The sequence below is a fragment of the Sus scrofa genome, chromosome 1, assembly GCF_000003025.6.
Source record: "Sus scrofa isolate TJ Tabasco breed Duroc chromosome 1, Sscrofa11.1, whole genome shotgun sequence".
NCBI classification, from domain to species: domain Eukaryota; kingdom Metazoa; phylum Chordata; class Mammalia; order Artiodactyla; family Suidae; genus Sus; species Sus scrofa.
This window is the reverse complement of record NC_010443.5, coordinates 32,119,411-32,395,979: the sequence shown is the minus strand read 5'-3', so window position 1 is coordinate 32,395,979 and position 276,569 is coordinate 32,119,411. Positions and strand designations below refer to the sequence as shown.

At 40.3% G+C, this 276,569-nt stretch overlaps 1 protein-coding gene and 1 long non-coding RNA gene across 8 annotated transcripts; one reads left to right on the top strand and one right to left on the bottom strand.

Moving 5' to 3' along the window:
• AKAP7 (A-kinase anchoring protein 7) lies at positions 33,827-174,919 on the top strand. Of its 7 annotated transcripts, none has more exons than XR_002342906.1 (10): positions 33,827-34,234; positions 41,352-41,483; positions 55,289-55,428; positions 71,091-71,227; positions 78,906-79,066; positions 94,312-94,424; positions 118,605-118,752; positions 140,943-141,092; positions 141,393-141,860; positions 172,910-174,919. XR_002342906.1 is itself a non-coding variant. In XM_021088003.1 (8 exons), the coding sequence occupies exons 1-8, from the start codon at positions 33,979-33,981 to the stop codon at positions 173,104-173,106; spliced, it is 1,284 nt and encodes a 427-aa protein (XP_020943662.1). In that variant the 5' UTR covers positions 33,830-33,978; the 3' UTR covers positions 173,107-174,919. The 7 variants fall into 7 exon arrangements, 2 of the variants coding, with proteins under 2 accessions (XP_020943662.1, XP_020943652.1); XR_002342907.1 differs by adding an exon at positions 157,277-157,420 and having other exon boundaries at positions 140,943-141,860; XR_002342909.1 differs by lacking the exon at positions 172,910-174,919 and adding an exon at positions 144,225-144,293.
• LOC106508847 lies at positions 135,839-141,572 on the bottom strand. Its single transcript, XR_001305924.2, has 2 exons — positions 140,346-141,572; positions 135,839-137,489 (listed from the first exon to the last, which is right to left on the bottom strand). It is a non-coding gene; the product is annotated as an uncharacterized LOC106508847 (long non-coding RNA).

Sequence of the window (276,569 nt, the reverse complement as noted above, 5' to 3'; positions counted from 1 at the left end):
TGTAGGTTGAAGACACAGCTTGGATCTGGTGTTGCTGTGGTGTGTCATAGGCTAGTACCTGCAGCTCTGATTCAATCCCTAGTCTGTGAACTTCCATATGCCTCAGGTGTGGCCCTAAAAAAAAAAGCAAAAAAAATTTAAAAATAGAATAAATACATGTCGAGGAGTTCCCTCATGGCTCAGAGGGTTAAGTATCCTGTGTTGTCACTGTTGTGGCACTGGTTACAGCTGTGGCCCAGGTTTGATCTCTGGTGTGGGAAGTTCAGCATGCCATGAGTGTAGCCAAAACAAAAAGCAAGAAAACAAACAAAAACACCCCAAAATACGTTGAACCAACAAACGAATGATTGGGCTATGTGGCTGCAATGTGGCTTAACCACACAGCTATGCTTATACCTTTAGGACACAGCTCCTTGGATGATATTGCTTCCAAGTGAAAAATTCCAACGTTCACCTCTGATCAACAGCAAAACACCTCCCCAAAATATAGCCCCAGATACTGGGATGAAGTTTCTTCAAGGTCCAAAAGAGGCAAAGAAGGAAAAGGAAGCTTCTAAAAATCCCTAGTCAAGTCAGAATAGAGGAGGAAACAGGGTGCCAACCTTGCCCTTTATAGGCACGAACAGTGGAGCCACGAGGTAGGCAATCAGGGGAAAAAAGGCCCCTGATTGTGATCAAACACACATTTTGAGATCAGGAAATTCTTTTTTAAATAAAGGGAGAATGTCATTCACGAAAGTCTCTTAACTCTGAGGTAAATTCCATTGATGTTAGAGACAGACATGGAAGGGAATTTCATCACAGGAAGGCAGCAGGACTCCAAGATTTTCTGAAAAGGTCTTTATAAACCTGCATTTTTTGGACTATTTCTTTTTGTGTTTTGTTTGTTTGTTTGTTTGTTGTTGTTGTTGTTGTTGTTTTTGTTGCTATTTCTTGGGCCGCTTCCGCGGCATATGGAGGTTCCCAGGCTAGGGGTTGAATCGGAGCTGTAGCCACCGGCCTACGCCAGAGCCACAGCAACACGGGATCCAAGCCGCGTCTGCAACCTACACCACAGCCCACGGCAACGCCAGATCGTTAACCCACTGAGCAAGGGCAGGGACTGAACCTGCAACCTCATGGTTCCTAGTTGGATTCGTTAACCACTGAGCCACGACGGGAACTCCTGTTTTTCTTTTTCTTTCTTTCTTTCTTTCTTTCTTTCTTTCTTTCTTTCTTTCTTCCTTCCTTCCTTCCTTCCTTCCTTCCTTCCTTCCTTCCTTCCTTCCTTTCTTTCTTTCTTTCTTTCCTTCTCTTTCTGCCTTCCAGCCTGCCTTTATTTCTTTTTTATGGCCACACCCTCAGCATATGTATGTTCCCAGGCCAGAGACTAGATCGGAGCAGCCGCTCTGACTTATGCAGCAGCTGCAGCAACACCAAATCCTTTAACCCACTGCACTGGCCCAGGGATCAAATCAGCACCTCCACAGTGACCTGAGACATTACAGTCAGATTTTTAACTCACTGAACCACAGTGGGAACTCCCAAATACAAACTTTGAACATCGTAAAACATCTCACATGCAGGAGGACTTTGGTAAACAGCTTGGAGAAGCAATTTCCAAGTCCTAAATATTTACACACATTCTCCACAACGTCATAATGCTGATCTGTGACTGAAGAGTTGTTTTACAAAGAGAATGTTAAAATCATGAGTTAAGGAGTTTCCATCATGGTTCAGCGGAAACAAATCCAACTAGGAACCATGAGTGAGGTCACAGGGTTTGATCCCTGGCCTTGCTCAGTGGGTTAAGGATCTGGCATTGCCATGAGCTGTGGTGTAGTTTGCAGACGAAGCTCAGACCTGGCATTGCTGTGGCTCTGGCATAGGACAGCAGTTACAGCTCTGATTAGACCCCTAGCCTGGGAACCTCCATATGCCCAGGTGTGGCCTTAAAAAGACAAAATACAAAAAAAAAAAAAAAAGAGTAAATTTTTTTCTCATTATATTCATTACAATTTCTGGGAATACGTTACCAGGCAAAATGATTTCATATATTAAAGAGGCAAAGAGAAGTAAGAGAGAAAGAGAAATGGAGGTGTAAGAAAGAGATTAATCAGGTTAATAGCAAGCAAAGAAAAAGAAGCATTGGATTTCCCGTAGTGGCTCAGTGGTAATGAACCGGACTAGTTTCCATGAGGATGCGAGTTCGATCCTTGGCCTCGATCCCTGACCTTACTCAGTGGGTTAAGGATCTGGTGTTGCTGTGAGCTGTGGTGTAGGTCACAGACGTGGCTTAGATCCTGTGTTGCTGTGGCTCTGGTGTGGGCCAACAGCTACAGCTCTGATTCAACCCCTAGCCTGGGAACTTCGATATGCCATACATGCAGCCCTAAAAAAAGAAAGAAAGAAAAAGAGGCATTATCTGAATTTAAAAGAAGTAAACTTCTGCATAAGTTGACACAGAAGAAAAAGGCAGCCGATGACAGACAGTTAATCCACAGGAAGGACATTTGCAGGCGCTTCTTAATGCTGCTAAAAGGACTAATTATGTGATTTTCTTTGGTCTGAACAAATACTTTTTGATACTGCTCTTTATGGCAGACTACATAGCATGAGTCAAAAATTCCAAAAGCGCGATAATCTTCACCCTTTATGCACCTGTTCCAACATTATGCTAATCATTGCTTGATAACATTTAATGCTGAGAATTACACACTTCCTACGGTTGTATCTAAAAATATATAGCTATGATACCAGATTAAGCTGAGGAGACTGTCATTACTTTTCAAACATTAATTTTGACTTCAAATTTTTCAGAAAAATTAATTCTAAACAGAGAATGCATGATTTTTCCTTTAAGAGGTTTGAACATACATACTGATAGTTTAAAAAATTTAAATAATGCTCTGCAAAGATGTCACTTTCTGGTGACTTCAGATTGTTGATACATTCTAAATACCCCTGTTAAATCAGATTTCTCTTTCACCGTTGCCAATTCATCATTTTACTGTTTGTCACGACTACAGACAAGCTTCCATTTTCATTCAGAACTATCACACTTGTAAAAAGGAGGTTTCATTTTGTTTAGTTTTATTGTGGTAAAATATACAGAATATAAAATTAACCATAAAAACTATTTTAAGTGTCCAATTCAGTGACATTAATTTGTTTAAACCACCAGTCCAGGGTATTTCGTTATGACAGCCCAAACCTACTAAGACACTATGGGTGCCCTACTCACCCTTAAAAACAGAATCTGAGTAAAATAGAAAAGGAGAGAAACCAATAAAATATATTATCTTAGAGTTACTGCTGTGCACAGTGGGTTAAGGAGCTGGTGTTGCCAAAGCTACAGCATAGTCTGCAGCTGCAGCTCAGGTTTAATACCTGGCCTGGGAACTTCTCTATGCTGCAGGTGTGGTCACCAGTGGGCAGGCATCAGTCCCTCCCATCAGGAAGCCTACAGTAAGCCCCAATACCAACTTCGGCCACAAGGGGAGCAGACATCAGAAGTAAGAGAGGCTACAACTCTATTATCTATAAAAGGTCACCATGCTAAAAACCTATAAAAATGAAAAGTCAGAGAACTAAAACTCAGGTGAGAGGGAGAAAGAAAACGCCCCAGAAAAACAGCTAATTGATTAGGAGATTCTCTCCTCCAGGAAAAAGACTTTAGACTGTTGATGCTGAAGAGGATGCAAGACATTGGAAATAAACTGGAGGCAAAGATGGATAATTTATAGGAAACACTGAGCAAAGAGATACAAGATATAAAACTTAAACAAAAAGTGATGCAAAATACAATAACTGAAATAAAAAATTCATTAGAAGGAGACAACAGCAGAACAGAGGAGGCAGAAGAACAAATAAGCAAGGTGGAGGACAGATTAGTGGAAATTATGGGTGCAGAACAGAAAAGAGAAACAAGATTGAAAACAAATGAAGAGATTCTGAGAGAACTCTGGGACGTTAAATGCACCAACATCCGTATTATAGGGGTGCCAGAAGGAGAAGAGAGAGAGAAAGGAACAGAAAAAATATTCGAAGAGATAATAGCAGAAAACTTCCCTAACATGGGAAAGGAACCATTCACTCGAATCCAGGAAGCTCAAAGAGTACCTATGCTGCAGGTGTGGTTGAAAAAGAGAAAGAAAAAAAAAAAAAGATGTTATCTTGCCAGGACCTTCCAAGAAGCCCCAGAACTGTCCATTAAGGGAAGGAAGAGGGGTGCATGGGACCTACTGGGTCCTGTTCCACACCAGCCAAGAGCTGTCCCCTGAAGCATTATTCCCTCACTCTTCCAGGCTGTACTTCCTTGTGCAGGTCGGTCTCTGCAAGACATCTCACCCTATGCTATCATGGAACTTCAAGGTAAAAATGGTAGTTAAAGCAACTGAGGCAAGGTGCTACCTGCAGGTAGTGATCACAGGAAGCTGCTTGCTTCAGCAATGGAGTAAAATATGGGCCACAACATGCGAGGCAGGGAACAAGAGATGTTCAGTGCAGGAAATTTTTGGATGCTCTATCTGAGCTTGTGAATCCCAGTGCCTACTCCAAAGTCCAGTCACAGCCTTTACCTGAAGAGCCTCCCTCCATTCCAAAGCTTGGATGGCTAGGGTTTGATTTTAGTAAGAGAGCTGATAGGTTTTCTTGCCACTATTATACTATCTGCAAGTGACGCATAGTTTTGGAAATACAGGTGTGATGGTTAAGTTTGTGTGTCACCTTGCCTGGGCTATGGGATGCCAAGATGTATAGTTCAAGATTGTTTCTGGGTGTGTCTGTGAGGGTGCTTCTGGGTGAGAATAGCATTTGAATTGGTAGACTGAGCAAAGCAGATTCCCCTCCTGAAAGGGTACCACTTCCAAAGCGGTAGTGGTGGTGACAGGGAGCTCCCACACCATCCGGGTGTCCTAAATTCAACTCAGTCCTGACACTGTCTACCCAGAAATAGCATCAGATCCCATAGGTTAGGGGTTCAGTCCTGCAAGCCACCCCCCCAACTTTGGATGCTGTCCCAAGCCCAGATTGTCACCTGTGCTTCTGACCGATTGACAATAGATTCCAGGTTCCCACAATGTCCTCCTCAGGTTTGATTTTTTTGCTAGAGCAGCTCACAGAACTCAGATAAACATTTTACTCACTAGATTACCAACTTGTTACAAGGGATATTAAAAGATAAGAATCAATAGCCAGATGAAGAGATACATAAGGCAAGGCAAATGAGGGAAGTGAACTCTCCAGGCACACTGCTCTCTCTATTTGTCAGGTAATAATATAAACACATTTATATATTTTTTGTTTTTGCCATTTTCTTGGGCCACTGCTGCGGCATATGGAGGTTCCCAGGCTAGGGGTCCATTCGGAGCTGTAGCCAACAGCCTACACCAGGGCCACAGCAACTCGGAATCCGAGCCACGTCTGCAGCCTACACCACAGCTCAGGGTAATGCTGGATCCCTAACCCACTGGGCAAGGCCAGAGATCAAACCGCAACCTCATGGTTCCTAGTCGGATTTGTTAACCACTGAGCCACGATGGGAACTCCAGACATATTTTTAATGTCATTTATTCCATCAATTTTTATTTATTTATTTATTTTTTTGTCTTTCAAGGGCCGCATTCACGGCACATGGAGGTTCCCAGGCTAGGGATTGAATCGGAGCTGTACCCGCCGGCCTACGCCAGAGCCACAGCAATGCCAGATCCAAGCCATATCTGTGACCTACACCACAGCTCACAGCAACGCCAAATCCTTAACCCACTGAGCAAGGCCAGGCATTGAACCCGCAATGTCATGGTTCCTAGTCAGATTCATTTCCACTGCACCACAAGGGGAACTCCATCCTCCATCAATTTTTTTTAATGGCTGCACCTATGGCATATGGAAGTTCCCAGGCCAGAGATGAAATCAGAGTTGTTGCAGCTGCCAGCCTATGCCACAGCCACAGAAAAGTGGGATCCAAGCCACGCCTGCCACCTACACTGCAGCTCATGGCAATGCCAGATCGTTAACCCATTGAACCAGGCCAGGGATCGAACCTGTGTCCTCATGGATACTAGTCGGGTTCCTAGCCCACTGAACAACAAAGGGAACTCCCTTTTTGTCTTTGTCTTTTTCCTTTTTTAAAAACCCTTCTCCTAGTCATCTTATTCTCAGTTTGGGCGCAGTCAGCGCTTGGTATATTTCATGATGAAGGGAATTAATAAATTTTCGTAGTAACAATAATGGACTTGGAGTCAAAAAAAATCCAAGTTCTGGCTTACGTTGGTGCCTATAATATAGTGGATGCTTGGTGAATATTTGTTGTCTTTGGTCTTTTTGTGTGTGTGTGTGTGTGTGTGTGTGTGTGTCTTTTTGCTATTTCTTGGGCTGCTCCTGAGGCATACGGAGGTTCCCAGGCTAGGGGTCAAATCGGAGCTGTAGCCACCGGCCTACCCAGAGCCACAGCAACGCGGGATCCGAGCCGCGTCTGCAACCTACACCACAGCTCACGGCAACGCCGGATCGTTAACCCACTGAGCAAGGCCAGGGATCGAACCCGCAACCTCATGGTTCCTAGTCGGATTCGTTAACCACTGTGCCACGACGGGAACTCCCTGGTCTTTTTCGCTGAGAAGCTGGTGATTCACTGACTCTCTGAGCCTCAATTCCTTATGCATGAAATGTAAGAAGAAAATATTTTATAGGATGACATGGATATTGAAATGAGAGTTCAAAAGTATAAGAAAAACTTCTACAAATAGCACTACAAATTAACAGGTCCCAGGGTCAACATTTGCCATTGTCTTTTCCCCATCCACATCTAGATTTTGGAGTGAGAGTGTTAACTCCAGCTGGTAAACACAGACCTCTGCGTTTATACCGTAGGCCAGCCTGTCTTCATTCACGTCAATGTGGCATTTCAGCAGTGGCCCCCAGTAAAGTCTAGATATAAGTCCTGGCCTGGGTTGAAATTTGTATTGGAAACTTTTTGGAACAAAGAACTCCCCCCCCCAATTTTTTAAATGTGCTTTATTAGAATAACAAATTGGGAGTTCCCATTGTGGTGCAGCAGAAACGAATGTTACTAGTAAACATGAGGATGAGGGTTCGATCCCTGGCTTCCAACAGAGGATGGGGACTCCAGCATTGCTGTGAGCTGTGGTGTAGGTCACAGACATGGCTCAGACCCAGCGTTGCTGTGGCTGTGGCTGTGGCTGTGGCCAGCTGCCACAGCTCTGTTTCTACCCCTAGCCTGGGAACTTCCATATGCCAAGGGTGTGGCCCTAAAAAGCAAAAACAGAACAAAACAAAAAAGGAAGTAATAATGGTTTATAAATCAAATATTGCAAATAACCTTATCTGATCATGTAAAGAATAAACATGAATTTTTGCATACAGGATTTTAAATTTTGTTTTATTGTGGTTTTTTTTATCAGAGGTTGAGAGCAGCACATCTTCAGCTATTTCATACTAGAATCTGAAAACTGAGGGGGAAAGTCCACTTAAAATAGCTATTGATGATTTCAAATCTCAGAAAAAATACCTGGTTTTAACTATTACAAGTACATTTTAGTATTTAGTTTTAGAGTAAACATAAAACTTTGTTTTATTGCTGTTTGTCTTTATTTTGGGGGCAATATTTTGGCTGGTCAGTAAGGCCTCTGTCCCAATTTCTCAATTTGCTGTAGTCCAGTGAAAGCAGCTGTAAATGTGTGTAAACGAATGAGAATCAGCCAGGGTCCTATTGAACTTTGGCCAATAGGAAAAAAAAATGGCCCGTCTTCATGCTCTAGTTTTCTCTGACTCCTTTTCTATACTAACAAGTAAAGACCAACAGAAACAGCTTACCTTTTTGTTTTTGTTTTTGTTTTCTTTTAGGGATTGTAACCACAGCACATGGAAATTCCCAGGCAGGCTAGGGGTCAAATTGAAGCTGCCTCTGCAACCTACATCATAGCTCATGGCAACGCCAGATCCTTAGCCCACTGAGCAAGGCCAGGGATCAAACCCTCGTCCTCAAGGATACTACTTGTGTTCATTAACGGCTGAGCCACAATGGGAACTCTCAGAAGCAGATTACTTTTACCCAAGAGTACACAAGAATCCTCCTGTCCCAGGGCTATATCAAATCTCCAGCTGTCATAATCTAGTCTACAGGAAATTTGATAGTCTAGCCATCCCACAGGCCTTCACACTGGTCCACTACATCAATGACGTAATGATGATTGGAACAAGTGAGACGAATTACTCCCTTAGGGTAATGAGTCATATCTTATTTGTTGGTACTTAGCACCATTTCCATTCTCTTTGATTCTCTCCCTTTCTTTCATTGCAGGCATTAGATAAATAAGAACTCCATTTTCCGTATGGTTCCTTGCCAGAAGGTTTCCAAATATAGTTTAGATTCTGCCCATGAGATGTATGTGTGCATGACTTAGAAGGCAGGAGAGAGAGACAAGCCAAGCTTTTTTCTCCAGCAGTGGTGGTGGACATGTGAGCTTGAGATGGGACTTTTGGCAGCAATTTCCACATTTCCTGTCCAGCCTGTCACCCCAAGGCTGCAGGATAATCTTGATTATTGATTTCAGTCTCTTGCAGCTTCCTGACTTCTGCATGAAAGCAGGAAGTTTCAGATTCGGTTTTAGTGACTCTGAAAATTGGTGGTAGCTCCCCTCACTTTCACTCTTTAAACCCTTTCAAAAGTGTATAAATACCCACTTCTTTGATTTACATGCCTTTAGCTTTAAATATTTAGGAGTTCCTGTTGTGGCTCAGTGGATTAAGAACTGGACTAGTATCCACGAGGTTCCAGGTTTGATCCCTGGCTTCGCTCAGTGGTTTAAGGATCCAGTGTTCCTGCAGGGTAGATCACAGATGGTGTCTGGATCCCGCATTGCTGTGGCTGTGGTTGCTGTGGCTGTGGCTGTGGCTGGCAGCTCCTGCTCCGATTTGACCCCTAGCCTGGGAACTTCCATATGCTGCAGGTATGGCCCTGAAAACAAAAAAAAATTTGATTGCTTTCTATTTTTCTTCACTGAACCTTGACTGCATATGGAAACAGAATCTAATTCATTTTTGCATTTTCTATAATTCTCAACAAATATTTGTTGGTAGAATATTGACTAGATCTTTTGTGTACACATGTATACACAAAATATATCATATTCCGATCATTTTATTTGTCCCGAAGCCCTTTCTGGCATTGCTATATTTCTTATAATGGTGCAGCAAATCATTACTGTTTGCAACTAAATCTCAAGCAAACAAGTCTTCCCAAGGGATTAGTACAGAGTATTATCACTCACTGCCATCTGGCTGTCTAATATAAAGAAATAAACAAGGTCTTAGTTGAGATAAACAGTCCTTACTGATGTAACGTCATGTACAACTTGATCCTATGTTCTGAGGCAACTTCGGCACCATCTTTCAGTAAGTGACCTCAAGAGCATAGGTAATGTAAGATAATTAGAATATGTTGTGCTTTGAATATTATCCTTTAAATTAAAACTTATTGAGAGTTAATTCACATACCATTCAATTCATCCATTTAAAAAATACAATTTGATGGTTTTTTAGTACATTTATAGAGCTGTGCCACCATCTCCAGAATCAAATTTTGCAATATTTTCAGCATTCCCAAAAGAAGCTCTGTAACCATTAGCAGTCACCATCCCCTCCCCCTCCTCCCAGCTATAGGCAATCACAAACCAAATGTGCTTTCTGTTTCTATGGATATGCCTGTTTTGGACATTCCCAATTTCTCCACATCCTCACAAATATTTGCTATTGTTTGTATTCTGATTATAGCCATCCTAGTGAGTAAGTATCTCATTGTGGTTTTGATATGCATTTCCTTAACGAGTAATGGTGGTTGATGTTTTAATTAATGATGAGGATCTTTTCATGTGCTTTTTGGCTATTTGTGCATCTACTTTGGTGAAAGGTCCCTTGAATAATTTATCTCTTATGCATTTTTTGTTTTTCTTATTTTTGAGTTATGAGAATTTAAAAATATATATATTCTGGATACAATTACCCCAGATACAAGTACTCCCAAATATTTGCAAATATTTTGTCCCATTGTATGGGTTGTATTTTCACTTTCTTCATAGTGTCCTCTGAAGCATGAAACTTAAAAATTATTTTTTGCCCTTTTTTTTTTTTCCATTTCTTGGGCTGCTCCTGCGGCATATGGAGGTTCCCAGGCTAGGGGTCGAATTGCAGCTGTAGCTGCCAGCCTACGCCAGAGCCACAGCAACTCGGGATCCGAGCTGTGTCTGCAACCTACACCACAGCTCATGGCAACGCCAGATCCTTAACCCACTGAGCAAGGGCAGGAACCGAACCCACAACCTCATTGTTCCTAGTCAGATTCATTAACCACTGAGCCACGATGGGAACTCTGAAACTTTTAAATTTTGATGTGGTCCAATTTACCTCCTTTTTTTTCTTTTGTTTTTTTGCTCTTGGTGTCATATTTAAGAAATCATTGTCTAATCCAAGACACGAAGATTGATCCTTACCTTTTTTTCTGAGTTTTAGACTTAGCATCATTTTAAATTAAATTTAATTATGTTTCTATAGTTTAATTTTTAATAATAGCCAGGCTTAGTTGCCAGCTTTCAAAATTTCTGAAGTTCGACAATTGGCTATTGCAATTTGGTGTGAGCCTGTTTCAGCAGACCTTTGGCACTAAGAATGCACTGTACTGAGTGGTCCTAGAAAAAAGACAAGTTAGGAATTCCTGTCGTAGCTTAGTGGTTAACGAATCCAACTAGGAGCCATGAGGTTGCAGGTTCGATCCCTGGCCTTGCTCAGTGGGTTAAAGATCCAGCATTGCCATAAGCTGTGGTGTAGGTCGCAGACAGGGCTCAGATCCTGCGTTGCTGGGGCTCTGGTGTAGGCCAGCAGCAACAGCCCCAATTAGCCCCCTAGCCTGGGAAACTCCATGTGTCATGGCTCTAAAAAAAAAAAAAAAAAAAAAAAAAAAAGACAAGTTAAAACTCTGAGAAGAAAATTGACAGAATACTGTAAACCAACTATAATGAAAAAATAAAAATCATTAAAAAATTAAAAAGGGACAACTATATGCCAACAAATTTGACAATCTGGAAGAAATGGACAATTTTCTAGAATCTTACAGCCTGTCAAAACTGAGTCAAGAAGAAACAGACCAAATGAACAGACCGATCACTAGAAATGAAATTGAAGAGTTCATAAAAACGCTCCCTACAAATAAAAGTCCAGGACCAGATGGCTTCACAGGAGAATTTTATCAAACATATAAAGAGGAACTGGTGCCCATCCTCCTTAAACTCTTTCAAAAGGTTGAAGAAGAAGGAATACTCCCAAAGACATTCTACGATGCCACCATCACCCTCATTCCAAAACCAGACAGAGATAACATCAAAAAAGAAAACTATCAGCCACGATCTTTGATGAATATAGACGCAAAAATTCTCAACAAAATCTTAGCCAACCGAATCCAAAAACATATCAAAAAAAATCATACACCATGACCAGGTAGGGTTCATCCCAGGTTCACAAGGATGGTTCAACATACGCAAGTCAATCAACGTCATACACCACATTAACAAAAGAAAAGTCAAAAACCACATGATCATCTCCCCCTAGCCTGGGAAACTCCCTGAAAAAGCATTTGACAAAGTTCAACATCCATTCATGATCAAGACTCTCACCAAAGTGGGTATGGGGGAACATTCCTGAACATAATCAAAGCCATTTATGAGAAACCCACAGCAAATATAATACTCAATGGGGAAAAACTGAAAGCCTTCTCACTCAAATCTGGAACAAGACAGGGATGCCCACTCTCACCACTGCTCTGCAACATAGTTTTGGAAGTCCTAGTCACAGCAATTAGACAAACCAAAGAAATAAAAGGCATCCAGATAGGAAGAGAAGAGATAAAACTGTCACTGTATGCAGATGACATGATACTATACCTAGAAAACCCTAAGGACTCAACCCCAAAACTCCTTGAACTGATTAATAAATTCAGCAAAGCAGCAGGATATAAGATTAACATTCAGAAGTCAGTTGCATTTCTGTACACCAGCAATGAAATATTAGAAAAGGAATACAAAAATACGATACCTTTTAAAATTGTACCTCACAAAATCAAATACCTCGGAATACACATGACCAAGGAGGCAAAGGACCTATATGCTGAGAACTATAAAACTTTAATCAAAGACATCAAAGACGATGTAAAGAAATGGAAAGATATTCCATGTTCGTGGATTGGGAAAATCAATATTGTAAAAATGGCCATACTACCCAAAGCAATCTATAGATTCAATGCAATCCCTATCAAATTGCCCATGACATTTTTCACAGAACTAGAACAAACAATCCAAACATTTCTATGGAACCACAAAAGACCCAGAATCGCCAAAGCAATCCTGAGAAACAAAAACCAAGCAGGAGGCATCACTCTCCCAGACTTCAAAAAATATTCCAAAGCCACAGTCATCAAAACAGCATGGTATTGGTATCAAAACAGATAGACAGACCAATGGAACAGAATAGAGAACCCGGAAATAAACCCTGACACCTATGGTCAATTAATCTTTGACAAGGGAGGCAAGAACATAAAATGGGAAAAAGAAAGTCTATTCAGCAAGAATTGCTGAGAAACCTGGACAGCTGCACGCAAAGCAATGAAATTAGAACACACCCTCACACCATGCACACAAAAAAAATTCAAAATGGCTGAAAGACTTAAATACAAGACAGGACACCATCAAACTCCTAGAAGAAAACATAGGCAAAACACTCTCTGACATCAACATCATGAATATTTTCTCAGGTCAGTCTCCCAAAGCAATAGAAATTAGAGCAAAAATAAACCCATGGGACCTCATCAAACTGAAAAACTTTTGCACAGCAAAGGAAACCAAAAAGAAAACAAAAAGACAACTTACAGAATGGGAGAAAATAGTGTCAAATGATGCAACCGACAAGGCTTAATCTCTAGAATATATAAACAACTTATACGACTCAATAGCAAAAAAGCCAATCAATCAATGGAGAAATGGGCAAAAGACCTGAATAGACTGTTCTCCAAGGAAGATATACAGATGGCCAGCAAACACATGAAAAAATACTCAACATCGCTGAGTATAAGAGAAATGCAAATCAAAACTACCATGAGATACCACCTCACACCAGTCAGAATGGCCATCATTAATAAGTCCACAAATAACAAGTGCTGGAGGGGCTGTGGAGAAAAGGGAACCCTCCTGCACTGCTGGTGGGAATGTAAACTGGTACAGCCACTATGGAGAACAGTTTGGAGATACCTTAGAAATCTATACATAGAACTTCCATATGACCCTGCAATCCCACTCTTGGGCATCTATCCGGACAAAGCTCTACTTAAAAGAGACACATGCACCCGCTGTTCATTGCAGCACTCTTCACAATAGCCAGGACATGGAAACAATCCAAATGTCCATTGACAGATGATTGGATTCGGAAGAAGTGGTATATATACACAATGGAATACTACTCAGCCATAAAAAAGGATGACATCATGCCATTTGCAGCAACATGGATGGAACTAGAGAATCTCATCCTGAGTGAAATGAGCCAGAAAGACAAAGACAAATACCATATGATATCACTTATAACTGGAATCTAATATCTAGCACAAATGAACATCTCCTCAGAAGAGAAAATCATGGACTTGGAGAAGAGACTTGTGGTTGCCTGATGGGAGGGGGAGGGAGTGGGAGGGATCAGGAGCTTGGGCTTATCAGACACAACTTAGAATAGATTTACAAGGAGATCCTACTGAGTAGCATTGAGAACTATGTCTAGATACTCATATTGCAACAGAACAAAGGGTGGGGGAAAAATGTATACATGTAAGGATAACTTGATCCCCTTGCTGTACAGTGGGGGAAAAAAAATAAATTAATAAAAAGCTTAAAAAAAAAGTGGTGGAGTATCTAAGGACAAACCACACTAATCTCATTTATAACAAGTTTATTTTATTCACATAAGTACCTTTCAAGCAAAGGTTTTATGTAAGAAAATATTAATAAAATATTAAACAGAAAAAAAATTAAAAAGGGAACAAATCCTTAAAATAAAAAAATAAATGAGAAAAAAAACAATATATCCTTAAAATAAAAAAATAAATGCGAAAAAAAACAATAACAAAAAACTCTAAGATGCTTCTTGTCACTCACCCATGAAGGCAGGGGAGCCCAGGGGAATTTAACCCTGCTCAGAAAACTGGTCTTCCTAAAGGCAATTGGAAAAATAATCTAAGGTTAATCCCATGAGAAGTCTTAGGTGTGGTTCCAGAATCTGCAGCTAAGATACACCAGTAAGAACACTCTCTGACATAAACAACAGCAACATCTTCTCAGATCCACCTCTTAGAGTAATGATGGTAAAAACAAAAATAAGCAAATGGGACCTAATCAAACTTAAAAGTTTCTGCACAGCAAAGGAAACCCTGAACAAAACGAAAAGACAACCCACAGAATGGGAGAAAATCTTTGCAAATGAATCAACTGACAAGGGATTAATCTCCAAAGTTTACAAACACCTTCTGCAGCTCCATACCAAAAAAACAAACAACACCATCAAAAAATGGGTAGAAGATCTAAACAGACAGTTCTCCAAAGAAGACATACAGATGGCCAAAAAACACATGAAAAGATGTTCAACATCACTCATTATTAGAAAAATGCAAATCAAAACCACTCTGAGGTACCACCTTAGACCAGCCAGAATGGCCATCATCCAAAAGTCTACAAACAAGAAGTGCTGGAGAGGGTGTGGAGAAAAAGGAACTCTAGTACACTGTTGGTGGGATTGTAAATTGGTGCAACCATGGTGGAAAACCATATGGAGATCCCTCAGAAAACTAAAAATAGAACTCCCATTTTGACCCAGCAATCCCACTCCTGGGTATCTAGCCAGAGAAAACCATGACTCTGGATAGACACATGTACTCCTATGTTCATTGCAGCTCTAGTTTCAATAGCCAAGACATGGAAAAAACCTAAATGTCCATTGACAGAGGAGTGGCTAAGGAAGATGTGGTACATATACACAACGGAATATTACTCAGCCATTAAAAGGAACGAAATACCAGCATTTTTAGCAACATGGATGGACCTAGAAATTATCATGCTAAGTGAAGTCAGCCATACAATGAGACACCAACATCAAATGCTTTCACTGACATGTGGAATCTGAAAAAAGGACAGACTGAACTTCTTTGCAGAACAGATACTGACTCACAGACTTCAAAAAACTTATGGTCTCCAAAGGAGACAGTTTGGGGGTGGGGGGGAGATGCACTGGGGTTGTGGGTTGGAAATCCTATAAAATTGGATTGTGATGATCATTGTACAACTATAAATGTAATAAACTCATTGAGCAATTAAAAAAAAAAGATACACCAGTAAGAATGGGATTCCTTTGGATTAACTAGGAAGACAAGTTGGGGTGGTGATTGTAGCAGCATTAGATCGATCTACATTTTATAAAATTCCTCAAGCAATTTAGGCACAGGGAAACAGGTTCTAACATCAGAGAAAGAGCACTAACTGGTAGGAAATAGATATGGTAATGAGCCCAAGCCAGGAGATAGGGCTCAGAGCCAGTTTTCACACTCTGTCCCAGTCTTCGCAGAGTATGAAAGCAAAGTCAAATGATACTAACTACCCTGGATTACACTCATTGACTGGCAAGGATGTTAGAACTTGGAGGAGATACCAATAACACCGGATTTCAGCATTACTCAGAACAAAGGACTGAAGGACATCTATTTCTGATAGAATATCATTTGAGATACTCTGAATGACTCCCCCTCACAACACCATCTCCTTGATCTCCTGCTGCCAAAAACAACTAGAAATACTGGATAAATTACCTAGAAATATTTTTTTCAATGTTTCATGGAGCTGGCAAGAGAGTAGGGAATCCATAGAGACAACAACAAAGAAAGAAAAAGGAAAAGTAAAAACTCCTAAAAGGTAAGGGATCTATAAAGCTGATTTTCAACTTAAGAGTCAACTGGAGGGATCTTAAGTTTACATTTTGAAAATTACATGGTGTGCAGAGGATAGCAGATAAAGCCAAGGGTGATCACTGCATAGATCTGAGAGTCTGATAAGCAATGCTATTATGGTAAGAGTGAGCAAGAAATAAATCCACCTTAAAGAAGAAGACATTGCAAATATACTTCTCTCAACTTTTGCCCTGGGAGAATGGGAAAAAAAAATTTGCTGGGACTTTATAACCTTAAATGAGCCCTGATGTGGGTTTGAAGCCAAATTCAAGCTATCTATGTGTATGCTTGCCAGATTTTAGCACATAAAAGTAGAGGATGCCCAGTTAAATTTGAGTTTCATATAAAGGAACAATTTTTAATATATGTTCCAAAAAAACAAAAGTAAAAAGTATTTGTTGGAGTTCCAGCTCTGGTGCAATGGGATCAGTGGCATCTTGGGAGAGCTGGGATGCAGCTTCAATCCCTAGCCCGGCACAGTGGGTTGAGGATCCAGCATTACCACAGCTCTGGCATAGATCACAATTGCAGCTCAGATCTGATCTCTGGCCTGGGAAATCCATATGCCTTGGGGCAGCCAAAAAAGAAAAAAAAATGTTGTTTATCAGAAATCTAAGTTTGAGTTTCTTGTTTTTAATTGGCAACCTTACCTATGTGGTACAAAACATCAAGTAGCAAATTTAAATTGTCCCTGGTTTATAGTGCCCCCTGGTGACATGGAAACAAACCAATATTCTTTTTTGAGGAATAGAAATTCAAATGAGGCTTCAAAGAATTTCCTCAGATAAAAAATCCAACACAAACTCACAATAAAAAAAAAAAAATCACACAATATAGGAGTTCCCTGGTGGTCTAGTGGTTAGGACATAGCACTTTCATTGCTGTAGCCTGGGTTAGATATCTGGTCTGGGAACTGAAATTCCCACATCAAGCCATTCATGTCATGGCAACATAATAATAATAAAATTTTTAAAATCACAAATAAATAAGAAAAAAGGGAAATATAAGTATGAATCAGGAAAAAAAAGCCAGAAAGTATAGTCAAATCCACAAAGACTTCAGGAATTAGAATGAGCAGATACAAATTATAAAATAACATGGTCATTATGTTTAAACAATTAAAAGAAGAGACTTGAAAACATGGGCAACAAACTAGAAAAAAATACAAGCAGATTTCATAAAGAACCAAATGGAGCCCATGAATGAATGAAAATACAATACTTGAAATTCAAAATTCAATGGCTGGGTAAACAACCTATTAGACAAAGCTGAAGGAAGGATTAGTGAACTGGAGAAAATATTTGAGGACCCTATCTAAAATGGAGCTCAAAGAGATTAAGAGATGGAAAATAATGTAGAGAGGTTAACACGAAATGAGGACAAAGTCAGGATTTCTAACATAAGTCAGAGTTTTAGAAGAAGGAAAGAGATTATGGCAAATAGGCAATAGTACAAAAAAACAGTGGTTGAATAGTTTCCTGAATTATTAAGAGATACCAAATCTCAGATTCAGGAAGCCTTTTGTTTCCTAGAAGATAAAGAAAATAAATTCATGCCTAAATACAGAAAAGTAAAACTATAGTTCTCCAAAGAGTTTTTTTTTTTTTTTTTGGTCAGAGAGAAGAGAGATGATTAGGCAACAGTAGTAACATATAATCAAGGTAATGAAAGGTAAAGAGAGGTAATGAAAGAAAAAATCTTCTAAGGTCCTTTTGTTATTTGGGAAATGGGTAAAAATATGATCTTTAGGTTTTCATAAGTATTCCTGTTAACTATTTAGGATAACCTCTTAAAAATCGATAGAGGAATATCACTTCCATGTTAATGGATGGGGGAGATGCAATTAGAGGTTGCTGGGGGATCTCAACCAATTCAAAATACACCAAATGAATTGGAGGTGCTCAGCAAATCACTGGAGGAGCCCAATCACTGTGGAGAGGACACCATAGACCAGGACTGAGGGGTATGCCGCTCTCAGTCCTTCCAAACACTGAAATGAAGCTGCTGGTAAACTGCTTGCTTCTGTCAAGATTAGCTCAGGGTCTTGGGGTCAATTACTTTGTGATTCAACTATGGGAACTGTGGAAGTTGAATCTCTAGTGGAAAACAAGGTGAAGACTGGAAAAAAAAGTGTAGCCACACAAAGGTTTTGGTGAGGAAATCGTTGGATCATCAATTCAAAAATATTATTTTGGAGTTCCCGTCGTGGCACAGTGGTTAACAAATCCGACTAGGAACCATGAGGTTTTGGGTTCGGTCCCTACCCTTGCTTAGTGGGTTAACGATCTGGCGTTGCCGTGAGCTGTGGTGTAGGTTGCAGATGTGGTTTGGATCCTGCATTACTGTGCCACCTGCGGCATATGGAGTTTCCCAGGCTACGGGCTAAATTGGAGCTGCAGCCACTGGCCCATGCCAAAGCCACAGCAATGTTAGATCCTAGCCGTGTCTGTGACCTATGCCACAGCTCACCTCAATGGGGATCCTTAACTCATTGAGTGAGGCCAGGGATAGAACTTGTGTCTTCATGGATACATGGGCACTAGTTGGGTTCGTCAACCACTGAGCCATGACAGGAACTCCATCCCTGAAAAATAATTATAGTACCTATTTAAAGTGAAAAATAATCCATTTAAACATAAACTGCTTTAATACTTTTCTTTTGCTTTTTTTTTTGTTGTTGCTTTTTCTTTAGGGCTGAACCCACGGCACATGGAGGTTCCCAGACTAGAGGTCGAATCAGAGATATAGCTGCTGGTCTACACCAGAGCAATAAAACTCTGGATCCCTGACCCACTGAGCAAAGCCTGGGATTGAACACTCATCCTCGTAAGATACTAGTTGGATTTGTTTCCGTTGCCATCAAGGGAACTCCTAATACTTTCTATCACATGAAAGGACAAGGAAACCAACAAATAATATACAGCTTTGATTACCCAGAAAATGGAATTTTACATAGCTCTTAACACTTTCTTTTTAGTATTCAGGAAATCTTACTAGAGAGGAACAACAATAAATCATTCTTGTAGAATGTTCAAATGAAAAGTGTAATGATGTTTACATGATGTATATGATATAAAAAATAGCCAAGAAAACGTAGTTTCAAGCTAAGAAGTTTTATAAGGTAAACTATCTAATGAGAAACTAATCCCCAGCACTAATCAAATTCAAGAAGCATAATTAGAGCTTAACATAATTAGACTTAACAGTCTAATCTCCCAGTTTGGCATATGCCCAAAATGTGGTCGGGATCACTAACTAGTTTAGGGTATAAAAATAGATGATTGTAAAACCAACAATTTAAGAACATCATTCTCTCTGAGTAAGGATACAAAACGGCATATTCATTATAATACTTAAATGTTCCCTTTCATTTGACTGAAGACACAGAATCATGTTCTTGATGAGTATGTTCTTATTCTTACCCAGAAAGAAAGAAATGTAGTTAGTATATAATAATTCAGACAGCTGAATAAATGTATTTTTTAAACAATTTAGAGTGTTATCGGAGTTCCCGTTGTGGCTCAGTGGTTAATGAATCTGACTAGGAACCATGAGGTTGCGGGTTCGGTCCCTGCCCTTGCTCAGTGGGTTAACGATCCGGCGTTGCCGTGAGCTGTGGTGTAGGTTGCAGATGCAGCTCGGATCCCGCGTTGCTGTGGCTCTGGTGTAGGCTGGCGGCTACAGCTCCGATTAGACCCCTAGCCTGGGAACCTCCATATGCCGAGGGAGCAGCCCTAGAAAAGGCAAAAAGACAAACAAACAAAAACAAAAAAACAAAACAAAAAAAAAAACCAACCAAACAAAAAAAATTTAGAGTGTCATCACAAAGTTGGTGAAAGTGTTCCAATCATGGTCCCCCAAATCCACCCACTCTCCCTGCGTGACCTCACCTAAAACCAGTTTCAGTAACCACTTGTACATCTATAACACTTCCAAATTACCAAGGAAGGTTCTTCTTTCAGTGTCATCTTCTCCTTCCAGCAAATGGTTTCACCTATTTTCATTAGGAAAACTGATATTTTAAGAAAGTTGCTCTCCAACCACAACCCCATCCAAATACTTACTAAGATCCATCTATCCTAACTTGCTTCCTACTTCTCTCTCCTTTCTAGGATCAATGGCTTCATCTTGTTCTGACTTTATACTCCCAATATTCCTCAGTCTTTCCTCCTTTATTGTATCACTCTCTTTTCAGGGCATTTAAATGGAACTCAGCCCAATGTCACTCTTGCCCCTCAAGATCCAGTGAAACTGGTTCAAATTTTGATGGCATGCGAAAGTCCAAATTCTTTTTTTTTTTTTTTTTTTTTTTTGTCTTTTTGGGGCTATACCTGTGGTACATGGAGGTTCCCTGGCTAGGGGTCGAATCGGAGCTGCAGCTGCTGGCCAACACCATAGCCACAGCCGTGCCAGATTGAGCCTCATCTGTGACATACACCACGGCTCACAGCAACACCAGATCCTTAACCAACTGACCAAGACCAGGGATCAAATATGTGTCCTCATGGATACTAGTCATATGTGTTTCCACTGAGCCACAACAGGACTCCAAAAGTACAAATTCTTGGAATTCCCACCGTGGCGCAGCAGAAACGAATCTGACTAGGAACCACGAGGTTACAGGTTCAATCCCACAGTGGGTTAAGGATCTGGCATTGCCATGAGCTGTGGGTAGGCCAGCAGCTACAGCTCGGATTAGACCCCTTGTCTGGGAACTTCCATATGCTGCAGGTGCAGCCCTAAAAAGACTAAAAAGACAAAAAAAAAACAAAAAAAAAAAACCCAGAAGTACAAATTCATAGGTGCTGACAACCATAGAATCCTTCCAGCCTCTGAGCACAGGAATCTTTGTACTCTCTCCGTTCCTCGGCCTTCTCATTGGTTTCCACAGCAAACTCACTCACAGGTAAGATCAGTGAATTTAATTATTGACTTTACTAAAGAGAGATTAAGGGCAAAGCAAGTCCTGTCACCCAGCTCACACGCTCCATCTTGCTCACTCCATTCCCTCCTCTGTTCATCCTCTCACTTCTCATCTTCATTCTGAATTTTGCTCTGGGAGCACCGGATTCACTCCACTTCTACGTCCTAGTGTCGGTCAACTAATTTTCTCTACATTATTGATTGCTAAATTTTGCCAGCTATTACCTTGCAATCTCTTGAATCTATCACTTTTGATTTTATTTCTAGGACATCACCTTAGTCTGGGTTTCTGACCTTCACTCATGGATTTTGTCACTACAGTTAACAAACTAGACACGGTGTTTGACTCTGCCCTCTTCAATAAATCCTGCACCGACCTCAAAGATGGATGTGTCTTTCTAAAGCCACCATTTACCCAGTTAGTTCCAAGGGCAGTTTTTGCTGTTGTTGTTGTTGTTGTTGTTGTTGTTTGCTGTATCCACGGCATATGGAAGTTCCTGGGCCAGGAACTGAATCCAAGCCACAGCTGCCGCATATGCCACCACAGCTGTAGCACCAACGGATCCTTCAACCCACTGCTTGTGAGACAGAATACTAACTCAGGTAGTCAGTGTAGGAGCAGGGGCTTCGATGCATTCTTTGGTATGGCCATTGATTAACATTTGTGGCTTAAGGGCTCCAGGGAGTAACATCCCCACAGGCCTTGTTTACTGTAGGAGTGTACCTGTGCCCAGATGGACATTAATCTCTAACCCCCAGTGACTCAATTTACTGGAAGAAAAGGGCCAAAAAAAAAAAAAAAAAAAACCCCATGAGACTTACATTTCCACCCTTAAGACTCCTATTGGACAAAGACTGATACAGGTAATTGGGCATGACCAATGAGAGAAAACCACATCTTTCTAAACCCCATGTTGGTACCCCCCATCTTTAAGCGATAAAAACCCCTATAAGACAATAGAGAGGAGTTCTTGTTGTGGCTCAGCAGAAATGAATCCGATTTGGAACCATGAGGTTGTGGGTTCAATTCCTGGCCTCTCTCAGTGGACTAAGGATCCTGCATTGCCATAAGCTGTGGTGTAGGTTGCAGATGTGGCTCAGATCTGGTGTTGCTGTGGCTCTGGCATAGGCCAGCAGCTACTGCTCTGATTCCAGCCCTATTCTGGAACCTCCATGTGCCACGGGTGCGGCCCTCAAAAGACAAAAAAAAAAAAAAAAAAAAAAAAAGATAATAGAGACAGGGGGCTCTTCTCCCTACTCCCAGCTGTCCTGGGAACTATTTGCTTTCCTGTAATAAAGACTTTGCTTGCTTGCTGTCTGTGTGTTCGAGAAGTTCATTCTTCAGCTGCGTGAACAACAACCTGGATTCCGGTAACATCTTTCTGGCATCACTGGAGCCAGGGATTGAACCTGCACCTCCACAGTGACCTGAGACTCTGCAGTTAGATTTTTTCACCACAGCTGAACTCCTAACAAATCCCAATTCTTATGTAATAAAATCCCAATTGCTTAGTCTGGCATTTATAATCTGGTCCTAAACTAATTTTCTGGCTTTATCTCCTGGTCCTCTGCCACTTGAACCAGTCAGACAGGTAGATCCACTCTTTTGCATCTGCTTGCACTTTCTTGCCTCTCAAGCCTTAAATGTGTTATTGCCCCCACCTCAAGCTTTCTTAATCCACTCATTTTCAGATCTGGTCTCAAATATTACCTCTTCTTCCGAGTCTTTCCCAGTCCTTTCAGCCTATAAAAATCTTTGGATTATCTCATTTCTCTCCACCTGCATGAGGGTGACAAACATCTCTTTTTGCCAGGGACTGAGATGTTTCCCAGGACATGGGACTCTTCAATGCTAAAATTCAACAGTCCTGTGCAAATTGGGACCGCTGTAATATATGTGGTGAGGGTTCTGGGGCACGAAAGGAAGGCAGTGCTTTTTGTGGATACTGACTATGGAAATTTAGATGGCAGAGCTGGCCACGAAAAACTCTGGGACGGTTAAAGGAAGGCGGTAAAGACACTTTTTGGACCTAAAGATGGGTCAAGGGAGGCTGCGAACTTCAAATAAATACATAGACAATGGAATCCCACTTCTGCAGTTCCCTTCACTTTTTTTTCTCTCTCTCCTTCTTCAGGAATTAATACAAACAAAAGGGAATAAAAAGATACATTCTGAGGAGTTCCCGTTGTGGTGCAGTGGTTAACGAATCTGACTAGGAACCATGAGGTTGCAGGTTTGATCCCTGGCCTTGCTCAGTGGGTTAAGGATTCAGTGTTGCCGTGAGCTGTGGTGTAGGTTGCAGATGTGGCTCAGATCCCACGTTGCTGTGGCTCTGGCATAGACCGGCAGCTGCAGCCCCAATTCGACCCCTAGCCTGGGAACCTCCATATTCTGTGGGAGCGGCCCTAGAAAAGGCAAAGAAAGACCAAAAAAAAAAAAAAGATAGATACATTCTGAGTAAAAGAGTTTTAATCATGAGCTTAGTGGGTGAGGAAAGTACAAATCTTAGAACTGAGGGGAAAATCTAGATAGGGAAAAACCTTTTCCTTTTATTGTTACCTTGGAAACAGGATCAGAGCTAGTCACTAGTAGCAGAATTACATGAAACCCAGAAGTTAAGGTCAGATTTTCTGAAGGTTTTCTGATGCCAAGTTGCAATCCAAGGTGAGTTATAAAGGCTTGGTAAAACAGCAGCAGATTAACCAGTCAGAGCTTTGTGTTAGAGATTTGTAATGTGTATTTGTTGCATTGCTTGGGAATATTCAGATGTGTTACAGAAGAGAACCGTTGTAATGGATGGAATGAACAAACTAAGATGTATTACACACAGATCAGTAGCTAGTGAGTGAAGCATGTACGTGTTAAATGCAGATGCTTTGGAAGGAATGGAAGGCCCAAGAGCTATCTAATAATCCTGAGGCCGGAGATGTAAACAAGGCACTCATGGCGGGAATACTTGTCCCTGTATCTTTCCAATAAAGCAGGTATGTCAGTGGCTTAGGGACACTTCTATAGATTGCTCCCACCTCAATTCGGGTTCTCCAAACCACACCATGAGCAGAGAAAGCTGATGAAGCAGCCTAAAGAGACAGGCTGCAGGAAAATTGCGGGCTCCAGGATTCTGGTGGTGTAGCCCATTCACCGCAATTGCATGCAGCCCTAAGTATGTTAATGTACCTTTTTTCTTTACCCTTGTTTTCTCACTGTGTGGTTGTGGGTTTTTTTGTTTTTTGTTTTTTTTTTTTGTTTTTTTGTCTTTTTTGCCTTTTCTAGGGCGGCTCCCTCAGCACATGGAGGTTCCCAGACTAGGAAGATTTTATTTTTAATTTAATTTTAATTTAATTTTATTTTAATCGGAGCTATAGAGGCTGGCCTACGCCAGAGCCACAACAATGTGGGATCCGAGCTGCATTTGTGACCTACACCACAGCTCACAGCAATGCTGGATCCTTAACCCACTGAGCAAGGCCAGGGACTGAACCCGAGACCTCATGGTTCCTAGTCGGATTCTTTAACCACTACACCAGTGCGCCACGATAGGAACTCCTCACTGTGTTTTTTTAATCGATGGGTTAAATTCTGTGACATGAGCTTTCTTTCTTTTTTTTCTTTCTTTTTTTTTTTGGCTGTGTCTGTAGCCTGCGGAAATTCTAGGGCCAAGATCGAACCCAAGCCGTAGCAGTGACAGTGCTGGATCCTTAACTGCTAGGCCACCAGAGAACTGCAACACAAGCATTTTAATTTGGCCTGGGAACTGGGAATATTTCTGTTCATGACCTCTGCAATGGCTTGCTTGGTAGTGAACCTGAAAACATGGTCTCAAGATAACTTCCTACATGATACGATTTCAGAAAAACATTCTGCCACAGAGGTGTCCTTGCTCCAGCTGGCATTCTGTTTTTAAACAAGTATTCACTTTCATAAGTAAGTCCTACTTCTGGACAAATTTGAAGCTTAAAACAGTATAAAATCATTTGTTCTGGTCAATGGGTTTATGGCGTGTTTTTGCTTGCTCAGATTATTTTCAACATGTCCCAGTAACGTAACGGGATATGCTTGTTTTCTTTCTGGTTTTTTTTTTTGGTTGGAAATAGGCAGAATGCCAATAATTAGTATTTGAAACTGCTAGTTACATACTGTATTCCTGTGTTTCATTTATTTTTATTTTATTTTATTTTTTGTCCTTTTAGGGCTGCACCCTCAGCATATGGAGGTTCCCAGGCTAGGGGTTGAATAGGAGCTGTAGCTGCCGTCCTTTGCCACAGCCACAGCAACTCGGGATCCAAGCTGTGTCTTCAACCTCCATCACAGCTCCTGTCAGCGCCAGATCCCCGACCGATTGAGTGAGGCCAGGGATCAAACCCACATCCTCATGAATACTAGTTGGACTCATTTTTGCTGTGCCACAGTAGGAACTCCACGAAGGTTTTATTTTTAATTTTTTTTTTTCTTTTAGGGCTGCACCCGCAGCATATGGAGATTCCCAGGCTAGGGATCAAATTGGAGCCACAGCCACCAGCCTACACCACAGCCACAGCAAGGCCAGAGCCGAGCCACATTTGCGACCTACACCACAGATTACGGCAACGCCGGATCCTTAATCCACTGAGTGAGGCCAGCAATCGAACCTGCCTCCCATATGATACTAGTCAGATTCATTTCCACTTTAAAAAAAATTTTATTAAAGTATAGTTGATTTACAATATTCTGTCAATTTCTGCTGTACAGCAGAGTGACCCAGTTATACATAAACATACATTCTTTTTCTCACATTATCTTCTATCATGTTTTATCACAAGTGATTTGATGTAGTTCCCTGTGCTGTTCAGTAGGATCTCATGACTTATTCATTGTAAATGCAATAAATAGTTTGCATCTACTAACCCCAAATTCCCAGCTCATCCCACTCCTTCTCCCTACCCCTTGGCGACCACAAGTCTGGCCATATGACAAAGGTTTTAAAATTATTAATAAATAGACAGATTTTATGAAGTAGTTTGCTGAAACTTGGCCTCTGTCCACCAGTGCCAAATAGAAATGCAGAGACAGAGTTTTGGGCAAAGGGAAAAAAAAAAACTTTGTTTCTTTGCCAGGTAAACAGCAGGCTAATGCCCTAAAGACTGTCCTCCTTTGGGAGAGAACTGAAAGTGGTTTTATAATTTGGGAGTAGAAAATAGGGCCACAGACAAGGATCAGGGCAGATACAAGCTTCTTGAAAGTTGGTGTTTAGTGGCCCCAGGGCTGGTTTGGTGGTCCTCCTTTCATTTTCACATGTTGGGGGTTTTAATTCTGCAGAAGAACTTAGATATTGTTCTGTATATTCCTTGAAGAGGAACCAGGACCCTGTCCCTAGGCTGCAGGATAGTTTCTTGACTATTCCCCCTTTGCCTCTGCACCCCCTCCCTTTCCTGATTAGCAACTGTTTGAACCAGCCTTTGGAACTCAGGGAAGGTCACGGAGGCTGATACTTACTCCCTAAAAACAAGAAATGGGGGACATAGAAAAGACTTGTGCTCTAGAGCCCCACAGGGCTTGCTCGGTTAGTAGAAAAAGTAAATAATCTAGAAGAAAAATAAGCAAAAGATTTTTACAAAAGATACGCAAATGGCTATTAAACATGAAAAAATATTGACTCATTAATAAAAAAGTCATTAATAATTAAAGAAATTCAGGTCAGAATAGCAAGCATTCATACCTTACCAGTGAAAAATGAGGAAAGGACTTAAAATGATCGAATCTCATAAACTGCTTAAAAACATGTAAATTGGTAGATAATTTGGCAATATATTTCAAAAGTCTTAAAATGATTCATAATCTTTTACCTATCAAACCTCTTTCTGAAAATAAAATTAAAAAATAATAGTAAAATAAAAAAAAAAAAGAAAGAAAAAAACCCTCTTTCTGGGAGTTCTTGTCATGGTACCGTGGTTAACGAATTCAACTAGGAACCATGGGAATTCGTTAACCACTGAGCCACGAGGGAACTCCTAGAAAAAAGTATTTATCATAGTGTGAAGTTTGGCACTTGCCGTCAGCCTCTACATGGAGTAAAACACGAGCCACTGCAGCTCCCCACCTGCAGCAGCCCCTGAGCAAAACTCTGAGTGGAGACCAGGATCGAGGCACCCTGTCCTCTGGGAAAACTGATAGAGAAGGTCTTTAGACCGTTAAATATTTTTTTTTTTTGTCTTTTTTGTTGTTGTTGTTGTTGTTGTTGCTGTTGTTGTTGTTGCTATTTCTTGGGCCGCTCCCGCGGCATATGGAGGTTCCCAGGCTAAGGGTTGAATCGGAGCTGTAGCCACCGGCCTACGCCAGAGCCACAGCAACGCGGGATCCGAGCCGCATCTGCAACCTACACCACAGCTCACGGCAACGCCGGATCGTTAACCCACTGAGCAAGGGCAGGGACCGAACCCGCAACCTCATGGTTCCTAGTGGATTCGTTAACCACTGTGCCACGACGGGAACTCCTAGACTGTTAAATATTTTTAGGAGATCTTAGGAGCCCAGGTCTTGTATCTCCTCATAGCTAGAAAAACTTTAAAATCTGACAATGCTGACTGATGTCTGTGACTAGTAGTAACCATCACAAAACCAGCAGCAAACTTCTGTGAAAATGGTGCATGGCTGGAGTTCCCATCATGGCTCAGCGGAAATGAATCTGACTAGTGTCCATGAGGATGCAGGCTTGATCCCCGGCCTTGCTCAGTGGGTTAAGGATCCGGCATTGCTGTGAGCTGTGGTGTAGTTTGCAGACTCGGCTCAGCTCTGGCCTTGCTGTGGCTGTAGTGTAGGCCGGTGGCTATAGCTTCAATTTGACCCCTAGCCTGGGAACCTCAATATGCCATGGGTGCGGCCCTAAAAAAAAAAAAAAAATGAAGAAAGGTTCATGGCTGCGTGCACATCCACCTTCACTTTTATGACTTATATCTTGGTATTTCTCCTTTCCTCTTTGGGGCAGTATTTCAGAGCTATCTGCAGTTAGTGGACAAAACATGTCATCTGTGAGAACAGCCATTCCCAAAGCTTGGCCAGTGAGCCCTAAGGGAACTCAGGAAAGAAACAAAGACTGGCCCACAGTTGAAGGAGTGATTCCAGCAAGCCCAGACCTTTACATCTTCCCAAAGAAATTGGTTTTCTGTAAATCTTCTGTAACTCTGATTATCTGCATACTTTTTGTTTCTACTACCTTCCCTTTGTTGCAAAAACGCTTATATCCTAGCTCCCCCCTCACTTCCTTGGAGCGGTTTTTCAGGGCTACCTGAGATGCTGTCTTCTGGGCTTAAGTCCAAATAAAACTTAATTCTCAACTTTCCGGTTGCATTTTTTTAGTTCACAATAGAGTTATTTTTAATAATGAAAAAACTGAGATGTATTTAAATGAGACTGAACAAATTCCCGTCGTGGCTCAGGGGTTAACAAATCCAACTAGGAACCATGGGGTTACGGGTTCAATCCCTGGCCTCGCTCAGTAGGGTAAGGATCTGGCATTACCATGAGCTGTGGTATAGGTTGCAGATGGAACAAAAAGACAATACAAAATAAATAAATAAATAAATAAATAAGACTGAACAGTGAAAGTATGTGATCAATCAAATACATTATGATACATATATGTAAAGATTTAGGAGTTCCCATCATAGCTCAGTCGAAACGAATCTGACTAGTATCCTTGAGGATGCAGGTTCAATCCCTGGCCTCGCTCAGTAGGTGAAAGATCCTGAGTTGCCGTGAGCTGTGGTGTAGGCTGGCAGCTGAAGCTCTGATTCAGCCCCTAGCCTGGGAACCTCCATATGCTACAGGTGTGTCCATACAAAAAAAGACAGAAGAAAAAGAAAAAAGTAGGCTACAAAGCCATATGCAACATGATTTTTTTTTCTTTTCTGCAAATGTGGCATGTGCAAATTCCTGGGCCGGGGTTGAACTTCGGCCACAGCAGTAGCAACTCTGGGTCCTTAACCCACTGAGCCATGAGGGAACTCCAACACGATTCTATTTTTATAATAATATATGACAATGGTGTATATGTATGTATATGTATATCTAGAGAGATAGACTTCTGGTTGATGCCTTACAATTTTAATGTTATTCCATGAATTTTTCTGAATTTAAAAATTGTATAAAACATTACAGTTTACTTACAGATATTAGAAATTAAAAATTTGAAGTCAGAAATATTTAAAATAATTTAGAATGTTCTTCCTGATGGTTATTATTATCAGACTGTGTCTGGCTACTGAGATAAATCTACTACAAAATTGAGGCAGAATAATAACTCAGGTAGTCAGTGCAGGAGCAGGGGCTTCGATGCCTTCTTTGGTATGGACATTGATTAACATTTGTGGCTTAAGGGCTCCAGGGAGTAACATCCCCACAGGCCTTGTTTACTGTAGGGAGTGTACCTGTGCCCAGATGGACACTAATCCCTAATCCCCGGTGACTCAGTTTATAGGAAGAAAAGAACAAAGAAACTATGAGACTTACAGGACATTTCCACCCCTAAGACCCTACTGGACAGGGACTGATATAGGTACTTGAACAAGGCCAATGGGAGAAGACCACATCTTTCTGGACCCCATGTTAGTAACCCCATCTTTAAGGGATAAAAACACCTATAAGACAATGGGGGGGGGGGCTCTTCTCCCCGCTCCCAGCAGCCCTGGGAGCTATTTGCTTTCCTGTAACAAAGACTTTGCTTGATTACTGCCTGTGTGTTCAAGTTCCTTCTTTGGCTGCGTGAACAAGAACCCAGATTCTGGTAACATCTTTCTGACATCAAAATAGCTGAACTGATTCCTTTTTTAAAGAAATGAAATAATCATGGCCTCCTTTTGCCCCTTTATTATTATTTTAATGTAATAAATAGTGATTTTTCTTAAACAAGTATTACACTCAAATATTAATTGAAAAGCATATGCAGGAATTCCCTTCATGGCTCAGTGGTTAATGAACCCGACTAGTACCCATGAAGATGCAGGTTCGATCCCTGGCCTTGCTCAGTAGGGTTAAGGATTCGGCATTGCCATGAGCTGTTCTTGCCAGAAAAATAATACCGGAATCTGGGTTCTCGTTCACGGTGGTCAAAGAATGAACTCCTAGAACACACAGGCAGCAAGCAAGCAAAATTTTTATTAAAGGAAAGCAGATAGCTCCCAGGATTCCTGGGAGGCGGGGAGAAGAGCCTCCCCCCTTTCTCTGTTGTCCTATAGGGATTTTTATCCCTTAAAGTTGGGGGGGTACCAATGTGGGGTCCAGAAAGATGTGGTCTTCTCCCATTGGCCTTGTTCAAGTACCTATATCAGTCCCTGTCCAGTAGGGTCTTAGGGGTGGAAATGTCCTATAAGTCTCATAGTTTCTTTGTCCTTTTCTTCCTATAAACTGAGTCACCAGGGATTAGGGATTAGTGTCCATCTGGGCACAGGTACACTCCTACAGTAAACAAGGCCTGTGGGGATGTTACTCCCTGGAGCCCTTAAGCCACAAATGTTAATCAATGTCCATACCAAAGAAGGCATCGAAGCCCCTGCTCCTACACTGACTACCTGAGTTAATATTCTGCTGCACTCTGGTGTAGGTTGCAGATGTGCCTTGGATCTCTCGGATCTGGAAACTTTCTAATCCAGTTATCTTGCTGTGCACCTTGTTATCTGGGGAGGAATAGGGCTGTATGTATGCATTGTTTGAAGATAAATGGAGGCATATCACAGATTTTTAAGAGTTTTTTTGAGCAAAAACCAATTAGAATCTGGCAACATCAAATCTAGCAGATAGAAAGGAGTGCCGAGGGGCTCAAAATGAAATGAAAGACTATTATAGGCAGAAGGGAGCAGGAACAAGGAATTTATACCAGGAAAAAATTGGGTTGGTTATTGCTTTTGGGGGTGACAGGGGTCTATCAGGCAGATTACTTAACTAGTGCTGATCAGGTAATTCCAGATTGACTGCTTTAAGTTTCCATTTCTGGAAGAATAGGAACTAACATCAAACTAAGTCTCTGGTGATGTGGCATAAGCCACTCCATTTTAGGCCTGTTGTTCTGTTTTTAAGAAAAGGAACATGCTACCTCAATGAATTCTATAACTCTCAGATATCCAAGTAATCTTCCTGACATCAATCACTGTGTCCCATCTACTAAGCAGTGTAACGTATGGGGGACATATTGGTCTATTCATTTATAAATGAATTGTCACCTGAGAACTGAGCAGATCCACCATGACCAAGTGAACCACCAGTCAGCTGATGTCTGGTGAGGAAAGAGGACTTCTTGGAAAGAAGACTGGACCAGTGGAGTTCAGTGAGGCAAGGCCTGGGCATGGGTCACAGCCTGAATGCTTCATTAGTGATGTCATAGTGTGGAACCTGAAATATATTTTGGAAGGATTTTACTAGGGGTTGGAGTTCTGGCTTGAGCAAATAGGTTCATTTAACTATCAAGATTTAGATGTTGGACGTCCCTTCATGGCTCAGCAGTTAATGAACCCAACTAGGATCCATGAGGATGTGGGTTTGATCTCTGGCTTCAGTGTGTTGAGGATCTGGTGTTACCATGGGCTGGAGTGTGGGTTGGAACTGGGCTTGGATTCCATGTTGCTGTGGTTGTGGTGTTGGCCTTCAGCTATAGCTCCAATTTGACCCCTAGCCTGGGAATCTCCATGTGTTGCAGGTTCGGCCCTAAAATAAAAAAAAAAATAAAAAAAAATAAAAAAATTTAGATGTTGGAGTTCCCTGGTGGCTCAGGGGGTTAAGGATCCAGCACTGTCACTGCTGTGGCTCTGGTTACTGCTCTGGCGAGGGTTCGATTCCTGGCCTGGAAACTTCCACATGCCATGGGATTGGCCCAAAAGAAAAAAGATTCAGATGTTATTAGCCTCAAGCTGGTGAAGCTTTAGGGAAATAAGATTATCCATGATATTGATTTCCTTTTCTTTTTTTTCTTTTTTTGAAATTTATCTGGGTGTGTTACTTTTTTTTTTTTTAGCAAATATGATTACAGATTTGATAGTTATAAAACTTTTATTCATTCATTCATTCATTCATTCATTCAATAAGTAGTCCCTGAACAACCACTGTGCACTTGGAAAAACAAAACAGCCTCTGCCTTCCTAGGAAATAGTGTGGTAAATAAGGGTTGTTAGGTAAGGTCTGTTATGCAGAGATTTATTCTCCTCTTCTGAACCAAGGGAGGGAAAAGCCTTTACAAGTGGAAATTCACGTCACCTTCACAAAATAAAATTTATGCCCTGCTTTTAGGCAGAAAGGAGGCAGGCAAAAATTCCTCGAGTGTCTGTTGTTTCTCAATTACTGCTAGTTCAAAATAATCTTTAATGCTAAAGTGGCATATTTTGATCCCCTTCAATGTTGACCGTGGATTTCCTTTTTGCAGCTTTTAGTTGACTAGTTATTGCAATGACTCCTGTTTCTTTCTCTGCTGTTAGGTGACCAGCTCCTTAAGAAAAAGACCCATCTTACTCACCTGCAAAACCCCAGGATGTAGTAGGCATTAGGGGAACCTGTTGTCCTTCTCCAATTAGCCAGCCCATAATTGCAATGAACCTGTCAACCAAACACTCAACTTGGTAGAATTATTTTACAACCAGATTAACGAGCTTTATGACTAGTTGTATAGGGTCTTTCTGCCAACTATTGGGGTTGTGCGCAAGTCCTTGCTTCCATGTTCAGTATAGGATGCATTCAAGATAAGGCAAGTGCTATCATTCCCAAGATAGTCTCTATTAATTTGTTGAAAGATGAATCTACTTTTCCTTGCTGATTGGCTTCTTTGCACTTAGAAAACTCCAGAAGAATTTGCTTTTAAGGGCCGCACCTGCAGCATATAGAAATTCCCAAGCCAGGGGTCTAATCAGAGCTGCAGCTGCAGGCCTACGCCACAGTCACAGCAGCCTGGGATCTGAGCTGCATCTGTGACCTACACCACAACTCACTGCAACACCAGATTCTTAACCCACTGAGCGAGGCCATGGGTAGAACCTGAATCCTCATGGATACTAGTGGGGTTCTTAACCTGCTGAGCCACAAGGGGAACTCTTCCAGTAGAATTCTGATCCAAGATCAAAAGGTTTTGTTTTTCTTTTTAAGGCAGCACCTGCAGTATATGGAACCTTCTGGGCCAGGGGGGTTGAAATGGAGTTGCAGCTGCAGGCATACTCTAGAGCAACACTGGATCCCAGCTGCATCTGAGATCTATGCCACAGCTTGCCTCCAACACCTGATCCTTAACCCATTGAGTGAGGCCAGGGATTGAACCCCCATTCCCACGGAAATTATGTCGTCTTCTTAACCTGCTAAGCCACAATGGAAATTCCCAAAGTTTCTTTTTTTTTTTTTTTAAGTAAAATTTTCCCCCTAGTTGTCAGTCCTTTAATATGCAACCACAAATAGCTGCTTTCCATTTAATTTCTAGGCATGAAACCAGGGTTAAAAATTTGAGACACTGCTACAACTTGGCTTTTTTTTTCCTTTTGGCCGCACCCCAGGCACATGGAGGTTTCTGCACCAGGGATCAAACCAGCGATCCAGATGTGACCTGCAACAAGGTCAGATCCTTAACCCCCTACGCCACAAGGGAACTTTGGCTTTTTTTTTTTTCCTTTAGTGCAAAGTAAAGATCTAATTATACAAACTGACAAGGTCTCATTCCTGCACATCTCGCTCTTTCCAAGTATTTTATAAGCAGAACGCTGTGTTTTGAAAGCTCTTTGCAAAACCAAACACATGGATTCTCAGGAGAACCCAGACCAGGGAGTTCCTTCTTTAAGGGCCCAATCTCACCCCCTCCGCACGGGAAGGAAAGGCCGGGCACTGGGAAGAACTGAGCGCAGCGGAAGACCTTAGAGGTCCCCGGCGGGGGCGGGGCAAGGAGGGGGCGGAGCGTCGCCGGGCAGAGAGGAGCCCTCTTCTCTCCCTCGCGCAGTAGTTGCGGCTTCCCCCGCCTCCCTCGCTCGCGGGAATCCGGGTACCGCGGCCACATCGGGTCGGCCCCTTCCACTCCCTCCGGGCGCGCGGCCTGGGCATGCAGCTCCTGCGGGGATTGAAGATCTGGGGGCTCGGCGCCTCCGCAGGCCTGGTCGCCGCGGCCCGAGCCCCCGCCGCCTGCCGCGGCCACCGCCCCCCGCTCCGCCCCAGCGCGCCGCCGCCCGGCCCCCAGCCCCGCCCCGCCTCCCGCCTCCGCCCCGCGCCCAGTCCCTGGCCGCAGCGCCCGGCCGCTGTCGCCGGCTGCAGAGGCCTGCCGCCCGCTAGCGCCGCCACCATGGAGCACCCCGGAGCCGGTGAGCCCGGGCGGCCGAGCGGGCCGGGTGGGGCGACTGGAGCCTGGAGGCGTGGGCCCCGCTCGGCCTCGGGGAGGGCTTGGTCTCTCCCCCAGACCTTGCAGCGCGACCCTGAGCCTGCCCTGCTCCGGGGCTCCTCTCCCGGCTCAGCGCGGGACTCAGTGTAGCCTCGAGAAAGCCGTGCACTGGGGGTGTGATCAGTGCCTGCAAGCAAGGCTTTCAGTTAGTGCACGCACTGCTGCTGCCACAGAGGCCGGGGGTGTTTCACCTTTGAAACACCCTAAGTTTCGCACCCTAAATTTCGCTTTCGTTTTCCTTTCTGAGTTTGTGACCTTTCGGAAAGTTCATGCCAACGCACACCCACCGACAGTGTTTGTGTGGCCAGCAAAACCTAGAAAAACTCCACTTTTATACTTTATCAAAATTAAAGACCTGAACCACCACTTTTAGGATTTCCTGCTAGGATTTTATTCTAAGACCCCTTTAAACTGGCGCCAAATCTGCGGTAGGGCCGGGAATTAATTTCTAGTTTAAGTCAGCATTTCCTGTGAACTGAACTTTGTGGGTAGAGCGAGGGTTAGAGGCCGAACTTTTGGTGAAAGGGACCAACAAACCGGTTAGAGAAAAGGTGCTCTTCCGTGAGATTTTTGTAGTATAAACGCTTAAAAAGGTATAAAAGGCGTGAAAATGTTATACAATAGTTTACAAGAGTTAAGAGAATGGAAAAGCGAAGACCTTGTAGGTGGATGCTGAGAGCGGGAGTTTTGAGATGGATGCGGTTACCGAAGTGAACGCATAGGGGGTTGTCAAAGAGAAAGGTTTCACATCCCGGTGTCTTGAGTGCTTTTAGTGTATGGCCAACGTTCGAATCCTGATGATGTGCCTTTAAGATGTTTGTTTGTCTTCTTACATTTCATTTCGGATATTATTGGCTTATTTTGTGTATTTATAGTGATTTGGATTGTACTTTTGTTCTCTTTCTCGTTCATTTTTTAAACGATGTGGAAACCAAAACATGGAGGTCAGGTGACTTGTTGATTATCACCCAGCTCAATATTTCTCCAGATGTAAGATGTTTCTATTTTTAGTAGCTAGGCCAAGACCAGCATGAATGATGGGATTAACCCTTTCCACTGGCTCTTGGGAAGTCTCCCTGCTGTATACCTAGTCGAGTGAATTGAAGAGAATCTTGCCTAATAAAGTTGTACTTTGTTATCCAAATAGGAAGCTTGCATTTTGTGTGACAAAGGATGAAGTATCCTTGTTTTCCCCTATTGGTCTGTGACAAAATCATTTTCTAAAATGCATGTATATTCAAATATTAGTGTATATATACTTCATGTATGGTTTTGTAATATATTTTAGATGTATGCATTAATTGTTTTTTAATGTTTTTTTAATGTACCGATGTGGCCGCGGTACCCGGATTCCCGCGGTACCCGGAAAGTAATATTAAGGAGTTCTCATTGTGGCTCAGTGGAAATGAATCTGAGTAGCATCCATGAGGTTGAAGGTTTGATCCCAGGCCTCGCTCAGTGGGTTAAGGATCCAGCACTGCCGTGAGCTGTGGTGTAGGTCACAGACACGGCTCGGATCCTGCGTTGCTGTGGTTGTGGTGTAGGCCAGCTCGGATTCCACCCCAGTCTGGGAACCTCTGTGTGCCATGGGTTCGGCCCTAAAAAGATTAAAAAAAAAAAAAAGTAATATTAATTCTATGTAAGATGTTTGGATAGCAGAAACAGGAAAAATACAAATATATTGAGTACAACTATGGCAGCATTTAGAAATAATTTATATCCTTTAGCCTTATCCTATGTAATTGCCAACATAGCACAAGTATATATAGTTTTATATGTGCTTTTTAAAAGGTTAGTGTAGGTATCCCCTGCTTTTCATAAGTTCTCATTATGCCACTTCGCTTTTACATTTATTTTATTTGTTTATTTTTATATTATTTTTTGTCTTTTTAGGGCCGAACCCACGGCATATGGAGATTCCCAGGCTAGGGGGTCTTATCAGAGCTATAGTTGCCGGCCTACACCACAGCTCATGACAACGTCAGATCCTTAGCCCACTGAGCGAGGCCAGGGATCAAATCTGCGTCCTCATGGATGTTAGTCGGGTTCTCTAACTGCTGAGCCACGACAGGAACTTCTCCTGGTACCTCTTTTGTAAGAAGAACATCATTGCCAGATCAGTTTACAGAACCGTAAACACTGTTAACTTTCCATCAGGCTTTTTGCTGGAAAGGGCAGGTTTTCGTGGTTGAGTAACTGGTTTCAAATTATAGCCCCAAGACCTACTAGCTTAGTAACCTGGGGTAGGTTACTTCATCGGCTAGTTTGTAAAATGAGTATGATAAGAATACCTCCCTGGAGTTCCTGTCGTGGCGCAGTGGTTAACGAATCTGACTCGGAACCATGAGGTTGCAGGTTCGATCCCTGCCCTTGCTGAGTGGGTTAAGGATCCTGTGCTGTGGTATAGATTGCAGACGTGGCTCGGATCCCGCGTTGCTATGGCTCTGGCGTAGGCCAGGGGCTACAGCTCCAATTCAACCCCTAGCCTGGGAACCTCCATATGCCATGGGAGGGGCCCTAGAAAAGGCAAAAAAAAAAAAAAAAAAAAAAAAAAAATACCTCCCTGATACCATGGTTAAATGGATTACTCTTGGTAAAGTGCTTCCGCTGTGCCTGGCAAATGTATACATGCTCAAATGTTAGCTGTTGTTACTGCTAGTGGTAGTTGACCAGTTTAACTTCATCTTTATAGTATGAATGCACTTAGCAGCATTACTTTTTTTTTGGATTTGTACAAAAGATAGAATTTTGTTTTAATTGGAGTTAAACCAAATTTTAAGTACTCAGAATGATAAATTTACAGTTTAAATATTTATTTAGAGGTCGGTTATTTTAAGGCAGTTTTCCAAAAGCAAAATATATATACTTCTGTAAAAGAAAGTGCAATTGTGATGGATGTGTTTAATTCACATCTGCCAGCCTTTGCTCAAACACTAGAGCTCTGGGAACTGGAGGGAGGCTTCCAGATTTAAACCCTGTTGAGAAACATTATTCTATAGAATGACCAGCAGTTCTTTTCAAGAGATAACTTGGAAGTGGTATTCTCTTTTTTTCTGAATTAATAATTCATATCTGCAAAAAATTTTTCAATTGTTCTGTAACTTCATACAACAAAGTTTGTATTTCAAGTTCTAGACTATTGATTTTGACATAATATTGCACTCAAGAGTTTTTAATATGCTTCGTTTAACAAGATGGAGAATGGTGTTGAGCAAGTTATGTTATGATTCCATTTTGGCTATTCTGTCAAATAGGATATCAGTTAGCCCGTGAACATGAATCCGTGATGTGCTAAGAATGCCATTAAACACCAGGAATTATTTTTGGGGGCCCTGAGATAGCTGTGTGGCAGTGGAGCTTGAGTGATTTATTAACCACTCCCAGATGGGGCTCACTTTGTTAAGTACGGTGTACGGAGCACCTCCTGAAAGCCGAACACTGAGCTATGCATCACAGAATCAACGGAGAGCAAGACACAGCAGTTAGGGAACTTAGAGTAGCACAATCCTGTAGATGGATAGGGATATAATTATGAAAAAGTCCCCCTTTCACTTTCAAAAGAGTGGTTTGGGCAGTAGCCTCTGTGGTCACTTTAGCTTAGAGTCTAATGGAGAAGACATGCCAGTGGACACCTGTAACACGATGTATGTGTGCTGTGGCTGAAGGAAGCCCGAGGTACCTGGAGGGAGATTGGATTCCCTGACTCAGCCCTGAACGTGTCATCAGGAAAGTTTTCCCTGCCAGGAGATGATTACTCTGAGTTTTTACTTTGAGGTTGATTGTTCTCAGTTGTTCATATAACTTTTTTTTTTTTTTTTTTTTTTTTTGTCTTTTTGCCATTTCTAGGGCCGCTCCCGTGGCATATGGAGGTTCCCAGGCTAGGGGTCGAATTGGAGCTGTAGCTGCTGGCCTACACCACAACCACAGCAACGCAGGATCCGAGCCGTGTCTGCGACCTACACCACAGCTCATGGCAATGCTGGATCCTTAACCCACTGAGCAAGGCCAGGGATTGAACCCACAACCTCATCGTTCCTAGTTGGATTTGTTAACCACTGAGCCACGACGGGAACTCCATGTTCAGATAACTTTTTAGTCTGGAATAGAATCAAGGTGTGGAATAAGGGAAAGGGGAGCAGTGGTTTTCAAACTTCCATTGCACAGAAGAGTCACCCCGTGAGGCTTTAAAATATAATTAGAGGCTGGCCTCATCCCTAAAGATTCTGGTTTAGTTGGCATGCAGTGAGACCAGGATGTTGATAATTTTATTTATTTATTATTATTATTTTTTGTCTTTGTAGGGCTATACCCGCAGCATGTGGAAGTTCCCAGGCTAGGGGTCAAATCGAAGCTGCATCTGCGACCTACACTACAGCTCATGGCAATGCTAGATCCTTAACCCACTGAGCAAGGCCAGGGATTGACTGCGCCCTCATGGATACTAGTCGGGTTCATTATCACTGCGCCACGACTGGAACTCCAGGATGTTGATAATTTTAAACAGCTCTCCAGGTAATTCTAAGGTACAGCCTAGCTTTAGAGCTTTTCCACTAGGACAACCTTGTCATTTAAAAGATGAGGGATGAGGTAGCTACCAGGGCCTAGAGAGTTCACACAACGTGACCAGGATCACACAGCTGGCGAGTGGTAGGCTCAGTACTAGAATATCTGTGGCCTGATTTCTAGTCCCAAATCCCTTCTTCTGTAGTAGCCACCTTGCCTTGCATCATTACCCAAATGCCACCATTGTCCCTATGGAGTTGGCCTTATGGTATAGCCAGAGTGATCCAAATAGTGCTTGCTGTCTGTTGTTGAATAATTGAGCTCAAGATAAACTAAACATTGAATCATTTCAAGAACATTTTTCATTTTAAAAAATGACTACATTTAATTCCTCCTGTTATCTAATTCTTCCTTTTGACTTGAAAATGTGTTGTTAGAGAAACGCCTTCTCTCCCCATTCCACATATTGCTGAGAATCCAGTATATTCCCAAATAGCACGTGGACTTTCGAGCTGGTATTGAGGTGTCACTGTTAGATGGGCCAATTTCATATCACTAATTTCTCCCCTTCAGCTTTATTTATTGAGGTACAGTTGACAAATAAAATTGTATATATTTAAAGTGTACAGGAGTTTCCTGGTGGTCTAGCAGATTAAGGATCTGACATTGTCACTGCCGCAGCTTGGGTTGCTGCTGTGGCTTGGATAAGATTCCTGGCCCGGGAACTTCCTCATGCCACAGGTGTGGCCAAAAAAAAAAAAAAAACAGAATGTACTCTTTAATTTTTTTTTTTTTTTTAGTTTTGGTATTGAACACAACTAGTTGATATACAAAAAACAAGATTTTATTGTCATTTTTTGCTTTTATCTAAAAAATAGGCATGTGTGTGCATGTATGTAGGGTATGTGTAAGTAAGAGTAGAAATTCCTCCAGTTGTAATAAAAATTTAGTTTTTTTTGGTATATGTTAACTATCATGATATTTATTATGTTACATATTATAAGCCATATTCTTGTTTTATTTTTTCATAGTTGCACCCACGGCATGTGGAACTTCCTGGGCCAGGGATTAAATCCAAGGCTCCATGACAATGCTGGATCCTTTAATCCACTGCATCAGGCCAGGGATGAACCCGTACCTCTGCAGCAACCTGAGGGCTGCAGTCAGAGTTTTAACCCATTGTGCCACAGTGGGAACTCCTAAGCCTTAGTCTTAATGGACTGTGTTTATTGAGGTCCGATGTATAAAAATAGAGAATTACAACGGAATGAAATAAATGACTACTTTAATATCTTTAGTGGTAAATTAATCTTTAGTAAATATATAGACTAGAAATTATATATGTTTTCCAGGATTTTGTTTAGTTCTAATTCAAACATCTGTGTCTGTCAGTGAAAGCATGGAGAATAATGATACAGGAGAGACCACCTACTGATAAATGTAGCAGTTGACTGTCTGTTTAAACAGATAACTGTCTTTCCCTTAATTTCCTCCCAAGGCATGTAGTTGTTCCATCCATAATAAGAAAACAAAGCATGGGCCAAATGTGAAATGTGGCTTTAATATTCTACATGTGCATGGGAGAGCTGTCAAGGAAACTAAGACCTTTTTGATTTTTTTAACCATTGAATTTCTGGAAAAGTATATTTAGGGTTTGTTTTTTTTTTTTTACCTTTTTGGTCACACCCACCGCTTGTGGAAGTTCTCGGGCCAGGGATTGGACCCTCACCCAGCAGCGACCCGATTGCTAGGCCACCAGGGAACTTCTAAAAATGTAGTTTTATTTATTTATTTATTTTATCTTTTTAGGGCCACACCTGCGTCATATGGAGGATCCCAGGCTAGGGGTTGAATTGGAGCTATAGCTGCCACAGCAGTGCCAGATCTGAGCTGCGTCTGCCACCTACATCACAGCTCATGGCAACACCGAATCCTTAACCCACTGAACAAGGCCAGGGATTGAACCTGTGTCCTCATGGATGCTAGTCAGATTCATTTCTGCTGAGCCACGATGGGAATTCCAAAAATGCAGTTTTAGAATTAAGAAAATATAGCTATAAAATATCTTAAGACCTATTGATTAACCCAATCTTTATTTAGTCATGAGTTGAGTGCCATGCTTCAAAAAATTATTAGGAATTCCTGTATGGCTTAGCAGGTTAAGACCTGACTAATATCCACAAGGATGCGGGTTTGATCACTAGCATTGTTCAGTGAGTTAGGGATCTGGCATTGCTGTGGCTGTGGTTGTAGGCTGCAGATGCATCTCCGATTTGACCCCTAGCCTGGGAACTTCCATATGTGTGGGTGCAGCTCTAAAAAGACAAAAGAAAGAAAATTATTAAGGCTGTTTAACATAAAAGTGCATTTATAAAAATTAGAATATGGTATAAATATTATATCAGTGGCTGTGCAATATATTTGAATACCAGTTTTACAATTTCTTAACACATGTTAATTTATATTGAGTTCAGTTAGTTTTAGTTTAGGCTATGAGTTAAAAAAAAATAACATACTTCTTTTTTGTGATGTTAAAGGAGGAATAAATTCCAATGAGTGTGAAAATGTGTCAAGAAAAGAGGAAATGTCAGAAGAATTTGAAGCTGACGCTATGGAGTCTCTGGCGGATTTGCCATTTGCTACTGTAGATATTAAAGATGATTATGAAAGTAAGTACTTTATTAAATATGTATTTAGAAGCAATGAGTAAAAAACTGATTTTTTTCTTAATTACTTCATCTTAAGTACTTGTCATGTTTTTGAGTTTGGATTTTTTTTTTTTTTTTTGCTTTTTAGGGCCACACCTGTGGCATATGGAGGTTCCCAGGGTAGGGGTCTAATTGGAGCTACAGCTGCCAGCCTACGCCACAGCCACAGCAGTGCCAAATCCAAGCCACGTCTGCGACCTACACCATAACTCACGGCAACGCCTGGATCATTAACCCCCTGAGCAAGGCCAGGGATCGAACCTGCAACCTCATGGTTCCTAGTCAGATTTATTTCCTATGCGCTGTGACGGGAACTCCGAGTTTAGATTATTATTAATTATTTGTTGATATTCTGTTGTCAAAACTATCGCAGGTAATACTAAGACGTGTCACGCAAGCCTTGAAACTTCTGCATGCCAAAAAAAAAAAGATGTGCAAAATTTGAGGCTAGATCATTCCATAGTTTATAAGCTACTTCAGAAAATAATGGGTTATAATATTCCAGGTTTAAACCACCTTAGTTATTCTGGAGCCACTGCTAATTTTAGCTGTACTTATTCATCTAACAGATGTTTACTGGCCTTTTATATGAGCCAGGCTCCTTACTAGGCATTGGGAGGGTTACCAGTGAACAAGACAGATGTAATCCTTGCCCTTAGGGTGCTTAAGAGGCTAATGTTGAAAAGCGTTAACCTTTTGATCAATTACGCATTTACTAGATCAGTTCAGTCCTTGAGAGCTGCATCCACAAACTTGAGAGAGTTAGTACTTCCTGGATTGAAATACTGCTAGAACTACATTAATATCTAAATCTGAAGTTCATGTTGTGGAAACAATACATGATTTGGGAAGTTCTCTCCTCTGAAAATGTGACAGATTTGCCCCTTTTCCAGGTTATTTGTAAATAGGAAAATAAAGGAAAAGCATCAGTGTCTTCCACAAATATTTATTGACTCTGCCACTCACTGTTTGCAGCCTTACATAGAACCTTGCTGTGATTTGATAACAGTTTTACCTTGATCAGAATTCTGTAACTGGTAGGTCCATATGAAATTACCTAGTTCAGTCTCTCCATTTTTTTTGTTTTTTTTTCCTTTTTATGCTGCACCAGCAGCATATGGAAATTCCCGGGCTGGGGGTTGAATTGGAGATATAGCCTCAGGCCTGTGCCACAGCCACAGCCACACCAGATCAGAGCTGCATCTGTAACAGGCAGTACTGGATCCTTAAACCACTGAGCGAAGCCAGGGTTTGAACCCACATCCTCACAGAGACAATGCAGGGTTCTTAACCTGCTGAGCCACAATGGCATCTCCTGTCTCTTCATTTTTAAGAAGAGCAAATGAGACTCAGAGAACTTAAACTGACTAACTTTGTACAATTGAGAAGAACTAGTTATAGAATTTGTGATTTCTGATTTGTTAGTCATTTCTTTGAAGAACATTTGTTGGATGCCTGACAAATGCCAGGTATTGGTGCCAGATACTGGGACTTTTGAATTGTGACAATATTGCAGCACATGACTGTCAAGAAACTGTTAAGTTTCTCTGGGGAGCCAATTCACTAACAGCCATAATCCTGTTAAGATAAGTCTTGTCTAGGGAGTTCCCTGATGGCTCAGTGGATTAAAGATCCAGTGTTGTCACTGCTGTGGCTCAGATTCCTCCTGGAGCATGGGTTCGATCCCTGGTCCCCAAACTTCCTCATGCTGCAGGGGTGAGCGAAAAAAATGAGCGCTATCCAGGAAGCTGTGGGAACCCATGGGTGAGAATGTGTGGGCCAAGGCACTGACCTGGCTATTGGGTAGAGGCTCTCCTGGAAGCCTTTCCAGAGGTTTAGCAAGAGTGGGGGCCTGGCTAATAACTATGAACTATCCAGGGTTCATTCCGACATACTAACTGTCCTTGACCTTAATTGAATGGCTCTGTGGTAGACAATAACCTTGACATTGTCAAGTATGTCAACCTGGTGGTTGCCCTTAGTTCTCTCAGTTTCCTTTGGTGGGTGGAAATTGTGAGTTAACTGCCAAGAAATTCTTGCCGATAGAAACCCTGGCAAAGCGATGAGGAAAGCAGTGCTGACAGGGAAGAACATCGTGGGCAGGGGAGTCCTTGCCAGCAGGACAACTCCTTAAATGTTTGGTTCAGAGTGTCTCTGTTGTCAGCTGTGTTACTGTCAGTTGGTGCAGTGTCATGATTAGGTGTCATGTGGTCTGGCTGGCCTGAATGGGCCTTTACATTTTTTTGTTGTTGTCGGTTTTGTTTGTAAGAAGAGACTGTGTTGCTAGTTTTATGTTGGATTATATATTAAAATATTATGTTAGAATTAAATGTAAAATATATTAGAATGATATGTATTGGAATAACATTGGAGTTCATCTTGTGGCTTAGCGGATTAAGGACCTGACATTTTCTCTGAGGATGCAGTTTTAATCCCTGGCCTCACTCACTGGGTTAAGGACCTGGCCCTGCTACAAGCTGGGGCATATGTCGCAATTGCGACTCAGATCTGGTGTTGCTGTGGTGCAGGCCAGCAGCTGCAGCTCTGCTTTGTCCCCCAAGCCCCCGGGAACTTCCATATGCTGCAGGTGTAGCCATTTTAAAAAAAAAAACAAAAAACCAACCAACCAAACAAAAAAATCAACCCCCCCACATATACATAAATAAGTAAATAAATATATATGAAATAAAATATCCAAATGTATATAAAAAGAAAATCTTTTAGAGTGCTGAGGAAGCAGTACAAACTGAGCCCCACCTCTGGCTCTGCAGGTTGGGTGTTTTCTGGGAGAGAATCTAGCATTGGTGTGTTGTTGACCTGAACCTGGATGGTTCTGTTCTCTTTCCAAAGGTTAGAAAACCCAGTAAACCATCCAGAAGATGTTTGAGGTTACTGTGAACCCTGTCTCTGAAAGTTAGGTGGGAGCCTGCAATGAAGAGTCACATTACTGCTGATAGAAATAGCTTACTGTCCTTCCCACTAAAAATGGGAAGTGCAAAAATTTGTGAAGGGCTTTAGTTTAATTGACTCTGTTCTCTTAAGAGAATTGCAGACCTTAACTATGAAGTCATACTTCAATCAAGTTTCAAAATAAAATAGTGTATTAGGGTTTTTTTTTTTGAAGTCACATATCTAAGTGTGGCATTCAGTTCTCCTTGTATTGAAATTATTATAATCCTTATTTTCACCTCACACAGAATTCTAATTCTAACCTTTTAATTATTGGAAATTTTAAAGATATGAGAACTTATTTTTTTTACTTATTCAGTAGCTAATACTATTAAGTTGTATATTAAAAATACTTCAAATTTTAAGTATTTTAAAAAATTGAGACTTAGCTGAAAACAATTTTTTAACAGAAAAATGTGTATCAAATATTGAATCTCAGTACTTGGTATAGTAAGTGATTATTTTGAGTCAATTTAAAAAAAGTAAATTGTGTTCTTTATCTTCTCTGTAATTAATTGGGGAAACCTGTAATGCATTGTCCAAATTGTATTTTATTTTATTTATTTATTTTTTTTGTCTTTTTGCCATTTCTTGGGTCGCTCCTGCGGCATATGGAGGTTCCCAGGCTAGGGGTTGAATCGGAGCTGTAGCCACCGGCCTACGCCACAGCCACAGCAACTAGAGATCCGAGCCACGTCTGCGACCTACACCACAGCTCACGGCAACGCCGGATCCCTAACCCACTGAGCAAGGCCAGGGATTGAACCCGCAACCTCAAGGTTCCTAGTCAGATTCATTAACTACTGCACCACGACGGGAACTCCCCAAATTTTATTGTAAAAGGACTTAAGGCAAATATTTGTCCCCAATAATCAAAAATAATTGGTGCCGAGCAAAGGATATAAAAGATAAACTCAGTAAAAAAAAATATGGTAATTAGTTAAAATTCATAGGTATCAAAGAATGCAAATATGATTGTGCAAATGCAGATGATTAAAATGTGATTATAACTTATTAGATTAGCAATATCTTTTAAAAATAATACTCAATGATTTTATTGTCATATCTATGTCGCTTCTGACAATGTACTGTTATAGTCTTTCAGAATAGAGTTTGTTGGGATCTTCAGCAATGCTCATGCAGGGGGTAAAGCCACTCATGGAGTTTCTAATATAAGGATATGGTTTTACTTGTGGAAAGACATTTTATTCATAAATATGTGTGTCACAGTGTTTTTAGATAGTAAAAAATCCTAGGGGCAAACCTCAGTGCCCATTTGGGAGTGGTTGAATAAGCTATACTAATGCCTTTAGATTACATAGTATGCAATTATATATTATGAAAATAATATTTCTGAAAACTGTTATAGGGAACGTTTCCTGTACAAAATGCAAAGTGATGAAGTAGGGGGAAAATATATGTGCTGTTTGTTTACAATTGTGTTAATATTTTATGTGATTTGTCACCAAAATTCATATGGTTGTGTTAAAATAGGTTTCTGAGCAGTTTATTTTTTCTCTCTAATCTTCAGGTTTTAAAAATTCTCCTGACTCTTTTCATGTAAAAAATACGATTTAAAATTTTCTTGCTTTCTGTGCCCCTGGCATGAGGAAGTTCCGCGGCCAGGGATTAAACCTGCACCATAGCGGTGACAACACTGCGGGTACTTCAACAGCTGAACTGCCAGGGAATTCCATGCTTTAGGAATTTAATTGTGGTTATAAACTTGCTTTTAAAGATGTAAACTTCACTGATTCAGTAAACAAAGAGCTGGATAAACCTATTTTTCTTTGATGCCTTCCGCTAAGCTATCACTAATAGCCTTAAACTCAGGTGGTTAAGAGTGAGGGCCGTGGAGTCAGGCTGTCAAGATACAAAGGTTACTCCTACACTTTCTTTTTTCTTTCTTTCTTTTTTTTTTTTTTGCTTTTGCCTAAGCCATAGCCATAGCAATGTGGGTTCCGAGCCTCGTCTGCGATGTACATCGAAGCTAACGGCAACGCCAGATCCTTAATCCACTGAGCAAGGCCAGGGATCGAACCCGAAACCTCATGGTTCCTAGTCAGATTCATTTCGGCTGCACTGTGACGGGAATTCCGCTCCTACGCTCCTACACTTTCTTGTTGTGTACTTTTTTTTTGTCTTTTTGCCTTTTTTCTAGGGCTGCACGCACGGCATATGGAGATTCCCAGACTAGGGGTCTAATCAGAGCTGTAGCCACCAGCCTACGCCAGAGCCACAGCAACGCGGGATCCGAGCCGCATCTGCAACCTACACCACAGCTCACTGCAACACCGGATCCTTAACCCACTGAGCCAGGGCAGGGATTGAACCCGAAACCTCATGGTTCCTAGTCGGATTCGTTAACCACTGCACCATGACGGGAACTCCTTGTTGTGTACTTTGAGCAGGTGTGTAGACTTACTTACTATCATTATATCTAAAGTTGGTATAATAATGGTAACTTGTTCATAAGATTGTTGTTATTCAACTTGTCAATAATGTAAAGTCTTGACAACAGTGTGTGGCACAGAGCTAGCCTCTGTCAATTTTTATTAATTTAATCTTACCAAAATTTTGCCTAAATATAGTTGTTGAATTAAATATTTAAAAAAATTAGCCCCTTGAAAGCTGTATTTTGTACTGTCATTGAGTCCTAGAGTATCACTAAATGCTTTGTATTTCTTTGTTTAATCTTCACAGAAAATGAGAAGGGTAAAATTATTTTTTAAGAAAGTTTACTATTTGCAAAAAAAAAAAAGTAAGGGAGGTCCCGTTGTGGTGCAGCGGAAACGATTCCGACTAGGAATCATGAGGTTGTGGGTTCAATCCCTGGCCTCGCTCAGTGGGTTAAGGATCTGGTGTGGCTATGGCTGTGGTGTAGGCCCGCAGCTGTAGCTCCGATTAGACTTCTAGCCTGGGAACTTCCACATGCCTTGGGTGCGGCCCTAAAAAGACAAAAGACAAAAAAAAAAAAAGTTTACTATTTGCCAAAGATGTTTAGAGACTAATTCTATGAAATTATAGAAGGTAATTTTTTTTAACCATTTACCATTTTTAATTTAATTTAATTAAAATTTTAAAATTATATTTGATTTACGTTTTTCTGTCAGTTTCTGCGGTACAGCAGAGTGACCCAGTCACACATTGATACACACTCTCTTTTTCATATTATCCTTCATCATGTTCACTTCATCACAAGTGATTGGACATAGTTCCCTGTGTTCTACAGCAGGAGCTCATTGTCTCTCCATTCTCTATGTAACGGTTTGCACCCATTTACCCCGAGGAACTCCCAGTCCATCCCATTCCTTCCCCCTCCCTTTCCCTCCCCTTGGCAACCACAAGTCTGCTGTCCATGACTGTGAGTCTGTTTCTGTTTCTTAAGGTTCATCTGTGCCGTATTTTAGATTCCACATAGAAGTGATATCATATGGTATCTTTCTAACGTCACTTAGTATGAGGATCTCTAGTTCCATCCATGTTGCTGCAAATGGCATTATTTTGTCCTTTTGTATAGCTAAGTAGTATTCCATAGTGTATATGTACCACATCTTCTTAATCCATTCATCTGTCGACAGACAGACAGTTTGTTTCCATGTCTTGGCTATTGTGAATAGTGCTGCATTGAACATAGGGGCACGTGTTTGGTTTTTTTTGTTGTTGTCTTTTAGCCTTTTCTAGGGCTGCTCCTGCGGCATATGGAGGTTCCCAGGCTAGGGGTCAAATTGGAGCTGTAGCCCCCGGCCTACGCCAGAGACACAGCAATGTGGGATCCAAGCCTGGTCTGCAACCTACACCACAGCTCACGGCAACAACGCTGGATCCTTAACCCACTGAGCAAGGCCAGGGACCGAACCCGCAACCTCATCGTTCCTAGTTGGATTCGTCAACCACTGCGCCACGACGGGAACTCCTGCATGTATCTTTTTGAATGAAAATTTTGTTTGGCTGTTTGTCCAGGAGTGGGACTGCTGGATCATGTAATTGTATAGTTTTCTGAGGTACCTTCATACTGTTCTCTATAGTAGTTGTACCAGTTTCCATTCCCACCAGCAGTGCAGGAGTATTCCCTTTTCTCCACACCTTCTCCAGCATTTGTTATTTATAGTCTTATTAATGATGGCCATTCTGACCCGTGTGAGGTGGTACCTCATTGTAGTTTTGATTTGCATTCCTCTAATAATGAGTGATGTTGAGCATTTTTTCCAAGAAGGTAATATTTTAAGTTGTATGCTTAAGTTTTTTAAGAATGGTTACTTCAGACATGTTGACGGCTCAAGTAACAAGAAAGAAGGAAAAGAGTAAAAACAAAATCAAGCTTATTCTCAGCCTTTTGGCTAACAGCAGGTGTGAAAACAATTAAGCAACAGTAACAAATGGACTACTTCATTGTATTAACCTCTCGTGTAATTCATTCCCTTGTAGTTTGTTGAGGGAATGAATAAAACTTGAGGAAAATTAGATAATTTACATAAAATGAAATATGTGGTGCTTTAGGTTAAAAAAAACCCCAAAACCAACACATAGATGCGAGAGTTACAGCCTTTGTCAATAAGACCAGATTCATTAGGGCACATTAAAATGGTTACTGAAATCATTATGAAAATAAACAAGTGTAATAAATTAAATTTATGGGACAGGTTTACAAGCTCTACTACAACTGATTTTTTTTTCTTGAACAATAAAATTGCTCTAAATAATCCAGTGAAAGATCCAGAGCACATGGCCAATGCTTTCTATATTTTGCTTCTGTGGTCATTGATCTTTAATGTTTTTATTGTAAACTTGGTATTATTTGCATACTTTGCTCATAGTATTTTCATATGAGTGAAGTAAAAAGTGGAATAGCAAATTGTATTTTTTTTTTTTTTTTTTATCTTTTTGTCTTTTCTAGGGCCGCACCTGCAGCATATGGAGGTTCCCAGGCTAGGGATCTAACCAGAGCTGTAGCCACCGGCCTATGCCATAGCCACAGCAACTTGGGATCCGAGCTGCATCTGTGATCTACACCACAGTTCATGGCAACGCCAAATTTAACCCACTGAGCGAGGCCAGGGATCGAACCCGCAACCTCATGGTTCCTAGTCAGATTTGTTAACCATTGAGCCATGACAGGAACTCCAGCAAATCATATTTTGGATCTTAGATTATGGTTTAAAAGTTAGAAATAAAATGACGTTCAGTAGGGAAAAAAAGGGATTTTATTCTCTGGCCATACAAATAAACCTATAAATGAAAGGCAAAGAAGATATGCAAACAAGAGAAAAGAGATACTGGGTTCAGTGTCTAACAAGTTGATCATAAGTCAGCAGGACTCACTGAAATTAAAAAAAAAAATTCTTACAAGGGTAAATTAAACTGTACCATAACAATAAATACAGGATTCCTTTCTCCTTTTTTTGCCCAACTCTCATCAGATAATTTTTTTTTCTTTTGTCTTTTTGTCATTTTAGGGCCGCACCCTTGTCATGTGGAGGTTCCCAGGCTAGGGGTCTAATCGCAGCTATAGCTGCCCGCCTACGCCACAGCCACTGCAACACCAGATCTGAACCACGTCTGCTACCTCCACCACAGCTCTTGGCAACGCCGGATCCTTAACCCACTGAGCGAGGCCAGGGATCGACCTGTGTCCACATGGATACTAGTCAGATTTGTTAACCATTGAGCCCCGACAGGAACACCTCATCAGATAATTTTAAACTTTACCCTGAGTGGGATAAAAGAAAAATTTAGATTATGCAATTCAGAGGAAAATTAAATACTTATTGATAAAATAAGAGAAAGCTAAGGGAATTTAGAAAAACCCTGTTCTTTATTTTCACCAAGAGTTTATATTCTGAATTGGGGCTTAATGCTATGTTTCATGATATTAGAATTGTTAGAGCTATTATATATTATAACCATTATCTTCAGAGATTATGATTTTCCTTCTCTGATGTCTGCAAAATGGACTTAGGAACATTTGAAATGGCAAAAATCAGTGGCAACAGACAGGAGGAGACTTTAGTTTTAAGCAGGTAAGGTACAACTTAAAATACTGAAAACTTCAGTGGTTTTGTAAATACTGTGTTATTAAGTCTGTTCTTAGCATTGTTCATACTGAGTAAAATACCACAAAACTGATGCTATGTGTTATGTTCCCATTAGGAAATAACGTTTTTACATAGTCACCCCATGTACATACAAATGTAAAAACTGAAATTTCATGACGCAATACTACATATACTATAAGGAATGTATTATTTACCATTTCATTCTTTTCCTTGCCTTTCCTTTTCTTTCCATTCCAATCTCTTCCATTCCAGTTATTAAACAGTCCTTGTTTTATTATCTTTTAAGGTGATTTCATAACCCACTAGTGGGTTGATATATGCAGTTTGAAAAAAGAAAAACCATAGGTTCATGATTCTCTTTCTCCTATGTTAATTTTGACATGAACTAAAGGTTATAAAATCAGCTAGCTTATTAGTTTGGACACCATTCTTTATTTAATTTCATCATGAAATGTCCTAATTAGTACAGGTAATAACAGTTAGTACCTTCATGCCAGGTCACAGAAAACCAGAACCAGAAGGGACCCCTAGATCAGAGACCTCTAGCTCTGGGATGGGATTGTTCTAATGGGATTGTTCCTCCCATGTCCCTGGGGTTTTAGAAACATTCATTATAGAAACTATTAACTATTCAAAAGTACAATAGTATGAGTCTGATGTATTCAGTTCCTCTTCCTCACTGGATTATTTGGAAGTAAATCCTAGAGACGTCATTTTATCTGCAAATAATATATATCTTTAAAAGATAAGGAATCTTGTTAAGCATCCAATAGTAGACATATTCTAGATATCCTTACTACCTGAGAAAAATAGCTAAATAAATTACCTAATCAATAAAATTACGTAATTCCTAATGTCATCAAATATCCTGTCAGTATTCATATTTCTCTGATTATATTGTCATCCATAAAGAAAAAATAGAACCCAGACTTTTTTGATTTAGGACCCAGAGTCTCTGCATTGAATTTGATTGATACATATTTTCAGTCTCTTTTCCTCTCTAGATCTCTTCCTTTGGTTCTCGTGTGTGTGTGTGTGTGTGTGTGTGTGTGTGTGTGTGTGTGTGTGTGTGTGTTTATGTTGAAGAAATCAAGCTGTGTACAAGTTTCCTGTTATGGTCATTTGTTGCTTAAATTGTCCCATCTTTGGCCCATGGGCAGACTTACAAATTGGCTCTATAGATCTTCTGACATGATCCCAGGAGTCTTTGAATTTCTAGCCTATTCTTGTGCATTTTATCCTCCACACCTAGAGTTAGCTCTTTCTCTTGGATTGCCCAGATTCTTAAGTTCTCAGCTAAAGAAATGAGGCAGCTTGATGGGCAGATGCTTTTGGAAGACTAGTCTTTGGGTCAGTGCCTTTTCAGTATCTCATGCTGCCTGTGCAGGACTGAAACAGACATTGCTGGTTGCCTTCCCGGCAGCCGTCCCCTCCCCCTTTTCCTTTTGTAGGTTACTTCTCCACAAAGGCAACAAAGGTTGATAACTGTCAGATACTACCCCAGATTGTCGTGCTGCAGAGGGTTAGTTCTATGTCATGATTTGGACAATGAGATGAAAGGGGAAAGATACTGGGATCTTATTTAGAACTGGTGTTTAATTTTACTTATAAAAAATTGTTATTTTGGGAGCTCCCTGTTGGTCTAGTGGTTAGGATTCAGCGCTTTTACTGCTGTGGCCTGGGTTCAATCCCTGGTCTAAGAGCTAAGATCCCACATCAGGCTGCTGTACACCACAGCCAAAAAAAAAAAAAAAAAAAAAAAATTGCTTTTGAAATTTTTGATAATATATTTAATTTTAATTTTTTACTTTTTAAAAAATTATTTTTACCTCACATGCCCCAGCCCACGCCTGGCCTGGTTGCATTCCTCTGTGTTTTATTAAAAAAAAAAAGTGTTTGAGACTGTTTTTCATTTTTTTATACTCAAGTGGTTTAAATGACAAAAAACAATAAACAGCTTATGAATCATCTCCATTTCTTTTTAGAGTCCCCTGAAAGATCTTAGTAGATACAGGTTTATTTCTATAATTTTGTTTGGCTCTGGGTAACATCTGGCATAATTGCTAATAATAGTGCTTACTTTGCACCAGGAAGTAGTCTAAGAGGTCTCATATATTAACTCAGTCTTTCAATGTTCTATGAGATAGCTATTATTATCCTCAGATCATAGAGGAAGGAAACTTAGGTGAAGAGAATTTATGTGACTTATCTAAGATCACACAGCTAGTGTGTGGAAGAGCCAGGATTTCAGCTCTGAAACTCTGGTTCAGAGTATATGTAAATTGGTTTCCATTTCCAGAATGCCAATTTACTAACAGCAGATGAAGGTGGGCTAGAAATGTATTTAAAATATATGTACTGAATTAGCATGTTCTGTGGCTTCTCTTTAAAATTAATACATTTAATTCATGTTACTACAATCAAAGCTAAGATTGTTTCTTAGCTATCTGAAATTACAAGCAGCTCGACATATTGCCTTGACTTTCTGTATTGAAAACGTTGCATGGGAAATAAAACCCAAGGGCATCATATGAGGCAATTTAGATAGTACTGGTAATACAGATGAAAATGCTAGGAACTTTTTATAAAGTTCTGAACAGGCTCACATGTGTAAAAGCTAGTTGTTTATATTTCAAATAGGTGTTTTCTGTGAAGACGTATCATTTTAACCATAGTAACCATTACGCATGTTGTTGAGACGTAATGGAGAAATGGTTGTACAAATAGGCCAGGTAATTTTGCCTTAACCCATAATGATGCAATCAGATTTATTACCCTGATCGCCTTGCTCTTAATTTACCTCTGTCTCTCCTAGGGCTCACAGACATGTTAGTCCTAGAAAGAAAGCCTGTCTAGTCCCACAAACCCTTAGTTTTAAAATTTTACTTTTCTTTTTTCATTAATGGCCACACCTGCAGCATATGGAAGTGCACAGGTCACGGAATGAATCTGAGCCGCACCTTTGACCACTCCACAGCTGCAGCAGTGCTGGATCCTTAAACCCACTGTGCCAGGCTGAGGATCAAATTTGCATCTCTGCAGTGACCCAAGCCACTGCAGTCGGATTCTTAACGCACTGCCCTACAGTGGGAACTCCTAAATTTTAGACATTTTCTATTTCTTAGAAGTTAGTATTAAAGTATCTGTAACAGTCATTTAAAAATTGTTTATTATTAATATTTCAAAGAGCAACAGAATAAGGACAGTTCCTTCTGCTCTTTGGTTTTTGTGTGTGGTAGTAACTTGTCTAGAACTGTCCCAGGGCAGCAGTTTAATCCAGTAAGAAGGACACTAGAAGGAGAGAGTTCAAAAAGACTGTGACACTGAGCTGCTTTTAAGTTTTTCTGCTCTTCTGTTTCATCATAGGTAAAATAAGGAATTTAGTTAATTAGATGCACACAGGTCTTGTGCTTTTGGTTGAGCTCAGGCTTTTCTCAGAGTCCTTCTCAGGTTTTGTGGGCAGATAGTCATTATGATCTGTTAGAGCTGATCCCAAAGATGAACCTCATGGACTGAATGTAAGGTGAGGTGCTTCCTCCCTCCCTCTTTCCAAAATCATACCTCCAAAAATGTAATTATTTTTGAATTTTTTACAAAGTCTTGATGAGAGATGCTGTGCTGAACAGTCAACTACTGTTCAAGAAAACACAGCCTGAAAATCAGTTGATGGGAGTTGTGCATGCACGTGGAAGCCCCTGATAGAATCTGTAAAAGAGACCCATGGCATTTCACACTGATTGGGAAATTATTTCTGGGGCTATAGCTTCATAATTAGAATCACTAGGTGTTGGAAATGTCTTTTTGAAGATGACTTTAAAAAGTAGGATGCTAAGTGTTTCTCACATTACCTGTAGTCAAGGACCAGTTTTTTTTCTTTAATTTCTTATTTGTTGGTGACTGATACTTTTGTAAAATACACTAAAACCTGAATTACTAAAAAAAAGATGTTAAAGAAAAAGGTCTCCAAAATAGAAACCAAAAATTGTCAGAGAGGGGTTCCTGTTGTGGCTCAGTGGTTAACGAACCCAACTAGAACCCAAGAGGACGAGGATTTGATCCCTGGCCTTGCTCAGTGGATTAAGGATCCAGTGTTGCCATGAGTTGTGGTGTTGGTCACGGATGTGGCTCGGATCTTATGTGGCTGTGGTATTGGCCATCAGCTACAGCTCGATTTGACCCATAGCCTGGGAACCTTCACATGCCTCGGATGTGGCCCGAAAATGACAAAAAAGACAAAAAAAATTGTCAGACAGAATTCCTTTGTCTAATTGGTCTGAAATGTTTGTACTGTGACACTGGCCACAAATTGAATTTTGAGTGGTACTGTTGCAAGTGGGTTTGTTGTAAAAGTTATAAATATTTGTGTATAGAATGGATGAAAAGTGATCTTTCCTAGGATCAAGAAAATTGTGGCAGAGGAAAGAGAATAGCTTTTAGTTATGCTTTAGATCAGGGGTTAGGGCACCATGACCTTGGGCCAAATCTGGCTGACTATCTGCTTTGTAAATAAAATTTTATTGGAAAACACTTGTTCCCATTCATCTGTGTTTTGCCTACAGCAGACTTGGGTAGTTTTGACCAAGATCATATGATCTGCAAAGCCTAAAATATTTATTATGAGATCCTTTACAGAAGAGTTTGCCAATTCCTACTTTAGATTTGAAAGTGACAATTATGGATGGTTGTTACTTGTTTTTTTCTAATTATATTATCTTTGCTTTAATGCATTAGACGTATTATTGTTTGACTTTTTTTCTCTAGTCATTGATGTACCGCAAAGAAATTTGGAGAGAAATAAAGAAAATGAATGGAACAATAAAGAACAAATAAAGAAGAAGAAAAAAAGGGAAAAAGATTATCAACCCAACTATTTTCTGTCCATTCCCATCACTAACAAAGAGGTGCTATTTTTTTTTTCTGTTTTCATTGGTGTGTTTTCTTTTTTTTTTATTACTCAAATGAAGTTACCACATCTGTAGTTGTATAAGGATCTAGCAATCCAATTTCACAGGGTTTCCATTCCATAACCCAAGCACATCCCCCCACACCCCAAACTGTCTCCTTTGGAGACCATAAGTTTTTCAATGTCTGTGAGTCAGCATCTGTTCTGCAAAGAAGTTCAGTCTGTCCTTTTTTCAGATTCCACATGTCAGTGAAAGCATTTGATGTTGGTGTCTCATTGTATGGCTGACTTCACTTGGTATGATAATTTCTAGGTCCATCCATGTTGCTAAAAATGCTGGTATTTCATTCCTTTTAATGGCTGAGTAATATTCCATTGTGTATATGTACCACATCTTCTTGATCCACTCCTCTGTCGATGGACATTTAGGTTGTTTCCATGTCTTGGCTATTGTAAATAGTGCTGCAATAAACATCGGAGTACATGTGTCTTTGCCAGTCATGGTTTTCTCTGGCTAGATGCCCAGGAGTGGGATTGCTACATCAAATGGGAGTTCTATTTTTAGTTTTCTGAGGAATCTCCATACTGTTTTCCACAGTGGTTGCACCCATTTACAATCCCACCAACAGTGTACTAGGGTTCCTTTTTCTCCACACCCTTTCCAGCACTTATTGTTTGTAGACTTTTTTTTTTTTTTTTTTTTTTGTCTTTTGTCGTTTGTCATTTGTTGTTTGTTGTTGTTGTTGTTGTTGCTATTTCTTGGGCCGCTCCTGAGGCATATGGAGGTTCCCAGGCCAAGGGTTGAATTGGAGCTGTAGCACCGGCCTACGCCAGAGCCACAGCAACGCGGGATCCGAGCCGCGTCTGCAACCTACACCACAGCTCATGGCAACGCAGGATCGTTAACCCACTGAGCAAGGGCAGGGACCGAACCCGCAACCTCATGGTTCCTAGTCGGATTCGTTAACCACTGCGCCACGACGGGAACTCCTGTTTGTAGACTTTTGAATGATGGCCATTCTGGCTGGTGTAAGGTGGTACCTCAGTGGTTTTGATTTGCATTTCTCTAATAATGAGTGATGTTGAATATCTTTTCGTGTGTTTATCGGCCATCTGTGTATCTTCTTTGGAGAACTGTCTGTTTAGATCTTCTGCCCATTTTTTGATGAGGTTGTTTTTTTGATATGGAGCTGCAGAAGGTGTTTGTAAACTTTGGAGATTAATCCCTTGTCAGTCAATTCATTTGTGAAGATTTTCTCTCGTTCTGTGTGTTGTCTTTTTGTTTTGTTTGGGGTGTCCTTAGCTGTGCAGAAACTTTGAAGTTTGATTAGGTCCCATTTGTTTACTTTTGCTTTTATTGTCATGACTCTAAGAGGCAGATCTGAGAAGATGTTGCTTTCATTTATGTCAGAGAGTGTTGGGCCTATGTTTTCCTCTAAGAGTTTTATAGTATCTGGTCTTATATCTAGGTCTTTAATCCATTTTGAGTTTATTTTTGTGTATGGTGTTAGGGAGTGTTCTAATTTCATTCTTTTCCATGTGGCTGTCCAGTTTTCCCAGCACCACTTATTGAACAAGTTGTCCTTTCTCCATTGTATATTCTTGCCTCCTTTGTCATAGATTAGTTTGCTGTAGGTGTGTGGGTTGAATTCTGGGCTTTCTATCCTGTTCCACAGATCTATATTTCTGTCTTTATGCCAGTACCATATGGTTTTCAGGATTGTTGATTTGTAGTATAGTCTGAAGTCTGGGAGCCTGATTCCTCCAGCTCCTCTTTTCTTTTTCAGGATGTCTTTGGCTATTCTGGGTCTTTTGTGCTTCCAAACAAACTTTACAATATTTTGTTCGAGTTCTGTGAAAAATGTCCTTGGTAATTTGATAGGGATTGCATTGAATCTGTAGATTGCCTTGGGTAGTATAGTCATTTTGATAATATTAACTCATCCAATCCACGAGCATGGTTCATCTTTCCATCTATTTGTGTCATCTTTGATTTCCTTCATCAGTGTCTTATAGTTTTCCAAGTACAGGTCTTTTTTCTCTTTAGGTAGGTTTACTCCTAGGTATTTTATTCTTTTGGATGCGATGGTAAACAGGATTGCTTCCCTAATTTCTTTTTCTGCTCTTTCATTGTTAGTGTATAGAAATGCAGTCGATTTCTGTGTATTAATTTTGTATCCTGCGACTTTGCCAGATTCGTGGATGAGCTCTAACAGTTTTCTGGTAGAGTCTTTGGGATTCTCTAGGTATAGTATCATGTCATCTGCAAATAGTGATAGTTTTACTTCTTCCTTTCCAATTTGGATTCCTTTTATGTCTTTTACTTCTCTGATTGCTATGGCTAGGACTTCCAAAACTATGTTGAAGAGTAGTGGCGAGAGTGGACATCCTTGTCTTGTTCCTGATCTCAGCGGGAATTTTTTCATCTTTTCACCATTGAGAATGATGTTCGCTCTGGGTTTGTCATATATGGCCTTTATTATGTTGAGGTAGGTTCCTGCTATGCCCACTTTCTGAAGGGTTTTTTAATCAGAAATGGGTGTTGGATTTTGTCAAAGGCTTTTTCTGTGTCTATTGAGAGGATCATATGGTTTTTATTCTTCAGTTTGTTAATGTGGTGTATCACACTGATGGATTTGCGGATATTGAAGAACCCTTGTATCCCTGGGATAAATTCCATTTGATCATGATGTACAATTCTTTTAATGTATTGTTGAATTTGGTTTGCTAGGATTTTGTTGAGGATTTTTGCATCGATGTTCATCAGTGAAATTGGCCTGTAGTTTTCTTTTTTTGTGGTGTCTTTGTCTGGTTTTGGTATCAGGATGATGGTGGCCTCATAGAATGAATTTGGGAGTATCCCTTCCTCTGCAATTTTTTGGAATAGTTTCAGAAGGAGAGGTGTTAGCTCTTCTCTAAATGTTTGATGGAATTCGCCTGTGAAGCCATCTAGTCCTGGACTTTTGTTTGTTGGAAGTTTTTAAATCACAGTTTCAATTTCCGTTCTTGTGATTGGTCCATTCATCTTTTCTATTTCATCTTGTTTTAGTCTTGGAAAATGGTACTTTTCTAAGAATTTGTCCATTTCTTCTAGGTTTTCTGTTTTATTGGCGTATAGTTGCAAATAGTAGTCTCTTATGAGCCTTTGGATTTCTGTGATGTCTGTTGTTACTTCTCCTTTTTCATTTCTAATTTTATTGATTTGAGTCCCTCTCTTTTTTTCTTGATAAGTCTGGCTAAGGGTTTATCAATTTTGTTGATCTTTTCAAAGAATCAGCTTTTTGTTTCTTTGATCTTCTCTATGGTTTTCTTTGTTTCTATTTCATTGATTTCTGCACTGATCTTTATGATTTCTTTCCTTCTACTAACTTTAGGTCTTGTCTGTTCTTCTCCCTTGAGCTGCTTGTTTATTTGAGCTTTTTCTTGTTTCCTGAGGTGGGCTTGTATTGCTGTAAACTTTCCTCTTAGAATGGCTTTTGTTGCATCACATAGGTTTTGGAGTGTTGTATCTTTGTTGTCATTTGCTTCTAGGTGTTTTTTTATTTCCTTTTTGATTTCTTCGGTGATCCATTGGTTGTTTAGTAGCATATTGTTTAGTCTCCACGTGTTTGTGTTTTTTGCAGTTTTTTTCTTACTGTTGATTTCCAGCCAAATAGTGTTGTGGTTGGAAAAGATGCTTGATATGATTTCAGTTTTCTTAAAGTTAACCAAGGTTGGATTTGTAGCCCAGGATGTGATCAGTCTTAGAGAATGTTCCATGTGCACTTGAGAAGAATGTGTATTCTGTTGCTTTTGGATGGAATGTCCTATAAATCTGGTTTAATGCGTCATTCAGGGCCTGTGTTTCCTATTGATTTTCTCTCTGGATGATCTGTCCACTGCTGTAAGTGGGGTGTTAAAAGTCCCCCACTATGATTGTGTTATTATTGATTTGTCCTTTTAAGGTTGTTAACAGTTGCCTTATATATTGTGGTGAACCTATGTTGGGTGTGTAGATATTTAAAATTGTTATATCTTCTTCTTGGATTGATCCATTGATCATTATGTAGTGACCTTCCTTGTCCCTTAAAATATTCTTCATTTTAAAGTCTGTTTTGTCTGATATGAGTATTTCTACTCCATGTTTCTTTTGATTCCTGTTTGCATGAAGTATTTTCTTCCATCCTCTCTCTTTCAATTTGTATGTGTCCCTAGAAGTGAAGTGAGTCTCTTGAAGGGAGCATATATATGGATCTTGTTTTTGTATCCATTCAGCCAGTCTGTGTCTTTTGGTTGGGGCGTTTAGTCCATTGAGGTAATTATTGATATGTATGTTCTTATTGCCATTTTATCCATTGCTTTGGATTTGTTTTTGTTGCTCTTTTTTCTTTCCTTCTTCTCTTGTTCTCTCATCTTCTGGTTTGATGACTATCTTTAGTGTTGTATTTGAGTTGATTTTTCTTTTCTGTTTGTGTATTAATTTTAGATTTTTGGTTTGCCGTTATTCTAAAGTTTTGATATAAGAGTGTATATATGAGATTGTTTTAAGTTGTTGTTCTCCTAATTGCAAGATCATCTCCAGTGTCCCGCATTTGTACCCACCTCTTCTCATGATTTCTGATTTTGGTGGTATAATTGTGCATGGATGATTTCGTATCTTTACTGTATATATACCTTTACTGGGAGCCTTGCCATTTGTGGAATTTTTGTTTCCTGTTGCTGTCTTTTCTTTTCTGCCTAGAGAAGTTCCTTTAGTATTTGTTGTAAGGCTGGTTTAGTGTTGCTGAATTCTCTCAGCTTTTGCTTATCTGTGAAGGTTTTGATTTCGCCTTCAAATCTGAATGAGAGCCTTGCTGGGTAGAGTATTCTTGGAGGTTTTTTTCCTTTCATCACGTTAAGTATATCATGCCACTCCTTCTGGCCTGCAGAGTTTCTGCTGAAAAATCTGCTGACAGCCTTATTGGGGTTTCCTTGTATGTTATTTGTTTATTTTCCCTAGCTGCTTTCAAGATTTTCTCTTTGTCTTTAGTTTTGGTCAGTTTGATTAATATGTGTCTCGGGTGTTCCTCCTTGGGTTTTTATATGGTACTCATTGTACTTCCTGGATTTGAGTGAGTGGTTCCTTTCCCATGTTAGGGAAGTTTTCTGCTATTATCTCTTAGAGTATTTTTTCTGTCCCTTTCTCTATCTCTTCTCCTTCTGGCACCCCTATAATATGGATATTGGTGCATTTAACGTTGTCCCAGAGTTCTCTGAGACTCTCTTCATTTGTTTTCAATCTTTTTTCTCTTTTCTGTTCTGCATCCATAATTTCCACTAATCTGTCCTCCACCTTGCTTATTTGTTCTTCTGCCTCCTGTATTCTGCTGTTAGCTGCTTCTAGTGAATTTTTTATTTCCGTTATTGTATTTTGCATCTCTTTTTCTGTAAGTTTTACATCTTGTATCTCTTTGGTCAGTGTTTTCTGTAAGTGATCCATTTTTGCCTCCAGTTTGTTTCCAATGTCTTGCATCATCTTCAGCATCAACAATCTAAAGTCTTTTTTAGAGTTCCTGTCGTGGCGCAGTGGTTAACGAATCCGACTAGGAACCATGAGGTTGCGGGTTCAGTCCCTGCCCTTGCTCAGTGGGTTAAGGATCCGGCGTTGCCGTGAGCTGTGGTGTAGGTTGCAGACACAGCTCGGATTCCGCGTTGCTGTGGCTTTGGCGTAGGCCGGCGGCTACAGCTCTGATTAGACCCCTAGCCTGGGAACCTCCATATGCTGCGGGAGTGGCCCAAGAAATAGCAAAAAAAAAAAAAAAAAAAAGACAAAAAAATAAATAAATAAATAAATAAATAAAGTCTTTTTCCTGGAGGTGAGAATATCCTGATCACTTAACTGTTTTTCTGGGGTTTTTTCCTTTCTCCCTCATCTGAGTTATAGTTCTTTGTCTTTTCATTTTTATAGGTTTTTGGTGTGGTGACCTTTTTACAGATAATAGAGTTGTAGCCTCTCTTACTTCTGGTGTCTGCCCCCCTTGTGGCTGAAGTCAGTATGGGGGCTTGCTGTAGGCTTCCTGATGGGAGGGGCTGATGCCTGCCCCTGGTAGGTGGAGCTGATTCTAATCCCTCTGGTGGGTGGGGCTTAGTCTCTGGATGGGATTAGAGGCAGCTGTGTGCCTGGGGGGTCTTTAGGTAGCCTGTTTACTGAGGGGTCAGCCTGTGATCCCACCTGGATTGTTGTTTGCTCTGGGGCTTCTCAGCCTGACTGATGGGTGGGGCCAGATTTTCCCAAAATGGCCACCTCCAGAGAAAGGCAGTTGCTGAATATTCCTGAGAGCTTTGCTTTCAATGTCCTTCCCTCACAACAAGCCACATTCACCCCTGTTTTACCATGATGTCCTCCAAGAACTGCAGTCAGGTTTGACCCAGATTCCTATGGAGACTTTGCTTTGCCCTGGGACCCAGTGCACGGGAAAGTCTGTGTACACTTTTTAAGAATGGGGTCTCCGTTTCCCCCAGTCTGTGGAGCTCCTGTGCACAAGCCCCTCTGGCCTTCAATGCCAGATGCTCCAGGGGCTCTTTCTCCCAGTGCCAGATCCCCACACGTGAGAGTTTGATGTGGGGCTCAGAACTCTCACTCCTGTAGGTGAGCTTGTGAACCAGTTAGTTTCCAGTCTGTGGGGCTTCCCATTGGGGAGGTATGTGGTTGTTTATATCACAAAATCGCCCTCCTACCTCTTTATGTGGCTTCTTCTTTGTCTTCTGGAGTATGGTATCTTTTTTAAGGTTTCTGGTCCATTTGGTTGAAGATTGCTCAGGCTTTAGTTGTGACTTTTGTTGTTTTTAGGAGAGAGGTTGAGCTCCAATCCTTCTATTCTGCCATCTTAATCCCATCTCCCAGCCTCGATAGGTGCTATTTTTTTAAAAAAACTATTTTTACTAAATTTTATTCTACATTATATTTAAGGTACACTAAATGCTTGTAAGCTCATTTGCTCTCAGGTTTTAAGAGTCCTTGGTGATGGAAGTGGTTGAGGGGAGGTGGATTGGGAGTTTGGGATTAGCAGATGCAAATTATTATGTATAGAATGATAAACAGGGTCCTACTGTAGAGCACAGGGAATTATATTCAGTTTCCTGTGATAAACCTAATGGAAAAGAATGTGCAAAAGGATATATATGTGTCTGAATCACTGTGCCATACAGTAGAATTTTTTTCTTTTTTATGGCTGCACCTGTGGCGTATGGAAGTTTCCAGGCCAGGGGTCAAATTGGAGCTACAGCTGGGGCCTTTGCCATAGCCACAGCAACACTGGATCTGAGCCCCATCTTCGACCTATGCTGGAGCTTCCTGCAACACCAGATCCTTAACCCACTGAGTGAGGCCCAGGATTGAACCTGCATCCTCATGGAAATTATGTTGGATTCTTAAGCTTCTGAGCCATAGTGGGAACTCCACGTATAGCAGAAGTTAACACAACATTGTGAAGCAACTATACTTGAATAATTTTTTTTTTTTTGGTCTTTTTAGGGCCACACCCTTGGCATATGAAGGTTCCCAGGCTAGGGGTCTAATCAGAGCTGTAGCCGCTGGCCTACGCCACAGCCATAGCAATGCCAGATCCAAGCTGTGTCTGTGACCTACACCACAGCTCACAGCAACATTGGATCCTTAACCCACTGAGCACGGCCAGGGATTGAACCTGCAACCTCATGGTTCCTATTCGGATTCGTTAACTGCTGAGCCATGATTGGAACTCCCTTGAATAAAATTTTTAAAAAGAGAGCCTTTGTGGCATTTTAGTTGGGCCACATAAGGAATATTGAATATATGTAAAGAATAATTTTGAAAAATATATTTAAACAGTAATTTTGCAAAAGTCTCTTGAACAAGTGTTGCCCAGTAGCACGTCAGGGTCCTTTCTAAGTGTTCATCATAGTGGAGGAATCTTTCAGAAGCAGAGAGCAAGTAGAAAAAAGAATATTCTGAAATCTTTGTGGGGAACGTAAATTGAGATTTCTTGCTGCCTAATCCTGTTTATGGTAATGATTATTGCCATGTAGTTTCTTTAAAATTATTCATTGTACCAACTTAATATTGTATGATAAACTTGGCAGAAATCTATTAAATCTGAAAAATTAATGTGGCCTCAATAATAGGCAATGGGACCAGCCAATTGGCCCCTACACAGAAACCCTTATAAGAGACTAAGTAAAAAAGTGCAGCAGCTAAGACTGCTAGAGCAGTGAGGTGGGAATGGAGATGCCTTAGGAAAGAACACTTGGCAGACTGACTGTTTTTGTATTGTGGCCTAACTTAAGAGCTATATCTGAATTGCTGTTTGTGGGCTCTGATATCTTAACTAGGCACATTTTTCAGGTGGCCTCTCCCTTTATTTAACTAGACTGTTACTACAAAAGGCTAATGACTTTTTATAATCAAAGAAAATGAAATTGAAATAAAAAAAATAAATACCAAAGGAAAAAATAAATTCTATTGGGACATTCTAGGAAATAGTCTGTGAGATATAGTTCAGTTGGGGAGAAAAGATACTTAAAAAAGGAAGTTATCTGGAGTTCCCGTTGTGACTCAGTGGTTAGCAAATCTGACTAGGAACCATGAGGTTGAGGGTTCGATCCCTGGCCTTGCTCAGTGGGTTAAGGATCAGGCGTTGTCGTAGCTGTGGTGTAAGTTGCAGACACGGCTCGGATCCTTCATTGCTGTGACTGTGGCATAGGCCATCGGCTACAGCTCTGATTAGACCCCTAGCCTGGGAACCTCCATATGCTGTGGGAGAGGCCCAAGAAAAGGCAAAAAGACAACAAAAAAAAAAAGTTATCTTACCCAGCAGTCTAGGGTTTTAGAATTTGATACAATAAAGAAGCCAACTTTGACTTTACTCGTACGTAGTGGTGAGTTAATGGCAAAAGAGCCCTTAAAAGCGTTTGGCTGATGCAGAATTTAATGTAATTAACAATTATGTATTATGTTAAAATGCTTGCAAGTGTTTTGGACAGGTTTTCCGAGAGTTAGGATCACGTGTATGCATGGGGATCAGAAGAGAGCAGGAAGTCCAGGTGGCCCTGCTTAACCCAGCAGAGGCTTGGTCCTGAGGGAACTGCATGTGAAACAGGCCAAGGGCACATGATTTAGGATCAGAAGAGTTGCCTATTTCCTTATTGTGATTTCTTGCTTAGGGATTGTTCCACTCCGCAGTCTGTGAGTGTAGCAGTTTGGTGAGCCCTTCTCTAAGTTGCTTTGCTCAGGCCCTGCATTTTCTCTTGTTCCCTTCACACCTCTGTTTTGGCTCCCTGGGTCCAAGCCACAGCTCTGCATCACCTCCAAGCCTGCTGCAGCCCCATTATGGCTCCTCATCTCCCTTGGTAAAGACAGGTAGGCTGATGTGGTGGGCTAGGGGTAGCGGGGAAGGGCACCCAGGGGAAAGAGGGCAGAGAGATTCTTTTCTTCTGCCACTTCGTTCAGAATTCCAGCCACAATGATGAGAGGAGGGGGTAAGAGCGAGCAGTCTGTAACCCTGACGTTTTCACCCTGCAAGCCACTGTAGCTCTTGTTTCTGCTCCTCAAAAAAAGTGAGGGGAGTACATGCAGGCCTTGGAGTCTGACAGACCTTGTTGGGTACCACCCGGATCACAAACTCCACTGTGGATGTAGGTCAGGTTATACCCTATTTCAGAATCAGCGTCTTCGGTGTAAAACGGAAATGATAATGAGTGCTTTCTAAGCCCAAATTTGGACACATCACCTAGGTGCTTATTATACACTTCAGAATTTTCCCATTGATATTAGGATGAAGACAGAGGCTTTACCATATTCTCTAAGGTTCCACATGGCCTGGCCTTTTCCAGCTCAGCCCTTGCTCCTTGGGCATGAGCCCCTGGCCTGGCTTGAACTTGCCAGGTTGCCCCTGTCCCAGGGAAAGCCTTCTCTGGCTGGGAGTTTTCTTTCCTCCCCTTTTGGTTTTGTTCATGCCCAAATCTCAGCTCAAACCTCTCTACCTGTCACCACCCTGATTAGGTCATCCCCCCCCCAAAAAAAAACCCCTGGCACCAAACTTTCATGGCTTCCCTTTTGTCATTTGTCATCCTTGAAATTAGATACTTGTTTGCCTTCCTTACAAAGTTTTTCAGCTCATTCCCAGTACCTAGAACAGAGCTTGGCAAGAGTAGACACGCACGCACACAAAATACTGTCTCTTGAGGGCGGAAGATGTGTTTCTGGCATACCAAGTTCCAACGGAGCATTTATAAATAATACTTCCAACGGAGCATTTATAAATAATACGGTGTTACACGTGCTGGTTTTATAATATAGGTTCAACAGCAGTTTGTTTTCTGGGGGGGAGGGTGACTTGTAATAGTGGGGAACACAAGTGGGGAATACATAATTTAATGTTTCGCTCTCAAGGGCCTTGCCTTATTTGTGGGTCCCAGGAAGCTTACAGGCCAGTGCCGGGAGGAGGAGTAGGGATAGGATGAGACTAGGAGATACTTTTTCTGTCTTTTGTTTGAGCACTTCTTTTGTGTGTTTGTTTGAAAATATCTAATGTGAGTTTTCTTTTTAAACTACTTATGGGCTTTTGTGGAAAGGCCTGGGAAAAGGAGCAGTATTTATAACATTGTTTCAATGGGAAACTTATTCCAAGTTCCAATTAAGTGACCTGCAAACAAGCTTTTGGAAGCTAGCACATGGACAATGAGCTGCTCTACTTTTGGCCTCTGCTTGTTGGCATCCAGTTTTAAAGAAAAAAGGATTTCAGGCTTAACATGGGTCTTTGATTTTTGAAACACATTCTTAGACATTTGGAATGCTTTATTTTTGGAAAATCATGATTTTCATATTTTTAAGAAATAGAATTGGAAAATGAGTTAGAATGTCTGCATAAAAATATCCTAATTGTGTGTATATGAAAGTATGTGTTTTTTCACTACCTGCAATTACACATTTAAAAATAAAAATAAGAGTTCCCATCGTGGCTCAGTGGTTAGCGAACCCAACTAGCATCCATGAAGACGCGGGTTCGATCCCTGGCCTTGCTCAGTGGGTTAAGGATCTGGCTTTGTTGTGAGCTCTGGTGAAGGTCAGACTTGGCTGGGATCCCAAGTTGCTGTGGCTGTAGCATAGGCTGGCAGCTATAGGCCTGCTTGGTCCCCTAACCTGGGAATCTCCATATGTTCCAGGTGTGGCCCTAAAAAGACAAAAAGACCAAAAAAAAAAAAAAAAAAAAAAGAGAAATTTAATGGTGTTATAATAAATCTTCAATGTTTCTTAACTGGCTAGAATTGCTAAATTATTAGTTCTAGGTAGATTTACCCATTTGTTGGCTTTGTACACATTCTTACGAGAGGTAATAATATGTAATTAAGTCAACATTGAAAAATGCAAGGGAACCATCAGGAGCTGATTGAAATTAGGAGTATATTAAGTTTTTTGTAAGAGAATTGTTTTATACCAATGGAAAAATATGATACCCTTTTGGGGGCATTTGTTACATTTAATTCTGTATTTCATCATTTTGTAATGTGAAAATTATTGGTCTTATGAACATATGAAACGTGATTTGTGCGTTCTGCTCCTTTCTGGGAAATGTAATTGTGTAAGTGCTTGGTATCATCGTGTACGCCCAGAACTTGGTAGGTACAGAAAATTCTCCTAATTGAGGATGATGTTTTTGCTTTTACGCTAGTTATTGAGGTATCCATTTTTTAAGTTCTTGCAAATGAATAGATGCAGCTTTGAAGACAAGTTAGGTAGCAAATTGATGTGAAAATTCTGTTCATCTTAGTGAGGCAGCACATTCAGGAATAACCTATGTTAACAGCACAGAAAAAAAGTCCAAAAATAATGTCAAAAGATGAAGTCAAGGACATTCTCCTTCAGTGTGCTACATTATAACTCCTCTCCCCCCTACACTAACTTGAAGGCGTTTTCTTTGAGCTCATGTATGCTTTAAATCAACCAGAAAGCTTAAAAGATAGAAAAATGAATTTTCTTGCTACATTATTTTTAGGCATGTGGAATATGGCTTAGTGGTGAGGTTTAGCAGATGGGTGTCTGTTTTTATTCTCCAAGTACAAAGAAATTACTCAGTGAATGGAATATTTAAGATTTAAATAAGCTTTTATTTTTTAAAGTTTCTTGCAATGCCCCATTTAAGCATGATTCTAATATTAGGTTTAAAAATGTGCATTGTGCAGTATTGCCAGTGGCTGGGAATTATGATGACAGATAAGCTTTAATGGCTTTGTCGAATTTTAAACAGTGGCTGTAAAAATTAGTTTCCTTTGGCCTTTAATGACATTGGTACTTTTTAAAATGGCATACAGAGAAGACTCTGAAGTGGTTTCCATTTTTCCTTTTATCTTTTAAGAAGGTAATTAGGGATAAAGAGCATTAAAATTTTTTAAAGATGGTATCAAGAATATATAAATTAATCTGGAGCATCAAAGCCTAGTTAGAAATACATCACTTGATTAGATTATCTTTAGAATTTTCATAGGCTGAGGTTAATTTTGCATAAGTACTGTGTGACTTCAGAGAAACAGTCACAAAAGTGATTTTAAAAAATTTTTCTATTATAGTTGATTTACAGTGTTCTGTCAGTTTCTGCTATACAGCTGAGTGACCCAGTCGTGTGTATATGTGTATGTGTGTTTGTGTGTGTGTGTGTGTGTGTGTGTGTGTGTGTATATATATATATATATATATATATTCTTTTTGTCACATTTCAAAGTGTTTTGCAGTTTTTAATTTGCAATTTTACAAGCTACTGGATAATTCAAAGATGTGAATGGTCTAAAACAATTTTGTGCTAAATAGTAGGACATTATACTAAAATGCTGAATATACAAATGGATGGAAAATTTTGAGCATTGTTCTGAATTTATATATAATTAGTATTTGAGCTTAGAAGACCAAGTTTTTATGAAAATGCAGACACTCTACCAAGTTCAAGTGACAGACCCCTAGTTGTGACAGTTATGATGTCTCCAGGCATTGACAAATGTCCCTTGGGGGTAGAGAACCATTAATTTCAATAATATTGGCAGCATTGCACACTTCATCCTAGGCAAATGGTGTTGAACATGCAAAGTGCCTTCCTGTAGCTTGTCTGCGTGATCTTTAATGCATCACTGTAAGTTAGGCAGTGCTTTGCAATTGAAGAAATCAAGACTCATTGTGACTAGGTGACCTCTCTGAGGTTTCACCTGGGGCAGATCTGGGGTTAAAATCTAGGACTTCTGATGCAAGTCCAGCACCCTTAATTTGATTACTCTGTATTAAAATTTCTCATCCTAAAGAACCCTTTCATCGTCGGTTACACCAGAGCTACCATTTGTAGCAGCTAACATTTGAAAATGTAATTATGTTGTTTTGAGGTCTGACATTCTTGAGCATGCATGAGTTACTCAGCACTGGGCTAGACCCTTTCTACATGAACCTGGAGTTTTGTGAGCTGCTTCGTTAGTCCTGAAAGCCAATCTCAGCACTCTATTGCACCTGGAAAATTATCTGAAAATTTTGTATGCAGAACCTTTGCAGAGTGCATAGACTTGCTCTTCAGCCATTTGTGAGAGGACGCATATGTTCTATTATGCAGGGCCAGTAAGACTTCCTAAACATCTCCTTTAAATGTCTTTTTTTTTTTTTTTGTCTTTTCTAGGGCCGCACCCGAGGCATATGGAGGTTCCCAGGCTAGGGATCTAATTGGAGCTGTAGCTGCTGGCCTGCTGGCCTGCTGGCCTTTAAATGTCTTTTTTTTCCTTGGTGCTTCATTTCTTGAGTCAGTGCCCCCATGTCTGTCCCTCTCTTTGTCTCCTCTTAAAAATAACATTCCTTGTTCCTCTTCTTCTGTGACTCTCTGGCTGCTTCTCCTTCTCATTCTTCTTGGAGCTCCTCCTCCAGCTGCTTTTCTCAGGTCTTACCATTTTGTCCTTTTTTCAAGTTTCTTTGCTGGTTAGGGTATATGATCTTGAAAAGACCTTTTAATCGTCTGTGTTTCAATTTATTTTAATGGAGATAATACCAATGCCTACCTCATAGGTAGTGGGAGGCTTCAGTGAACTAATATATATGTAAAATGCTCTCCAAGATAGATGCCTAGGACCCAGTGACCACACAAGTCAGGCTTGTTACTGTTGTTATTTAAATGTTGTGTTTCTTGTCACTACTAAGCTCTGTGGTGAGAAGAAATAGGAGTTTACAGTGTAGTTTTATGGATATAGGGGTAGAGGAAACTGGTGCTGTAAGATCTTTGTGTACTTCTATGTTAGGAGCCTTTTACTTAGCAGACTATCAATATTCTTTTTAAAAAACCTTTTTTTAAGTTAAAAAATTTAAAGTATAGTTGATTTACAATGTTTTGTCAATGACACTTATCAATATTCTTTTGTTGGGTTTTGTGCAAATGACATCTTACCTTGGAAAATCTAATGTCAGGTGTTACTGCGTAACTTCCTACCAGGAAAACACTGTTTCATGTGTTACTGTCCTCTAGCTGCAAGGACTAGAGAAACACTGGGGTTATTTTGGGGGATGTGGATTTATTGTAAAGATATGTGGGAAGTCAGATCCCCAAACAGCATCTCATGATTTGTCCAGTCACATTCTGCAGATAATGGGGACATTGTTTGGGATGAAACAGCTTCTCCAGTATCAGAAGAGCCTGCTGTGCTCATGATTCAGTTGTTTCTTGTTTTGTTTTTTTAATTGTAATTTATTTTGTGATTCAGTTGTTTCTTGTTTTGTTTTTTTAATTGTAATTTATTTTGTGATTCAGTTGTTTCTTATCGCGGCTGTCTTTTTAGGGACTCTGCTTCTATTGCCAGCCCCCCGTCTTTCGGTTTTCTAATTCTACAACCCCCAGATTTCCAGATGAGCTCTTTTCTCTGGGTATTGCTTGGTGTGTCCAATTATGTTCCAATACAACCACATTTAGAAGTTGACTGGTATTGTCTCCAAATGGAAATGGAAGAGGAAGAAGCCATCATTCCTCTTCTTGTTTCTGAATAGGTTGAGAGGGGAAGGCTGAAGAGGGGCAGGGATTTCTCTTGGATGCAGACTGTACAGTTTTTCTAACATATGCCTTTAGACTTCTCTGCAACCCTTTCTCCATAGTTATGGCCCTCCTCACATGTCTGGGGAAATGACAGTAGTCATTTCTGTTGAAATTATTGCTGTCCTAAAAAATCTTAAAGGCCATGAAGAATGGGTTCTCAGACACATTCACTTGGGCACAAATAAATATTACTGCCAACAGAAATGGAATGTTGTCTGCTGGTTTGACCTTTCTGCGGCAAGAATAAAACTTTTATTTTTAGGAAAGATCATAATTATAGTGAGTCATTCTGTATATTCCAAGTATAAGTTTCTGGAAAGATACATGGCCATTGAGAGTTTTTCCACTCAACCAGTGACCCAGTCTGTAAAATAAGGGTATTGGGCTTGATGATCTTACGATGAACAAGCATCATATGATTTTTTTAAACTTATACATCCTATTAAGCTTTCCAAGTCATCGCTCCAGGATATGTGAGAATAACTGGACAGTTAAGCATTGTTTGGTTGAGGAATCTTGACACTGTTCTCATTTCAGTTCTTGCTTATTTTTCTTCTTGATTTAAATGTTGCCACAAGGAAATTTTGCTTACCTAATCTCTATTTTGTTTGTGTGTGATTAGATTGTAAAAGGAATTAAAATCCTGCAAAATGAAATAATACAACAAGATCAGCGACTGGCCAAAGCAATGAGCCGTGACGGTTCCTTTCATATTACCCTGCTAGTGATGAAGTTATTAAATGAAGATGAAGTGAACATGTGAGTAATATGTCTTTCTGAAGTATTATTTTCCATGTTATTGCTCTAAGTAAACATAGCAGAACTCAGAGGCATTGAAATTCTAAGGAAGTATTCTTTATTATAATTTATTCCAATTGATAAATCTATTTATATAGAATTCACTATGTAAATAGTCTTCCTAATCTTTTTTTTCCTTTTTTTTTTTTTTTGCTTTTTTGAGGCAGCATCTGCGGCATAAGGAGGTTCCCAGGCTAGGGATCTAATTGGAGCTACAGCTGCTGGCCTGTTCCACAGCCACAACAACGCCAGATCCGAGCTATGTCTGAGACTTATACCGCAGCTCACAGCAACACTGGATCCTTAACCCACTGAGCAAGGCCAGGGATCAAACCCACGTCATAGTTCCAAGTCGGATTCATTTCTGCTGCACCACAAAGGGAACTCTGTCTGTTTTTTTCTTTTCATGGTGCACATGTGGCATAAAGTTCCCCAGCTAGGGATTGAATTGGAACTGCAGCTGCTGGCCTATGCCACAGCCACAGCAATGCCAGATCTGAGCCGAGGCTGTGACCTAACGCTGCAACTTGCAGCAATGCCGGATCATTAACCCACTGAGTGATGCCAGGGATTAAGCCTTCATCCTCATGGATACTAGTCAGATTCTTAACCTGCTGAGCCACAATGGGAACTCCTAATCTATACTTTTAAACTCTGTTGTTATTATCAAAGGCATTGGTTATACAGTTATTTTGTCCATGTTAACTGTGTAAGTACTCTGGAGTCTGACTTTAGGTTAGGATTCCAGGTAAAGATTTGGGCACCATGGCCTGACGGCTTTTTTTTTTTTTTTTTTTTTTTTTGTCTTCAGGGCTGCACCCTTGGCATATGGAGGTTCCCAGGCTAGGGGTCTAATCAGAGCTGCGGCTGGCAGCCTATGCCACAGCTATAGCAACTCGGGGTCTGAGCCACATCTATGACCTACACCACAGCTCATGGCAACACCGGATCCTTAACCCACTGAGTGAGGCCAGGGGTTGAACCTGCGACCTCTTGGATGCTAGTCGGATTTGTTTCTACTGAGCCCCGACAGGAACTCCCCAAGCACCTTTTACTAGCTGCCTGATTTTGGGAGCTATTACTTTTTAATGCTTTTTAAGTAAATGGAGGAAATAATAGTAAAAATACATATAAGAACTCTTTGTATAGGGCCTGGAACAGAGCAGGCCCTTGATATTATTAGCTATTAGAGGTGTCATTTACTAGGTTAATGGACAGTTTCACTTTTACTTCCCTCATTCTTAGGGTACCTGTACACTCAGCACCCCCAAACCCAGAGTTGTGTCGGTAAAGCTGAGTACCGGTGATGGGTTGATGCTTTCCAAGGTGGCGTGGAAAAACCCTGGTCCTCCCCCAGTTCTCTGGGTTTCTCTCTGGGGGCCCCTTGCCCTATTACCTCCTGTATTGCCCTCTGGGTTCAACTCAAGCTTAAGCTCCTTGGAAAGCCAAAGCCCGAATGGATTGCAGCTTACTTCTGTCTTCTGCCCTGATGTCTAGTCTCCTGAGGGCATGAAGACCAAGGCTTGGGTTGGGAAGGGGGTTGGGATCAGCTGGTCCCAACCTGATCCACGCAGAAGCAGGTCTTGAGCACCCTGTGATGGCAGAGGGCTGGAAGAGCTTTCTTGACTTATGTTCACTGTTCACTTTGCCAATAAGAAGAAAAAAAGACAAAAAGAAAAAAGACTCTGATGCTCTTTTTATTTTTATTTATTTTTTGCTTTTTAGGCCCACACCTTCGGCATATGGAAGTTCCCAGTCTAGGGAACTTCTGGCCTACACCACAGCTCACAGCAACACTGGATTCTTAACCCCCTGAGCGAGGCCGATTGAACCCGCATCCTCATGGATACTAGTTGGGTTCATTACTGCTGAGCCATAATGGGAACTTCCAAAATACTCTGATGCTCTTAAAAGGAGCCAGAGAAGATGTGACATAAGAAGAGGAAAGCCTGAGAGGAGAGTGATGTCCTCTATAGTAGAATGGTGTACTAGTCAGGGTTCCCCAGAGAAGCAGAACCGATAGGATGGATATGCATTTGGATATCTAGATTTAGATATACTTACAGCTACAGCTAGAGCTATGTATAGAGAGATTTCATTTAGGGAATTAGCTCACGTGATTGTGGGCCGTCTGGCAGGCTGGAGACCCAGGGGAGAGTTGATACTGTGGTCTCATGTCCAAAGGCAGCTCGGAGGCCGAATTCCTTCTTCCACGGGGGACCTCAGTCTTTTCTCTTAAAGGCTGCAACTGATTGGATGAGGCCCATCCGCATTACTCATAGTCTACTGATTTAAATGTTTCTCACATCTAAAAAATTCCTTCAGGGAGTTGCCTTGTGGCACAACAGGTTAAGGATCTGGCATCACTGCTGTGGCTCAGTGATGGTTGGCTCAGGTTGCTGCTATGGCTTGGGTTCGATCCCTGGCCTGTGAACTTCCTCATGTCACAGGCACAACACAGCCAAATAAAGTAAGGTAAAATTCCTTCCCAGCAATATCTAGACTGGTGTTTGCCCAAAAACTGGGCACCATGGCCTCAGCTGACACATAAAACTAACCAGAACAAAGGACACGAGCAAGAGAAAATTCTGAGCTGGTGTAAGGGGTAGCGAGTAGGAGACCCTGAACCAGCAATAACTTCCCAAGAACTTGGTGTGGACAGTGGAGGCACAGCCAGCTTTGAGGGCGATTGTTGTCCAGGGTGGGAAGGAGTGAAGAGCCCCTCTGGTGCTGGACGGAGGTGGCAAATCAGAGGGAGGGGCACAAAGCCAGACACATCCCCCAGGGGTTGAATGTTCTCTCCAGGCCCAGCCCCAGCAGCGTTGAGCAGAGAACTAGGAGTGCGACAGAATCCCAGAAACAACCTAAAAGAAGAATCCTGTAGAACCTGAGCCAGAAGGAAACAGTACCATTGATACAAAAGGCACAGCATGGGCAATAAATCAGCTTTCAGCTCATCCACATTGATTTCCAAGAAAAGAGAGAAAGAGGCAGGTAGCCGGGAAAACTCAAGCTCCGCAGAGGCCCTCCCATCCAGTAATGCTGGGAGGGTGCGCCACCACTTAGGTGGGAGAGTAGAGCCCAGGAGACTTCTAATAGGCGGACATGGCCTATCAGGGCATGTGGATGGATCCAGAAATTGCCTTGCGGCCCAGTGGGTAGACTTGGAAGTTGAGGGAGAATCAGTGGATCAGAAGGAGCAGGCTGAGGGATAATGACACTGCTGAGTGGCCCTGTTTCGTGATCAGCGGCTCGGGCAGGGGTCTTTGCTTCAGCAGTGCATGCGAGTACAATGCCCAGTACAAGCGGGCTTTCAGACACCAGCATGGGGCACCCAGGGATGTGACCAGACTGGTCCCCCCGAAAGGGAATCTCTGAGGACCCAGACAATAGACAGACCTTCTTCAGTCCCCTTGCCAGAGTATGCTGGATTCGCTGGGAAGGAGGAGGGGAGACAGAAGGGAAAAACAGTCTTGAATGGCTTGCATTAATGGAATAATTGTACCCCAAAGAGACCTTTGTAAACCAGAGAAGACTGAGGTACCATTGATTGACAAATTAAGGTTTGATCTCTGTCATCAGAAATGGGTTTGGCCACAGCATGTATATTTCAGTTTCTGCTGCTCAGCCTCCATTCTCCAAACAGATACTTCATTTTATTTTCTTAACCCGTGTTGTGAGTCAGGCAGCACAGAAATGCCCTCTTTCTTGTTCATGTGAGGAAACCAGGAGTCCTAGGAATTAAGTGATGCTGGTCAGTGGAGAAGCCAGAACTAGTCTGTCCTCTTTATTATTCCATGGAGTGTGATTGTGAGAGACAGGGAGGCAGGGGGAGGGGGTGGGACGGCGACAGGAAGGAGAAAAGATGAAAAGTGCATGAAAGAGACAGGAGAGGTTAGCCTGCTGGAAGTACGAAAGGCCTCTTGTCTCTGTGGCCTCTGTGGATAAGCCCACAACTGACTAGAAATACTGTTGAGTGGTGTGCCAGGGTGGGTATGTCCTCCATGTATTGTAATGTTTATGTTTCTCAGTGGAGATGGGCCTGCCTTCTCTAGGAGACTTTTAGAAATATTTGGGGGGGTATTTTTGGTTGTCACAATTATTGAGAAGTGCCATGGGCATTTTATGGGCAGGAGTCCAGGTTACTAAGCCACCTGGGCCAGTCCTGAACTAGGAAGCATTGTCTTGCCCTAAATGATGGCATTGCTTGTTGAAGAGTTACTGTACAGATCACAGTCATTCAGCCATAGGTTTCACAGTGTCTCTTTGCAAATTTCAGTTTCGTGTAAAAAACTGTGTAGCAATCCATCTTGTGTTTGAAGAATTAAAGTGACATTCTTATGCTGTTTTATGATGCTGGGACTCATAACTCTACTGGAAAATGATGACCAGACATTTGATATTCAGCAGTTGTTCCTAAGTTATAATGAAAAATCTAAAAAAAATAAAATAAAAGTTTGCTATACAGACAAGGTAGGTAATCTTTTGCAATTCAACCAATGTTAATTATCAACCATGTATAAGATACTGAGTTGAGTGCTTTGGGAAAAATGAAGATGAATCCTGATTGGATCTTGTGCTCACAGATTGTAGTTGACTAGATTATATGAACCCAAACAACTCTAAGAGAAACATGTAAAAAGGGTATGTTTAATTAGGTATAAAATATTAAGGGAATTTGAAAGGAGGGAAGATTTGTTTCTGGTTTGAGAACCAGGAAAGTGTTTGTGGCAGAAATGTTGGCTTTTAAGTGGCGATGAGTTTCAAGGTGTGCCTTCCCTTTGGGTAGCTGTGTAGGGAGAGTGAAACTGATTGGCTTTTCTTGGAAGACATTGTTTGTATGAAGAATTTGCCAAGTCCCTAATCTTTTAATTTTGTTTTTCATCTTACGCTGTATAATATGCGAGACATTCATATTGTCCGTTTCTTGTTCTAGATTATTACTTTTCAAAGTCTAGTATCATATTTTAGGTGTTTAATGGAATATTGATCAATGGCTTGGATATGGAGTGTTCAGGAACATTTGTTTTTAAATAATGAATTTCTTCAGGTAGATATCATCCTTTGTGTCCTCACAGTGTAGAAGAAAGGCATAGAAATATATTAGCCCATATCCTGATTTGAAAAGATAGCTGTCCTGTCTTAGTTTTAAATACAACCCTTGCATCTGAACTCCAGTTTCAGAATTCTGTTTCCTATATGCCTATATTCTATTCATTTTACTCTAAAGAAGTCTTCCCAGAAGTTATTCTTGAAAAGATGTTCTATTTAAAAGACTCTGGAAGCTAGTGAACTTACCAGTAGGCACTGATTGCTTCTCACTCTGTGAGCAATGACGTCTCTTTAGGACAAATTTATTGATTTATGCCACTAAAGGCCTGAAAATTTGGACTGAGTTTAGATCATCTACATTTCTGTAAAGGGAAATAGGATATAGAATCCAATATCTCTGAAAAACTCTAGCCTTTGCCTAGCCTGCTTTTGTATATGGTTACATTTAAAATGAGTATCCTGAATTCCCTGATTTAGCATAGATGAGCCCGTAGATGAGCCAGAAGTGCTTGTTCTGTCTTCACACACTCTAACTCAGTAAACACTAAAGAACCATGTTGCAGTAGAAGTGTGTCTGTACACTGTACCTTTTTGGATGAACATAAATAAGTTAAGAAAGATTGAATTTCAGATGTGGATTTGGAAATACAGTTATGAATGTTGACAGTTCTAGGAGTTCCCGTCGTGGCTCAGCAGAAACGAATCTGACTAGCATCCATGAGGACGCAGGTTCGATCCCTGGCCTTGCTCAGTGGGTTATGGATCCATTGTAGCAGTGAGCTGTGGTGTAGGTCACAGATGCCGCTTGGATCCCGTGTTGCTGTGGCTGTGGTGTAGGCCAGCATCTACAGCTCCAATTCAGCCCTTAGCCTGGGAACCTACATATGCCGTGGGTGCAGCCCTAAAAAGGCAAAAAAAAAAAAAAAAAAAGTTGACATTTCTAAAGCTATTTTGAAGTATTATACATTGTTTTGACAAAGAAATGAGATGGTGTGGAAACTATGGATGAAAGTGTTAAAAACTTTATATGAAAACTAATTTAGAAATGTGAAAGATATATAGAAATGCCTAAATTTCTTGTGCACACATGACATAATTACTGCTGGTGAATGAATTGCTGATCAAGATAATTTAAATTATAGTGGTTCACCAAAGTGGTGTTTTAAAGCCCTATCCATAATATGTGTCCTTATTTCTTTTTTGAGGAATTGCTGCCCTCTAGTGAGTTTAGTTTTTATCCTATAGTAAAGTACTTAGACCAAAATCCTCTTCAATTTGAAAGTAACCGATCTTAATTTTCAAAAAATTCCAAACCTGATAATGTCTAATTCATGAATATAGTAACAATTTTTTTTTTGGTCTTTTTGTCATTTCTAGGGCCACTTCCTTGGCATATGGAAGTTCCCAGGCTAGGGGTCTAATCAGACCTGTAGCCGCCAGCCTACACCACAGCCACAGCAACGTGGGATCCGAGCTGCATCTGCAACCTACACCACAGCTCATGGCAACGCCGGATCCTTAACCCACTGAGCAAGGCCAGGGATCGAACCCACAACCTCATGGTTCCTAGTCGGATTTGTTAACCACTGCGTCACAATGGGAACTCCAACATTTATTTTTATAAAGAAAAAATAATTCTTTTGAAACACAGAATAGCCCTTTAATCACGTAGGCTAAACAGATATGACAAACTTCTGTAGCTGTAGTTGGCAAATGTGAACTTGTACTTTGGTTGAACCCAAGTACAGTAAATTGTCTTATTATGGAGACTATTATATTTCAAAGAGATAATGTATTTTAAGTTTCAGTAGACTGCCTTACAAACAGTAAATACTGTATAAGCATTAGTACTTCTAACAAGAATCTAGAACTTTCACATAATCTAATGTACACTGTAGGTATTAGGGTTTTTTGGAATATATTGTCAGTAATCTTTTTTGGAGTTGTCCATGCCATTTTTCCTTGGTTAAAAACTTTGGTGAACTAGGAGTTCCTTCTGTGATGCATCAGGTGAAGGACCAGCATTGCCACAGCTGTGGCGTCGGTCACAGCTGTAGCTTGAATTCAGTCCCTGGCTGGGGAACTTCCATATGCTGCCAAAAAAAAAAAAAAAGCAAAAAAACAAAAAAAAAAACGAACCTTTGGTGAACCATAAAATAGCATCTTCTTTTATGTCTTTAATATAAAATAAATTAATGATGGCCTTTCTGACTAGTGTGAGGTGGTATATAATGTGAGAAGAAAGAATGTATACGTGTATATGTAACTGGGTCACCTTGCTGTACAGTAGAAAATTGACAGAACACTGTAAACCAGCTGTAATGGAAAGAAATAAAAATCACGTAAAATGATAAAAATAAAATAAAATTAGGTAAAGATTAATTCACTTCTAAGGATTTTGCTTAAAAATTAATATTAGTTTTATTTCGATCATGCAGATTAGATTTTGAAGGTATTTGCACTTTAAAATAATTAATACAAGTATCAAAATTAATTATCTTTCTAAAACTCATGATTTTGTTTCTCATTTGGCTTTGTGTATTTTGTCACTTGGTATCTTGCTGAAAAATATATTCTCTCTTACCAGTGGTATTGACGCCCTTTTGGAACTAAAACCATTCATAGAAGAAATCCTGCAAGGAAAACCTTTGACTTTGCCCTTTGAAGGGGTTGACACTTTTGGAAATCAGGTTGGATTTGTCAAGCTGGCCAAAGGAGATCACATAAACCCACTTTTGGAGATTGCAGGTAAGGCAAATAGTGATATACTTAAATGAAACCTCATCTGTTGAAGAAGCACTTTTTTTCTCCCAATTATTGTGATAGATATTTGACATCTTTTAATTTGGGGGAACCAGTGTAACCTCATTTTGTAACTGAGCTGCTTCAGCATCTGCTTATGTAGGTAAGTAGCCAAGTAAAAGACCAGAAAAGTTATCTTGATTCTTAGCCCCTAGGAATACGTTGATTCTGGAAAATGATGGACTGGTCTCAAGTATTTGTGAGGACTGACCATGTCGTAAGTCTGAAGGATCCCAGTGTTTATCATGATATTTGACCTGTAGTTGGCATTTAATAAGTGTTGAAGGAATTAGTAAGAATTACCAGTTCACAGGTTTGTGGGGATTGTCAGCCCCATTCCAGAGAGTCAGTAGATGAATCAGCAGTGTTTTCCTCTGTGCTTCCTTGGTGCTTCCTGTTTAGGTACTGTTCTCAGAGCAGAAAGTCCACTGGTGGTAATAAAAGGTCTCATGTCCATTGGAGAGCACATTGTTTTGTGCAGTACGATGAAAATGTTAGGGACATAGAAGCAGAAGATCATAAAACCTGGATAAGTGACTTTTGAGTAGATCCAGAGATCATAGTTTGGGTGTTTGTCTACATAGTGTAAGCAATTTTTATTTTCCTTTCCTTTCATATCATGTCAGATCATTTCATGTCATCGCATTTCAGGTTCGGTAATCTTTGATTCATAACATACTCTCATCATTGCTCCATGCTGGGTTTTTTGTTTTTGTGTTTGTTTTTGGCCATGCCTGTGGCATGTGGAAGTTCCCAGGCCAGGAATTGGTTAGAACCCGTGACACAGTGGCAACGCAGGCCATTGCAGTGACAACCCTGAATCCTTAACCTGCTGTGCCACAGAAGAACCCCTTTGCTGGGTTTATTTTTATCTATGTATCTGTTTTAAAATAATATTTTATTTTTATTTTTATTTTTTTGTCTTTTTGCTATTTCTTTGGGCTGCTCCCGCGGCATATGGAGGTTCCCAGGCTAGGGGTCGAATCGGAGCTGCAGCCCCCGGCCTACGCCAGAGCCACAGCAACGCAGGATCCGAGCCGAGTCTGCAACCTACACCACAGCTCAAGGCAACGCCGATCCTTAACCCACTGAGCAAGGCCAGGGACCAAACCCGCAACCTCATGGTTCCTAGTTGGATTCGTTAACCACTGAGCCATGACGGGAACTCCTAAAATAATATTTTAATCATGATTCCCTGGTGGCACAGCAGGTAGAGGATCTGGTGTTATCACTGTAGTGGCTCCAATTGCTTCATTCGTGGTGCAGGTTCAATCGCTGGCCCAGGAACTTCCATATGCTGCAGGTACAGTAAAAAAAAAAAAAAAAAAATAGTAATGTAATCATCTGGGAATCCATTACCCCAAACAAAAGCTATGACTTTAGTAGTAATCTAACATATCATCCTTTTCGTTAATCCATCCTTTGGCCCGCCTTCATTCAAGCTAACCATCATCCCAAAGTCGCTATGTGTTATTCTTGTAGTCTCCCTGGCTATATGTATTTTTAATTGCTTTTAATCTTATTAAAAGGTATGAGATTGTATTGATCTTTTTTTTGTTTGTTTTGTTTTTGTGTTTTTAGGGCTGCTCCTGTGGCATATGAAAGTTCCCAGACTAGGGGTTGAATTGGAGCTATAGCCAGAGCCACAGCAACGCCAAATCTGAGCTGTCTCTGCAACCTATGCCACAGCTCACGGCAACGCCGGATCCTTAACCCACTGAGTGAAGCCAGGGATTGAACCCGCAACCTCATGGTTCCTAGTCAGATTAGTTTCCACTGAGCCGTGACGGGAACTCCTGTATGTGATCTTTTGAGACGTACTTTTTAAAAATTATATATTGTCTTTATGCAGTTGCCCAGTCAAAAGCACACCTCTTTTTGGGATGAGGGAGGCATGAGGATCAGATTTCATTTCATTGTTGGTTAAGTTTTTCTTTTGTGGAGCAAAGTATGTGCATACAACAAGCAAGCAACCAATCAAACAATATTTATGAGTCTAGTAGAACTTAAAATCATTAATTGGCCAAGGAGAAAGCAACTCTAACAATTTTGATGGCAGAGCATTTGGGGCAACCCATGCCTATGGTTAACAGACTTCATCTGTTCTTCCTGACTGCTCTGGAGAAAATGCTAGATTCAGGTCTTTCCTTTTGTAATATAAAGATCCCTGAGCTCAGGAAACATTTCTAATTAGTCATTCATTCATTGTTCTTTTAAATAATTCAATGGGTGCTTGCAACATTGAGAATTCCATCCATTCTTAGCAAATATTCTCACAAAGGCAGTTTCCAGTATTGATGAAAGATTCATTGTGTGCTCAGGAATGTGGAATCTCGCCAACTTTAGGATGACTCTGAGCTCAAGGGTGTTGGTTTGTCATTTTAGAAAAGGCCACTGCCCCTGTAATTCCTTTCTAGATGCCAGAGGCTGTTGCTTAAAAATACATATACTTTTCTAAGCATTAAAACAAAACATTACAAAAAAAATGGAAAAAGAGGGAGAACACTTCTCTGTCCCTCTCATATAATCACTTGCTTTTAGGCTTTTATGTGTATATTGTGCTTTTGCCTTGGATTATAGTTTTTTATGCTGTTTTTAAGAAAGCTAAATATTTGAATAATATGTACATAGAAAAATTTCATTGTTATTTAGTCAATGCTCAATTTATATAGCATTTGGATAGTCCAGGTGTTCAATACATGGAATTTTTGTTAGTATTTTACTTCATTAGATTTACTTTTTATTTTTTGTTTTTGTCTTTTTTTGTCTTTTCAGGGCCACACTGGTGGCATATGGAGGTTCCCAGGCTAGGGGTCTAATCAGAGCTACAGCTGCCGGCCTACGCCACAGCCACAATAACGTGGGATCTGAGCTGCGTCTGCAACCTACACCACAGGTCACGGCAAGGCCAGATCCTTAACCTATTGAATGAGGCCAGGGATCGAACCTGCAACCTCTTGGTTCCTAGTCAGGTTTGTTTCCACTGTGCCACAATGGGAACTCCCCCCACCCCCCCTTTTTTTTTTTTTTTTTTTGTAGATTTATTTTTAAAAGAATACCTCAGGATTAACATTGCTGTAGTCTAACAGTATCAGTAAAATAATATCACATCTGTTTTTGTGAGATATTTTATAAGCTATTCAAATAATCCTACTTTCAGAAGAATATATTCTATTGAGTAGGGTAAGACGTTTCTTAGATTATAAATTATGTATACGTATGTGCTTATACAGGAATATTCAAACTTTGTATGTTCAAAATTATGGAGACAGAGCTAGTTTGACTTAATGGAAGGCAGAAGAATTATTAAAGAACATTAATTTTTAAAGTGTTGATAAAGAAGTTAAGTACATGTTATGAAGCAAAATGAACTTGAAAAAGTGTCGATAATTATAGTTCATGAGCAATCTGATTTATCTAACTTTCATAGAGTTTTTCAGTTTTCAAGTTAAAGGAAACATCCTTAAAATGTTGCATAGTTATTATGAACAAAGGACTGAGTTTTAGATACTAATAATTGAACTCATTACTGAAAATTTTATAGGGTAAAAATTTTATAGAAGAAAAGTTACATATTTTGAACTAATAGAGGCTGAACTGATGAGCTAGTAACTGTGATTTTTGGAAGATGCTGGTGGGCTGAAGAGACCAGGCCCATCTCTGCACACCCTGTACGTGTAGGTGCATGGTGGTAGCCACTTGAGGGAGCTGCTGAGGTGGACACCATCCAGGCTCTGTTTCTCAGCTTCCCACCTTGACTTCCAGTGATCTTATTTTTCCAGAATAAAACTGTACCTTCTCCTTTCCTAGCATTGCACAATAGCTCATAGAGCTAAGAAGGTATTGAAAATTATGCATTTATATGTAATTTCTCCACATTTTACAGTGATAAAATTGCACCGAAAGCTTTTTGCATAGAAATGAATGTGATTTCATTCATTTTTTTAGTAAAATGTAATTTTGTTAAGAAGTATATTAGATTGAGAGATTGCTAAAAAATTTAGCCTGCTGGAATTATAATAGTCCTTGCAAATCTTTTTTTTTTTTAAATGAGAAAAGTGCCCTTGGTTTGCATGATAAAAGAGTCCAAGTACATCTATCTCATAAAAGGAAAAATGAAAGGTTTTTAGGATGTTCATTTGAATATTACTCTTTCTCTTTTTTTGACTGTCATATCCTCCAGAAGATGGAGAGTATATGCTCTGTGTTTTCAGCTCCTTGTGAGAAGTCTGTTCTGTTGCTGGTGTCTTTGGGTCTTTCCAAACTGCTCTGCTCTTGGACTTCTAACCACGACAGGCTGCTGGGCATCCCAGCATCCTACTGACCCTTCTGCATACAAGCCTGGGCTAAGCTGTCTTCAGAAACATCAGAACACCTTAGCCACACATCATTTAGAACTAAGCAAAGATGCAGCGTTTTCTTGTGTGCAGTGGATCCTATGTTGTCACTGCGGCGGCTTGGATCGCTGCTGTGGTGTGGGTTTGATCCCTGGACGGGGAACTTCTGCATGCTGTGGATGTGGTGGCTAAAAAAGCAAACGAAACAAAACAAAAACCCCCCAAAACTAAGGAAAGCGAGCTTGTCTCTCCAGCTGGAATGTCGGAATCACAGCCCTGCTCCGTGGAGGACCTTCAGAGCCTGTCGCAGGCCCTGCCTCCGTTCAGGCCGCCAGGCACTGATAGATCCTTGTACTTCCTCTCCTTTCTCACCTCTCTTTAACCCTTTTCATTGTCCCCAAGGGGAGGAAAATTATTTTTCCTTCTGCCATTCTAGGTTCTTCCCCAGGGACCCTGTAAACATAGGCTGATTAATAAGGGAGAAACAAAGATTTTATTATTATATCCAGTACACATCACTTGGGAGAAGCCTCAGTGAAGAGTGACTAAGCGGGTGGCTAGAACGTGGGCTGGTATAAGCATCTTGACAGGAAAGTAGTGGGTTTGTGGAAAAGGGACCACATAAAGGAAAAAGGTTTTAGGCTTTCGAGAATGGCAGGTGGTGGGAAGGTAGATACGTCAAGGTCCACCTTGGCCGTAAAACTTCCCTGGGAGAAGGAATTTTTAGGGCAGTACTCACTTTTTTTTTTTCATTTTTGGCCTTCCTGTGGCATATGGAGCTCCCAGGCCAGGGATCAGATCTGAGCCGCGGTTGTAACCCAAGCCGCAGCTGTCGCAATGCTGGCTCCTTAACCTCCTGTGCCAGGTCAGGGATCGAACCCTCGTCCAGGGCTCCCAAGATGCTGCTGATCCCATTGCGCTGCAGTGGGCGCTCTGGGAAGTCCTCATTTTTTACAAGTGTCTACTTTTAGTCAGACAAGGGAAGCTCTGGGAGTTTCTCTCTGCATCTGTTGATTTTCTTTGCCTCTAGCTCCAAGTAGCCCTTATGCCCAAGTGTATTTTGGGGTGGCATATCTGATTCCCTGTAGCCCTTCTTTTATTTTACTTGGTTTTTAATCAAACACTTAAATAGATTCACTTTATGCCAGGTATTTTTCTAATCATCTTACAAATGCGAACGCATTTAATCTTAACTGTGAGATAAAGATGATTATCTTTTTCTTTTTTTTTTCTTTTTTCAGGGCCACACCTGCAGCATATGGACCTTCCTGGGCCAGGGGTCAAATTGGAGCTGCAGTTATAGGCCTACGCCACAGCCACGGCAATACAGGATCTGAGCCACAGCTGTGACCTACCCCAAAGCTTGTGGCAATGCCAGATCCTTAACCCATGGAGCGAAGCCAAGGTTTGAACCCCCATCCTGACAGAGACAACCTCACAGGTTCTTAACCTGCTCAGCCACAATGGGAACTCCCTTACTCGTCAGTATTCTATTGCATCATAATTTATTTAGTTATTCCCCTGTTGTTAGACTTTTTAAAAGAATTGAGATATAATTGATACATACCTTTATATTTGTTTCTGGTGTTCAGCATAATGGTTTGCTATTTTTATATATTCCAAAATGACCACCACAGTATGTCTGTTAACACCCATCAGCATGCATAGTTAAACAATTTTTTTTTATGACGAGAATATTTAATATTTATTCTTTTAGCATCCTTTAAATATGCAAGACAGTATTGTTAACTATAAGTGCCATGCTGTACATTACGTCCTCAGGACTTATATTTTTATTTTTTACTATTTATTTATTTTGTCTTTTTGGGGCTGCACCCACGGCATGAGGAGGTCCCCAGGCTAGGGGTCGAATCGGAGCTGTAGCTGCTGGCCTATGCCAGAGCCACAGCAATGCCAGATCTGAGCCGCATCTGTGCCCTACACCACAGCTCACCGTAATGCTGGATCCTTAACCCACTGAGCGAGGCCAGGGATCGAACTTGCCTCCTCATGGATACTAGTCAGATTCTTTTCCGCTGAGCCACGATGGGAACTCCAAGGACTTATTTTTTTAATAAGTGGTAATTTGCCCCTTTTGACCCCCCTTCAATCATCTTGCCAACCCCACCAGATTCTGTGTTCTTACTCACTAGGCTAATCTATTATAGTGTAAACTGACAAGAGGGCTTCTAACCAGCTTTTGGGAGCACCCACTTACCTTCCTGCCTGAGCCCAAGACTGCCTCCAGTCTGAGATCACACCCTTGTTCCACCAAATGCCTAGCACCACGGGACCCAGAGATGTCACCCGTGTCATTCTCTTAGTTCTTTCTTTTTTTTCTTTTTTCTTTTGACCGCGCCTGTGGCATGGAAAAGTTCCCGTGCCAGGGACCAAATCTGCACCACAACAGTGAGCAGAGGCACAGCCATGACAACATCAGATCATTAACCCGCTGAGCCAGAGGGAACTCCCCTCTTAGTTGTCTCTTACTTTGTCCCTGTTCTGCCTTTTCTTACTGGTGGTTCATGGTGTTAGGTCTTGTTACCCTCTACCTCTCCTTTTTTGCTGTTGTGTGACTGTTTCCTCTTGCTCATGGAGGGCTTTGTTCCCTCTCTTGCTGCAGCACCATGAGCACAACCATCCAAACATCGTGGTTCAAGGCGAGCTGTGGAGTTGGTCGAGCTGACTGTACTCCCATCCTGACACCTGCCCGCCAAGTGCAGCCTGCAACCAGCCGAGTGACTTTAAGCAGTTTACTTAATTCCTTATTTAATTTCCTTACTTGTAAAAATGAGCATTATAGTAACTCTTTCCAAGTAAAGTGAGATAGCGTGCATAAAGTGCTTTAGCATAGAATTTGACGCACACGTACCTGCCTTTTTTTTTTTCTTTTTTAAGGCCACATCTGCAGCTTGTGGAAGTTCCCAGGCTAGGGTTCAAATTGGAGCTGCAGCTGCAGCTGCAGGCCTACACCACAGCTGCAGCAACTTTGGAACCGAGCTGTATCTTCGACCTACACTGCACCATGTAGCAATGCTGGATCCCTAACCTGAGCGAGGCCAGGGATCGTGTCCACATCCTCACAGACACTATGTCAGGTTCCTAACCAGCTGAGCCACAATAGGAACTCCCCCTTGGCTTCTTTGATGGTAGCCTTCTATACTCAGTTCCAGCAGTTTTAAGCCTGGTGAGATCTTTGATGCTTCATCTGCCAGAACTGCTCTGAGACCTTAAATCAGGTATAGCTTTCTGTCACCACAACTTCTCACCCTTCCTGCTATTTCAGTTTCTTTTCATTACTGTTCTTTCTCTGGAAGCCTATGGAAGCCTCTGATCTCCTCTTTGTGGCCAAAATGGCTGAAGCCTTCTTAAACTAGTTAAGGTTGCGTGGTGGAGCCCTCTCTTGGTGGCCCTTAATGGTGTCCTGTCTTCTTGCTCTTCTTTTTGACGTGGCTGGCAAACACCAGGGGTAGATCGGTTTAATCCTTTGCTTTTTTTGCCCCAACATCTTGGAAGAATAAAACCCAGACTCCATGCTATGGCCCCGATGGTATCCTCGTATTCTGGTCTCTTGCTGAGAACTGCTGTCTTACTATGGTTCTCTATTCTCATTCACTGTGCTCCAGTTACACTGCTTCCTTTCAGAGACAGGAAGGGAATTAAATAAGTGTAAAAAATAAATAAAATTGTATTTTTTCTGGTTACAAAAGTATTGTCTCTCTATTATTAATTTTGGTGGTCTTTTATGTAGCAAAATCTCCTTGTGTTTAGAAGATATATTAAGAAATTGCCCTTCAGGAATTCCTGTTGTGGCGCAGTGCAAACGAATCCGACCAAGAACCATGAGGTTGCAGGTTCAATCCCTGGCCTCACACAGTGGGTTAAGAATCTGGCATTGCCATGAGCTGTGGTGTAGGACACAGATGTGGCTTGGATCTGGTGTTGCTATGGCTGTGGCGATGGTGTAGCTGGCAGCTGCAGCTCTTTCCACCCCTAGACTGGGAACTTACGTATGCCGCAGATACGGCCCTAAAAAGAAAAAAAGAAGAAGAAATTGTCCTTCAGACAATTTGCTTTAGCTATGAGGTGAATTATATTATTTAGGGAGCATTCTTAGCTGATTTTTGAAGAATATCTGATGTATTTGTAATATGCTTTTCTATTTAGTGCTTGAAGGAATGTCTCTGGTCCTAGGAGGAATTGAACAGCCTCTTAAAATATTCATCAGCTTTCCTTCCAGATCGTGAGTTAACAGAGATGAAAAATGACATGTGGTTTTCACACTAGCAAAATCTTTTCTGATCTCAAGAATGATATTTCTATAACCATTACCCAGTATTCTGGCTAAGCAATAGATTATGCAATTAGGAACATAAAATCAATACTGGAAATTCTTTCCCAAGTGAAGGTGGCATTTTTTCCTTTTATTTCTGTATACCCAGAGAGTATAGTGTGCTAGGAAAACACATTAATAAAAATTAAATGTGCTTTGTGACAAATATTATTTAAAAGAGTATGGTGGAGAGATATCCAGCATCATAGAGTTTAGGCCCAGTGAATGATGAGAACTGTTGAGTCAAAATTTGATGTAACTGAAGCCAGTAAATTAGAAAGTGTTACTTGTTTAGAATTAATTGGTAACATTAATTGCTATATCACATAAAATAATATGTAAAATGATGAATGATAAATACCTACTCTTTTGATTTCTGTTAACAAAGCTGCTTTTATCTCTTGTATTTTTTTTTTTTTTTGATAATTCTGAACATTAAGTCTTTCTCTTATTGGGCTGAAATCTGTCCCATAAAAGCAGGGATATGTTTTCTGTCTTCAGCACATGATGTGCCTTGCAATTATAGGGACTGCTCAGTGAATAACTGAACCTATGAGTTTTACCTTTTGCACCTCCATGCAATTTCTATTTTGGGGGTTGGTGTGAATATATTGCTAAGTTGCTATCTGAAGCTCTTTTCTGTGATAATTCTTCAAATAATTGAAGACTTAGAAAATATGCCTTCCTGTCTTTAGTCAAATCTTAGGAATTTAATAAGGTAGTCCATCATGGTATGGGTTAAACTGTCAGATGGTGCCAATATTTGACTGTTTTTGAGCAATAAAAAGGACGGTTTTATATGATTCAGCTTAATATTTTGATGCAGTTGAGAATATGCCAAAATAGAGAGGGTCAAAGCTGGATTACAGCAGGGTAGTTGAGAAAAGAAAGCTGTTTGTAACTTTTGTTAACTAAAAGTTGACGAGGTAGTTATAACAGTACAGGCAGGCTTCCTTTATTGCGATTCACTTTATTGTGCTTCATAAGTACTATGGGTTTTTTTTTTTTTTTTCCCTTCTGTACAAATTGAAGGTTTGTGGCAACACTGTGTTGGGGCAAGTCTATCAGTGACATTTTTCCAACAGCATTTGCTTACTTAGCGTCTTGGTGTCACATTTTGGTAATTCTTACAGTATTTCAAACTTTTTCATTATTGTATTTGTCATGGTGATCTATGGACATTGATCTTTGGCGTTACTCTTGTAATCATTTCAGGGTGCCATGCACTACGCCCATGTATGATAGCTACCTTAATACAGGTCTGTGTTCTTACCCGACTGCTTCACTGACTGGCTCATTCCCCATCTCTCGCCCTTTCCTGGGTCCTCCCTATTGCTTGAGAAATGATAATGTTGCAATTAGGCCAGTTAATAACCCTACAATGGCCCCTAAATGTTTCATTGAAAGAAAGTGTCAGTTTGGCTTGTTGTCTTATTTTAAGAAATTGCTGAGGCCGTCCCAACCTTCAGCAGCCGCCACCTGATCAGTCAATAGCCATCAACATTGAGACAAGACCCTCCACCAGCAAAAAAATTTCTAGTCCAACTGAAGGCTCAGATGATGGTTAGCATTTTTTAAAAAAAACAAGTACATTGTTTTTTAGATGTAATGCTATTGCACACTCTATAGACCATTGTATAGTGTATATATAACTTTTATATGCACACACATTTGTATGACTCACTTTATTGGGATATTTGCTTTATTCCCATGGCCTGGAATGAACCCTTGATGTCTCTGAGGTCTGCTTGTAATTCTTATGAGTACAGTCTTTAAAACACGCGCATGCTACACTGTTGTCCTTTTGTCTGAGATGTAAATTCTTCCCCACTACCTCTCATGTCAGATATATTCTTTCAGAGAGTTTTCTTTTTGGTTCTGTGTGATCTTGCTTTGGCCCAGACATTAAGTCAGAAGCTAGCAACCTAAACAAAGAAGGACTGTGCAGCATTCTTTCTGGGGGTAGGTTGTATCATCAGTGTCTAAGGCAGGTGGCAGGGGTCTCGCCCTTTGGGTATGTGCATGTATTTGGTAATGCCAGGTAGAAGAGGTGGTGCCATTGCTGGGCCTGTTCTCCACATCTTTTTGGCTTCCAGCCTGGAACCCTAGTCCTCCCAGTGTTGTGTTTTTTTTGTCTTTTTTTGTCTTTTCTAGGGCCATGCTTGTGACATATGGAGGTTCCCAGGCTATGGGTTGAATCGGAGCTGTAGCTACCAGCCTACGCCAGAGCCACAGCAACACCAGATCCAAGCCTGTGACCTACACCACAGCTCACGGCAACGCCGGACTCTTAACCCACTGAGCGAGGCCAGGGATTGAACCCACAACCTCATGGTTCCTAGTCGGATTCATTAACCACTGAGCCACCATGGGAACTCCCCTCCCAGTGTTATTGTGTAAGTTCCTTTCCTGCACAACTCAGCCAAAGTTGTCATCTGTTACTTACAACTAAGAGTTAGTGCTTCCTTGGTATGTTAATGGTCTATTGCTTAACCTTTTTTATATCATAGAAGAGAGAGGAAAAACCCTATGGTGGCAGTGACTTGCAGTGAAGGGTTTTTAGGACGTGCTCCAAATTTACAAAGTGGGATCAAAATATCACATGTAGTGCATACTGGCATTTGGTAGATATTACAGAAGTAGAATAACAAAGTAAGATTTTGAAAATGTGGTACAATTGTATTTTGAGATACTGAGTTTTTATCTGCGTGTTTCTTGTATCCCTTCTTTTATGCCTGGTCCCCTTCCAAGCAGTAGCACCCTTATGCTCAGAAAAGAGAGAATATGGCAGAAAAAAATAGAGAAAGTGCTTTGGGGTTTCAACGACTAAGCATAATGATAAGCTTTCCTGCCCTGCTGCTAGAAAAGATCCCCCGCTTTGGGTGAAGACGAGAGTTAGGGGTCAAGGCAGAGTGTGAGTTCTTGCCCCTCCTTCATCCCATGAATGAGGCAGCAGAAATTCACAGAGACTCTAGGAGCAGATATCATTGCTTAATAAATATCATGGGTATCCTTTTAGGTCAATGTATGTTGCTCTAACCCACGCTTTTGTTTATGATAGTTCCTAGTATGGCCCTGTGGTAGTTTAGCAAACATTTCTTTATTGGTGAAGGTTATTTCCAGTTTGTGATAATTCAAACAACGCCAAGTATCTTCTACATAGAATCTGGTGTATTGGTACTTTTGTTTATTTTCCTAATATTGGAATTTTTTGTTTGTCTGTTTGTTTGTTTTTGTCTTTTTGCCATTTCTAGGGCTGCTCCCGCGCCATATGGAGGTTCCCAGGCTAGGGGTCTAATCGGAGCTATAGCCACAGGCCTACACCAGAGCCACAGCAGCTCGGGATCTGCAACCTATACCACAGCTCACAGCAATGCGGGATCCTTAACCTGCTGAGCAAGGCCAGGGATTGAACCCACAACCTCATGGTTCCTAGTCGGATTCATTAACCACTGAGCCACAACGGGAACTCCCCTAATATTGGAATTTCTTGTTCAGAACCCTTGTGCAGCTTCAGTTTTAATAGTTACTGTCCAGATTATTTTCTGTTGTGGTTGTGGTAGTGGTAGCTCTCATTCCCTAACAGCTGTTAGTGCCAAGTATTTTCTCAATCTTTTTCAAGGATTCTACTTACACCTATATTAGACAACCTAAGTTGCCTCGCAGCTCATTGATGATCTATTCTTTTTTTGTGTGTGTGGTATAACTAAATAATTCACTTGTTTTTTGGTACTTCTTAACATGAATTTATATTACGGGCACTTGCCTAACTTTTTTTTTTCTAAAGCTCCCAACCTACTTGGAATAGATGAAAATAAAACAGTCAGGGAAGAAGAGGCATCAGTCAGACAATTGTTCTGGGCCCAACCCAATCCGCATTTATTCTGTAAATATCCTAAGAACTCGTAATTACCAAATAGAGTGGGAAATTTAAGCTCATCATCAAAATCAAGTATCCTTAGAGATGCTCTCACCCTTTCTGACTTTTTTTTTAATTTTCCAGATAGTTTTATTGAGATATAATTGACTTACAGCACTGCATAAGTTTGGGGTATACACCTAGAGATTATACTACATGCATCATGAAATGATTACCATGATAAGCTTAGTGAACATCTATGTCTCATGTAGATAAAAATTAAAGAAGTAGAAAAATGTATTTTTTTCCTCATGATGAGAACTCTTAGGATTTACTTTTTAAACTTTCATATGTAACATATAGCAGTGTTAATTGTATTTATGATGTTGTACATTATATCCTTAATGCTTATTTATCTTATCATTGGAAGTGTGTACTTTTTGACTGCCTTCTACCAGCTCTGCCTCCCCTCCCCTCCACCTCTGGGTAACCATAAATCTGATCTCTTTTCTAGGAGTTTGTTTCTTTTTGAAATATAATTGACCTGTTTTATTTTGCCTTTACTCAGCTCCTATTCTTTGTCAGTATTTTAAATTATTTATGAACAACATTTTGTTAAAATAAAAGTTTGCGTGGAGAATTGAGGCTTTAGTTGCCTTGCCCTTTTTTCTTACTTCCTTTTCCTCTCTTTTATTTTGGGTGTTTTTTGTTGCTATGTCTTCAAATTTAGTAATTTTTTTGTTCTGCAGTGTTTAACCTGTTCTTAATTCCATCCAGTGTATTTTTTTCAGACCTTTCAGTTTTCATCTCTGTAAGTTAACTGGGTCTTTTTTTTTTTTTTTTTTTTTTTTTTATAGCTTGCATGTCTCAACTCAACTTTCTGAACATGAAGAATACTGTTATAATACCTACTTTGAAGACTTTGTCTGCTAATTCTAACATCTGTGTTAGTTCTGGGTCACATTTGATTAAGTGATATATCTCCTCATTGTGGGTCATATTTTCCTGTGTGTTTACATGCCTGGTCTTTTATGTATGTATTTATTTATTTGTTTAGTCTTTTCAGGGCCACACCGGTGGTACGTGGAGGTTCCCAGGCTACAGCGGCTGGCCTACACCAGAGCCACAGCAACGCCAGATCTGAGCCATGTCTGTGACCTACACCACAGCTCATGGCAATACCGGCTCCTTAACCCACTGAGCGAGGCCAAGGATCGAACCCGCAACCTCATGGTTCCTAGTCAGATTCGATTCCACTGCGCCACCATGGGAACTCCCTGGTCATTTTTGATTAGATGTCGGGCATCATAAAATTTAATTTATTGGGTGCTGGGTAGTTTTGTCTTTGTATAATCATTCTTGTGCTTTGTTTGGGGGATACAATTAAGTTACTTGGAAGAAGGTTTTCCCTTTTGGGTCTTGCTTCTGTGATTTGTTAGGTGGGACTAGAGCAGTACCAGGCCAGGGCTAAGTTTTCCTCTGCACTGAGGCAAGGCCCTTAGATTATCCTGCACAGTGTCCCATGCATCTTGATGTTTTCCAGTCTGGATGATGGGAGCACACAGAATTCCTGAGCCAGAGTGAATGCTGAGCCTGTTTCCTTTCAAATGGTTTTCCAGGTTCAGGTAGTTTGCTCACACTAAGTGTGAGCCAGTGCTCAGCCGAATCCTCTAGGGGCATCCTTTGCAGATCTTTGGAGTTGTTGGACTGTGCAGCATTCATGTCTCTGGCACCCTGTCCCATGAGCTCTAGATGCCTTGGTCTTTCTACTCTTGGCTCTTTTTTTCCTGAACCAAGTGTGATGGCTGGGCTCCATCTGGGTTTCTCTTCCTTGAACAGGGTCCTGGACCCCCAAGGATGTAAACTGGCAGTCAAAGGGCACACTTTGTGTCTCATCTTTGAGGGATTTCTGACCTTCGTTGCCTGGTGGACAATGTCTCACAAAGCATTGTTTCATATACTTTGTCCTTTTTTTGGTTATTTCAGATTCCTATTATTTCATCTTGGTTAGTTAGTCAAAGTTTTAGATATGAAGCATTGTAGATAAGCTAGATCTTTTTTATAAATATAGACACTGCTGGGCTATTGTGTGAAATCAGTGCTATATCAGCCAGATGGTTATTTTATTTATTAAATATTTCCTTTTCAAATTGTTGCTTTTGTGTACTTTATCCAAAGTTTGACATCACTGCATGTTCATCTGTCATAATGTGTTTGTTATCATACACATTGTGTTTCTTCTCCCACTCTTTCAAAAAGTAATATCTCAGGAGTTCCCATCGTAGCTCAGTGGTTAACGAATCTGACTAGGAACCACAAGGTTGTCGGTTCGATACCTGGCCTTGCTCAGTGGGTTAAGGATCCGGCGTTGCCGTGAGCTGTGGTGTAGGTTGCAGATGAAGCTCAGATCTGGCATTGCTGTGGCTCTGACGTAGGCCAGTGGCTATAGCTCCAATTCGACCCTAGCCTGGGAAACTCCATATGCCACGGTGTGGCCCTAGAAATGGCAAAAAGACAAAAAAATAAAAAAAATAATAATACCTCAAACTGGTTTATAATCTTATTATAAAGTGATTTGTTATTTTTTGACTTGCCTTTTTTAAATAATTAAAGACAGCCTGTGTTACAGTAGCATTTTTGTGCTGCTTTTTATTTTCTTCAGATACTGCAAAAAGGACATTTCAAGAAAAAGGCGTCTTGGCAGGAGAAAGCAAAACTTTCAAGCCTCATTTGACCTTCATGAAATTGTCCAGAACACCATGGCTCCGGAAGAAGGTGAGTGGACATTTTTTATTGTAGCCTTGTTTCACCAGCCACACCAGCCTTAAGCATGGTTGGGGCGTGAGTGACCTTTGTAATGGTTTTCAACACCCTACCTGGATTGGTTTTCGACACCAATCCCATTGTTCCTGGGATTCTAAGTCAGTTTGGTTTCAATTCCCGAGGATGTTGAGGATGTTGAGTTGGCTCGTGAGCCTCCATGGAGACCATTACAGCTGTCCCCTCCTTTGCCCCCAGGCTTTTAGCCACACACTCCGACCATCACTTATGGCTGCTTATTCTGTTGCCACATCTGCTTCATCCCCTGAGAAGCATTTTGATTTGTTGCATTTTTTGCTCATGGTTGTTTGCAGCCTGGTGCCCTTAAAGCTTCCTCCACTGGCCTGCATAGACGCATTGCAAGGGTTCTTCAAGACAGAACAAGCGCTATACACCTCTTTCAAGGTGTGCAAGGAACCACCTTGCTTTTTCAGCAGTTGTCTCCATTGAGGGTGTGGAGCAAGCGTTCCAGGGACTGGGCAAGAGGGTGACTAAAGCGACCGTTCCCTGCCGCCCCCCAGCAGCATTTAAAAGAACTTCTTCCTGAGGAGGGTCAACAGTGACACAAGCCAGGGGACCTGTCTTTTGACTTCCCCTATCTCAGCGTGACTTTCTGCCTTCCTAGGCTACTGCCTCCTCCCCCAGAGGTTGGAGGGATTTTTGACCTTGTCTGGCATCAGGAGCAGTTCTCTTTGGAAACCTAAGGGCCCCCTTCATTGTTTTTCCCATTTCAGCCTAGGGAGGTTCTCATGCATATTAAGACATCTGCTGACCTGCCCTGAGGTTCCAGAGATTTGGAGATGGGCATGCAGATTAGTATTCGCTCCAGCTCTCCATGACCCTTTGCTGCAGTTAAGACTGATTTGCAGCTCTGTAAATGAAGGTCATATTTAGTAGTAAGTAGATCTTTTTTCTAAATTCAACACAATTTGTATTTAATGTCTTTGTGATCAGAAAGTATTTTTAGTCCTTTATAACATGCATTTGGGTAATTGAACACCCTGTTATGGTTATGAGTTTTTGACAGACTATTATAAAAATCCACTCCCCTGCCAATATCTTCCATGGATTTTTTAATAATTATGCTCAGATTAAATAATAATTATATTAGGTACCTTTCCAGAATATTTAGGTAGAAATAATTTGGGTCAATCATAGATTTTGGAATCAGGAATAACAATTGACGAAACTTTTAGACTGACAGTATTTTTTCACTCGTTATCTTTCCTTGCTTTGCTTTCAAATGGAGTGTCCTCTTCCCTGTGGTTTCAGACTTAATCACAGAATGACAAAACAGTGGTGAAGGTAATACCCTCATTTCAGAATATTTTTGTCTCAATAATATTCACTTTTGAAATGAGAGCATCCAAGGACATTTATCAAAGGGATGTTTAAATTATCTCTAGAATCTGTGTTTCAGCATTCCAGACTGCATGCATTTAAATAACATCTTAGCAGCTGATTTCACAGAATCTATTCCTTTACTTTGCAGAAAAGGGATCTGAGACAGAGGCTAAGTGACTGAAATGAGATCATACTGCCCTGAGTTGCAGAGCCCCGTCCAGAATCCAACCTCAGTCTCCTCTTCTTCCCTCCCAGTCACCAGGTCCTGTCCCTCCAGTTTCATTTCTACGTGTGGGGAGCTCCTTGGTCCAAATCATATTAATTCAGCAACTGTTTATCAAGTGTCTACTGTGTGTCAGACACTGGGTGACAGGCAAAGAGTGACAATTAGAATAGAAATAGTCCCTGCTTAAATCTTGTGTAAAATCTAAAACAGATTGCATTTTGTTTAGATTAGAATGTTTAATCTTTAGAAAGTAAACTATGATCGTATTGTCTTTTGGAAAGCCGAATAAGAATTTTTCCTTTTAATTTGTGGAATCGCTTTGTTCCTATTTACAACTAAGATGGTCAGTGTTTCTGAATGCTTAAGAAAATATATCTTAAACTTTGGGATTTCTGAGTCACCTGGTATGCTTTTTGAAGCTGAAGATTTGCACCTTCTAGGTTCAGATCTGGAGTTGGACCTGAGACCTTGGCTTTCGAGTTTATTCCATGCCGCAGGGATTCTGGTCGAGATGGTGTACAGAGTAGTGTACTTGGAGACTTACAGGCTGAAATAAATATCCAGTATTTTCTTTATGCAGCAAATCATTGGTCCCACTGTAAAAGTTAAAACCTGTCTGAAAAGGTGACATCCGTATCAGTGGATTTTTATTATGCTTTGTGATTTAGAAGGCAGAGTATTTTAAAATGTATGACTCTTCAGTTTCTTAACTTTTTTACATTTTCAACTATCTGTTTTCTTATCTCGGCACTAATTTTCTTCTGGGTTTTCATTCTGGGTCCATCTGTTTGCAAGGGAAAGGTCATTGATAAAGTCAGTAAGGGAATGTATTACTAATATTCAGTTTACTTTAAAGATTGCCGGGGCCAGCTCAGCAGGATGGGGCTGAAGAACGGGTGATGTGGAACTTAAGGAAAAATAGTTAACATATCATTTCTTTTTTTTTTTTTGTCTTTTTGCTATTTCTTTGGGCCGCTCCCGCGGCATATGGAGGTTCCCAGGCTAGGGGTTGAATCGGAGCTGTAGCCACCGGCCTACGCCAGAGCCACAGCAACGCAGGATCCAAGCCACGTCTGCAACCTACACCACAGCTCACGGCAATGCTGGATCGTTAACCCACTGAGCAAGGGCAGGGACCGAACCCGCAACCTCATGGTTCCTAGTCGGATTCGTTAACCACTGCGCCACGACGGGAACTCCAAAATAGTTAACATAAAACAAGACACAGAGACATTTATCTTAAGTAAAGGTGGGAGCTGGGGGGGGGGGGGGCTCAAGGTCTCAGGGACCAAGAGCGCCCTGCCTCAAGAAACCACACCGCTTTTATTGTGAGATCAAGTGAGGAGTGGCTATGGGTGGATAAGTTCTTTTACTATTTAAAAAGCCACTTAGGTGGTAAAGGGTTAAGCTCTTATTCTGACCTCTAGGCACATAACAGTTCTTAAGCTTAAGTCACTTATGCCTTTAGGTCTTTGTTCTTAAGCTTAAGTCATTTACCAGCACTGTGACTGTTTCTCCAAGAAGGAAGATGGGATAAAATAAGATAAGAAGATGGGATAAAGTAAAGAAGGACAAGATGGAGTTTTCAAGGAAACATGTCTTGCAACAAAAGATAATAAAATAGAGGGGAATACAAAGAGAGGTATAAAATAACTTTTTTAATTCAAATATTAGGAAGTTGGTCTCATTTCAAGTCCTTTTCATTTTAAAAGTTGATATTTCAATTATATAAGTGTTAGATAAATAAATGCTCACCGTAAACAATCCAAATACACACAAGCCTACAGAATGAAAGGTACAATATTTTCCTTATCATCCATTTCCCATCCCCTTCATCCCACTGTAATTCCTCTCTCTTAGGTACCACTGTTACTATATCCTCCTGACCTTTTCCTGTACACTGCAGACATATCGATCCATATGCATATTTATTATTTCTTTAAAACAGAAATAAATATGTATATAATTTAAATATATAAAACAATTATTTTTTTATATATAAAAAAATATATATATTTTTGTTTATATATATTAAACAATTATTTAAATATATTATTGAAGATATAACTTAAATACTCTCCTCTTGATGAATAATTATATTATCTGTTTCTTTGCTCCCATAAACAATGTTACAGTGAACATTCTTTTTTTTTTTTTTTTTTTTTTGTCTTTTTTGCCTTTTTTAGGGCCATACCTGTGGCATATGGAGGTTCCCAGGCTAGGGATTGAATTGGAGCTGTAGCTGCCAGCCTATACCACAGCCACAGCCATGTGGGATCCGAGCCACATCTTCGACCTACACCACAGCTCACGGCAACGTGGGATCCTTAACCCACTGAGCAAGGCCAGGGATCGAACCTGCAACCTCATGGTTCCTAGTCAGATTCGTTAACCACTGCGCCACGACGGGAATTCCAAAGCAAACATTCTTGTTCATGTTTCTTTGGGTAGATATGCTAGTATTTCAAAGACTGAATTTCTTGAACTGGAATTTCAAGATCAAAGGGCGTTGTACATTTTAACTTTTCAAAAACACTGCAAATTGCCTTTTAAAACAATGATGCCAATTTATACTCCCAACTACATTGTATGAAGAATATTTTTAGCAAAAATTTAAGGTGGAAGGATCATCAAAGATTATGAATGGTGGCTTACAAATTGGATGGGCCTTTGAGCAGTGAATTGAACAGTGCCCATCAAAAAATGTTAAAATTTCGTATTCTTTTTAGAAATCCATACTGCTGAGATTATCCTAAAATTTTTTTATTGAGATATAATTGACATATAACATTGCATAAGTTTAAGGTGTACAATGTAATAATTTAGTATATGTATTATTGCAAAATGATTACCACAATAAGATGAATTAACACTTCCATCATCTCACATAGTTACCTTTTTTGGCGGGGGATTGAGAACTTTTATGATCTTATGTTCTTAGCAACTTTCAAATAACCAATAGAGTATTATTAACTATAGTTACCATGCTGTATGTTACATCCTTGGGACTATTTTATTTTATAACTAAGAAATGACTTAAAAGAAGAAATTCTTTATGTGTAAAAGATGTTTAGTGAAGTTTTGTCTATAATAGGGAAAAATCAGAAATAATATCTGTAACAATAGGGGCATGTTTAAGTCACTTATGGTAAACCCTATCATTGATTTAAGAAGCTATTAAAATATTTATAAGAGCTATGTGACAGAATAAAATAAATTTTATTTAAAGATAAATGAATAGAATTAAAGTTGTATAGGAGTTCCATTGTGGTGCAGTGGTTAACAAATCCGACTAGGAACCATGAGGTTGCGGGTTCCATCCCTGGCTTTGCTCAGTGGGTTAAGGATCCGGCGTTGCCATGAGCTGTGGTGTAGTTTACAGACACGGCTTGGATCCTGTGTTGCTGTGGCTCTGGTGTAGACCAGTGACTACAGCTCCGATTCGACCCCTAGCCTGGAAACCTCCATATGCCGTGGGAGCAGCCTTAGAAAAGGCAAAAAGGCAAAAAGACAAAAAAAAAAAAAAAAAGAATTAAAGTTGTATACAAATAATTTACGTGATTTTGCCTTTAACATTCATTATGTACTTCAGTGTATTACGGAGGTAAAAACTGGGTTTGCGCAGTTGCTTGTTTAGCCCATGATTTTTCTGGTAGATGTAGTCAACAGAACTCACCTTAATACCACCTTAACATAGTAAGTCCCTCTTGACATATACAGGATTTCCATCTTGATTGGTTGGGGGTTTGCTGGGGTTCTGAGGATAAGCAGAGCTGTGGTGGACTGAGCATAGTGGTGAGGGGCAACTTAGATGTCCCATAACAATTCAGGGGTGAGAAGAAGCGATGCTATGTGGAAAACTTAGAGGTTTCGTTAGCTTGAGAGTATCCCTGGACCTTCTGGTGTGGATGGGTCGTGCCCAGTGAGAGTATCTAGAAAAGAGCTAATGAGATCTCCCACTGAGATGCTGTGTTTTGAAGATTGGTGCCAAGTTGGCCTACCTGTTACTTTTCAATTAGACCTGCCAGGAGTTCATCTGGAAATCATTTTGCGTAACCAGTAGATACTGGTGTGCTCCTAAGATACTGGTTCTCCTTTTGTCCAGATGGACAAGGTAATTGTTGCTAAAAAGTGGTGTTCCGGGTAGAGGAATGTTCTGGATCATTATAAGTTAAATCTGAGTTAGTAACACAGATGACGCATTCATTATTATCTAAAGGAAGCGTTTGCCAATTATTCTATAGTAAGTAGTACCTCAATTGATTTTTCTTTTCACTGTATAATGTGTCATTTTTAAATGACCTAAAAATCTTTAAAAAAAAAAAAAAAAAAGAGAGAGAGAGAGAGATTCAGGGCGTTCTTCCCTAGTGGCTCAGCAGGTTAAAGATCTGGCATTGTCACTGTTGTGGCTTGAGTTGGTTCTGTAGCTTGGGTCACTGCTGTGGCATGCTTTTGATCCCTGGCCTGGGAATTTCTACATTCTGTGGGTGTGCCCCCCCCAAAAAAAGATTCAGGGTTAGAGACATAATTGGTCTGCTCATGAAGACAGAGCACTTCATTGACATAAAAGATGTGGACAGGTGTCTGGCGCAGATGTCCGGCTGAGAGTTCACATAGGGATGATGGTAAAGAGCCTGTGTGATAATTTCCCCGCAGTGTTCAGTGCTGGTTGCAGAGGTCCCTGCTTTCTGAACTACCGTCCTCATGTAGGCACCTGTTTGCAAGTAATACCGTTTAGTAGAAGTAACCAAAATTCCTGTGGGAGAACTGAAAGTTCTATAGACTGTATTCAGAACTTTGAAAATGTAGAAACTCTCTTTCCAATTTCCTGACATGGAACTTCCTCTGCTACAATGTGGTATTTTGGTTCCCAGACTAGAGAACTAAATTCTCTGAGACTCTGAAAAGCAAAAGACTTTTTTTTTTTTTTGACAATTATATATTTTTCTAACACCATAAGACGTTCAGTCAGTGTGTTAATTTTGTGTATTCTTAGTTTCATGGACTTATAATGGGGTGTATTGCATAAGAGAATACTGAAAGTAGTTTTGTGTATTTTAAGGCTATTTTGATTATCACTGTGATTTCAAAGTTTTAGCTTCTTTAATCAAATGAAGCCTCAGAAAATCTTATTTAATTACTTTGTCTCTGAAATAATAACTAAATATCAAGTCATCTTTATAGTTTCTTTAGAGTATATTTGTTCCACATAGTTAGACAACTAGTTTAGGTTTATGCTTTTTATAATGCATTCTTTTGGATTTATTTTTCCCATTGAGTGACTGTATTTCTGTGGTTTTTGAACATTGCAGAAATTGGTTGGTTAGAAGTGTGTGCTAACACTTGGTGGCAGAAGAAGACCAATTTCAAATCAAACATGCAGGTCCAGATTCTTTAAGAAATAAATTCAGTATTTCCATGGATAGACCAGTTGTTTTTAAGCATAAATTATTTTGTAAACTTCTTAGATATCTTTCCTGAGTTATGACTTTCAAATTTCAAAGCTGTAAGTTATTAATGTGTACTTCCTTATAGCAGCTTTTCAGAGAGTCAGACAATGAGAGATTTTTAGAATGAAAGAAATGATCTTCTTTGAAATTATTAGTTATTGTCATTGAGGCTGGTTTGTTTTGAGTGCAGAATTTGATATGCACAAAGCAAGGGCAGAGGGGTGGTTGTCAGACTGTGTGATGATGAGGTTGGGGGAAGTAGGGAAGAAGATATAAGGCAGACATCAGTGGGAGTGGCAGTAAATAGTAGAAGAGAAGAGTGTGTGGGGAGTTCCTTTTGTGGCTCAGTGGGTTAAGAACCTGACTAGTATCCATGAGGATGTGGGTTTGATCCCCCCGGCCTTGCTCAGTGAGTTGAGGATCTGGCATTGCTTCAGGCTGCGGTGTAGGTCGCAGATGTGGCTCAGATCTGGTGTTGCTGGCTTAGGCCAGCAGCTGCAGCCTTGATTCAACCCCTAGCCTGGGAACCTCCGTATGCTATAGGTGTGGCCCTAAAAAAAAAAAAAGAAGACCACGAGGACAAGAGTGTGGATGGAAATGCTTTTCTGATGGTACCATTAAGAAGAAAACCCAATCCCTGTATTATTTGGTGATTGGATCAGGATTGTAATTTACAGTTTCTATGTTAGGTTGGCTGAATCCCAACCTTCTTGACATCCTGCCCAGCCAGGATTCTCTGCTGTCATCTTTCCACACCTACAACCATTATTTATTCTTATACCCATCAGGTAGCACATTTTCTTAGGATCTTGTTAACTGGCCTGGTGTAATTTGGCTGCCACTCAACCTTCCTGGGTCTGCATGATAATGGGCCTTTACAAACCATTTGAAACTCAAGGATACTGGTCTATTACTTTTCAAAGGAGCCTCTGTAATATATTTGGCTGAGTGTGAATTTTCTTGTTTTAGCTCTGTTGTTTAACTGGACAAATCTCCTAACCTCCCTTGACCTCTGTGCTCATGATGCAAGAGGAGCTTAGTCCTAATGACTCTTGACCCCCTCACTCTTCGGAAATGTTGTGTGAAGTAAGCATTTTAACCAAATAGGCTAATTTGCCTTCACATGGAGAATTTTTTTCGACTATAGACTGGCTTTCTTGTATGCATGGAAGGAGAAAATGACACACAGGGAAAGACCTTTAAGAACTGTTAGGAAGATGGTGGCAATCTTTCCACCTTTCCTCCTGGAAAACCTACGGAGCAATAAAGACGATGGGGACAATATCACAGACTACATTTTGAGTGAAACTGGGAGATAGAAAAATCTATAGATGCCAAATTATGTGCAAGTGTGGCCTGAAGCAACAGGGACCAGCAGAACTTGCGTGAGACGCTGCTTGAGGGTGCAGAATACTGTACAGGTCTATTGGCGTGAGAGCTCAGAAGCCATCAGCAAGTCTTCACTCCCAGAGGGTGAGGGCTCCACTGTAAGAAGGGACAGACGATGCCAAAGGGGGCCCAGAGGGCATGAGTCTCAGTATGTACCATCTTCAGAAAGGGAGGGGAGTGCCTTCAGGGCGAGTAGTGGAGATGTTGAGCAGGGACCCTTATTGTAAAGAGTTGTCCATCACTGCACCCGAGAGGGCCTGCCAGGCCACATGCCACTGTCATTCTTTCCCCGCACTTTAGGTGCCCTTGATATTAGGGAGCCTTTATTTATTATTCCTGACAATACTGGTCTTGGTACAAGATAAAGCAGATTGATTGTTTCAGTAACCTATTCCTGAAAATACATCTTTTCATATTATTAGGTACACTTAGATCTAAGGCTCTAGTATGGAATTCTTCGTGGATTTTTCTTAGTTAAAAATCAGTAAATAAAGGAGTTCTTTTGCAGCACAGCAGGTTCAGGATCAGGCATTGTCACTGTAGCGGCTTGGGTTGCCACTATGGCTGGGGTTTGATCCCTCGTCTGGGATCTTTTATATGCAGTGGGTGTGGCCAAAAAAAATCAATAAAGAAAACACAACAACACATCTCTTTGTTCGAGGTTTTTTTAGCATTAAAAATTCAGTGAAATCTGCTGTGAGATGGGATTGCAATTTCTTCTGAGATTCTAGGTGCCATTATTCAACTGTATCATCTATAGTGTGTCAAAGAGCACTGTATATATAGCTACTGATTTCACTTCTGTTTCAAATGCATTTTTCAGCTTCATGCTGTTGTGTTGTCTGTTTCCATATATTGAAAAAACTAAATAAGTAAGCTTATGATTATTTAAAAATTAGAAATGAGATCTACAAAGGTAGACTGACTAAATGTTCATTTGTAACCTTTGCATACTTTATACATCTTTGAATATTGAAATGTATAGGACATAATAAGAAGAAAGGTGTATTATTTGAAGGAAGAATTCTGGGAGTTGATTAATATCAAAATACCCAAATGGCTTCTGGTTAACCCTTTTTCTATTAGAGAGTTTGAAAAATTTGAAAACCCTAGAAGAAATGACACAGCCTCATGTTAAGTCTGTGCAAAGTGGAATGGAGATTAAAAAAATTATTATTATTAGTGTATTTTTAAAGTATAGTTGATTTACAATGTTGTGCTGGAGTGGAGATTTGAAGTTCAGTATTTTCATTGACATTTTCTAAAAATCTTCTCTCAGAACCTCTCTTAGGGTTTTATGAGAGATAAGGATTCTGTGATGGGTTAAATAAAGTTAATTTGAGTATTTATTTTAGAACTTCTTAGGATCTCTGACATAGGAATGTTTATTGTGAATCTTGAGCACTTACAGTGGCAAAGGTTTAGTTTTTGCCCCTCAACACGTGTCATCTGTGGCTCTGCTCCACCTTGTCTGTGTTTGGAACCTTGGCTGAGTGGCTTCTGGCTAGGACTTTGCTGGTCCTTTGGCAGAAGGCAAAGAAAGATGGTGATTCACAAGCTGAATGCTTCTGCTAAGAAGTGATGCACATCGTTCCTGTTTATGTCTTACTGGCCAAAGCAGGTCATATGGTCTCTTCTGAGTTCCGCAGAACAGGATGTATATAAACCTATTTGCAGAAAAGGACACCACAAGGAAAGCAATGAATGTTTTGAACAGTTTTATGTTCTACCCCAGCATCGTTTCCCAGGTATCAGCGTGTCCTTTTTTCATCCACTGCGTTTGGCAGCACCTGGTTTAGGAAATGCTGATTTTGATAGTTCAGGCTTAAATATATGTATAACACACACACACATAAATTATATGTATACACACACAGTTTTTTTGCCCACACCCACAGCATGCAGAAGTTCCCAGGCCAGGGATCGAACCTCTACCTCAGCAACAACCCAAACCCCTGCAGTGGCAATGCCGGATCTTTAACACGTTACCCTACAAGAAAATTCCTAAAGTGGTATTTTGCTTCAGGCATATGGATTCAGTGGACGTTTTACTTATTTTCTAGCATTTGTATCCACAGACGAATTTCTGATCTAAGTGTAATTTAAGAAACAGAGTTTTAGAGCTGGCATTAAAAGATGCAATGATGAAATTTTCAAGGTAATGAGAATCAAATGAGTTTGCCTTAACCCTAGTAAGATATAAATGTTGTGTCTATCTTAACAATTACCATTAGTGATGGGAAAATTTTTTTCTCAGAAAGTAATCTTTTGACATTTTGAGACCTCTACTAATTTTATTTTTCTAGTCAAGGACAGGACGGAGCATAATGATCTTGTATGAAATTGGCAAACCCCACAGTGGGTTGATTATGGTTAAAAGCAAAATAGAACATATAAGCAAGGAAATGTAAACTTTATTGCAAAATGGTGTTGATATAATAGTAGCTTGTTTAATAGATGACTGCTAATTTCTGACAAATGTGAATAGTCATATAAAAGCAAAGCAGGGAGTTCCCATCCTGGTGCAGTGGAAACAATTACGACTAGGAACATTGAGATTGCGGGTTCGATCCCTGGCCTCAGTTAATGGGTTAAGGATCTGATGTTGCCGTGAGCTGTGGTGTAGGCTGGTGGCTGTAGCTCCGATTCAACCCCTAGCCTGGAAACTTCCATATGCTGTGGATGGGGCCCTAAAAAGCAAAAAAATGCAAAAAAAAAAATTATAGCACATGAAAAGGTGTTCAACATTACTCATTATTAGAGAAATGCAAATCAAAACCACTCTGAGGTACCACCTTACACCAGCCAGAATGGCCATCATCCAAAAGTCTACAAACAAGTGCTGGAGAGGGTGTGGAGAAAAGGGAACCCTATCACATTGTTGGTAGGATTGTAAATTGGTGCAACCATGGTGGAAAACAGTATGGAGATTCCTCAGAAAACTAAAAATAGAACTCCCATTTGACCCAGCAATCCCACTCCTGGGTATCTAGCCAGAGAAAACCATGACTCTGGATAGACACATGTACTCCTATGTTCATTGCAGCACTAGTTTCAATAGCCAAGACATGGAAACAACCTAAATGTCCATCAACAGAGGAGTGGATCAAGAAGATGTGGTACATATACACAATGGAATATTACTCAGCCATTAAAATGAACGAAATACCAGCATTTTTAGCAACATGGATGGACCTAGAAATTATCATGCTAAGTGAAGTCAGCCATACAATGAGACACCAGCATCAAATGCTTTCACTGACATGCGGAACCTGAAAAAAGGACAGACTGAACTTCTTTGCAGAACAGATACTGACTCACAGACATTGAAAAACTTATGGTCTCCAAAGGAGACAGTTTGGGGGGTGGGGGGGATGCACTGGGGTTGTGGGTTGGAAATCCTATAAAATTGGATTGTGATGATCATTGTACAACTACAAACGTAATAAATTCATTGAGCAATTAAAAACAAGCAAAAAACAAACAAACAAAACAAAAACAAAAACAAAAACAAACAAAGCAGCTAACATTATTTGAGTGGCAGTAAGGCTTTCTCTACCACTGTGAAGAATGGCGAAATTCACTGGCCAATCCACCTCCTGTTAATTATAATAAGCTACAAAATTAAAGAAAGTAATGCTATATTTTTCTTGAGAGCCCCATTTAGATTTGAAAAGAAGCTAAATTTGCACTCTAAACTATAGTTTGCATTGGAATTATACTTTCATTCTTAAGTATGAGCTGGTTTATTTTGACCATTTATTAGTATCTTATTCTCTCAAGCAGAGGTACTTAAAAAGAGAAAACTAAATTGCTCAGTTTTTCTAATTGGTTACTCTTGTAAATTAAAAAAAGAAGTTTTATTGGTCTTGTTGCCAGGGCAAAACTGCATATTGTAGTTAAAAACCTAATTGAAAAAAAAAACCTAATAAATAGAGCTCATATCGCCTAAGGGATTAGCCACCGTTGGCTGCAGGAACTCCAGCTTGTTTTCTCCAGTAAGTGGTCAACTTTTTAAATTGTTGGTAAAATTTATGACACCATTTTGAAGACTCACCTTTTTTTTTTTTTTTTGGCTTTTGAGGGCTGCACCCATGGCATATGGAGGTTCCCAGGCTAGGGGTCGAATTGAAGCTGTAGCTGCTGGCCTACACCACAGCCATAGCAACTCAGGATCTGAGCCGTGTCTGTAACCTACACCACAGCTCATGGCAATGCCGGATCCTTAGCCCACTGAGTGAGGCCAGGGATCAAACCCACATCCTCATGTATACTAGTCAGATTTGCTTTTGCTGAGCCAGGACGGGACTTCCTGCAGACCCATTTTTAAGGTGTTCTAAGTACATCTGTATCTTTACCTGCACTCAAGCTTGTGGCAAGAGTATAAACATACTTTTCTTCCTTCCCTGGCTATTGCCTTCCCCATAGCTGAATTCGATTATAATAACTTGTTAACTTGATTTAGATCAGATCATTTTTTTTTGGAGTGATTTTATATTTCTCTTCAGCGCTACTGTGGATCTTAATCAGCCATCACCTGGGAGAATGTTCTGGGACTCTCTCTAGTGGCCCTGCACCCTTAGCAACATCCCCTCCTTATTCATCTTCATCCTGTTTTTCATGACTGCGTCCCCGTGGATTGCATGTTGCTCCTTACTCTTCCAGGCCTGATAATCAGAGAACCTTGTGCTCTGGAACTTCAGTGCAAATATTTCTAGAACTTAGGTCAAAGGAATGAAGGGGTGGGAGTGGGGTAGTCACCTGGGAATTAGCTGAATGAATAGGAAAATCATGTCAACACACTTCTCAGCAGATTGTAACTTTCTGTCACACGGATCCCTGCTGGCATGTGCCTGAATTATAGGAAGTGGGGATGCGGCAGACACGCAGGGGTGGGGTCAGCTTTGGCTGGTCTTGCTTTCCTGACTGATGAACATACTGAGTGGAGCAATAGAGCAAATGGGATATGCCAGTGTGCATCATTTTGGCATACTGTCACCCTAAGATTCCATGCTTCTTATTAGCGTCTCTTATTTTTTATTTTTAATTTTTTTTTTTGCCTACTGCTTATTTTCTTAGTCTAGAAGTGCTTCTGAAATTTTGAAAACATTCTTAATTTTTAAAATCTCCGAAAGAGATGGCTGTGTGAAAATTACTGGCTGGCCTGATAATCTTTTTTTTAACTCTACTTTTTTTTTTTTTTTGGGGGTCTTTTTGCCATTTCAATGTATGTTGCTCTAACCCACACTTTTGTTTATGATAGTTCCTAGTATGGCCCTGTGGTAGTTTAGCAAACATTTCTTTATTGGTGAAGGTTATTTCCAGTTTGTGATAATTCAAACAACACCAAGTATCTTCTACATAGAATCTGGTGTATTGGTACTTTTGTTTATTTTCCTAATATTGGAAATTTTTTTTTTTTTTTTTTTTTTTTTTTTTTTTTTTGTCTTTTTGCCATTTCTAGGGCCTCTCCCGTGGCATATGGAGGTTCCTAGGCTAGGGGTTGAATTGGAGCTGTAGCCACCGGCCTATGCCAGAGCCACAGCAACGCTGGATCCGAGCTGTGTCTGCGACCTACACCACAGCTCAGGGCAATGCCGGATCCCTAACCCACTGAGCAAAACCAGGGATGGAACCCACAACCTCATGGTTCCTAGTCGGATTCGACGGGAACTCCTCTACTTTTCTTTCAAAGCAATATATAACTGAATATTTATTATGCTGACTGTGAGTTCATTAGAAAAACTATGTAATCCTTCTAATTCTGATTTTAAGAGTATACCAAGGGGAGATTTCACAATTAAATGTGAGATTAAGTTTGAAATGCGTTCAAAAGAAAGATTCCAAATGCATATATAAAATTATTTTACATAGCAATGGGTATCACACTGAAAAAGAAAATCTATGAATATATTTCTTGCTGTGCCTGGAGAGAAATATTCGTTTTGAAATTGCTTTAAGGGCCACACATGATGCCCAGGACTTATGTGTAATGACTATTCCATATCCAATTATTGTAGGTTTTTTTGCACCCCCCATCTCCTTTTATCTAATATGAGATCTAGGGAACATTTCCAGCCAAATGAAGGGAAAGGGCTTGTATCAGTGAGCTTTCTCCCTTGTTCCATTTCCTACCCTATAGCACACTCAGTGTAAATCTTGATAGTGTTATTGCTCTCTCATTCCTTAGCTTAGTTTTTGTCACACTCACCCTTTGGGACACCTTCCTGTTAGGAAGGGGCTTTGTCCTCAGTGGTGTGTGGGGAACATACCCAGGCAGTTGAAAGAGGTTGGGTTGGGTGAAGTGAGGTATCCTCTGAGAAGGAAGAGGGGAGGAGGGAAGAATGTTAATGGGAGGGGTGTCCAGAAAATTGATTAATTCCTAAAAAGTGGGAAAAGGAGCAAATCCTAGATGCATAGGAGCAGGATGAGCTACAAAAATGCTCTAGGAGAGTTCCTGTCATGGCTCAGCAGAAACGACTTTGACTAGCATCCATGAGGACACAGGTTCGATCCCTGGCCTTGCTCGGTGGGTTAAGGATCCAGTGTTGCTGTGAGCTATGGTGTAGGCAGATGTGGCTCGGCTCTGACTTTGCTGTTGCTGTGGCTCCAATTCGACCTCTAGCCTAGGAACCTAGGTCTTTCTTGCTTAACATCAAATATTACAATTAGTGGTATCTAATGAATTTAAAATATGCTGCCAGAAGTTCCTGTTGTGGCTTAGCAGTTGACGAACCCAACTAACATCCATGAGGATGTGGGTTTGTTCCCCGGCCTTGCTCACTGGGCTAAGGATCTGGCATTGCTGGGAGCTGTGGTCTAGGTCAGACACGGCTCGGATCTGATGTTACTGTTGCTGTGGCTCTGGCATTGGCTGTTGGCTACAGCTCCGATTTGACTCCTAGCCTGGGAACTTCCATATGCCGCCATTGTGGCCCTAAAATAAAATAAAATAAAGTAAAACCAAATATGCTGCCAATTGTACAGTTCCTTCTACAGTGTCTAGGTGTTCAACTCTCATTTAGGTTGGATCTAAGGCTGCAGTTAGATCTGAAATTCTGTCTGTGGGTAATCCAATCAATTTATATGGATGGTTCCATACTTTTGACTTCCAGGCTATAAAACCTAAGTCCATCCAACCACAATATAATAAGTATGTTGCAGTATATAGGCCAGTGTTACAGGACAAGTTAAAATTGTTAGGATTCTTGTATGAACTTATTTCTGAATTCACTTCTGTAGAGCAGTTTCGCTGTCCTCTTTCCTTGTTCAGATCCTAAGAAATTTTTACACTAATGGCTTGCCGGCCTCATTTACTTAACGTTTAGAGAATTATTGATTAGAAGGGAAAGCTATGGCAGTGAAGGAGGAAAACATTATGAATTACGTTGTGAGTATGTAGCTCATATTTGGTGAGAAATTTGGTGAGGTAGGGATACTTTATGTGCTATCTTTAGTGTATAGAAATAAATGGTTAAGTTGGTGAATTCAGGAAGACACGTCATTATTTGCTCCAAGGAGTGAAACTTAGGAAAACAGATGTGATAGGGAGGAATAGGCTGTAGCTTGTTTATAACTGAGTGACCACAGGCTTCAGAGGGCCAAGAACACAGTTGGCATTTGGTCAAGGGGAGTTGAGGGTCCAGCTGAGATGGAGCTGTCTCGGAGGCAGTCTCAGATGCCCAATTATGAGACTCTTTGCTTCTTTAGAATGAGAAAATCCACATGCAAATATCATAAAGCGTTATATGGCCAAAGAGCATATGATGTCTCAGGCTATATTGAGAAACTTGAGGAGGAGCTGAGGTTTGTTAAGTAGATAGAGAATGAGTTTATATAGGAAGAGGCTGTGCTGTAAATAAAGGTATTGTAACGACCCTGTGATTGTTGTATTGAGCCTGCAACCTTGAGAACTTCCTGGGTGCTACTGACTTGTTCTCTCTCCCGATAACATGTCATTAGCTGGTTATAAATGAACTAAATGTTCATGGCCCAAATCCTGTGTTTCTTCCTCTGTTCTGTTTGATGCCGGCACCTCATGGGAAGGAACTCCAGGCCCAGGAAGTAATACATCATATTCTCACGGTGCTTTTTATGAAGTGGCTTGTGCTCCCAGGAGTTGTCTGTCACCTTCCTTCTGTGACCACTTTCCTTGCCACTTGATCCTCCCAAGGAGCATCCAGCTCTTCGCAGAGTGTTAAGATCAGGAGAAGGAGGTGTCAACAACAGTAAAACTTAGCTCCAGCAGCTCTGTTTCTACTTGTTGAAAGGTGCAATATTGTAAATGTTAGATACAATGCTAGGGTCAAGAGTTTCTACTTTTTCTTTCCATAAAGCCTCGAGATCAAACAAAACAGCAATGCTAAAAGCAAGTATATATAAATAGAGGGATTAAGAGGGTGACCTACCTGAAAAGCCTCATGGCGAGACACATAGATGTTCCAGCAGAAGGTAAAATGAAGAATCAAGAAATACTATATACTCAAATGAACAGCTGGTTTAAGAAGTTCAGATAATCTCTGCCAGGATTTTCGTTGATTATTCGCGTATTAGCAGTATAAGAAGAGTTCTTTTTAAAGACTGGATTAATTGGATAATTTTTACTATGTGTAAGTAGCATCTATGAATTCTTTCTCATCTCCCTTTATGAAATTCATTTACTATGGACATATAGTCATCACTTATTAATATTAATACAGCATGTTAAGGAGTTCCCGTTGTGGCACAGCAGAAACGAATCTGACTGGGAACCATGAGGTTGCGGGTTCAATCCCTGGCCTTGCTTAGTGGGTTAAGGATCTGGTGTTGCCGTGAGCTGTGGTGTAGGTCGCAGACGTGGCTTGGATCTGGCGTGGCTGTGGCTGTGGCTGTGGCTGTGGCTGGTGGCTACAGCTCCGATTTGACCCCTAGCCTGGGAACCTCCATATGCCACGGGTGCAACCCTAAAAGGACAAAACACACACACACACACACACACACACACACACACACACACACACAAGGCGTGTTAAAAGCAGGTATTTTAGATGCTAGAGGTCCTGAAAGTAATTTTTACATTCGTTTTATAAATATGATAGAATATATAATTATATCTTAAGAATGATTAATATCCTTAGAATTTTAATATTTTAAATCGTGAAAGAGCTTGAATATTATCATTCTGCTCTTTTCAGTTTGTCTGTGTTCTCCACTTTTCCTGAATCTGATTCTAAGCCCTACCTCTTAACTTGCTTTGTGTCCTTCGGTAAGTGACCTAATTTCTCTGTGATTTGGTTTCCTTATCTGGGGATAATAATGGTACTACTCTCATAAGGTTATTGCAATTATTAGATAAGTTTAATAAGTTCACAGAGCAGTGCCTGTACATGGTAAATACGATGTACATTATTTTCTATTATTGTTGCTAAACTGATGGCAGACAGCATCATTTTTTCAGATTGGGATAGAACGATGAGCCAAGTACCACTGCCTTTTCTATTTTCCATCACTCATTACTTTTTCATCTCTAAAGTCATTGACAGGCACTAGGCAGGTGTCAGGGCCTCAGCCAGGTAGGAAATGGGCATTGCTAGATGAGGGGCGGTGGCAGGGAGGCGCTCAGGCAGAGCCCAAACTCACAGGCTGGCTGAGAGGGGCAGGAAGAGAAGATGGGAGCGCTGCAAAGGAGTTCTTCCAGGGGTGCTGGGCACTAGTTCTGAAATCACTAGACTCTTTTAGAGCGGATTTGCTGTGCAGTAAAGACTTCTCCCTTTCCCCTCACCCGCCCTGGTCATGAACAGGCTTGGGAGGCACTGAGCCTGAAGGGGACAGGCCTGTTTTCCCTGCTGAGAGGGCTGGGGGAGGAAAGCAGCTGACAGGGAGGTCATTACGAGGTCTGCATCAGGGAGAAACGGAAATGAGACTGTACAAATAAGGATGGAAAAAGTTCTTTTGCCAAGGGATGGAGTCATTAAGAATTCCAAAGTAAGGTTTGCTTTAGGGGAGTCTTTTGAAGTTATATAATCAGTTTATAACTTCAGATCACCAATATGTAACTTTTCACTTGGAGCAGTGATCAGTCAAAATAATTTTGAGAATGTATATCTATGTGTGTGACTGGGTCACTTAGCTGTACAGTAGAAAATTGACAGAACACCGTAAACCAGCTATAACAGAAAAAATAAAAAGCATTATAGAAAAATAAAAATAATTTTGGTTTTTAAACACTATCGTATCACTAAAGATATGTAACTTTTTTCCGTTTATGAAAATGAGCATAAACGATTACCATTCATCTTTAATCAGCTGATGCCCAGACTAACAGGCCAGTTTGGTTTGGCTCTTTTTTTTTTTTTTTTTTTTTTTTGCCTTGCACAAGTCATGTGGAAGTTCCTGGGCCAGATATTGAACATGCACCAAAGCAGTGACAGTGCTGGATCCTTAACTGTCAAGCCACCAGGGAACTCCTGGTTTGGCTCTTAATTTAATTCCAAATTCTGGAATTTTGGTTTATGCCATTATCACAGGAAACATGCATTTCTTTCATAGCTGCTGCAAGACAGGAATAAATGGTTGGAAAACAACAGAGCTCCAGGAATATCAAGTTTAACATCAGAAGGACACAATTATTTTCGTGTTTGATATGCAGCCTGTTTATTTTTTTCATCATGGAAGTTGTGATTATTGTAATAAGATAACAAATAACAATATGAAATTACCTTCTCTTACAAAAACTGGCATCTTATTAACAAAACTGGCATTTCATTGTTTTTCTGATCACAATAACTTTGTCGTGGAAAATGAAGGTGAATAATAAGTATTTTATCTTTCAGAACCTTAAAGATGTTCACATTCCAATTGTTACTGAATGTGAATTTTCATATTGTGTGGCTCTGTTTATTTCCTATATTGAAAATACAGTTGGATGCATCGTAATGTGAGACTGAGCCCTCTTTGGTGTGTATTAAATTATACACATCATTTAACTAAATGCAAATGATATGGTGAGTACTTCCTGAGTAAATAAATTTCCATGACTTATCAGATGCAGCCATCAGATGATTCTAAAAATACCCAGCATGCTCTCAATGGCATTTTTGCTGTTTGGATGCCAAGTTACAATCAAGAATGAAGTTCCTCAGGGTTTCATGGTCCATTGTATTAGAAATTATCAAGTGGCTTAGCACATCACTGATAATTTTCCCTAAACTATACCTGAAACTAGACCAAAGGGAAATAAAACTTCAGTCATTTTTGATGATGAGTTAAGACAGTCTTGACAGATTTTTCTCTTTGGTGTTTCTTGCCATTCATTTATTGTTTCAAAATGTGACATTCTGTGTTTAACTTCCTATTTTCTCCTTCAGTGTTACAATGCATAATTTTATGTCAGTTATATTGGGTACAATTTTCAGTGTGAAGCCTTAAAAAATATACCCTGTCTCTGTTAGGTCCAAGGCAAAAATAATTTTCAAGCATAGTACTAGACAATCAGCAGGCATATTCAGAATTCCAGGTTGCAACATCCTTAGCATGGTTTTGTTGAAGATACCCTCTGTATTGTTTGAAAAAAAAAAGTCCCAACTCTCTTAGCCTTTATAGGTCAAATATAAAGGCTTTCCTTTTATATATAGTTTCCTTTCCTGGCTTTAACTATTTTGTTATTTTTCTTTGAGTTCTCTTAACATGTTATACCTTCATCTTTCTTTAAATGACGGGGTACCTTGTCTGGGCTGTGAAGAAGGGAGGCAAAGAATAATTTGTGGTCTAAAACCTGAAAAGCAGCCTTTTTAGTTTTAAACTATAACCTTGCAGGGTGATGTCTCTGGGACTAGTTTGGCAACCTAAGGAATCCATGTAGAAAATAGGAGGCTACTTAGCCTTACCCTAAAGATACCCGACTTTGATGTACTTGTTTATTTTCTTTGAATGATAGTCCTTTCTTTTATTATAAAGGAAAGACACCATTTACTGAAGCTGGATGGGGAGACTATTCACATTGATTTTACTAGGAGAGACATTTATTGCCATGAGACAAAAGAGCCTAAAAAAAAAAAAATCCCACAAAATATATTGTTACACAAGACATGTCGTAGTGAACAAAGATTATGCTAATATTATATATCAGGCAAAGTAGATTCTTACCTATCTCTAGATCCTTTATTGTTGAAGATGTTTTCTGATCAGAGTATATAATTTCAGTGCCTTCTAAGGCCTTATGCTTTGTTGAACCATAGTTCTCTATAAATCATGAGTTAAAGAATCGGTTCCGTTTCACTCTCTAGTAAAAAATAACTCCTTAAGATTCATGTTGGAAGTCATCTGTGGAGAATTCTTGCAACATAGTCGGTGCTTACTTTTTGCTAAAATTAAATTAATTAGCCTAACAGATTAGAGTAGCTCTCATGTTTCCCTTATTTCTTATTTAGAAAAGTAATGACATCTTACAAAATGGGAAAGCAGATTATATTGGTTAGTCAGTGCTGGCAGTGGTATCTTGAAAACTGAAGTTCCTTATTTTTCTGCTAAGTTATCACTAGACTTCTGCTTGGTGGAAGGGAATGACACCCTCACCCCCCAACAAACATACACAAAGGAAAGAATGTTGGAAAGAGAAATAATAACAGTTTCCATTTACTTGGAACATTTTTTTTTCTCCTAAAATCTTACCTTTAAAATATACATTATAACAATTACTGTTTTAAGCACTTTTTATAAATTCACTCCTTTAATGCCTGTAACACTTAGAGGTAGATCCTGTGGTTGACCTCATTTTATAGATAAAGAAACTGAAGCCACGTGGCTGAAAAGTGACCAAGCCAGGACTTGAGCTCACACACCCTGACTGCCTCTCAGCTTTAGGCTCCACTGTCTCTCTCAAGGCATGCTATTCACCGAGTCCAAAGAAAGCCATTCGGTTTCATTCTTGTTGAACTCTGAATGAGCAGCAGTTGATATTGTCAGTTATCTTCTTGAAACTTTATCATCCTTTGCATCTGTGACATTTTTTTTTTTTTTTTTTGTCTTTTTGCCATTTCTTGGGCCGTTCCTGCGGCATATGGAGGTTCCCAGGCTAGGGGTCGAATCGGAGCTGTAGCCACTGGCCTACGCCAGAGCCACAGCAACATAGGATCCAAGCCACGTCTGCAACCTACACTACAGCTCACGGCAACGCCGGATCGTTAACCCACTGAGCAAGAGCAGGGATTGAACCTGCAACCTCATGGTTCCTAGTCAGATTCGTTAACCACTGCACCACGATGGGAACTCCTGTGACAATTTTTTATTGGGCACTGTGCCATGTCAAGCACTGTTCTGGGCCCTGGGGTTATTTCAGCCAATAAAAATCAGACAACAATCCTTGTGTGGAGCTCACATTCTAATGGAGAAAGATAGATAATGACAGACAATGGAAACAAGCGTAAATTGCATAGTATGTTAGAAGATAGCAAGTGCTATGGAAATATATATCCATAAGTACATATACAGAGAGAAGGGTAGAGAGGATTTGGGAGCATTTCCTGGGGCCAAAGCACAGATTAAATGGTGTGGTTAAGCGCAGCCCTATCAAGAAAGTAATGTTTAAGCAAGGAATTAAAGGAGGTGAGGGTATGTGGGGAAGAGCATTCAAGGAGGAGGGAACAGGCAGCACAAGGGCTGTGGGGTGGGCTCCACCTGGCATGTTCATGGAAGAGCGAGGAGATCAGGGAGGCTGCAGAGGGACGAAGGTGAGAGCGGTGGACCCGAGGCCCGAGAACTATGGAGAGGGCAGCATAGGACTTTGCAGGATGCTCTGGGCAGGTTGGCTCTTCCTTCGAGAGACATGGGACCCTTTGGGGAAATTTGATCAGGGTGGTGACCTGATCCGAGTGTAGGTGTTTATAGGATCCATTTGGCTTAAGAAGGGGTCAGAAGGCTATCGGGATAATCCAGGTGAAAGAAACAGAGGTGGCTCAGACAGAGGCAGCAGGGGATGGTGAGAATCGAGTATGTTTTGAAGGTAGAGCCAACATGATTTGATTGGAAGTGGGTTGAGGGAAAGAGGAGAATCAAGGATGACCCCAAGGCTTTCAGCCTGATCACCTCAAACACAGTTCCTGTTACCTGAGGTGGGAAAGTCTGTAAGAGGAGCAGATAGGAAAGATCAGCTCAGTTTGGACGTAGAACAAAAACATATCAACAAAAACATGTTAAATATTAACATTAAAAGTTAAGACCAACCTAAATGTCCAACAAGAAAGAACTGAATGGATAAACTATATCTCCATACAGTGGTGTACTAAGAAGACATAAAAATATTTTGCACATCTATATATTATTTATTGGAGTTCCCATTGTGGAGCAGCGGAAAGGAATCTGACTAGGAACCATGAGGTTGCGGGTTCAATCCCTGGCCTTGCTTACTCGGTTAAGAATCTGGCGTTGCTGTGAGCTGTGGTGTAGGTTGCAGACGCAGCTCATCCTGCATTGCTGTGGCTGTGGCGTAGACCAGCAGCTGTAGCTCTGATTTGACCCCTAGCCTGGGAACCTGCATGTGCCATAGGCGTGGTCCTCAAAAGCAAAAAAAAAAAAAAAGAAAAAAGAAAGAAAGAAAAGGAGAATGCTATATATTATTTATTGATATGACATATTAACTGAAAAAAGCTGGTTATCAAATAGTATTCATGGTACAACTCATGTCTTGCATGGGAAAAATAAGATACATAACAAAATTATGTAGTAGTAGTTTGAGGTAATTTAATTTTTTTGTTTTTATATCTATTTAAAAATTTTTATAATAATTTTCATGAATAAAAAGGGAAACTATTTTATTTATACTTTGGTAAGCTTTATATAAGTGTAATGTGAAGATAACATCTATGCAAGAAAAAGACTTGAAGGGTTAATATATTTTATGTAAATAACAGGGTCATGAATGACTTTTGTTTCTTTTTTTTCTAGATTCTGGATAATTTCTTAAGTTTTAGCAAATGATAGCTAGTTCCAGGGCAATGTAAAAATATGTATAAATTAAAAGAAAAATGTCACACATGGTCAATCAGCCAAAAGACTTGCCCTGTGGGGTACTGTATCTTCCTTCATTTTATGGATTGTGCTTTGAGATTATGAGACAGGTATAGGACCTTTGTATAATAAGGGGAGAGGAAGATATTCTTTTCCATATTTTGGGAAACTCCAGAGGTACCAAGAACATCCCACTGTAATTTTTCAACAACCAGCCCTTTTTCTGCTGTGAAAACACACTGAGAAGCAGGAGGGGCAGGTTGGGAAAGACCTGGAAGCTCCATTGACCCCTCTACACCACTTCAAATAAGCTTACATAAGGAGTTTAAAAATGGCATCCATTTTATTAGAACATTTTACACACTATAAAATATTAATTAAGATCCATCTAACTTTGAAAATATTCACCCTTTTCTCCGTTGTCATTGGTGATGATTACTCTTGCCTTGATATCTCAAATTTCAACGTGATGTACTTTACTCTTTCTGAAGTTTAAAGCATATGAAGGTTTGAATGCTTCCAAGTTCAAACCCAACACTCCTTAATAGTTTTTTTAATACAACTCATTCTAGGCAGAGAGACTTTAAAGACACATTTACAACATTTTGTGGTATCATTTTCAGATGCTGGTAGGCAGCACCGTATATCAAAATGTAATATCATGTTCTGAAAAAGTGATAGAGATATGAACTGGTTTCCTAGGTAAAATGATTGATTGACGTGATTTTGTTTTGTCATTTCAAGGGAGTGAAAAAAATAGACCCCAAAGTCTATGAAAAATTCATCAGTCACAGATTTGGAGAAGAAGTGGTACATTGCATAGATCTGTGCTCCATGCTGAAGAAAAAACAAAGTAATGGTTATTATCACTGTGAGTCATCAATTGTGATTGGTGAGTGCCATTTACAAATTATTTATTATCTTTAGTTTTGATTTCTTTAACACCCTTTTGTTTTGGCATCTATTTTTTTGTCGTTTTTCTCCATGACATATTCTGTTAAATATTATGTTAAGACAATAATACATTAAAATTTTTGTGGAACATAGGTGGAAAAATCCAGTGAGGAATTAAAAACTTCCTGGGAAATAAAAAAAAAAAAATATTGAGATCCTGCTGTGTAGCACTGGGAACTACGTCTAGTCACTTATGACGGAGCATGATAACATGCGAAAATAGAATGTGTACATGTCTGTGTAACTGAGTCACCATGCTGTACAGCAGAAAAAAAATTGTATTGGGGAAATAACAATAAAAAAAATAAATGTCAAAAAATTAAAAATAAATAATTTTTTGTGGAACATATTAAATATTCATATCTGTTAACCAGTATTTATTTATTAACTTTTTTCTTTTTAAAATTTTATGATTTTAATTTTTTCTATTATAGTTGATTTACAGTGTTCTGTCAATTTCTACTGTACTGACCCTTACTTTTTCTCCCATTATCCTCCATCATGCTCCATCACAAGTGACTAGATATAGTTCCCAGTGCTATACAGCAGGATCTCATTGCTTATCCACTCCAAATGCAATAGTCTTCATCTGCTAATACCTACAGTTTTTGTACTTTTGTGCTTTCAGTATAATCATGTGAAGTCCTGAAATGTTGATTCAAAATTCATTTCAATTTAATTTTACTTCGTGAATATGAAGAAAGGATTTTTTCTCAAAATGAATGTTTACATGGCCACAGCATTCTATACCAGGCATCTTCATGTTTGCTGCTTTTAATGAGGAATAGAGGCGTTCCTGTTGCAGCACAGCAGAAACGAATCTGACTAGGAACCATGAGGTTGCGGGTTTGATCCCTGGCCGTGCTCAGTGAGTTAAGGATCCGGCGTTGCCATGAGCTGTGTTGTAGGTCACAGACGCGGCTGGGATCCCGAGTTGCTGTGGTATAGGCTGGAAGCTACAGCTCCTATTTGACCCCTAGCTTGGGAACTTCCATATGCTGTGGGTGCAGCCCCAAAAAGATAAAAAACAAAAGACAAAGAACAAAAAAGGAATGGAGTGTGCCAGGCCAGAAAGATTCACTCTAAGAAGGGAAAGCATAGGGGGCCTGCACAGGCTGAAAACTTGTCCTTCAATTTCTTCCCTAAGAAAAACATGTTTTGAGGAGAAACAAAGATTCATACATAAATGCTCTATCATCTTGTCAGGGAGATGGCATCTGATGAGACAGATTCATACAGTAATTATGTTTCCAAGGGCAAAGTGTGCTCACCAAATGAAGAACGTTTAAAGCCAGAACAGGGTATTTCTCATCGTTTGCAATGTGAATGAATTTCAAAGGAGCCTGATCTGCTGTGATTCAAATTTACTATTTCAAACCGGGCAATCTTCTTATAAAATTGTGAACTTCAAGACAACCTGATTTTTACACTTTTGAAGTAACATGAAAGTATCCAAAGAAGATAAATACGTCTATCTAAATATTTCAAGGTCTGCAACCAAGGTCACTTCTCTCCACATCAGCTGGAAGAAAACCTATGGAAATATACATCCTGAAAAATCTTAATACTGAAGTTTGTTTTAAAGCGTTTTTAAAATGTTCAAGAAACACAGTTTTATGTCTCAATTCCCAGATCTTCAGAGAAGTCATCATCATTTTACCTTCCAAAGACCTTAACTATCTCAAACAGAAGATAATCTGACATTTGAATTTTATGTTCTGAAACATTTCAAGTGTATTTTAAGGAAGATTTTCTTGTTTTCAGGATCTCTCTGAGAGCGCAGTCTTCCATCAGAGTTTTGATGAGAACCAAACATTTCATTTTAGGTTCATTGTAAAAGGCAAATTTAAATCCTTCTAGTGTAATATAGATTTTTGGCTAGCTTTCCGTATCTTCTCTGTAATTACTTTAAGCCAACCTTGAAGGAGAACTTAGTGCCTCATTGCCTCTCCCACTCCCATTTAAGAAAAAAAGAGCAGAACATAGATTTTATTGAAGGTATTGGGCTGCATTATACAGCTCACAGCATGTATCACCTATATTGCCATTAGACAGCTCTGTTCAGCTACCCCAAATTACTGTGTTCCACCCACTGAATTTTCTTTTATTGCTGTTTTTCAGCTTAGTTTCTAAAATTCCTCTTATTCTAGGCAATTTCTCCAGATTTTTTTCTCAAGCTTCTTTATCTCTTACCCTTTTCTAATGCAGAGCAATTTAGCTTCTTTCAAACTTCACAAACCTTGTACCCCCATATTGATCATTTAACATTATTTGAAAAATGGTTTTGGCCTATTACACGTAGTCTATGTTCTTCGGTCACATTTTGCGATGCCAGTCTGAACTTTAAAGTGATACCTGCATCTAAAATGATAATTATGTAGTAATTAACCAATTTTAATGCACACTAGAGTTGTATTTGCTTTGGATAATTACTGATTATCTTGATCTCACCGGAGTTTTGCAACAGAGAATATTTAGCAGGATTCAGGACTCTTTGTGAGTTTTGTTTCCTGTTCAGACTTAATTGGCTTACACTGGTTTGACTTCTTTTTGATTGAATTCTACCTCAGATTTAATGTCCATTCCCTTGAACCATGAACCAATATTGTGTTGTATGCATTAATAAGAAGGACAGATTTTAGATCTTAAGATAGCTTGTATTCAGAATTCTTGAGTAGAAGTTGGGCTTCAGGGACTCTGAGAACCTTCTGAAATTGTTTAGAAAGCTTTGTATGTAGGTACATGTGTGAATTTTTTCTGGGGAGAGAATTTATTAGATTTGTGTATTTCATATCTCTTCATTTGTTAATGGTGCATTCTTGGAGAGTTCTGGATTCCAAATCACTGATTTTCTTTTCAGCTGTCTCAGTTACACCATTTAAGACATTTAAAAAAATTAGCAGGAGTTCCCGTCGTGGCATAGTGGGAATGAATCTGACTAGGACCCATGAGGTTGCGGGTTCAATCCCTGGCCTCACTCAGTGGGTTAAGGATCTGGCATTGCTGTGAGCTGTGGTGTAGCTTGCAGACGTGGCTTGGAACCTGCGTTGCTGTGGCTGTGTGTAGGCTGGCAACAACAGCTCCGATTAGACCCCTAGCATGGAAACCTCCATATGCTGTGGGTAGGGCCCTAAAAAGGACAAAAAAAAAAAAAAATTATCAGTGCTTCATTTCCAAGATTTCCAGTTGATTCTTTTTCATATTTTCCTGTTCTGATCTTTGCTCCATGGATACCATAAACTTCACTTCTATCTTTGAGGATTTTAATATAATTAATTTTAAAAATTCTTTTCATATTTTGAAAATCTGGTTCCTTGAGTATGAAGCCTTCTATTTGTTGAATCTTTTGTGGCACTCGATTTCCTTTGGTGCTTTTGAAGTTTTTTTTGCATGTTTCACCCTTATAACCACGTTTGCAGATGTTTCAGCCCTAGTCTCACAGAGTACAGGGCTTTGTATTATATTGGCTTCAGTTATTTTCCAGGGTCTATTTTGCATTTAGTTTTGGCCACAAGGTAGTTTTCATATTAAAGTTATTAAATTTTATAAAATTATATATTAAAAATTCTGTGATTTCTTTAATTCTTATGACTAGCGTTGTCTCCAAACCAAAGATTTGATACATTTTCATTTGTATTTGTTATATATTATTAAGTATATATTTCCTTTATGTTTTCATTTATATTTTCTTCTTTTTTTTTTTTAATTTTTTTTTTCTGATCTTTTTTGCCTTTTCTAGGGCCGCTCCTGTGGCATATGGAGGTTCCTAGGTTAGGGGTCAAATCGGAGCTGTAGCCACCGGCCTATGCCAGAGCCACAGCAACACGGAATCCGAGCTGCATCTGCAACCTATACCACAGCTCACAGCAACGCCGGATCCTTAACCCACCGAGCAAGGCTAGGGATTGAACCCTCAACCTCATGGTTCCTAGTCGGATTCGTTAACCACTGCGCCACGACGGGAACTCCCTTTTTTGGTATTTTTGCATTTGAGCTTTTCATCTACCTGGTATGATCATTAATTAAGTACTCAGACACAGAGGATTAATATAGAAATTCAGTTACTAAAAGTGGCTATGAAATAGAAATTTAGTTTTAGGAAATTTTTTTAATACCCTACCAACCTTACCATGTGTTCCAAAGATGACAGATTAGCAGCCCTTCCTGCTGTACTTGACTAGCACAAGATTTTTTAATTTGTTTTTATAGTTTATTTATTTAATTAATTTATTTTTACTGCTGCATCTGCTGCATATGGATGTTCCCAGGCTAGGGGTCAATTTGGAGCTGCAGCCTTGGGCCTACGGTACAGCCACAGTAAGGTGGGATCCAAGCTGCATCTGTGACCTGTGCATCAGCGTGCAGCGAGGCCAGAGATTGGACCCGCATCCTCATGGATACTAGTCAGGTTCTTAACTGGCTGAGCCACAACTTGAGCTCCTATAATTTTAATTACTTGCCAATTTGGGGGTGATTTTATGTAAAAAAAAAAAAAAGTTTGAATTTCTGCTGCTTTTGAATGTTCAAAAAAATGTGGCCACACTTGTTTCATGTTCTTGCGTGAGGTGATTTCCTGGGTGGGGTAGTGCGCACACGACCTTGAGGTAGCTGCCTTTCATCACTGCTTTACTCTTATTCTTCTTTTACATTTGTTTAACTCTTTCACATGGCCTTCTTGAGTCCCGAAGGTATCTGAGTTTGGATCCCCTGCCAGTGTTGCCGTTCCTTGGGCGTGCTTTATGTTTCCATGCCGATCATTTTTCTCTCCAGCTTCTGCCATTGTGCACCCTCATGTGGAGTCTTAGTGGCGTCTGGTAGGGTATGGAGGCAACAGTTGTATGTTCAGATACCAGAAAAAGGTACTACATTTTAGTTATCTCATAATCAAACATTTGGTTGGTACTATGCTTACTTAATATTGGGCTATGACTTCTTAAAAACCTAACTGTATTAACCAGCTAAAATTAAAAAACAAAAAACAACAACAACAACCCCCAAACCATTTTTTCCTGGTGAATCCAGGCATGAAATATAGCTCAGATATCCTACGAGAGTGAAAGCTGTTCTCTGTGAGCCACTATCTAAAATTGAGTGAATTAATTTTTCTCTGAGTAATAAAAAAATTTTTTTTTTCTCAGCTCTGTTCCATTTATATTTCCTTAGGGAAGGTAATTGACTAAATGACACCCTTCGTAAGATTGATGAGCAATTTAGTATTCGCAAAGACTAGTTTACTTTCAGCTGTCAGACATCTCTTATAGGAGGCAGTAGGGAGTTTGGAAAGGTCTAGAAGGTATTTTTTGTTTTGGCAGGCCAGTGTACTTCTTTATAACTTCTGCAAGCAGAGGTAGAAATATGATTTTCTGGGAACCCCAGCTGTCTTTTGGTTTAATAATAATTGTTCATCATTAATTTAATGAATGGTATTGAGCCTGTACCATGTGTGTGTACTCTTTGGGTATCACGAGATCCAGAGAAGTATAAGACCCAGTCCTTAAGAGTGATACAGCATCACCGGGGAGCTAGAACTACTGCTGAGAAATGGTGACGGAGGAGTAGGTGTATAGGGCTTTGTCCATAACAGTAGTGAGCTTTGATAGGATGCGTGCAAGAAGCTTATAACTTTAGCTTCGAGGAGAGTATGGGGGTGGGAAGTGGCAGAGTTGGATAAATAGGATGAGATGGATAGTAGAAAAAGGACACTGTCCAGAAACAATAGGTACAGTTAAAGGCGGGGAGGCGGGGGCGGGGAGCAATAGTTTGGGAGGCAGGGTAGAAATAATATTAGTAATAATATTAAGTGATTGGAATAATAGAGTGTTAGTGATAGGAGGCCCCTTGATTGAGTCTGTAGTCTAGTTCGCTGAGGAAGCTGCAGGCGGAGGTTTGTGTGTTGGTGAGGGAGGTGGGAAAGGAGATGGGCACAGTTGAATATACTGAGTTAGTGAATATGTTTTAAAGGAGACTGAGGAGATAGATGTGAAATAAAGAGAGGATGAAGTTTCATACTCAACGTAATGACGTAGGATTGGATCATAAAAATAATACTTTTAATTACTTCCAGACTGCAGAACAGAGGCAATGAGAGGGTTAGGGTTGAGTCAACCATCAGCTGAAACAGAAGCAAACAGGTGTGTGCAGATACGGTGATAGAAGAGGAGAAGCGTTGTAGTCAGTACGATGGAGTCATCAGAGCTGTAGTCAGTGGTCTGTGTTCAGTGCCAAACAGGTCAGGTCAGCAGGGCACCGGGCACAGACTTTATGGGTTGAAACACTGTGGTGGTGAATTCTGAGTGAGTTGAGTCAATGAATGTATTCTATCCAGATGTCCCCGCTCATTGAGAATCACCTTTGAGAAACCTGCACTGCTCAGACCAGTCCTTTGTCTTAAAAGACTTTTCACGGTCCATCCAGTGTTTCCCAGTGGTCTTGCGTGGGCAGTGGTTGGAGGTTGTGTTTAAGAAGGCACTCAGCTTTAACATAGTTGTCCTCTTCTTCAGTGTTCCTTTACCCTTGGGGGCTAGGACAGAAGTCCAAAAGCTCTGGATCTTGCCCAGTTGGGTATGTAAGCATGGGGATCTTCTCTATGGAAGATAATGTGGTCAATGTGTTGACCCTTTGGTTGACGGGGCAGGGAGGGGTGAAGGGAAAAGGAAGTCAGCAGCTTTTCTTCTTTGGGTGAAAGGTGTAGCTAGGACAGAAATCTTTGAGCTTTCTAGAATCCTTAAATTTGAGTCTCTCTCTAACCAGAGATGAGTGATATGTTTCTACAGTGTTTAATTTGAAAATAGTTGTATTGCTTAAATGCCATATGCCCACTTGAAGGTCTCCGTAGTAGATAAGGATGTTGGCAATAGATAGTGCTTAAATGTATTTTTGTCTCATGTGAATCATTACTTTTTATCAGTAAAAGTGTGCTTCATTGTGCTTATCTTATGAAAGGTTTAATAGTCTAATAATTTAGAAGTTCCCACTGTGGCTCAGTGGGTTAAGATCCCAGCACAGTCTCCGTGAGGATGTGGGTTTGGTCCCTGGCCTTGCTTAGTGGGTTAAGGATCCAGTGTTGCCACAAGCTGCGGTGTAGGACACAGATGAAGCTCAGATCTGGTGTTGCCATGGCTGTGGCTCTAGCTCTGATTTGACCCCATATGCTGCATTTGCAATGGTAAAAAGAAAAACAAAGTCTAGTGAATTTATATGGCTACAGTTTGTTGGATTTTAAACTCTTTTAAAATGGCTATAATTCACTAGTTCTCAAAGTTTGGCCCATGAATCCCTGTCAGTCCCTGAGATATTTTTAGGGTCTGTGAAGGCAAAAACTATTTCTGTAATAATACTAAGATATTATTTGCTTTTTTATTTTGGCTTGGCATTTACACCGATGATGCAGAAGCAATGGTGAGTAACACTGGGGGTGGCCAGTGTGAATCAGGGCAGTTGCAATTTTATTTTATTATTATTATTTTTAAATGATTTTAATTTTTTTCCATCATAGCTGGTTTACAGTGTTGTCAATTTTCTACTGTACAGCAAGGTGACCCAGTCACACATACATATATACATTCTTTTTCTCACATTATCATGCTCCATCATAAGTGACTAGATGTAGTTGGTAGTTGCAATTTTAAAAAAAAGCTGATTTCACATAAGAATCTTCTTGCTGAGTAGTAAAAATTATTAATTGTATTTAATCTCAACCTTTGAGAATGTCTTTTTATTTTTTATTTTTTTAAAATTTTATTTTATTTATTTTTCCCACTGTACAGCTTGGGGACCAAGTTACACTTACATGTATACATTTTTTTCCCTCCCTTTGTTCTTTGTGATATTAAGTATCTAGACATAGTTCTCAATGCTACACAGCAGGATCTCATTGTAAATCCATTCCAAGAGCAATAGTTTGCATCTAATAACCCAAGCTCCCGATCCCTCCCACTCCCTCCCCCTCCCATCAGGCAGCCACAAATCTATTCTCCAAGTCCATGATTTTCTTTTCTGTGGAAATGTTCATTTGTGCTGTATATTAGATTCCAGTTATAAGTGATATCATATGGTATTTGTCTTTGTCTTCCTGACTTATTTCACTCAGTATGAGAGTGAGAATGTCTTTTTAATATTTAAGTGAAAAAAAAAAAAGGAAACTTCCTATAGTACCATAGTACCCATGCACACCAAAGTTGGAGGTTGACTTGAGGAAAAGCACTGTGTAAATATTTAAGCTGTGAGCTAAAGTAGCCACTTCCCTTCATGGAATACCATTTTACTTGAAAAATGACCCACGGAGGAGTTCCTGTCGTGGCTCAGTGGTTAACGAATCTGACCAGGAACCACGAGGTTGTGGGCTTGATCCCTGGTCTTGCTCAGTGGGTTGAGGATCTGGCATTGCTGTGAGATGTGGCTCGGACTGCTGTGTTACAGTGGCTCTGGCGTAGGCCAGCAGCAACAGCTCCCATTAGACCCCTAGCCTGGGACGGAACCTCCATATGCCATGGGTGTGGCCTTAGAAAAGACAAAAAAAGACAAAAAAAAAAAAAATGACCCACAGACATTTTCCATTTTTATACTTGGGTATTTGGCAGACATTTTCTTGAAATAATAAACCCATCACCTCAAGGACAAATGATGTGACTTACTGCTAAATGATAAAATTCAAGCTTTCAGGCAATAATAAGAATTTTAGAAAACTGTTGACAAATTCCTAAACTTAAAGACTTTTCCCCACTTTTTTTAATAGAAAATTTTATACAAAAAGTAGAGACCACAGAGTAGAATAAGGAACTTCATTTTCCAAGTTTATCTATCACACTGTCTTGTCTTTATTGAGGTGAAACTTACAAAACCTGCGCCTGTTTAAAGTGTATAACTTGATGAGTTTTTAACATATGTATGCACCTGTGAAACCATTATTACCTTCAAGATACTGAAAATTTCCTTTACCTCCGAAAGATTACTTGTTACCTTTTGCAATCCTTAAAGACTTTCCTAATGATAGGATGTGATATTCATGAATTATTTGATTATATATAATGAAATATGTCAAAGTATGGAGAATCTGCATAACTTGGTGAATCAGTATTTTTAAAATGACCAATGGATGTGGGTACAAAGACATGCGTGAATAAAAGAGCCATTAAAATTTCAAGATGGACCAAAAAAAATTTTTTTTTTTTTTTTTTTTTTGTGGGACACATTTTTTTTTTTTTTTAATTTTCCCACCGTACAGCAAGGGGGTCAGGTTATCCTTACATGTATACATTACAATTACATTTTTCCCCCAGCCTTTCTTCTGTTGGGCCAAAAAATTTGACTGTAAAGAGTATGAAAAGTTCATCGATGTGTTTTAAGATTCTACCTTCCAACCAAACGAAGAAACTGCAACTTGTCGAGTTTTGGTGTAATATCAAAGAAGAACATCCACAGTTATCTGAAAAGGCAGTTATTCTCTTCCCTTTTCCAGCTATACTTCTGAGTGAGGCTGGATTTTTCTTATACTTCAAATAAAATAACATATTGCAACAGATTAAATACAGAATCAGATAGGAGGGTAAAGCTGTCTGATTAAGACAGATATTGAAGAAAATTAGAAGAATGTAAAATAATGCCATTCACCTCACTATAAAATTTTTAAATTAAAAAATATTTATTTTCACAAAACATTATTTATAGTACATGTAACAGGTTTATTATTGATATTTTGAAATAATGAGTAAATTTTTTAAAATTGTTTTAATTTCTGATATAGTAAATACTGACCATATAAACAAAAGCTCTTGGTAGAGAAAGATTGCAGGTAAATTTTATGAGTGGAAAGGGGTCACAAGGCCAGAACATTTAAGAACTCCTCCTTTAGTTAATGGGTCGAAGAAAAGCATGAGAAAATTGAATCCTCAGACAACTCTCCAAACTTAATCTGGAGTAATATTTCCAATCTTTACTTTGAACAAAATGATTTTGATGGCTACTCAGTTATCTCTTTATAAAATATAAACTGGTTTGATTCCTTTCTCCTTAATATTTTTTGTTCATCCTTTTTAAAAACATTCTGTGGTAAAAATGTAACAAGTGCAGAAATACCCAAGACTGACAGTAGCATATCTATATGAAATGACGTATTAAAAAATCATTACTAGGTGACATTTCTAATCTGTGAAATAGGAATGTCTCTTTTGCAGTGGGCAGCACCCAAAAAATGTATCTCGTTTTCTTTTGCACAGGCCGACAGGGAGATGTTAAAGAAAATTTCATCTTTACTTAGTCCGATTAGGATGAATCTATTTCAAGCACGTTAGAAGAGGGCAAAGTGAAAAGACAGTTTTTCATCTAAGGGAACTGTACATTTTTTTTTTTCACTTGAAAAGTTTAGTAGTTGGAAACTTTCTTTGTTCAAAATTATTGAGTAATTTAATACGAGCTGAGTGCAAGGTGCTTAATTATTTAATTTATGACACAGAAATTGAGTGACCATGTAATTGATCATCCAAATGGTACACTTGCTCAGTGTACTGTGCTGAATTAAAGGAAGAAAACCAAGAGTCTCCCGGTTTATCTGGGATTTATGTCATCCTACCTAGAAAGCATAATGTTCTTCACAAGTGGAACCTCTGACATGGTAAAATATTATATTTCAAATGCTAATCTTGTTCCTTTTCATAATTGAATGGTCTTCTCCTTACATGTTTCCTTGATGAAACCTGTCTTCTAAAAAGAAAGTATTTGGAATTTCATTGTGATGCCCCTAATAAAAAGAAAAGCAACTGATAGTTGGAACTCTCAGCTTATTTCTTTAAATCTGCTTGAATTAGAGGGAATTTTAGGAGAGGTAACTGAGCAAATTAATCTTAGTGATGGCTCACCATATCTTAACTGGTATATCAGTTATTAATATGATGCTAACACAAAGTGGCAGCTGTGGCTCAGGCTGTTTTGAAAATCCAACCATCTGTTGGCCTGGTTTCAAACCTTATGATTTATTTTAGATGCCTTGGGGACCTTCCATATTAATGGGGCAGTGCCATGCAGTAAATGTAACTATCTGACAAATGAAGCAGCACTGCTAGAATGATGCAGTGATAATTTATGTTATGACTTATGTATAGAGCCTTTGACTTGAAGGATATTTTTGAAAACATGAAAGTAAATAATGAATTCCAAATTAGAAGAAATGAAATTCCAAATAAGAAAGTGAATTAAATTATGGGAGGCAGGGTCTGCAGTCAAAAGAAGTCATTAAGATATAGGAAATTAATGTTAGGAAAGCCTTCTAGCCGCCAAAAGTTATGGCTAACTAGCCCATCACATTGCCTTGTTGCCTCTAAACACATTTTTTCACCAAACTGATTAATGCCTATTAATGTTTTAAAAGTACCTAGCACAGTGCCTGACAGATAAAGTTATAAAAATGTTGGTTTTTAAGATTAATAACAGTACTAGTTAGGAGTTCTCACCATGGTGCAATGGGTTAAGAATCTGACTGAAGTTGCTTGGGTTGCTGTGGAGGTCCGGGTTTGGTGCCCAGCCCAGCACAGTGGGTTAAAGGATCCAGTGTTACCACAGGCATAGGTTGCAGCAATAGCTCAGATTCAGTCTCTGGCCTGGAAACCTCCATATACTGTGGGTGAGGCCATGAAAAAAAAGTAGTACTAGTTATACTAGAATACTTGTTGCAACAGCATTCTTACTTTCTTAACATCAGAACTCCCATTCAGATGATTATAAATTCGCATTGTTTCTAATGCTTTCCTTAAATTAGGTGTGGGATTAACATTAGTGCATTTCAAAAATAAATGCATATTTATGCACACATATATGAATATATCTTTCGGATGCCTTTTTATGTATTTTGCAGCATTTCACATTATGTATATCTATATATAATTTATGTATATAAATACAATGGTGAACACAAAAGATTGATTTTGTTTTTTGGGCTATGGGAAAAACACAATAAAGCCAGCAAATCTATTCTATTTAATGTAGTGGCACAAAGTGTGAAGGGATTTATAAATTGTCTTGGTTTTTTTTTGGGGGGGGGTGCATCTGTGGCTTGTGAAAGTTCCCCGGGCCAGAGATCAAACCAGTGCCACAGCACAGCAGTGACCTGAGCCACTGCAGTGACAATGCTGGATCTTTAACCTACTGCACCACGGGGGAACTCCATTTACTAATCTTTGAAGATGGAAGAGAGAGTTCCATATATGAGGTTCTCTAACCTGGAGGTCTAAGCGACCTCATGAAGTTTCTTCCATCATTATAATTCATCAGTTCTCTATTTTGTGTTAAATTGTTTAAACTTTGTCAGAGTTAGACTTTGATTATTCTTGCATCTGATTAATTGAAAGAGAAGTACTGAATTTCTCAATGCCCAGCTCTGTCTGAAAATTCAGTTCCTCTGTATTCTTCTTTTGTTCTCTATCTGCTTTTACAGTAGGAATTGGAAGGGGGAGTGTGATTGTGGTGAGTAAACTGTAGGTTGTCTACCTCCGGCCCAGTGAACTTGGGACTCATCCATCCTGCCTGAGCTATCAGTTCATTCCTGGCTCCCTCGGGGTGTTAGAAGAGCTGCTAGCTGTGTACATAAGGACGCCTTCTCTTTAACATCTCTTCAGGAGTTCCTGTCATGGCTCAGTCATTAATGAATCTGACTAGGAACCATGAGGTTGCGGGTTCGATCCCTGGCCATGCTCAGTGGGTTAAGGATCCGGCGTTGCCGTGGTCTATGGTGTAGGTCACAGACTCGGCTCAGATCCCGCGTTGCTGTGGCTCTGGCGTAGGCTGGCAGCTATAGCTGCGATTAGACTCCTAGCCTGGGAACCTCCATATGTCACAGAAGCGGCCCTAGAAAAGGCAAAAAGACAAAAAAAAAAAAAAAAAAAAAAAAGAAAAAAGAAAAGAAAAGAAAAGAAAAATCTCTTCAGTCTCTTTTTAGTTGTTGTTATTTATTTGTGCAATTTATTGTACAGCTATTTATTGAACCTACCAAGTGCCAGGCATTATGCTGTATATTGAAGATCAAACATGGAGCAACACCAATCATGCTCTCAGAGAGTTTACTTTCTAGTGGGAAGTCATGTAAACAAAGCATTACAACTTAAGGCAATAGTGAGTGTAATGAAGCTAATGGGAATCAAGTGAGGGTACGTCTAAGTCAGTCTGGGGTTGTCAGGAAAGGCTGCCCTGAAGAGGAAAGATTTGGGCTGAAAAATAAGAAGGCTGGAAGGGAGACAAGTGAAAGGGAGGTGTTTTCCAGGCTGAGACGTGATCGGAGGAGTGTAAGGAGTTCACTCGGCGCACACATTACTTATCGTTAAGATCTTATCTTAATTCAGAGTTTATTTTCTAGGAGCTGGGAGCCATAAAATACGTGGAGCTTGAAATGATCAGATTTGTGCTTTAGAAAGGCCACACTACAAGTCCTGTAAAAGCATGGTGGTTAATAGGGAACAAGAAACAATCAATAAGACAAAAAAGGGAGGCTCCAGTGCTAGTCCACAGGTCCTGATAGTTCCTGCACTTCACGTTTGGGTGGAGGTGAAGATGGAGGGGCGTGTAGGCAGATCTAGGTAGGTAGGAGGCATTCAGGTTCAGGGTGGATTATGAAAGACAGGGGAGAAGGTTAAGATGGCTCCCAGATGGGGGTTTAGATACTAGGCAGATGGTAGTGCCCTCCACCAGTGGCAAAGACAAGCAAGAAAACAGATTTTGGTGACAAGAACATGAGGTCAGTTTTGGACATATTAAAGCACCTGTGTCCCGGTCAAGTACATGTCTAGGTGGGAGGTCTGAGAAGTGGATGTGGGGCTCAGTGGGATTAGGTTGGTAGTTAAAGCTGTGGAGGTGGACGAAGTAGCTGAGGGGTACCTGGGAATCCTGGGACTTCAGACTAGTTTTGCAGCAAGTTACCTGACAAAACTATTGTAGAGGAAGGAGGAAGACCCTAAACAAAGGGGCTAGGATGGAGATAAAAGGTTGTGGTTATGCAAATTATTTAAGCAAATATGATGTCTGTTGATTTCTTGTTGGTCTGTGCAGTCTGGCCAGCAGTGGCCCCCTTTACTATTCAAGTTTGCTCCTTTAACAGGAAAACTTGTTCTGGTTAAAACAACAACAACAAAAAAGGAGTTTCGCTAGAGGTGCAGATCTGATCTGCAGAGACTCCAGAGAGCTGGGATGCAGGTTTGATCCCCATCTGGGCACAGTGGATTAAGAATCTGGTGTCGTAAGTTGCAGCTGTGGCTGGATCTGATCCCTGGCCTGGCAACTCCATATGCCATGGGGTGGCCGAAAGAGAAGAGAGAGAGAGAGAGAGAGAAGTTCCCTGGTGGTCTATTGGTTAAGGATCAGGTGTTGTCACTGCTGTGGCATGGGTTTGATCCCTGGCCGGGAACTTCTGCATGCCATGGGTGCAGCCAAAAAAAAAAAAAGATACCAAGGATTAAACCAACACAGAGCATACTTATTTCCCTTTCTCTTTTTGCATTAATCCATAAAAATTCTTGGATTTTTATTTTATCTGACTTTACTATTTTTATATGAAACACCCAAAGCACTAAGTGCAGCCAACAGAGAGGACAACATTTTGTCAGTTCATGAATTGTGGCTCTATTTAATCATCTATTGACTAGGGTATTCAGAGGAATATTTTGTCTTGATTCTGGCTCTAAATAAAGGAAATTACATTTGATCATCACATTTCATATTTCATACCAGGGAATCATAGCTGCCAAATATATTATCATTGCGAACAGCTCTGATCAAAGCAAAAACTTTGACATAAGAAGTTAGTCTTAGCTTAATACAGTTTAGAAGAAAAGCAGTTCATAGTTTTGCTCCAACTATGCATTTTTAGCAGGAATTTAGTTTATTTTTATAAGTGTGGTATATATTAATCTAGATATGATAGGTTTTTAAAAAAAATTAGCATGCCACCCTTTTTCCATGATTTGTTTTTTAGGGCTTTTTTCTTTTTTTGCTATACAAAATTATTTATAGACTCTTTCAATCACTTTATTAACTTTGATGAAACGGTAAATACTGTGTTTTTATTAAAAGTTAAATAGAAAATTCTAGTGGACTCTAGTGGTTTGGCTGTTCTGAGTCCATTCTTTTCCAGCCCTGATTCCCTGTTGGCAGAGCCCTCCCTTCCCTGGGAGGTGGTGGGTTTCAGGGCATAGGGCTTCACTTTAGCCCTACCAGTGGTTGGTTCCATTCTTCTTGCCAGTGATTGGTTTAGACCATGGCATGTGACCCAGTTCTGTGAAGTGAGGAGAAGTCCGCCTAGTCCCTCAGAGAACAGTTTTCTTGATGATGCATAATTCATTGGTGTACATCATTTTTTTAGCTGGAAATTGCTGAGTGTACATGTTATTCCTGGACTTAGCAGCCATCTTAACCACAGGGACACTAGGTGCCTTCAAGCCCACGTGCTGAGGATGGGAGACGGGAAGGTAAATCTTGATGATCTTCTTAAGTCAGTGAGTTAACCAACCCTAGAGCAACTCTACCCAGAGTGATGAGAGGTAATGACATTTAAGATTTTCTTTAACCATTTTGAGCCAGGAGTCTTCTGTTACTTGCAGCTGAATGCATCCTAACAGATACACATTTTAGATGTGAATTATGAAATGTATTAACAGAAAATAGAACCAGTGTTTTGGTTTTATGGATATTTAAACCCAGTTTCGATAGTTATCAAAACTTGTTAGATGAATCCATAAACAAAATGAATACTGACATGGTGTATCAGATGAATGTCAGCCTCGGTCATGGTGGATCATGACAGATCCTGAGACCTGCCAAAATCAATCTTAATTTAACTGCATTTCATCTAGGACAAGAGAAATTTTTTTTCATTATCTTGGGGCTTCTGTTTCAGTCTTCTGTATCCCTTTATGTGTTATTAGAGGACAAAAAAACTTTAACAATGATTTAAAGTCTTCACATACTTTAAGTAGCAGGACATGTGACTGTTGTCTTGTCTTAAACAGTGAATCACTTTCAGAGTTAAATATAGATTGACCATATTCTATGTAAAGAATTAGCACTTGTGTAAAACCCTCAATAAGTTGGGAACCGTAGAACCAAATTTTGTGTTGTTTACATTGCGACAAATAAAATCTCATTGCGTCCTATTGGCTTTTTAAAAATACAGTTTTTCTTTCTGTGAAGGATGTCGCTTTTTCTCTCAAAGGTTCAGGGCATTAAAGGATTAAAGGCACTTGAAGAAGAAATGTCAGGTAATACAAATACTGGCCGGCAGATTCAGTGTGCTCTTTCTTTGCTTTTCCTTTTTTTTTTTTTTTTTTTAATAGGTTTTAGCATGCAAACATTTAACTTGTCTATAAGTAACTTATGTCAGTTTTTGTGATTTCATTGTAAATGCCCGCAAGGAAGGACAGACACTGTAAACAGCGGGCCTGAGCAGTATCTATCTAGAATAGATGACTGTTCCTGGCCTTTGTCCTCCTGGTCCTGCATTGCCTTCATAAAACTGGGATTTATCACAATGTGAAGCTGAGCTTCTTCCTGTTCCCTCCCACGCATGCCTACAAATGGGGGCCTCCCAGCCTCCTTTGGCCCAGACTTTCTCTCTCACCTCCTCTGACAACACCCCTCGACTCAAGAGTTCACTTCACCCCCAGAGCTGATGTGATTATCATATTAGCACATACTCAGTGTTTACCAAAGTGCCTGGAATCAAATTGGGTTGATAAAATGGAATGATACACATGCAAGGTGTCCATATATACATTGTAACTTTACAGCCCTTCTCCCAGTCCTCTACCTTGAGAACAGGACTGGCTACTGATGTGTGTTCTCTGAGCAGGGAAATAGATTCGCCACATTAAATTATGTCTCACCATTAAGGAAAAGACGTCAACATATATTGTTTAAGGTTGGGCCACATACATAGAAAATAACTGTCTGAATAATAAGCATGGAGGAGGCCTTTGGAAATTGGCACTAAGCAGGCATGCATCAGGAGAGATTTAGGAAGGACTATTATGGATTGGTAGGTAAGGAAGGACTTCTTTTGTAGCTCTGGTTGTCTGCTTGTTTACTCTCTTTTCCTAAATGCACATATGCTGTATATGGTATGTTTTTCTCCTGATATTTCATATATAGGAATAAACACCTTCTCTTTCCAATGACATACTGAAACTGTGTAACATACGGCAGTTTCAAATACAAATACCTATAACTTTCAGTTTCTGAGAAAAACAGCTTAAAGCACTGTAGAGAGAAGTTGAAAAGTCGTTGTTGGAAATATGACTGGGAGTTCTTGCTGTGGCACAACAGGATTGGTGGCCTCTCTGTAGCACCAGGACATAGGTTCGATCCCTGGCCTGGCACAGTGGGTTAAAGGATCTGATGTTGCTGCAGCTGCGGCGTAGGTTGCAACTGCTGCTTGGGTCTGATCCCTGGCCCTGGAACTCCATGTGCCTCGGGGTGGCCAAAAAAGAAAAAAAGAAAAGAAAAGAAAACATGACTCAAGTAGGAATAATATTAAAAAATAATTCTTGGCTCCCAAATTTCAGTTAGATCAAGATTCTTTTACCTGGTAATTAAAAAAGACTTTACTGGTGAGATTTACAGATAATCCTGAAGTTTTTTAGTTATAATTTTTTCAGTTTCTTTCCCTTGCAGACAGATACTCATAAGAACAGCTTTCAAATATCAATATTTAATAATGAAGTTTCAGAACCTTGTCCTTTGGTTACAAAATGGCTATAAAAGATGTAGCATGACTAAACAGTGGAAGAGCATCTGTGTAATTGATATGTGCTTATTGTTATATGCTTATCGTAGGTTCATTATTGAGAATAGAAATTTGGATTTATAAGAACATAGAGAAACAGAATACAATATTAAGTCCATCCACCCTTCTTCAAGCCCACACTAATAGTTTGCTTTTTAGTACCCAGATGTCCACATGAAAAATTGGGATATATTCTAAAACATTCCAATTTTTTTTGTAAATTGTCTTTCCATAAATTGTCAAGTACTTCTTGAACTTACGTGCCTTTTCACGGAAACTGTGACATTTCTTGGTGTAACATTTTCCGTAAGGGTTCCACCACTTTATTAGGAAATCTTCCTGAAGTGTGTCTTTTGTGCTTAAAGACATGGTTCCAGAATTTGGAGGGATAAAGCATTTTTTCCCCCGGTTTTTACACTCATGATTTAATGCCCTCTTTCTCTCCACTCTTTTGAATGAAGGGACATTTATTTTATTTTTCTTTTCTTCCTCATCTATTTTGATGAGTTGTCAAACTTAGATCCTTTCTTAATGAATTGGAGGTCTCAGAAGAATTGATCATCTGTACAGTTTAATAGAGTCAGAATTGTACAGTGAGATTTTATTCTTTATCTTGAGTCAGATTTTTACAGCAAGGTTGCTCAGAAATCCAGATGTACATGTTTTCAGTTATAGATAGAGAAAAAAGCCAAACAATGACGCAGAGAAGAGAGTCTTCTGTCATAGTTAAGAATTATACTTTCCCATTGGAGACAACAATCAGGGCTGATATTTCAAAGTACATGGAGATGACGCAGCTGCTACGGCCTTATACTTGTTAGTTTTATTTCTTCCATTTGAACCATTATAATAAAAATTCAAACAGCTATCGCAGAGAGATATAGGCAACTGTTCTAACCACGATTTGTTCATAGCCAGGCCTGTGAAAAAGGAAAATATGAAAATTGAAATTTATGAACATCATATCATATCAGTTATTTCTTCTCATCGAGGTTACTTCGTATTCTAGTTTTTTAGCTAGGTAGTGCTCTTTATATTACTGAAAGGAACTTGTTAACCCCCTCATAGAACCCCATGAATATTTTGGATGATTCCTTATGAATGGTGTGAGTTGTTCTTTTTCCTGAAAGAAGAGTGCTTCGCAGGCCATTCTGGTGCCTCTGTGCTCTTTTGTTTTTGTTTTTGTTTTTTGCTGTTTAGGGCTGCATCAGTGGCATATGGAAGTTCCCAGGCTAGGGGTTGAATCAGAGCTGCAGCTGCTGGCCCGCACCACAGCCACAGCAACTCAGGATCCAAGTCACATCTGCGACCTACATCACAGCTCATGGTGACACCAGATCCTTAACCCACTGAGCAAGGCCAGGGATTGAACCCTCATCCTCATGGATACTAGTCGGGTTCTTAACCTTCTGATCCACAATGGGAACTCCACCCTAGCACTATTAATAAAAGGGTCTGATGACAAAATATGAGAAACCAAGGCATTTAAAATGTATTACCATAGAGCTTGGTTAAATAACTATTTTTCTGCACATTATTCTGATATTGTCATAAGCAGTTTCATGAAGTATCTACCTAATACCACACACAAATTGTGTTTAATAATATAGAACTCTGCAATGAGATGCTTGGGGTTTTTGCAAACAGACAAATTGAGTTCACATCTTGTTATTGTCACACACTCTCTGAGAGATTTTGGCCAAGTTACTTTTCTGAACTTAAGTTTTTTCACCTGTGCAGTGGGCATAATAATAGTACCCACCTCACAGAGCTGTGGTAGGCGTTAAAGAAATGAGTAAATGTAAAGCACTTAGCAAGTGCCTTGTATATAATAGGCGTCCATTAAATGTTAGTATCTGTTAGGAATTTTAACCCACTACGTGATTGTTTTTGTGAGATGGGGAAGGGTGAAGAGGAGCTTACACCTTAAACTATTCAAGTTAATTACATACTCTTGTATTCCCAAATGGGTAAAAGATGGCTACTTTCTAGCTCCTTCTGAACTGTGGCTGTTCAGGGCAAAAAACATCTATTCAGTAGAATTCCACATATATATATATGTATATATAGTTTTGTTTTCTAAATGAAAAAATCTAGACACATGAATTTCTTAGTTTTTTGAGTTGAAAAATTATGTATATAAAAACTCTTATGAAATCTATGGAAGTGAAATTACATTTGATTGTATGTCGAAGGAATCATCTTTATTGAAAAAAACCACAACTATGCAGTATGAAGGCCATTCTTGGAAATCCTGGGCTAGGAGTAGCCATAAACCTACAGTGTGAAATTACAGCCTTTCAAAACTGAGTAAAACCTTAGTGACCTTGAACTCAGACTCCATCCCCTCTTTGAGGTTAAATGATGTGCAAATTATTTGCACAATTAAAAGCCAACTTAAAAATTCCTTTCTTGAATTTCTCAGTTGTTTTCTAATCTTTTATTATGGTTAATTCAATTTTAATGCTTATGAAAAAAAAAAAAGTCTCTGACATTTATAGCCTCCTCCCTTGGACTGCAGGATCTCCTGAGATACACACTGTTACTTAGCTAATGACACATTTTATGTCTTTTATTTTATTTTATTTTATTTTATTTTTATTTTTATTTTCTTGCTTTTTAGGGTCGCAGCAGTGGCATATGGAGGTTCCCAGGCTAGGAGTCCAATTGGAGCTACAGCTGCTGGCCTACACCACAACCACAGCAACGCCAGATCCGAGCTGCACCTGTGACCCACACCATAGCTCAGGGCAACGCCAATCTTTAACCCACTGAGGGAGGCCAGGGATTGAACTGGAAACCTCATGGTTCCTAGTCGGATTTGTTATCGCTGCACCACGATGGGAACGCCTGTATTTTATTCCTTTTTTAAAAAAATTTATTCCATTTATAGTTGTCCAATGATCATCACAATCCAGTTTTCTAGGATTTCCATCCCACAACCGCAGCGCATCCCCCTCCTGTATTTTATTCTTTTCTTTTTTTTTTTTTTTTTTTGTCTTTTGTCTTTTGTTGTTGTTGTTGTTGCTATTTCTTGGGCCGCTCCCGCGGCATATGGAGGTTCCCAGGCTAGGGGTTGAATCGGAGCTGTAGCCACCAGCCTACGCCAGAGCCACAGCAACGTGGGATCCGAGCCGCGTCTGCAACCTACACCACAGCTCACGGCAACGCTGGATCGTTAACCCACTGAGCAAGGGCAGGGAGCGAACCCACAACCTCATGGTTCCTAGTCGGATTCGTTAACCACTGCGCCACGACGGGAACTCCCTGTATTTTATTCTTAATTGTATGTTTTCATTAGTAGCGCTAACTGGGACTGTGTAATAAAGTGAAGTTGGTAGGGTTCATCACACAGAATGTTATCTCTTGACTGCTGCATTGGAGCAGGGGGCGGGGTGGGGTTTTTGCTTGGAGGTAACAAGTATAAGCAATAAGTCAAGATGGGGGCTAGCAGGGCCCAAAATTGGAAGAGGAGGAGGTGAGATTGCTAGTTGGTGCTGGAAAGACTGAGGCATGTATAGATACAGTACTCAGTCTTATCTCCTTTCCCTCCTCCCAAACACTACCTACTCTGCAACTACAGATTTAAACTTTATAATGAATTTACCTGATTTACAGATGAAGATATCAAAACTCTGACAAAGAAGCCAAAATTTCAGAACTGGTAATTCCTGGTAGTACCCTGACAGATCTGGGATTGAAACCACTGGCTTTTTATTTCGAAAGATTGTATCACTGCACAGTGTCAGGACTGGGGAAGGCCAGGAGTTACTCACTTTCCTCAGTGAAGAGTTTCAGGAGTTCTCTTGTGGTACAGTGGGTTAAGGGGCCAGCGATGTCACTGCTGCAGCTCTAGTTGCTGCTGTGTCTTGGGTTCCCTGGGAACTTCCACAGGCCATGGGTGCAGGGACCCCCCCCCCCCGCCAAAAAAAGGTGTTCACTGCAAATATTTCTTCAACAGAAAAAGTAATACTTAGGATTTAAAAAATTAACAATATTTATTCTTCAGACAGCACACTCCTTTTTGTTCAGAGGAGTAGGAAGTAGACACCCTGCATCCAAAATCCTGCTAAGTTTCATTCTCATCCAATGCCCTCTCCTTCCAACGCCTGGCAAATGGGTGTGAGTGCCCAGCTGGGAAGTCAATGAGTAAAGTAAGAATTTAGATGGTGTTTAGATGGTATTCCTGGCACTGTGAGCAGTCTTTTCTTCCCATAGTGTCATAAAACAAGGCTCTTCCCCACACAGGATAACAGCTCTGGAACAATTATATGAAATCTGATCTCATGTCCTGATGTTCAAAACATATCATATCTTGAAATCACTTGTTTTACTGTCCCTGAATTCGCTAAACCACTTGTGGTTTCTTTCAGAAAGAGGCCATCATCGCCGATCTTCTCAGTGGTGCTTCTAGATTTGGGGCATTTTCTGGGCTGCTGATAATACTTGATGCTCTGATTTGAAAATTCATAGTATTGATTTAATGCATGAAGAGAGCAGCAAAGCAGTGTTTCAGAAAGCAGGTATTTAACTTTAAAAGATGTGCTGTAAAGTGCAGACAATTGATGTTCTCTTTTAACCTTCCCCAACCCCCACCCTGGTCATTTCTACAGTTCTGGCAGTTTTTTAAGTAGTTCCTGGTACTTCATTCAAGTTGTGTTTTCCGTGTTGTGCAAAGTCAGGTTCCCAATTCCCAAAACAAAGAAACAAAAATCTCCTGGGGATAAAAGAAAGCTCTTCCTCTTTAAATAGCAGACAGAAAATATGAGGCATTTTTTTTTCCCCTTTGGATTTCCCTGTGTAATTACCGTATTTGTCTGCAGGAGAAAGGACTCCTTGTGGTTTCTTCTCGATTACCTTTCTTAAAGACACATCCACGTATCCGCATCGCGCACGTGGCTTTCCTCCCGGGGTCAGAGCTCCCAGTTTTGTGAGAATTCGGCGAGCATATGGCCACTTGTTTCCCCGAAAGCCAGTCCCGGAGCGGTAGGAGCGGTGGCGTTGGGCTGGAGTCCGGGGAGGTGGAGCCTTTTTGCTCGCTGCAGCCGGTCCCCCCCTCCTCCGCCTCTGTCTCTGCCGTCGGTCGCCGCGCATCCTGTGCATCGGCTCTTCGTGCTCCGCGTGCAGCTCCGGCTCCGCGGCGGGGAAGAGGCAGGGTGTGCTCGCAGACCGTGGGGTAAACTGCAGTCGCTCTTTGGGGAGCCCCGGGAGAACACCTGGAAGGAGGGAGAACACCGGTACCATGGGCCAGCTCTGCTGCTTTCCTTTCTCAAGAGAGGAGGAAAAAATCAGTAAGTGTGGTTTGTACTGTGCCGAATCCTAAGTCCTTGGCTATTTTGTGTGGCTGTCTTCTGGGGGTAGTTTTGGTTTTTTTCTTGCGGGAAAGACTGTGGAATAAGGAGCTGTGATTTTTCCTGTGCATTTCTTAAAAGGGCTGGTAGGTGTGTAGTTAATAATTAACTGTCAAAGTACAATAACTCAATGAATGAGGTTTTGTTCGAGATAGAAAATACGGAAAAGTCGTTTTTCATTTCCTCCTGTTGGTAGTCTTACAGCTCATTTTTATCACGCTCTCTAGAGTCAGAATTTAGTTTTGAGTTTCTTTGTATCACTGAATACAATTTGGTATATTACACAAGCCAGACTATTTTTCTTCTCTGAAATTGGGATGTTTTCAGAGTCCTGCTCAATGATTACATATAGAGAAGTCAAGCTGGCTCAAAAATGACATATAGTATACATTTGCAGGTATTTTCTTGTGTCCTCTGCTTTGTTCTCTGTGGAGGGGATTCCGGTGTGACTGTAAAACCCCTCCAAACAAGTGATGCCACTTTGATTTCTGCAAAAACCACACTGAATATTTTCAAACTAGTGTCAGGCAGGTTGCATACCTGCTTATAGCCCAGAAAACAGAACTTAAAGTGATAACACTGACATTGAAATTTCTTCCTCACTGGCTTATGTGCATTCACTTACATTTCAACTTTGTTAAAAACAGTGCTGGCATTTTATGTAGTAGGCTGAACAGAATTTGCCTTACGCTAGTTGCCTCCAGATACTGAATTTTTACTTCTTTTTCGATAAAATGTTTGCAGACATACGTACCAAAATTTGCAGCCACATTTCTGTCACGTCAGTGCTTTATTTAAATAAATTTAAATAGGTCAACAGAATCTCATGCTATCTGGTTCAGATACTCAGAGATCCACATCTGGCTTGTATTTCCTGCTGCTTGTTCCTCAGGAAACTAGCCAGGGACAGATTTAAAAATAATTAATACATATCCTATACCTAGTCCCTTGGGAAACAAGCCGGTTTTGACAAGAAATCTTCTGGGAGTGCTTTGGAATAAATATTGGGAGACTTTGGAGCATTTGCTTATTAAGAAGAGCCCATAGCTGTGCTCTAAATTTTACTTGTGAAAATGGTACATGACAGTCCCGATCTTCAATCCTGAGATGACTTTACAACCGAATTGTTTTCTGACAATGAGCATTGTTATTCATCTGGCAGCATGAAACTTTTCAGATATTTGTCGTAATGATTCATTTGTAGTTCTTGAGGATTGGGGTGGATGGGTTGATCCTTAAGGTAGATGGAGCTTTCTATCGGAACATCCTCCGTCTGGGCAGATCTAGGGGATGTGAATTCTCTCCTCATCTTTCTCCACTTCCTGTTCCACTGCTCCAGGTTTTCTTGGAGTACCTGCTTTCCTTCTGTTCCACTTCTCTTCTTCTCCTGTCTGTAAGCAGCCTTTTCTCTTCAAACCCTATCTGTCAGCAGACATCTCAGCTCCACCTGAAGAAGTCAAGTTTCACCTCAGCGAGGAAAACACTCTTTTCCGTCTTTCTTATTTGGAATCACCAGAGAGCAAAGTCTTCTGTTTTACGTACAGTGCTTGTCAGTCTTGATCGACAGGAAGCATTTTGGAGGGTTTCTTTTCTCAAGCTGCAACATTTTAAAAAGCAATGAAGATAAGACCCTGCCTGAAATGACGTTCTAGTCCGGCAAAGCACCTGTGTCCGCTTTCCTCTCGCTGCCCTCTGGTGTTCCCCATCCTCGCCCCATTATTCTTTCTTCTGTCTTTGATTTTTGCCATTGCTTCACTGTGTTTCCCCTCCTGATCTGCTCCACATCCCATCAGCTGTTTTCTGGTGCCGTGTTTACTTTCTCTGCTACAGGATCGTCTAAAGAGAAGGTTCTCTGCCAAGCCCTGCTGTGTTGCTGGTAGTACTTGTCTGCCAGTGCTTACAAAGGGGACTTGAGGGAAAAAGGCAGAGAAGTCATTAGTAAGCATGCCTCAAGGCACATGCAAATTAGCACTCACTGTAAATATCCAGTTCATCAGTTGTGTTGACAGCATGTAAAAGAATCCACGATTGGGAGAATCTGATCTTATTCCTGGGTTGGACAGTAACCTCCTTGGTCTTCCTCATCTTTGTGACCCCACCTAGGAGCCTGGTTAGTCTGCTCTGAGCCACATGCTTAGAGAGGACCTACCAGGAGCAGAGCAAGAAAATGCTTGTGCCTCTACCCTTCTGCTTCTGCTATAAAGGACCATGACCCTAGACTGTACCTTTAGAGCAGATCAAATGCAGAGTTAATGGAGTTTTTGGTGAAAGTTTAAATTTGTGGATGTCGTTTTCAAAACACAGGCGAGTTGGAAAGCCCATCCTCTGTAGCCCTGCAGAAATACAGAAAGGATGTACCCTGCTGGCCAAGTGGTAAGAATCAAGACATCCTTTCCCCTCCTGGTGCTGTTTCATCCTGCCTTTTGCCCTCGGTGGTGGTGGTAGATGGAAAGTGTTCTCATTTCATTGATTTATCAGTGCTACTATTCGAATCTATTAATAGCAAACAAAATGAGTTTTTTTCAGTCAACTTGTTGTGCAAGAGCCTGTGTTTGTGTGGAAAGTTAACTCTGCATAACCAGAAAGCTTGATAATGGGATGGATAGTCAAATACCATAGAACTCAACATGGTTTATTTTTCATTGAATGCAGCACAAAGCAGCCGGACCCTTTTTGTTTAAATCCCAGCAGTTAAACATTTTCTCAAACTGTATGCTTTTGGGCCACACTCAGTAGGTTATATGGACAATAAATGCGTATTTCTTGGAAGATTAAGTGCTTCCTTTTGCTCCACAGGAACATACTTACATTACACATCCCTGTGGATACTGTAGGATAACCAAATGTAGGTGGTGTCCAGTGTAGTTTTTGCTGACTTCTTCCATAGCACTCTTGGTCTTTGAATTACCTAATTCTCACAGTGAGCTTCCTGAAAAGACTATCCATGAACACAAGTGCTGTTGCCCAGGTTTACTGGCCCTTGCAGTTTTATCAGTTTCACCAAATAAACCTGAAAAGAAAACATAATAACCAAAGAGACACCCCGACATCCCTAGGACTAATTTAGAAAGCATTTTACTTTCTCCCTTTTTCTTTTTTCTTTTCTTTTTTTTTTTTACTTGCTCGTTTCTTATTGCAGATTTTCCCATTTTGGAGTACATTTATTTTATGTAGATGAAATAGGGGAATGTCTAGAGATGAGCCATACTTCCTCCTGTGGTAGTTTCCTGCCACTGGAGGTCTTCAAGCATACGATGAGAGCCATTTGCAGGGATGTGTTGGGGCCGAATGGAACAGCTCTTGGATGGATACAGTGACAATTCAGTTACTCTCTAGCCTTGATTTTCCCTGACCCTGAAAATAAAAGTATTAGTATTCTATTTTAACAAGACACATATTTTAATTTTGTAAGTATGTGTTTAAACAATACACATTTTACTTCTATATATGAAATGTGTTTCAGAATAGTCTTTTTGTGTGGGATGAGTTACATAGACCATTAATTTTATAAATATGAGTCATATCTCAAGATAGTTTATTTCTGATGATTTGGAATTTGATGATATAACATCAATGTATGAATGGAGGTAAACTGTGTTAATTTCATGTCTGGTGAATGCTTAGATTTTTGAACCTTAATTCCTGTGGTGCTTATTATTCAGTTATACCCAGGGAAGTCTGTGTTCAGTGGTTCCAGTTCTCCTAAAATCCTACAGCCTTAGTCTATGCTCTTCTCATTTGCCCTTAGATACACAGATCTCAAGGTTAACTTTCATATGTGTGCTCAGTCTCATCTCATAGATTTCAAGCACCCCACCTACAGGACGCAAGTCATATTCCTGTCTTCATAGCATCAGGTCCTAACAGGTCCTCACTGAGACATGACAACAGGGGCCCCGGGAAATGTACTCCCATCAGTGACAGCAACATTCATTTCCTTCCTTGTCTGCAGAAATGTGTTTCTCCAGGGGATACAGCATGACTCAGGTCTGTTGCTATGTGGCCTACCCCTTGGCATTTAGTTTTTACTGTAGAAAGGGTACAGGACCGGGAGAAAGGAGACCTGGATGGTGAACCCAGCTCTGCTACCAGCATCTCGTCTGATTCTGGGCAAGTTGCTAACATCGCTGAGCCTCATTTCTTCATATTTAAGAAGTGGGGGGGTTGAACTACCATGATCTTAAAAATTTCTTCACTTGTTTCCCCATGGGTCCCTTAGAGCTAAGAGTCTAGGAAATAAATATTATAGATATGAGGTGGTTCTTTCTTCTTCCTAGTCTCCCCCAACCCTTCATCCTTGTTCTCTTCCTTTTAGTTTATTGAATGCTTACGGTGTACCATGTACTATGCCAAGATCATTGGAAAACTGCTTATGAAATGACACTCGTATAAAATAAATGCTTCCCATCTGTCTGCTTTAAGAGAGGAAGTGGCTGAAAGCTGATAGCTTGAGGGACTTCTCAGTTGTCGTCCTCCAAGGCTGTTAGTCCTCCAAGAGCTGGAACGAGGCTGGGACCCCAGGCAGCTCATTTCTGGAGCAGCAAAGCCAGTGGTGCCCTGTGTAACCTGAGACTACATTTTGGATAAGATTTCTGTGAGTAATAACATGGTGGCAGCAGTAATGTGCAACAGAAAATATTTAACCATGGTCACGAAGATTAGATTTTTTTCTTTGTGAAATCATGTACACCGAAGATGTTTATGTTTCTGAAATTAAGGATAGGAACAGTAGAGCAAGTGCTAATAGTGGCTATTCCTGTCTTACCTCCCTGATTCCCTTTGTTACTCCATAGGCTATAGAGTGACTGAATTTCCTTCTGTTGCTGATTTTGTGATCAAATGCTGAGTAATTTTCACTAGGAGCACAAAGGTTGTAGTTTCCCAGCCCCTAGTGCTCTCGGGCTGCTGAGAGCTCTACCCAGATGCCCTGTCAAGCAATGTGATGTGACCTGTCCCTATGTGTTCTTTCTTGGGGGCCATGTAAAAGAAGGAGTGGGGAGTCTCGTGTATATAAAGGTTTCGGCTAATAAAAGAAAGCTTCCTGTGTTCTCCTTTCCTGGATATTCACATTTAACAAGACTGAATTATCCCAAGTGATCTTGGGAAGTATTTGTTGTAAGATAACGAAGTAAGCTGAGGTATTGGCTTAGCCCCAAATAGTCTTTAAGGGAGTAATTCCAGGCAACTAGTAAACTCAGGGTATCTGATAAATCACTTCTTACAGATAGTTGCCTTCTGTTTAACTAAATTCGCCCTGCCTAATATACAGGTCTTTGAGCTTTCATCCACCAGCTTCTAATGTCCATGGTAAAGAAATTCAGGGAGTTCCCATCGTGGTTTAGTGGTTCACAAACCCGACTAGTATCCAAGAGGATTCGGGTTCGATCCCTGGCCTCGCTCAATGGGTTAAGGATCCGATGTTGCTGTGAGTGGTAGTGTAAGTCACAGACACGACTTGGATCTGGTGTTGCTGTGGCTGTGGTGTAGGCCAGAAGCTCCGATTTGACTCCTAGCCTGGGAACCTCCATATGCTTCAGGTGCAGTCCTAAAAAGACCAAAAAAAAAAAAAAAAAAAAAAAAAAAGGGAGTTCCCGTCATGGCTCAGTGGTTAAGGACTCCGCCTTGGAAGCATGAGGTTGCGGGTTCGATCCCTTGCCTCGCTCAGCAGCTTAAGGACCCGGCATTGCCGCGAGCTGTGTTGTAGGTCCCAGACTCGGCTGGGATCTGGCAGAGCTGGGGCTCTGGCGTAGGTCGGTGGCTACAGCTCCCATTCGACCCCGAGCCTGGGACCCTCCTTATGCCCTGGGTGTGGCCACAGGGAATGGCAAAAAAAAAAAAAAAAAAAAACCCAAAAAACCAAAAAAAAAAAAAAAAAAAGGAGTTCCCATCGTGGCGCAGTGGTTAACGAATCCGACTAGGAACCATGAGGTTGCGGGTTCGATCCCTGCCCTTGCTCAATGGGTTAACGATCCGGCGTTGCCGTGAGCTGTGGTGTAGGTTGCAGACGCGGCTCGGATCCCGCATTGCTGTGGCTCTGGTGTAGGCTGGTGGCTACAGCTCCGATTCAACCCCTAGCCTGGGAACCTCCATATGCCGCGGGAGCGGCCCAAGAAATAGCAACAACAACAACAACAAAAAGACAAAAGACAAAAAAAAAAAAAAAAAAAAATTTTCAAAAAAGGCCCAAACTCTCAGTGCTGAAAGCAGGGGACTTTGGAGGCAGGTGGACTCAGCTTGCATCCTTGGCTGTACCACTTAGTATTCTAAGTAACTTCTCTAAGCCTCCGTACCCTCATCTTAAATATCTATTTATTGTGAGAATGAAATAAGCTATGGCTATAAAATGCCTGACACTGTGGTTGGAATAATTCTCTTGACCCAGTAAATAGGATTTCTCTGTAACAAATGAGAGTGTACTGTACAAATGTTACATCTAAGAAATCAGCTTGGCAGACTATGGTTTTATTTTCATCATGTCCAGGAGGGGAAAAGAGGGACTTGGGATTTCCGACTTTGGATCGTGGAGTGGACGTCCAGCATTTTTCTGTGTAGCTTCCGTCCCTCTGGGGGCCTCCCTCTCCCTCTCCTTGGGTTTCTGTCCATCACGAGGTCTTGCTTTCCTGCCCTGAGAGGGATACATGGTCCAAGTGGAGTTAACCAGTCTTTCTATAAAGATTTGATAAGAGGGTCTGTCTTCCTTTTGGGTTGTGAATGGAAAGCTGTAAGCTTCAGATTGATGGCTGGCAGGGAGTGAAGGGGAGTCTTCCTGAGAAGGAACATGGCGCAGAAGGAGGGGGCCAGAGAAGGAAAGAGGAGATGATCCTGAAGATATTGTTGGAGCCTCTGAGCTCAGCCGAAGTAGGACCCTCTCTGTTATATTGAAGCAATAAATCGTCCTTGTTTAACTTGCTTGGGTTAAGTTTTTGTCGCCTTCAACCAAAAGGCTTCCGTTATATTCTAGAGGACACTCCGTGTATGTAAGAGCAGCCCCATTCTGGAACAAATCTTTTAAACCTAGTGAAGAGGTAAAAAGTCTTTGATTTCTTCGGACCTTTCATGTTCCACCTTAGTGGCCATAAAATTTAGCCTTAAGTGAGAGCTGTTATGAAGACTAATTCAGTTCACTTCAACTAGGAAACATCGTGGAGCACATCACATTTGGAAAGTTCGGAGCCAAGGGTTAGGAAGATACAGTGAAGATACATGATCTGTATTGTTGAAGGGTTTCTTTCTTTTTTCCATGTTTAAAGTGTTATTGAAGTATAGTTGTTGTGATAATTTCTGCTGTACAACAAAGTGATACAGTTATACGTATACACACATTCATTCGTTTTCAGATTCTTTTCCCATACACATTTTTGAAGGAGGTATATTGGATCCCAACACTTTTCATGCCCTGAAAGGAAAAAGCCAATAGGAAGGATCTTGATGTTCTCAGTCCAACAAGCAAACCCCACCCCTTCCATACCAGGGAAGTTACAGAGCTAAGTCAGCCAAATAGTGAAAGTGAGTTAATTCCCTATTACAGAAGCTCCTGTCACACAGCGGTTACAGCTTGACATGGGCAAACAGTTTCTACAACAAACAGTTTAGCAGATAAAATTTCCTTTAAACAAGCATTTATAATGTCAGAGGTACAAATTAATAGATCTTGGAACTATTAAAACCAGCCTTTGCATTGTATAGTAATGTTCTTTGCCCTTAGCAAATAGTCAGAGGCAAAAACTGAATTATATGATGAAAATATAAAGAATAATTGTAGTTTTAATTTAAAGTTATGCTAGCTAGGACATAAATAATGTTAATTTTACTAAAGGTTGAGGCAGAGGCTTATAATTTTGTTTCTACACACTGCCCCCTAGACTTACAAATTTAGTCAAGAACATTTGTAAACCTCAGATATGTATACAGAAAAATTATCTTTATAGGAAGAAAGTGACATGAAAACAGGATGTTTAGCGTACATAGAGAGAAGATTTCATATTCTCCAGAGAGAGAAGTCACCCAGTTGGTAAGAATCCCATGGTAAAGACTGATTCACTTTTTTTACGTGTCTCAGCGGCCCCTCCCCACCCTTTGTGGTTAGATCGTTGGTGTTGGCATTTGCCATGTGAATTACATCAGGTTTCAATTTGATGTCTTACATCTGACTGTTAGAGCAAAAATAAAATTCACACTTTCTAAGCATTTAAAATATTCAGCTAAAGTTAGCTGCGAAGCTCAGCTTTTCCCGAGTTTTGATTGATGCTTATGATAGCTAATAAACTGGCAAGCAGATGATGTGTTAATCTAAAACTTTCTATCTAGATCTGTAGCAGTCAGACCTTATTTAGAATTCTGACAATGGGGAGTGTGTCTTGAGGAGGAAGGCCAGGGTGGCGAGGAGCCTGGAAACCACAGCATAAGAGGAAGACTGAAGGACTCCAGGTGCTTAGCTTGGATGGTAAATTGTCTTCAGCCATTTGGAGGATTCTTTAATGTGGAAGGGAAAGAAGTTATTCTGTATGGCTTCAGGGGGCTAACATTGGGACAGTGAGTGTTCATTTTAACACATTTTGGTGATTTTGGAAGCCAAATGATATAGATATGTTAAACCCAGTAGTATTCGAATTATGCTTGGATAACTTTGGTTATAAATAATGAAAATACTGAAAGGGAGTTCTAAAACACAAAGACTTTATCATAGTCAGATTTTGCATTAATCATTTTTATTACCTAAGAGGATATTTTGAGGCAGAGTTTTTCGAACTGTTTTAAGCCACCAACCTCTTTCTTTAAATAGAAGACCAACATTTTTTTTGAAAAAAAGTATGCCTCTTTATTATTTCATATTTTATAGTGACTATTAATGGCTCTTTTAATTAGTACCTATAGGCTCAGTAACCTTGCTTTAAATGTAAATCAGCTATAAAGGAAAAAATAAAAACCATTAAAAAAAACCCAAATGTAATGTACAACTTTGGGTTCTTGTCTAGGTACACTGTTGTATTACTGATGTGCCACATAAAATGTTGATTATTGAACTCCGTAGTAACAGTGGGCGATTGGTATCAACAGGTCCTAGAGATAACAAGCTAAGATATATTACCTATTGTATGATTGTCTTTATGAATGAGATTTTGTGAAAACATTTTGTCCAAATTTACATCTGTTTTAAATTAATTTTCTATAGTATGGGTAGAGTAAATTTAAAATAAAAATTCATTGTGATACATTCATACCGTGTAATGTACACCATATACTTAATCTTCAATGTAAAATTAGATACACAGATTTTTAGATTTTATAAAACCTGAAAGTATGTATGTAAAATTGTATGAAATCTGAATATTAAATTGAAAGGCAGAGTAAACAAATTGTTCTAAGGGGAAGCAAGGTCATGAAGTATGCAGTTTTTATTTTTAAAAGTCCGCTTCATAGCTGCTCTTAATTCTGTACCCTTTGCCTCTGTTATTCATGTCTTAGTCCTCCTGAATTTACATTGTGGGGGAAAAACACAGAAATAATTTATGTCAGGATCCAGTCAAGAAAATAGGAATTACGCCAGTTATTTTAACAGAGAGAATTTAACACAGGGAATTAGTTAAACAGCTTTGGGAGAAAATATATTTTTTAAAATTAGGTATGCTACAGTGATTCAAAGTAATTGTTAATAAGGTATTTCTAAGAAAAACTCTCACCCAAATCAATTTAACATACTTAAAAGAACAGATTATTTTTAGACTATTTTCACACACAGTTTATGAAAATTCTGTAAAAATAATTTATTCTTTTGAAATTTCTCAAGTATGTGTTCTGAAGTCTTATGATTTCTTTGGTGAGTATTTCCTTTTTTCACCAGTTTTACTGAGATACAATTGACATAATCTTGGTGAATATTTCCTTAACCCCCTTCACTCATTCAAAGTTAATGATGTTCACTGTCCATGCTGATAGAGGGCAGGTTGGTGAATTGGGGGGAAGGGCATTGGCAGAGGAGACCTGTAGGCAGGAGGAATGGGGGTTTGGGAGTGATAAGTGGTGCTCTCGGGGTTTTGGATGTTAAGAGGAACCAAAGGCTCAGACACTGGGGGGCAAGGCAGTCAGTAGAGTGTTCTGAAAAGTCTGAGGAATTCTTCAGAGGATCTGGGAATCTCTGTCAGAGCAGAAATAGAAAAGGGCAGCAAAAAGAGTCAAGGCAGTGAAAGGACAGATGCAGGCAGGTTTATTCTGTTTTTATTGAAAGGGAGAACTTGTTGGTTTACACATGCAAACAAGACAGGGATAGAGACTGACTTAGAGACAGTACCACCTCTCCATCTCTCCATCGCTTCTTTCAACTTTGCGTTCTCACCCTCTCAAGCTTCATTTGCCGGTGGGGGCTGTGTCCACACCTTCTCAAGCTTCACGCAGTGATGGGAATGTGACTTCCAGCAGCTCTGGGGAGCATTTTCACTGTTGAACATTCAAGTAGAAGGAGTTCCTCTCTTCCAATTCCCATATGTAAAATCTGAGAGATGGTGCGAGTTGTAAACTACACAACCTGAAGGGCACTGTACATATCAGAGACCTGGTAATTTATGTATTATGGCATAAAGTACCTTTATGTACCAACAAAAGCATATTACGAAAAGTTTCCAAGAGATAGAAATGATGAAGTGGCTTTAAAAATTTGAAGTGTGTGCCATTGACCCACTGGTAGCTCTGGTAGACCAGCAGCCCCACTGGAGCCATATGGACCTGGAGATGGGCAACCACCTGAAGGGGATGGGCAGCAAGGCTGGAGGGTAGGCAAGGAAGGGACTTGGGACCAACTGTTGTAAGGTGTACATGGCCTGAAGCTCCGTAGGAGTGGTCAGCCTTAGAGTTGCTCTGATCCTGAAGGAATGGTGATTTGTGCTTTCTACTCTTGAGAAGAACCAGTGCACCCCCTTTCACTCTGAATGTGAGGAAGCTCAAATGCATTTCATGCCTCTCATGATCTGCCCTCCTGTGATCTTCATTTCCCTCTGTTCTCTACCTGCTACCAGACTTTGTGTTTTTTCATCATCTTAATTTTTACTTATAATGTACCTTTCACTGTATTTTTTTGCCATTAATTATTCTAAAGTCTTTTGAATATTCAACAAGGGGTGGATGAAGAGTTGGAAAGAAGCACTGTGACTGAAAATATGAAATGGCTCTACTAGGAAGACAAGAGCAAAGTTGAGGCTATGAAAGGTGTGACATTGACCGTGTGTGCATAACTCATGTTCTGAAGTGAATGTGTGCCTGGGAAGCTGCATGTAGACTAAACATGAGGTGATTATTTTTATCTGTTGTGATTTTCAAATACAGCAAATCGCTATTTTCAATGCCTCACATTTCAGTTTGGTGCATCCAGAAACCTAAAACCATCTGTATCTCACTCTTGTAACTACTATCTGTTCATCTGTCTGTTTGAAGGCCTTTTGCAGGATTAATTAGCAGTAGCTCTTCTCTTTCTCTAAGACAGAGCATCATTTAGTTGCAAAAGAACATGAATGTAAACTGTATAGAACAACGCATAAATTTCTTATTTGCATTTATTCCATTTGTTTCAAGGACCATACTGTATAAAGTGAATAAGTTGTCCATATCAGGTTTGCTTACAGAGATGTGTAGCAGGAAGCTCATAAACAAATAGCCTTGTAGCCTTGTAAATTGAAAGGGGGTTGTAGCATCCCTTTCATTTAAATCAAAACAGTAGTAAGAGGGGCGTACCCGTTGTGGTGCAGTGGAAACGAATCTGACTGGTATACAGAGGATGTGGGTTCGATCCCTGGCTTTGCTTAGTGGGTCAGCTGAGCTGTGGTGTAGGTCACAGACTGGGCTCAGATCTGGTGTGGCTGTGGCTGTGGCTGTGGCCAGCAACTGTAGCTCCAATTTGACCCCTATCTGATTTGACCCCTATCCTGAGAACTTCCTTAAGTGGCAGCTACAGCCCTAAAAAAGCAAAACAAACAAACCAACCTCCAAAAAACCAAAAAACACCCCACAGTAGTAAGAATACTACTGATTTTATTGAATACTTCCTATAAGAGGAGAACCATGCTAAGTGCTTTGTATTATTATCCTATTTAATTTTCACAGCAGCCCTTTGGTATAGAACGACAGTAACCCATGATTTACAAGTAAAGAATGTGAGCCTTAGGGGGCAAAGCAAATTTCCAGGGATACAGAGCTAGTGAATGGGAAAGCTAGAATTCTAGTCCAGGTATTCTGACTCTGTAACTTAAATATTTTCTGGTTGGAAGTCTCATTGTAGAGCTAAAATTATCATAGGACATATCCTAGGAATGTATTTCCAATTGCTAGATGCAAAGCAGTGTGGTGGTGTGAAGAGTGATTTGAGTCCCAACTTCGCCATTCTTTAGTGATGTAGACTTGAGCAAGTCTCTTGGCTTTTCTAACCTTTGCTTTTCTCATAGGTAAAATAGTGATAATAACAGTAAGCTTTTGACTTAAATGTGAAAAAAATCCAAGCACGTAATAGCCAATTAATATTAGGCAGGTTTATTGTTATTAAAAGGATCCATAAATAAAACTATTACAACTAGAGTTATATGTTATGTGTTATGGAGACATATAAACATTTGCAGAGTCTTGTGATTCCATATGCAGAAGGTCTTAGAAGAAGCTGGTGATGAAGGAACTTGGCTTTTTAGCCTCTGAGGCTCCTGGGAAGCGAGTCTAAGCAGTTCAGGGAGTGGGGGGCGGAGTTCTAGACGTCATGGGGGCAGGACCGTGATCATTTCTGATCTGTGTTAATGTCTCTTTGGTGTCCTGCTTTCCCCAGGGACATGACACATGCCTCTAGCGGGGCCAGAGAGGAGGCTCAGGGCCGTAATGATTGTCCTTTGTCCACCCCATACCACATGTGTGTATATCTACCCGATTCCTGACATTCCTTGACTGGGGCAATTATTCCCTATTTGGAGATGAAGAGCTTGAGAAGTAAATGTCAGCTGCTGGAAGAAATGAATTTACATTTACATACCACCAGCAATTACCAAACAAGTTCAAATGCTCACTTAATTTTCACTAGTAAGAATTCACATATTCAGAGAATTTTTATGAACAATGGATATCACTAGAGAGAACTTTAAAAATCATGTGCTTTTTGGAAGCTTCTAGGAAATTGATAGTTTTAGGTCATAGAGAAAAGAAAAGTATATCCTCAATTACTTTTCTCAGTCATTCTTCCTGAGGCTATTAGTGGATGAGTTCTCCAAGCTTCATTTTAAAAGGAAATATAATGAAACCCTGTCTAATGAACACAGGTTAGCAGCGTGGGCGAGGGCTGTGGGGGCTCAAACAGAGGGGGGGGGGTTTGAGGTCTTTCCCCGGGGTGGAGGGACAGGGACAATGCCTCCAGCCCCTCTCCCCGCCCTATGGACTCCTGCCCCTCAGAGCCTCTCAGAAGTGCTGTGGGGACCTCAGTGCAGGATGATTGTCCCATTTGATAGCTGGGGAATCCGTCCCAGTGCTCAGGGCTCAGTGCGTGAATGTGTGCTCAGTTTCCTTCTTTGTTTTTATTATATGTCCAGAAGAATGATCAAGGGTGACCTTCAGTTGTCAGTTTTCTCTTGATTTTATCCTAGCAATGAATGATCTCATCTTCAAGTTTTCTCTAGTATGGCGCATGCTCTGTTTGACCCACCATCATTGCTGGTGTGATGGCCAGTCAGCGTGGTTTGCAGATGGCTCAGTACTCAAAGCCAAACGCACTGACTAAATAGTCTTGTGTCCCTGGATTTTCATGGTCAGACTTTAAAAATTATGTTTTGGAAGCCACCAGAGAAAATGAATGGAGGCAGTTTAACCTATTTGCTGTGTTGGCTCGTTGAATAATTAGATGGAAAATTGTGTAGCATAAATCATACTCTACATGCTCATCCCAGAAGGGTTTGCCTTGGGATTGGGCAGCTTGCTGAGCTGAAGAGAGCTCCGTTTTGAATACTTTAAAAAAATGCAATTTCTTTCAATGTATGTATCATATTTCAAGGTGCTCTTGACCACATTGTAGTTATGCTTATATTTTGTCCCTTTCACTGAGCTTAATGACTGGTTATTTGCATCAAACCTAAAACCAAATGAAGCAAAATCACTGGTTAGTGGCTTCTCTGATATTTTCCTTTAAAATAATAGGAGTGTTCTGAGACCCAAGCTTATGTTTTTAATAAGCATTGGCAGGGTTGTGAAAATCTGATTTTCTTTAACATACACCTCATGGTTGAAATAAGTAATTCCTTGAAGACAAGCCTTAATAATTTGTGTACATCTCAGAATTGAGACGTGTAATTTGGTCATAGTAGGTGCTCTGGAAACAGGTGATGTGCAAACTCCGCAGTGCCTCCTACAGGAGCCTTCGTGGTCTCTCATGTAGTTCCCCGCCTTAACATTCTCCCTCCCTCTCACCTCATACTAGACAGAGTTCTGTGGTTTCCCAGACAAGCCAGGCTTATCTTCCTTCCCTGCCACTCCCTTTCACCTGAGAAACACTCATTTCACAAGATCCAGCTCAAGTATCACCTCCGACAGGAAACTTTCTTTTGATGGTTTCTCCTCCATAGAACTGACCGCTCTCTATGTATCCACTCTGCATTGGTCATCTTTCCTGGTGAGTATTCTTGATCCCTGATGTATTAACACAGGTTTCTACCTCCTCTGAGCTGCAGGTGTCCTGAAGGCAGGGCCTTCACTTCTATATTCATAGTGAGAGTACTTATCACACATAGGGGGTGCTAGATGCCTGTGTGGATGGAAGGATGGAAGGAACAATAGAGTCCATCAAGGGAGAAGGAAGGCAAGTGGAAGGAAGGAGGGGATTGTACTGCATTAATCAACATCTATTAGTCTAAAATTTTCAATCTGCCAGTGAAACCTTCTGAATCATTCTGTTTTCCAGTAAACTGATTGTTAAATGATCCAGTATTTCTCACATTTCCCCCAAGATGAGGGTGTACAGGGAGCTGTGGAGTGTCTGCCTGGGGGTGGGTGACCCGAAAGAACTCATCTTCCTAAATCCGAGCTATGGATTTCCATCCCTTCTGTGTGGTATTATGTGATGTATGTAGCCTTTCGTAGCTCGTTGTTCTTATTTGTAATATGGAAGGATACCCTTACGTTACCTTATAAGATTTCTTTAAGGGCCACATGAGATAACAGCTCTGAAAGCCCTTTGGAAAGTGTGAAGTGTTACCTAAAATAAATGGAAGGACGTATTCCTGTTTATGGCTGTTTGTGACCTGTTCCCATAGGGTTTTTCTCAGACCGTGAAACCTTTTGATCTGGGTGTGTCCTTATTGCTTCTAGGAGAGAGAAAGCAGTATCTCAGTTCTGATTTCTTTCACCAGTTGGATTGACGGCAACATTTATGCTGCTGATCTGCCTTGGTGAACATGGCCTTCAGAACAGGAAAGTGACATTTATTTCTGCTTGAGTCAACTCCTAACCTGGAATATCAGCCTCGAAAGAGAAGTGCATATTCTCATGAGCAGGTGTGTTGGTCAGACAAGCGAAAATTAGTTCTAGTTAGTTGTGAAACTTTTACTTAAAGTTTTATGTAAAACTCTCTTAAATAGAAGATAAAGAAATTCCATGAACATAATAATTTTAAGATTCAAAGCAATGCTCATTTTCTAGCCTTCTTGTTTTTCTGCCAGACAAGAGCATGATTATTTGAAAATTCATGCTTTTGGCCATGTGTAAAACTATATTTATTTCTTTTTTGTCATAAGAATAATTTTCCAGTGACAGTCATACTTCTGTAGGTACTTCTTTGCACTAGGACTTGTGTTTGGAACATCTGCTTCTTATATCACGGCTCAGATGTCACCCCTCAATCAGTTTTGCACAAAATGATATATAGTGGTCCTGAGGAAATGGTCAGAGATATTGAGAACGCCTTGTATTCCTATCTGAACAAGTACAGGAATCAAAATTCAGAGAGGAAACAACCAGGGTTTCTGTTTAATAGAGAGCAATTTATCATATGGAACAGCAGATAGGCACCTACAGATAATACGAGGCAAAACAAGCGAGCAAAACAAACCACAGTGAGCACAGTACCCCCTTGGAAATAGATTCCAACGACAGAGCGACGGTAATCACTTGTCAATCAAGTCCTGGGTACCAATTTAGTTTGCCGTCTTTGAGCAGATTGGAGCAAGCAATACATGTCTGACACACCAAGGAAGAGAATGAAAATGATTTGGTTTTATTCATGCTCAGAAGCACCCCACTCTTTCATGGAAATTATTTTCAAATTTTGATACTGAGCACAAGAGAAAAATAGGATTCTAAGGAAAGCACCTGAGAATCTGAGGCCTGTAGCTGTGAAGAGGTTGCAGATATCACAGTTGAGATGTGTTTCTTAGAGCAGGGAGAGGAGCTGAGAAAGTCACCTTCATTACTGTGCTAACTTCAAAGAGTGACAGGACACTAGTCATTCAGCGAGTCTCATGTTGATCCCAATAGACCCCTCGGTGGTCCCTCATCGTGGGGAAGAAGTTGTTCTCATTGGTCTTTTAAAAAATTGAGGTATAATTTACCTGTAGGAAAATTCACTCTTTTTGTGTGTGCGTACAGTTCTAGGAGTTTTAATTAGCACATCGAGTCATATAACCACCACTACAGTCAAGACTGGGAATAATATCACCCTGTGTTTACTCTTGTGTCCTTCTATAACTCCTGTCCTCATTCCCAGCCCCTGGCAGCCCCGGGCTGTTTCAATACTGATGGTTTTGCCTCCCTAGAATGTCGTAAAGGTGAAATCATACGGTGGCAGCCTTTTGACTCTGGTTTTTCTCGCTTAGCATAACACACCTTAGATTTCATCTGTATTGTTGCACGTTTTGGTATATTCATTCCTTTAATGGGCTGAGTACTGTTCCACCTGGGTGAATAGCTCACAGGCTTATTGATTCATGAAGGTATTTCAGTTGTTTCTAGTTTGGGACATTTATGAATAAATCTACTTATAGATGTTTCTTGTAGGTTTGTGTGTGAGCATATGCTTTCATTTCATTTGTTTTTAGTTCTAGCTAGGAATGAGAGTACAGGGTTACATGCTAAGACTATGGCCAACTTTCAGAGGGAGAACTTTTACTACAAATTTCCAAACTGTTTTACAAACTGGCTATGCCATTTTTGCATTCCCGCCAGCAACAGGAGGTCCACTTGCTTCACATCCTCACCCCCATTTGATATTGTTAATCTTTTAAATTTTAATTTTAGCGAATGAGTAGTAATATTTCATTGTGACTTTAGTTTTCATTTCCCTGACGGCTAATGATATTGAGTGTCTTTTCACATGTTTACTGGCCATCTCCACATCATTTGTGAAGCAACTCTTCAATTCTCTTTGACTGTTTTTTACTTTATTTTGTCTTACTAAGTTGTTGAAGTTATTTTTGTATTCTGGATACACTTTCTTTGTGTGTATTATGCATATATGTTTTGCAAATATTTTTTCCAGGCTGTAGTTTGTTTTTTTTTCCCCTTAACAGTATCTTAAGAAGAGTACAAGTTTTACATTAAAAAAAAAAAAATCTGGCCATTCCTACTGCTGTGGAAGTTCCTGGGCCATAGATTGAACCTGTACTATAGCAGTGACCTGAGCAACAGTAGTGACAATGCCAGATCCTTAACCCACTAGACTACCAGGGAACTCCACAAGTTTTACATTTTGATGAAGTCCAATTTATCCTTTTTGGAGGATAGATTGTGAATTTGGTCTTCTATATAAGAATCTTTGCCTAATCCAAGGTCACTGAGAAGTTCTAGATTTTCTTCTAGACACTTTAGAATTTTAGCTCTTATAACAGGTCCATGATCCATTTTGAGTTCATTTTTGTATATGATATGAAATAAGGGTCATGGTTCTTTTTCACATATACCATTTTTCCAAGCACCTTTTCTTAAAAAGAGTGTTCTTTTATTGAATTGTCTTGGTACCTTTGTTGAATATCGGTTGGCCATGTTTGTAAGTCTACTTCTGGATTTTGTTTTGTTTCATTGATCTGTGTGTGTGTCTTTATACCAATACCACATTGTCTTTATTTTTGTAGCTTCATAAGGCCTTAAAATCAAGTAGTACAAGCTTTCCAACTTTGTTCTTAAAAAAAAAAAAAATCATTTCACCTGTTCTAGTTCCTTTACATTTTCGTATACATTTTAGAACTTGCAATTTCTGTGAGAATGCCTGGTGGGATTTTGAATGCAAAACTCTGTAGATTTGCATCTATAGAGCAATTGGTGAAGAACTGACATCTAAACAATATTGAGCTTCGATCAATGAGTGTAGTTTATCTCTCTGTTTATTTAGGTCTTATTTTCATTTTGCAGTTGTTAGTGTTTAGATGTTGCATACATTTTGTTCAGTTGTCCCTAATTGTTTCACACATTATGCTATTAAAAATATTTTTTAAATTTAAAAAAAGTTTTCCCCAATACAATTTTTTTTTCTGCTGTACAGCAAGGTGACCCAGTCACACATAACATATACATTCTTTTTTCTCACATTATCATGCTCCATCATAAGTGACTAGATATAGTTCCCAGTGCTACACAGCAGGATCTCATTGCTAATCCATTCCAAAGACAATAGTTTGCATCTATTAACCCCAAATTCCCAGTCCATCCCACTCCCTTCCCCCTCCCCCTTGTCAATCACAAGTCTATTCTCCAAGTCCATGATTTTCTTTTCTGTGCAAAAGTTCATTTGTGCCGTATATTAGATTCCAGATATAAGTGATGTCATATTATAAATTCATTTTTCAGTTGTTTATGGATCATGTAGAACTACAGTTAACTTTAGAAATATCTTTTAAATGTATATCTTTCTGTTATTGATTTCTTATTTGACTCCATTGTGGTTTGAGCACAGGCACTGGGTAGATTCAGTAATTTAAAATGTATTGATACTTGTTTTGTGGCTCAGAATATGATCTTCTCTTGTGAAGGGTTTCTGTACACCAAAAAGACTGCATGTTTTGCTGTCGTTGGGTGAAATGCTCTATAATGATCAGTTTGGTGGATTTGTCTACTACTGTTCAAGTCTTCTGTGTTCTTTCTGAACTTTTTTCTCCTCATTCTGTCAATCACAACAGTGTTTTTGAAATTTCAAACTGTAATTGTGGATTATCTGTTAGACTTTCCGTTCTGTTGGTTTTGCTTTAGGTACTCTATTGCTCTTAGGTGCATGCACATTTAGGGTTTTTATATCCTTTGGATGGATCAACTCTTTCGTAATTCTAAAACGTCCCTCTTTATGGCAGCTAATATTCTTTTTTACCTGAAATCTGCTTTGTCTGGTATTGATTCTCTAGCTTTCTTTTGATTAGTTTTAGCGTGATCATCCTTTTCCATCCTTTGACCTTCAACCATTCTCTGTTCTCATACTTGAAGTAGGTTTTTTACTTGAAGTGGTAGACATTCTGGTTGACTCATGTGTCTTATCCAAATTAACCATCTGACTTTTTATTGGCGTCTTAAGACCATCTTCCTTTTCACATGGTTATCAGTATGGGTGAGTTTAAGTCATACCCCTGGCTAGTTGGTTTCTACTTGTCTCATCTACTCTGTGTTCCTTTTTCTTCTCCTTTACTGCCTTATTTTGTATTAAGCAGTTTTAGGATTTCATTGTAGGTTCATTACTAGTTTGTTAGCTATGGCTCTTCTTTGTTTTTACTTTAGTGGTTGCTCTAGGGTTTTAAAATATACATCCTAAGATGGTATGCCTTCACATAATAATATGCCACTTCGTATTTAGTGCAAGACCCTCATGACAGTTCTTTCCATGTTCCATCTCAGTCTCTGCCTTAGTTGTTGTGTACATTTTTTCTTTGTATTTTATAAATTCCATTAAAAGCAGTTATTTGTCTTTTAAGAAGATTAACAAAGAGAGAAAGTATTTTATTTTTATCCATATATGTATAGTTTTTAGTTCTCTCCTCGCCTTTGAATAGATCCAAATTTCCATCTGGTCTCATTTTCCTGCCACTTAAGTTTTTTCTTGAACATTTCTTCTAAGTGCTGGTTGGCTGATGATGGATTAATTCAGCATTTATATGTCTGAAAAAAATCTCTCTTTCAGCCTCATTTTTAAAAGATAATATGTCTGGATAGAGAATTCTGTGCTGCCTTTTTCTTTTTCTTTTAGTAAAAATGCTGTGCTGTTGTCTTTTGGCTCACATTGTTTGTGATGCACAAGTCTGCTATCCTTCCTGTCTTTGTTCCTCTATATAATGCACCCTTTTTCCTTTGGCTGCTCTAATGATTTTCTTTTAATATTGGTTTTCAGCAATTTGATCATGATGTTCCATCTTCACATTCCTTATACTTGATATTTTCTGAGACTCTTGATTTTAGGTTATGGTTTTTTATAGGATTTCAAACATTCAGGCCATTATTTCTTCATATGTATATTTTTTTGCACTCTCCTTCCTCTTTCCTTGAAAACCTCTCCTGATCAGATTGGTGCAGTGGCCAGCCTTGCTATTCCCTCACTCTCTCTGTAACGCTTCCTTTTCTTTCCTGTTGCATCTGCCACAGTTCAGGTCCTCATTGTTTCTTTTTTTGTCTATTGCAACAATTTGTCTCTATTTTTGCCCCTCTCCACTCCTTCCATATTATATTCCACATGGCTATCACAGTGAGGTTTCTAAAATATGCTGTGCTTAAAATCCTGCAGTAGCTCCCCATCGCCTATAGGATGCGCTTGACTCCATAGCATGGTCCATAGGGCCCTTCACCCCTACCTGCTCTGTAGCCCTTCTCCCTGTGCCACCCCCACCCTAGCCATGGCACCCTGAACTCTTCATGCCAGTACCGTGAAGGTACCTCCAAGTCTGCACGTACATCGTGCATTTCCATTCTTCTGTGCACATGCTCATGCCTTTCTTAAATCTGGAAAACCTTCCTGCTTCCCCTTTCCCTGCGCCTGCAAACACCTGTTCACGGAGCTGACGTATCTCCCCTATGAAACGTAACCTTGTTATCCTTCCTGACGCCACTGGACCTTGAACATGTTCTGTTACAGCACTTCACCTGTTGTTTTGCAATCACTGTTTATTGGTCATCCTCCTAGACCGACTTCTGTGTGATCAGAGACTGTGTCATTTTTACATACTTAGTAATGGCACATAGTAAGTACTTTTATTAAAGTCAATTATTGAGTGCATGAGTGATTGGTATTTAGTAGGTATTGAACCATTCTTAAAATAATGTGAACTCAGATTTAATCATAGCACATGTATGAAATGCACAAATAAAATATTTGAGAGCCTACTCTATTCCAGCACGATGTTAGACTTTTTCCATCCCTTCTCTCTTATGTTTACAGCAGCACTACAGGGTCCATTAGCCTCATGAGTGGCCCATTTGAAACTGTATACCTCAGTATGGGACTCAGACCCACAGACTGGAACTCATACCCAGACAGAGGCCAAATTGGGACTTGAAACCACTGGGTTTTTTTTTCATTAAAATCACACACCTGGTCTCAGGACTTAGTGGAGTTCAGGTTGGTTGTGTCTTAGCACAGAAGAAGTTTGGTGAGAGGCAGAGTGACAGGTCAAAAGTAGATTTATTGAGAGATGGACAAAGTCTGGGCCATCTCAGAAGGTGAGAGAATGGCCCTGGGAGAAAGGCATTCCATAGACAGAGTGCGGGCCATCTCAGAAGGCGAGAGGTGAGAGCCTAGAGGCCCTGCAGTACGGGGTGGTGAGTTTTCATGGGCTGCGCAATTTCACAGGCTAATGAGGGGAGGGTTATTCCAGCTATTTCTGGGAAGGGGCAGGTTTCCAGGAATTGGGCCATTGCCACTTTTTGGCCTCAGAACGGTTGTGGCACCTGTGGGCGTGTCACTTAGCATGCTAATCTGTTACAGTGAGCTATGACGAGCTTCAAGGTCCATTGAAAGTCAGATCATCCACTATCTTGGACCTCGTTAGTTTTCACCAGTTTTTGTCACATCCTCAAGGGCTGTGTCGTTCTTTTAAGGGTTGTGCTCTACTCCCTTCCCTCCTGTTTCACACTGATGGGAAATTTCAGTTTGGAGAGATAGTGGACAAGGCTGTGCAGATAGAAAATGGCAGAATTGGATTTCAACCTCATATGTATATCATATTTTCCCCTCCTTGCACATGCATTAGGAGGTCTGTCAACATCACCGCCGATAGTACCATCACGCTATCAGGGTTTCCAATAAGAAATGACCGCATTACAACAGAAATTCTGTGGAGAACAATGTGGATCAAAGTGTGGACTCAGAAAACTGAGGTTACAAACTGAAAAAGAGAAGTCTGTCTAAAAGGCTACAATGTATGTCTGGAAAGAGTTCTTTGGTAGCCTGTTTGGCCTATAAACAGCCAGGGTCTGTGTCTTGTCCCATCTCCGATACGACCATATGATGAGCAGTCTTGAGGGTACAAGTCAGAGAGATCATCCTAAGCCATGTGATTTGGAGGTTCCTGCAATGATGTGTGAAGGGATTGGCTTCAGGCAGTGACTCGGGAACAGTGGAGGGAAGGGCACGTGCCTGATCTGGAGGTACCAGCTGTGTTAATAAAAGACTCAGGGGGCTCAGAACCACTAGTCTTCCTGACAGCTGTAGCTGGGGCTGCCTGGGTCGTGCCCCACCCACTCAGGCAACCGGTCACCCCGTTGGACCTTATCTCCTCTTTGTTTTCCCAGGAGGCTATTATTGATATTTGGTCTGATTGCAATCCACCCCACCGCTCCAGTTTAAAAACGATGAGGGTAGGGTGTTGGAGTGTAGTGTTTTCCAGAAGCCCTGAAGGTCGTTCTTTTGTACATAAAGCATCACCATTTAAAAAACTCATTTGTGCTTCTGAACCCTGAATAAAACTTACAAAGGCATGGTTCTTTCCTCTTTGGAATTTTTATTATAGAAAACATTTCTGTTTTAATTCTAAAACTTTCTGGTGTGTGGAGGGGGGGAAGAGGCTTTTTTTGTCTTTTTTTTTTTTTCCTTTTCTAGGGCCACTCCCACGGCATATGGAGGTTCCCAGGCTAGGGGTCTAATCGGAGCTGTAGCCACTGGCCTACGCCAGAGCCACAGCAATGCAGGATCCAAGCCGCGTCTGCAACCTACACCACAGCTCACGGCAACGCTGGATCCTTAACCCACTGAGCAAGCCAGGGATCAAAACTGCAACCTCATGGTTCCTAGTCAGATTTGTTAACCACTGTGCCATGACGGGAACTCCGGGGAAGAGTTTTGGTATTTGACAAAAGGAGAGGAGCTTGCTTTATGGCCACTCTATTTCCCAGGGTGTTGGCAGACAAGGGTCCAAGGACAGTGTCAGTTTAAATGTGCACACGGAGGAGTTCCCATTGTGGCTCAGTGATGACGAACCTGACTAGTATGTATGAGGACATGGGTTAGAGTTGCCGTGAGCTCTGGTGTAAGTCGCAGAGGTGGCTCGGATCCTGTGTTGCTGTGGTTCTGGCGTAGGCCGGCAGCTGTAGCTCCGATTGGACCCCTAGCCTGGGAACCTCCGCATGCTGCGGGTGTGGCCCTAATAAAAAAAAAAAAAGATAAATGTGCGCATGGGGGCAAATCTTGACTTGCCCCTCATCTCAGACAAGTTGCAGGGGTGTTCAAGGAAGCTGAACGTGCCACCCAACTTTCTGAATACCCTATAGATAGATCTGTATTTAGTGTTTCTTTTAATATAGGCAAGTGGAAGAAAAGGTCAGCTCAGTCAAAGAGAATGCTGCTTCTAAGGAGGACACATGAAGCTGCAGGAACGAGAAGGGCAAGATGCACACGTTATAGGCACATGCTTGGGAGGCCTTTGTTCAGATACCAATTAAAGTTTTTGGTAATAGGGATGTCAGCAAGTGAGAATTTTTTATTAGTTAAGACTTTATTATTTTTAGAGCAGTTTTAGGTTCACAGCAAAATGGAGAGGAAGGTACAGAGGTTTCCAGTGTCCTCTCTGCCCCTACCTGTAACATCCCCCATTCTCAACGTCCCCCACCAGGGCAGTGCATTTGTTCACAATTGCTGAACCTACATGGACACATTGTAATCACCCAGAGCCCATAGTTTAATGATCGTTTACACTTGGTCTTATGCATTCTGTGGATTTGGACAATGATAATGACATGTATTGACCATTATGATATCATACAGAGTATTTTCACTGCCCTGAAAGTACGCCGTGATCTGCTTATTTATCCCTTTCCTCCCTCCCCAAACCCCTGGCAACCAGTGATGGGTTTTTTTTTTTTTTTTTTTACCATCTGCATGGTTTTACCATCTGCATGGTTTTACCTTTTCCTGAATGTTATGTGGTTGGAATCATATAGTAGGTAGGCTTTTCAGATTGGCTTCTTTCACTTAGTAATTATGTGTTTAAGGTTGTCCCATGTCTTTCCATGGCTTGATAACACATTTCATTTTAGCTCTGAATAGTATTCCGTTATCTAGATGTACTACAGTTGATCTGTTCCCCTAATGAAGGATGCCTTGATTGTTCCCAAGCTTTGACAGTTATGGATAAAGGTGCCACAACGTCCCTGTGCAGGTTTCTGTGCGGATACAGGTTTTCAGCTCTTTTGAGTAAATATGAAGGAGTATGATTGCTGGGTCATATGGTAAGAGTAGGCTTAGTTTTGTTAGACGGCCACACTACCTTCCAAAATGGCTGGGCTGCTTTGCCTTCTTATCAGCAATGATTGAGAGTCCCTGTTGCTCCAAATGCTCACCAGCGTTTGGTACTGTCGGTGTCCCAGTTTTTGCCTTTCTCATAGTTGTGCAGTGGTATATCCTTGTTACTTTAATTTTCATTTCCCTGATTACATATGATGTGGAGCCTTTCTTCATATGCTTATTTTCCATCTGCATATCTTCCTTGATGAGGTGTCTGCTAAGCTGCTCAGTCCATTTTAAAAACTTGACGTATAATTGATACACAGTATTATATTAGTTTCAGTTGTACAACATAATTATTTGATATTTGTATATATTGTGAAATGATCACCACAATTAGTTAACATCTATTACCACATATAATTACAGAATTCTTTTTCTCATGATGAGAACTTTTATGATTTATGCTTTTAGCAACATTTAAATATGCAGTACAGCATTGTTAACTATAATTACCATGCTGTACATTACATACCCATGACTTTTTTGACTCCCTTAATAGCCATCTCATCCACCCCAAATCCCTCATCTCTGGCAACTGCCAGTCTGTTCTTTATATCTCCAAGTTTGAGTTGTTGTTGTTGTTCTTTTTTTAGATTCCACATATAAGTAAGATCATATAGTATTTGTCTTTCTCTGTCTGACTTATTTCACTTAGCATAATGCCCTCTAGGTCCATCTGCATTGTTGCAGATGGCAAAATCTCATTGTTTTTATGACTGCATAATATTCCATTGTATGTATGTACCACAGTTTTTCTCTTTATTCATCCATTAATGGGCAGTTGGGTTGTTTCCTTATCTTAGCTCTTGTAAATATTGCTGTGTTGAAAATGGGGGTGCATGTAACCTCTTCGAGTTAGTGCTTTTATTTTCTTTAGAAAATACCCAGAAATGGAATTGTTGCATCACGTGGTAGTTCAATTTTTAGTTTTGCAGAACCTTGTACTGTTTTCCATAGTGCCTGCTCAATTCACATTCCCACCGACAAGGATTCCCTTCCCTTTTATCCACATTTTCTCCAACACATCTCTTGGGTTTGTTTTTTTGGAGTTTTGGTTTTTTTGTTTGTTTGTTTTGTTTGTTTCATTTTGTTTTTTTTCTGGATAATAGTCGTTCTAACAGATGTGAGGTGAGTTCTCACTGTAGTGTTGATTTGTATTTCCCTGATGACTTGTGATGTTGAGCATGTATTCATGTACCTGTTAGGCCCATTTTTGATCAGACTGTTTGTCTTCCTACTCTTGAGCTTTTAGAGTTCTTTGTAGATTTTGGATAATAGTCCTTTATCAGATTTGTGTTTTGCAAATGTTTTCTCCCAGACTATGGCTTGTCTTCATATTCTCTTGACATTGTTTTTCACAAAGCAGAAAGTTTTAATTTTAGTGAAGTCCAACTTATCAATTATTTCTTAATGGATCATGCCTTTGGTCTTTGGTGTTGTGTCTACAAAAGTCACTGCAATACCCAAGGTCATCTAGAATTTCTCTTGTGTTATCTTCTAGGAGTCTTATAATTTTGCACTTTACATTCAGGTCTATGATCCATTTTGAGTTAAATTTTGTGAAGGGTGTCAGAGCTGTGTCTAGATTTATTTTTTTGTATGTGGATGTCCAGTTGTTCCAGCACCATTTGTTGAAGAGACTGTCTTTGCTCCATTGTATTACTTTTGTTCCTTTTTCAAAGAGCACGTTGCTTATACTTGTATGGGTCTATTTCTGGGCTCTTTGTTCTGTTCCACTGATATATTTGTCTATTCTTTTGCCAGTACCACTCTTGATTATTGTAGCTGTATGGTTAGTCTTGAAATGGGGTAGCCTCAATCCTCTGACTTTGTTATTCTCCAGCAATATTGTATTGGTTCTAATGTTTATTTTTGCTTTTCCATGTAAGCTTTTAATCAGTTTGTTGGTATCCACAAAATAATTTGCTGGGATTTTGATTGGGACAAATGAGAACTTTTAATGTGGTTGTACTCTCTCTCTTAGCTCTTACATGGCATTGTAGTGAAGCTTTTTTTTTGGTTCTCCCTTAAAAAACATTAGAATGATTTATTCTTGTCAGGACAAATAGGTTCCTAGATATTGGCAGTGGGTGGAGGGTGGTGGTGGTTTCTGGAGCCCTTGACATGGTATCAATGAAGCAATTACTGGGTCAGCTCACACATTAATGTTGACCTTAATATATCCTAGTAGGTAGCAGATATTTTGACTACCACGAAGGAGGTCACTTATTTTCTTTTTTATAATTACAATAATAAATTTAATCTATGCACTGGCTTGGTATCAGAGATCTCAGGTAATATAGACACAAGCTGAATCTTGAGTACCTACTGTTGATTAATGGTGTTGCAACTCTATTACAGAGAGTAGACTTGCTTACTTCAAGTTTGTTGAAAGTTTCTTAAGTCTGTTCTTTTAGGGATAGTACTATGTTTGGTCGACTTGAGAGAATTTCTCATTACCTCTCTTTGGTTTTTTAGTATTCTCCTAAGAAATTGATAAAAGATATTCTGGGAGGATTTACTGAAAAAAAAAAAGAAAAATAAACCAGTGTCAAAGACAAAGGTTAATATGTCATTCTAAAAAGGTATTATAATATTAAATAACCTAGGGAGACCAAGAAAGAATTTTTTTTAATAGAAAGAAAGATTTATTTTAAGGAATTGGCTCACATGATTAATTTGCCATTCTAAAGACAATTCAGTAGAATTCAGTATATTCACAAGGAGCAACCATCACCACTATATAATTCCAATATATTTTCCTCACCCCATGCCCATTATCAGTCGCTCTTTATTCCTTCAAGAAAGAACATTTTTGTCGAGAGGTTGCTGCATACATTGGGAATATCTTTTATGTGTGCTTTTGTTAGAATACCAAGATAATAGATCATCTACCTTGTAGTGACACATCGAATCGCCATTGTTAAGTAGGCCTCAGGTAAAATGAATGCAGTCATTTATCTTAGAGGTCACTGTGGGAGACAGATCCCTTTATTCAAGAAGTGGGCAGAAGATAAATACAGCGTAGCTTTAATTTTAAGATGCCTCTTTAGGTTGAAGAACCTTAGTAGTTTTCCGTAGTAACCACAATGATTTACATTCCTACCCATAGTGCACAAGGGTTCCCTTTTCTCCACATCCTCACTGGCCTTTGTTGTTTCTTCTTCTTTTTTTTTTTTTTTTCCCCTTAATAGCCATTCTAACAGGTGAAGTGATATCTCGTGGTTTGATTTGCATTTTCCTGATGATTAGTGATTTGAACCCCTTTTCATGTACTTGTTGGCCATTTGCATATTTTCTTTGGAAAATGTTTATTCAATCTCATTTTTTAAAGATTGTGGTTTTTCTATTGAGTTGTATGAGTTCTTTTTATAATTTGAATGTGAACCCTTTATTAGATATATGACTTGCATATATTTTCTCCTATTCTGTAGTTGCCTTTTCATTTTCTTGATCACTTCTTTTGCTGTGCAGAAGCTTTTTAGTTTGATGTAGTCCCACTTGTTGATTTTTGCTTCTGTTGCTTATTCTTTTAGTGTCATAATCAAAAAACGTTGCCAAGACCAATGTCGAGGATCTTTTTTTCCCCGTATTTTCTTCTAGGAGTGTTATAGGTTCAGGCCTTAAGTTTAAGCCCTTATTTCATTTCAAGTTAATGTTTGTGAGTAGTGTTAAGATAGGGGTCAAATTTCATTCTTTTGCATGTGGATATCCAGTTTTCCCAGCACTGCTTATTGAAGAGACTGCCTTTCTCCCCATTATGTATGCTTGGCTCTATTGCCAAATATCATGTGTGAATTTATTTCTGGGTGCTCGATTCTGCTCCACTGGTCCATATGTCTGTTTTTATGCCAACACCATACTGTCTTGAAATCAGGAAGTGTGATTCTTCCAGCTTTGTTCTTTCCCATGATTGCCTTGGTTACTTGGGATCTTTTGTGGTTCCATATGAATTTTATAATTATTTTTTCTATTTCTGTGAATAAGCACCATTGTAATTTTGATAGAGATGGCACTGAATCTGTAGATGGCTTTGGGTAGTAAGGACATTTTAATGATAGCAGCTCTTCCAATCGAAGAACATGGGGGTATTTTTCCATTTATTTGTGTCTTCAGTTTCTTTCATCAATGTCTTATAGTTTTCAGTGTATAGATATTTCACTTCCTTGGTTAAATTTATTCCTAAGTATTTCATTGTTTCTGATGCTATTTTAAATGGAATTATTTATTTTTTAAATTTCTTTTTCAGATAGTCCATCGTTACTGTATAGAAATGCAACTGACTTTTGTATGTTGATTTTGTATCTTGAAGCTTTACTGAACTCATTTATTAGGTCTAACTTGTTTTTTGGTAGAATCTTTAGGATTTTCTATACACAAGATCATGTTATGAGCAGAGACCATTTTACTTCTTCCTTTCTGGTTTAGACGCCTTTTTTCTTTTTCTTGCCTGATTGCTCTTGCTGGGTCTTCCATTACTCTGTGGGATAAGAATGGCAAGGGTGGGCATCTTTGCCTTGTTTCTGATTTTAGAGGGAAAGCTTTCAACCTCTTACTATTGAGTGTGTTAGCATATGACCTGTCATATGCGGCATTTATTATGTTGAGATATGTTCCTTTCATACCCAGTTTGTTGAGTTTTTATCATGAAAGAGTTTTGAGTTTTGTCAGTTTTTTTCTGCATCTGTTGAGATGATCATATGACTTCTATCCTTCATTTTGTTATTTTGTTTATTTCTGCTCTGAGTTTTATGTCCTTAGTTCTGCTTAGTTTTAAACTTAGTTTGTTCTTATTTTCCTAGTTCCTTGAGGTGTTAAGTTATGTTGTTTACTTGAGATCATTCTTTTGCTTAATGTAGGCATTTATTGCTATAAACTTTTCTTTTAGCAGTGCTTTTGTTGGATAAGTTTTGGTGTGTTGTGTTCCCATTTTCATTTGTTTCAAGATAGATTTTAAAAATTTCCCTTTTGATTTTATCTTTGACTCATTCGTTGTTTTGAATGTTTGTTAAATGTCTATTTATTTGTAAATTTTCTAGTTTTCCTCTTGTTCTTGATGTCTCGTTTCATACCGTTGTGGTCAGAAAAATACTTGGTTTGATTTCACTTTTTGAAAATGTGCTGAGACTTGTTTTCTGATCTAACACATAATTTATCCTGGAGAACGGTCCATATGTGCTTGAGAAGAATGTATATTCTGGTGCTATTGGATAGAATGTTCTTTGTATGTCTCTTAGGTCCATTTGGCCTCAGGTATAGTTCAAGTCTAATGTTTTCTTATTGATGTTCTGTCTGGATGACCTATCCATTGTTGAAAGTAGAGTATTAAAGTCCTCTGCTCTTATTGTATTTCTGTCTATCACTCCTTTGAGGTCTGTTAGCATTTACTTAATGTATGTAGATGCTCAGATGTCTTTGCTTTTAATCATCTGCCTTCCTGGGTCCACAGCTCAGTGGAAGGAGATGAAGGACTGAATGGACATGAGAGGTGAGCCCCCTAGTTTTTTCCCTCAGTTCAGGGAGACAAGAAAGAGAGTGAGTGGGGAATATGCAGCATTTGAACAGATGAGAACCAGCCCTTTTGCAGAAAAATGAAGGGATAATTACACCTCAGTCGTCACTAGCAGGGACGCAAAATGGCCATAAGATATTAACGTCTAGTAATTTACTACCATAATCCCAGCTCTTCCTTGAAGAGTTCCTGTTTCTTAAATTGCAGTGATAGCACTGAGATTAAAAAGATTAGTTTAAAAGCTGATTTTTAGCTGGTTCCTAGCAGGAGTAACTGCCTTCGTCTTAATGAGAGTGCTGAGAGTTTGTTAACAACCATCCAGGCCAAGTATTAGAAAATTACTGGATCCCAAGAGGTTAGTTGATTGGAAAATCCCGATTACCTGACTTGTGGGAATGATGAAGCAGACACAGATCTAGTTGGTGATTTCCCATGTCTGAGGATCCAGGTGGTAGGCCCATGGACTTCAGTAGTAGCTGTCAATCGCGGATGAGAGACAAACAAAAATCCCCTGTAGAAATGGGGACCTTCCTGCATTGCTAGGTAAAGTGTTTTTAGATGGGAGCTAATGAACTGCTTTTCAACCTGAAGCCTTCAGGTACAGTCAGCTGCTTGCTTCTGCAAATACCAAATGAAAAGCCAAGCCCAGTATCCTTGGATTTATAGGTCCAGTTTACCAGACTGAAGGACGCTTGCTTTCTTTAACTAACTGAACTAGCCAGCCCCTGCACGCCGAGTTTCTATGGCAATATGATCTCAGTGACCTCTCTTCTCTATTGTGGAATGTAGGTGATAAGAATGGAGGTGAGCCCGATGATGCTGAATTGGTAAGGCTCAGTAAGAGGCTGGTGGAGAATGCGGTGCTCAAGGCCGTCCAGCAGTATCTGGAAGAAACACAGAACAAAAACAAGCCAGGGGATGGGAGCTCTGTGAAAACTGAAGAGGCTGATAGGAATGGCACTGACAGTGACAACAACAGGAAATGAGACCCGAATGCAGGCAGGCCCCCACTGCTCCGTGAGAAGCAACCCTGCTCCCCTCTGCCGAGTCAATGGACTGATTTGCATCGTGCTGTTTAAGTATCCGTTGTCCAGTCTGTGGAGATTGCCTAATATTTTCATGATCGGTGTGTTTGCATTTCTGAAACACAGCAGACGAGAAATGCAGTGCTGCCTATCAGAGGAAATTAATTGATGAAGGAAGAATGGCCCAGGTGTCACTTGCCCTCTGCTGTGGTCAAGGGAGAGGGGACTTTGGGTTCTGCCCTGTGAACTCAAAGTAAAGGCCATGGAAGGGGCCTTGCCATAAATGGAATACTGCCACTTATATTGCTGAGCAGGGCATTTGACTACCTTATCTCGGCCAAAAGGCACAAAGCTAACAAGTGCTACATTTCAAACGATCACTGTTGAAATTACTCTCCATCTAGTTAGCTATATTGTTTCATGTTTGTCCTGTGTGTGCTGTCACTATGCAGTGATCTTTATTTACAGTAAATTTGTTTCATGTAAATGATATATTTTTGGTGAAATGCAACCTTTTCTATAAAATGTGGGCAGCATTTTAAAGGTTTCTTTTTAACCCTCTTTTGATAAGTCACTGTGCCACGTTTAGTGTTTTTCATTGGTATTCATATGTAAAATGTATTATATAATTTTTTTTCTCCATAGGCAAGAAACCTGTGGGAATCCGGGACTTAATTAATGAAGCTTTGCGTCGAGAAAGGATGGGTCTGAAGTCCAAAGTGAAACAGATAAAGGAACTTATGTTAAGGCCTGAGACTCAGGCCAGAATTAGGAGGGAGCTTTTGGAAGGAAGATCCATTAACCACAGTTATCAAGGAAAAGAGGTTGATTATTTCAGCACAATTTTGACATAAGCTCTACATTGCTCTCATGGTACCAGAGTTTATGAAATCTTTTCAGTTCATTAAATGGCTCTTTGGTAAATACCAAAGAAGATAGTGTCTGCACAATAGCAGACCAACATTTGGTAAGGAATTAATCATTTCTTGCCAAAGAAAACTGATTCTTCCCTGTTATTTTTAAGTCAGATGTGTTTTAGAATGTTTATCTCTAATATCAAAATTCATTTTATAGAAAAGACTTCTTAACTAGCTGTTGTGAGATGGTCTTTGGGTCCTCACAGATAAAATGTACAGACTGTGAAAAATCATTTACAGACAAAAAAAAAAAATACAGCATTTTAAGGTCACTGACATGATTTTTGTTAAATCAAAAGAAGCATTGTTCTCATGTATCTATATCTCGTGTGACTTTTAATGAGACTTTGAATGTTTATTGATCACTGGTACTTGAATGAACATTTATAAATGTAAATGTAATTATTGTAATCACTGGTTACGAATGTTTTATAACGTCCATATGTATTACTTTTCAATGATCAAAATGTAGTTTGCTTTTTCATTTCTTAATGAATGTTCGGGATTTTTATTTTCTACTTTTATGAAGATAAGCCCCAGGTCTTACTGTATCCCTTATAATCTGAATTTGTTTGCACTGGTTCATTTTTAAAGACAATTCTTAAAAATTTTCCCTCCCTATGATCATCACTGGTAACAGCTTTTTCTATAGTCATTGTAAAATCGCTGCTACTAAGAGATCATGATGCAGGGGGAAATTATTGGAGATCAAATATGTAGTCATTTCAAATATAAAATCCAGTTTACTCATGGATTTTAGCTATTTTTTCACTGGGTAAATTATAATTATATTACATTTATTTATAAGTGAGTTTATGCATTTTCATGCCTCTTAATAAATGCATTGTTTTCCCTTGTTGCCTTTCTTCATTTTTTCCCCTCACTCTTAGAAGCTGTTGGAACTGTGTGATTGTAAAAGTCAGAAACAGGACCTCTGATAGTTTCAGTGTTTCTTAACATTTGTGTTCTCGTCCTTCATGCTAATATTGCACAGTTGTCAGAGCACCTTTAACCTGAGACTTTTAAATCACTTCGAATCAGTTAGCTTCACCAAGACTTAACAGGAATTTAAAGGCAAAGAAAATCTGAATAGCGTCTTATAAGCTGCCAACATTGGGTCACTAAAGGGACATCCATAGCGGAGAAGAAGAGAGCGGGTCCATCTGGCTGCAAAGACCTGGGAGCTGCTTAGCTGCTTGCCGTGGTTCCTTCCCGGGGGAGGGCTTTTCTGTTTGTAAGTCAACCCTTGAGTGGGAGGCAGAGATATCTGGGGGCTTGCCTTGTTTAAGTGAGGAAACGGTCATAAGGAGATCAAGTGCCTTATCCAAGGTCACACGGCTGTTAGGGAACTGGACGTGAATTCCAGCCCATGGCTCCATCTCAACATCCCAGGGCTATTTCCGCATCCCATAACCTAAGTTAACAATATTTCAGGAGAAACAGCACTTCTTAGCATGTATCTATAAATAATCTTTATCCTTAAGGAGCTCCTCCAGTCCTTCCCAACAATTTGAATGGCTAATAAGAATGTCTCCTTTTCATAGTCTTGCATTACATGACTTCCTGTGCCGTTAATTAAGAATCATACCTTCCTTTTTTAAAAAAAATTTTTTTCCATGGTAGCTGATTTACAGTTCTATCAATTTTCTACTGCACATCGAGGTGACCCAGTCACACATACATGTATATGTTCCTTTTTCTCACATTATCATGCTCCATCACATGGTATTTGTCTTTCTCTTTCTGACTTACTTCACTCAGTATGAGAGTCTCTAGTTCCATCCATGTTGCTGCAAGAATCATACCTTCCTTGGAGTCCCCATCGTGGCGCAGTGGTTAACGAATCCGACTAGGAACCATGAGGTTGCGGGTTCGGTCCCTGCCCTTGCTCAGTGGGTTAAGGATCCGACGTTGCCGTGAGCTGTGGTGTAGGTTGCAGATGCGGCTCGGATCCCATGTTGCTGTGGCTCTGGCGTAGGCCAGTGGCTACAGCTCCAATTCGACCCCTAGCCTGGGAACCTCCATATGCCGAGGGAGCGGCCCAAAGAAATAGCAAAGACAAAAAAAAAAAAAAAAAAAAAGAATCATACCTTCCTTTTGTTAAGTGCCCAGCTATGTGCCTGGTGATTTAGGCACATTATTATATTTCTTCCCTTCAGTGACCCTGTTAAGGAGTTGCTAGTACTGTTTTAGGAAACTAGGAAGTGGGGCTCTAAAAGGTTAAATGGCTATTTAGAAAGCTAATAAAAGAACTAAATTTAAACTTGAGTCTCTTCTTCAAAGCCACACTCTTTCCAAAATGTGACAGTTCCTCTCTCCACCGAGGAAAAGTCATTTCATAAGTTAAGGACGTGGAACAAAAGGAAAGTCACTTTCTTTTGACTAAACCAGATCCCATGCATCCCTGAAATTCTATGAATGTATTGAGAGTGGTCAGCTGATGTGATGGACCTGGGGGAAAAAAAACTCACGGATATTTAATTTAGGGATTAAAGATTTGAATTCTTATCAGTGAAATCTTCATGTAAGCCAATTTACAAAAACAATAGAAAGTATACAGTAAAAATTGGCATTCCCATGGTGGGTCAGTGGTAACAAACCCAACTAGTATCCATGAGGATGCGGGTTCAATCCCTGGCCCTGCTCGGTGGGTTAAGGATCCAGCATTGCCGTGAGTTGTGGTATATATAGGTTGCAGACATGGCTCAGATCTAGCGTTGCTGTGGCTGTGGCCTAGGCCAGCAGCTGCAGCTCTGATTTGACCCCCAGCCTGGGAACCTCCATATGCTGCGGGTGTGGCCCTAAAAAGACAGAAAAAAAAAGTATACAGTAAAATAAATTTTCTTCCTGTTTCTGTTTAAAAAAAATCTAATAAGACAGCAATTTGCAAAAATTGAAGTTTAGGATCTGAAATATTTGAAATGATGGTTCCCCCATTAATCAATCTGATTCCTAGAATAATTCTCGTTGGGTCACATAGACAAACTGTGTTGTCCTAAATGTTATGTCCTTATCTTCCAAGAGGGCGGCTGTGTGGTCCAGGACAGAGCATTGGTTTGGTCTCAGAGGCAGATTGTGGCCTCTAGACTGGAGTCCACCACTGACAATGATTTTGAACAAACCAATTTCACTCTTCTGTATTTGAAACAATTTGGTGCTGGCAATTTGGCTGGGTGATTTGCAAAGATCCTAGACTCTTTGAGACTCTACCTCAATGCTGCTTGAGCTGATGCCACGTCTCAGCCAGCTGCCCATGTCTCATGCCTTTTTGACAGGGCCTCTCCAGTGTACCTGTTGTCTCTAAGGCTTTGTCAATGTCATGCAGGGAAACCCAGTGGCACATACTCACATTTACAGCCAGATTCCAATATTTTCTATCATTGGTAAAGTAGTAGATCCCATGTGAATATTTTAAGGGATGTTCAACAGTAGGGCGAGATCCTGCCAGCTTTGAACTTGGTCCCATTTATAGCATCTTAGATAATTACTGTTTTAATCTACTTCTCTGTCTAAACTAACTACAGGCCTTTATATCTTGATTTATATCTCGAGCCTACTGAAGTGAACTACTCACTCCAGAACCCCAAATGTGCTTTTACCTGGTTATCCTAGCAGTCAGATGTTCCTGAAAGGAGATGGTCCAGCAGTTTGACTTCATAATCTGGATGTCATTTCAGACATAAGTCTGATAAAGATATGTGTGCACCCCTGAACTTGGTCACAGATTCATAAGCCAGCTACCATATTACGTAACAAATTAAGAATTTATTTCATTATATAATCAAAGAAAACAAACCTTGGAGTACTCTTGTGGTGCAACGGGTTAAGGATCTGGGGTTGTCACTGCAGCAGCTTGGGTTACTGTGGCACGGGTTCCATCCCTGGCCTAGGAATTTCCAAATGCCACAGGTGCAGAAAAAAAAAAAAAAAAAAGAAAGAAAACAAACCTATAGTATCTCCAAATTTAGATTGATGAATGGATAATCTACATCATTATTTTCATCACTTTCAAATTTTATCTTTGAACAAATTGTGAATGCATTCTTGAATTCCAATTTTTCTAGATATTCATATAAAAAATAAACCAAGTAAACTTATAAAAATATTTTCTAAGTCCCTACATGAATTTGGCAGCACACATTCTTAACAAGACAAACCCTTGGATTATTCATTCACAGTAAAAATAAATATTAGAGCAACTCCCTCTGAGTCAGTGACTTTAAAATTCTGATTTTAGCTAGAGCATTTCTTTCCTGGATCACTATTTTGGGGGTAAGAAAGCTTGTTTGTAAAGTAATTTGAGAACTGAAAGAAGGTGCTATTATCATCTCTAATATCCTGAAAACTACTTATTTGCATCCATTAAATGTAACTGATAAGTTTAGGCAATTTGAGATGATTTTAAAATGTAAACTGCAATACTTATTTTTCTAAGTAATCCACCATTAGCTACTCATTGGAAGACCATGAAATTTTGTTATAGCCTCAAAGATAGGATTAGTAAAACTAAGAAATCAATTCATTGTTTCCAGGAGCCTTATGTTGCTTTCCCTTTAGTGGTTCAAATTATTTTTGAAAAGCCACTGCTCTATGACACTGCCATATGTATTTTTGTGTAAAATTCTTTGACTTAGCTGCATGCAGTCCTGTCTGTTTAAACTGCTGTATGGTATATGGAAGACTTGTTCTTAGGTAACTATTTGGCAAATGGGTACAACACTTCAGATTATTCCCCACATTTCCTGCCAAAAACCACATGGGCACTGTGTCACCAAACTGTGTCTTTTTTTTTTTTTTTTTTTATGGCATACCCATGGCATATGGAAATTCCCAGGCTAGGGGTCAAATCAGAGCTGTAGCTGCTGGCCTACGCCACAGCAACACCAGATCTGAGCAGCATCTGTGACCCACACCAGAGCTCACGGCAACACCAGATCCTTAACCTGCTGAGTGAGGCTACGGATCGAACCCTCACGTTCATGGATACTAGTCAAGTTCGTTACCACTGAGCCACAAAGGGAACTCCCCAGACTGTGTCTTTGAACAAAAGTGCACTGTACTTTCTTTGCTTTTTTAAACCACATGTATATTATCTTACCCTGTAATTTAAAAATTTTTTTGGTAAATCTCATGTGGGATATATAAAGTTGGTAAGAAGTGAGAGGACAAAAATAATAGAGCTGGACAGGAATTACAGTGCTAAGGAGAGAAACAGAAGTGATATATATGCAATGATCCAAGAAATAGCTGATATGCTAATTGAGACAGAAAATAGAATGAGTATGCAATAGTGGGAGAGACTAAGTATAACTTTTTAAGATTCTGGAGGAGACAACGCTGAAGGCTATTTTTATCAGGTCCGTGCTTGGGAAGTGTCTTTATGGAGGGGAATGTGATGAGAGTTTTGATGATTTTATGGACATTTGTTAGTTAATGACAAATGCCCAGCATTTTTTGAACAGCTTTCCTGTGTTTGGGGAGCCTCCTGCCTTACGAGCATTGCTTCCTCAGGTAGAGGTCTGAAGTGGGGACCAGGAACTCACTTTCTTAGCCTCCTTTGTCACTGGAATTCAGACATGGGATCTGGGCTCCACCTTGCCCGAGGGAAACTCTGCATGGAATCCGTCCATTCCGGTGAGGATGGTGGGAGAGACCCAGCTCTTGGAAACTGTAATGGCAAAGGTGCTATCTGGGGTCCCGTGCCCCGTGTACGTGGTCCATGCCGGCAGGGGACAGTGGAAACAGCATTCCCTTTAGCATCTCGCAGGGGGAATGAGGCATTGTACCTCATTGTACCTCAATCAGACCTCACTGGGAACGAGGTCTGATTCTCTAGACCTTCTGGGGATTCTGTGAGCTACTGAATATCCATTATTATAAAGTTCCTTTTCCATTTACTTATTTATCTATTTGCTTTTTAGGGCCGCACCTAGGGCATATGGGGAGGTTCCCAGGCTAGAGGTTGAATTGGAGGTACAGCTGCCAGCCTATGCCACAGCCAGAGCAACGCGGGATCCGAGCTGCATCTGTGACCTACACCATAGCTCACAGCAACACTAGATCCTTAACCCACTGAATGAGGCCAGGGACCAAACCCGCAACCTCATGGTTCCTAGTCAGATTCATTTCCACTGCACCACAACAGGAACCCCTCTTTTTCCGTTTAAACTAGCTAAACTTTTAATCTTATTTTATTGAAGTATAGTTGCTTTACGATGTTGTGCTAGTTTCAGGTGTACAGTAAAGTGATTCAGTTATACGTGTACCTATACAGATATTCATTCTTTTTCAGGTTCTTTTCCCATATAGGTGATTGCAGAATGTGAGTTCCCTGTGCTGTGCAGTATGTCTCTGTTGGTTATCTATTTTATATATAGTAGTGTATATATGTTAATTCCTAATTTATTCCCCGCCCGCTGCCCTCCACCTTTCCCTTTTAGTAACCGTAAGATTGCTTTAGAAATCTAAACTAGCTAGACTTACTCTGTTGTTTGTAACTAAAAGTCCTGAGGAATATAGGCTACACTCCACTAAGTCAGTATTTCAACACAGGGCACAATTGGCATTTTGAATTGGACTCTCCTCTGTGTTGTGGAAGAGTTCTGTGTATTATAGGAAGTTACCGTTCCCGACTAAGTGCCAGGGGCAGACACCAGTTGCTGTGACAAGTAAACATGCCCCTCACATTTTCCAAATCCCCTCCAGATGGAGGCGACATGACCCCTACCTGGGAAGCACAGTGTTAAGTATATGCTCTCCTAGCAGCATAAAGCAGTTAAAAATGCTTCCTCTCATGCCCATCCTAGCAAGTCGTTTAGGGAGTTTCTGTTGAGGCTCACTGGTAATGAACCTGAGCAGTAACTGTGAGGACACAGGTTTGATCCCTGGCCTCGCTTAGTGGATTAAGGATCCGGTGTTGCCATGAGCTGTGGTGTAGGTGGCAGACACAGCTTGCATCTCACATTGCTGTGGCTGTGGTGTAGGCCACTGGCTGTAGCTCTGAATTGACCCCTAGCCTGGGAACATCCATATGCCATGGGTGTGGCCCTAAAAAAAGCAAAACGAAATGAAACGAAACAAAACAAAACAAAAGCAAGTCATTTAGGTCTTAAAAAGGACGTTCTCAGTGTGGCTTTGTACACACCTTTATCAGGTTTGTAGATATAAACAGAAAAATGAAACCACCTGCATATTTGATGTGACATGGATCAAAACCCAGTTCTTGCCGGAGGAGAATGGTGGGAAGGATCGATTGTGGAGCTAATGATGCCACTGTGGAAATAATTTTATTGATTTATATGATTCTTTGGTCAGACTTAGAGACTGAAAACAGTTAACCTCCAAATTCTAAACCAATAGGACATGATTAGCATAGTATTGTAATAACCAGGGCTATTTCTTGTCCATTTCATGAATAAAATAAGTTAACTATTTTACCTTGTATGCTTAAGGGCAAAAGTTTACAACAAACAGATGTACGGACATTTTAATGTAAGGAACGTTAGAAATATAAAAATATTTTAATACACCCAAACTATTAATTTTTCCTGAGAGGATGTGGTAGAAGATTTCAGCTTCAGAAATGAGAAAACACGGGCTCTACTAAAACCTGGAGAAGGGGGCTTCCTGAATTAAGTGACATGCATAGAAATCCAGAGAAAATTCAATGGAGCACTCAAATCCAAAGAATGTAGTAAAGGAATTGCCCTGTGGTGCAGTGGGTTGGGAATCTGACTGCAGCAGCTCAGGTCACTGTGGAGGTGCGGGTTCAGTCCCTGGCCTGGCACAGTGGGTTAAAGGACCTCGTGTTGCCACAGCTGAGGCACAGGTTGCTGCTGAAGCGTGGATTCAATCCCTGGCCCAGGAACTACCATATGCCTCCTGAGGCCATTTGAAAGAAAAAAAAAAAAAAAAAAAAGAATGTAATGAATAGGCACAAGAAAGTGAGTATGTTACCTTAGCTATTGATGGTGGAGAATTCAAACTTTATGTCTTAAGAGAAATTACCAGTCTTTAGGGCATTCGGAATGTATCTTTCATGTTTATGCTAAATAAATGTTACAGTCAATTGTTTAACACAATGAAGCATTATAAAAAAAAAAATCTGTGAATATCCTAGACCTAACCAGAAGGAAATGATATAAACAAGGATGATTAGGCCCGGGGTAGATTGGATTATTGTTTCCAGTTCTTCTCTCTTCCCTGTATCCTTCCCATTGTTTTGCCTGTTTCATGAGATTTTACAGTGAACCCCACCAAAGGCAGAGTATTTTTCTTTGCCCTATTGCTGTTGGGTTTGGTCCTGTGACTTGCTTTGGCCAATGGATTTGGAGACATGGTGAAGCAGACCTGAAGCAGGCCTGCAGCCTGGAGCTTAAGCCTAACCAAGTGTACTTGTGATTAGCAGACCTGCCCCTGCAGACGTGAATGAGAACCAGATGCTTATCATGCTGTGCCACTTGTTGTTTTTGTTGTTGTTATGCAGCCTTATTGTGGCAAAAACCGACTAGTGTATCAGACTGAAACACAACAGCAGACTTGAGCAAAATTGTGCTTTAAAAAAAAAAAGGCGGAGTTCCCGTCGTGGCGCAGTGGTTAACGAATCCAGCTAGGAACCATGAGGTTGCGGGTTCAATCCCTGCCCTTGCTCAGTGGGTTAAGGATCTGGCGTTGCCTGAGCTGTGGTGAAGGTTGCAGACACGGCTCGGATCCCGTGTTGCTGTGGCTCTGGCGTAGGCCAGTGGCTACAGCTCTGATTCGACCCCTAGCCTGGGAACATCCATATGCCACAGGAGCAGCCCAAAGAAATGGCAAAAAGAAAAAAAAAAAAAAAAGGCAATGGAATCCAGGGAGGATAGACCATTGTGGCTATATGGATTCCATCATATAGTTTAGTATTTTTACTTTTGAATAACATACATAATATATAATTATATACGCATGCAAATGTTAACAGTGATGAGTTCTAAGTGGGATTGCAAGTAAATTTACTTCCTCATTTGTGCACTTCCACGTTATCAAAATGTTATATGTTAAATATGTATTCTTATAAATCAATTCTCAAATGCTCTTTTAAAATGAAACTGACCTATTCAGATGTTAGACAATTCCTTGCACTGCAGTCATGGAAAGTACTGCATGAAGACCGCATTACTCAGAAATGAGCTCCATTCATTCATTCACACATGCATTCCTTCATTCCCTTGTATTTTGAATATTTCCTCTGGGCTAGATACTGGGCTGGGTGCTTAGTATGTAAAAAATCCATTTTGGAATGACTTCCAGATTTTTTTTTTTCCTGGTGAAAGAGAAGATTGCTGCATGGAATAAAGTTTTATTTTTTATTTATTTATTTATTTATTTTTTTGTCTTTTCTGGTGCTACTCCCATGGCATATAGAAGTTTCCAGGGTAGAGGTCTAATTGGAGCTGTAGCTGCTGGCCTACACCAGAACCACAGCAATGCGGGATCCAAGCCGGATCTGCAACCTACACCACAGCTCACGGCAACACCAGATCCTTAACCCACTGAGCAAGGCCAGGGATTGAACCCGCAACCTCATGGTTCCTAGTCAGATTCGTTAACCGCTAAGGCTAAGCCACGATGGGAACGTCCATGGAATAAAGTTTTAAAGGAGGGGAAAACAAAAGTAAGCTGTATTCGGATAATGTCACCAGTCTTGTTTACTCAACAGATTGTTCACATCAGGATGACTGACTGAATTCAGTTCCCATCGCCTCTGCCCAGGCCAGATAAGGGCCTCAAACCTGGAGGGTGTGGGTGGAGAGAACTGGATGCAGAGGAGGCAGGTGGGCAGCATTTTCCCTGTCTTGCTCTGGTTGGAGTGGTGCTGGGACCCCTTCCCCATTTAAATCTGGGCTCTGAGGGTAAAGCCACACTTGGCCATGTGTCTGCTGGAAGTGCCAGAGAGGTGGCCAACCTGATATAAGTGACCCTTTGCTGCTGTCCTGGAGGTCATTTGTAGGAGTAGAAATGGTTGTAGGGTTTGTTTGAATTTGAGAGGCAGAAGAGAGCCTGTGGCTCACTGCCTGATGGGTTTTCTGAGGACTCAGAGCATCATGGGAAAAGATCATAATTGATTCTAGAATGCGCACAAGATAGAAAACAGGCCCAAATCAAACATCATATGCAAAGATACGGACCTCACTAATGATTAAATAAAACAAGTTAGAACGCTAATGAGATAGATACATTTTTAAAAAATGTATCAGAAAATAAAGCCTTAAGTAGAGATTTAAGTTTGATAACATATGAGCCTTGTGAGGTGAAGTTGTGTGTGTTAGAAACTCTTGTATATAGAAATATAAATTGATAGGAATATAAATTGATACAACATTTTGGGAGGACAATTCAGTGAAATTTATTGTTTATTTATTTATTTATTTTTGCTTTTTAGGGATGAACCCATGGCATATAAAAGTTCCCAGGCTAGGAGTAGAATCAGAGCTACAGCTGCCAGCCTACACCAGAGCTCACAGCATCACTGGATCCTTAACCCACCGAGAGAGGCCAAGGGTCAAACCTGAGTCCTCATGTAGACCAGTCAGATTCATTTCCAATATGCCACAATGAGAACTCCTCAATTCAGTGAAATTTATGAAGATGAATAAACTGAAAGTGTTGACCCAGCAATTGATTCCACTTCAAAAAGTTTTCTGTAATTATATTTGCATGTGTTTGCAAAAATACAAGTATGTTCACTGAACCACAGATTACAATGGCAACAAGAACAAAAATGAGTCACTGAAACTCAATCAATAAAGGTGTGACTAATGAGTTAAGGTACATACCAATTATGCCACCATTAAAAAGAATAACGTGGGTATAGTTATTCTGAAATACAAAGATCAGTAAGTGTATTAAGCAAAATGCAAAGAATAGGACAATATGAATAATATGTTTCTATTTGTGAGTGCGTTCGTCAATGGGTGTGTGTGTGTGTGTGTGTGTGTGTGTAGAGTATGTATGTACAAGAAAGTTCTGGAAGGATACCCAAGAAATCATTGAAGATGCTTCCTTTGGGGAATGTGACTGAGGATCAGGAAGACACTGAGATTCACGTTCCATTCATGCACACTGGGAAATGCAAGCAAGTCTCAGACCAAGAGACTCAGCCAACGTCAGGCATTCAGAAACCAGAAGACAGAGGTTGGAACAGGGAAGACCTCAAGAAAAGGTCAGAGTCCCTGTTGCAGGGATAAGTAGAGTCACTGTGATGCACAGAAACCAGATAGCAAGGGATGGAGGGCAACTAGGAAGCAGTAGGAATGAATACACCCTTCTCAAGGGAGAGATGCAAATACTGAGTACTAAATCCAGGCATGGAAGGGCTCCAGAGATCTGTTGGGAGAGACCTTAAGATATGTGACCAGAGGACAGTTTCGCCCCAGGTTTACTGTAGGGATTCGCATGGATTCACCAGGACATGGTGTGTACATGTTCCAGAAACACAGCAAAACAGCAGACATTCAGGTGGAGGAGCTAGCGCATGGACACCTGGACCACAGTGCACTGAAGTGGGAAGTCTTCCCTCTGATGACTCTGGGTTTGAAGACAACCCGCTCTCTGGTAAGTACATGTGTTCAAACACACAACACTGTGCTAGGTTTTGTTAACAGTAGGTACATGGCAAAGGGGTAAGGAAACCAGGGAGAATGAGGAAAGGAAGAGTATATGAAAGTCTTTTTCAGCCTCTATCCGTGGTATCATTTTTTTTTTTTGCTTTTAAAAATTTTATTCCAGAACATTAGAAACATGCAAAGAAACCATGTTTAACTTAAAAATTCATTTTATTTTCTTTTGACCAAATTTATTGAGAAATAATTGACAAATATAATTGTATTTCAAGTGTACATACAGTGTGGTGGTGGTGGTTTGAACACATCTCCATTGTGGAATGATGGCCAAGGTCAAGATAATTAACTCATGCAGCCCCTCACAGAGTTAACTCTTTGTGTGTGTGTGTGTGTGTGTGTGTGTGTAACTCTGAACAAATGTCAGGTATACAATGCAGTATCATTACCTAGAGTCACCATGCTGTGCATTAGATCCTCAGAATTTATTCTTTTTATAACCAAAATGTGTACCCTTTGACCTCCTCATTTCCTTCTTCCTCCGCCCTGGCTACCACCACCTTAGTCTCTATTTCTTTTTCTTTCTTTCTCTCTTTCCTCCATCCCTCCTTTCTTTGCTTCCTTCTTTCCCTCTTCCTTCCTTTTTTCCTTCCTTATGGCTGCATCCATAGCATCTGGAAGTTCCCCAGCCAGGGACTGAATCTGAGCCACAGCTAAAACCTACACCTCAGCTGGGACAATACCAGATCCTTAACTCACTGCGAAGGGGACCTGGATTGAACTAGTGCCTCTGCGGTGACTCAAGAGGCTGCAGTGGGATTCCTTTTTTTGTTGTTGTTGTTCATTTTTTTTTTTCTAGGGCCACACCCGCCGCATATGGAGGTTCTCAGGCTAGGGGTCAAATCAGAGCTGGAGCTGCCGCTCTACGCCATAGCCACAGCAGCTCGGGATCCAAGCCACATCTTCAGCCTACACCACAGCTCACGGCAACGCCAGATCCTTAACCCACTGAGCAAGACCAGGGATCAAACCTGTGTCCTCATGGATACTAGTCAGATTCATCTCTCCTGAGCCATGAAGGAAGCTCCCTGCAGTAGGATTCTTAACCCACTGCAATACAGTGGGAACTCTTAGTCTCCATGTCTATAAAGTTGGCTTAAAAAAAAAAAAAACAACCCAAGATTCTATATATAAATGATACCATGCAACCTTTATCTTTCCCTATCTGGCTCATTTCTCTCCACGTTTATAGGTCCTGGCATCCTTGATACCCAGTTACAGGACAAACTTCTTCTCAGAAATGTGTGAGTAGTAAAATTTTCTTACAATTTCTGGTGATTCTTTCAAACAAAGAAGGGTGATGGAAAAAAATGTAGAGAATTTCTGGTGAAGCATACATTTTTTGGTCTAAGACAAAAATATCCTGCTTTTTATGTATCTTGCTAGTTGTGTATTTAAGAATAGTGGCCCACAAGTGAGAGAAGTAAAATGAAAGCCAGGAAAATGGGAAAAGTGGATGCTTCACATCAACTATTAACTACTTAAGTTTGATTTATTTACTTAGATAAGTAGCTGAAGAGCTGAGGTGACCCTGAAGTAACAACGCTTTAAAGATGATGGAAATAATGCTGTAATAACTTTCGAATGATATTGAAATAATAACACTCTAATGATGCTGATTAAGACTGTAGGTGAGATGCTGAAAATTCTGCATCATTATAACAAGGAGAATTTCATTATTGTATTGCTACAAAACAGGCACTCACATTATTTCTAATCCAGTTAAAAATTTTCTATACAGGGAAATTCACCCTTTTGATACACAATTTTTACACACACACAGATGCTTGTAACCACCACCACAGAGGAGATACAGAATAATTTTAATATCCCCAAATACCTTCCAGCTTCCCCCTTCTGTTCAGATCTTCCCTCTACTCCAAACCCCTGGCAATCACTTATCTGTTCTCTGTTCCTGTATTTTTGCCTTTTCATAATATCACAGAAATGGAATCATAGTGCAGTATGAATTCGAGAACCACATCCATTCGAGGCTGAGTTCTCTCAATATACTACAGAACAAATTTTTTATTAAAAATGTTTATCTTTGGAGTTCCTGTCGTGGTGCAGCGGAAACGAATCCGACTGAGAACTGTGAGGTGGCGGGTTCAATCCCTGGCCTCGCTCAGTGGGTTAAGGATCTGGCATTGCCATGGGTTTTGTTGTAGGTTGCAGACGTGGCTCGGATCTGGCGTTGCTGTGGCTCTGGCTGTGGCCGGCAGCTCTGGCTCCGATTAGACCCCTAGCCTGGGAACCTCCACATGCCATAGCCACAGGTGCAGCCCTGAAAAGACAAAAGACAAAAGACAAAAAAAAAAAAAAAAGTTTATCTTTGCTGAATACAAGATAAAGGAAGAAGACAAAAAAGACTCAGTTACTGCAAAACTTGCATGGACAGCATTTTGACATTTTGAAAGAAATGGAAACATAATTAAAACACTGCTGAAACACTGTTTTCCTTCCTATATACCAAGAGGTTGGTCTATTTAAAGCATATGGATTTGGATTTGCCTTTTCTATTTTGAGCATGTTCAAATATATGTCCTCCAGAGGCTCAGTGGAAGAAAATTCACCTTCCTACAGCCTGCCCTTGGTCTCTGCATATGAAAACATAATTATTCAGTTCTTAATTAAATTTTTTAGTTAGTTGGGCACTTAAGCTTATTCTATCTTCAGTGAGATGATGCTTAGCAGCATATTTCCTTGTTTCCTGGAAAACCGCTGACCTTCTTGGCTTTCATAGGTTTATTCTGCACTGGCTGCTTAGTTCTGTGCAATTATGCACAACACAAAATCAAGCTGGATCTCTAAGAGGTGAGAAGAGCTATGGCTTGCATTGTACTGCCTGGGGGGCATTGCCATTTTCCATCGTTGTGCTCGCACTTCCCTTATAAGCAACATATCCTCCTGTGCTGAGCTCTGCTCTTTCTTATGAGGGAAACCATTATTTAGGGAGGAAAGTAATATCGTGCTTTGGAATTCCCGTGGAGATGAATATATTTAGCAGCTAGAAGATTCAGACATGCTGAGTAAATAAAAGCAGCAACCTCCGTTTCTGGCTACACACAGACATACTCAGACACACACACACAGACACACAGACACAAACACACACTCATATGTGGTGTAGGGGTTGCAGATAGGTGACTTTCAGGGAACAGTCTACACTGCGAACAAGTTCGCTGTAGTGTTTTGAAAGGTAGGTTCCCATCAAAAAGCAGCCATGCTGTGAGATGTATAAGATGGACTAGTGCCTAGAGAATAGTTCTATGAAAACTTGTTTGCTTCCTTCAAATGGTTACCAGCAAGCCGTTGGAATTGATCAAGTTTTCCAATGGGCTCAATTCTGTACTTCCTAGGGTTTTCTTTAAAATGTGCTATAATTACAAATAGATTTGTTTGCAGCTTTAATTTCGATTGCATTTACTTTGAGGTTGATTGTATTCTCTCTTTGCTTATTAAAAACTTCACATTGGAAATTATGAAAAGTTTGTCATCCAGAAGCAAAGGAGTTCAATAACCAAGCAGAGCTTGAAATATGGTTTCTATTTATATCACTATTGTGCTGAGCAAACCTCAAAACCCTTTCCTGGTTTGTCTTTCACACAAGAGAAAAATAATGTTCTGCCACAAAGACTAAAACGTGAGTAGGCCATTGTGGGCGAGTCAAATTGATTCTATTTCTTCTGGCCGGGCTACCTTGTGTTGAATTCAGGAATGTTGTAATGAAAGATCTGAACTGCATAAACCTAATATTATCCAAAAGCATATTTCATCTTTATGCTCTCATTACACATTGGACATAGTCTTTTTTGTGTGTGTGTTTTTGGCATTTCTTGGGCCACTTCTGCGGCATATGGAGGTTCGCAGGCTAGGGGTCCAATTGGAGCTGTAGCCACCGGCCTACACCGGAGCCACAGCAATGTAGGATCCGAGCTGCGTCTGCAACCTACACCACAGCTCACAGCAACGCCGGATCCTTAACCCACTGGGCAAGGCCAGGGATCGAACCCTCAACCTCATAGTTCCTAGTTGGATTCGTTAACCACTGAGCCACGACGGGAACGCCCACATTGGACATAGTCTTATACTCACTGGCTTAATCCAGCTCTTTCTCTCTCAGGTGTCTCGGAGGCCTTCAACAGCAGGAATTTTTCTTTGTACACATAGGAGCTCAATAAATATTTTGAATAATTATTCATGCATTGAGAATTATAGTTGTTCTGCTGTTTCTAGAATTAAGAGATAATATACTATGGCTTTGAAAATGAAGGTTGGGGAGTTCCCATTGTAGCTAAGTGGGTTAAAAACCTGATATAGTGTCCATGAAGATGCAAGCTCGATCCCTGGCCTCCCTCAGTGGGTAACGGATCCAGCGTTGCTGCAAGCTCTGGCATAGTTTGCAGATGCAGCTCGGATCTGGTATTGCTGTGGCTCTGATGTAGGCTGGCAGCTACAGCTCCGACTTGACCTCTAGCAGGCGCAGCTCTAAAAAGGAAAGAAGGAAAAAAAGAAAGAGAAAGAAAGAAAGGAAGGAAGGAAGGAGGGAAGGAAAGAAAGAAAGGAAATGAAGTTTTGGAGTTCTAGTCTGTAAAATGAGTCAGTCATTGGCCAGGTCTTCCTTCCTACATTGCAAGTATTTCCAAGAGGACTTATCCAGTATTTTCTGCCCTAGTGCTATAGAATGGTGGCCGGCGGGGGGGGGGGGGCGGGGGTCCTGCTGCCTACTGTTTGCAAAATTAATACTCACAAAGGGTAAAAAGGAAAGGTGTCTTTAATTAGAATTCCAGCAAACTGGGGAAAAGATGCACTCAGCATCCTCTGAACACCACCTCTAAAGACTCTGCTCGGCCATGGAAGTTTTAAAGGGAAACAGAAAAGTGATCTCAGTTAATCATGGAGATGGGGGTCAGAGTTGATGCCATCCCCCCTGCTGTGTGAAGACTTATGTCGACTCCTTGTGATCTTCCTCTAGATGTTATCCTGCTCACACTGTTTGGTCACACAGTGTGATCAGGAGATGACTCAAATGAAGCTGGGGCAGAGATCTGGTCATCTATCAATTACTTATTCTTCATTTCTACCTCTTTGATCTTTGGAAGGAATGTTAGGCAAGGTGCTGTGTGATAACAAGATTTGAAAGGTGTGCTTGGGTTAGAGATGACTAGAGCCTAGGGGTTCCTGGTTTAAAAGTTAGTTACAGGGAGTTCCCATTGTGGTGCAGCCTAAACGAATCTGACTAGTATCCATGAGGATGCGGTTCAATCCCTGGCCTCACTCAGTAGGTTGGGGATCCGACGTTGCCGTGAGCTATGATGTAGGTTACAGACGTGGCTGTGGCTGTGGCTGTGGCTGGCAGGTGTAGCTCTGATTCATCCCCTAGCCTGAGAATGTCCATATGCCACAGATGCAGTCTTAAAAAAAAAAAAAGTTAGTTACAGTATAGCTTTGCTTCCTGTTGAGGGCAGTTTGCTGTAAAGAGCTGCTTACACTAGCTGTTGTTTACTGCCATTCTTCTGCCAGAAAGATGCCCAGCCATTAGCTTCAGAGGCTCTATCATTCACTCCTGTGCTCTGCCATGAATGCCTCTGTTGCCCCTTTAGAATAGTATTGTCCCAAGTGGAGTGGTGGTGTTTATTTCATCTCCATGGTAGAAACCTTTGAGGTGAAAAAATGGTATTGCCTTCCCTACATTCCTCATAGAATGGAGCAATGATTGGTCCTCAAGACATGCAGAGCATGCCCCGTTCCTCAGCGAAACAGCTTACTTTATCATCTGGACTTCTAAATACATCGTCCAGTCTCATACTGTCATTCACGAAAAACTACTGAAAACTTCCACTTCGGGCCACAATGGAATAGCAATGACTGTACATAACTTTCCCTTAGAAATACCTTAAAAACTAGACACAATATATTACACAACTGTTTTCAGACATTAGACAACAGGTAGCATAAGACAGTGATCCTTGTAGAAGAAAAACAAACCCTAAATGTCTCAGCTTTTACCAAAGGCAAATTCCAGTCTGGGTAGGGAGCCCCTTCAAAACACTGGTGGCTCCATTGAGTTGAAGGTGGAAATCAAAAGTTTAGAGAAACTGACTGGACAAGTTATACATTTAAAAGGATTGAAATATTGCAGAGTATAGTCTCTGACCATAAAGACATTGAGCTAGAAAGAAATGAGAAAGATATCTGGAAAATGCCCAGATGTTTAGAAGCAACCTCCCACTCCAAATTTACGGATAATTCATGGGTCAAAAAATGTTACAAGGGCAATTATATAAATTATTTGGAACGGAATGAAAATAAAGATAAAGCACACTGAAGTTTGTAAATACAGCTCAAGCAGTGATTAGAGGAAAATTTAGAGTTTTAAATATTACAGTGTTCCTCAGAAAACTAAAAATAGAATTACCATTTGATCCAGCAATCCCACTCCTGGATATCTATCCAGAGAAAACCTCGACTCAGGTACTCCAATGTTCATTGCAGTGCTATATGCAATAGCCAAGACATGGAAACAACCTAAATAGCCATTGACAGAGGAGTGGATAAAGAAGATGTGGTACATATACACAATGGAATATTACTCAGCCATTAAAAGGAAAGAAACAATGGCATTTGCAGCAACATGGATGGACCTCTCAATTATCATGCTAAGTGAAGTCAGTCAAACAGTGAGACACCAACATCATATGCTGTCAATTACATGTGGTATCTAAAAAAAGGACACAATGAACTTCTTTGCAGAACAGATATTGACTTACAGGCTTTAAAAAACTTATGGTTTCCAAATGAGACAGGTTAGTGGGTGGGGGGATGTGTTGGGGGTTTGGGATGCAAATGCTATGAAATTTGGTTGTGATGATCATTGTACAACTATAAATGTAGTAAAATTTGTTGAGTCATTTAAAAATATTATAGTAAAATAGAAGAAGAAAAGTCTCAAATCAATGATCTAAGCTTACACCTTCAGGAGCTAGAAAAAGAGAAAGAAATTAAACCCAAAGGAAGTAAGAGGAAATAAGAAAACAAGGGCAGAAATGAATGAAATAGAAAATGGAGAAACAATTGAGAATGTTTGAAAACAACAAATCTTCATTCTATGTAAAAAATCCAATTAAGTGATAAGGCTCTTGTCAGACTAATCGAGGAAATAGAAGGAAGGCGCAAAAGGACCCATGCCTTGTTTGAAAGAGGAGACACCTCTATGGGTCTTACAGATTTTAAAAGGATATTAAAAGAAAAATTAAAATGTATGTCAATACATTTAATAACTTAGAGGAAACGGATAAATTCCTTGAAAGATTTACCAGAACTGACCCAAGAAAAAAGTATAAAATAATAGTGATATATCTATCAATAACATAATGAATAATAAATTACATTATTACATTACATATTAAAATCATAATGAAAAACTTCCCCACGAAGAAACCTCTAGGCTCAGATTGCTTTGCTGTTGAATTCAAACAAATGTTTAAGGAAGAAGTCATATAAATATTACACAAACTCTTCAAAATAATGGAAGAGAGGGAATATTTTTCAATTCATTTTATGAAGCCAGATAACTTTGATACCAAAACTAAAGAAAACGCAAGGAAAAAAAGCACAATCCTTCATGAACAGACACAAAAACAACTAAAAAAACCTTAGTAAATAAAAGATAGCTCTGTGTGTGAGCGTGTGTGTGTGTGTGTGTGTGTGTGTGTGTGTGTGCGTTAATTAAGTATGACGAAGTGTGGTTAAGATTGAAAGGTTGATTTAATATTTGAAAATCAATTTAATTTTGCACTTTCAAGAGATGCAGGAAAAACACTTGACAAAATTCAAAAAATTATTACTAAAAAAACTTTCAGTGAACTAGGAAAAGAAGAGAACTTTCTGAAAAAGGGCACTTATTTAAAGAAACTATCACTAACATCATGTTTGTCTTTGTAGTAGGGGTTCTAGCCTGTACAATAGGCAAGGAAAAGAATAAAAAGAATACAGATGAGAAAGGAGTAATTAAAATGATTTTAATTTTTAGATGGCATGATTATATACATAGAAATTCATTTAGAGTCTATTAAAAGTCTGGAAGAACTAGTAAGTGAATTCAGCAAGGTCCTAGGATACAAGCCAAATGTGCAAAATTCTATTATATCTTTAATATATTAGTGATTAAAATTAGATGCTAAAACTAAAAAATCATTTACAGTAGCACTAAAAAACACAAAATACTTAGGAATAAGTTTTGTAAAATATGTATAAGATAGGTACAGTAAAAACTACAAAACACTAAAGAAGACCTAAATTTATAGAGAGATATACCATGTTGATGAATCAGAAGACTCAATACTTTTCAGACACCCGGCCTCCCCAGATTGACTTGATGTATTCCATGCAATCTTTGTAGAGGGGGTTTCCTTTTGCTTTCAGCAGGGGGAATTTTCCCTTTGAAACAGTTCATCTATATGTTCGGCGGAGCTGGAATGCCAGGGGTGAGCTCATGGTCTTTGGAGTTTGTGCTGCATGTAGAAACTGATATTTTTTTTACTTGACTTCTATTAAATTTGATACCTTGGGAATTTGCTTGTCTGGATGGAATGTTTTCTTTGGTAGCAAAGGTGATGATATTTCAAAATTAAATTTTGTGAGATGTTCTGGTTTTAAATTAGTTCTCCATAGAAACCATTCAAGAAAGAAAAAGGGTGAGCCAGCTAGTAATAAGTATTTGAGCTCAGTTATTTCAAGGTCATTTGTTGCACTAATTGCCAAAACATAACTTTATTCCTCCTTTTCATAAAACAAGTCCAATAACCAGGGTCTCCATTGATAGTGTTTAAGTTCACAGTGATTTAAGTCTCAGGATGTTGTCATTAGAAATGAAGTTGACAGCAATGACCTTTTCTTATTCTGCATTGCCTTATTTCTCAAAGGGTAGTCCATAAACCAGAAAAATGGACAACCCTAGGACTCAGGTTACAGATGCAGAAGCTCAGACCCCACCCCAGATCAATTCAAATAGAATCTGAATTTTAATACGATTCATAGGTGATTCCTGTGGATGTTAAAATTTTAGAAGCATTGCATATTTATTTTCCATAACAAAGCCTCCAGCCAGTCTAAGCTGACACAGCAGGAATAAACAGCCCAGTTAACACCAATAAGCATTGTCATCTCACTGAGACCACTTCTTCTCGAATTGAACACATGAAATCTCCAATGACTTGGATTCACTATTTTCCCTGACAAGATATAGAATCATGAAGAATTATTCTCAGTTAATATATTATAGAAGTTTTCCAAGCCTTACATTTTGGATTTGGATATATAAAAAACTTAAAATGACATATGCTTTAATGAATTCTATGTACGATTGGGACGTAGATAATGGAAATAATTTTATGACTTGCCTTCTAATTAGAATGGAACAATAAAAACTTTGTGTACGTCATACATCCTAGGTAGATGTTTGCTCATTTGCTCATTCATTCACTCATCTATTTGTTCCCTTGTTCATTCCTTCATTACCTATTCATTGCCAACAGTGTATCAGATTCTATATTAAATGCCAGGGATATGAAGCAGGGATAAAACGAGGTCCCTGCTTTTAAGAAGGTAATAGCTGAGAAGGAAGGAAGCACTATAAAGCATTGAGTACTAGGATAGAGGCATCTACAGGAGTTGGGGGCTAAGGAGAAATTCTGCCTTGTGGAAGCAGTGTTTAGGAGGGGCTCAATAAAGGAGATGCAGCCTGAGTTGACTGTTGAAAAGTGCCCTGAGGAGGGGTCAATTATGAAGGAAGGTGACCATGTTTTTTTTAAAGCCATGTAATGTTAAAGTCCATTCTCGTGAAATAATAGGTGTATGTGGGAAGGGTGTGTGTGAGCTGGTGAGGGGCTTTACAGACATAAAGAGATTCACGAAAGAATGGCCATGTAAAATGTTAACGGTGCCATCTGAGGGTGTTGGCATTCCAGGCCAAAATGAGTAGGCCTAGAAGTGAAGCATTTCTCATTTTAAGACCAGGCTAATTTCCTTTCCTGCCTTAATATTTAGCTGTCATGTACCTTTTTAAGGCATTCCCAACCTATGACTTTTCTTGATTCTCATGTCAGCCCTCTGTATCAGGTAGCATAAGGGTTATTACTTTTATTCTACAGATGAGGAGACAGAAGCTCACAGACTCTAGTGCCTCATAAATTTAGGGCCTCATGGAGAGCAAATACAAACAAATTAAACTCTCCCGAACCTCAGCCTAGAAAATCTGGTAAGGGTGCTCCCTGCCTTGTAGTTAGCAGACAGTTTCGAAGCTGATTTTAACAATATCCTATGGGAAAGCAGGGTATGCTGTGAAATAACACATCTATGTGCTCGTTAGAATTTAAAGACCACTTTACATATATTACAACAACCTTTTAAAATAGTTTGCTATGAACCATGATTGACAAAAGAAGAAACTGAAACTGCATGAGCCTGACTGGCCTAAAGGAGGCAAAACAAGTGGGGCAGCTCTGACTTTGTCTTGGTCTCCTGGTCTGTCTGTTACACAGCTAAAGAACCTCACTAATCACTTTTTGGTCATGGTGCCAACATTATCCAGCCTTTGGGAATACCCACTCGTCAACGATGAATGCGTTTCAGTGAGTAGCTTTTCCTTCTTTCTTACAATTTCCTCTCTTCTGTCTCACTCTTTTCCTGCAGATCTTTGGTTTACATACTTATTTACATCCTGATATATGCAAATTGCTTTTTCCTCTCTCATTTGTATTCTGACTTTGTTGAGGACTAGACAACATCTCCCATATGATGATATAGTCCACAACACCCAACACAATGTCTTGCAAATACCAAATGCTCAAGAGAGGGCTGTTAAGTGAGGAAACAAGTGAAAGAATAGGTGAAGGAACACTCTGGTGATATGTGTAAGGTCACACAGATACCAGAGTGAAGCCAAAGAAGAATGAAGGCACTTGGTTGTAGAACTGGTGCTGTCCAGCTTAGTAGCAAGATCTTGAGTAGAAAAAAATTACAACACATGGTACCTTAAAGTCAGATTTAGACCTCTTGTCTGGCTCTTGTTTTGTGGATGACACCTGGCAGATTCCATATATGGGATTCCATTTCCGGGCAGAATTGAAGTTTGATCCAGTTCTTAATCTAAGTAGTGAAAGGAAACACACAGTGAATGCAAATGCAACGTCTGTGCCAGAATCCAGCCCCAGTGGTCCATCAATTTTCAACTCTGTAACCAAGTATCTTTTAGATGTTACATAATCCAGTTAACATTTCCACATTCAGGGAGTTCCTGTTGTGGCTCAGCAGGTTATGAACCCAACTAATATCTATGAGGATGCAGGTTTGATCCCTGGCTGTGCTCAGTGGGTTAAGGATCTGGCGTTGCCATGAACTGTGGTGTAGGTCACAGATGTGGCTCAGACCCTGAGCTTCTGTGACTGTGGTGTAGGCCGACAGCTGCAGCTGCAGTTCGACCCGTATCTTGGGCACTTCCATGGGAAGGGGGTGGGGTCTGGGTCTTCTGAATGGATCCCTGAAGAAATGAGTTCCCTAGATGCCAAAGTGATTGACTGACTTACATGAATAGTCTGCATGACTCATCAAACCAATGGAGAGCTATGTATGAGGTTATGCCAGAGCCCCTCTGACGGTGTAGTACCGAAAAGATTTTGGCCACACCCACCACCTGCAGAAGTTCCAGGGCCAGGGATCAAACCCACGGCACAGCTGCAACACAAGCCACAGCAGTGACAAAGCCAGACTCTTAACCTGCAGCACCATCAGGGGGATTCTTGGAATCCTTGTTAATTTAGCCTGCTTTCTGCAGAATATATAATGCTTCATTAGTTATTAGTCCCCACTAGTTTGGAGACTGAAACACCATAGAGAGTTTACAGTAGGCTCTATGATAAGATACCGATTTTTTTTTTTTTTTTGTCTTTTTGGAGCCACACCTGCAGCATATGGAGGTTCCCAGGCTAGGGATCTAATCGGAGCTGTTGCCACCAGCCTAGGCCAGAGCCACAGCAATGCCTTATCCCAGCCATGTCTGTGACCTACCCCACAGCTTACGGCAACGCTGGATCTTTAACCCACTGAGTGAGGCCAGGGATCGAACCCACAGCCTCATGGTTCCTAGTCGGATTTGTTTCTGCTGCACCATGATGGGAACTCCAGTAAGATACTGATATTGATCATCCAGTCTCAAATCCAGGGATTTTAGGTCTGTATCCTGTGATGAGTTGAAGAACGTATATTGAGCTTCAAAGATCATCTTCCTACTTTTCCCCATTTCTATCGGATGTGTTTCTTTTTACCCAACCCCCTCATTTTCCCTTAGTGATTCTCTTTCCTGCTTCCTTCGGATACAGATGGGCCTTGCTTCCCCAAATCCTTGGGACAATAAGTTTGATCTCAGTTCACCTTATTCTCAGATCTAGCCAAGTCTAAGGTGTAAAAAGACTTTTCTGTGATCCAAGTAATCTTGTTTGCTATTACTATTAGTTAAAAAATATCACGGAGGCAGCAGAGGACGTTCCAGAAGACATCCCAAAGCTTTGGCAACCTTGACTTCTGTTATGAAGTATGTATTTTCTATAATGATTCTATTATCAGGTCTCAAACGGCAGCAGCAGTTCCTAGGTGAAGTTTAAGGTCAGCTCTGACCAGTCCTCAGAAGGCTTCAAAGGTCTTCCGCAAGTTTTCTTAACTCTCTCCAGTGATTCCTTAAATCATGGTGGAGGCCTGGATTCTATTAAATTAACCAGCAACTGGATAAGAAATTATGCACCAGGCACACAGTTAATGTAATTTCTCTTACTCAGAATTCTGCTATCTGATCATCTATTCTCTTTTTCAAGATTTGGCATTAAATCAGGAAAGAACAAGCTAAAATGTTCAGCTTTTCTGAGTGATTCACACTGTGTTTACCAAAGAGAGCAATTAGTTTTTCCATTTCAAGGACTAGTTAATTCCTACACTATAGAAAGATATTTGGAATAGAGAAAAAGATTAAATATTATTCACTGTGCAAAATAAATGCGACCCCAATATCAAATACATGGAGATAAGATGCCATAAACCAATCTTTCTCTTCTCTCTCTCTCACACACACATCTGAAAAATTATAAAAAGATCAATAGAATTTAGTAGTTTGTATAATAATAACCTATCATGTATAATGGGATTTATTCTAGGAATACAATGGGAGTTAAATCTAATATTAGGAAACTTACTGAAATAATATAACATGAATAAATTAAGAATGGAATGTTTTTCTCAAAGTAGGTCAAAATGTATTGAGAGAATCCCTTCATATTTTTATTTAAATAAAATAAAGCAAATCTATTTCTGAAGTAAAAAGGGAAACATCTTTCCTTAATATGACAAAGCATGTGAGTGTGAAATAACAAACTAGAGCCTGTTAAATAGTTAAACATTTCTTTTGAAATAAAAAAACTTAGATGAGCCATTATCAATATTATTTATTAATATTCTGGAATTTTGGGTCCATGCTATAAAATATGAAGCTGGATTAGTATATTAGACATTATTATTTTTGGATGACACTATCATACACTTATCATACATTTTTATATATTAACAACTCAAAAGACTTGACAGAAAAATTCTGGAAATTAATTTAATTTAATTTAATTTTTTTCTTTTTAGATCCACACCCACAGCATATGGAGGTTTCCAGGCTAGGGCTGAAATTGGAGTTGTAGCCGCTGGCCTACACCACAGCCACAGCAATGTGGGATCTGAGCATCATCTGCAACCTACACCACAGCTCACGGCAATGCCAGATCCTTAACCCACTGAGCAAGGCCAGGAATGGAACCTGCATCCTCCTGGATACCAGTCAGGTTCATTAACCACTGAGTCACATGGGAACTCCCTGGGAATTAATTTTAAAGCCCAATGAAATGGCAGGATACATGATAATCTATTAAAAATCAACCTGTATGCCAGAATTGAATTTTAACATGAAAAAAGAAGTGGCACTCACTGTCGCAACCAATATTTAAACCATGCCACCAAAAAACTTTAGTATTTTAGCACACATGCATTTCATAGAATTCATAAAATAATACCAAAGAAGTCATTTAGGAAAAGTACAGGTTGTCCTAGTAATGAGCTATGAGCAGGGACGGGGTGGTATGGTGTGGTTAAATTCCTCAACATGAAGTGGTAAGAAGTACAAAAGCGAATTTTTTCTAGAGGTCACTTTGAGTATTCATCATGGCATTCCTAAGTTATAACCATGCCTAATGGTCATATGGCAAAAGCCATGAAGGCACAGTAATGCACCTTGAGTGTGTGGTTATCTGATGGTCTAGCTTGATTTAAAGACAGATTAAGATAGAAGCAGCACAGAGTTGACCTGGGATGGATAGCTGTTGGGGTTGGGGGATGTGTACAAGGAGGTTCGTTATAAGAGTCTGTCTATTCATTTCAATTCTTGTGGGTTCTGAAATTCTCTATAATAAACGGTTAAACAGGCAAAACTAAAACAGCAGGGGGAGTTCCCGTCGTGGCGCAGTGGTTGACGAATCCGACTAGGAACCATGAGGTTGCGGGTTCGGTCCCTGCCCTTGCTCAGTGGGTTAACGATCCGGCGTTGCCATGAGCTGTGGTGTAGGTTGCAGAGGCGGCTCGGATCCCGCGTTGCTGTGGCTCTGGCGTAGGCCGGTGGCCACAGCTCCGATTAGACCCCTAGCCTGGGAACCTCCATATGGCGCAGGAGCGGCCCAAGAAATAGCAAAAAAATAAATAAATAAATAAAATAAATAAAACAGCAGGGTTTTTGTTTGTTTGTTTGTTTTTACATTTTAGGGCCGCACCTGTGATAAATGGAGGTTCCCAGGCTAGAGGTTGAATCAGAGCTACAGCCACCGGCCTACACCACAGACCCAGCAATGCCGGATCCGAGCCGTGTCTGCGACCTACACCACAGCTCACAGCAACCCGGATCCTTAACCCACTGTGCAAGGCCAGGGATCGAAACTGCGTCCTCGTGGATGTTAGATTTGTTAACCACTGAGCCATGACGGGAACTCCCCAGCAGTTCTTAATATAGGCTCACCTGACCCAAGGAGGGATTTCAGTGGCTCAATAACCCTTCTGGAATCAGATACAAAGTGCTGTATGGACGGGCATGTGTGCATTTTTCCTAGGTCCCAAACTCTGATCAGATTCTTGAGTCTCTTTTGCTAACATCAGAGCAATTGGAGTAAATAGCTTTCCTAACCTTTAGACAACCGCCATGAGGAATTATTTTTGGCAACTAATATTTATAATTGAAATTGGAAATAGAGTTTTGAAGGCTAGGATCTTTCACACAGACCTTGAAGTACAATGAGACTTGCCAAACTATGAGGTTTCATGAAATCATTGTGACTGAAGCATTTGTGACTGAGGAGCCTAAGACCTTATAGGAAAATAGTGTTGGGGATATTGGAGATGCCATGAAGCCATGGAAGCTGTTATGATATGCTGTAAAGCTATTAAAACAGCATGTTTGGGGCAACACATTAAATAAAGCAAGTGAAAGTAACATTCTAGAAATCTTAAAAGAGTAATTATGGGCATTATAATTGTTAATTTCCATTTACCACTTCTAACCGGAGAAACTTAGTCATCGGGGTCCCTATTGAGCTGCTTTCTAATTGACTCGGTTTGCTGCTGCTAATATGCATTCTGAAAAGCTCTCCCCGTCCCTGCCTCCCACTGCCTACTTTGTCTCATTCCCGGTCCAAACGTTCAAGATCTTTTAAATTTTGTCACTAGAAATTGTTGATTCCCACCTCCCAGGCCCACGATGTTCTAAAGACAAACATAGCACTTCTTAAGAATGTTTTAATACTTTCTCTGAGAAAAGATGGAGTCCTGCAATGATTTTTCCTCAAATTCCTATAAATCACACATATCACACATGGTTTCATTAAAAACTTCTCGGTCATTCGCTTTGTCTCCTTCCCCCCGCCCCTCCTTTTCTTTTTCTTTTTTTTTTTTTGGTCTTTTCTTGGGCCGTACCTGCGACATGTGGAGGCTCCCAGGCTAAGGGTCTAATTAGAGTGTAGCCACCAGCCTACGCCAGAGCTGAAGCAACGCAGGATCCGAGGCACGTCTGTGACCTACACCACAGCCCAAGGCAACGCCGGATCCTCAACCCATTGAGCAAGGCCAGGGATCGAACCAGCAACTTCATGGTTCCTAGTTGGATTCGTTAACCACTGTGCCACCATGGGAACTCCATCCTTTCCTTTTTTAAGTAAACAATTTTTCTTTCTTTTTTTTTTTTTTTTTTTGTGGCTGAACATGTGGCATGTGGAATTTCTTGGGCCAGGGATTACACCTGAACTACGGCAGTGACAATGCAGAATCCTTAACTTCCACACTGCCAGGAATTCCTCAATGATTTTTTAATTAGTAATCAAAAGTCAGAAGGTACAGCTGTGATGATGATTGATGATCGCTAATAATTACTCTGTGCCAGGCACTGTTCTATGTGTTCTGCTTGTATTAACACACGTGATTCTTACGTCAACCCTAGGAGTTAGTATCAGAAAAATTATCTGAACCCTAGAAATATGTAAAAGAGATAAGTGAGTATCTTTCCACGGTATTGCTGGGCTTTCAAGTTTGATTTTCTATTGCCTGGATAGACTCTTTTATAATTCTGTATAGATAAGAGGTGTTTGCATTGAGATGTAAATAATTTTCATTGGGAAAGTGGACTAAAGGGGAGCCGTGATAATCCCAAAGTTTATGGTTTATTGTCCTCTTGGACATCAGCCAATTTTGTTTTCAATTCAACTCTTATCTGAACTTTTCTTTATTAAATTGACCTTAAGTACCTACCTTCTCAAATGCCCTTTGGACCAGTTTTAACATTTTACTCTGCCCTGATTAAGTAATGAGTTAAATGAAATCTTTGACATGTTCATTTTTTTTAAAACCTTTTGAAAACCATATCCTAATACTAAGCATTTGCATGATAACTTTTAAAAATTTTCAAAAATTTTTTTACTTTGTAGGGCCACACTTGCAGCATATGGAGGTTCCCAGGCTAGGAGTCAAACTGGAGCTACCCCTGCGAGCCTACGCCACAGCCAGGGCAATGCAGGATCTGAGCTGTGTCTGCGACCTACACCACAGCTCACACAGCAATGCCAGATCCTTAACCCACTGAGCAAGGCCAGGGATCGAACCTGCAACTTCATGGTTCCTAGTCTGATTCATTTCTGCTGGATCACAACAGGAATTCCTGCATGATAACTTTTTAATGGTTGCATATTATTCTGTTGTGTGGACTATAGGCAGTTTACTCAATGTATTTCCCTTGTTGTAGGATCCTGAAGTTGCTTCCAACATTTGTCCTTTTAAGAAAAAAAAAAATGCCGTATTTTGTGGCGAAACTTTTGAATTTTGTTGAATTATAGTAGTACAAATGATATTTCTGGGGTCAGAACTATTCATTTTATAATATATATAATACCTTTTATTTTACTTATTTATTCTGGCCATGTCGGCAGCATGCAGAATTTCCCCCGTCCAGGGATCAAATCCATACCACAGCAGTGACCTGAGCCACAGCAGTGACAATGCTGGTTAGTTAACCCGCTTTGCCACCAGGGAACTCCAAAGCTATTCACATTTTAAATAATTTTGGTAGACATTGCTCAGTTGCCCTCCAGAACTTTTGTGCCAGCTTATGCTTCAACAGAATATGAGAATGCCTACTTTATTCTTCAGATCCCTTTTCTCTGATGATTTCCAACAGAAGTGACTCATACACATAATAAAAAAGGAGGAATTGATGAAAATATATAACAAAAACTTTGAGGAAAAAGAACCTAGAGTGGGGGATAAGTTACTGCATTATGTACTAAGGAGAGATTGTATGATTTGAGAATCAGTTGAGTAGGGTAGACAATATTAAATTATTTCCTAACTCATCTAACTAACATATCTGGGTAACTGTCTAATTCTGCTCTCTGTAAAGAAAAAAAAAGCTAAGTGAGTTTTAAAATGTTTTAATAAATACCTGTTTTGAAGTGCATATAACAAGGCAATTTCTTTATCTCAGTCTTTGAAAACTTAATTCTATTTTCAAGGCATGAAAAATTTAAACTCTTTAGACTTGCAATTGCTTAAAGTTAGCGGTGAGAACAAGTCCCATAACACTGCTGTTAGTACTAACAGTTTTACAAGCTTCCCCTGCTTTATGAACATTTGTTTTAATATTTAATGTGAGATGTCCCTAAGTCCAGTGGGCTGCTAGAAATCTATTTAGGGCATAAAGAACTAGGGAGGAAGGCAGGCGGGTGTGTTGGGGGGGATGGTGGCGGGGTAGGAGGGTGGGTGTCGGGGTTGGGGAACAGATGGAAAGAAGAAAAGGGAAGAAAATCCAGTGCTTCCAGAAAGGAGTTAAATGCATTTTCTTCTTGCTACCAAAGACTTTTTTTTTTTTTTTCCATCTTTTTGCATTTTCTGGGACTGTACCTGTGGCATATGAAGGTTCCCAGGCTAGGGGTCGAATCAGAGCTGTAGCCTCCGGCCTACACCAGAGCCACAGAAATGCAGGATCCGAGCCGTGTCTGTGACCTACACCACAGCTCATGGCAATGATGGATCCTTAACCCACTGAGCAAGGCCAGGGATCAAACCCACAACCTCATGGATCCTAGTCGGATTCATTAACCACTGAGTCACGACAGGAACTCCCCAAAGACTTTCTAATAGCCTGAAGGCACTGACACTTTGTCTTGAATGCCCCACAGCTTTCCACCTGGGCCCAAAGTGATCTCAAGTTGGGAGGGAAATATACATATTAACAAGTATAAGCTTATTATATACTCAAGTGTGAACAAGAACAAACCTAAGAGTCTGATGGTAGATTAGAGGGTCTTTGCGGCTAGTCTCTGCGGTTCCCCAGGGAAGTGGGAACCAGGCAGAGTGAGGGGGAGGAGGTAAGAAGGGGGTGGCTGAAGATCAGCGAATCCAAGGAGCTGTGCCCCCACCTCACCAAATTCCTGCCCTGATATCAGACCTTTGTGTGGGAAAAAAATACCCCTGTTTTGCTCTTCTAGGCACTTCGTGTTATTCTTCTCTTGTGTGTTTATTGAATTTCTGCTAAAAAAAAATTTCTTCTTCCATGGTCCAGGCTTTCATAATCACTAACGTGAACAACAACCAAAGGGTCACCAAAGTCATTAACCTCTGTGCTTGAATATCCAGATGCTGGGGGATGTTTACCAGAAATTTTCCCTAATGAGCCAGCCCCTTTTCTCACTTTGGCACAGATTTTGGGTGTTGTTAGAAAGGCTTTCTTGCAAAATCATTCAAGAATATCCTCTTTGGCCAAAGGGCCAAGCCTCAGGTCTGAAGTATATTTATGTATAAATACATTAATAAATAATATCTTAATAATTATGATATTAACAAACATGTAAATTAATAATAAATCTCAGACTCAAGATTTATTTATTTATTTATTTGCTTTTTAGGGCCGTACCCATGGCATATGGAGGTTCCCAGGCTAGGGGTCCAATTGGTGCTACAACTGCCGGCCTACACCACAGCAACACAGGGTCCGAGCCCTGTCTGCAACCTACACCACAGCTCACGGCAACACCAGGTCCTTAACCCAGTGAGCAAGGCTAGGGATCGACTGCAACCTAATGGTTCCTACTTAGATTCGTTTCTGCTGTGCCACGATGGGAACTCCTGAGATTTATTTTTAATTGAGATATTTTTCGAGACAAAAAGACTGGTGTGGTCAGAAATTAAAACGGAATCCACAGTAAGGTTTAAATGGCAAAGAGTTGGAAGGATTGAGATTTCTGCAAACTATAAAATATAGTTTTAGGACACCTGAGTGTAGCTTTAATGCAATGAACAGATTAGGTCAGTGAAGAAACATACAGGGAGCTGTAGAAGTCATACTTTCCCCAACTCCAGTTGCATGTACTCATCATACTTAAATTCCCAAGAAAAACATTTTAACTGAAGAAAGGGGAGCACAGTATAAAGATGTTCCTAAGCATCTCTGTCCAATTTCCTTGAGGAAATCCATTTTCCTTGAAGTTCAGTGTTCACAGGATTCCTTGCCTCTCCACTCACCGAGACCAGCCCAGTATTCCAGCTTGGCACTTGGGTAGCGATGATGTCTTGGGTAGGAGAGGCCCTGAGGGGCCCAGAGACATCCTGGAGCTGCCACAGTGTGGGGTCTCATGGGTGTTGCTGGTACAGTACCAGTCTGAAGCAGAATAGTAGGATAGCCACATGAAGGGATGCTTCAGAGGAGATGCTGGGCCAACCCAGACTCCTGAAGGCTTCCTCCAAGTGGGATCATATATTATGAGTTTGAATCTTGGGGGAGCGGGGTTAGGTATTGGAGATAGAATTATTTGTCCTAGGATTCGTAAGAGCAGGATTTGCCTCTCTGAGAAAGGTGATAAAAGTTGAGGTGGCTTGTTTCTCAAAACAAGTGTCTGAGTATGTTTTCTCCCACATCGAAGATCAAATTTGACTTTTTCTACAAACAAAAAATAGGGGACACCAAGGGGTTTTGTTACCTCAGAGAGCCCTGCAGGTCCTGCTTCGTTTCAGTGTTAACTTCAGATAGTGAAAATTGTGGTTTTTGAAATAACAAGGCTCAGGATACCTTAGCTTTCTGAACAGAAGTACCCTGCCTCTTGAAAAGCTCTTCATCCAAGCTAATTTGATTTTTCTACATGTTCCCTGTGTTTTTTCCATTTCTCAGAAACCAATTTGAAGTAAACCATTATCTGTCAATTTCACTAGATTAAACAAATGTAAGATAATTGTATAACTCTTCACTATTTCCCAATTACCCTTCTTATGCCACACATTGCCGAAGGAGCATTTATGATGACATTAACTTGTTGATCTAAATCCTAGGCAACTTCATTTCTAAATAAATTGACATTTATATTCTTTCAATGTGATGCTGCAAATGGAGGGCTAATATCTATCATGCAAATAAGTATTTTATGCACATGGGTTTATGTCCAATTTCCTTTCTTCTTATTACTCCTTCAGCTATTTTATTCTGATATCTCTCAGATTACTGCAGACTCTAGAGAAACTCTTTTCAGATTTAATTTAAATATTTTCTGTGACAATTTCTAATCCTGGTCAGAAATACCAGTTGATGGAATATATAGATTTCAGGCCTTATTTGTCATTAATGTGAAGCCCAATGGCTATATCTTTGATCCTATTTCAAAACAAACACTAATAAATTTGGCTTTAAAATGTGTATGAATTATTAGCCATAATATCCTAAGGTTTAAAAAAAGCTGTTAAAATTGTTGGGTAGATTGTACAGCTGAATGGCAACAATAGCAATAATAATAGTTCTGTGTCCCGGAAAATGAAATAAGCTCTTTTCATGCATTTTCCCTTTTAATCCTCACATTATACAGTGGATATTATAGATAAAGTACCTGAAGTTTAGAGGTTAAGGAATTCGTCTGAGGGGGTGGGGGTAAAAAAAAAAAAAAAAAAAGGAATTTGTCTGAATCACATAGCTAGTAAGAAGCAGATTCAAGATTTGAACCCAGGCTTTTGGTACTAGTGCCTTATATTTCCAGAAAGCCTCCTTAGTCAGATTTAGAATCATAAATAGATAAATGTGGTCATACCATTCTTCAATGTTCATTAGATCTCATTCTTTGATTTTTAAAATTTTCCAATTTCCTAATTTAAAATTTTGTCTCTGTGAATGACAATATATGGTGACATTTAGCATCAAGGAAATAGGCTGATAGATGGTGCTAGTTCTCACCTTGATATCCTAAAAATTTTTTTCTTTTCTTTTCTTCCTTTCTCTCTTTCTTTCCTCCTTCCTTCCTTCCCTCCTTCCTTCCTTCTCTGCCATACCTGTGGCATATGGAGGTTCCCAGGCTAGGGGCCAAAAGGGAGCTGGAGCTGCTAGCCTTTGCCACAGCCACAGCAACGCCAGATCTGACTCATGCCTGCAACCTACACTACAACTTGAGACAACGCTGGATTCTTTAAACCACTGAGTGAGGCCAGGGATCAAACCCACATCCTCAAGGACACTAGTCATATTCTTAATCTGCTGAGCCACAGTGAGAACTCTGATACCCTAAATTTTTAATGAAATTCATGTATTTGTGTTTGCAATATAGCTAAATCCTAATTTATGGTTGAAACAACATGACTGGGAACTGAAACAACTTTTGTGCCTATCTACCATCAAATTATTTTATTCGAATTTCTAGGTTTTCTATATGGCATAAACTTCCTTGTCTTATGCCTGATTCGTTCCTGTGTAATTTCATGCAAAAGACCAGGGATTTTCCATGTCTTAGAAATCAAACAAATCTACTTCTAAGTCCCTCTGCACTTGATGGCTTATTCAGTAAATGACACGCCCTAGCCACTTGCAAAAACATATTCTCTAGGTAACATGCTTCCTGACTTCACTGTTGGCACAAATTAGCAATGATAACATGAATTTCTTACTCCTCTTTTTTCACCCCCATTGTATTCTTCTCTTCTGCATATGTATCTTTGGGGGAATTTAAAGGTTGAGTGTACCATTATTTAGTTTGATTTATCAGCAGCCATTTGGATTCGGAATGGTCTCATTTACGATGAATCAGGGCTCTAATTAGTTAACCAAACGGTGTCAGATGCCAAATGTATGAGTTTCCATTTCTAATTTTGGCCCTTAAGTAGAATTTAATGTTCACAAGAATGAAATCACCTCACCCAATGTTCAGTACACATCACATTAACCATTATGGTTTCTTTGGCTGCTTTTGAAGTTCTTTGGTTTCACACATATTTGATTCTGCTTTCAAGCTCCCACCAAGACTTGTTCCCATACTATTGAACTGGGTAACCATTGAAGAAATTCAAAAGATGACCCTTTGACCTATTTTATTTTATGTTATTGCCTCGTGATAAAGTATATTTAAAAGAAAAGCTAATATAGAAAAGAAAGTCCACAGGATAATATATCAGAATTGAATCTCATGTTCTTTGCCACTTCCCCAAGGCCAGTTTCCAACCCATATTGCTTTCACAATAAAGCAGCTGAGTTCACAAAACATCTGTCGCTATGGTGACAATAGAACAATGATAGCTAGAAAACTAATTGTGTTTTTCTAACTTGCCTTCTGGAATGTGTAGTAGATACAAAAGTGATTACTGAACGGAAAGGTCAGCGAACCCATCTGGTGAGGTACCATCTCTTCTCCAGTTTAAGAAGGGCAAGGAGGTTTGCCAGCCATTCTGCTGGAGTTCCTGTGTGTGTCCAGCCTTTATCTCTTTGTCTGCCTGAGTTCCTTGCAAAGACATCAAAAGAACAACAATAAACATTACTAGAAAGGCCATGAAGGAAGGGAACAACGGGATGGAGAGATGAAAACATAAGTAGCAATGTTCTAGCTTCAAAGGATGTGGGAAGGGGGAGAAAGGCAGTGGGAACGGGGGTCAGGTGTAAATGGGGAGGAAGGGAAGAAGGCATGGTGGTGCGGCTTGCTCTCAGTTGTATGACCCTTCACACAGCCCATGTGGTTAAAGTCTACAAGCATTAGCTCTTCATATGGCAATGTACGTGTCCGCCTCTCTGTCTGTGTAGCAGTATTTGAGCATAGATGAAAATACGTGGATATATGGATATGTGGATACATGTAAGCAGTTAACATGGGTTACCTTGGAGATGGGGTGTATGTGGAAGAAGGTGGGGAGAACCCGGTGGGACCCCAAAAATGAAAAAATAAGATGATGCACTCCGTTTGAAAGTCTCTAAAATTATAAAAAGATGTATAAAGAAATGAACTCTTCTGAGGGTGCTTACTTAGTACCAACAAAGCCTTAGCACAAAAACCCCAGGCTGAAAGGATTTTTGCTTGGACATCTCGTGGGAGGGACTGATTGTGGACCAGAAGATGATATGTAGGCTGTTTCCTGCTGCCCCAGCACTCAGTTCTGGATCTTTTGTCCACTGTTCTCTTGTGCTTTTGGAGAGGAGGTGGGGAGGCATGGTGGGTAAGGTAGGGAATTCTTTCCTGGAAAGGTGGAAAGATAGCAAAGCCAGCATTATACCTAAGAGAAAAAAAAATATTACTGAGTGATTTAAGGAACCTATAAAAGTTCTTAAAAATATCTTGGCGTTCCCATTGTGGTGCAGTGGTTGACAAATCTGACTAGGAACCATGAGGTTGTGGGTTTGATCCCTGGCCTTGCCCAGTGGGTTAAGGATCCAGCATTGCCGTGAACTGTGGTGTAGGTCGCAGACTCAGCTCAGATCCCGTGTTGCTGTGGTTGTGGTGTAGGCCAGTGGCTACACCTCTGATTAGACCCCTAGGCTGGGAACCTCCGTGTGCCGCGGGAGCGGCCCTACAAAAGACAAAAAGACAAAAAAAAAAAAAAAAACACAACAAAAAACAAAACAAAACAAAAAAAAAACTTACTTGTAGGTGCTTAAAATTTCACCTGTATTTAGGCAAGGGGTGGTTAATAGGTTTCAACTCATGGATAATTCCATACGGTTGCCTATCACTGTCCAGTGTGCCCTTATAATTATTTATGGCTATGTATCAAACCATCCCAACACTTAGGGGCTTAAAAAACTCTAAACATTTTATTATGACTCTTGGTGTCTGTAGGTCAGACATTCAGGAAGAGGGCTCAGCTGGGTTAGGGTCTTCCAAGCAGAACAGTCAACCAGTGGCTGGGGCAGCGGAGGTCTGGAGCAGCAGGGGGCTGACAAACATCTCCCTCTCTCTTTCTATATATGTGCTCTCTCTGCAAGGCTTCCTCACAGCACTGTGGGCTCAGGGTTGTGGAATGCCTGGAGACTGCAAGACACCTTATTCCACCCTAGGGCGTGAGCATTTCAGCTAAGAAGACAGAAACCGCATCATCTTTTATGACTTAACCTTGGAAGGCCAGCAGAGTTGTACATTCTCTTGGTTACAAGTGAGCTACAAATCTGCCCAGACTCAAGAGGAGGGGAAGTAGACTCCACCTCTTGGTGGGGGAGCAACAAGGTTCTAGAAAGCAGGTGGGATGGGAGTCATAGTTGTGGCTCTGTTGGAGGAATGCCATCTACTGCTGGTGCTTTATTGGGAAGGATTTAAGAGCTACGGCCAGAGTGTATGGGAATGTAGAAAATGTTAGAATGTGGGAGTAGGTCTGTGTGGCAGGTGACAAGGGATGGGTGCTCGTGTCATGTATTTGCCCTCCCCGCACTGTGCACTTTCTGTCCACAGCATTTTTATAAAATGAAAGTACCTTGCAAATAATATTCCCATGTTGTTTTCTTCCTCTTCTTCTTCCTCCTCTTCTTCCTCCCCCTCCTCCTCCTCCTCCCCTTCCTCATCCTCTTCTTCTTCTCTTTTCAGGGCCATACCCACAGCATATGCAAGTTCCCATGCTAGGTCACAAGTCAGAGCTACAGCTGCTGGACTACGCCACAGCCACCGCAACATAGGATCTGAGCCGCATCTGCACCCTACACCCCAGAGCACAGCAATGCCGGATTCCCGACTCACTGAGTGAGGACAGGGATTGAACCCCCCTCTTCAGGGATACTGGTCGCGTTCATTACCACTGAGCTATGATGAGAACTCCTATTTTATTCCTTGACAGAACACATCAAGTCTGCAAACAAAACAAAACAAAAAATAAAAACAAACAAAAAACAACAACCCACCCCCTACTCCCCACCCACAAAATCCAGAGTGACTTAGAGAATGGAGCATAGGACGAGAGCACATAGATGTATGTAGAAAAGGGTTTGGGGGAAAAAATAGAGGCTGGTTCTAAAAGATGTCATAGGAACCTACAGCTGTAAAGGCTACAAAATGCAGAGAATCTTTGTGTATCTTTGCAGTAGGGATTGAGGGTAAACTTCTTAGAAAAAAAAAGAATACTAAAATTTGACAGAAATTTTTTACATAGAAATTAAAAGCTTCAGTATGGCAAAAGAAAACATTAAAAAAGTCAAAAGTCAAATGATCAAATGGGCTGGGAAAAAATGTTTGCAATAAACATAGCAAAGGATTCTATTTCAAAGAGTTTCTAGCAAATGTGCAAGCAAATTATAAACAATCCAATAGAAAAATGGCCTAAGGATATCAAGAGACAGTCCACAGAAAATAAAGGGAAAATGTCCAATGAATATATGAAACTTTGTCATCTGGGAAATACAAATTCAAACAAAAATGAGCTACCATGTTTAACCATTAGATTTGAAAATTAAAAATGATAATACCAAGTGCTGGCTGGGGTATGAGGGCACATGCTGGTGTGACTGTAAATTGCCAAAATTTGTAAAAAAGTTATCTGGAATTTTTTATTAAAGTTGCAAGTGCATGTATCTTGAACAGAGCAATGTATATATTTGAGAATATACTGAACAAAAAAATGTGCATGTAAATGTATACATTAGAGAATGTTTATTACGGCAATTTTCGTATTCACAAAAGCTAGGAAAAAACTGAAGCTCTGTCAACAAGGTAATGACTGAATGCTGGGGCTGAGCCCGAAGCATGTGGAAATCCCTGGGCCAGGGATCAAACCTGCACCACAGCAGTGACCCAAACTGCTGCAGTGACAATGTGGGATTCTTAACACTCCCACGAGAGGACTACAGAATTTTTAAATGATGGAATTTTAGTCTATAAAATACTGTATGGTACAGTAAAATAATGAGGTATATGTATATCTTGTCTTAGATGTGATTCAGTTTATAGTGGAGTGAAAAAAGTTACGGGATAATATGTGTATGGTTTATAATATTTATAGTATAAAGAAAACGATAAAGATATGTGCATGCTATGATTATTTAAATAAAGGTGCTAGAGAAGGAATCATTTAATAGCTAATCATTGTGATTAGCTATTATTAACATGGGAGGGAGACAATTTTACTTTACAAACATTTTCATCTTGAGAGTTCATGTCCTGTCTCAGTGGAAACGAATCTGACTAGTATCCATGAGGATGCAGGTTTGATCCCTGGCCTTGCTCAGTGGGTTAAGGATCTGGTGTTGTCGTGAGCTGTGGTGTGGGTCGCAGATGTGGCTCGGATCTGGTGTTGCTGTAGCTCTGTTATAGGCCAGTAGCTACAGTTTGTGATTCGACCCCTAGCCTGGGAACATCCATATGCTGTGGGTGCGGCCCTAAAAAGACAAAAAAAAATTTTTCATCTTTGGAAATGTTTCTGCAAGCATGTATGTGTATTTGATCCAAAAGATGAAAGAAAAGGAATGTCCATTTCATGAGTTGGCTAGCCTGGCTCCTGGTCAAATAGCTATTGAATAAATAAAAGAATATTTTGAATCAGTTGTCTCACTTAGATATGTCTGTTTCCTACTTAGAGGGAGCTTGAGATTTCTGCAGTTACAGCCATTAAAAAAATCATAGGGAGAATACTTTTGTTGTTCCCATGAAGAAGAATATTCCAGTAAATCAGGTTTTTATTTTGATAATTCAGGTCTATGTAGAATCATCAGAATAATTCCAGTAAAAAACAAATACAGCAAAAAGAATTGTAAACATCTCTAGTGCTGCTTTATTTAGTTGGAAGATCAAAGATGTGCAGCATGTATTTTCCAACTTGATTCAATTTTTCTGCCCAAATTAACTAGAAAATTCTCATTTCATGCAATTAGAGATCTTTATTACCTTTCATTATAGAAGGGTTTCCCTTAGGAATGGGCCATTTTCGAGAAAGACTAGTTTTCTGGAGTAATTAAACAGTGATAGCTAGCACCTCATCGTCCCCAATATGGACTTTGAACAAAATCCAAGAACAGTTTAAAATTCAACTTCCTACTTTGGAGGACTTCATCATAAACTCATCAGTACCAATCATGTACCCAGGAAGTTCATTTGTATATTTCTATTCCTAATGTAATTTTTATCACCTGATGAAAACAGTGGCTTAATTGTTGCTGGAAATTTGAGTCCTTCCCGCCCACGTGATTATCTCTGTATGAAGCTGGGTGATCACTTAGTGCCCTTATTCTCAGCAGCAGCGGGGAGAGGTGCCGCCTTCAGTATTGCGTCTTCCCCAGGCACCTCCCATGACTGACACCCCGGACTGTGAGTTCTTTATCACACAGCAAACAGGAGCAGGATCTTCTCTGCAGGTAACCTAGGACCCTGTGTCTGACCTAGTGGGCTGGTCCGTGAAGGCACGACACCCACTAGAAGAAGCTTCCCGTGAACTCCTGTCTCCCTGTCTAGTCTGCGAGCTCTGCACGAAGGCCGTGGTCCCTCAGGAGGGGAAGTTCTCAGTTTCTCTGTCACTTGCAGACAGGTTGGGAGGCTTCCACTGGCCTCCATAATACAGTACCCCTCGTGACAGAGGCAGGAAACCTTCGGGTGCCTTGAGAGTGTCTGGTCACAGGAAATATGATACAGAGAAAGGGCTTTTGTGAGAATAAGGAATTTTTCCAGGAGAGGGGAGGGCATCTCAGTGCAGATGGTATTTTCACCTGCCAGACTCAGGAAACAGGCAGCCCTCCTGAGCCAGTGACAGGAGGCTCAGAGCCGGGTCGGTAGAGGGTGGAGGGGATGGGAAGTGGCCAGGGGTGGCGGAGGGTGGTGTGTGTGTGTATGTGTGTGCAGTGTGAGTGCAGACCACAGAACTGTGCCTTTTCCCGGGGACAGACATTTTTCAGAGAGATCTGGATGTCGAGGGAAGCACTTTAATTCTGAGTAATTAGGGAGTGAGCTAGAGCACAGCAATTCAATCGAGCAGTTTCAGTGGATAAGAGCCAGGCTTTGAGCTATTACAGGATGCCTGGAAATGTTGGGATGCTGGCACTGTGTCATATCATGAGGAAATGACAAGCCTAAAATAGAAGAGGACCAGGGCACCATGCAGGTAGCAGACAAATTAAAAACAAAACAAAACAAAAACACGACAACAGCACTATCCATACCAGACCAGGAAAAAGAGAATTCCTTGAACTACATCTGACTAATGATCTTACTGATTCCCAGTGAGAAGGGATTGAAAGTTAATAGAAAAACCACAGGATATTCAATTTGTAGTTTCAATGAATTAGCATATATATATTCATGGTTAAGTTACTTTTTAAATAAGTTTTCTGTTAATTCTTGGTTTTTATGTGTGCGTGTGGAATTATGCATTTGTATCTCTCCCTGTGAGTGTAAAGCAGAGGCCATCTCAGTCAGTGGGTCCTCTAGACACTGAACCCACTGGAGAGGCCACAGAATCATGGACACTGGAGCTGAGACGTGCGCTGGGGTCCTAAACGCTGCCCAGTGCTCCTCTCAGATGTGGTCACTTCTCGACTCATCCATTCTTGCCCTAGGTGTGTGGGCCAGAGGATGCAGGGATGTGATGAAGTCATGGGCAGTAATTAGCTACTCCATGGAAGCCGAACCATTGAGGAAATGAGTCATAAAGTTCGTTTAGGGTCACATTTATACCTTCTCCAAGGCAAAAGTTTTAAAGACTCGTTGCTGTTAATTGCAGAGTCTGATCCAGCAATAGGTCTGCCGTGGAGCCCAGACATTGGCCTTTTCCCTAAGTCTAATGCAGGTGGTCCATGTCCCATAATTTGAGAAATACTGCTTTAAGGAGGCTCTGGTTCTCGAGCTAAGCGATTTTCTGATTTATTGCAGAGTAAACAAGTGCAATTTCACAGCAGATCTTCCCAGTCTGGTTGTGTGGAACTGAGTTGCGATAACAGGTGTTGTTATTAAGAGTTTCGGGGGCCCAGTTGGCCTGTCACCCTTTGGGCTGCCGTAAGCATTTTCCACACAGCAGAGTGATTTCCTTCTTGGAGACCAAAATCAGACTCTCATAAATATGGAAAGGGGAAAAGGAATTTTTCATGCAGATTAAAAATAATATTCCAAGTTCAGCCTCTCTACCCCTTCAAGTAAATCAATGAAAATATAAGCTAAAATAGGCAGAAAAGGGTGCCCCTGTGCAGGAAAAAGAGGCAATGGGAATAGTTATGAAAAGGTCAGCAAAATGCACTCTAGAAAAAGAAAATCAGCCTCCTGGGTGCAGTGGTAATTTTGAGGGCCCACAGAACTCTCTTCTCCCAGTGGGCGAGTTCCTGTTTCAGCCACTGGAGTTAACACCATATATAAGTACCCCTGTGTTCAATTTTTTCCTAGTATATCCTTGCAATAGAAAAAAAAATTCATTTAGTGTACTGGCAGACATAAGAAATAAGAGTTCTTTTGAAGAGACCTTATAAAAAGAAAACTAGGGCAGGATACTTTATGGGGATCATACTACTGAAGTCTCCCTAGGTGGGAATGGAGAGATTGATTGCTCTTGGCCTCTAGGTCTATGGAGAATGGTTTTACCTTCTTTTGATGTGTCCTCACAAGAAGATAATTCAAGGCTGATCTTAAAGTTCTTCTCCCACCTCATCACGTATCATTATTGATAAGGCCAACTGTTGACGTTTCCTGTAACTCCGACCTGCTTTAGTGTGGTCTCGCGGACAACCTAAACCTCAGCTGTAAAGATGTGTTAGCAGTCAATACTTAATTTGAACTTTATCTCTTCCAGTCATTCTTTGATGCAGATGCTGATAAACCATGCGGAACAAGACACAGCTAAAGCAAGGCAGATGGGGGATATGTGGATTAAAAAAAAAAGTCCTGGTTTTTGACCTTTCGGATTTTAACGGTGTACCCATGGTATCTTCCTGTCCTCCGACGTCATGCCTACCCTGAGCGAGCTCACTGCTTAGTACACACAGTAGACTCTGACTAGATATTGCCTGAAAGTCACCATGTACTCTGTTAGTATTAAGTAATAATGGAATTAAAATCCACCTTTATTTTTAACCCACCTCATCTTAATCCTTACCTTTATTTTTTTTTAATTTTAAATTTTTTAATTTTTTGTCTTTTTAGGGCCACACCTGCAACATATAGGAGTTCCCAGGCTAGGGGTTAAATCAGAGCTGCAGCTGCCAGAGTACACCACAGCCACAGCAACACGGGATCTGAGCCACATCTGTGTCCTACACCACAGCTCGCTGAACACCAGGTCCTTAACCCATTGAGCAAGGCAAGGAATCAAACCTATATCCTCATGGATACTAGCTGGGTTCGTTACCACTGAGTGACAATGGGAACTCCTCAACCCTTGTGTTTAAAGGCAGTTCTCCTGTTTGGAGAACTCTCCAAACCACCTGTGCTTCTGGATAGCACGGCAATCCCATGCTACCCTTATTCTCTGTTCATGTGAACATTTCATGCATGAGCATCTATGTTTAGATGGTTCACCTCTCTGTGGGTGACATGAGGGTAAAGGGAGAGGAAAACAATAGACACCAAAGAGCATCCTTTTTGAGAAAAAACAAACAAACCCCAAAGCTGTCTTAAAAAAAAAGAGGGAGTTTCTTGGTGGCCTAGAGGGTTAAGGATCTGGCTTAACTGTGTTACTGCTGTGGTTCAGGTCATTTTTGTGACGCAGGTTCGATCCCTGGTCCAGGAACTTCTGCATGCCTTGGGCTCAGCCAAAACAAAGAGAACAGGTTCTACTACTTAATATGTTTATGAATATTTCATATCACTTCTGAGTCTTAGTGTCCTCGCCTGTAAAATGTGAATGATCTCTATTTCAGTGATTATCCCAAGGATCAAATGAAATAATTGGGGTTGTCAGATTTAGCAAATAAAGTCCATATATATATATGCCCCTGCAATACACTAAGAATACGAAAAAGTTATTTGTTGTTTACCTGGTGTCTTATATACTTTTTCTGGTATCCCTAAAAATAATGTGTAGCAATAGTAGCCATTTGTTGAGTGCTTTTCATGTACCAGGGACTGCTAGGTACTTCAATTACAATTGGCCCTCATTCCAACAGTGGCTGAAGGCAGTTCTTACTCAATCCATTTTGCACAGAGGATGTGAAAGTTTTCCAAAATCAAATAGCTAGTAAATAGCATAGTCCCGATTCAAATCCACTGTAACATGCTGCTTCTTGGGTGGATGAAAGTGCTTTGCAATTGGAGGGTACCCAAGTGATTTATTATTATAAAGGGTCTCTCTGTTTATGACTCCTGTCCTGGGGAGAGCAAAAGAACTGGAGAGAGTAATGGGAATATGGAGATTAAGAGGTGCCATCAAGGGTAGGAAAAAGCCTGTATTTGTTTCTCAACTTCTAGGATGATGGTCTCCTGCCAGGAAAGCTGTGTTTCTAGGGATACCAAGGCAAGGGGGTAGGGCCTCTAGAACAACATCACAGTGTGTGATGCAACACATGGGATCATCTACTGCCAAACCCAAACCAGAGCAGAGATCTGTTGACTAACTGGGCCTTAAAATAAATTAGTTATGTACGCAACCATAATCACAGTTTTACCTTCTCAGGAAGCTTTCAAATAACCAGAATATCCAAATAAGAGGTTTCATTGCCTACTACAAAGGACAACTAAACATACCTGCTATCAGGGATTTTCTCTACCTCCTCCCTTCCCATCCTCCTCCCCACTGATAACTTCCAACGCTGCCAGTGGGGAACAACATTCAGCTGTAGTGGAAAGATGCTTCCAGTCTTTCAAGTAGTCAGACCTTCAGTCATTCACTCATTCGTTCAACAAGCATTTAGGTAGCACTTTGCAGACACTGTTTTAAGCACTTTACACACATTAACTCATTTAATTCTCATGATCATCCTGTAAGGTAGGTAGCATTGTTTGGAATGGTTAGGAATGAAATTTGGAAATGTGCTCCAGATTCCAATGAGGCTCTTTTTGGTGACCAGTAATCACTCCCTCCCCTCAAAGGTGTTCTTGCTTTAACCTGTGGAACCTAAGAATATGTTATATTATATAGCAGAGGGAACATATACATTAATTAAAGGTGTGGACCTTAAAAATGCGAGTTTATCTTGGATTTTTGAGATAGGCCCCATCTAACTGTACCAGCCCCCCCAAAGCAGAGAACTTTCTGTGACTGGAGGCAGAAAAGCTGCAAAAGAAAAAGTCAGAGATGAGAGGCAGGAAGGGGACTTTCTACACTATTGCTTGTCTGAAGATGGAGGTCAGAGCATGATGGCCATAAGCTGATAGCCAGTGAGCAAATGGGAAACTCAGCCGCAACGCCACGTGGAACAGAATGGGGCCAACAGCATGAGAGACTGCGGAGGCAAATTCTCCTTCCAGATGGGGAGCTTCAGATGAGGGCTTCCGAGGACTCCTTGGGCCAGCCTTCTGAGACCCAGAGCAGAGGAAGAAGTGGAGCTTGTGGGAACTGGCCGTAACAAGGGTGGGGTAATATATTTGTACTGCCGTAAACTGTTAGGTTTGTGGTAATTTTTATAGCAGCAAAAATAAAACTAATACAGGCCTTATCATTTTAGGGTGTCCCTTTTCACGTCTTAGTATGGTAGCCATCCAATCCTTGGTTGACCAGCGTATTTAATTAAGGAGACTATTTCACTTTGTAATGATTGTGCTAACCAAGTGTTCTTTGTATTGCACAGCTAAAGAGGCTCAGGATACTGTTCCCCAAGTAATGAACCACCACCCAATTCTAGGACTCAGTTCCTAAATTATTGGTTTGCTTGGAAGGGAAGTCAGGCTCAAAGGAAACTGTGGAATAGAAGAGGGAAGGTTCTTCCAATGTTGAATCAGGAAAGGCAGCAGAGGAAGGGAGCTGAGAGCACAGCTTCTCAGCCTGAGTCCAGATTTCAACCCAGACCCTGTTACTTACTAGCTATTTGACCTTGGGAAAGTTACTTAACTGTTTTGGTTTATCTTCAAAATGTGAATGATAAGTATAGAACTTAGGTTGGCATCATGATATATTGAGTAAATATACATACAGAGCTGTTGTATTATGGCCTCGTGGAATGTGCATGCATGATCTAGTGTTAGCTGTTATCATTAATCTTTGTTGCAGAAAGTGGAGATGGGAACACAAATAAAAAAACATTCGCAATGATAAGAAATCAGAGAAATGGAAATTATAAAATAACAATGAATTGGATGTCTGTATATGTATAACCGAATCACTTTGTTGTACAGCAGAAATTATCACAACCTTGTAAATCAACTATACTTCCAAAAAAACTTTAAAAAAATGAGATATCACTTATACAAATTAAATGGTACAAATGAGAAGGGTGGATAAGCCAGTGTAGGGGAGGATGTGGAACACAGGTACCACTCTCACCGTTGCTGTGGGAAGTGAGATGTTGTATAGTCACTCTGCTGAGCAACTGGCTACTACTTAGTCTTGATAGATAAACACACACTTATGTCTTGAGTTCCCCCCAAACAGACCCCAAAATAAAGATCATAAAGGAAGTAATTTATGTGGGAGATGATAGGAAACCCTGGTAGGAGAGTGGAGTGGAGAAGTGAGGTAGAGAAGGAAAGGCACTCAATAAAGGGAATTGTTTTCAGGCAAGTTACCACTGGGGGTTAATGGAGCTTAACTGGGGAAGTCTAGGAGACAGTGTAGAATAAGACTCTCATGGTTTGCCCTCCAACCAAAGGGGTTAAAAAGCTGGAGTATTTTTTTTATAACTCTCATTAGGCATTGGTTGAGGTCTGCTGAGAAAACCCACACAGGCAAGGAGATGCAGATGCTGATATAGGGCAGCTGGGGAGGTGTGTGTGTGTGTGTGTGTGTGTGTGTGTGTGTGTGTGTGATGGGGAGGTTGATGGGTTACAGGTACGGCACTGAAATTATCTGTGCAGAATGGCCCAGGACTTTCACTCCTGGGCATCAGCCTAAAGGAATGATTGAAAAATTTCATCTGGGACATGTATGGGGATGTTCTTTGCATCATAATTCGTGGTGTCAGGGAATTATAGCAAGCTGAGTGACCATCTTTGGGGGAGTAAATAGATCCAATGTGAAGAATGGACACATTATGTAGTAATTAAAAGCAACAGATTGGGTTATATACAACTACGTAGTGAATCTTTTTTTATTAATGTATATTTGATTTATGAGGTACATGGTGAATCTTAAAAATAATCCTGAGTGAGAATTGAAACAATGAAATTTATAATACACACATACACATACCCAAGGAACATTTTGTAGAAACACATTTATTTATTTGTTTATTTTATTTTTTTGTCTTTTTAGGGTCACATCTGTGGCATATGGAGGTTCCCAGGCTAGGGACTGAATCAGAGCTATAGTTGCCAGCCCACACCACAGCCACAGCAACACTGGATCCTTAACCCACTGAACAAGGCCAGGGATGGAACCTGCATCCTCGTGGATAATAGTCAGGTTCATTAACCACTGAGCCACAATGGGAACTCCTTTTGTAGTCACACATTTAATTTAAAAAAATGTATACAAACACATCAGAAATGGTTTTTTTAAAATTTAAGTATAGTTGATTTCCAATGCGTTAGTTTCTGCTCTATAGCAAAGTATATATGTACACATTTTTCTCATTTCTTTTCTATTATAGTTTATTACAAGGTATCAAACATAGTTCCCTGTGCTATACAAGTTCCCTTGTTGTTCATCTGTTTTACACATGGTAGTTTGTATCCGTTAATCTCAATCTCCTAATTTATCTCTTCTCCCCCTTTTCCTTCAGTAACCATAATTTGTTTTCTGTGAGTCTGTTTCTATTTTTTAAATAAGTTACTTGTATCATTTTTATTAGAGTCCACATAAAGGGGATATCATATGATGTTTGTCCTTCTCTGTCAGACTTACTTCACTTAGTATGATAATCTCTAGGTCATCCATATTGATGCAAGTGGCATTATTTCATATTTTTTATGGCTAAGTAATATTCCATTGTATATGTGTACCATAGCTTCTTTACCCATTCATCTGTCAATGGACATTTAGGTTGCTTCCATGCCTTGGCTATTGTAAATAGTGCTGTAGTGAACATTGGGGTGCACGTATGTTTCAAATTAAAGTTTTTTCTGGGTATATGTCCAGGAGAGAGATTGATGGATCATATGCTAACTCTACTTTTAGTTCTTTAAGACACCTCCATACTTTTCTCCATAGTGGCTGCACCAATTTACATTCCCACCAACAATGTAGGAGGGTTTCATAAAAGTTTTCCATAGGGGAGTGGAGGTAAGTGAATTGGCTATAAGAACAAGATAATATAAAGAAAATAATTGATTTAATTAATTTTTAACATCACAAAAGGAAACCTTGTATAGATGGTTGATGATAATGTGGTATGAGCTAAGGAGTTATTATAATTCAATAATCTGCGCCTGACATCAGAGACAAAATTTAAACACTAGTTTCTTGTGTGATGATTTCCCAGACTTCTGTCTCCTCAGTGGAAAATCTGGTGCATGAGGAGGGTGCCTGCAAGGAAAGGGCAGTGGAGGTCAGGGCATTTAGACCTGCTCTGAGGGAAAAGGAGAGGGAGCGAGGTCACATTGGGATGGAGGGTTGCTTGGACATCCCTACCTGAGAGCTGGAGTATGAGCCAGGCTCAGCCTAAAGCAAGTGGGAGGCAGTGGGGGTAACACCAAGCCAAGGAGAGAATCAGACAGGAGAAACAGGACAAGGCAGCCCCAGGCAGAGGCTGAGACCTTGGGTGCATGCAGCAAGTTCTAAGGCGGTCTGGTGGATGACCCCCTCAAGTGCATTTATATATGCTTTTATCTGCCACTGCCTGATAATAGGAAAGTTATTTTCCCCCAATGAAACTGTTAGGAGTATTAAAATTTATGTAAAATACTAAATACAATTTGAAGGTGGTTATACTAGCCAGCGATGGCTCAGATTTTTAGCTGAATATAGTCTGTGTACTGACAATGGACTTGAGTTCCAAATAGGGAATAATTCTTTTTTTCCTATTTGTTCTCTTTAAATTCTAATTTTTCACTTAGAAATTCTATTTGTACTAGTCAAGAATAACAACCTTGCCTTTGGTGATTTCCAGCAAGCACAGTGCAAATATTTAACAAATAAATATTATGGAGTAGATTGTTTTGCACAGTATGCATAAGAAATTTGTGGATTTAAACTGAATTTGAAAACATAGTGAATTCAAGGTACCATTTCCAAAACAGTTGGGTAGATAAAGATTAAAAAGTCCTAGTCTATAAATTTGATCTGTCTTAAAGGTGTATTATGCTGTTTGTAAGTCAAGGAATGTCCCAGAAAAAGACTAACAAAATACCCAATAAGACGGGTTTTTTTTTTTTTTTTTTTTTTTTTTAATATCACACTTCCAAAAGGAATTTAGAAATAGGGCTTTTCCTCTCGGATAGTACCCAGAAAAAAGGCTTTGACCAAGGGCTTTGTCAAAAATTAGAAGCGATTTAAGTTCATTATAGAGGTTTATCTTCAATCACATGCTGCCTGGCACTCTTGAGTTGTGTTATAAAGCGTTCTGGCTGGTCTCCTTAGTTAGATGGTTGGTAAGATTATTTCTGCCTTCTTAGGACTGAGAATGGTGATGGTGGACTCTGATCAATCAAAATGGTTCACTGTGGCAGAATGCCTTCCATTGCCAATGCTAAGAATCCTATTTAATGGCAAGTTATAAAAGCTCGGAGTAGCTCCCAGATGAAATAGTTTGTTTGTGTTCTCCATAGCAAATCCTTCCTTTGAAGTAACTGCTATTTCAGAGGAGAGTGTAGGCATTTAAAAAATCTGGGTCACGACTCATGCACTATGATAGAAAGAAAGAAATCTATGATAGACTAAGGCTAAGGACCCATCTGCAGTTATGTCGGAACTGTGGGAGGTTGTAAATAAAGCCTATGGCTGGGGGGGGGGCGGGGGGGACCCCTGAGTAGCTTTCAGACCCTGACCCTCAGCACCAAGATTGCCAAATACTGAAAACTGTGGGTGGGAAAAAACTGAAAAATGGGATCTTTGTGTAAGTACATAATTAGAATGCTAAGCATAGTCACATTAATAATGATGATTTTAATATTGAAGCATGGATGACAAAGGAATTGGATTACATGAACGGATTATTAAAGCTCAGAAAACTATTTTTTTCCCTAACCGTGACCATTTTTTAAAGGAACAGTCACATTAACCTCTTTTTGGTTAAAAATAAAAAGTCACATTGTTTTTTTTTTATTAGGGCAAAAGGTCATTCACAACACTTATCTCTAATTGGTCAAAGAGACAAGTAGCAGAAGGAGTGAAGTTTACTTTCCAGTCTCTAAAGGTCACGCAAATACACACACACACACAAACTCGTAGGACTTCTTGGTACTTTTTACTCTCTTAATGTTTCTTTCAATACTTTCTAACTATTTAATAATAAACAAATTGCATGGTGAGGCAGTATAGAGTGATAATTAAGAGGGCAGATATTGGAGCTGGACTCATTGCTAGACTCTACCAGTTACTGGCTTTGTGACCGTGGGAAAATTATCTCCCTTCTCTGTGTCTTATCTATTTATCTATTAAGGAGTTTAATGTCAGATTTTAAATAGAATGCTGATCATATTCAGAGTAACAATGAATATTTCAATATTTTAATATTGATAAGATTTTTGTGAGCATCACATGAGTTAATACAGCAAAGTAACAGCATCTGGTAGGTTAAAACCTTCAATAGGTATTGGCTATTATTCATTCTTGCTTAATGACCTAAAACCAGAGAGAGACTTCCTGTATCAGAGTTTTTAGTATCACCTGGGGATTATGATTATCAGCAAGCATTGCCAAATTCATTTCTACCATTTAACAGCTTCTAGATTATTTCCTCAGATTGACGTTTACCAACCTGGGGAACACCTCCCGTATTTACTGAGCTCCTACGCTCTGCCTCTTAAGCTTATAGGAGGGTACGGTGGGAGTACTGACAACGTTCTGAGCTTCAGTGATGATGCTGATTTACAGGTGCCATAACAAAGTACCACAGAGAGGTGATTTAAACAAGGTAAATGTATTTCCTCACAGTTTGAGAGGCTGGAAATTCAAGATCAAGGTGTTGACAGGTTTGTATCTTTAGAGGGTCTTTTTCCTTGGCTAGCAAATGAATGCCTTCTGATATCTTCAGGTGATTTACCCTCTATGCATGTCTGTCTGTGACCTAATCCCTTCTTTCAATCCTATTGGATTAGGTCCCCCACATAGGACCTCATCTTACCTTAATTACCACGTTGAAGGCTCTGTCTTCAAATACAGTCACATCCGAGGTTAGGACTTCAACATATGAATGGGTGAGAGGCATGGCTCAGCACAAAATAAGGAGTTTTGCTTTCCAGTTGGGAGGTGGAAGATAAGGATGAAGGCACGGCAGGTGCCTGTCAGCAGATTCAGCTCAATCTTGCCTTGGGGTTTGGCTTCAATTCTGTCGTCCCTCAGAGGATTTTACCAAGTTCTGGTTCAATAGCTCAATGTGACTACTCAAATCATATCACTCTCCCTGTAAGTCTTTCCTGGGCTTTCTGATCCAGTTCTGAAAATAACATTAGCTAACACACATAGAGTGCTTACTATGCGCCAGCTGCTATGCTAAGTGTTTTACTTACATTTTCATTTTCTTCTTGATGACTCTGTGATCCACATAATCCACTTAATTATTTAATTGAAGTCTAGCTGATTTACAATATTGTGTTAGTTCTAGGTGTACAGCAAAGTAATTCGGTTATGCATATGTATAACAATTCTTTTTCAGATTCTTTTCTGTTATATGTTATTACAAAATATTGGGTACAGTTCCTTCTGCTATACAGTAGGTCCTTGTTGGTTATCTATTTTATATACATTAGTGTATATCTATTAATCCCAAACTCCTAAATTATTCCTCCCCTTACTCCTATTCTCCCTTTTGTAACCATAAGTTTTTTTTCTATGTCTGTGAATCTCTTTCTATTTTGGAAATCAGTCTATATGTGTATATATATTCCAGATGTAAGCGATGTCATATATTTATATTTGTCTTTGGTTTACTTCACTTAGTATGATAATCTCTAGATCCAGCCATGTTGCTGCAAATGGCATTATTTCATTTTTTTTTATGGCTGGGAAATATTTCATTTTCATTTTTGCTTCATTTTTATTCATTCACCTTTTAATGGGCATTTAGTCTCCCTCCATATCTTGGCTATTGCAAATTTGGAAATAGTGCTACAATGAACATTGGGGTACATGTACCACTTAATCCACTCTTAAAATACTTTTACCCAAAAGATATATGGTCAACCATCTAAATATAATTTTAAAATGACCATATTCATTACTAGAGTTTCCTCAATACCGTGAGATTAAGTACAGTATGTAAGATTATGTGTATAAGATTTCTATGTGTTTTTTTTTTTCTTTTCTGCACCCATGGCATATGGAAGTTCCTGGGCCAGGTATTGAGTCTGTGACCTACACTGTAGTTGTGTCAACGCTGGATCCTTTAACCCACTGTTCCAGCCCAGGGAGCAAACCCTCACCTCCACAGTGACGGAGCTGCTGCCGTAGGATTCGTAACCCAGGGTACCTCAGCAAAAACTCCTCTGTCTTTTGTAAGAGAAATAGTCTCAAAAGCCCCTTTGCTCTCCTATAGACTGGATCTCCAGTCTTTCTTTCTCCAAAATCCTTGAAAATTCTTCCCTCATCCTAAACCTAGCAAAAACACATCTTGAGTTATATTCCTCCTGATCTTCTCCCCAAATCTATATCACGAAAGCCCTAGGAACAACTTTGGCAATAACAGGGCCTTCTTTGGAGGATATGGGAACAAAATAATCCAAAAGGCGACCACCAGAATCTCCTTTAGCAGACAAAGAGAGGGAAAAGCCAGGCAACTGCAGGCTCAAACTTTGTCTCATCACATGAGCATTACTTTCTACACCAACTCTGGCAAAGTTCTATTCTTTTCTCCATTTTTCAGATAAGTAAAATGAGGCTTAAGGAAATCGAGGTGCAAGGAAGTACTAGACCTTGAGCTTGAATGGAGGCAGTCTTATTCCAAAGTCTACACTCTGAATCACTGCCCACACTGGATTTTAATGGGGCTGGATGTTTGCCATTATTCCTGGCCACTCATCATTTGAACATCCTTTTTTTATTTTTTATTTTTTTGTCTTTTTTAGGGCTGCACCTGCGGCATACGGAGGTTCCCAGGCTAGGGGTCTAATTGGAGCTATAGCCGCCAACCTACGCCAGAGCCACAGCAACGCCAGATCCAAGCCACATCTGCGACCTACACCACAGCACATGGCAATGCCGGATCCTTAACCCACTGAGTGAGGCCAGGGATCGAACCCTTAACCTCATGGTTCCCAGTCAGATTCGTTAACTACTGAGCCACGACGGGAACTCCCTGAACATCCTTATATTGGAGAATAGTCCACAATATTTCCCAGAGTTCATGTGCTGCGATAGAAGGGGGCAGTGACTATATCCACTTCACAGCTTTCTTTCGGCTAGGGCATGGCACAGAGACCTGGCCTGCCGGCTGCACTTGGCTCTCTGCCCTCTGCTTCCCACTCCCAGTGCCCCCAAAGTCACACAGGGATTGGAAGCTTGAGACCTAACAAAGCAGAGGCCATGCACAATGCACTCTGGAGAAGGTGGCAGCCACATCTATTAACCACCGCTGGTTGTATCTGAGAGGCAAGCAGTGCTTGGCTTCTTTGCTGGACCAGGTTTATGTTGTGCTTTGGCAGTTGGCCCTGTGTCCCCCAAGCCTGATTCTTTGGCCAACTTAGAGATTCTGGTGTTGGATGCGACACCATTGTAATAAATTCTTTTTTTGCTTAATTTAGCTAGACATAATTTCTATTCCCTGTAAAGATGAATTCAAACTGACTAGAGTGCTGAGCTTTTCTCTTTGTTTTCATCAAGCTATTACATCATTCTCTGTTTCTCCCAAGAACATTCCTTGCCTTATCTTTAAAAACCTTCCCTCTCACATTTGTTCCCCAGGAACTAACATTATGTCCCTACGGTTTCACCCTGTGACTGAATCTGGCTTGCTACCTGCTACCAGATCAAATAACATCCTGATGTTGCCTTGTCCATTGCTCCTGCGTGTCATGTGGCTGCTGCTGCACATATGACTGTAATAATACAGACTATCCAAGAACCCAAACCCAGAGCTCACAGTCAGGAATGGAGAACTTGGTCCTGTCAATGAGATGCATGTACTAATTGAATTCTACAGAGTCCCCCCTCTCTGCTATATACTTTCCATTTAAAAAAAAAAATAGATTTTGGATGTGCCAAAACATAAATCTCACTTGATGTTATATCATAATCACTGTGAAAATATTTATGATAGAGTCAAAATGCTCTTGGCTGACAGTGACTGAAATCCTTCTCATGCCGATTGAAGAATGCTAGGAATCCTAAGGGTGAGTATGGCTTCAGGCATGGCTAAATCTAGGTGCAACAGTAAAATCAGGATTCTGTCATTGCCTCCCTTAGCGGGTCTCTCCATTTTCCAGGCAAGATGGTTGTCTATCTATAACCCCAGACTTATATCCCTCCAGTTCAACAACAAAAGTATAAAGAGATAATATTTTCCCCAAACTTTGAAATATACCTTTCTAGAGAGGATTCTGATGAGTCAGCCCTTGTCTGTGGTGGAAGAGGGTAGAGTGCCAAAACAGACAGATTCACTGAGTCCACATACTGAGTTTGGCATGTAAAATTCACAGGAAGAATAGGATGCTGCTACCAGAAGAAAGAAGGACTCTCAGCAGTCAAAACCAGGAGATGTCTACGCAAAGCTCTTCTCAACTAACATAGGTGCTTTAAAGAAGGGTCTGTGTTAGACCTGCAAATGGGTGGAATCATATGGCTCCAAAGGTACAAGTGTTTGCTTCAGGTTCCAGTGTTCACATCTCCATTCTTGTCTTTCTTGAACAAACTCTCAGCATCCTTCAACACATGGTGATTTTGTGCATTCTTGAAATGCTTTTCTTCCCCTACCCTCCTGATCCCTCCTTCTCATTCTTCTTCCCCAGCTTTTTCTCTTCTAAAATGTTGGCCTGCTCACTGCCCTGAGTTTTATCTTTTCTTCATTTATATTCTCAAATAAATGACCTCAGTCCCCAAATAATAAATAAGAGCACTAATAATGATGGTGGTGATAGAATGATGAAAAATACTTTTCTGGCCCCATGTGCTAGGAATAGTCTTAAGCACACTGTGTATATTACATACCTTCATCTACCACAGCCCCTGTGATGTAGGTACTATCATCCCTGTGATTGCTAAATTTATGTGTCACCTTGACTGAAGGTCAAGCTGGGGGTTGCCCAAATCAAACATTTTCTTCTGGGTGTGTCCATGAGGGTGTTTCTGAATGAGATTAGCCTTTGGATTGGTGACCTCAGGAAAGCACATTGCCTGCCTCAATATGGTGGGCATCAGCAAATTGGTTGAGGGCCTGAATAGAACAAAAGGCAGGGGAAAGAAGAATTAGCCCTGCTTTTCCTTCCTGTCTGCCTGTTTGAATTGGGACATTGGTCTTCTCGTGCCCTGGATTGGGATTTACACCACGAGCAACTCTGGTTCTCAAGCTTTTGAACTGGGATTGAGTTACACCACTGGCTTTCCTGGATTTCCAGCTGGCAGATGGCAGAGCATGGAACTTTTCAGCCTCCATAATCACGTGAGCTGATTCCTCATAATTAACCTCTCTCTCTCACCAAACAAATTCAGCAAAATGTATTTGGTTAAATACAAAATCTATACTCAAGTCCACACAATCGGGCATTTTAAGAAGAAAAACACTTCAGAATTCCTTTTTTTTGTTTGTTTTTGTTTTTAGGGCCATCCCCGCAGCATATGGAAGTTCCCAGGCTAGGGGTTGAATTGGAGCTGTAGCTGCCGGCCTACACCACAGCCACGGCAATGTGGGATCTTTAACCTACTGAATAAGGCCAGGGATCGAACCTGCACCTCATGGATACCAGCTGAGTTCGTTACAGTTCAGCCACAATGGGAACTCCCAGAATTCTTATTTGAAAAAAACATATGAGGGTTTTTTTTTTTTTTTTAAAGAATGAGTGATTACATACTCTTTAAAATCGTTGAGGTAAAAATATAAAACATTCCAATTAAATTTTCCATAAAGATTGGTGAAATTCTAAAGTGAGGGAAAAGTAGTAGGACATGGAATAGACTTGCAGACATTTCAGATGTTATATGTTTAAAATTTTCATTGCAGTGAGTACAAACACTGGAGTATTCCTGGAGTAGTTGACTCAGGGTCAACAGTCTTACCTCTGGGAAGGGTCTGGTGACAAGAGAGCTGTCTAGCTCCTGCTTTGTATAGTGGGAAAAACTGAAGATATGCAAACAAATAGGTAAGATTTTTTTTCAGGGGGTGCTAAGTACCATGAGGAGAGTAGAAAAGAAGGATATTTTGGAGGATGACTGCTTTAATCCATTACTTCAATTATACCACTTGAGCAAAGAAGGCACCAAGCACAAATCTGAAGCCCTTTATCTCATTCTGTTGCTATTTTTCTAAAGATGACTTTGAGCAGCTGATCTTTTAGAGCACACAGTGACCTCTTCTCAGATGGAAATATTTTAGCAGATAACATGAAATGAATCCAAAATAATTGTTCTTGGAGACTTAGCTTAGAAACTAGTCAGGGTCACTTCATAAATAGCAGGATAAAAATGGTGCAGCAGCTTTCCCTCTACTCGAGGATGAAGAAATTTCCCAATCTGAACAACAGAGAGCAGATAGACTGGAGAAAAATTAAGTAGTTGTTAGGAATCTGTGAGGCTATAACATAAGATTTAGCATTTGTTTCATTGGAGATTTTGGAGAAGAAGAGAGAGAGTGAGTTTGAAAAAGTACTCAAAGAAATAATGGCTGAAAAGTTCCCAAACTTGGCAAAAGGCATAAATCTATAGATTTCACAAGCTCAGTCAATTCCAAGAAGAATAAACACAAAGACGTTGACATCAAGATGTACCACGGTTAGACTTCTGAATGCTAACTACAGCTGGTAAATGATGAACAGTGCTCTTCTGTGTATTTTGTGTGTAGGAGGGTGCCTCCTATTTTGTTTGCAGTGGTTGAAAAATGCATAAATGAGGGACCTGGTTTTGAACCTTAGATGTGTTATACCAACATGTTCATCCTGGAGCAAATTACTGAAGCTCTTTGAGTTTTAGGTTTCTCATCTGAAAAATGGGATGATAATGTGCCTCCCCAACTGCTGTGGAGCTATTGTCAAAATTAAGTGGGACCTAAGTACTTAGTACCTTGCAGGCACTTAGTAAGTGTTACTCTCTTTCCTCTGCCCTACCTCTGACCTCACTTAATCGATGAGAAGGCCAAGAACACTAAAGTTGGATATAAAAGCCTTCGGACTAGACTAGTTGAGCTCTGGCCCCAATTACCAGAAGATCTATTATACTTTCTAATTTCTTTGCAGCTCAAATGTTTATTTTCTCCTCAGTTGATCCTTCAGCAGATGTAGTTTCTTTTTATGGAGGGAGTTTTGACATTGTGGTTAAGAGGCTATTTTCTGGAGTCTGATAGTCTAGGGCTAGGCTCTGGGTCCACAGTGAGGTTGGTAATTTACTCAGGGTCCCTGCGGCTCACTTTCCTCAAATGTGTTACAGCATTCAACTATTTCCTACTCCCCACTAGGGCTGCTGTCCTGATTAATGAGTTAATATACCTAAAGAGCCTGGAATTGTTCCTGGCCTGGAGAAAGTGCTCACCAGGGAATGTTATTTGTTGGACACCGAAGCATGGATTATCTTGACACCTGAGGGCTGTACTTAGGAGTTACCTCTTCTCCACAAAATTAGTCTTAGACTCTGTTCCTCATGCACAGTTGCTGCCCCTAAACTTGCCTTGCCCACTCTTCACCCCACACTTCTCTATTGGTGCAGAGTCTTTCTTAATGTCTCAGCAGGTGTCCACTCTTTAAATATTAGTCCAAACTGAATTTGGTAGAGATGTAGTGTACTAGGGTTGTCCAGAGAAACAGAGCCAACAGGACACACACACACACACACACACACACACACACACACGTAGAGAAAGAAAGAGAGAAAGACAGATTTATTTTTAGGAATTGGCTTATGTTAGTGTGAGGGCTGACAAGTCTGAAATCTGTAGGGCAAGTCAGTAGGTTGGAAATTCAAAGAGTTGGAGGTGAAGTCTTGAGTCTGAAATCTGCAGGCTGGAAACTCAGGTGGGGTTTCTATGTTGCAGTCTTGAGGTTAAATCCCATCTTTCTGCCTTTGGGCAACCTCAGCCTTTGCTCGTAAGACCTTTGATTGGATGAGGCCCATGTGCAGTATGGGGAGTAAACTGCTTCGCTCCAAGTGTACCCATAGATTGTTAACATCTAAAAGATACCCTCAAAGCAACTAGACTGGTATTTGACTAAACAACTAGATACACAGAAGTAACGATCACATAAAGAGGAACTAACCTGACACTTACTAAAGTTATAGACTTTTTTAATGTGTTCAAGATAAATTTATCACATATAGTTCTTCCAAACTAGGTGACTACTTGGGGGCATAGTAATCCAAAATTGGAATAGTGGAATAAATGAGTCATTTCTGTAAACAGTACAACATCATGTACAATTGCCCCTTGGTATCCACAGGGAATTGGTTCCAGGACCTCCAAGGATGCCATGGATGCTCAAGTCCCTTTTATAAAACCACGTAGTATTTGCTTGTAACCTATGCACATCTTCCCATATACTTTAAAGCAGCTCGAGATTATTACAATACCTAACACAATGTCAATGCTAGGTAAATAGTTGTATATATAATGTAAACGCTACGTCAATGGCTACTGGCACACGGCAAAACAAAATCACGTTTCGCTCGTTGAAACTTTCTGGAATTTTAGGGGGAATATTTTTGATTCACAGCTGGTTGAATCTGTGATGCAGAACCCAAGGCTATAGAGGGCTGACTGTACTAGTATCTTTCAGAATGTCAGCTGTCTGACTTTGCTGATCTCAGGTAGCTGTCTACTGCTGACTTAGTGTGATGGTGAAGCCAGCAGATGGTGAGCCTCTCGAGTGCACAGCGAAAATACTTGATGGCTGATTTTCTTTTTCCTCCCCTAGCACTGTCCATTTAGTTCCGACGGAGACAATTTTCATTTCTTCAGTTATGCTGCATATTTAATTTTATACTGTGAAGGTTTAATGTCATGTATAGATCAGTGTTCTGGGCATCTCCTGTGCTAACTCAGCCTGTGATGGTCTCTGTTATATGCTCAGTTGGCAGGTCTGACTAACCCACAGGGAAAGGTGAATCTCTTGCCTGAGGGATTATTTGTCCTTCCTCTTAGGAGAAGCACCTCTGAACGTGAGCCATACCTGATCCATTTTATACGCATCTAAGCTGAGAGCCTTAGGCTCCTGGCCTGGACAGAAGAAGATGCTTTAAAGAAGTCAGAAGGAGACTCTGAGAAGTCTTTGTCCCCCTGCCCCCCCCCAAATGTAGAAAATCTTTTAACAAATATGAATTAGGTAATTTTAGTGAAAATTTACAGTAACCAAGATTATGAGAAAATCAAATCTTAACATATCATCAATTTTATGTTGGCATCAAAGTGTTTTCACAGTTAATTAAGAGAGTTGGAATGGGGTTAGAATCATCTAACTCAGAACCTTTGTTCTTAGATGTTGAAGACAGGTGTAGAAAGGCACCATGTTTGCCAATTCATTCATTCATTGTGGGACCGTTGGCCAAACCAAGACAAAAACCAAACATCATGTCTTCCAGCCCAAGACTTTCTCTACCATGCCATGTGGTACATTCTTCAATATTGTTAGCCTTTTCCTTTATTCCTTTAAGAATTAACTTTATAAAATACAGTTTTGCTTCAAGTTATAAAATCTTTGATGGAGGCAGGGACTTACAGTCAGAGGTACTCAGGTGTTTGTATTTGTACACCATTGCTTTTCTCCAGGTGGGTTTATTCTTGCAGTGATTTAGGAGATTCCACTGGGTCCTCTGACTACAATAATGGACCCTGAGGATCCAGGATCCATTGGAACTCGTTCATCCTACTAAGCACTGGCTGTGTACCAAGCAGTGTGCTAGGTATTGCCATCACGGAGATAAATAAGAAGTGATTTTTGCCCCAAAGGGGCTTTGTTTACCTGAAGAAAGTCACATGTAGTCAAATATCCTACACAGACAGGATACAGTAAATTCTGTAATAGGGGTACAATATGAATGGAAGACCTGGGACTGGGAATGAAAAATAAGTGCCCTCAAGAGTGCTTCCTTGGGGAGTTCCTGTTGTGGTACAGTGGAAATGAATCTGAGTGGTATCCATGAGGATGTGGGTTTGATCCCTGGCCTTAATCAGTGGCTCAGGGATGCGTCATTGCCATGAGCTTTGGTGTAGGTCACAGACACGCCTCAGATCTCGAGTTGCTGTGGCTGTGGTGTAGGCTGGCACATAGTGGCTCCAATCCAACCCCTAGCCTGGGAACTTCCATATGCCACAGGTGCAGCCCTAACCCCACCCCACCCCACCCTCCAAAAAAAAAAGAAAGAAAAAAAAAAAAGAAAAAAAAAGAAGAAGGAAGAGTGGATCCTTGGGAGTTTCTGTTGTGGCCCACAGGTTAAGAACCTGACATGGTATCCCTGAGGATGCAGGCTTGATCCCTGGCCTCGCTCAGTGGGTTAAGGATCCAGTGTTGCAGCAAGCTGTGGCATAGGTTGCATATATGGCTTAGATGCTGCATTGCTGTGACTGATGTGTAGGCCGGTGGCTGCAGCTCTGATTTGAACCCTAGCCTGGGAACTTCCACATGCCGGAGGTGCAGCCCTAAAAAAAAAAAAAAAAAAAGAAGAGTGCCTTCTTGCAAATTACCATTTGAAACAATCTAAGAGGATGAGAGCAGTTTTTTCAGGTGAGGGAGGAGAGGCCTTCAAGGTATGCAGAGCAGGGCTGGGTCGAGAGAGGGTGGAAGGGCAGCTTGGGGTCATGGGGGAGGGGTCTTACGCTACATGCTTTTCCTGTGGCGGTAAGAAATCCATGTAGTACAATGTCTCATCACAGAGATTTTCCAAAAGAGGGAATGGAGCTTGACAGAGTCAGTCTCATTTTTATGAAAGATAAGGCTGATCCTTAGTTACTTCACCTAGAAATGAGATAAAATATTCCTGCTGTGACATTTGCTATAGAAATCAAATAGTGCATGTGAAAGTGCCTGGTAAATTATACAGCAAGATACAGATGTGAGATATTTATTAATGTCACATGATAGTGAAATCTGATGGTCAAAGTTGTGTGACAATGAATACTGGGCAGACAGTACACTTCTGAACATCCACAGCATTTTGAGATTTAATCCCGAGGATATTTCCACCAGCTTCTGTAGGACATGACAGAGAATGTATCACTCATGCCTCTCTCAAAATTGCTTTAAATAGACGGCACAGTATTGTTTTATACTTGGCTTTAAGTTAGGGCCCTTATAAGAAACAGTATAGAAACTGCTTTTTGAAATTGCTGTGAAACCCTTTTCAAACTTTGGCCATTAAGCAGCTCAGTTTTTGGCATATGAGTAAGTGTGTTTAATAAATTAAGTAATACATCATTGTACATCCTTATCATAATCATTAAATAAATTAAATTAATAACAACTAAGGAAATGAGAGAAGATGTGCACAACGTGTTCACTGGAGTGTTGTTTATAATTAGGTAAAACTGGAATTGATGTAAATGCTTCTCAATCACAGTGGACATTACATAAACTATAGTTTGTCTACATGGTACAGTATTTTTGAACTATTAAAATCATGATTTCAAAGACTAATGATATGAAAAAAATGTTTCCTAATGTTAAGTGAAAAAAATTGCACAGCATACCAATCACTACTAGTTGGGGACCCAAAATTACTAGTTTTCCACAAAAAGATTGAAAGGAATAGATCAAATTGCAGTATTTAAATTTTTCCACATAAAGTTCTTTTTTGTTTTTTTTGTTTTTTTGTTTTTTTTTGTCTTTTAGGGCTGCACTCATGGCATGTGAAAGTTCCCAGACTAGGGTTCGAATCAGAGCTACAGCTGCTGGCCTACGCCACAGCCACAGCAATGCCAGATCCGAGCTGCATCTGCTACCTACACCACAGCTCATGGCACTGCTGGATCCTTAATCCGCTGAGCAGAGGCCAGGGATCGAACCTGCATCCTCGTGGATGCTAGTCAGATTCGTTTCCACTGAGCCATGATGGGAACTCCTCCACATAAAACTCGTAGGAAAGATTTTTCTTCGCCTTTTAAAAAGTTTTCCAAACTTAAAAAAGTGTTACTAATTCTATAATGAGGAAAAATGAAAGTTTCAAAGGATGTGTATTAAGCAAACTTGTGCTAAGAGATTATTTGCTTTGATTATCTTCTGTGGTTTATGCTTTTATACTTTTGATAGAGTCTCTGCTTTCACTATTGGTGCCAGCCGGGGAGATTTTACTCCAATAACTGGAAGTTTGGGGGTTCCTCAATCTCATTTTCTCTGAGAGAAATGAAATACCCCTCTACGTTCTTACCACTTCACTGTCAGTGGCTTGATTAATAGAAAAAGTAAGTTTGTTTCAAAAACACTTTAATATGGCCTGCCAAAATATTCTGAGTTCTGTAAAAACTAAATGTGCTGAAGACACAAAAGAAGTTTAATGGGTTACTTCTGCACATGAGAGCTTATGATTTTTTTTTTTTCTTTTTACAGCCACACCCGGGGCATATGAAAGTTCTCAGGCTAGGGGTAAAATCGGAGCTATAGCTGCTGGCCTATGCCGCAGCCACAGCAAGGAGGGCTCCAAGCCAAGTTTGTGACCTATATCACAGCTCAAGGCAACGCCAGAGTGGGGAAGAGGAAAGAATCCAGCTCAATTGGGCTGTGAATTAGTCAGGATGCTTTTAATTGCAGGCAGGCAACAGAAATCTAACTCAAACCATAACAAAAGAAATAAAGGAGGGAAGGCATTCGTTGATACATAATTGGGAAGTCATGGGCTTGAAATTTGGCAGGTTCTAGGAACCTAGATGTGGTTGGCAGGGCTCTGGCTCCATCTTTCTATCTTATTTTGTCTTTGCTTGGCTTCATTCTTCGGGCACGTGTTCCCCAGGTACTTGGGAAGATGGCTTCCAGAAATCAAGGCTCACACCCTACTGTTTAGGAAGCCCCTGGAGATGCCTCCCTAGAAAGCTCTATAGAAAAGTCCCTGAGAAGATGCATATTCCCAGGCTCTCCACGTGCCTGTCCCTGAACCAGTCATTTTTGTAAGGGCATCTGGTTCTTTGGAGATTCAGCCCCATCCTAACCAACTGAAAAGGACTCCCCTTGGTAAAGGCGTTTTCTATGAGTAGAAGAAGAGTTGGAGGAGGAGAGGGGGTGCTTATCAAGTGTCCACTGGGGAAGGTTGTGCCAATGACCTAAGTATTAACCGTGTAATCCAGATGATAAATACTAAAGGAGGAGTTCCCGTTGTGACTCAGCGGAAACGAATCTGACTAGCATCCGTGAGGATGCGGGTTCAATCCCTGGCCTTGCTCAGCGGCTTAAGGATCTGGCACTGCCATGAGCTGTGGTGTAGGTCACAGACTCGGCTCCAATCTGGCGTTGTTGTGGCTGTGGCGTACGCCAGTGGCTAGAGCTCTGATTTGACCCCTAGCCTGGGATCCTCCATAGGTGTGGTCCTAAAAAAAAAAACACACACACACACAAAAAAAAGAAAGAAAAAAGGAGAGAAATCTATAATGGGGCTTAAGGCTCAGTTTCCGAGCAAAGACAGGTGATGGCACCTATAAAATAATATAGAGTTAATATCCCTATAAAATAATATAGGGTTAAGGACAGACTAAAGAAAACCTAATGGTAAAGTAAATCTCCTTTTAAGAAAGCTTACACTAAACTCACAGAGACTTTTTTTTATGACATATGCTTTTAGGGGTCATTGCAGTAACTAGACCAGTCCAACTTGCAGCTATTAGGAACAAGGTACTCTTTTTTTTAACAAACAGACTAAAGTCTAAAAGGCAGAGTTGTGATAGCAAATCTTTATAGATAATGACTCTAGAGACTAATCATTCATACAGTTAATGGAGATTTTAATTAGACAGCAAAATTTGTAAAAAAACAGTGGAGGAAAAAGCCCCCAGCATTACCTGCATGTCAAAGTGAATTCTCTAATCACCAATGTGATGGGTGGAGAATTTATCACAACCATAACTCCTCCTGACATTTGTGTTATGCTTTACACTGTCATATATTAACTCGGTTGATTTTTATAACATTCCCAGGAAGTAGGCATTATTTTAATCATCTATATTTCATAGATAAGAAAAATGAGGTACAGAGAGGCCACACAGATAGTGAGAGCGAGACTTGAATTCATCCACTGGTGTTTTTCCATAGAGCAAACAAGAAGAACACAAGTTTGATGAGAGAGAACTGAGTTTGAATCCTGCCTTCACCACCTACTAACTTGGTAACTATGGCCTTTTGACCCTATTTTTTTCAGAAGTAAAAAAGTGATAATCACACCCTAAGATACTGGGTGTGCTATTAAAACCTGACTCTCATCGTAGGTCCTCTTATGGGTTTTCTTTCTCAAACCCCATATGTCATTAAGTTCAGCCTTGAACCCGGAGTGGGGAAGAGGAAGGAATCTAGCCTGTCCTCCTGGAGCAGGTCTAGCAGAGGAAGCACCTCCCATAGGAAAGGGAAGTAAAAATGCAGCCTTCTTGCTTGAGGGCTAAAAACAAGAAATGGAAATGGAGGAAAAGGTCAGAAGCAAAATTTTAGTTTTCTCCTTCCACCTTCTCAGGGGGGTAGGGGTGTCAGTGGCCCCAAAAAGGTCTCCTGCCTCCCTTTGCTTTCAGAGTGGAAGGAAATCTTGCAGCTGCAGCCCATGCCCACCCCACCCCCCCAACCTCCACACTCCCACCCACAGGCTGGACCAGCCCTGTCCTGAGTCTCTATCAAAAAACTTGCACACAATGTTGGGAGTTCCCATCATGGTGCAGCAGAAATGATTCCAACTAGGAACCATGAGGTTGCGGGTTCCATCCCTGGCCTCACTCAGCAGGTTCAGGATCTGGCGTTGCCTCGAACTGTGGTGTAGGTCACAGACGTGGCTTGGATCTGGTGTTGCTGTGGCTCTGGTCTAGGCTGGTGGCTACAGGTCTGATTGGACCCCTAGCCTGGGAACCTCCATATGCCATGGGTGTGGACCTAAAAAAAAACAAAAACAAGACTTGCACACAATGTAATTAGGCAGAGCCCCTTGGCTGCTCATGGTGGGGTGAGGCATGGTTGGGAATTTACTAGTCTCTGCCAAACTGAGGGTTCCAGGTGGAAGGAAGTATCTGAAAAATGCAGAGGGGCCAGAGATGTCTGTCTGTCTGTCTGTCTTTCTTTTTCTTTCTTTCTTTCTTTCTTTCTTTCTTTCTTTCTTTCTTTCTTTCTTTCTTTCTTTCTTTCTTTCTTTCTTTCTTTCTTTCTCTCTCTCTCTTTCTTTCTTTCTCTCTTTCTTTTTCTTTCTTTTTTCTTTCTTTCTTTCTCTCTCTTTCTTTTTTTTTCTTTCTTTCTTTCATTCTTTCTTTCTTTCTCTCTCTCTTTCTTTCTTTCTTTCTTTCTTTCTTTCTTTCTTTCTTTCTCTCTCTCTCTTTCTTTCTTTCTCTCTTTCTTTTTCTTTCTTTTTTCTTTCTTTCTTTCTCTCTCTTTCTTTTTTTTTCTTTCTTTCTTTCATTCTTTCTTTCTTTCTCTCTCTCTTTCTTTCTTTCTCTTTCTTTCTTTCTTTCTTTCTTTCTTTCTTTCTTTCTTTCTTTCTTTCTTTCTTTCTTTCTTTCTCTCTCTTTCTTTCTATCTGTATTGCTTTTTTAGGGCTGTACCCATGGCATATGGAAGTTCCCAGGCTAGGGGTCGAATTGGACCTACACCTGGTGGCCTATGCCACAGCCACAGCAGCACAGGATCCTAGCCACATCTGTGACCCACACCACAGCTCACCGCAATGCCGGATCCTTAACCCACTGAGCAAACCCGCATCCTCATGGATACCAGTCGGATTCGCTTCTGCTGAGCCACAACTGGAACCCCACACACAACTGAGTGTGCCCAGGTCTTAGATTTGGAAATTGTAGGTCTAATAGAATATTTTTGCTTTTCCTTAGGAAAGTACACTTCTGTTTTTATTAAGGAGATTAGCAACTGGGGTCTCCACAAAATCATTTGGCAGCCATTATCTCTTCAGTCTGAAAGTGAAGAATTCCTTCATATCCTTTAGAAACATCAACTAGCACAGAATAAATAGTAAGTGGGAATTGTCTCTGTTACGAAAAAGACATTTCCACTTCCCTTCACAGTCCGGAGGCTCAAAGTGAAAACATGAGAGAGTAATGACGGGAGAGAGTTCCCGCTCAGGGCTTTCTCCACAGCCAGTTTCCATGGGGCCCTTGCTTCTGAGAAGAAGGAAAATTGTTTCCTCTTCCCTCCTCAGTCAGCTGGAGGCCTTCATTATTTATTTCCCAATTAAAATCTGAAAAGATGGGGACTCTTACCCAGAAAAGACATTGTAGCTATTTGACGCAATTAGCCCCCCCCCCCAATCAATACCCTAGGCTGTGTACATCTGCAGGCATTTTTCCCCCCTGAAAAATCAATATGCTTGGCTCAACTAGTTTTAAAAAAATGAGAACTGAAACAAACAGCTGGATTCATTTCAACGTGAAATAAACTTTTCAGCAGATCGCCTTTGTGGCGGTTGAAGGCCAACATAAATTTAAACAGTGGGTTGCTTGCCTTCAAAAACCAAGACTTCCTGGTGCCTGGGCCAACAAAGCCTGGCTGGGGAGTTGGCAGGCAGCTGCAAAGCGCAGGACTCTGTCAGCCTCCGCCACAGAAGGGGGGGGGGCGCCTGCTCTCAGGGAAGATGTGATCCATTCAAATACAGCTTGGCTGTCGGGGGGATTCTGAGGAGGGCTCACAAGCTGTCAACCGATCCCATACCCTGCTATTGACCATGGCGCCCTGCCCAGCCTGTGGTGGTTTCTCTCCATTGCATACCTCCTACTCAGGCAATAGCAGATTGCTAAGTTTCCAAAGGGGGGAAAAATAAGTGATAGCACGCTGTGAAAATCTCTGTTGACTGTGCAAAAGCTGTGTTTGTCCCCATTTCTCAAGCTTCAGCTTTTGTTAAGGTTGATCATTTTCTCAGTGGGAACAAGGCAGCCTAGATTCCCAAAGGATTTTTGTCCTGAATCCGATGCAGGCACGCCTGGGAGCCTATCCGTGGATACCATCCAACAAAGCGAGAAGAGAAAGTTGAGGAGGGCAAGGTGACAATTTCATTTGTTAATTCATTCAACAAATCTAGATACTGAAGAGCGATTATGTGCCATCCTCTGTGCTGAATGCTGGAGACACAATGGAAACAGACTGGGTTTGCACCTTCATTGGGCTCATTGATATCATTTAGATAATAATTCGAATACATGTATCAGCACAAGAGCGCATGGAAGCATGGGAGACATTGTCAGCGAATTGGCCAGACCCAGGGGCCAGACCACACAAGTTCACGTTTAGGGGTATGTCTTTGTCTAGGAACAAAGAACATATGGGGGAGTTCCCATCGTGGCCCAGCAGAAACGAATCCAACTAGGAACCATGAGGGTTCAGGTTTGATCCCTGGCCTTGTTCAGTGTAGTATCCAGCATTGCCGTGAGCTGTGGTATAGGTTGCAGACTCGGTTCAGATCTGGTATTGTTGTGGTTGTGGCTGTGGCCGGCAGCAACAGCTCCGATTAGACCCCTAGCCTGGAAACCTCCATATGCTACAGTTGCAGCCCTAAAAAGACAAAAGACCAAAAAAAAAAAAAGCATATGGATTTGCTTTGTTGCATGCATTTTTGCAAGAGTGTGAGACAACCAACTTGTTTTAGCTCACTTTGTGCTTAGGAACTGAAACCCTGGTAGATTATAACTTGCTATTTGACTTATGTTTGATACAGAAGGTATACTTGTTAGTGCTCCGATTGATTACCTGTCTGGCTTGGAGAAACTAGGATAATAATGTCCTTTTAAAATTAAAAAGAAATACTGACCGCCAACGTGCTAAGTCATCATGTTGCCCTCATCAGATGAAATGCACTGAAAGTATTAACTCAGATAGAGAATGATTTGGATCTTGGTTTACGTACGTTTATACTCTACAGGCAATACTAACTAAGGACAGCTAATGAAATTATTTCATGGGTTATAGAAGGTGGAAGAGTCTCCTCCCCAAATCCAGGTCCACCCAGAACCTCAGAATGTGACCTTATCAGAAATGGGATCTTTGCAGATGTAATTAGTGAAGGGTCTCCAGAGGAAATCATGCTGGATTTAGAGTGTGTCTAAATCTAGAGACTGGTATCTTTTTTTTTTTTTTTTTTTTTTTGTCTTTTTGTCTTTTTGTCTTTTGCCTTTTCTAGGGCCACTCCTGCGGCATATGGAGGTTCCCAGGCTAGGGGTCCAATCGGAGCTGTAGCCACTGGCCTATACCAGAGCCACAGCAACTCTGGATCTGAGCCACGTCTGCAGCCTGCACCACAGCTCATGGCAACGCCGGATCCTTAACCCACTGAGCAAGCCCAGAGATCGAACCCACAACCTCATGGTTCCTAGTCAGATTCATTAACTACTGTGCCATGACAGGAACTCCCAGAGACTGGTATCTTTTAAGAGAAAGGAGAGGGAAGTTTGGACACAGAGAGACACAAAAGAAAGCCATGTGAAGACAGAGGCATGTTATGCTGCCACAAGCCGAGGAATGCCAGAGGGTACCAGAGGTTGGAAGAGGCAAGGGAAAGATGCTCCCCTAGAGCCTTGGGAGGCCAGAGACTTGCTGATGCCTCTATTTTGGACTTCTGGTGCCCCAAACTGTAAATTTCCCCAAAAGTGAGTAAATTTCTGTTGTTTTAAGCCACCAAGTTTGTGCTGATTTGTTATGACAGCCCTGTGACGCTAATACATGGGTGCAAACAGACTTCTCACTACCAAGATTACACTGTAATTAGGGAAAGTTTTTACGCTGGTGTTGAATCATTACAAAATTGCTTTGTTGCATGTATTTTAGCAATAGTTTTTAATCTCTCATTTTTTAAAAAAGAAAAACAAAGGTCAATGTCTCATGGTTCTCTTGCTCTCTGGTTTAGCAGCATTTGAGGGAGGATTTGTAAAAACAAAGATTTAAAAAAACAACAAACCAAACCAAATCCTGTTTATTTATTTTAAACCTAACAAGTTTCTGTGGGATTAGAAAAATATTCTTTTGTCTCTGACCTTCCTCCAAGGCTGGTGTGGCTTGATTTACACAGGTTCAACAATGAATTCAGGTTTTAGAGTGCCTGCATCTTATATAATTGGGAAGCCCTCATCAAGGATAGGAAAGTACAAATACAAAATACACAGGGGCTTGAAAGAAGCTGTGACAAGTGGCTTCACTAGTTTTAGTATCTTTGCTTTTGCAGTGGTAGGAAGAATCAATAATACACATTATAGTTTACTGAGCCTGCTTTACTCAGCTATAGTTTTTTAAAGGGTCTTATTGTGAGAAAGAAAACAAAATAAAACAAAGGATCATTGAGTATAAGAGTCAACTCGCAAATGATGTTCTCTGCCCAAAGCTTTGGTGTGTTCAGTAGTGAGAAAATATTATTAGCTTAACCGCCATCCCAGTAGAATTGTGTCCCTAGCTTCTTCCTGTGGAAGCTGTAGGTACATTCTGCTAAGTAGCCGATTGACAGTGAGGCCAAGAGAAAACCACTAATCAAATGGGGGATGCATTGCTGATTAATATCTTTTGTACACATTAGGTAAACTGCTCCTGAAAAGACACATTTGTAATATGAAAAAGCCCTTAAAAAAATGACTCTATGGAGTTCCCGTCGTGGCGCAGTGGTTAACGAATCCGACTGGGAACCATGAGGTTGCGGGTTCGGTCCCTGGCCTTGCTCAGTGGGTTAACGATCCGGCGTTGCCGTGAGCTGTGGTGTAGGTCGCAGACGCGGCTCGGATCCTGCATTGCTGTGGCCCTGGCGTAGGCCGGTGGCTACAGCTCCGATTGGACCCCTAGCCTGGGAACCTCCATGTGCCGCGGGAGCGGCCCAAGAAATAGCAACAACAAAAGACAAAAAGACAAAAAAAAAAAAAAAAAAAAAAAAGATTAAAAAAAATGACTCTATGGATGTCAGTTTAGATTTCATCTCTCCTTGGAGAATCCAAAGTTGAAGGAATTATCCATTGAGCATAACCTGGAAACTAAAGGCACAAGAATTTCAATTTGGTAACTGTCAACGATATGGTTCCATAAGACATGAAATGTCCCCTAGCTGTCAATTTAAATGTATTGCTGATCAAACTCATGTAGCTAAAGAGAAGAAGAGAAACTGTAAATATGAATTTCAATGTTTTTTTTTCCCCTCCATAGCCATTTCTCAATGTTGCTATTAAACATTTACTGCCTCAAAGTTTGGTTCCATCCATATTACTAACCTAGAGATAATTCAAGCTAAATTCCTGCTTAGATTCTGTCTTCTGACTCCCTCCAATCTAACCTCCATTCTTATTGCCTGAGTCACTTTTATTAGGCTATTATGCCCCATTTCCCATTAACTACAGAGCATGGTGTGAACTCTTAGTATGACATACAAGCATTTCCACATGAGGCCGTGACTTCCCACCCAGACTTCCTCCCTCTGACAATCCCTTCTGAGTCCTGCCCCAGTCTGGCTGCATGAGTACTGCTTCTCCCCACCGCCCCCCAAAATCCCCTCTCTCTCATGGACCCCTGCCCAAAGCACATTGAGCTCTTTAGATAATTATTTGTTTACATGGTGTTCTCTTGGTTTGAGTCTATAAATCCCTAAAAGGCAGAGGGGACCTCAGATCACACCTTATGTCACACTCTTTTCTGCATGGCCGCTATTTAGTTTGGTGCAGGGTACAAGGTTACTTAATAAACATTTGATGAATCATTAGGGAATGCATTGGAGCAGAGCTTTGAGGGGAACTGTATGAAGATGTCAAGTAACACTCTCCCTCCTGCACTTCCATCCCCTGCTCCTTTTTTCCCCATAATACACTACAGTTGTCCCTTGATAGCTGCAGGGGATTGGTTCCAGGGCCCTATTCCCACCTCTCTAAAATATCAGATAGCGAAATCTTTGGATGCTTAAGTCCCTTATATAGAACAGCAAAGCACTGTTAGTGGCATATGTGGGTTCTGCATCCTAGGATTCAACCAACTCAGATTGATTGAATCCCGATGTAGACCTGCAGAAATAGAGGGCTAATCATATATATTTACCTGTTTCTTTATTGATTGTGTGCCTCAGTTCCCATCAGAATGTAAGCCCTAAGAGATTTTGAACAACAACAGCAAATGAACAAAGGACTATTTGTTATCCTCTGTTCCTAGTTCTGAAAACAATGCTTGGTAGTTTATACGTTTCTATTGAACAACATTAATCTAGGGATTTTCAACCAGAGAGCATGCTCCCATAAGGAGAGGCTTGGAGTTCTGTAGAATATGTTTGCCACATTTTGCAAACGAAAAATACTGGATGCCCAATTCAATTTGAATGTCAGGTATATAATGAATAATTTTTCAGTGTAGGTACATTCCATGGACTATTTGGGATGATGCTAAAAAATTATTTGTCATTTATCTGAAATTCAAATTTAACTGTATGACTTGCATTTTATCTGGCAATCCTAATTAGGCAGGCTTTTTCAAACTTTATGGAACCACCTCTCCTTAGAGATTCTGAAAAAATTTGATTTAAGATCCATGCTGTATTTTGCCATTGTTGCTGGTGGGATTATTTCATTTCCTTCAAATGCACTGGGGTAGAGAAATGGTTGCTATTGTTCACCAAGCCAATTTTTTTTGTTGTTGTTTAGTTTAGTTTTGTTTTGTTTTTTTTTTTTAAGAGCCACACTCGTGGCATATGGAGGTTCCCAGGCTAGAGGTCTAATTGGAGCTACAGCTGTGGCCTACACCACAGCCACAGCAACACAGGATCCAAGCCACATCTGTGACCTACACCACAGCTCATGGCAATACCAGATCCTTAACCCACTGAGCGAGGCCAGGGATTGAACCTGCAACCTCATGGTTCCTAGTCGTTCGTTCATTCCTAGTCCCATTTGTTCCTGCTGCGCCACTATGGGAACGCCACCAATCCAATGTTTTTATTTATAAATGAGGAACATGTAGGGCCAAGAGAAGGTTGGTAGAACTAGTGCGGTGTAGGCTAATGGTTTTCCTAATGCACCTCACTGTGTTTTATGTGCCTGTTGCTGTGAGTAGTCTTACTACAGAGTGAAAGAGGTCCCTGACTTAGTTGGACAAAGGAAATCAACAACATGAAATAACTAGAGAGCAGAGGGAACACTAAATGGCTTGATCTTGATTCTAAAGGTGAAGGAATCCAGGAAAGGTGAGGTTGCAGATGAGTCCAGTTCTGGGGAGAAGCTTGTAGGCACTGAACTGGATGGACACAAGCAAGTAATGGTGTGGCCGGGGCTGCCTGGGGTACAGTGGCCCCACTGCACAGAGGTGAGAAGGGCCTGGCATTTTCAGGATAGACCAAGGAGAGGGACCTGCCTAAATGGAGCAGAGTGTGTGCGAGTGTAGCAGTGAGTGATGTGTGTGTATTATGGGGTAAAGGGATTGTCGGAGGGAGTTGAATGTTCATGAAATATAGCAGGGAAAAATAATGTGTGGGCTGCAGTGGCCAGGGGTATAACTGGTCCTAAACATCAAAAGTCTGGTGGGCTGGGCTGGTTTTTCTGCTTTGGGTATCCCCAGGCCTAAATCAGGGTGTTGGCCAGTCTGGGCTTTGATCTGGAGCCTCCAGGGGAGAGCCTCCTTCCAGGCTCATTTAGGCTGTTGCACTAGTTCAGTTCCAAGGAATCGTAGCGCTGAGGCCCTGATTCCTTGTCAGCTGTCAGTGGGGAGGGGCACTGTTCTCAGTTTCCAGAGCTGCCAGCATTTTTTGGTTCATGGTTCTATTTCTCCATCTTCTAGGTCGGCCATGCTGTGTTGAGTGCTTCTTATGCTCTGAATCTCTGACTTCCGCATCGGTTTTACCTCCCCTGCTTCTTCCGCGGTTACTTGACCCTCACTCCTATAATCCAAGGTACTCTCCTTATTTCAGTCCCCATCACCTTAATTCCCTCACCCTGTCCATTTCTCTACCTAGTGTAACATATTCACACACCTGACACCAGGGGATGAAGATCATGAGGGCCAAAATCCTGCTTACCACAGCTGCCTCTGGCCTTAGAAAATGAAAAATACATACTTGTATTTGCATAAAGGAACACTTGACAAATAAAAAGGAAATGATATATGTGGTTAGCTATAGTTGGTGGTTGGGATGGGAAAAAGAGCATGGATTGAAACTTCTGAGTGTAAAGCATTTTGTATCATTTTTATTTTTGAATCGAGTGAATATATTACTCGGTTTAAAAATAAATATCCTCAAAAAATTAAAAATAAAATTATCATAGGATCCAGCGATTCTATTTTGGGGTACCTAGTTAAAATAATGGAAAGCAGAGTCTCAGAAAGATATTTGTATGCCTGTGTTCATAGCAGCATCATTCACAGTAGCCAAGGGAGGGAAGCAACTTAAATGCCCGTCAGTGGAGGAATGGATAAGAAAAATGTGATATTTACATCCTGCTGTGTAGCACTGGGAATGATGGAGCATGATAATGTGCGAAAATGGAATGTGTACATGTATGTGTAACTGGGTCATCACACTGCACAGTAGAAAAAAATTGTATTGGGGAAATAACTATTAAAAAAAGAAATAAATATTAAAAGAAGAAAAAGAAAAATGTGATATTTATAGACAATAGCACATTATTTAGCCTTAAAAAGGAAAGAAATTCTGATACATGTTACAATGTGGCTGAACCTTGAGGATATTATGTTAAGTGAACTAAGCCGGTCACACAGACAAATACTGATTTCACTTATATGAGGGGACAAGAAAGTCAAATTCCAATAAGCAGATGGTAGAATGGTGGTTTCTAGGGTGGTGGGGGGAGAAAAATGGGGAGTTTTGTTTGATGGGGACAGAGATACAGTTTTGCACGATGAAATGATTCTGGAGTTTTGTTGTCCAGTGATGTGAATGTATTTAATACAACTGAATCATACACTTAAAAAGTCAGATGGTAAATGTTGTTATGTGATTGGACCACAATTAAAAATTAAAAAAAAAATTAGGAAAAACTATGTTACTTGAGAATGTGGGTGAAAAGCAAGGGGAGGGGTTGGCATTCCTGGGGACCAGGCTTCAGGCCACCTCTGCAACCCCTGCTCACCCATGTGAGCAACTGGGAGAATGTGGGTGGTGATTATTGAGCCCATTGGTGGAACTGAGGCTGCTACCAAGCTCTCTTTACCAATGGTGTAGCCAGCAAAAGCCCTGCATGGCTTTGTCCCTGTAGCAGAGGCTGACATCCCAGCACTGGGAGTGTGGCCCATTACTGTCTGTGTGTTAAACTTCAGACCCTGTTCTCCGGAGGCGCTCCTGACACTTCCTTAGGTGATGACATTGAGAAAGTCCAGTCCCTTCTGCTGAATCCCCATCCTTCCGCTCAGAGTAACGTCTTGCTCAACAGAAGAGTTACTTCAGAATGATCCAACTTCAGCACATTTTGGTCACTATTTATAGAGCAGGGAGATCCGTCCACTATCTAATTGAGATGCTAGAAGCCTAGACCAATTCATTTTGTGTTTTTTTCTCACATACATCGGGTGGTGTGATAAGCTGAATTGTGTCCCCCCTGAAATTCACATCTTGAAATGCTAACCCCCAGTACCCTGAATGAAGCTCTATATGGAGACAATTTTTAAAGTGGTAATTAATTTAAAATGAAGTCTTGTGGGTGAGCCCTAATTCCCATATGACTGGTGTCCTTATGGAAGAAGAGATTAAGACACAGACATGCACAGAGGAAGACCATATGAAAACAGGGAGAAAATGGCCATCTGGAAGCCAACAACAGAGGTTTCAGAGGAAACCCACCCTGCCAATACTGTGGTCTTGGATTTCTAGCCTCCAGATTGTGAGAAAATACATCTCTGTTGTTCAAACCACCCGTCTGTGGTACTATGTTATGGCAACCTTGGCAAACTGATACAGGCGAACCGTGGGCTTTCCCCAGGAATGAGCAATAATTCCATACTCCAAAGAAAACCAATATTTTCCTGGAGAAGCCCAAAACAAAATCTGCTGAGAATTACCTCTGGCCACGCATACACGCAAATATACTTTACCAAAATGAACATGTCCTTTTCAGGCTACGACATCTGTTCTTTTAGTTGTTTAACAGTTTTCTTTAAGACCCACGTGCACTACTTTAAATCTGTGTAATGAAAAGGGTGGGGTGTGTGTTGGAGCAGGAAGGGAACTCCACAGCACCCTGGGGAGAGGGGTTGCTCCAGCTTAAGCCCACAGGGCCTCAGCCTTGGCCAGTGGCCTTTCGAGCCTGTAAACATAGTGTTTCTGGAATCCTCCCAAAGGGTTGCTCAGCTGACTCTGGATTCAGTTCCTCAGCATCCTTTATTCTCCCTTTTATTTCATATTGTGTTTCTTTTCCACTCCCAAATCAGTGTGTGTGTGTGTGTGTGTGTGTGTGTGTGTGTGTGTGTGTAGGCACAAATCATTATTGAAGTTATGTAAACAGAGAGGTGGCTGCTTTGCCAAGGGCTGCAAAACACCTGCTCCAGAAGTGTAAGGAGAGACACAATGATGGTGTGCCGTCCTGGAAGAGCAGACCTTTCCCGGGTGAAAAGCAGAGCACAGAAATGAAATCAAGTTCAAGGCCTTCTTTAACTTGAAAATGTGACATCTGCATATAATTGTTGGAATATTCATCCTGCTTTGCTCCACTCCTCACTGTGTATGCAGGGAGAATGAAGTAGGACGATGGCTGGCTAGGAATCCCTTGGTTGTGCTGTTGGAGGTGGGGGGTGGGAGTCCTGTCTCCCCAGATTTGCACGCCCTAACCCTGAGCCTCACGCAGGTAGACAGCATTGTGCCTGCGAACACTTGGCAGCCCTCCCTAATTTTGTGGGGGAGACTTTCCTTAGTGAAGGGGGCATGGGCTGAAATAGACTGGCCTTGTTAGGCCCCTGTTGTCTGCCCATTCATGATGCTGGGGAAATTTGAGTGGGGAAAAATCAAGCTGTCCTAATAGCTTCTTTATAAACATGCTTAGATCCAGATAAAATGCTAAATAATAAACAGGGTATGAAATGGCTGATTTTTCTTTTTCAACCATAATGGCTTTTTGTTGCAGTTTCTTCAGCTGAGCTGGAAAGGAGCTGGAAGGCTCAGGGTTTATTTCTGAAGACACACACACACACTCCATGTCTCTCATTTATTTATAAATATGTAGACACTATGACATAGCTCTGAAGAACCTCGAGTCCTTTTCTCATGATTAGAGCTGAAAGACAAGTCTAAGTATTTTGAACATAAACACTTTAGGTTTTCATGGAATTAAGAGCCTTTCGATTTGACTTCATTGATCAACAAGCCAAACTGTTATTAAACAGTGATTGTTGATAATCTAAACAAGGAAGGAAAAAGTATCTAGAATTACTAAATGTTTAAAAAATATGAATCACTTGAAAAATTGTTGATAGAAACAGAGACCTGGTATCCTCAAAGTCATACAGATTTGTTGGGACAGAGAATTACTGTGAATTCAAACAGGTGAAATCCCACAAACCAGGACCTCCAAGGGTGCGTTTCAGTTCCGCAGAAACACCTCCAAAGAAAACAAACAGGTCATTTGTTTAGTCGACTTAGGTCTGGGACCATCTTGTCTGTTTATATAGATACGAGAGGAACTCTGAAGGTCACATTTCAAACAATGACTTGTTAACCAGGTAAAATCACCCTCAAAGGTTGAAGGTGAAGCCAATCTATGTCCACTGCTAAGGACTGCACAGCATAGAGTGATCCCATGTAGCACGTGGTCTTCGGGGACACAGGTGGCACTGCCTCTAGGATATGACACATCCCTATGGAGCTGGGGTCACTTATCCCTCAGGGAGCTGGCAAACCAGGGAAGCTAAATTGCAGGGGGCAGGAGGGCCTCAAGTTCTCGTGTGTAAAGTGAGGATGTTGGATCAGCTTGATGTTTCCTAAACTCTGAGCCCTAAAAATAGGATTCTAGGGGTAAGTTGAAGAGGTCTGGATTTAATAAGTTAAATAGGATTCTTTACCTCCATAGTTTTTTTTTTTTTTTTTTTTTTTTTTTTTTTTTTTTTTTTTTGCCTTTTTGCCATTTCTTGGGCCACTCCCGCGGCACATGGAGATTCCCAGGCTAGGGGTTGAATTGGAGCTGTAGCTGCCAGCCTACACCACAGCCACAGCAACGTGGGATCTAAGCCACATCTGCAACCTACACCACAGCTCACGGCAACACCGGATCCTTAACCCACTGAGCAAGGCCAGGGATCGAACCCACAACCTCATGGTTCCTAGTCGGATTTGTTAACCACTGAGCCACGACGGGAACTCCAACCTCTGTAGTTTTGAGATTTTGTATAGCAAAGATATTGTGACTGTCTCCAGTGGAGATAAGATGAATGATGCTTTCCAAAGAGGCTGGAACTCAGGACCCTTTGGGCGGTGCTGAATGTGCAGGTCTAATTCTCCATGATTCCAGGTAGAGGATGAGGCCAGGAGATGCAGGAGTGGGGAAGAGGGAGATCCTTGGCTCCTGTTTCCAGAACCCTCTCCATGCCTTCCTAAGGATAGAAGAAATGGGATGGGCTTTTTTACAAAAAAAACAGATGACACCAGCACTTTCTAATTAAGGTGAAACTCATGTCTAGGCAGCATATGTTCTCACCTGTCATGTGCTGCTTTAGGTGCTGAAAAGTTAACTCCACCCTCTCAAAAGTCTTTAGCCACTAACAATGAATCCCTTAATTCCAGTCATGTTCTTTGTGTCATGTTAAAATGCAAATGTCGCAGGAAAAGGAGACCTTTAAACCTATTATCCTAAGTGTGTATGAAGTTGACACTGTCAGATCTTTTTCTGAGGGGAAATTTTTCTTAAAGAAAATGTAGGATATTGACTGACATGGAGGAAAGAGAGCAGAAAGGGGATTGTAGAAATGGTGTAAGAGGATTTCAGATTTTATCTAGTTGCACCGCCTTAGGTTGGCTTCCTTAGAAGCAGAACCTGACACAGGGATTCTTGTGGAAAAACTTTGTTGAAGGAACGCTCTCTGGAGAAAGACTGGAGAGCAAGTTCTGACAGGGGAGGTAGGCTACGTGAGGATGAGTTCTCCTGGAGACCAATTTCAGCTAGACCCCCCAGGATGCTCTGAACCAGAGTGGTCCTGAAGTTTGTCTCACCCTGAGGCAGAGCCCAGCCTTTGTCCCTGTGTCAGGCAGTCATTGGTTGCCAGCTGTCCCATCCCTGGGGAAGGGTCCAACCTTCTAGAAAGGAGACTCACTCAGCTGAGGGTGCTGGGCTTGCCAAGGGGTCAACCATCATGGCGTCAGGGCCAAGGCTCCCAGCAGCTAAGCCCGGATGATGGGAATCTGGGCAGGGCATTGGCTGCACCCACAATTTGAATGTTCAGAATTGACTTGGTTTGCTTAATAAAATTCCAAGTAACTGAAATAGCTTGTGAAATTCCTGTCACTTCTCCTTCCTTTGGAGTCCTGGGTGTTGATTAAAGGTCTTCTCTGGTGATGAGGGGTTGACATTTCCTTGAGGGAACTTTAACAAGACTCTAAGCTCTTCTCTCAGTTCCAGTAATTATTAATTAAGGGTTAAAGGAACTGTGATATTTTCCTATCTGTCTAGGTTATTTTTCTTTCCTACTATCAAAAGGATTTTTTTTTAAAGGTCCCTTTCTATGTCCATATTCTTTTGAGCAATACTAAAGTTTGTATTGCAAAAAAAAAAAAGAGAGGTTAATGATTCAATGTGGTCATTGCTGTGGCTCAAGTTCAATCCCCGGTCCAGGAACTTTTGTATGGCAGACCCAGCCAAAAAAAAAAAAGTGGGAAGGGGTATTCATCCTTTTGGGAAAAAAGAATCTAGTTTCTTCTTGACTTCCATTTTTTTCTCACTGATCTGCCCACAAAGTAAGACAAAGAAAAACAAAGAAAGGGAAAACCTTCTGTCTTTCAGAATTTCTTTACCAGAAAGCAATTATAGTCTAATTTCAAGGAGATTTCAAGGTAATCCTTTGCAGTTCTTAGCATAAGCTAAGAGTAGTGTGCGTCTTATTATAGAGGTAATTTAATTAATTTGCCTAATAATTAGTATTTAGCTATAAAGGCTCTTCTAGCACATACCTTGGAGAACTATTAGGGCTCAGATTTTCTCTTTTAAAAGCCTCCAGTTTCCTTTTTCTAAGTATTTATCAAGTGATGGCGGCAGGGGGAGGTCATTCTGCTTAATCAATTCCCCTATTTCCGCTGGTGTTTGGTAGTTTATCTGGTGGATTTGCATATTTTATAAAGTTACGATTCTAGTCCTCCTGGAAATTCATCAGAGAAAGGTCTATGAACATTTCCGGAAGATCTTATCAAAAGTTGTGTGTTTTCTGGAAGCCCAAGCACAAAGCCAGGAATCATAACGAAGTCTAGGTCAACGCGTCTCTATAGAGAAGGCTTGTCCATCCCTCTCATTGACTTATATGATCCTTTTCAATAAAGGAAATCATCTTTTATTTCCCAAGAGCCTTGCACAAAAGAGGCACTTAAAGTCAATTATAAAGCTCTACGTGTTTCTGCCTGCTGACCAGACTGTATTTCTTTCGATGAGGTGTGTGTGTGTGTGTGTGGGTGTGGGTGGTGTGTATTTGTTGGGGGTGGGTGGGGGGAATGATATAATGTGGCAAAACAGTTCTTTTGTGCTCTTTCTGTTCTTTGTAGTTTATTTACAAAATCTGTGCTTTAGATTTCCCAGGCTTTGGCTCTATATTCAAAGATCGGCCCTTGGAATTCCAAACAAACAAACAAACAAACTCCTCCATACTCCCCACCCTGCCAAAAGAAAAAAAAAAAGCCCTGGCTTATGTAAATAAAAAAAGTGCTATGGCTTCGAAGCAGTTAAGTCTGCTATGAATTTACCAAATCCATGACGCAATTCCTTTGACTGTAAAGGCTCTCCACCCTGGAAAGCAGTGTCTGTAATTCTAGGGAAAGCAGTTATCTGTAATTCTAGGGAAAGCCAGACTGCAGCTCGAATGGTAGAAAAGTGCAAGGAATAGCAGGGAACAGCAGCCTCTTAACGTAGCCAAACACTAGCTCCAGTATATCAGTTCCTATCAGCAGAAGTAAATTGAATGCCGTGGACATAGCTAGGGGTTTCCAGCAGGTGCAGGGAAGTAGAAGGCATGCTCACCAGCTGGTAGCACCTCTGGTCGAAAGATAATGCAGCCCAGTGACTGGTCCTTCCTCCTTCTCACGCTTCAGAGGGAAGACAGAGGTTTTTGGATACAATGGCCATCGGTGTTCTTCTTCCCCAGCCCCCCACCTCTAAACTAACTTCGGTTAGCATGCATTCTTTGCTTTTTCCCCCTGACTCAAAAGATAAATAGTTCCTGCTTCCATCTAATGGTGATCCTGGAAAACGTCTAATTCTCTGTTAGGCTATAGGCTAAATTTCCTCTCTTCTGTGACTCCGTAACCGACGCAGCATCTGTCACATCTATCATTCTTCCTTTGTGCACCTCTGTTTTGGCATTGCTCTCCCTGCTCTGTATCTCTGGACACATCTCTCTCTCTCCCACTGGATCACGAGCTGCTCAAGCGTGGAGACTGTGCCTTATTTGTGCTTATCTTCAGAACCTAGCACAGGGCTTGCATACAATACATTCTCCTTATAGGATTGTAGAATAAATGATAGAATGAATTACATGCTTCAAGGAAATTAATATGAGAATGGTGCATAAAATGGATAGGAGAGTGGAAAAATTGATGATGAGAATAACTGTAAGAAAGCTATTGTGACAATCTAGTTGATAGGTAAGAAGCACCTGAACAGCCAAATATAGCAGTTAGAAGAGCCATGATGTAGACTTGTAAGGAGATGATTGGAGTCAGAGAAGATTCCAGGTTGTGAAAGCTACAGTCAAATTGTGATAGTATTCATCCGTTCACTGGGTATATAGTGCCCCTTCTCATGCCAGGCCAGGCACTATTCTAGGGGTGGGGGTACAGAGATAAAAAAGAAAACAAAACAATAAGAAGAATATAAACTCACTAGAAGAATCAGATTTAAGAAGGGAATAAAAGTAATACATTTAATTGTTTTTAGCTAGCTAAGTTTGACAGGGAGAAGGCAGTTGGAAATCTCATACTGGGGCTTTGGAAAGAGTTCATTATATTTAGGTAAATATTTGGCAGTCAATATGCAAAAGGAGATACTTTAGGATTCCCAAGGGTAACGATGGCAGGAAGAATTAATGAGAAAATACAGTGTTCTGAAATTTTTGAAATATACATTTTAAAACAGAAAGAAAAAAATCCCTTAAACATTTGAGCAAGAGAAACAGAGGTTACCTCTTTTGGGGGAGTGCAGGCTAAGACATATTAAGGTAGAAGCTGGGATAGTTATCAGGACTAGTCACAAACACTCTGGTTTTCTCTTCCTCCTGGGTGCATGATAGGATTACCAGTCTGTAATCCTCTTTGCATTAGTGGGACTGTATGGCTTGCACTGTTGAGTGGAGTGATGCAGTTGACTAGCTGGAAGCTTTAAGGGACTGAGGGTAGTGCACCAGGTCCCTTTCCCTCCTGTGTGCTCATTAGAGAACTTATTTAGATGAAGCCCTCCATTAGGCTGGATCCCTTAGTGATTATGAGCAGAGCTGTTCTACCTATGTGTTGGATGTATAGCAAGATATAGTGTTAAGCCATTATGCTTTGAGAGTTGTTACTGCAGCATAACTTAAACTATCCTTACTGATGCACAGACTCATCTGTTATAACTAACAATAATAGCTTTCCATCCCCTAATGTTTGTCCTCACCCACATGGTTAAAGATTGTTCTCTAGCTCCACTTCTGCATTCCAGATCTAGGGAAGAAACCAAGGGCAATTGATTTACTTCTAAGGAAGCAAAGTTGCACATATAACTCTTTTTTTTTTTTTTGTCTTTTTGCCATTTCTTGGGCCGCTCCCGTGGCATATGGAGTTTCCCAGGCTAGGGGTCGAATCGGAGCTGTAGCCGCCGGTCTACACCAGAACCACAGCAATGCTGGATCCAAGCCGCATCTGCAACCTACACCACAGCTCACAGCAACACCGGATCCTTAACCCGCTGAGCAAGGCCAGGGACCGAACCCGCAACCTCATGGTTCCTAGTCAGATTCGTTAACCACTGCGCCATGACAGGAACTCTTCCTTAAATCCCATTCATGAAAACCTGGTCACAGCATCACACCTAACGGCATGGGTGGCTAACAAAAGTAGTAACTACCTGGGTAGTCACGTGCCCTACAAAATCTGGAGGAGAGTAGAATAGGTTCTACTACAAAAAGGAGAAAATGGATTATGGGGACGGTTTACAGTGTCTGCCATAGGGTTCATGGCATGTTTAAGGAACTAAAGTAAATGAATAGTTATGGCTGGAGAATCCAGTGAGACATAGAGAGTGGCTCAAACAGAGGCAGCAGAGAAAAGTGGGGCCAAGATCAAGGAGGTCCTTCCAAGATTTATTTAAACATAATGGAAAGGCACTGAAGATTTTTAAGTAGGGAAGCAACAGAGTCAAAGATGCATTTAAAAATATTCTTCTGGTTGCAGGGGGAGAGAAGTTGAAGAAGAGCAATTAGGTAGTTTCTGCAGGATCCAGGTGAGAGCTGGTAGTCAGACTGGGGCAGAGGCTTTGGAGGTAGAATATGAAGCTGAATTCCACTGTGATGCAGGATATGGGACACAATCCAAAATACTGAAGATGGGGACGGGGATGTAGGGGCTGAGAGGAAGGGGGATTAAGGACAGTCCCAGACTTTCTGGCTTTAGGATTGAAGTGGACAGTGCTGTCATTTCCTGGGGGAAAATTCTGGCAGAGGATCAGGGTAGTGGATTCTTCAGGCGCCTGGGATAGAAAGAGGGGGCCTACAGGTGGGCCTCACCATGTGTGAGTGTGCTCTAGTTCTTAAGTTAGGTATTGCCTTAATAATTTTGGAGTTCCTGTTGTGGTGCAGTGGAAACGAATCCGACTAAGAAGCATGAGGTTGTGGGTTTGATCCCTGGCCTTGCTCAGTGGCTTAAGGATCCGGTGTTGCCGTGAGCTGTGATGTAGGTCGCAGATGAAGCTCTGATCCCTCGTTGCTGTGGCTGTGGTGTGGGCCAGAAGCTGTAGCTCTGATTCGACCTCTAGCCTGGGAACTTCCATATGCAGTGGATGTGGCCCCCAAAAGCAAAATAATAATAATATACTATTTTTACCTTTTACATTTTATATACCTTTTTGTATATATCAAACACAGCATAATTTAAACATTTTACAAAGGTGTCTACCCATAATCCCAAATTGAGAAACACTGCCACAGAGACAACTACGATTTTTATCTTAAAAAAATTCAAAATCAGTGTTAACAAGTCTGTTTCATGCCATTAAAAAAAAACTCCAACAAAGTATTCTCAGAGGCCAAAATTTAATTAATACAACTTCTTATTAGATAAGAAGCGCTTGTAAAATGTACTCTTAGATTAACTGAATGAGTTGTATTCTCAAAATGTTCAAAGTCATTTTCCAAAAATTACAGCTTTTACTTTGGAAATATTGAGCTGTAGCTCTAATTTCTAATAGTGCTATAAATAGCAGGGCCAGGCTCCGTTAAGATAATTACTGTTGTGTGACAATGAATCATGTTGCCTGCCCATGGAAGAATGCTTATTGTTTGATGCTCTATGCATTCAGCTCATCCAAAAGTGATCTCAAATCCTTTGGGGGCAGGGGGCCAGGGCATGCCCCTTATAATTCCAGGAAACATTGTTATTGGACCCATGTGAAGACTGTTCCCGCAAGCCCTGACAAATGTACCGATAAGGAGCTGGTTCTCTATCAAAATCAATTGTTGGGGTTCTATTTTGAATTCAAAGAGCTTAGCTCATATTTGATAGTAGCGCATGGCATCAAAGGCTGAGAAAAGATCGGCAAAACTGAACAACCTTACTCCCTTGGCAGATTTTTCCCCAAAGTGCTGCTGGTAAGAGAAAAGTCACAGCTATAAGCTTAGGAAGCCCGGGTTTACAATTTATTTAGAAGGAAATTGATGCAGACTTTACATGGAATATTCAGTGTGTTCTTAGTTAAAGTAGAGAGCAATAGAGATTTCCCTTTATTTTTTAAAAAGAGGATAGATTATTGCATGTGTTCAAGAAAACAATGATCTTAGAATAGATGCATGTTCTTGAAAAGGTCTGGAGGCTGGGAGTACTCCCCAGGTACTCTATTTTCCTAGAGGTTTTCATACCACCTTGGGAGAATTTCTGAATCTCGTTAGAAAGAAATCTTAGATTTTTTAAAAAACACTTTTCGGCATTTCATGAATTTTAGACAATAAACATAGTCATCAAATGTCATTTCCATTTTAAATCAACCTCCCTCGGTTGAGTCAGCATAAGGTTTTGACCTACAGAGGCTGGAAATACTTGACAAACTTCGAATGTGTGAAAAGTAGCAGAGCGAGAACCATATCCGTGAAGATGGGAGCTTACGGATGGGTTTCTACGGGCTGGCTCTAGGCTGAGCACCATACACAACAGCCTGCTCTCATTCAATCCTCGGATCATTATGATGTCAGTGTTGTTATTATCCTCATTTAACAGATGAAATCTAGAGCCTTTGAGGTTAAAAATTATGCTGCTGAAAAGAAACTCATGGACTAGGAGAACAGACTTATGGTTGCCAAGGGGCAGGGGGAAGGAGTGGGGTGAACTGGGAATCTGGGGTTAATAGATGTAAACTATTGCATTTGGAGTGGAAAAGCAATGAGGTCCTGCCGTGTAGCACTGGGAACTATATCTAGTCACTTATGATGGGGCATGATGGAGGGTAATGTGAGAAAAAGAATGAGTTTATATATATGTGACTGTGTCACTTTGCATTATAGTAGAAAATTGGCAGAACACTATAAACCAACTCTAATGGAAAAAATAAAAATCATTATACAGGAAATTATACTGCTGGATCCAGAACCTGGCCTCTTCACCTCTCCCATAAATGAATAAATACGAGATGTATCGGTGCAAAACAATGGCTGTATAGGAGGTGTGGAAAAATTTAGCTTCTATCAGTCCTATTAATACCAGAGCTGAGTCCTTCCAGGGAGATAAAAGTCCTTCCAAGGAGGGATGGTTTGGAAGATGTGGCATTCCTGCTTACCCCTTCCAGGTTTGCTTTCTATGTCTGACCAAGAACTATAAGTTGCCACCCAGCTTTTTAAGGAGCAAGAAAAAGTCCTCATCAACAACTACCATCCCTTTATGAATCGGGCCATCAATTTACCAAGTAAGTCACCAGACACATTAAATTCACCCCAGGTGAAGGATAAGTAGATGAACAAGGCAAGATGCATGTCTAGTTGGGAGACAAGATGTTAGCTGAGTGATACATTCAATTACACACTGCTAGTGGCTCAGTGCCCTTTCCCTCCTGCACATGCTTAGTGTTCACTGGGGGCTTGCATCTGCCTTGTGATAGAACTTGAAGTATTTACCCTTTCAAGTGTGTATATCTTTTACTTCTTAGATGATGCAAACCCTTCATGTTTAAAAAAGATGATGCTTTATTCCAGAAGATGCTTTCTCCCAAGCTTAGCATCTTTACAGACCTGATTAATGAGGCATTGCATTTGTAGATATTAAGAGCAAACTCTGGAATTGAAAAGAATTTACCCTAAATTTTAAAAAATTGTCAGCTTTTGGGAGTTCCCACTGTGCTCAGCAGTAACGAAGCTGACTGGTATCCATGAATATGAGGTTTCGATCCCTGGCCTCGCTCACTGGGTTACGGATTCAGCGTTGCTGTGAGCTGTGGTGTAGGTCACAGGTGGGGCTTAGATCTGGGTTGCTGTGGCTTCGGAGTAGGCCGGCAGCTGCAGCGCTGATTTAACCCCTAGCCTGGGAACCTCCAGATGCTGTGGGTGTGGCCCTAAAAAGAAAAAAAAAATTTTCATCTTTTGATATTTACAGTGCTTAAAAGAATTTTAGGTGACCAAAAGACCATTACAAGCCCAGAATATTACATTTAAAACAGAAAAATATGTCAGTTTATACTAAATTACATATCCTAATATAATAATTTTGCTATATTCACAAGAATAAATATCTTGTATATTTGTGTTTCAAGAGTTACTGTGGTTATTTTTAAGTGATGTTTTATAAACAGAATGAGTTTAAGTATTTTCACTATTAGACTTAAAAATTCCAGATCTTTAGGAATCAGCACTTTAATTCGTATGAAACAGTCTGAAGGAAATAAATATGTGCCAAAAATTTAGCTGTAATCATGTTCAACATCATATTATTTATATAATACTAAAAATACTTGGGGTTAAAAATGAAACAACCATCAAAAGGGCAATGGATTATTATGTGGACATATAAAATATTTTCATGAAATAGTTAATAATATGGGAAAATGTTCATGTTAAGTTAAAAAGGAAAGAACTAGCAGACAACCAAGATAATGATCTCAGTTCTGTAATAACCACACACCCACATGGCATGCCCTTCAGCAGCTATATTTATTTTCTGTGAACCTGATTCACTACCCATGGAATTTAGAATTGGGATTGAGATGGAAAGTCAGTCTTCTCGACTGGCCTCACAGGTAGCTAGCTATGTGTGCATGAAGCTGGGAAGGAGGCAAGAGAGAGCAGAAAACACATAGATGCCTGGCTTCTCGATGGCTTCAAGTGCTGTATCCAGGCACTTACTGGTACCACTTCAGTTCTTCCCCTTTCCACTTAAGCTGAAGTCATTGCATGAAAAATTACTCACATCACAATTAGATAAGCAAAGAAGACACAGAAATTTTTCATCTTAAAAATAGATCTGATCTTCCTTACAAACTCCCCTGGGTGATGAGAAAGCTGTGCTTCAGATATATCCAGCAAATACAGTGATATTCAATGACTTAAAGAGTCTCTGCAGATATCACATGCCATGAAGGCCTCAGTGTTTATATTTTAGATTAGTTTCCCCCTCACTGTTCTTCTCTAAAATGGTGTCTGGGGATTTTAGAGGTCTTATATCAATTCAGTGTCCTTCTGGCAGACTTTGCTGAAACATGCGGCTAGCATAGTTCAAGGTCGATTTTTGTGTTATGAAATTAGCCTGGACCCACTCTTCTTCAGCCCTGGCTCTTTCTGTGGGCCCCTGAATTCGATTTTGCTATGTCTTCTGTTCCAGTGGTGCATTCCTCAGCTCCAAGTTCTCTTTGTCCTAAAGATAGTGCTCTTTTCCATCAAATATCTAGCTGAAGGCTGACTCATTTCAGAATAGCTTCTGGGGCATTCAGGAGATGCTGGGATCCTCCTCCTGCCATGTAAAAACTGAGGATGACTTGGGAGAGCCAAACTCAAGTTCATTGTCTGCCTATCTCAGTAGGTGGTGGGGACCACTTATGAGAAGGCTCTCCTACAATTCCAAATGGACAATGGGCAATGGCCTTGCTCTTCATGTCCTGCCCCCTCCTTCCAGATCATCGGCCAGATAGGAGGTACAACACTGTGTCTCAGCGTGGACTTGCTTTCCTCATCCTTTCTGTTTCTCACAAGCCACCAGAATCAGAAGGGATGAGCTTTCTCCCCTTTGTCCTTAACATTCTCCTACATCATGTGCTCCCCCTTCCAGTGGTCATACTTAAACTCTAGGGCCATGACAGCTGATGAGGTGGAGGAGGTGGGGAAGAAATTGACCTCCTGATAAAGGAGCCATCAGCACTGGAAGGTATCAGAATGAGTAAAGTGGATTCTTATTGTCAGAAAAGAAAAAGACTAAGATACCAGGATATACACAGTATGCATAAGATTAGTCTAGGTCTGTACACACACACACACACACACACACGTGCGCGCGCGCACGCACGCACACTCAAAGGCTCTTTTTTTCTTTTATAATGACTTTTATTTTTTCCATTAAAGGTGGTTTACAGTGTTCTGTCAATTTTCTACTGCACAGCAAGCTAACCCAGTCACACATACATGTATACATTCTTTCACAGCCTCTTTAGACTATTGTCTGTGCTTTATTTAGATTTGAAATGGGGCTGTGCTCTTATTAACTGAGAGTTTTTGTTATAAAGAGTTCAGTTAAAGAGACCCTAAGATGAAGCTTCTTCGTGCTTTGAAATGTATGTATCTTCTTCTGCGACCCCCATACACCAGTCCCAGCTAGGTTTTCTACGAGTGTGTCCTTGTAATTATTTGACTCCTGTGGATTAGGAAGTGACCTCGGCTTTTTCACAGAAGAGAGACAAAAGATTTTAAAAGAAGCTCTAAAAGATCTTTCCAGTTACATTGCCCTGCGATTCTACAAAGGCTGAATCTGCCAGAAAGTTGAAGGAAGAAAAGTGGTCTTTGACATTTGCTTTCATCATCTCCACAAAGTTTTTCCTGAACGAGTCAGATCAATCTAACTCAGAAGAACTATAAACATTTTCCTTGGTTTCCCTTCCCGGTCCTGTTCCATTAAGCAAGTTGCATAAGCACTCATGGGTAAACCGATGATTATAATAGCACGTATTCGAAAGGGCTGTTTTGAAGGTTAGACCAGAAATAGAAATGCTTTGTAATCCCCAAAGGATTCTGGGCACCCCTGAGTCATTGTTGGAGGCAGAGCTTGTCAGAACTTCCAACCAGACAAGTCACTTTCTTCATGAGTGTCTTAGAGAATTGTCCCATATCAGGAGGTTGAATACAGTGAGATGAAGGGAGCTAGAATGAATTGATCTGTGTCTTGAGAAAAGAAATGGCTTGAGGTTGGATTCTGAGGCTGAAATCCTGCTCCTGGTTCCCTCTCATTCTATCAGTTTAGGCAGATCACTTGGCTTCTCTGAACCTCCGTTTCCTAAGTGCGAACAGGAAAACTGTCCTTCCCAGAAAGATCATTGGAAGGGGATAGACAGTTTTCAGAAAGCAAAGCAAAAACCAAACCTGAATGATGAATAAACATGTTAGACCATAACCAACTGCATTAATAAGTAGGGAAATGCACATTCAAACAGCAAGGTATATGCCTCAGATTGGCAAAGATTTCGAAGTATGACAATATTGAGTATTGATCAAAATGAAGGGAAATGGGAATCTACAATCACTGGTAGAGTTTCACTGGTATAATTCCTATGGAGATAAATTTACCTATATTGAGTAAATTTGAAAATGTATTCATCTACAACCTAATAACTTCATTTTACATGTACTCTCTGAAATATCTTTTTCACACAAGCATGAGCAAGCATTGCAAGGATATTTGAGTAATTCTCATAATGACAAATTTTGACACTCATAAGTCAAAGAGGACTACGTTAAATTAAATCTTCATACAACTGAATACTACATGGTAGTTAAAAAGAGATGAGATCACATCTATTATATCTATAAAACAGTGCATTCTGACATGGATAAATTTAATTTTATTTTATTTTTGTCTTTTTGTATTTTTTAGGGCTGCACCTGTGGCATATGGAGGTTCCCAGGGTAGGGGCTGAATTGGAGCTGTAGCCGCCGGCCTATGCCACAGCCACAGCAATGCCAGATCTGAGCCAAATCTGAGAACTGCAGCAATGGATCCTTAACCCACTGAGCAAGGCCAGGGATTGAACCTGCAACCTCATGGTTCCTAGTTGGATTCATTTCTGCTATGCCACGACAGGAACTCCAGACACAGACAAATTTTAAAAACCTAATGTTTTTGTCCAGATATATCCATCTATTTCCATTTATGTAAATTAGAAATACTCTTTCACACAAAGATGTATACACATCTATAAAATAGACAGCTAATATACATACAGAAGAAATGATATTGGTAATAGTTGCCTCTGGGGAAAAGAAAGGAAATGAGACTGGAAATTGGTGTAAAGAAGATTTCCCTTATATTGTGAGGTTTTATTCCTTTGATAAGAAAGAAAAGCAAATATGAGCAGATGCCAACAGTTCTTAATTCTGTACTTGGTGTATTTATTTTCCTAAATTAAAGATTATCATTATTCTCAACTAATCCCTAGTAGGCATCATTACCATGTCTTCAGAGAGATTTTTGAAATTAAAGAAAAACAAGGTAAGTGAACCCTGCCTTTACATAATTGATCTGTCAAAGCAATTAAAATTTAATTTCTAGGGCTTCCTCATGTCAGATTGTTGGGAAGGAGATACAAGAAGAAAGGCGTAGGCAGAGATGGTGGGCCTGGTGGTGCCCCAAAAAATCAAAAGAGAAAACCCTTAGGACATACCTTCCCCCATCAGCTTTTACAGACTTAAATGCTTATTTTGTTTCGGCAGTGTCATTTCCCCCTCCTTTCTCTTTCAAGATTGCTTTGGACGTTTACTGATTCTATCTGTATAAAAAAACGGTTGAAGTCAGGAGGGATGGCTTAATGTTGGCCTTGGCATCTCCCATGTCCCTGGATATAGGCTGAGAAGAACCACCACCCACCCCAACTGCCCCAGCTAAACAAACCTCAGTTTTCTTTTTTTTTTTTTTTTTTTTTTTGCTTTTATATTCAGGGCCACACCCAGAGCACATGGACGTTCCCAGGCTAGGGGTTGAATTGGATCTACAGCTGCCGGCCTACACCAGAGCCACGCAGGATCTGAGCCATGTCTGCAACCTACACCACAGCTCACAGCAACACCGGATCCTTAACCCACTGAGCGAGGCCAGGGATCGAACCTGCAACCTCATGGTTCCTAGTTGGATTCGATAACCACTGAGCCATGACAGGAACTCCAGATTTATTTTCTTATCACACTTTCAGTGATCCCTGATATGCAAGGTTATCATCCATCCTGCAAACACAGTATCTGCAACATTTAAACAGTGTAGCTCTGAAGTTTGGCATGAAATTAGAGAAATATTGTGGCTTAGCACAAAGACAGCCTTTTTCCATAGGTCAGTCATCGCCTTTATTAGGCCGTGTGGTTTCCCAAAGTGAATTTTCAACCAAAGCTGATTTTACCCCGTCAATTATTAAATGAACCAAGGACATTAAAAAAGGATTATGTTTGACACATTTCACATACTTGAACTTTGTTCAGTTATCAGTGACAGAAATGAGGGACTGGAGGAATTTGGGGAAAGGACAAGCTAAAACCGCTGTGACAACTACAGTGACATAGTCCTCTAGACTTCACAGAAAATCACCGAGGGTAACTATTCAAATTAACTATTCAAATTAACCATGGCCCCAGAGCAACATGGGAAAGAAATTATTCCAGACCTAAAAGAAAGCAGATAGGAGATGAAAAGAGATCAGAATGGATATTTTAAATTGTAGTAATGGTTTTTGGGTTAAGCTTTCTTTTCTTGGGTGACCCATTGATCCAGTTTGGGGATATATTATGATTTAACTCAGCCTTTTCCCCCTTCTTTGTCTGAGACGCATACAAACCATGGATTTCATATGGAAAAACACTACAGTATTTCACAGACGTCATGCCCATTGGTATTGGTGGCTTGGATTTTACTGGCTGCATCCTGTCACTATGTGACAGTCACTCTGTGACTATGAGCTATCACTACTCTCATTGTTCTTAAAAAAGAACATTGGAAAGTGTGGAAAAATATTACAGAACTACTTTGAATTTGTTTGGATTTACTTTTAAAAGAGATCTTTATCCAAAGCAGGCATTTTATCATTTATAACTGATTATATATGTCAGAAATCACAACTGGTCATGATAAACCTGTTTCCATCAGTAGATCCGTGAAACTTAATGACCTAGGTTTTTGGCTGACCAACTTCAAGTTCTGAGGTAACCAAGAATTTCAAAGGACTGAAAGAAAGAGTAAAACAAAGACTTGTTGGGAGTTCCTTGTTGACCTAGCCATTAAAGATTTGGTGTTGTCACTGCCATGGCTCGGATTTGATCCCTGGCCTGGAAACTTTTGCATGCCATGGGCGTGGCCAAAAAAATTTGTTGTAAATGGCATCCGAGAAACAAAATATTGCTACTAACATGACAAAGAATCAGTACTTTAACTTAAAAAATTGGGATATAAACATATAACATTATATTAGTTTTAGGTACACAACATAATGTTTCAGGATTTGTATATATTGTGAAATGATCATCACGATAGGTCTAGTTAACATCCATCACCACAGTAATTCATTATTTTAATATATAATATTTTTACAATGTAAAGAGCTAAGATGCTTTGATGAGAAACATCTTAAGCTTTTTAATACATAATTGAGGAAAAGTTACTGAGAAGACATAGAATGAACTAGAATTAATTAACAATATGGGAAAATTTTAACCTCACTAATAATACTAAAAAATGCAAATTAAATTAGGTCCAGTAATTAATTTGCATTGTTATACTCATGTAGATATCATAACTCATAACAAAAATTAGGAATTTATGATAATTAAACATTTGGATTTGTTAAGTGACCCTTGGTCCACTGATAAGATGGTCTATTCTTTAACCTTTAAAACATGTATTAAAGATTAAGTCATTCGTTAACTGCGGCTCAGCAGTTAACGAATCTGACTAGCATCCATAAAGATGCATGTTCAATCCCTGGCCTTGCTCTATGGGTTAAGGATTCAGTATTGCCGTGAGCTGTGGGGTAGGTTGCTTGGATCCTGATTTGCTATGGCTGTGCATAGGCCAGCAGCTACAGCTCCCATTCGACCCCTGGCCTGTGAACCTCCATATTCTGGGGTGCAGCCCTAAAAAGCAAAAAAAAAAAAAAAAAAAAGATTAAGTCATTAAATAAAAAGCATGGTAAAATACTATTAGGTACAAAAAAAATAGATCCATAACTGGATATCAAAAATTGTGACAATTTAGACCAAAAGAAACAAAAATTCGTGTTAAAAAATGGAAAAAAACACCAGAAAAAATAAAAATGAGCTCTCACTGAGAAAGTAAAAACTCTGGCCTGCCAGTCGTCCAGGGGAGATAACAGGCAGGGATCAAGATCAAGATCAAGCCCGCTGCTAAGGTAACAGGAAGCACTTCCCCCAAGGCTGAGCTGCAGCTATAAATGTCATAACGGCTCCCTTCCTCAATGTACACTTACTCTCTTGTGCACTGAAAAATCTTGTTTTCTAATATCTAGAGTGTCATAAAGTTTGCTCTTTTGAAATTGTAAAATAAGAATGAAGCGCCCCATTCTTCTTGCTGTGGGCGTGTCAGTCATTTGACTTAGAGAAGCAGCCTCAACATCCAATCCATGTGCAGAGTTTCAGATAAGGGATTTCTGGACACATCATTTCACATTGGTGTTAACTTTGCGGTTTCCCAGGAAAAAGGACTCTGGGTCTACTTTGCAGTCTAGACTTCATGTTGACTCTTTTATCTGCAGCACTGCTTTGCTCTGAGCCTATCAAAGCATTGCTTCTCTTAAATCCTATAATAACCTCATTTCTTTTCTTTCTTCGGTGAGACATCCCACGGCTCCTCTGGTTTGTGGTTCCCTTATTGTAAAAAAGTCAATAAACGTGATTTTTTCAGACCATAGCTTTCCCTGCTAGCAGTCTTTGGCTGATTGGGCTAGAACACATCAAAGTGGAAATGGACACTATCTTTATGTGACAGAATTGTTCCATGTCTATTGTGTTTTTCCAAATATTTTTCAATGCCAAACTATTTCTTTCTTAATGTAGAAAAGTTAGGCACTATAATTTTTTGACTAAAATTAGCCATATAAGTCTCATATCACACAAACATGTCACAGTACCAACCATAATTATATCTGGATGGTAAAATTACGGATAATTTTTTTCCTTCCTTGAGTTTTTCTGTTTTTTTCTAAAATCATTATAATAAAAAATGTTACTTTTTAAATTAGAAATGTCAGTAGTTACTATTTAAAAATGCTTTGACAAAAATTCTGCTTATTATCAAAATGAAAGCTATGATTCTTGACAAGTATACTGCCGTGTGGGAGACAGAAACAAGTTTAGGGCCTGGCCTGGGGGAGAAGGATGTGGTGCTTCCTCTTGTCAAATAGGGAGGCAATCTCCATCACCTCTGATGAACCAACTTGGCTTCTGTCCTCATTTCCAATTTCGGCACCAGTGATCCAGAAACTATGATTTGGTTTAGGCCTTTAAGAAGCACAGTTATTTTAAGGTCGTAGCAAGAAAAGGCTGGAAGCCTTTGATTTGAAATACTGCAGACTAATCTTTTTAAAAAAAAACTCTCTTCAATATTTTAATGATGTATTAACATCCCCTGTTTGATAACTAAGGCCTAAGAAAGGTCATTCTAGTGCTTTGAACCCAAACCAGAAAAGAACATTTCAGGGAGTTCTCTTGTGGTGCAGTGGGTTAATGATTCAGTGTTGCTGCTGCAATGGTTTGGGTGACTGCTGTGGCACAGGTTCGATCCCTGGTCCTGAAACTTCCTCATGTTGTTGGCGTGGCCAAAAAGGGAAATGAACATTTCAGAAGTTTTATTGTCAGTCTCTCTAGTGGTGTGACTGTATTCAAGTTCATCTTACGGCATTTTGCAGTATTTCTGAGACTGTCCATGTCCTCAGTTAAAATGCAGTGCTATGGGTAGGAAGGGGATAGAGAGGATTTTTTTTTTAATTGTGCTGATATATATATATAGAACATTTTAGTCACTTTAAGTGTATAATTTAGTGGCATTAGTGCATTCACACTGTTTGCAACCATCACAACTATAGATTTACAAAACGCTTTCAGCATCCCGAAAAGAAACTCTACCGTTTAAATAATAACTCCCCCTTTCCCTTTCCTTGCTAACCTTTGGTAACTTCTAATCTACTTGCCGAATCCAGGAATTTGCCTATTCTAGATATTTCCTATAAGGACAATATTTGTCCTTTTATATTTGGCTTAATTCACTGAGAATTATGTTTTCAAGTTTTACCTGTGTCATAGCACATATCATGGTTTCATTCCTTTTTATTACTAATATTTCATTGATGTATATCCTTCATTTTGTTTATCCAATTGTCCACTCATAGTCACTTGGGTTGTTTCCACCAGTTGGCTGCTGTAAAAAAATGTTCCTGTGAGCATTGCCTTGAAAGTGTTTGTTGGAATTCCCATTTTCAATTCTTTTAGGTATATTTCTGGGAATAGAATTGAAAGGTCAGATGGTACTTTTATGTTTAACTTTTTGAGGAACTGCCACACTGTTTCCACAATGGCTATACCACTTTACAACCCATTAGCAATTTACAAGCGTTCTAATTTAAGGATGAAAGTAAATTTGGGACCTAATCCCAACTCTTTGAAAGATTTGAGTTCTTGTTTGACAAATCGAACTCTGTGTGAACTATCTCATTCCTTATTGCGCCATCTTTTCTTTTTCTTCTATTGAACCACAAATGTCAACTGTATCTGAGGACAGATAGGAGAATAATTAATCACCTGCCTTGTTATTTATGCTTGTAGACTATGCTTTGAGTAATTACTCTAGTACTTCAATACCTCAAATCTTTTTGCTGGATTTCAAAATGGACCTTCCTCATATCCAATCTCAAATTTACAAATAGGATTACGGTAATATATAATACATTATTATACCATATTTAACTTAATTACATCTTTAATATAGATCCCATTATAATAAAAGTCATCTAGAAATAAAGGTGACCTTTGTATTACATGTAATAAGATACTGTTATGCCATTCTTTTGGGAAAAGAATCTGGGGAAAAAATTCCCTCTTGATTTCATATATACATATATATATGTATACGTACATATATACATATATATATACACAAACACACACACACACATATATGAGAGATTTACGCTTAAAGATTCACTAACTTTGGTTCCAAATGTGAGTACAGATCACATCTGCTTTTCTAAAAAACATACTAATCCTTCCAGATGGTAGCTCTCTATTTTACTCCTAATTGTTCTTGGCATTTGGCAGTGGAGTGTCTTGAGTGTTAAAATTAGTAAACTCAAATGTCGTACAGTCTAATGGGTGGCAAGCTATCTAAGAAGCATGTCATATCTGAATACTTCAGATACCTGGTTTTTGTTTTTTCTGGTTACTATTATTTGATCATTCTTGTTTTGTGAACTTCCAAGAAGGATACTGGTAAAGCCACATGTTTCTCAGGCACTGGGCTCCCTGGAGAATCGTCATATTTCAAACATGGAAGTGCCTGGAAAAATCAACATCCACATTTTCTCACACTGTCATTCCAAAGGCAAAATGCTAGAGATCTTCTATTTCTTCCCCTAGATTTACCCTCCTGTTCTCTGCCCTGGGACCTTGATACATCACATCACATCACAGCTTCCCAAACCCTCTGGCTTCTGGGTTGGTGAAGCTGAGGGGGAGCCAGGAAGGAGGTCAGCAGGGGAAGAGTGAGGGCAGAGATTTGCTTCTCTGGCTTCCTTCCTGAGTAGTAGCCTCAGGCTGGCTGGGACTCTTAACAAAAGGTCACTCTCAAGGACTTCTCTTCTAGACAATTCTTTCCCATTCTGATTTTTGCTTTTGCTCTCTCTCTTAAGTTCATGTACTACTCCTTGTGGTTCTCCTACTTTTGTAGTGATTTTCTTTGTAGATTAAGTCTACTTGATTTAGTTTCATTCGGCTGTCCATCGTTTTACTATTGGGACCGTGAGTGATACAGGCAAGAAAAGGATTTGGGTGTTGCTGTGTCTTTAAATACACCTCACCTTGGCTACAACTAGTGATTTTCTACCCTAGGCTGTGACAGTTCTGGGTGATGCTATTTGTTTCAATAGACATCATGAAGCTCTCAAAATGATTTCCACTGTAATTCAAAACCCCGAACTTGACATTTAGCATTTGTAGCAGGTGGGAATGAAAGAGGGGGATCGTTAGAATCACTGGCTCCATCATTCTTGAGTTGATAATTGGCCATTAAAAGAAGTACATTCTAGGTGGCTGGGCATGAGGCCAAGGAGTGGCAAACACACATGTCCAAGAACAAAGGCAGCAGAAGACAAGAGAAAATATTGGATATTGTGAGTTAGAGGGTGGATGCTTTCCTTTAGGGCATTCAAATTCAAATTAATAAAAAATACTTCAGAACTAGCAGAACTAAGCTGCATTTTTTAAAATGCAAGCACAGGTAGAATTTTTTGGATGCAAGCACAGGTGTACTTTTGGGAATGCAGTGAAAAGTGATGACATGTTTACCAGTGACTGTAAGTCAAGTGAATGACTGTGTCCGAAGTAGGAAGGGAGGATGTTGTCATCAGGTTGGGACATAAGGGTCCTTCTGGGAACACTATATTAGCTTGCTTGGGCTGCCATGACAAAATACCACAGACTGGGTGGCTTAAAAAACGGAAATAAATTTTCACACAGTTCTGGAGACTGGAAGTCCAAGATCAGGGCTGTTGGCAAGTTTGATTTCTTTTGAGGCATCTCTGCTTTACTGCAGATGGCTGTCTTCTCCATGTGTCCTCACATGGCCTTTCCTCTGTGCCTGCGCATGTCTGCTAACTCTGTGCCTCCAAAATTTCCCTTCATATAAGGACAACAGTCATTTTGGATTAGGGCCCCATCCCAATGACCTCCTTTGACCTTAATGGTCTCTTTAAAGGCCCCATTTCCACATACACTCACATTATGAAGCGCTAGGAATTAAGCCTTTAATGTAAGAATTTTGGGAGGAAACAATTTCAGGAGATAGTTTCAGATGTATTCAATTTACAATCATTTATTAAGCTATATATCATGTATTTTGCATTTTTATGATTCTTATATTGTACTGACACCTGTTAAAAAGGTAAGTCAGCACACTATGCTAGCTAGAAAATCAGTTCTCGGCCACCTTTTCAGACTTTCTGTATTGGCCAGTAACATTATCTCTAAGAAGATCATCAAAAATAAGGTGCATATTAGGACAAAGCAATTCATCTTCTTAGTGCTATTTTTCCTCCTCAAGAAAGTTATAGTACAGAATATTTCAGGCTACTTATTCAGAACTCATGGGACATAAATATTTCAGCTGATTTTATTTTACTTCTTTTGAATGTTAAAACTGCGTGCGAGTTGTGTGTTTTAACACAAACTCTGGAGTCTGGGTGATCTTCATTCCCCCAAACCTGCAGGCATGAGACAGGCTGCCCTCCTGTGAATTATGCTTGGAATCTGTCCTTGGGTTGTGGATGACCTTGTGGTGGTTCTAGTCATGAAAGTGCTCTACTAAAAGAGAACAGCATTTCCAAGAGGAGCAGCATATTACAATTAAGAAGGAAAAGTGCTGTCTTGTTTCTTGGACTCAAGGAGGAAAAAAGATGTTCCTCACAAAGTGAAAGTTTATAGCAGTGTATTCGTTTCCACACTCTGCTATTGAGATAACCTAAAATGCAATCAAACTGTGCATTATCTGTTCTTAGTAGGAAGAAATTAGGTGGTGTAGTATTGTTTGAAGGATACCAAACATCGTCCTCCCCCATCCTCCCCGGAGAGCTTAGTTATCGGCCTGCTGCAGAATAAGATATTTCCAACTTTCTAGTTACTTATCTATTCATTTTCCAGCAATGTGCCAGGGAATAGAAAGCAAAGATGAAACAGACACATTTTCTATCCTTTAGATCTCTCTGTCTAGGGTGGGAATCAGGTAGGTAAACTGGTTATTATAACACAACACAATGAAGCAGCAATAAGAGGTCCATATATGGAAATATAGAAATAGCAAGGGATACCCAAGGCAGTTTCAAGCTTCAGGAAATTCTTACCAGAAGTGATTCCGTGCTTAAATGTAAAGGAGGATTAAAATTTAATCAGGTTACAATGTCCTGAAGAGTTGGAACCACATGAAAATGTCACAGGGAATGCCCTGTGTATCTCAGAGTGTATAACTATGGTCATTTCCATATTCCAAAGGCAAAAATGAAAAATGAGGCTGGAAAGGTAGGTGAGAAAGGAACTTTCATTTTATGATGAGTGGTGGTGCTTTATTTCTTTTAGCTGTGTTAATAGAGCTGCAGTATTGAAGACGGACTTGAAAACTAAAACACAGAAGGCAGAATGGCCATTTAGGAGATATGTTGAGAGTCTGGACTAAGGGGGCAGCAGGGGGATGACTAGGATGGAATAGCTGCAAAACTGGCAGTGCTTGTGAGTGATTAGATGAAAACGAGCCAAAGGTGTAGAAAAGCTTGTAGGTAAAGAGGGCAGGGCATTGAAGCCAATCATGCTTAATGACCTCAATTATCATATGCTGAGAGTAAGTTAGGGCAGAACCAAATAATGGACTTTAAAAAGTGGCAAATATGGGACTTCAAGGCCTCTCTAAGGAGATAAAACTCAAAAAGCCTCTGCTGAGACAAGAATTACCAAACCCTATTGCCGCACCCGACTCATTGTAATGGTTACACAATTTCTGACACCCTACTCCACCCCCCGACCTTGAGCAACCTTGCTTACACCTTTCTGCTCCCTACTAAGTAAGTTATGTGGCCCACTCTTCACCCTACTCCTATAGGGACATTATATGCCCCCCCCAAAATCAGCAGGTGTATCTGAAAACCCCATCTTTCCCCAACCAATCAGCGGGTCAGCCCATGTATTGTTAAGACCTTTCCTTTTCCTGAGCTATGAAAACACACATGACCATGCACTCAGAGTCACCTCTCTCTGATTATCAGGAGGTTGTCCTGCTGCACTAGCAGCATTTCTTATCTCAGTTTTTTCTCTTCACCCTGCTATGAGTCTAGAAACTTTTTCCAACACACACATGGACCACAACAGCAAAGATCTAAAAGTGTAATAAAAGGGAATGGATGGGATAAGTGATGTAGCACCAGTAAAAAGATTGATGGATAGTGGTGATGAGAGTTCACTTAAGGCAGGGAAGTGAAGTGAGTGAAAATGTTTCCATTTCTCCTCACCTCCTACACACCCTCCAAAAAGGGGGAGGAAAGGGTGTTTATCAGATCAAAGAATGTGGCAAGATTAATGCAAGGGAATGGAAGAAACCCAGAGTAAGAGGAGTCAGCAGGGAGTAAGACAGGGTGGTGAGACAGGGTGAGATTTCCTTTCTCTGACTGAGGAATGAGAGGCAGGGCTGGAAGAAACTGGCTGCATATAATTTAATTCTGACACATGCTGATATAGACTATTTATTCCTTGAAAAATATAGCTAACACTCAGTGAAGACAAGTAATTTTCACTGCTTCGCAATTTGCCAAAACTTTTTACATGTACTGTTTTATTTAAAGCCAAGAATCGTATCACATACTAATTTCTATAGAACTTGGTATGTGAAGAGGCTGGCTGAAAATAAGATTTTTTCTTATGGATTTAAATATTTCATTCAAGACAAAGAACACAATCAATTATGTCTATGACAGTACACAGGAATCTAGGGAAAGAAGAGGGCACAGACATGTTCATTTTAATGGGAGCTGAGGGCTAGAAGAGAGCTGGTTGATAAGCATTGCAAGCAAAGTATAGCAGAAAGGAGCTTGGAATCTGGAGTCAGACACACCTCTGTTGGATGTGTGGGTTTTGTTGGTTTTGTGGGTTTTGTGTGTCTGTGTGTGTGACTATGGGGAGAACTGTGAGTCTATTTTATTTTATTTATTTATTTATTTATTTATTTATTTATTTATTTATTTATTCATTGGTCTTTTTTAGGGCCACAGCTGAGGCATATGGAGATTCCCAGGCTAGGAGTCTAATTGCTGGCCTACCCCAGAGCCACAGCAACACCATATCTGAGCTGTGTCTGCAACCTACAGCACAGCTCATGGCAATGCCAGATCCTTAACCCACTGAGTGAGGCCAGAGATTGAACCCATAACATCATGGTTCCTAGTTGGATTCATTTCTGCTGCACCAAGATGGGAACTCCTGAGTCTTCATTAAGCCTCAAAAATGATGACCTGGGTAGCAAACTACTTCCTGGGAGGCTGAATGCAACCTAAGGTGTGTCAGATTTGGGCCAGCATGGAGCTTTTTTAAAAGTTGATTTTGAATGCTTTTAGACAAGGTCCTGTCCCCTTGTTATAAAAGAAGCAATAAGGAACTAACATGTCGCTATGACATTACTGAAACTGACTGAGGCAGAAGTGATCAGGTTAAGTTTCCCACCATCTAACAGACATAGAGGCCAACAAGAGAGTTAAGTCTAATGACAGAAAATGACAGAGTTACATTTCTTAAGCACTTGTAGGCTATGAAATTAATAGCCACTCTGCTAGTTAATATTAATTGTCACATTTGGATTTTCTCATTTCCTTAGCAGTTACGATTATATATATAAAACACTGTAGCTTTATTTTCCTTGCTGTTCTTGCTGTAAACAAGTTTTCTTCATTCAAATAGCCTCGTCTCTCTAGTCTCTGCCTTTTATGCAGTAATATTTTGTTTGGTCTTTTCAAGTAACTGAAATTTAGGGCTAACACTAACGTAATTTAGAGAAAGGGAAATGAGAAAAAAATGAGATCAATTTAAAAATCTGTTCCTCAGTAATGCAGATTCCTTTAGAAAGGAACTAGGAAATATAAACGGTAGCCAGGAAAAACTAGAAAATTCATTTTCAGAGATACAAACTGAGCTAAAGGCAATAAAGAACAGAATGAATAATGCAGAGGAACGAATTAGTGATGTGGAAGATAAAATAATGAAAATCACCCAATCAGGACAGCAGACAGAGAACCAAATGAAAAAACATGAAAGCAATAGAAGAGACCGATGGGATAATATAAAGCGGCCAACCTATGCATAATAGGAATTCCAGAAGGAAAGAAAAAGAAAAGGGGATTGAAAATATATTTGAAGAAATTATAGCTGAAAACTTTCCAAATCTAAAGGATACAGGAAGCACAGAGGGCGCCAGACAAGGTGAACCCAAACAGGCCCACACCAAGACATATTATAATAAAGGATTCTAAAGGCAGCAAGAGAAAAGCAAAGTGTTAATTATAAGGGAACCCCCATAAGGCTATCAGCTGATTTCTCTACAGAAACACTACAGGCCAGAAGGGAGTGGCAAGATATATTTAAAGTGCTAAAAGGAAAAAAATTGCAACCTAGAACACTTTATACAGCAAGAATATCATTTAAAATATAAGGGGAAATAAAGAATTTCTCCAAGCAAACCAAAGCTAAAAGAGTACACCAATACTAAACCCATTCTAAAAGAAATACTGAAAGGGCGTCTGTAAATTAAAAAAAAAAAAAAAGAGAGAGAGAGAAAAGGGAAAAAGAAGAATTAGGATGGAGGAAACCACAGTTGGAAAGGAGTCACTTAAATAAGCCAGCATACAGATCTAAACATGAAGGTGTTAAAAAAAAAAAAAAAGACATCAAAATCATACAACGTGGGGAAGGAAAGTAAGAAAATATAGATTCTTTGTTTTTATTTTAACAATGTGTTTGAGCCTATATGACTATCAGGCAAAAGCAAGCATATATAGGAAGGGCTTAATGTGCTTAAAAAACAGGGCAACCACAAATCAAAACAAATATTACATTCACAAAAACTGAAAAGGAAAGAACTTGAGCATAAAATAAATGGAAACCATCCAACCCCCAAAAAAGAGAAGAAAAGAGAAACATAGAATCAACTGGAAAACAAGGTTTAAAATGGCAATAAATATGTATCTATCAATAATCACCTTAAATGTCAATAGACTGAATGCTCTAATCAAAAGACACAGAGTGGCAGTCTGGATAAAAAAGAAAAAACCTTCTAT

Bases quoted from the DNA above. Each gene is read 5' to 3' on its own strand.
- AKAP7 (XM_021087993.1), top strand. From the start codon at position 33,979: ATGCAGCTCCTGCGGGGATTGAAGATCTGGGGGCTCGGCGCCTCCGCA. The intron at 41,484-55,288 runs GTAAGTACTTTA...TTTTTTCTCTAG, and splicing joins TATTAAAGATGATTATGAAA to TCATTGATGTACCGCAAAGA. The intron at 55,429-71,090 runs GTGCTATTTTTT...GTGTGTGATTAG, and splicing joins TTCCCATCACTAACAAAGAG to ATTGTAAAAGGAATTAAAAT.